Source organism: Notolabrus celidotus, chromosome 12 (assembly GCF_009762535.1).
Source record: "Notolabrus celidotus isolate fNotCel1 chromosome 12, fNotCel1.pri, whole genome shotgun sequence".
NCBI classification, from domain to species: domain Eukaryota; kingdom Metazoa; phylum Chordata; class Actinopteri; order Labriformes; family Labridae; genus Notolabrus; species Notolabrus celidotus.
The window spans coordinates 31215961-31504318 of NC_048283.1; the positions used below are offsets into that span (position 1 = coordinate 31215961).

The 288358-nt window shown below is 40.6% G+C and overlaps 3 protein-coding genes across 3 annotated transcripts; 2 read left to right on the plus strand and 1 right to left on the minus strand.

Annotated features, from left to right (window-relative positions):
- Positions 1 to 4196: 4196 nt before the first annotated feature.
- Positions 4197 to 236348, plus strand: LOC117822427 (furin-like protease kpc-1). Its single transcript, XM_034697137.1, has 20 exons — positions 4197 to 4343; positions 5147 to 5322; positions 26888 to 26980; positions 38679 to 38760; positions 44140 to 44243; positions 52106 to 52211; positions 122422 to 122459; positions 123285 to 123364; positions 124448 to 124536; positions 128253 to 128425; positions 128773 to 128988; positions 129898 to 130001; positions 154195 to 154308; positions 198053 to 198163; positions 198434 to 198527; positions 202355 to 202540; positions 217948 to 218071; positions 226511 to 226662; positions 232320 to 232397; positions 235581 to 236348. The coding sequence occupies exons 2-20, from the start codon at positions 5152 to 5154 to the stop codon at positions 235743 to 235745; spliced, it is 2280 nt and encodes a 759-aa protein (XP_034553028.1). The 5' UTR covers positions 4197 to 4343; positions 5147 to 5151; the 3' UTR covers positions 235746 to 236348.
- Positions 236349 to 243252: 6904 nt separating this feature from the next.
- Positions 243253 to 244889, plus strand: pou3f2b (POU class 3 homeobox 2b). The gene has a single exon (XM_034697138.1). The coding sequence runs from the start codon at positions 243273 to 243275 to the stop codon at positions 244413 to 244415; it is 1143 nt and encodes a 380-aa protein (XP_034553029.1). The 5' UTR covers positions 243253 to 243272; the 3' UTR covers positions 244416 to 244889.
- Positions 244890 to 257205: 12316 nt separating this feature from the next.
- On the minus strand, positions 257206 to 281732 carry fbxl4 (F-box and leucine-rich repeat protein 4). Its single transcript, XM_034698377.1, has 9 exons — positions 281604 to 281732; positions 278524 to 279159; positions 274179 to 274515; positions 271112 to 271356; positions 270317 to 270530; positions 265719 to 265790; positions 263145 to 263269; positions 262068 to 262255; positions 257206 to 261308 (listed from the first exon to the last, which is right to left on the minus strand). Exons 2-9 carry the CDS (start codon positions 279018 to 279020, stop codon positions 261145 to 261147), a joined length of 1842 nt encoding a protein of 613 aa, XP_034554268.1. The 5' UTR covers positions 279021 to 279159; positions 281604 to 281732; the 3' UTR covers positions 257206 to 261144.
- Between the last annotated feature and the right edge of the window lie 6626 nt (positions 281733 to 288358).

The window sequence follows — 288358 nt, forward strand, 5'->3', positions numbered from 1 at the left end:
CTACTCTCATCATAAAACTAAACAGCCAGCCAGTGACCTGTACCTCCTGAATGAATGACTATAATAATGCCTATCAACTGAGGTCAACAAACTCAAAATATTCAGTTTCTTCAACATATTCATTGACCTGCTCTAAAGGATGTTACAAAGTGAGCTTAGAATACATATTTTAAGCTAAAACTTTCAGAATAAACAGAAATATATGTAAAACAAAATGAGCTAAGCGGTTTGTTAAACAAACTGTTTATACTTTAATATAGTGAGTCACTTTGTAGAATTTAAAATGTTGATTGCAAATGGGCTTGAGGAATCCTTTGATACAGTTTTAGCTGTATAGCTATAGCGTTTGGCGCTGAAAGGCTCAAATTGCCTGCAGTGACAATGGGAGCTATATATCTTCCAGGATACAACCATAGACTGTATAAAATATGGACGTAGTATCCGTGACGTCACCCATCTGTTTCTGAAGCACTGTTTTGAGGCCAATCGTCGGCGGCAGCCATATTGCTGCTGTCGAGCGATTGTGACGTAAACAGGCGGGCTTTGAGCCTCCTCGCTAACAGCTACAGTGTTCCCGCCTGTCAATCAAGTCAGCTGGGCCTCTCATTGGAAGACTCTAAATCTAAATATCTTCGAAATTGCCCCCCCCATTCCTGTCAAACAGCAGGGACAGAATACTATACAAAATAATTTATTGTCTTTCATATAGTGACAGACAATTACCTTTGGTTAGTTTAGGGGCTCAGACCTAAAATCATTCACACCCATTAGACCCACATAAAAATCATAGCTTATGTTTGAAGTTACTTACAAGATGCTTCATTCTCTCGCCTACTTTGCAGACACACAGATAAAAAGCCAAAAAATAGCATCTTCTGCTATAGAAGTGCAACTAGGGGTGGATCAGATATGCCTATTTTAATTTTGGTATCAGCAATACCAGTTAGTTGTCAGGACAAATGCAACATAAGACCGGAAAATTCATGAAATGCCAAAATAAGGACCTAAGGACATGGTAGAACATCTCACAATTAATAAGGGTTAAACCATGACATTGTAACATACCAGGTCATAAGAGAGCCTTCCAGGAAGGCTGCATTTTTCTGCAATAAAGATGGGGAAGGGTTCACCACCCTGAAAGACTACACTGATAAAACGTGCAATGATTTTTCCTGGCATTAAACTTACTGCATAGAATCAGGGAATTTCTTGGTACATCATTAAAGATGAAGAAATCTCTGTTCCCAAGGAGCAAGAATGAATACCAATATGGGATGGCCATGATCTTTGTTGCCCTCAGACAACACTGCATTAAAAAACAGATGCCCCCCCCCCCCCCCCAAAAAAAAAAGTTGAAGCTCTGCAATGCAACGTGGAAGGTTTGAACCAGGTCCAGAAATGCTGGTGACCTCTTTGGGTCCAAGCTCACTCAACATAGGGAGGTAGAAAACTGTCCTGTGTTCTGATGAATCAAAATTTAGAATCCCTTTTGAAAATCATTGATGACTCTTGGAATCTAGAGATGGGAGTGACCATCCATCTTTTTATCAGTGCACGCTTCAAAAGCCAGCATCTGAATTGGTTAGGGGCTTGGATTAGAGTACCTGGCATGGGTAACCTTCACATGTGTGAAGGCACCATTAATGCTGAATGGTACAGGTTTTGTTGTCAGTTGCCATTACCTTGATTGTATTCATACAGTTCTTTTCGTCAAGTCAGGTACCAAGCTGCCAAATCCCAACTACTGAAAATGACAACCCAGAGGGTGATCTGTTATCCTAACGTCTCCCATGTCATTCCCAAAGAGGACTCTGCGAGTAGTAATAAAACGCAATATAATGTTGTCACACACCTGGAAATAGTGATAGTATTTAAGTTTAACTTCAAACACCCATCTGCAAGTTTGCTTTTTTGTTAGAATCTGTATATTGTCAAATAATCTTTCCCTGTGACCAGTAGTTTGACCTCTGGAAATTCCGTATGATACAACTGTACCATTAATTCCCCTCTTTAAGGGATATAGTCAGAGGCCCATAATGACTTTGCATAATGACTTACATTCTCTTTTTTCATTGGGTCTGCTTTCTCAAAAGATCTCTGTATTGTAGTGGGGAGAGTGCTAGTCCCTTTTATCTCCAGAAAAAAAGCCCTTGTGGCTACAGTTTGATCAATTAAACTCCTGAAAGGGCCCCCCTCCTTTCATTCCTCTGCCTGAGAGGAATATAAAGTTATCAGTCTTCCCAAGTGATATGAGGACGGAAATAAGTAGTTTGTCTATAAAAATGTCCAGGTACTTTATCAGCGTCCCAGTAGGCCCCGGGGCCCTGACACTGTTCAATGTGCTCCTCCTGTATTCCAGTCTCTTGTGCTCTCCTTTTCTTCCCTCCCTCTCCCTGTCTGCTTCGTCTCTGCCGGAGGCCCTCCTCTCGCTGGGTGGGGTGTAAGCCGCCAGCCCTGCACCTCAGTGGGATTGACTGGGGCTTGGGCCCCAAGTGAGGTTATCGATTTCAATCAGTGGCTTGAGAGATTGGAGCAGAATGATGCTGTAGACTTGAAACGATGGTCAGCTGCTGTTTGTTGTTTTGGGGGGGTAAGTGCTGCAGGAGGAGGCACTTTACTTTTGAAGGGAAGTCAGATAAACATACAAACTGAATTATGTGTATGGTGAGAAATCTTAATCTTGTGGGAGTTTCACTGTGTGTTAGTGGTTGTTAGTGGTTGTGTTTTTAATGAGACGGCCTGAATTGAGGCAAAAAGTACAAAGAATGCAGCGTCAACATTAACAATGGCTCGATGCATGGCTTCAACAAATGTTTGTATCCACTATCAATTACTTTGCTGATTATTTTCCCATTAAACTGATTGTCTGTTTGTAAAAACTCAGAAATAAACCATACCTAAAGCAGAACTATTCACATTAAAATGACCCCTTTTTTTATCCCATTAACAGTCCAAACACAAAAGAAGCTGAAATATTACCAATCACATATATTTACCAGTCAGTGGATTAGTGATAAGTGATGAACGTCATTATGAAATATGTGGGTAGGTTGTGTGAGCATGCGATAATAATGTGTGGGAATGTATACTTAGGGCTGGGTGATAAATCAATAACGATAATTATTGTGGTATCATTTTTCTCAATATAAATATAGTAAATGTTCTATAAAAAGTTGATATATTTAAACATGTAATTACACCCCCAACCACTGGAAAGGGAGGGGGGCTAATATGCCTTAAACGCTAGTTTCCACCCAACATTAGACAGAAGAAGACAGCGTTGAACAGCAACAGTTCGGAGCTGAATGTAAACACAGCTGAGACAAGGGACAGCAACACTGAAGAGAACTCAAAACCTACCAGCTCAAAGCAGAGTCGTTAGTCTGACACTGTGTCGACTATGCTTTAACTATTAACTTAATACACTTCATTAAATATACTTTCAGGATGTGGGTAAAGGAAGAGATTGGCACTATTTCTGCTGTGTATTTCCGACATGTTTAATATCCACCTCGACCATAGTACAACTGAACTGAATAACTGATGCGTTCACTGCGGGACACAACATGACTCTGCCCATAACCCTTTGTAATCTTAAAGGAGAGTACACTACTTAAACAAATATTCTATAAACTGATACACAGAATACAATATGATGTATCTTTGTTGTTCATTTAAATAAAATTATGCAAATCATCTCACCCTGAAAAAAATAAGAATCTACAAACTAAAACTTCACAATAATCTCATCTTACATTAAAGACCTGCTTCCTGTTTGCACCGTCAGAAATGATGGATTCAAGAAGTTCTGCAGAAAACTAGATCCAGACACAAACTAACAAACTGTCTGGTTTCTTCAACTTTCACTCAGGAACAAAAATCTGCATTTAAATTTAAATGAAATAATGATTTGATATTTATCGTTATAATTATCAACTGAAAACAAATAATTGTATCTTCATAACATATTTTACAATATCGCCCAGCTCTATGTATACTGCATTTATAGAGTAAGCAGTGTTAGGTTCTCTTTTTGAGGATTCGCAAGAAGAGTGAGGTGACATTTTTTTTTGTTCCATCATCGTTCACAGGAAAGTGCAGGCATCAAGAAATGACTGATAAAGTTCCTGTTTTGTTTAAAGAGGGAAGTTAGTTCACACAATGAGAGTGCCGATGTTTTTCTGCTCTCAGAAGCATTTGCATCAAGGCCAGGAGATTAAACGTGTGGGTTGGGAACTGGAGAGAGTGTGTTGTCTCGCTTGGGGCTCCTGATGCCAGAGTTCTAGCTTTCATCGCACTGGGTGAAAGATTTCTCTTGGACGTTTCATTCTCTGTGGCTACAGGTGGGTGGTTCACATGCTGTAGGTGGCAGCCACTGTGGATTTCATGCAAAAGTACAGAGGAGGTGGCTGTGGGCAAATTGTTTCACAATTGCCAATGTTCAATACTTTGCAGTGAGATGCTGAATCCCACACTCTGTAAACTCATTTGTGTAGTTAGATGGTATTTGGAGTGGAAATATTTAAACAGTAGGTGTTTGTGTGTTTTTCTTTTAATACAGATATTTATAATATCAGTTTTAGGCTTAACAACCAGTGGAGGCACAGTAAGTCAATGGGGATATTAAATACTGTTTCATATCAGTTTACAAAGGGGAAAGAAACAATGTCTGTTGTTCAGAGTTGAACTTTTTTTGATGTTTCAGACTTTTCAAGCCAAACATTTGCTAGTTCATGCTTTTACAATGAGTGACTTTGAGGTTTGATATACCTTTTTATATTTAAATTGAATATTTTTTTGGTTTTGGGGTGTTTTGAGGATAAAACAAACTGTGAGTATACGTTCTAGTGGACATTTTTAGTATCTGTCATAAGATTAAAAAGGAAAGCTCGAGTAAATTAATTAACTAAGAAAATAATCTGCAGATTGAGTACAGGAAATTATCTCTAGTTGCAGTCCTGTTGAACTGCTTTTATATACTGTTTGATGGACAACCACATTAGTATTAGAGAAGATTTCCAGAAGTGTGACAATCTGACTTAATTCATAAAAACATACTGAAGCAGTATTCAATGGGGCAAACAACACAAATGAATGTTTAAACATGTATTTATCTAAAGCAGCTTTCTTATGCACCTTCTTAAAGGCTCCATGTTCAGAGAAGTTGTGCTGGTGCTCAGCTGCCTGCTGCAGAGGACACTCCTGACCACAGAGGGGCATCGTGGGACCAACCCCCATGTCTTCTATGCAGTGCAAATGGATGGAGGCATCAGAGCTGCCAGAGGTCTGGCCAAGCAGCACAAACTGGACTTTATACAACAGGTCAGTGCTGGTTTTGAATCCCTGTTGCCTCCACATATACAGGCCTTCAATTTACAGGCCACTTTTATTTGCTTGGTCTTTCAAAGTGCTGACTTCTGTTTCCTGTTGAGGGGTATCTGACTCTGATCAAACTACAGTAGTTGGTGGTTCACATAGATACGCATGCATATTAAACACACTCAGACATTTGAAAAGACACATTATCACACAGAGTCACATACACACATACTACAACTCAGCCAACTTTATTCAAGCCATTGAAGAATCCTATATGTGTAACAGGCTACAGTTGAATGTCTTTAAGGATGATTGGTTCTTTACTTATGTGACTGGGCTTTACCCTATCAAGCTAAAATCTCTCATTTTGTTTGAGGACTAGACCTGATTTATCCACGTCAATACTTTAAAGGTTACTTTGGTTGTTGAGTCTGGGAGTGTGTCAGCTCCCTCAAAAAATGCAATAAGTGATGCAGGCTCAGAGCTGGTCTAGGTTAGGTGGAGTACAATAGTTCTGCGGGTTCAAAGAGGTAGTACTCCTTTTGATTCTGTTTTATGAGAGATTCACACTCAGAAAGATTTAAAATGTAAGAGCCCTTTCTTACACCCATTCTTGTCCTGTTCTGTTATATTGAGGATTTGAAAGAGCTTTTTTTATTTAACTTCCCCTGTTAAACCTAAAGTCTAACAATTCAACACAGATTCCTGCAATGAGATGTACTTTTTCAACTTAAGTGTGTAATCAGGAGAGCTCTTATTTAGATATAGATTTATGCTCCTCTGGAACTGAGAACTTTTTTTTTTGATGGTGTTGTTGTCGTTAAGCACGTTGTGACCTCTGCTCTTGAGAGGTGCTCTATATATAAACTTTATGACAGCCCTATTTTCCAAAACAGTGTATACACTACCAGTCAAAAGTTTGGAAACACCTTCTCATTCAAGGGTTTGTATTTGTTGTAAATGTTTGAAACACTGTAGATTAATACTGAAGACATCAAAACTATGAAATAACATATACGGAATTATTGAATGAACCAAAAAGTGTTAAACAAAGCAGAATATGTTTTATATTTTAGATTCTGTAAAGTAGCCCCCTTTTTCCTTCATGACAGCTTTGCACACTCTTGGTATTCTCTCAGTCCGCTTCATGAAGTGGTCTCCTGGAATGGTTTCTAATTAACATGAGCCTTGTCAAGAGTTCATTTGTAGAATAACTTGCCTTCTTAATGTGTCTGAGACCATCAGTTGTGTTGTTCAGAGGTAGGGTTAGTACACAATGGATAGCCCTATTTGACTACTGTTGTAATCCAGATTCAAGGATTCAAGGTTTTTTATTGTCATACCGACACAAGCTGACGCATGACATGGAACAAAATTTAGATTCTCAGGTCCTGTATAAAGCCACAATAAGAAGACACCATTAAAAAAAAGGCAACGATAATGAATATAAATATATAAATATAAATATTGTGTGTACGTGAGGAATAGACTGAGTTGTTACGTGCAATTGAATGTGCAAACTTTGATGTAGTCCGTTTTAATGTACTGTTCATATCAGAGTCTGTATGGCTGGGAGTGGCTGAGACTAAAGAGCATCACCAGAGTTCAGCAGTCTTACGGTCTCAGGGAAGAAGCTGTTATTATGGCAAAACCATAGTTTGATGTCTTCAGTATTAACCTACAATATCAAAAATAATTGGGATAAATTGACCATTGAATGAGAGGGTGTGTCCAAACTTTTGACTAGTAGTGCATGTGTGTGTATGTATGTGTATATATATGTGTGTGTGTATTTATGTATATGTGTGTGAATGAACATGTATGCATATATATGTTTATATATGTATATGTATACATATGAAATATATATTTGTGTGTTTCTATGTATGTATGTGTATATATATCTATATGGATTTTGCAGTTATGCACATTAATATACAGTTGTGCTCATAAGTTTACATACCCTGGCAGAATTTATGTTTTTTTGAATAGTTTCTGTTGTCTTTATGATATAAAAAGAGTAAACACAGTTGTTTGATAAAAATGTTGCTTCACCAAACCACTAACCGTGAGTGAAAAAAAGTTTTTCTCTTATCATTCATATTCTCTGGAAAAATGTCCAAAAAAATCACAAATTCTGTCAGGGTATGTAAACTTATCAGCACAACTGTATATATATATAGAAGCCTACAGGTGATAATTCATAGAAAAGAATACTACTCAACTACATTCTCCACAAGTCATCATTACAGCTTAAAACAAGCAGTTAATGACTTTAAAGGACTATTCAGTGATTTTAAGCGAAAGCTCCAGTCAGGAGTTATTAGCTGGTTGTGAAATAGAATGAAATACATTCTCACACCTTATGACCAACTAAAGCAGCGGAGACACTCAGTGAAGACACTGACTATTTTTGTATTTCTGTCTTTATTTACATTTTCTACAAAAATGATTTTGAGTGAAGGATAAGTTTGACTCTGAAAGTCAAAAGCAGGAGATTGTATTTTTTTGCCAAGAAACACTTCTACACTACTCACACATTTACAAGACAGAATGTGCAAAGACATAAATGTACTTCTTTGTCCAACCTGGCCGCCAAAATTGACACAAAAATTAAGTGTCTCATAAAGTAGCTTTAAAATAACAGCTGCAAAATCCATTTGATGGCACAGTGGGTTTTGATAGTGAGAGAAGTTTCTTCTTCTCTGCTTAAACTCTGCACCCTTTTTTAAAAGAAGGTTTCTTGCAGAATGTAACCATTCTAAGCTCTGTGTTCACAGTCGTGACATCACTGCAGAGGTGAGGAGGCCAAAGAGGATGTTTACAGTCGATGATAAGAAGAGAGAAAGAGAGAGTGACTGAGCGAGAGGGCAGATGAGTGTAAATGTCAGACTGGCTGTTAATGGTTAGCAAGAGAGTGGATTGCATTCTGAAACTTTGTCTCTTGGTGGCAGATGTTCATTCCTCCACTGGCTCTGTTCTCAAAACAAGATTCAAAAATTAGATACAACAATGTTTTGAAATGATTGATAAGCAGTACTGGAGGTGTGTTTGTGTTCTGACATCAATGATAGGAGCTGAGGGGAGTGTCTGCTGGCCTGGTGGGAGGTTGTGTGTGTGGGGAAAGGGGGCGCAAGCTCATTTCAACCTTGGCCTCGCTGCTGCTGCCTGACTCATGAATAAAACATTTCTTTGACCTTTATCAGGAGCGTATTGGACAGTCCACCCCCGTCTCTGTCTTCCTCTTTGCCTGTCTCTCTTTCATTGTCCCTGATGCATGCACACAATAACTATCCCACTTGCTGCATTGTTTTCTGCTTCCTTTAGACCAAAGACAATCCAGGGATGCAGTGAAAAGCAAGTATACTGTATCTGCTGTTTTCATGAACAGCACTTACGAAACACAGCAAACTGATATTGATCAACGTTTGTTGGTTGTTGCGTAGCTTGTACAGTTTTGAATGCAGCATGTATCCTAAAGTGTCATCGTATCAGTCATCAGATCTGTTTTTTTAGTAGTTCATTGTCAAAGTATGCTGTTAGTAAGGTGTCCAACCTTACACCAGCAGATCCTGAGAAGAGCCTCAGACAACCCCCACTTCCACAATCCCCCCAGGTCCAATCTGCAGACCGGCTTCCTTTACCTGTCTGTCGCCAGAGGCTGATGCTAAATGTCACTGACACTAAATCGCCTTTGTTAAGTCAAACCTTTAGCAGATATCATACGAAGAGGCAGGCGCTTCACAATTTGCTGTGGTAGATATATTATGATTTCTTTTATTAAAAACATTGAAGTAGAATGAATAGTCTGACAAGCCCAACACCATCATGGGAGGATTGTGATGTCTGCTGGCATTCCAGTGTTAATGCTGCATGAGTGGAATGGGAATCAAATGTCTCCACGCTGACGTTTCAACATATTGCTGGTGTTTTTGATTTAGTGTACAGGATCCAAGAAAATGTCACGGCGTCTCTCCGTTGTGCAGACTTGACATATTCATTTGGAGACTTTAAGAAAAACAAGAAAATACACGAGATAACGGCTTTGTGATGCATCACAGCTGCTTTTCTTAAGCAGCAGACACAATAAAGACTTCTCTGTCAGTCTTTTACAATTTTAAAATATGTCAAAGAGATAAGAGTGTATAGATCCAAATTTGTCTTCCATATGTCGTACACTAGCTCATTAAGAAATATTTAGATGTAGCTGATGGTTTGTCAACAAGCCAGCTCATTTCTAAAAAGATAAGGTGCAGCAGTGAAATGAAGCAACATTTCGAAAAGAAAAGCATCACAAATGTTTGTGTGTGTGCGGGCAGGTAGCTCTTGTCTGTGATTATTATGGCTGTGTGGCAGTGCTGACATGGATTCAGAGATTACTGTCAAACAATGGTAACTCTAATCTCTTACCAAGACTGGCGGTGTAATGCACTCATTACGAGATGCTCAGACTAGGCAGGTAATGGCAGCCATTACTGGTGTAGAGTTTCACACACAATGGCAAAGAAAGAAAGAAACTCATTCTGGGGTAAAATAGATTACTTTCTTTTTTTACTTTATGCCAGAACAGAACATGGGTGTTGATATTACACTGATTACATTTTTTTTTTTACAAAGTCTCAGCTTTGCTTTCCTTGTGTTAAGTTGCATCACTTGGTGCTGAACTGTCTACAGGTATTTTTTCTTGCTTACTTATGAGTTTGCAAATCGGATTAGCGCCAGATAAGGTCCATGAGCTGCTTTGTTTTTGTTTTAGCTGAGATCACTGCTTCGAGAATTAAGTGTGTGGTATGCACACACACATTCACGCGTGTGTTTTTCCTTTCCTTTTTTTTCATGAACTCTGACACCAGGAAGTCCCTAGTCTCCAACCAATGGTGAGAGGCCTCCCAGATTCCTCTTCTCTCCAGTGAGGCAGAATACTGCTGGCAGATTACCATATCATTACCATATCATTTGCATAACATTACTGCTGCACAGCTTGGCTCGCTGTCTGCGGACGTGCTATCAGTTCATCGAAAGATTCAATCCCCAATATGCTCCGTGCATCGCCCCCCCCTCCCCTTCCTTCTCTCTCCCCTCCTCCCTCTCCTGCCTCTGTACACAGGAGGTGTGTTTTCCATCCGAGTAAAGCAGATGTAATTGAGGTAGAGCACTGGATTTACCGGCTAAATGAAATCACACAAACGCTTCATGATCAGCCGGGGCCGCTGTCGCACACATTCTGAAAGCTCCTTCTTTGAAACCTCATTGCACTTCTCCCAATTCAGAATTTCTAATATCCTCTCAGAAATAGCCTCAGTCAGATGCTAAGCTATGTCAAGCCTTACTCTGGCTGGATTACTCCAGGCTGTTATGTTTTGACCAGGTGTGTGTGTGTGTGTGTGTGTGTGTGTGTGTGTGTGTGTGTGTGTGTGTGTGTGTGTGTGTGTGTGTGTGTGTGTGTGTGTGTGTGTGTGTGTGTGTGTGTGTGTGTGTGTGTGTGTGTGTGTGTGTGTGTGTGTGTATGCGTGTGTGCGTGTATGCGTGTATGTGTGTATGGTAAAAGAAAAAAGGCAAATGTGCCACCATCCTTTCCCTTTTCTGCACCTAAGGGCACCCAGGGGCACAAAAAGGGACACCAATCCTCTAATGGTTGGAGGAAAGGGCCCATTCCATTAGTCAGGGGGCCCAGAGTTCACCTCTGCGCCTCAGCAGGAGGAAGGCGGAGGGACTGAAATGGAGGCAGGTGTTGGCCAGGGGCAACACAGAGGGCAATACTGCACCAGCTGCATGGTGGGAAATGCAGGGCTCTTTTTTTCTTCCCCATCTCCACACCTTCTCTGACAATTTCTCTTTCCTCCTGCAAGTACACACACACACACGATCACAGTCTGACTTCCTCTCCTCCGCTTTTGTCCCCAATTTTAATTCATTCCAGTAAGCTTTTCTCCATTTTCCTTATCTCTTTCTTTCTTACTCTCTTCCTCACACACTCATTCACTCACGCCTATCTCCATCTCTTTCATTTTCCGCTCTCTCTCTTTGCTTAACAACCCTCCTTTCCCTGCGCTTCCCCCTCCCTCATGCCCCTCTCTCATTTGTAAATGGAGGGAAGACTTGGGTGAGGAATGTGTGGAGAAGATGTGGTTTCCCCTCCCAGGTGGGGAACTCTAGTGGGAGAGGAAGGCAGAGGAAGAAGTAAAGAAGGGGCTGAGTAGGAAGAGGAAGAGAAAAGCAGAATGGTGCTACCCCTCCTTCCATTTCTTCTCTTCTCCCTCTCTGGGTTGAGATGATGTATGACTGCAAAGGCCACATGTTGGCCGTGTGATGGATTAAAGCACTTTGTAGGAAAATTACTGAGAGCGCCTCAGCACACCCAAGTCTAGCCTTAATAAAACTCTCTTCAATATTGAAATGGAGAGAGAGAGAGGGAAAGGAAGAGAGATAAAGAAGATAAAGGAAGATGCTGGGCAAGAGCAGGGAGTAGTGGAAGCAAACAAATACACTGGTACATAGTGCTCTTAAAGGTGATAGGGAATATTCTAGAACTGAAGCCTGCATAAATTCTCTGCCTGGTTTCACCGAAGTTGATTTTGGAATGGGTTAATGAGAGCTTAGGGAGGAATAAGTGAGAGTAAACAAGATTTTATTAAGCGTTTCCTTATTACAAGCTCTGTGGATAATATGGAAGAGGCTGAGGAAGTTGGAAAACACAACACAGATTGAGTTCAAGTCCTTGTTGTGATAGTGGATTGTGCTGCGCGTCATGATTCATTTTTAACTAGCAAATAGCTGTGGATCTTTTTCAGCTGGGAAGTGATTTATTTTCTTTTTTACAGTTATTTAATGATTTTTTTTCAATATTAATCCTTTGAGTAAGGACTATTTTGAATGCTTGTTATCTGAACGAGCCTCATAGAGTAACATTGATAATCGAAGCAGTCCTGCAGCAATTTGACTTGAAATAGAATAACAGACAGTATTATGTAGGTGTAGTGTGTAGTAAGTTTATGTAATACTCCACTGATTCCCACATCATGTAATGACATCAGAGGGACACATTCCGAGTACAACCCTGTCACTGACTGAATATATTAATAACTTATCAGAGTAAGAACACCCACTTAGGACACCTGGAAGATTCACATTTAATGTCTTGTTCAAATTATGAGTAATTCATGGATCAGTTGACAGATAATTATTTTTTAATAATCAATAGACTTTTTTTTTTTTTTTTGGCAAAAGTGGCAAACATTTCTGGTTCTAAGATCTGCTTCTGTTTTTGTCAGGTGTAAAAGCAAAATTGATCATTTTATGTAATTCTATGATGTCTTTCCATCTTTCTTTCTTTCTTTCTTTCTGTCCTTTTTTTCCTTTTCTTTTTTTTCTTCTTTTCTACTTTTTTCTAATCTTTCTTTCTTTTTCTTTCTTTTTCCCTTTTCTTTTTTCCTGTTCTCTTTACTTAAGATAAAGTCTTTCTTTTTCTTCTTTAGTTTTCTGTTTTCCTTTCTTTTTTCTTTGTTTCTGTCTTCTTTTTTCCTTTTCTTTTTTCCTTTCTCTTTACCTTCTTTCTTTATTTAAGATAAGATAAGATAAGATAAGATAAGATATTACTTTATTGATCCCAGAGGGGAAATTCAGTTGTTGCAGCAACCAAGAGATAAGTACAATCAAGAAAAAGTTTCAATTAGTAAAATAGAATAAGTAAAAATAAAAATACATGCATAAAGATAGAGTACAATTTAGATCTATACAAATACAATGGATTAAATAGAAGTAATTACAGGCAGTATTAAAATGTTTCAGTAGTGACAGGTTGACATGGTGTGAATATAGTTTGGTAATGACAGATTAAGCAATATAATAAATACATTTGGATGTATAATAAGACAGTAAGTTGTAGTAAACAATAATAATGTAATGTAACATAATATAATATAACAAAGATAATTCTATAATATAATGTAATATGCATTATAATGTCATCAGCGAGTCAGTACGGGATGGGATGATGGAGTTTATTTAACAGACAGACATTATGTCACAAGCGACAATAATCAGCAATGAATGAAAATAGTTCTATAAATGATTACATAATGGTTGATAGCTACGTGTCTACTGTGTCATTATACTATGTTTCAACCGATGTTAATTGTCACTTTATCAATCTGTCATTTGTTAAGTGTCAGATTTATTAATCTGGCCATTTGATTACACTTAGCTCATGCTCCTACCATCACTTTCTTTTCTATGGAACAATTTCCTACTTTGAGTTGAGGGAGAGCCTGAGTTTTTCGTTCACAGAAGACATATGTCTCATATTTTTTATAATCATGTCTATCCTGTCAGAATGTTTGGCAGAATTAAATACTCAGGAGTTTATTTAAAACTTGTAGAATCATGTATATGATCATTTTCTTGTGACATTAGGAAACTAGTTCATAAAATGTACTCAGAGAAATTCAACACTCAGTACTAAACTAATTGCTTTTCTCTTCCTCTCTACCCCACCAGTCCCTGCATTTTGTTGTACTTTAAGATAGACTCTAGAACCCCCCCCCCCTGCACCCCCACCCCAACTCCTGCTTTTCCTGCCAATACTGTAACCAACAAGGCTTAACCGCTCACCCTGTTTAGCCCCTAGCATCCCCCTCCATCACCCAGCCCTCCTCCTATCTCTCCTTTCTGCTTCTCCAGATTTGAGGCTGTGGAGGCCACAGCCCCTGTAGGGCTGTTAGTATACACACCAGCTGCTGATTTCTCCATAGGGTGGTCTGCCTCACGTGGCTCTCACACACTGCTTCAATGACTCTTGATGTCTGTGTTTGTTTTTGTTTACCCTTCATGTTTTTCCTATCCATCCCTCCCTCCATCTCTGCTACTCTCTCCTCTTTTTGTTTGTCTGTTGGAGTCCATCAGCATGTATCCTCAGCTGAGACGTTTCAGGTCCAACCCAATAGCTGTCACAAGAGCCAGGCGTCTTGAGGTCTTTATTTTTGAAGGCTACAACGGATGAATTTATCTCTAATTTTTGGACAAAGATGGTTTATAGCTCCACAATTTTTATAAAGACTAACATGTTGTTTTTTATTTGCATCTACAAGTCGCCATAACTACAGCAAATAGATGAGACTGCGTTGTAACAATGGCTGTTTCTGTAACTGGTCAGTTATTGTCAGTGGCGGCTGGTGGAGTTTTCTCCAGGGGGGGCTATAGCTCCAAAATAGCAACAAACATGTCCTAAGGTATCACACCACAGAACTTGACACAGTCTATTATTTTAGATAGGATGTGCCTGTTTTTGTCAACCTCCTCATTGTGCTTACGGATCCCTCTCCTGTAGCCTTCATCAAGCTGACATGAAGTGTTGATTTTTCCGAACATGGCTGGTCACAGTGCATTTTCCATGTGGATCCCAGTTTGTTCATGCTTCTTTGTCTTTTCTGAAAGGTGCTTCAAATCAGTAATACCTGTCTTAAGGTTCTCAGCTATTCTCAGATGCAACAGGTACCTGATCTTCTGTCTGATCAGCTGTTTGGTCTGTACGTTTCAATGAGACAGAAATACCAGCAAACTTTAAAAAAGAGTAACTTTAAGGACGACAATGACATGACATTACCGTTGACACTGAGGACATCTTTATGAGTCAAAGTTTAACAAGGCTCAATGGACTGTGTGTAAACTGTGAGCCCATAAAGAAAGAGAGCTTCTACTGTCAGGAGTGGGACCTGGCAACAACAGCACTTCAGGTGTTCTGCCCACAAAGAAAACAGAAAATAACAGAGTATACTCGTCAAAGCATGGAGAGAACTTTTTTTGATGGAGAAGCAAAAATAATAATAATTTAAAAAAGGAAAGTCACGATGGGATAATTAAAATCCTCCATTTGAATTGATAAATGTATTATTATTATCATTATTTTGACAGCATTTGGCTTCCAGCTCACATAATTGCAAGGGATATTTGAGTGGGATCCAAGATTCTCGAGTCCAATATTACTCATTATGGAAGCCAAGGTCTACAGCTGATCCATGTTGCTGTTGCAGATTTATTTTAATTTTTTGTTTTCCCTACTGTGGACAGAATATTGGTTCTTAATACCTAGATGTTTTATTGGTTTGCTTGTTGGTCTTTTGGTTTGTTTTGTTACAAAAAGTATTTAATTAGAAGCTAGAGGAAAATGACATATAAATGATTTTATGAACAGAGAAGAAAGTTAGATCAGTGTGTGACTTTTGTACCATTAAACAGGAACAACCTGCATTCACACACAATGGCTAATAAGTCTTTCTGTGGATTGCAGAGGGCGAGGAGTGCTGTTGTATTCAGCATCAAATTAATCTGATTGAAATCAAATAAAGATTTACATTTTTAATAATAATAATAATAATAATATATTTTATTTAGAAAGCGCTTTTCAGAACAATCAAAGACACTTAAATCCAAATAGTACACATTCAAAATGATTGTTAATTTCTTAGAACTGCACTACTGCTAATGGACTTAGGAATGCCGACATGTTAGTCTCTGTTGACTTTGAATCCAATCCTCAGGATATAGCTGAAATTTCATTCCACATGGAACAAGAAAAACACAGACAATAATAGCATGCATTCAGTGCTGTCAATATTGTATTCCTATTGTTTTTTTTAAATCAAAATGAATCGCTGTATTTTAATAGTTGATCATAAAAAGTCGCCTTTTTGATCGCATGTCTAAAATTCCCATTATGATGCATTTCAAAAAAGTTTTAAAGGTCCATATCAACAATATAATTCAATAATCTCTCTCAGACTTTCCCTCTTTCCAACCCCATCTCAGTCGAGGCAGATGGCTGTCTAACATGAGTCTGGTTCTGCTGGAGGTTTCTGCCTGTTAAAGGAAGTTTTTCCTCTCCACTGTAACTTGCTAAATACTGTGAGGTGCAATGCTCATGGTGGATTAAGGTGAGATAAGATCGAGTCCTGTCAGTAAGAGGGGACTGGATCTTACCCTGTCTTGAGGTTGGGTCTTTGTTAATAATTTAACATAGATTGGTCTAGAGCTGCTATGGTTATAAAAGCGTCTTGAGATAAAATTTGTTATGATTTGGCGCTGTACAAATAGAGATTGATTGATAAAGATTGATTTATTGAATAATTACCAGTGTGTTTGTTCAAGGATTAAATAAATCTAAGAAATGTACCTAGTCTAATTGAAATGTTGTAATCCTGTATGCTTTGCTACGTTCCAGAGCTGTTGTTTTGCACCTCTGTGTTAGCATCAGTTCACCGGACGGCAAAAAGTTCATCAGACATATTTCATAAAATATGGTTAAATGGTTACAATGTTTAACTGTTTCCCCCTTTCTGATTTAACTGAAACTCAACCCACTTATGTTTCACTGTTATATAGACTGCTTTGAAATTGCTGAATAGAGCCTTGCACTCACAGAAACACCATAGAATTCCATAACCCTATGATTATGACTTTTAGATTTGTTGTTTAAAAAATTACTGTACTGCTGAAGCCATGACTTGGAGGTAGGAGTAAGCTTCAGAGTGCTTGCTCTCTGCAGTGTTTATTTTCATTTTTTAAAGTAAAAGAGTGCGTGTCCAATCAGTGTCAACTAGTGTAGTTAATCTGAGACCCTGAAGAAGGCAACAAGCCTAAACACGCTGGTCTAAGAATAAAGTTGTTCTTTATTCTACAAGTGTCGCTGGAGTTTTGATCCTTTTAGACTTACTTTTCCTTTCCATGCACCTTGGAAGTTGGTGAAGTTGTCCCAGAATCCTCCACTCTGCTTCCCTGTGATGGTAAGGTATATGATTGGATCACAAGATGCCAACCCAAGGACTTCCCTTGGACCTAATTGTTCCACAGTGTCGACTAGCCTGCTGTCAGTTGCCACCCATTTAGCAACTTCCACAAATCACACACTCCTATAGTGATCTGCTGGTTTTTGTGATGCGGTTGCCCACTGGCATCAGTCTGGTTAGCTGCACCTGTATGCTTAGCTCGTTGGTGGTAGCTCTAACTTGAAGTATTTTGGGGATATTTCAATTTAATTTGATATTTTTAATAAACAAGTGGGTAGTTTTTTTTAAATACCTCTTAAAATTACAAAAACTTCTTCAAATATCATTAGCACAAGTACCCAGGATTTATAGTTTCCTGCAAAACATCATCAAGCTCAGGTGTTATCATTTTAAAAGCTTTGCAGCGCTCTTTGTACAGCAGCAGCACTCTCATGCTAATCCTCTCCTGATCAGTGCTTTGGACTAAGGTCATTCGTTGGAGAGGTTAAGTTAAGCAATCCAGACTCTGAGAGGGCATTTTCAGAAGTCCTGTCTGTCAGCTTCCCTCTGTCTAGAGTCTCAAGGTCTAGTGGAACTGCAGAGTTATCCACAGTGATATAAGAGGGCAGTAGGTTAGGGTTCTGTGTCTCCATGTTCACTGTATCAGTATCTGAGATTCATTTGTCACATCATGTTTATGCTTTAGAATACATGAGACATATTTCAATGTAGTTCCAGTGTGCTGAGATCATCACATCATGACAATATTTAACAAGTGACATGCTATTTTTTAGTCGGAATACCAGTTTTTGTTGGAAGTTCTGCAACAAGATGCAGACAAAAGAAGGAGTCTGCTGTAGAAAGCATGAAGTGGCCTCTTATTATAAGCCTTGTATTTTGTTGTTAGCTTAAAACTAGGGGTGTAAATCTCACCCTGACAAGATGATCCGATCCAATACGAACCTTGATGGCTATGAAGTAGAATGATTTGTTGGGATTCGACTGGGTGTATTTCAATTTGATGCAAAATGATAATTGGATCCCAAGTTTTTTTTTAGTAGTGCTAATAAGATTGCAGTGTTTGATGACTCCTCAGACTGCCCGTCTCCAGTTTGAAACTCCTTCCTTGGTTGCAGAAGTGTCCTGAGAAACTTTAAGTCTTGTTGTTTTTGTTTCTGATATTGCGTAGGTAAACTTGCGTGTAAATTAAACTGAATTCTCTGTATTGCAGGATATTTTAACACACATTCGGACCTTTGAGACAGAGCTCAATCGGTGGCCGCCAGTAATCTCCCAAGATTACTTTTGACTTAATATGACTGAATAAACAATTAAAGACATCTCACTCTACATGTGAAACCAGGCATGTAAATCTCTTACTCTCCTCTATCCCTCTTTCTAACCCCATCTCAGTCAAGGCAGATGGCTGTCTAACATGAGTCTGGTTCTGCTCGAGGTTTCTGCCTGTTTAAAGGAAGTTTTTCCTCTCCACTGTAACTTACTAAATCCTGCGAGGTGCTCTGCTCATGGTGGATTAAGATGAGATCAGACTGAGTCCAGTCTATAAGAGGGGACTGGATCTTATACTGTCTTGATGTTGGATCTTTGTTCATAATTTAACATAGAGTGGTCTAGACCTGCTCTGTTTGTAAAAGTGTCATGAGATAACATTTGTTGTGATTTGGCACTATACAAATAAAGATTGATTGATTGATTGGTTGGTTGGAGGAATATGACTATTTGCTATAAATAATAGCTCTGCTCATCTGGAATTCTTCCTTTATGAACTTTATAAAGCTTATTTGTTCAAGAGAAAAATTAAGAAATTTAACCATTTAAGTAAATGGAAACATACTGGCAGAGCTTTTGAGAGCGTTTTTCTCCTCATATTTAATTTTGAATTGTCACATGTGAATTGCACAGGACATTTAGGCATTGTTGTTGTGTCACTTGCTTTTCATTTCAAAACTTCTTTCACTCCATTCTTTGAGAAACATTTGTCATGGGGTGTTATCAAGTGTCGTGCAGCTAATGCACCCAATCTTTTTTCTAAAGATGGGCAGACTTTGGTTCAGTTTTCTCACCTTTGATTTCTGGGATGAAAGACTATACATTACTTCACCAATCTCAGATGTTAGTTTTCTCCACGTGAGGCAATCAACGCTAGTCACTTAGCTAGTCACCTAGCTAGTCACCTCTCAAAAAACTGAAAAATATTGAGCACAGTTTGCAGAAATGAAACAACAAACTTCAGCTAACCTGATCGCAACTTTTGAAACTCTGCCATTGACTGGTTTGTATGACACTTATTCCGATCCACGCTAATATTGTTCACTGATTGTGAAGGTTCAGTCATCCAGGTCATGGTAATCCAAAGCTTGATCCGTAAGCCAAGTGGACTGTTAGAAATTCTTGAAGACGTTTCACCTCTCCTCCGAAAGGCTTCTTCATTTCTGTCCAGATTGGGGAAGAGCTAGAAAATATAAGCCTCTAACAGTCGTGGGTGTGTCCAGGTAGTCACAAAACCCTAGGGACTGTCAGGAACTAGTTTAACGACTGCCAAGACAAAAACACAAATTGTTTTTTCCTGACCCATCCACACTTTTTAATACTTTAAGTCATTTAAAGCATAAATATTGATTCATTTCTGAATTAAACAATTATTATTTTTAAACAACACATATGATAAAATAGTATCTAACTTATACCTTGATAACCTTCTGGTTGTCAATATAATGATGAATTTATTGAGTTTTTCAGCCCTCGTTATTATTATCACTGTAGGAAGAAAAGCATACAGGTGTGCATGGCTTATTAAGTGCACTGGAAAGAACACACAGGTTTAAATTGTTTGCTAAAAATGCTAAATTTAGACCTTGGTGTACAGACATACAATCCAGTATTCACCAATATTTATTTAACCCTTCTGTTATCCTCAAATTTACTAACATCTTTTATCCTTGGGTTAGTTTAACCCCAGCAATTTAAACCTCCAGAAACTGATTGTTACCCAGGTTTATGTGTCAGGTACTTTATGTTTCTTTGTTGACTACCTGAATAGACCTTTAAATAAAATATATTTCAAGCATAAACACAATTTAAAGCATTCAGAAGAACTTTATTTGTAAAAGAGAACATCAAACTGCTGTGAGTTTGTCATGCTCTCGTTGGCCATGCCTTGTTTCTATCTTATCAAAACGTATGACACAGGACACATCATTTAATTTCTTTAGAGACATGGTGGCTGGAAATATTATATCTCATTCTAAAGGTTGGCGGTTTGATCCCACCTCCTGCAGTCACATGCAGAAGTGTCCTTGATTATAGTGACCTCAATATCATTCAAAACAACCAAAACAAATGTGTGTAAAATGTTGATATTTCTATATACAGCTTAAACAGCCTGGGGTCAAATTGACCCCAAGGAACGCAGATGCGTAATTTTTTTTACACGATATTGGAACATATCAACATTTTAATTTTAAGTTCTACCAGTTGTCCCCATTAAATTAGAAAAGTCATGAAATATGAAGCCGAAAAATTGTTAGTCATTCATTTAGAGACGTTAAACATTGACTGGGGTCAAATTGAACACACATCAGTAGTCGCCTACAGTAACCAGTATCTATTGTTGATACTGTTTATGGATTCAGTCTGTAAAGATCTACCCCTCACTACATCCAGCCAGGACATCCCGCTTCACTTCAAGCTCATCAGTTCATAGTGCAATGATTCAAGCATACAGTATGTATCTGTCTGTGTTTGTGTATGTGTGTGTTTGAACACTCTCATGATTAGTCTTCTCAGTGACTTGCCGGCTGATGGGGTTGATTTGTCCGACAGTGCTGTGTGTCAGGCAGGCTCAGCGTCCACACTGGAGAACATGAGTGAAGGAGCGGATAATTGATAGTGACAAGGCGCTCCCAGCCTTAATTGCTGCTGGTGAATTAGATTACCTTTTCAAAGTGCCTTCATTAGCAGAGGGAGAGCCATACCAATGGTCCCCTGATTGGCCTCATATTGTTTTGCTGTGAACCTGCTCTGGCAGGGCACAAATATGTGTGTGTATGTTTGTGAGGGTGTTTATGTGTGTTTGTTTTGGTTGGATTCAAATTGCTAGCTAATTTTCCTGTACAGCTGTAGTTTGACTGTGTGTCCATGTGTGTACATTGTGCACATGCAGTGTCAATAATGTCAAGTGGTCAAGTAACATATTTACAAACAAGTGTTTCCTGTTTCAATGGGCCGCTGTCTGCTGTTAATGTTTTAAGGGTTTGTTTCATCAAAATTAGAATAATAATAAAACATTTTTTTTTCTTCTTCTTCTTTTTATTACTTGTTTGTCTTTCCATTCTTTTATGTTGTTCCTATTCATACCTTGTTTATTTGTTATTCTCTCTATCTGCCACTTGGTCACCCCCATCTTCTAAAATACTTTTCTTGGACAATTAAAAAAAATACAATAAAATAACAATCATTAAAAAATAATATTAATAACAATAATAATAATAAATAAATTAGGTATGTGAATAGATACCAAAAATCTGCCTCCAAAAATGAACTACCACCTCAGTACAGAAGGAGTCAATTAAGGAAATTTAAGATTAAACAGCGGTGAGTATCTCACGAAAACAACAACTCAAACGACAACAACAAAAGTCAGTGTATAACAGTCATGACAGATCATACTGATACACGCTGTTCGATGGTTAAGCCACTCCCTAACATCACTACATGTACTATTTGTGAATGGGCATTCTAAACAGCGGATGCACTGAGCTTTAGACTGAAAGCTAGCATGCAACTGTCTTTAAAGGTGACATATCACGCTTTTTTCATCAATATATATTGGTCTAAGAGGTCCCCAAAACATGTCTTTAAAGTTTATGCTCAAAAAAACACTTTGAAATCAGATTTTGGCATGCCTGAAAATCCCTCTTCTTCAGTCCTCATCAGAACACTCTGTTTTCCCTCTGACCACGCCCCCTCAGGAAGTAGATGTGCCTCGGCTCTCCAGCACGTTGATCTAATGTTTACATGTTGGCTGAATATACACGGCTGCTCAGAGATCACGTTTCTTCAACCCTCTGAATCTGATCCAGAATCTGATCCTGACGGAGAGGCGCCTGTAGCAGGACCTTTCTGAAGGATTGGTCATAGATTTAGTGTTTCTTGTTTTATTTATCAGTATGTAGACGTGTGTCTTGGTACACAGCTACGAACATGTAGCTATGTGGCTATGCTAACTAGCGCTAGCACTTATCCATGATAAATAAAAATCATCCACTAGATCTTCAAATCTGCAGACGTGGGGAGTCAAACCGACCTCTGCCAGAAAGGCAGCGGGACCTTTCTGAAGGATTGGTCACAGATTTAGTGTTTCTTGTTGTTTTATTTGTCAGTATGTCGACGTGTGTCTTGGTACACAGCTACAGCTACAGCTATGAACATGTAGCTATGTGGCTATGCTAATCAGAGCTAGCAGTTATCCATGACAAATAAAAATCATCCACTAGATCTTCAAATCTGCAGACGTGGGGAGTAAAACCGACCTCTGCCAGAAAGGCAGCAGGACCTTTTCTGAAGGATTGGGCACATATTCTGTGTTTCTTGTTGTTTTATTTGTCAGTATGTTGACGTGTGTCTTGCTACACAGCTACAGCTACGACATGTAGTTATGTAGCTATGCTAACTAGCGCTAGCACTTATCCATGATAAATAAAAATCATCCACTAGATCTTCAAATCTGCAGACGTGGGGAGTAAAACCAACTTTGTGTTTATTAAGACAGCCTACAACTAGCATGCCTCCCTCCTAAGCTCCTTGTTAGCACACATTTGTGCAGGTAATGAAAAACGGAGGGGGGATTCAGTATTATTTTATACAGTCTATGGGCTGAACAAGCTCCGAGCTCTGACTCCGTGACAGACCGGATATTGTTGTTACGTAACAAAAACACGGAAGTCTGAAACGGCTCGTTTCACACACATTTACAGAAAGGTGGAGAAATCAGAACAGGGGCAGAATGGATTATTTTCATTCTCGGGGGGTTTGTAGACATGCCAGCGACACATATTTCAGGTAAAGAACCATTAAAAAGTCAATTTTGCATGATATGTCAGCTTTAAGAAAAAGGCCAAATTGAACCTGACTGGTTCTGCCAAATTCCAATCGCATACACAACACATACTGAGATCCCAAGCTGTAATATTACTATACTTTATACATTCTTGGCCACACACATTAGCTTGACAGGCTGCTTATAACACAGTAGGAACATAGGAAGAGACTGGAAGAGGGAAATAAGAGAGGAATTAAGCTGGGGAATTTTGGAAATATTCCAAACTGGAAATTTTCCATGGGAATTATGGGAATTAATGGGAATGAACCCGGAATTGAGGGTAATTCAATGGAAAGGTATCATATCCAAGCATAAATATTTGTTTTGTTTTAAGAAGACATCCATCCAAAATAATTCAATTAAAACAGATGTATTTGTGAGTAGAACTTTATCAAGTCTTAAATATTTTATTGAACAATCAATTCTTTCATTGAAGAACAAAAACATGAATGTCGACCCAACACTTTAAATAATTAACAAAAATGCAATCCCAACATAGTCCCATTCAAAATGTTAAATGAAAAGAGCCCCTCTCCCTCCAACAAAGTCCCATTCAACATGCAAATAAAAAAAAATCTTCCCTCAAGCTTCTCAAGCCTAGCCTCTGCAGGATTCTAGAAATCATCTGTGCATGTGATTGAGGAATAGCATAGATATTCAACTGTACCTGCATGAAATCTGGTTGTTTTAGTCAGGATTATGCTAAAATATATTTCCCCAACTTTATTTAAGTTCCCCATTAAGAGGCAACATTAAATTTAGTAAATCCCTGTTTTATTCCTGTTTATTCCCATAAATTCCTGTTAATTCCCATGGAAAGTTTCCAACTTTGAAAATTCCTGGAATTTTGCAACCCTATTACTCAATTTTTCAAAATTATATTATATTATATATTATATATTATAAGTCAGGAGTGCTAGATAAAAAAAAAGAACACATTTGGGGGCAGGTGCAGTCAGTTATCACATTATGAAATACAGTGCTGTACCTCCCATTGGTGGCTGCCTTTGCTCAGCGGTCAACAGTGGATAGAGAGCACCTTGCTTGGTTCCTTATGTTCACTCAGCTACAGGATCAGCACCATGGAGAGCATCGTAGAGCATACTGCATACTGCTAACATTTTCTTATCCACTATATTCAGTAAGACAAGGGTTCCCAAAGTGGGGGTCACCACCCCCTGGGGGGTCGTGAGACACTGATGAGCGGTTGCAAGATGTCTTCAAGAATTTTTTTTAATTATAATTTTTTTTTAAGTAATCTAAAATTGCGTATTTTCCCAATATTGTAAAAATATCAACAACAGTAGGAGTTACATGTGAAATAAAACCTTGCAGGTACAAAAATTTCACCAGCTTTCTGCTGTTTTCTAAGAAGATGACGATGGCCAGTTAATTTAAAAAAGCAGCAGCAGGTTAATTCATAACAGCACAGGAACATACAGCCACATGTGCATGTAGGTAGGATCATTTTCTGCAGACTAGATAAATGAGGTATGAAGCAACATTCAATCACTTCGAGGGACACGGCACGGAGGTTTCGAGCTGAACAGTTCAGGAACCCCTGCAGTAAGGTATAGACATTGTTTCTAGAAAGACATACTGTTAAGTAGAATGCACCTTTTCCAATGCTGTAGCCACTAAATGAAATTCTCAACACCAACACTGTAGTGGCTTCAAAGCCTAAATCTCAGAGGCAGTACACCATGCATGGACTGATCCGCACCAAAAACAGTTCCTTATTAGGAGTTATGGGATGTGTATTAAATCACAGCAGGCTGGAGCTGTCCTTATCCTTCATTTGATAGAATGTTTTTTTTCTATTTACATTGTAGGATTTTAATGTGTGAGAAAGTAAGCCCTGGTTTCTGATTGATTCTCTGCACTGGTAGAAACCAATAATTAAGGCAGTGGAATTTGTGTTGGTCAAAGGTGGCTCACTCATTTCATTCCTTCAGGATGTGCAAAGCCCAAAATAAATATGAAGGTTATTGAGTTGATATCAAAAGGTTTTTATTTTCCATCAAATGAGTACAAAGGTGGAAGTTGTTAACAGCACCTATGAAGCTGGTAGAACAGTATTAAAATGTCCTAAATGCATAGGAACAAACAGAAGGAATCCTTCAGGGCAGGCAGTAAAAGTTGAGAAGGGTTATAATTCCATGTAGAGATGATGACATGAGCATCTTCTTCAAAAAAAAGTTTCTGCCCAAATCCAAAGACCGAAACCTTACTCCTTCTTCATCCCCTGTAGCAGCAGTCTCAGCTCCAGCCATCCTTCTTCATCCTATTTCCATATCTTTCTCCAGTCACTGCTCCATCACCAGTCCACAGAACCCCCTCCCTTCCCTTCCACCAAAAATGTCCCCATCCCTGTCTCATGCTTCATTCCTGCCCAAGCTAGCCTACGGCCCCCTGCTGAGTTAAATGGACTGTGCCGGCATCAGGGGAGTCGCATGTGCTCAGTTGAGCTCGGCTCAGCTGGGCTGCCAGTGTTACAAACTTACTGTGTGATTATTGTTAGAGCGAGACTCCTCCACCCAGGAGGTCTGCGCTGATGGGTACTATGTCACTGGGTACAGCCAGCCATGGAGGGTGGAGTAAGAAAGCAGCGTAAGGATAAAACCAAGGGTGAGAGACTCAGAGGGAAGAGAACTAGTGTTGGTGAAGGAGATGGAGAAAGTATCAGGGATCAAGAGAGGATAGACAGAAATAGATGTAGGAAGGGGGAAGAGGCAGGAGGGCAGAGAATCATCAAAGGAGAGAAAAAGCCAAGCTGAGCAAGGGGAAGACTGATGTATACCTATCTCAGCAGACAAAGACAAGGGAAGACACACAGGGAGTGATATAAAGAGGAAAGAGCAGAAGAATAATGTGCCGGGAGAAGAAAGAGAGGCAGCAGGGAAATCAGCACAGGAGAGAGAAAAGAGAAAGGCAGGGAGGGAGGATGGAAAAGAAAGGCAAGGGGAGGAATTAGAGAGAAGAATTTCAAGCGAGTGATGTGTGCTGTGATTGTTTTCTCTCTCTCTTTCTCCTTCTCTCTCTCTCTCTCTCTTGCTCTAAACGGTCGGGATGTGGCCTGTATCTGCCGGCAAGAAGGAACTCAATTTGGGACAATTTACTCGGCAGTCTCAGCCCTGATGCACCTCAGGGACAGACAATAGAGAGAATGAATGTGAAGGAAGATAGAATCAGCAAGCCTACACACACACACACACACACACACACACACACACACACACACACACACACACACACACACACACACACACACACAAACAGCCGTATACTCACACAGCGTGCGCCTTGCACACAATTGCCGGCGAGTAGATTTCACTTAGTTAGTTCTAACTCTCCCAGGTGGTCAATGCGATGTGAGTTTATAAGGCTTGGAAATGAAAAGCCCAGGATAAGGTTAGATAAACTGTTTCGCAATTTGATTTTAGTCCACCTCTGGCAGAAAAACCCACACAAGACAGATGGCCGAAGGGGATGGGTTGCTATCATGTCTGGCATATAGGTGATCAAAGCTGAATATGTTTTGTGTTTTGACCCTCACACTGTACCTTTATGAAAGAAAAACACTCAAATTAAAACCACCAAGGAAAAGTCCTAGCTTTAATCTTCGGTTCTGTAACTTATGTTGTGAAATGTGTTTATTTCTAAAGTGTGCACATGTTTTTGTTGACAGATTGGCAGCCTGGATGCTCTGTATACCCTGAGAGACAGCAGAGGGCGCCCTGACAGAGCCACCTTTGAAAATGAGCTTTCAACTACAGCAGGGGTAAGTGTTTTTAATTGTTGCAACAAATCACCACTGCTTAGTAAAATACCCTTCATATGTTAAGGATCCACAAACTTTTGAGTTTCTGGTGAAGATTTCTATCAACTTTTCTAATTTCATCACCTTGGAAATCTGCAAATTAAAAATATGGTTTGACAAAAACAAACTATCGTTTAATTTAAATAAAACAAAAATCATGGTATTTGGAAACAATAAATCTAACAATAACATACAAGTACATGAACATAAATTCCATGGTGTTGTACTAGATGAAAAAAATTGCTGGAAACCTCACATAAAACACGTTCAATCCAAGCTGTCTCGAAGCATTTCCGTTCCCGTCAAAGCCAAGAACATTCTGGGTCATGGATCACTACACATTCTCTACTGTTCACTTATTTCACCATGTCTCAGTTACTGTGCTGAGGTTTGGGGAAACACTTATAGAAACTCACTGCAACCACTGTCAGTACTACAGAAAAGAGCCATAAGAATAGTTCACAATGTTGATTTCCGTGGACACACAAATTCATTGTTCCTCAAATCCAAAATATTGAAATGATTTGACCTTGTGGATTTTAAAACTGCACAAATTGTGTATAAGGCAAGTAAAAATCTCCTTCCAGGAAATATTCAAAGATTATTCTTTGAAATAGAGGGAGGTTATAACTTAAGAGGGAAGTTAAGATTAAAGATGATGAGTGTTCGGACCACAAGGAGAAGTTTTTGTATTCCAATCTGTGGAGTAAAACTGTGGAACAGACTCAACATGGAGCTACAGCAATGTCAGAACATAATCCAGTTCAAGAAGAAGTATAAAGAAATACATTTCATGAGGTACAAGGAGGAAGACAAGGGGTTTACTTTTGATTGTAGGTGTAAGTATGAAGATAGGAGATGATAATTTTGTGGGAATGCTCTCGTATAATGTCAGATAATAATGAATAAAGGGGTAGGATTAGATAAGTCTGAACTTCTTCCTTCTCCTTTTTGCACATGTAAAGTAAAATGTTTCAGTGCTTGCTAATGGAACTGATTGATTTGTGTTTTTTTTGTAGAGCTATTTCTTCTTTTTTACTTGTATGGGTTTTTTTCTGTTTTACTTTTACATGTTCGGAATAAAGACATCAAATCAAATCAAATCAAATCAAATCAAATCAAATCAAATCAAATCCAAGGATGTGATAAAGTTACATCCTCAGTGAAGAAACAACTCTGTGGTTGTTTTTTCTTTTTGGCCTGACTCACACTATCTGTGTAACACAGCGGGAAATGGATTTGTAACTACAGCAAATTAGAGTGTTCAGCTTCCTCGACGTGACTGTTTGATACATTTAACATGGCCACGTCAAGGTGAATTCACACTCTGGCATCAGGACTGATTTTACACAGCATGTATATGCAAATGGAAGTTCATTTGGCTGGCGTTGCTGTTTTAATCAGGGTCTAGTGTTGATTAGCAAGAAGGATGAAAAAAGAAACAGAGCTATGTTGTGAGTAATGGTTGAAAGTTGTTTACCTTGCTTGAGTAGCTCTTGCCTGTTCCACCCAGTATCACCGTGTACCCCCTCCCTCGCTACCTCCATCCAGCCATTCTGCATCACCCCGGGAGCACACAATGCAGCCTTCTCACCGGGCTTTTGTTGCCAGGGAAACCATCACCCACAGAGACATCCCATGACAGCACAGGGCGAAGGGGGGTGGGGGGTGAGTGGGAAGAAGGGTCGGAGATGAAGCTTTGGCCCTGTCCTTTCTCCTGGTGCATCAGACCTCTGGCCCTTACCCCACGCTGCCCCTTCAGTGCCACAAACAAACAAAATGCAAAATATGACAGCACACTTAAACACACAGAGAGACAAACATGCAAGCGCCAAACACACATGCGAGGGCAGGGAAGAGATTAAAAGGAAAGAGAGATAGGAGGATTCTAAACTTTTATGATTCGCAGTTATCATCTGAATCAGTGTGCGTGTGATTAATTGAAGTAATTTATGTGCAATCTCTAGTGACTCAAAGTATGGTTCATGATTTCATTACACTGTAACTTTAATTACTTTTCTATCATCGTAACTTTAGGTGAAAATGAATTTGCATCCCAAAAAAGTTCAATTTTCCATAATGAGGCTTAAATTTAATGGATTGCAGAGATAATTTTTAGGGATAATAAAGAATTGCATCCTCAGACACTGTGCCGCTGTACAAACAATGATGAAGCCTTTATTATCTTGCATTTAAGTCTTACTAAGTTGTAGTTTGTTCACTTTTTTTAAACACCAACGAGCAGTTTCCCTTAAATCATCAATATTGAAACCTTGTAATTTGCAAAGACAATGCTTTGCTCTTTCAAACTATAGTATGTCTGCTTAACAACCATTGTTAACAACCACATGTATTTTTATAATGGTGGGTTATGTTTTTCCCATACATTCACAGTGTGTTAGCTACAGTAGCTGGCCTCCTGCCAATGCTGGAGACATACTCCAGACGCCCACCTCTGATCATGCATACCCCTGTCTACACAAACCTTACAAACCTGTATGCTGCCCTCTGCTTTACGCTGTACTTTGCATTGCATGGTAGGTAGGTGGCATCACAGAGCTAACTAATTATGGCACTGTGCAAGGTTGGACCAGAGTTATTATTAGTGGAATGCTTCTATCACTGTCTCGACAGGTTAAAAGTATATCGCCTGAATGTTAATAGGGATCTAAAAAGATCAATAAATAAGGCGTTGAGTGTGCTACTTTTTACTGTTTCTTTTTGTTGAATTGACTCAGACAGACTGAGTTACTGATCAATCAATGTGCAGCAAAAGCATAACATGGTATGTTCAAGGACAAAATTACTGTGCATTGATACAAGTGTGCTTTGCTGATCGTCGTCTTCAAAGATTTGAATTTGAATAAAAACACTTGTTAAAACGTTCCTATCTGGAAACATTATTTTGGAATTAGGTTTATATTGTATTTTATTCTTCACAGATGATTCATATTTATTGAAAGAAAAAAGGAAAAAAAGAAAGAATGATAGGTCAGACATTTTATAATCATTTATATTACTATTTTTATTAATTGTTGATTATTGTCGTTTGTGACATGATGCCTGTCCTTTAAAGAAAGAAAGAAAGACGGAGAGAGAAAAGAAAAAGAAAAAGAAAAAAGGAGGGAAGAAAGAAAAAAGAAAACAGAAAATGAAAGAAGAAAAAGAAAGGAAAAAAGAAAAGGGAAAAAGACAGAAAGAAAAAGAAAGAACAGAACAGAACAGAAAAAGGAAGCAAGGAAAAAGAGAAGACAAAAGAGAAAAGGAAAGAAAGAAAAAGAAAGAAAGAAAAAGAAAGAAAGAAATGAAAAGGAAATAAATCAAGCAAGAAAGAAAAGGAAAAGGAAAGAAAGATGTGAAAAGAAAAGAAAAAAGTAGAAAGAAGGAAAAAAAGATGAGAAAAGACTGGCTTCAGGCTTCAGTAATTATTCAAACAAAGAGTGAAACACATCCAGAAATGATCAAATCAAACTCCATTTAAAAAAATGAATATTTAAATTTGTTTTTGTCTCGTCGTGTAAACAGACCTGACAGATCCTGAATTAAGTCTTTCCCTGGTGTAGTTATTCCAGCATCCTTTCAGCCTGTTTATCCTCATTAAATTACAGTAAATCTGTTTATTTTTGGTTCTTGATGACGTGGTAGAAAGATCCTGGCTGACTTTAATGTGATGTGTTAGATACAGTGAAACTGAAATTCAGTGGAAACATGTGTTACCTTTATTGTTTGGTATTTAAGTGTTTGATTGGACCTTTATCCTTTGGAATTATAGTCCTATTTTAGATCTTAATTCAATCTCAAAGTTTGCACCTCTTTTCTTTTTTGTTGTAGTCCTGTTTAAGACCTTTATACTCCATTATTTGAGTCCTAGTTTGGAGCTTTATCACTGTTATTTTTGAGTCCTGATTTTGGTCTCAGGGTTAAAGATTTTTTAAATTGTTTTGACAAAATAACAAAACATCCAGCCCCCTTCAAACAAACACTGTGAGCAAGGAGAGGTATAAGGTATTATAAACATCAGGAGTGACAAGTTGCATCTACTGAAATCAGAGTAAGAAGTCAAACACATTTCCTAACTGTGGGTTTGAAATTCTGATGATCAGCATTTTCATGTATTAACATGTTACATGCTCAGAAGACTAAGTCCAACCAATTACATTCACACTGAGGTTTGTTTACTTAGCAAGTATGATAAAACACACCAAGAGAAATGTGTCTGGGGAAAAACTTTCATGATGAGAATAAAAAGAAGATGGAGATAGATATTGTTGGTAAAATAATTAGCTGGTATGCGTTTAGTTTCAAGGCAACACATATGAACAAAGTACTTTTAGTTGTGCTGAATTGGAAAGTTTTAACATCTAACTTTACATGTTAACTTAGCTGCAGTCCTCTGATGAAGACCCTGTGATATGATGATGGTCATTAAAGTATTTATAGAATTCTGCTAGTCCAAGTGCTTTTTCATTGGATTTGATCAGCTAATCAGAGGAACAGGTAGAAACGTATTGTTTGCTTGGACAGTGTCAGAAACTTCGTGTCTCTGCTCTGATGAGCAGAGACATGATGTTCTGAGAAGCATCATCAATTTTCTCGTTGTCATGTCAAATTCAAAATGTTCACATCTAGCAATATTTTTCATGTTGTGTGAACCTTCTTTTCACTTTTTTCATGATTTTTTGGGTCTGGCTAATAATTTTCATTGCTTTAAATTTTATTCAGTCAAATGAAGAATTTAAATTTATTTGATGTTTTTTTAAGTCAGCAGCAAAGTTTTAGCTTTTTTCATGACTCTGGCATCAAATGAATAATTTTGAATGTTTTATGTTTTTCTTGTCTGCCGCTAAATTTTGACTTTCTTAGTGTTATTTCCCTTTGGGAGCAGAATTTTCAATTTGATTCATGATTTTCAAAATTGGAAGCAAAATTTTTACTGAGTAAAAATAATGGATTCATCAGTGCAAACAATAAATTTTTTTCCCAATTTAATATCGATACAGACAATCCTTGTACATGCTCCTAAAATAATTTTACTTGCATTTTTTTTTAATGCAAGTGGTCATGGATCTATATTTCAATTGAAATTGTAAACTTTTTTTTCTCTCCATTTCTTTTTTATTCAAACCTGTTTAACTTCACAACAAATGTCCAGATTAAAGAAGTAAGTAGACATGAGCACAGAATGTTCCACATTTGTCAAAGTCAAACTGTAATTCATAATTTGTGTCTTGTTTGCTCTTTATGTTTGTGCTGTGTAATCTCTCATAACGTCCCATGAAATTTCCCCACCATTTTTAGCACAGAAGGAATAATACTTGATACAAAATAGTGTTGCATAAATGTAATGTTACAGTGCTGACTAATGAGAGTAAATAGTGAACTACTGCCAACCATTGATAATGCATAATAACACCTCTTGTCATGTCATGTACATCCTGTACAGGGAAAATCCTGCTAAGTTCTTTGAAAAGAAAGCCTTTTTTAAAAGTGACACATCTGACCTAAACTGATGAGTAGGATGGTACTCCAAAACAGAGAAAATAACCCAACATCAAATCAGTGCAATCTGCAACAGCTGCTGCAGCTCGTACTAAACACACACTGAGTTAAAGCAGTCCATGGGCATTGTGCTGTTAGGCTCACATGTGCAGAAATGTTATTTAACAACCTACTGCCAGTAAAGCAGCAATCAGCTGTTGCATTAACTGCTAATAACATAATTAGCAAGGCTGTGGAAAAACAGCCCCATGCGAACATAAGGGCTCAGAGATGACACTCAGATGAGGTCTCAATGCACACACACATGCATTTACACAGCGAGCACACAGCTCAAATGTAATCTGACTGAAAAGGACACACCACAAGACTGTTTACACATAAACAGTGTATGTGTTTATTATATATCCAGTATATGTATGTGTCCATTATATATATATGTACGTGTAAATTATAAATATATAGATATATATATGTGTAAGCGTAAATGTTATATACTTATATATATATATTTTTTTATATATATATATATACATTTTTATATATTTTTTTTAATATATATGTATATTGTATATATACATGAATGTGGTGTGATTGTCTTTGAGTTTTTAGTAAAGCGCTTAATAAATAAAAATGTATTATTATTGGTTGAAACTTACATAGATTGTAAAAACACTTTGATTTGTCAGAAGACGACAGAAAGAGCTACATAAATGCAGTCCATTTATCCTTTACCATTAATTAGAGTTTGTGTTAAAGAAGACATGGAACACTGGTTTCATTTCCAAGCAGCAACCTCCAGTCTTGAGAAATGAAACCAATGTAAATGTGTTAAAAACTGCAGTTCCTTCAGTGTCCACTTGAAGCTAGCTCCAAAAGCCTCGGAAGCCACACGTACAGCCACTCAACAAAGTAAATCTCCCCTTTACAGCTAAATGCTGTACCCAGACTTGATTTTTGTTATAACGCATTAGTTCTGAAGATATCCAGGTTACAAGTTCTTGTCATAACCTGGGGCCATGACAAAAAGACGAGAGGAGCACAAACTAATTAATGTGACTAAGTTATTTATTATAAAAGTAAATGAGATAAACAAGGAATAACAATGAGTATGGGGTAACATCAGTAGTGTGCATGTATAGGTGTGTTAATATGGTGTATGAGAGGTGCTGACTTGTGGACTAACACAAAAGTCAAACTAAAGCAATGGTGCACATTGATCTGGCATGGGGACAGTGAGAAAGAGGGCAAGGTAGCAGGAAGCCGCCCTTTTATGAGGGATGGCGCACCGGCCCAGGTGTGCCGAATCTGAGAGGATGTAGCCAATCAGCAGCACTCCTTGCACCTCGGGGAAAAATATGCAAATTTGTACAGCCCTAAAATAAACAAACAAGCAGGGGTCATCGCACTCTGTATAATTTGAGGCAGGGTCTCAGCTTTACCTCTTTGCCTTTTGCCTGGTCTGCCAAAAGTTAGATTGAGTCAGCATTTCCAATATGGCAGCTGCCATAGTCGGGCTTCAAAACTTGGTAACCAAAACCAGTGGGTGGCGTCACTGACACTGTGTTTTGACTGTCCATGATTGATTCGGTGCATTTATTTAATCATCCATCAGCTTAGTCAAGATCGCTTGTTCTTTCAACGTGTTTTTCAGTTGTAGAGCCCGGAAGTGCTCTTTTGGGATTAGTTGTTTGTAAAGGAGAAAATTTAAATATCAATTTCAACTTCATGGAGTCAAAAATGATTCCTTCAAGGTCTTAAAATATTGTCATTGGGTACACTGGGTATTGAAAAGCTTGGATACCTGGATATGCTTTGAACAGTCAATTTTAAACATATTGTCCTAGAGCCTCATAAAGGGCCGTTAAATTTAGCTTTACTAAAAGAACAGGTGGTAAGCTGCCTTAGTTTTCACCAACATTAATATGTGTAGTCCCATCTCCACATTTTCTCTCTTTCTCTGCCTCTCTTGTTCTTTCCCTCTCTCTCTTCTTCCATGTACAGGACAGAACATACTCAGTTTTCCCTCCAACGCTTCCTCTCTGCATTTGTGTGCTTTTGCTCTTCCTATTTTTCTTTTCTCTTTTTTTTTGGCGATTTTTTTAAAGACTCCAGTCACATCCGCAATCCCGCGGCCCTATAAGGAGCTTTCACGCTTTTTGGTTTGCTTTAGATGTTTAATACCCCCTCTCTTTTGTGTCAGAGAGCCGGAGAGGCGTTAAGAAGCGCTGATAAACCCCACTTAGATCCCTTCCTGGCCCGTCACCCCGGCCTGCCGGGCCGCTTTAGCAGGGAACTGATCTGTGACGGCCTGCCACTCAAACTGAGCACTTCTGAAGGCTGACACAATGGAGTGAGCAACACACCAGAGGGCCCGGGGGTAGGTGGGGAGGAGAAAGAGGGAGGGTGAGGCAGAGGAGGCCAAGAGGTGCCCTCAAAGACGGCTAGAGGAGGGGCCAGAGTGTATCTCCATCTTATCTTTCTTTTGTCTATAAACTTGTGCAATTTTTTCCTCCCTGTCCTTCCTGCTCAGTACCAGTATTGTCACACAATTTTTACATGTCTCTGTGTTGGTTTCAGCGGTCACCGTCTGGTCTTAGACCCCCTCCTCTGTTTTTTTTCCCTCTGCAGTCAGCTTGGCAGCTAAAGAGGAGATACTGAATAATGAGGGGGAGTAGGTGTATGAGGTTTGGGGGGGTTGAGGTCCAGATAGGGATCAGCAATGCACCGGGTTGGGGTGCTGGTGGAGTATTGGTCATGTGGTGCACTCAACACTGCGTGGTTGTGGCCGACAGAGCCTCAGGAAGAACAGCATTGTGATTGACAGGCGAAGGGAGGGGATGGCTGCATAGGGAGGAGGGGGGGGCATGTGGCCACTGCTGCTGCCACCGCCATCCCTTTCCCAGGGGGCCGTGGGTGGGTAGCGAAGTCCAAAATGTCAGCCCTGATATCTGTGCAGCACGGCTCGTATCACACTGCTGCAGATGCCTGCCATCCACAGCTTCCACTCATTCATATAGAGACAGGGGAGTATAATGTGCACACACAAACACTATTACACTCACACTTCTATCTGTGTTCTTTCACCATCATCCACTTTCAATGCACACGTTATCAATGGGGTTTCTCCTAACTGACATTCACACACACTTTTACCCTCTACATCTTACTGGATTCTTGTTTCCTTCCCCTTCCTTAAATTCACATTGTTCCATTGTACAGTCTGTCTTTTTACTCTTTTTTAAACAAGGCTTTTATTTTGAAAGGGAATGTCATTTCCAGTACATGTAAATGTGAATTTATTTTTACAGTGTGTGTACAGTAAGGTTGTATCTGTACCTTTTATTCCTCAGTGTGTGTGTGTGAGTGTGTGTGTGTGTGTGAGTGTGTGTGTGTGTGTGAAAGAGAGAGAGAGCTTGCCTCTCATATGTCACAGCTGGATGATGAATGTGCTGACAGTGGAGGGGTCAGTGTCACAGACAGTGTGGTCAATTGCCCCTTGTCCCCTGAGTCTAACCTTGAGCAACACTCCCTAAAGAGTCTCAATCTGCCATTAGGGCCCACGCCTACGCTACCACACACACACACACACACACACACACACACACACACACACACACACACACACACACATTCCTTTGTGAGCGTGTGCCATTAGTAGCTGGCAGGGCCTGGTTTGACAGAGAGCGATTAGCTCCCTATCATGTGTATTGATCACTGTGTCCAGGCTGCTTCTCCAGAGGAGGGGCTGGAGGGCTTTAACAAAGTAGGACACACACACCTACACACACATATACCAATTTCTTGTTATCTGTGAGTATGTTATACTCACTATTACAGTTTTTTTTTCGATTGCTTAAACAGGATTTTGAAAACAGGGCCCATTTTGTCAAAACACTACACACAATTCACACAACCACACACACAAGTAGCAGAACACCTCAGATCCTTTGCAAAATGAAACACTCTTGTAAAAATTATACACTAATTTATCAAAACCATATTTTGTTACCACATGAAACCCACACATTCATATGACTTAATCCTGTTTGGACCAGTTACACACTGCTGCTGCTAACCTAAAATACTTTTAGCAATGCTACTTCTCAGTGATCAGAGTACTGTAAGTGAAGTACACAGAGAAAGTGCAAATATACAATAAATTCACCGAACACTACACAAGACCAACGCTGCAGACTAATGAAAATATAATGTATTTCTCTCTATATACCCAAATCAGTCAACATGTCCACATGGAGAATCACAACAAAACATGTCCCAGTTTTCACGCTACTACAGTAGTGTTCATAACACTGTAAGCTCAGCAAATATCAGACAAACATCAAATACTGGATCCAGTTGAAGACAGGTGAACTCATCTGCTGCATTTTTATAGTGCTTAAACCTGATTGGTGTGTCTACAACTAACCAGTCATGCAAACACCTGATGGCTGGGTTTAACCAATAGGCTCATAGGTGTGGTCATTTGACAGTCATGGCTTTGGAATTGCAAGGAAGTGACATCATGATATACTTCTGTGTCTAATGTATACAAGTGTGTTTAGTGTTTTGTAAATCACTGTGTGTATTGTTTTGCAAAAAGTGTGAGGTTGACATTATGCTTATAGTGGTGCTGATCAGGGCCAATGTTTTTCTCCTTGAGTGTAAGGTTTTAGTGTAATACTTTTGATTTTAGTGTTTATGCAGTCGAAAAAAACTGTAATTTCAACACAGGCACAATGCTAACGTTCAAGTGTTGATCACGTGTGTGATCAAGGGTTACGCCAACAGCTTTTGGCCAATATTGGTATACCTTTTGGGAAAATGTTTGGCAATGATGGGCTGAGCTACATATGAGTCATTGTAAAATAATACACAACACATAGATGACTACAAACCTGTAGAACACACAAGTTGAAGTAATCTTGGTGTAACAGTCTGTTGATACATTTTTGAACCTACAAATTCAGTTAGCATACCTCCTTTGTAGATCCTTTTTTTATTAAAAGGAAAAACGTTTTATTTTGAAAATTAGTTTAGATTCGTAATTCTCTAATGGATGATGCTTGCACGAGTCCAAATGTTAAAGCATGATTTTTAACCCTTTTTCGGACATCTCTCCAGATCAAAATAAGTCAATATAATCAATGTAAACACCAGTTTGATTACATTTGAATAGCTGTACACATATCCCATCTGCTTCCGGTTGGATGTCTTCTTTAATTATTACTGCACATGTAGGGTTCTCGGCTCAAACACCCCCCCTAACCCTTCATCTGTCATCCTTGGGTAGTTTAGACCAGCTCTTGTTAATTGAGTCTAATTGAAGAACATGAAAGGGGAATAAAGCAAGCAGGCTTTTAAGACATAAAAGACTTTAGCCGCCTCTCAATAGTATTTATTTTCAACCTCTTTCACTCTGATTTAAGTGTAAGAGGACAATAGTGCACTGACACTGATATGTGTGTTCATGTGTGTGTCTATGATCTGTTGTTTGATTTTGTGCATCCACCTTCACACAAACCAGCCTCTTATCAGATCAAAGCTGCAACCAGCGGCCTATGAAAGAAACTGTGTGTGTGTGTGTGTGTGTGTGTGAGTGTGTGTGTGTGTGTTTGTGCATGTTCATGTGTGCATGTGTGCTGTGGAGGACAGAGGTGTAGGTGAGGCAGGGGTGTTTTTGTTGCTTTTAACCCAGGACAATGGGACCGCAAGAAGAGAGCGAGCGAGTACTCTTTGAACTAATGAAGAGGAAACCTTTTACTCTCCTCCATAAAGATACCCAACTCTCCCTGTGCTGGATTTTCCCACTCTTTCAAAGTAGAATGAAACAGAATAGAAAATAAATATTTCATTTTTTTTTTTTTCTGTGCTTCTCACTGTTTTGCTTTTATCTTCGTAAATCCTGGACAAAAAGCCATACAAAGCAAAAACAAGACTTTAGAAATGGATGAAGATTATTAGAGCTGTAGTACACAGTGTCTATCGGGTGAGCTAAGGTGTGGACACTAAGCTTTTCAGAGAGCAGTGAATGCAAATGTAAAATTCTATTTTTTTTCCACAACAGGCTAGAAGTTTGATGTCTATTATATAAGCCATTGTCCAAAGTTAGATAGATTAATATTGTCCTCAAAGTTATATTCAACTATGCTGTGATTTCCAGGTTCGCTGGGTGCAGAGGCAGTGCAGTCATTACAGAGAGAAACGGATTCCTGTGACAGGAAGGGACCACAGTACTGCTCACAGTAAGTTTTATCTAATATTATATATTTTTTCTCTGCATTGACTTTTATTGATCCCGGTTGTTCTTTGTAGGCTGTCTTCAGCTGAAATTTTGTTTTTGGTGACCTAATGTTGTTTGAAGCATTTACCCCTTATAAATCAAATCTTAATAAATGAAAGACAAAGGAAGTGGAGAAAGTTTTGCTGATGGGACCATGGTGCTTCAGGTTGACTTTTCAGATTTCTTTTTTCTATGAGGTTCTATCCGGTGTGGGTGTTAAAACTTTCTCAAACACGCTCTTTCTGTCTTTATTTACATTTTCCACCAGGTTAGAGATTTCAAAGAGTGGTCTCATATAAAATTCTAAGGGGTGTGACAATACACTCAGCATAGAGATGAGATGAGACAAGACAATACTACTCAACACTATACTACACGATACGACACGATACGTCACGACACGTCACGACTACAGGCTGATTTATACTTCTGCACCTCCCCTACACAGCAGGGGCTGACGCAGACATGAGCGCCACATACTTGTGCGTCGATGTGTCCGTGTCGTGCAGCAATTCTCCTCCGAAACGCTTGAGGGCAGTGTGGTCTCTCTGATAGTCGGTCGCCTGTTTCCGGGCCCCGCTACGATATCTGTTTACTTTTCCACAGAGATTCAGAGCGTGTTATGTTAATCTACAGCTGATACATGTTGCTGTTTATCATACAGACATGATTAAATGAAGAATAGAGAGGAGGAGATGAAATACATGGCCGATGTGTGGCCAATGTCCAGGATCCCGGAGGTGCTGTAAATGTGGGAAACACAATTCCGCCGAAATCACAGGGCTTTTGGTCCACGGCGATTCTATACGTAGATACATTTTGGAGGAGGTGCATGGCAGCTACGTGCGTAGGCCTCTGCGTAGGTACAGAAGCTACGTGGACCACCAATTATAGAGCACATGCGGAAATGCTGAAAACCGCATTTCATCGAGCGTCCGCTTGAGGCTGGCTGCACAGGAAACCACATACACACCCATTCAAAGAAGACGATCTTTACAGCAGAAATAAACATGTTTACAGGTGGTTCAAAAATGGTTTAGGTCTGAATAGCTAATTTGTCTATCAGCACACACTGTACAGGGGATTCAATTATTTTTAACTCAGTATTCTCAAAGATGTTAAAATTAAGAGTTTTGCCCAAATAAGGACATGGCTGACTTGATTGACCGGCGGGCACCCTGTAGCTGTTAACGAAAAGGCTTAAGGCCCACCTCTTTACCTCACACTAGCTCGGACAATGTTAGGTTGAGTTCAGCATTTCTAATATGGCACCTGCTGACGATTGGCTTGATTCAGCGTGTTTAACATTTTGAACACCTCAATATGATCTGTAGATATTCAATACTGTCAGTTATATACACTGTGTCATGAATGAAAATTTGATTCAGGTGAAAAAACACATTTGGCATTATTTTTGACATGGGAAATGTTTACGTTTTTTTAATGATTAATCGATAATTGATCGTTAACATTTCCAAAGATCAATCACGGAAAATACTTAAAATTGACATCCCTCATTCTGACTATGAATTACCAAACACAGTAAAAGACACAAACAATAAGTACTGTGAAAGTTTCATCATTCACATGTTCTTCTGATAATTCTTATGAAAGACAGACAGAATTTTACTCGTTCACTCAAGCAGTACTCACATTTTACAGAATTATAAGACTGTCATCAGGTTTACGAAAAATAGGGAAAATCACAATCTAATGTAGTTGGAAACATATCTCAGGAGTTTTTCCACTACAGATGTATGCCTTTCACAACGCCATGCAGGTCTGAATTACAGTTAATGAAATGTCAAGCTGTTTAAAAGACCGAAGTGTAGCCTGTTATTATGAACTCGGCCTCAGTGAATATTTTTGTCAATAATGAGTTTTTATCCTTTTATTATCATTATTTATTCTGCTACAATTCTTGTGCATGTCTGAGCTTTTCAATTACACAACAACAAGCTGTGACCAATACGTCAGGGTGCTAAATATTTATTAAATCAATAATTGAACATACTCCAACAATGTTGGAGAAAGGGAGAACGCGTCAGACAGATGGACATGTGATCGTGAATATGAACATTAGTGTAGACTTAAAAAAAAAGATTTGATCATGGAATCTGTTGTGAACTCAATGAGAAATATTGTCAAGCTTCAGTATCCCGAGATCTCGTGGCACAAGATTTCGTCACACCCTTATTAAATTCAGGACAATATAGATTGGTGGCCTACCTTGCTTTGATGTAAAGCACATGAGACGTTAGTCCTCATTGGATCCTGTATGATACTGTCAGTGTGAGTTTTAAATAATCAATGAAGTTATGCAGCTGTGCCTTGTGCATATATGTACTCGCTTGTTCAGTGTTATCGTTCCAGTGGATAGTCCTTGCATCAATATTACTTTTACAGCCCCCTTTGTTTTTTTTATGCGTTTTTGGGAGCTCAATGAAACCACAGAAGTTAATGTGATCAGTAGGAAGGTTGAAATCTGCCATGTAAATAGTAACACTCCTGCCTGCAGTTGCACCTGGCTCTATCTGGGAATGAGTTACACTTTGAACGATTAAGAGACTTTAATCCAACCTCTTTGTGCCCTGCACCTCACTGAACGCCTGTATTGTCCACCGCTTAACTGCAAAATGTTCTCATACATGCCCTCATTCCCTTTGCACCATGTGCTTTAGGCCTTGCCTTTTAGATTGTTTAAGTAGGGCCCAAACGATGTTTAGCTGTGACATCATGACAGACACATCCACACCACGGACAGCTCCACACAATAAACACTCACAACAACAGTGGCAGCTCTAACAGCATCATTCTACTCTCTCATATGTCTATTACTCTGTCTATCAAAAGACAGTTGAATACATATGGGAGATTTGGGATAAGCATACAAATGTTCACTGCCAAAGTCTTTTTAGCAATAAATGTCAACCAACTAAAAACTGTGCGAGAACTGACCTGCACTCTCAGGTCTTCTTCTTCCATTCACCTCACTACACCACCTGTCTCCTTGACCACCATGGGATCTAAGGCCTTTTGCCAGTCTGCCCCCTGCCTCTGGAACTCCCTCCCACCAGACATGCATAACATTGAGTCTCTCTCCATTTTCAAATCCTGCCTGACATTCCATTTGTGTGAATGAAGCAAATTATACGTGCAAATAATTTGTGAGGGTTGAAAAAACTAATCTCCAGCTAATCTATTGCCCGGCGATAGCCAATCAGCGTGCAGATCCTCGTATGGTGTGACCATAGACTAAAAAATATGGACGTAGTATCTGTGACGTCACCCATCTGTTCCTGAGAGCTGTTTTGAAGCAAATCGACGGCAGCAGCCATATTGGTAATGCGGAACTCAACTAGGCAGAGTGTGACGTAGTGTGAGTCTCTTAGCCAATGGCTGTGTGTTCCCGACCGGGAGTCACGTCAGTCATGTCCTTATTTGGGCAAAACTCATAATCTTAATATCTTCTTAACCGTCATGTTAGAAAAAAATTCACCCCCCGTACAGTGTGTGCCATTAGAGAGATTAGCTTTGTAGGGCCAAGCCGTTTTTTGAACCAGGCTGTAAACATGTTTATTAATGCTGCAAAGATCGTCTTTTTCCCATTCATATCTATGTGGTTTCCGGTGTTTCTGCAGCCAGCCTCAAGCGGATTTTCGATGTTTTGCAGTTTATAACACTTCCGCATTGGCTTCATCGTTTGAGACCGGAGTTTGCTGCTTGGGTGTGACGTATAGGCCAACAGAGGTTCATTCATCTGGAATATACAGGATACAATGATTATATGTCTGCTGCTTCCCTGAACTTTGTGACACTACCTACTTTTTATGGGATCATGAAAATAACAGCAGCTCATTGTGAGGAAAGTGAGTGATGAGGTTGGATTATCTGGTAAATTGTGAAAAACTTTGTCTGTCTCTTGAATCCAGCTATCAGTTGTGCTAGGAAGTTAGCTCTACTCCCTTTAGCATAACCGGCTTCCCCATTAAATGTACTTGAGCTCAATTGATAACAACAGACTGGTGTGGCACAAAATTTTGCGTCTTGGACACTCGTGTACACGCGATTTTGACCCGCAAATTGAGCGAGTAAACCCAAAACATTCTTGTGTTTGTATTAGCTCGAATAGTCCGATCATTGGCATCAAGTGTGAACTCGACGTGGTATTTTTAATCCTGAATGTGGTCCTAATCCTGCGTTGTAGACACATGGTAAGACCTCTTTTTTTTTTAAAGGATCTTATTCAATCACAGTAGGCTAATGTATTATTTATTAGGGATGCACCGAAATGAAAATACTTAGCTAAAACCGAAAATGAGGAAACCAAGGCCAAAAACCAAAACACCGAAATAAATGTTAATGCCAATTATTAGTACCATTGCATTTATGGCTCTGACTGTGTACTAACCTCACTAAAATCAAGGATCTTCTGCGCTCTGCTCTCCTTCCTGCGCTGTGCACTTCTCCGTCTCCAAGCAGGTTCTCCTCATCCATCCATGATCCATCCATGGATCATTTCTTGTGCGTGCTGATTTATTCCCACATCCAAGTAATGATCTTTATAACACGGATCAAGTACAGTCGCGATGAAGTGCAGAGGATCCAAATAGATCTCAGTGAAACGTGTGCTGACAGACTCGGATAATGGATGCAGACATGTTGGCCCTTATCCAGACAAGCGCGTACTGGCCGCAGTTTTTTTTGATGATAAAAGTATTTCGGTGGCTGAATTTTCGGTGCATCCCTATTATTTACTCCTTTTTTTCAGAAGAAACCCCAAATAATTCATATGTGCTAGTTTCAATGCATCAACCTTAACTCCTCTTATTGATGCTTAAGCTGTGTACAGCGTTTTATAACCATCAGATTAAATAAGGGGCCTGACATGGACAAGTTTTGAATTAATTTTGCAATACATAACGCATATTATGAAACAAACTGATTCACATCCATCATATGTGAGAGTGAGAAAGACAAAGTGTGAATGGCAGTGAGATGAAGTGCTTCGAAGGGGGGGAATTTGAAGAAAGCGAGAGGGAGTGAAGTGAGTGTAACATATAGTGTCTGGAGAGAAAGGTGCAGACCTTGATGAGCTGATAGCACATCGGCAGACAGTGAGCCAAGCTGTACTGCAGAATGAGATGCTAATACTATGCTAATAATATGCTAATCTTCCAGCAGTATTCCGTTTCACTGGAGAGAGGGGGGGGTCTAGGAGGTCCTTCACCATTGGTTGGAGGCCAGGGACTTCCTGGTGTCAGAGTTCAAAGCAAGACAGAAGAAGGCAACACAAACATGTTTACACAAATACACACATGATGTGTCTGTGTGTTTGCAGGTTCCCAGAAGAGAGAGTCTGAAACTGACAGGCAGTCCAGGGAGAGTCAGAGTGACCAGTCCCTCACCTTCAATGACCCACTGTGGCCCATGCAGTGGGAACTGGTGAGTGTATCTCTCTCTCTCTCTCTCTCTCTCTCTCTCTCTCTCTCTCCCCCTCTCCCTCTCCCTCTCTCTCTCTCTCTCTCTCTCTCTCTCTCTCCCCCTCTCCCCCTCTCTCTGTGTGTGTGTGTTTATTTGTGTGTGTGTGCGTTTGTTTGCCTGGATTTACTGGTCTTTTCTGGTAGCTTCCTCCCTCTCCACTCAGCTCTCAGCCTCATGCAGAAGGATGTTCCTCTGACAGGCATAAGTCAGGCAGGCTTTCATGTGTGACTGGAGAGAGAGAGACAGGAGATAGAAGGAGGTAGGCAGATTATGGAGGAGAAAGAATGGAAGGAGGGAGGGAGGGTGGAAGCGGTTGTCCATGTTGAACCGAGACAGATGTCGGGGATTGATGAGGCTTGGAACAACACTGACTCAAACTGTGCTGCAACAAGACATGCATAGTCCTTCTGCAGAATTGTGTTTACATGGTTTGACCAAATATGGGTTTTTGAGGAATAACAACTGTACCACACAGGTGTGTTTTATTTGGAACAGTTAAGAGTTGTTACTGCACGGCACAACTATACGTACAAATAGCATATCATTTTAAAGCTATACCCTGTGATGGTTGGACATATGGTTAAACCAGATTGATAATGACCAATATCACCTCTAAGAAAAATATTTATCCTAGCATGCTTTGCACAGCGCCATGAAGCAGCCACTAGCAATGCAAAATGACTGGGGGTGAATTTCCAGTGGTGGATGGTGGTAGCCATGACGGTGCATTCCATGACAAAGCTTTAGCTAAATACTGCATTTACTGTATTTAAAGTAGCAGTAGTGTGTTGGTCACAGCCATAGACTGTATAATAAATGGATGTCATCTCACTGGTCTCGAAGTGAGGCTGTCACAAAAACTGCTCCCCCTAGTGGCTGTCTGCAGTATAGGTGAAAAACTCTGTCTCCCCCATTCATTTGAATGGGGCTGCAGTCAAACTTTGAAAAATAAATACATGTGGTACGAATGTTTCTCACATCCGTATGCTGTGGTGATATGTAGTTATCATTTGACTGTTTTGTGTTCAAGGCTTCTTTTTTCTGATCCAGTTTTACTTTAATTGACAACTGCCGTAGAGAGAAACTCTGTAGGACCTCGGGACAGTGCACTGTAGGGCGGAGCTTGTTACCGTGGAAACACACAAATTCCCTACTGCGCAGACTCTGGCTACAGAAAATTTACAAGAAGGCAGCTTTCTAAAACAGGATATTTTGGGAAAAGGCGGAGCGATGCTATCCATTATATTTACAGTCTATGGTCAGAGCACACTTTTTGTACAAAAGGAAGTTAAATGTGTCTTATACATCAGATTTAACTGTACATCATCAATTATTTGGGCTGCAATTATTCTTAAACTAAAAAAATAAAAGCACCACTATAATTTGATATTTTTTCAAATTGATGGTATAATTTTATGAGGTAACCCAGTACATACTGAAACACATTGACACCCACATACTCACTCACTTAGAGCAGGGGGACAGTACTCAGCCAACAGACACAACAAATGTTCTTGACTGACATGCGAGGGTGTAATCTGACAGAGTCAGGAGGAGGACAGGCTGGGTCCAAGAATCACCACAGCAACCGGCAACACATTGATTGACATCTGAGCTCTTGGGCCAGAATTGGGGCTTGAGGGTCAGGATTGGGGCAGAGGGTGGAAGAGACAAAGATGTAGGCGGACAGAGAGGAGGGATATGAACTTAAATATCTGATACAACTTTTCCAGAGTGGGATCTGTTGAAAAAAGGGAAGGCTTTATTAAAAAACTTTATTGACAGGGTGGTTTATGACATGAAACTTGTCAAAGGACTAAGTATTGAACGTCAGAATATAGTCATATCTTCAAGAATTAAAACCACTTTAGAAGTTAAGAAAATATCTTTGTTTCTCTCCCTCTGTCTCTTTGTACGCCTCCCTCTCTCCCTCTCTCATTCTGTTGTGTTTAATCAGCCTCTGGTGGATGTGGATATTGATTGAGGGTCAGTAATCTGCTCAGGGTTGGTAGCCGGCCAAGACCTGGTACATGTGTGTGTGTTTGTGTGTTTATGTGTGTGTGCTGCTCTGGCATATATCTTTTCAGAAAGCTGGCGTGTACAATGTGGGTGGGCTGAACTCGTACACACATACAAGAACAAGCACACAAAAGTCAAGTGGAGTCCATTGTATCCTTGCCTAGGCCGAGTCCAGCTCCACCAGAGCAGCTTGTTCAAAGCTGCAAAAATCCATGCAGCACCCTGGATGTGCTTGTTTTTGATGATGTAAGTGTGTGTGTGTGAGAGAGAGTATCTCTGTGTTTGAAGCTATAGAGGTGGGGCAGCTTAGACAAAGGCAGAGAAGACTGAGACTGTTTTGCTGTCACTCTGTTTGCAAATGTGTCATCTGCATAGTGTGTGAGTCTGTATTAGTGTTTTACTTTAGTGCTGAATTAATGTTTCATCACTATCTGTGTATTACCATTTGTTTAAGCATTAGTGTGCAAATACACCTTGTGTGTGTGTGTGTGTGTGTGTGCGTGTGTGTGTGTGTGTGTGTGTGTGTGTGTGTGTGTGTGTGTGTGTGTGTGTGTTTGCACACCAAGGTGTAAATGCTAGAGGGAGCATATGTTGTGTTCCAGTGCTTCAGATAATGATTATAATTCTGTGCACCTCTCTCTGTGTGTCTGTGAAAGGTGAGTGTGAAGCTTTTGCCATTGGCTCCTGCTTCATGACGCTGTTTGTATATGTGTGAGTGTGTATGTGTATATGTGTATATGTGTGTGTATATGTGTGTGTGTGTGTCGGTATATAGCGGGGGGAAGCTTTCAGGCAGCCTCTGTATGAGCCCTTACTGAAGTTCACGAAGCTGCATGTATGTCTTTTGGATGTACCTGAACACTTACCCTGCTGGTGTGTGTGTTAGTGGGTGTTTTCACTCTTCCATGTGCATAACAAAAAGAAAAAAATAGATAACAGTCAGTCCATAAAGGCAAATACCCAAAAGGGTGAATTCAGACAATTGTCTTAATACAAGGAAACTTGAATAATAATGCTAGATGGAGTCAATGATAGAGAACACACAATTAACTGGCAACATGAGGGAAGACACCAGGAGTATACACAGACAATCAAAGGGTAACAAGATACAGGGGGCTCTAAACAGGGTGGGGCTGAAGGATCTAGAAAACAGAGACAAGGGTAAGTACAAAATGAAACCGGAAGTGACAAATGAAGAACAACATGACCTTAGCTGACTTGACAGAGTGTGTCACTGCACATTACAAGTTTGGACCAATGTGCACTAAAATCAGAGTTGGGCAAGTTCCAGAAAATGTGTAACTTATTTTATTACCCGGCTGTCTTACTGATCTTCTGGTTGTGTAAGATGCTTGATTCTGATTGGTCCAAACCCCTTGACAACGGTTATTAACATTCACTAACATGAGCAACACCAGAGACAAACTGATCACACCTCATGTGAAATCAATCCACGGAAAAGAGTTCAGACACATTTAGCTTCTGCTTGTTGACACCATAGACCGTAAGGTGAGGGGAAACCGTTAGCTTCTGTTAGCATCATATTGGTAAACAATATGGATAAAACGTTAGCTTCTGTTTGCATGCTAAATCGGCAGGCTATGGACGTTTACATCTTGGATCCTGTCCATCAATATGATGAAGGAGCGGAGCAGGTGAGAGAAACTTTAGGTTAGCAATCTCTACAAAGAAATTTAAACCATGAGCGGTGGTGATGATAGCAGCAGGGTTCAAAGTTGTGACATTAGTTTCTTTTTAAAGGTGTGTGAACCACAGAGCTCAGAGAAGAAGGAGAGCTGAATGAGGACAGTTTCATGTTCAATCCACCAAACAGGCAGAGAAGAATCCATCACCATGGAATGATGACTGATGAGGAATCACTGGGACTATTTTTAAAAACTGTAAACATAAATCATTTTAAATCAATAAAATCATATTTAAATTTTTTTAACAATGTGTCTGTATTTTAAGTTAGTAGCCAGGCAATAAGGATCCTGTCTCACCCAGTCGGGATTCTTTTTCCCATAACAACCTGCTAACCATACATTATCCCTTACATATCTACTTGTTACCACTATCAAATAGTAACTACCTTACTGACTGAGAAATGGCATTAAGAAAGTAATTATTTACTGGAAAAAATATTTTTTGCTCTTTGCTTCAACACTCATGTACCCTACCCTGCTGAATTTATCTGCTTGTGAAAATTGTATTTGTATTTCCGGCCATTTTTTAATAACCGTATTAAAAAAGCTTGTAGTTTGAAGCTTGAAGCCTGTAACAAGTTATCGAAATTATTCCTTGAAATTTCATGACTAAGGCTTACCAGAGGCTGTAAATTAAAATCCCAGCTCTAGCCTGCAGGGGCAGTGCTGAGTATCATAACACACACACCTGCAGGTCCCCCCTGTACTAATATTAATATGTTTTTAGGAGAGTGTTAAACTGAATTCAAGCATTATGTAGAGCATGAGCACCAGAAGAGCTCCAAAATGTATCTTGTTAGCTCATTCAAGGTCCATTATTTATAACTTTGAAAGAGTCTAGGCTCCACTTTTGGGTAGGTACACAAGTGTGTGCAGACACACTCACAACACAGACTTTATCCCCTTTTTTTCTCCACTGTGCACCATCACTTCCTCTCTATATCACAATAACTGCGACAGAGATGAAGCCTCTTGAATATACTCACTTTGAATAACAAATTTGTGTGTGTGTGTGCGTGTGTTTGCGTGTGTGTGTGTGCGTGTGTGCGTGCGTGTGTTTGCGTGTGTGTGTGTGTGTGTGTGTGTGTGGGCAGGGGAGTTTTGGACAGCTGCTGACATTTTAGGTAAGATAGTTTGTTTGTTCCCTGGCTCTTTGGATGTGTGTTTGTGTGTGTGCAATTATTGTGTTGTTTAAAGTGTGTAGTTGGTGTGCTTGTAGGTGTTTATGTGAAGCACAAATTTAAGTTGTATAATGCTGAAGTGTTAGTCTGTCGTTCTATCATTTGTTTTAAGGTGCGAGTGTATGATCCTATTCGTGTTTTCAGATACATGTATGTATATGTCGGAGGTCCTTAATGTGCAGCGATGTTACTCTGGCCTCACTGTGGGGTTGCTGCTGTGCACTTGCGTGTTTGTTTGTGTTTGGATCTGTGTGTGGGTTTGTTTGAAATGTGTGTATGTATTGATGTGTGGGAGGAGTTGTGGTTTGAGGTGCAAGGATGAAAGATCTGTCTCTGTGACTTGTTCATGAACTCTTTCAAACATGTTGCATCTAAGTGCACTCAGACACAATGAGGTCCTGACTGCAAATTGGCATCAGTGGAATTGAATTGATACAAACAGCAGCAATGATTATCATACTTTATATCTGGATGAACTTTTGATTAATTCCATTTCCAGCAGGTAGTGGCCTTCTCTATTCTTAAGCTCTAGCCATGGCATTATGTGAGGTTCTCTGCTAGACAGGTAAACTGGAATTGTTTGCACATCACATTATTTCACTATTTTGCTTTTGGTTATTCTTGCATATTGTTGTTGCGCTGTGAAATAGTTATGGGATGTGACATTTTCTTTCTCTCTATCTCTCTATCTTGTGATATTGGACTTACAGCAGATGGAAAGAAGCAGTTGTGGAGGCAGGTCTTGATAGTTGAGGTATTCTCTGGTTTGTGGTGTTTCAGGTTGTAGCCTGTGTCCTTCCTCTTGAACAAAGTATGGGCTGGATGGTGTTGCACTGATGTTGTATGTAGACTGTGTCCATGGAGGGGAGGTCAGAGCTGACAATTCTCTCTGCAGTCTTGATGACCTATTGAAGGGATTTTCTCTCGGCCAGGGTGGTGCTTTCAAACCACATGGTGATGCCACTGATGAGGAAACTTTCTCCATGTCCTCTGTAAGCCTGGGTGAGGGGTTGCCGTTTAAGTCCATTTAAGCTGCTGTGATGTTTTCACTGTCTTTGAATTGTTTTCAACCCAGCTAAGGTTTCCAGAAATGTGAAGGCCAAGGAACTTAAAACTGTAAACCTGCCCCACCTCAGTCACCTTGGTGGTGAGGGGTGGCAGAGGATGAGCTTTCATCCTCAAGTCCAGAATTACTGCCTTAGTTTTGTCTACGTTAAGGACAAGGTCAAATCCCATTAACACACCAGTGGCACAGCCACCGGGGCAGTTCGGGGTCTGTGTTTCTTGCCCAAGGACACTTTGCTGTGTGGACAGTGGGACCTGGGATAAACCCCCAACCCTCCGATTGAGAGACCACCAACTCCACCACTGAGCCACACCCCCCCCCATCGATGGTGATCTTGTGATCAAGGTCCTTGGTCCACACTAGTCTGTTGTTATCAAACAAGGTTGAGCTTGTGGACATTTAATGGGAAAGCTGGTTATGTTAAAGGGGCAGAGCTAACTTCCTAGATCAACTGATAGCTGGAATCAAGCGACAGACAAAGTTTTTACAACTCACCAGATAATCCTCCTCCCTCTCTGTCCTCACAGTGAGCTCCTGTTTATTCCTGATCCAATAAAAACAGGTAGAGTCACAGAGTTCAGGGAAGCTGCACAGAGAGAGAATCAAAGTGTCCCATATATTCCAGATGAATGAATCACTGCTGGTCCACACGTCACACCTCATGTCACCAGGTGATCTGCACACTGATTGGCTATCGTGGCGCGATGGATACGCTGGAGTTCAGATATTTCAACTCTCGCGAATCATTCGTGCATAACGCACGATTCGCGCCGCTAGACCACTAGTCGTGCCTAATGGCGTCTTTACATTGACTTTAAATGTAATTCATTAGCGCAAATGATTTTATTCACGTTTGGTGTGAACGCCCCATTAAAGAGCTTCACACTACGTTCCTACACTTGCATAATACCTGCAAAAGTGCCTCACAACAAATCCTATCCTCATCAACTCAATGCATTTTATAATTTATAGAGAGAGGAAGAAGATTTTAATATTACTTTAGTTTTAAAATGTTTGTGTGCAGGTGGAGTCGCATGCTGAGCCGACTGGTGTTCAGGCCATGAGGAGGAAATAGTCCCATTTAAGACTGATTTATACTTCTGCGTCAAATTGACGGCGTACCCTACGCCGGAGGTCCGCATAGCTTCCGTACCTACGCAGAGGCCTACGCATGTAGCTGACCTGCACCTCCTCCAAAATGTAACTAGGCGTAGAATCGACGCGGACCGCAAGCCCTGTGATTGGTCCACTCAGGGGCATTGTGTTTCCCGCATTTACAGCACTTCTGGGATCCTGGACATCGGCTGCTCATCGGCTGTGTATTTCATCTCCCCCTCTCTATTCTTCATGTAATCATGTCTGTATGATAAACAGCAACATGTGTCAGCTGTAGATTAACAGAACACGCTCTGAATCTCTGTGGAAAAGTAAACAGAGATCGTAGCGGGGCCGGAAGCAGACGACCGGCTATCAGAGAGACCACACTGCCCTCAAGTGTTTCGGCGGAGAATTGCTGCACGACACGGACACATTGACGCACAAGTATGTGGCGCTCATGTCTGCGTCAGCCCTGCTGCGTAGGGGAGACGCATTATGCCGAAAGTAAATATTGCTTTACGCCTTGACATGTTTAACACAGCTAAAACAGGAGGGAGGAAATACAAACTAGATTTCAGAGAAAATGTCCGTCCAGCTGTGTGAATATACAAGTATACTGGATTTGCAGGTGAAGATCTTGGACTGTTCGTTAGTAATTTATATGTTCATGTTTGACAATAAACCACTCATTGCAAGAGTCCTTTTTCACTTGTTGTCATAAAATGTAACGTGTGTTCGTGTGTGTGTGTTCAGTTTTCACAGGGCAGGTACAACTCCAGTGGGTTGGACGTCAATGTGATGCCAGTTTGGAAAAACAACATTACCGGTAATGGAGTGGTGGTCAGCATCATTGATGATGGTGAGTCTAACCTTAACTGCATATTTCGTGGTCACACATGTTAACACCTATTAGTTATTTTTATAAAAGATGCACATTTCAAAGTGAGAAAATTGTGGCATTCATTTGAAAAATAAAAGGAGAACATGTTAGCTTGTAACAGGAATCTGCAATTCCCAAAGAAATAGGATTGGCTCAGACTTGTCAGATTTGGTGTGATGAAGCTGAACTCTGGCCCTCAGTGGAGAGGGTGGATGATTTATGTTGGTGCTCCCCTCTCCACAACCACTTCCACCGTCATCTTCTCGTCTCAGTCACACCACAATGAGAATTCATTTCTCTCTGATTGCTGGGATATCTGGCAACAAGGGAAATGAGAGAGCGGCATCTTATGGGCTCATTCATCAAGAACTAATTGAAGCCTCACTAGTCTCAAGTGCTGATAGAGCTGGAGTAGTGTTGGAGCGTGCTGTTTTGTATGTGTGTGTTAAAAGGTCTGTGTGACACTTATTTCTGCAACCAAGTGGCTCCGAATGTGGCGCATGTGTGTAAAGGTACATTCAAAATCGCACTTCTGCTGTGTAATCATTTTAAGAATGGCATGTATAGTGTGTGTGTGTGTGTGTGTGCGTGAGCTGGGAGCTATCTTGTCCACCACTATCAGTGTGTATCTATTTGCTTGCACATACGTTGATTCTTACTGTTTTTGATGAAAGCTGCTGCTATTTTGGTTGGACAGAGGGCCCTCTCTATTCTCTGCATACAGACAGCCACTCAGTCTGTATGTAAGTGTGTGTGTGTGTGGGGGGTGTGTGTGTGGGTATCACTGGTGAGGGGTGGAGGGTAGATACAGAATGAGCAAGCCAGTGAAAAAAAAGAAATTAAATAGAGGAAGGATATAGAGGGAAATGTCAAGAGAAAGCAAGAGCAAAAAGAATTCTGAGAGGAGGCGAATGTGTGTGTGTGTGTGTGTGTGTGTGTGTGTGTGTGTGTGTGTGTTAATATATTTGTGTGTGTATGTATATGTGTGTATGAGACAGAGAGTGTTAGACTTGCACCACTGAATCTCCTTTCCTCTGAGGCTATTGTACTCTGCTCCACCTCTCTGTATTGATTCCACGGGGCCGGAGCTCCCTCACTCTTTCTCTTTCTCCCTCCATCTCTTTCTTTCTCCCTTCTTATGTTTTGCGTCTTTCTCTTTTCTTTTATCCTGTTGCCTCTTTGTTAACTAGGAGGTGACTTCTTCCTGTAGCCACCCTCTTTTTACCCCCCAAATCACTTTCTCTCCCTCCCTCTTTCCTCCCCCCCCCCCCTCTCTCTCTCTCCCCGACAGTCTGCCTCCTACAGCTGAAGGATCATGTACACGCTCACCTTTAGCCACCTCTCGACAATCGATGACGATTGATTTTGATATCACAATGAAATAAATTATTTTTCTTTGAGTGAAAGTGCTCCCCCCCTACCCTTCTTCTTCTCTTTCCATCTTTTAATCCAGTCCCTCTGTTTTGGAGGTAATGTAATTGGCATCTGAGGCCCTTTTGCTACAAGCCTTGAATCCCATTCACCATGCCAAGGCAAGGCAGCTTTATTTGTAAAGCACATTTCATACACGAGGGAAACTCAATGTGCTTTACATTAAAACATTAAAAGCATTGGAAACATTCAGACAAGCATAAAAGAGCATGATTAAAAGGACAAATATAATAAAACAGAAAAGAAAAGGACAATTAGAAATATATTAACAAATAAAATTAAAATGTGAATTTGAAGTGAGTTAAAATAAGCTAAGATAGGAAGGCAGTGGTAAATAAAAAGGTCTTAGTCTTTGATTTAAAAGAGGTGAGAGTTGGAGCAGACCTACAGCTTTCAGGGAGTGTGTTCCAGATATGTGGTGCATAATGACTAAACGCTGCTTCACCATGTTTCGTTCTGACTCTAAGGACTGAAAGCAGACCAGTACCTGATGACCTCAGAGGTCCAAATGGTTCATACAGTAGCAGCAGATCAGCAATGTATTTTGGGCCTAAACCATTCAGTGCTTTATAAACCATCAGCAGGATTTTAAAGTCTATTCTCTGACAGACAGGAAGCCAGTGTAGAGATCTAAGAACTGGAGTGATGTGGTCTACTTTGTTGGTCCTTGTTAGGACTCGAGCAGCAGCATTCCGTATGAGCTGCAGGCGTCTGATGGACTTTTTAGGGAGTCCTGTAAAGAACCCGTTACAGTAGTCTAGTCTGCTAAAGATAAATGCATGGAGGAGTTTTTCTGCATCCTGCTGAGACATAAGTCCTTTAACCCTTGATATATTCTTAAGGTGATAGTAGGCTGACTTTGTAATTGTCTATGATTACAACAAGGTTTCATTTGGGTTCGCTTCTGACTACTCGTTTAGACTATTCACCCTCACTTACACCACAAGATGTATTTACAGTAAATTGCTTGTATAACTTTGCCTCATGGAAATGTTAAATCTGTAAACAATCAAATCTATGTGGAACCAGGAGTCTTATTCACTCACTGACTCAAGAAGAACCTTGTGTTTATGTTTTTCTGTGCATGAAATGACACATAAATATCTTCTTTTTTTATATATATATCAATCAATAAATCATCATTCAGGACTCAATCTGATCTCATCTTAATCCACCATGAGCAGAGCACTTTGCAGTATTTAGCAATTTACAGTGGCGAGGAAAAACTTCCTTTAACAGGCAGAAACCTTGAGCAGAACCAGACTCATGTTAGACAGCCATCTGCTGAGACCGAGTTGGGGTTAGAATGAGGGATTGAAGAGAATAAGAGAGAGAGTTAGATGATAGTGATGAGAAGGATAGTAGTAGCTTTTGCCGCTGGAGTCCGGCATGTCCATAGCAGGAGGACGTCTACGGCAGCGACTCAGAGGAACCTACGAGACAAGGGAGCTCAGGGACTCCAGAGAGGTCCATGGTTAGTAACTTTAATGGGACAGGGAGAGTTAAAGTAAGTGGTAAGTAACAAAAGTTAAAAGTTTACCAGTCATATTTTGGAACATTTAACAGACAGTTTTTCCCCAAATAGGAATAAATATTCCAGAGTTTGGTGCCCCTGAAGTGATTAGAGAATTGACCTCTACAGGTAAAAAATGTAGTAGGATGAAGAAATAAAGTTTGAGGAGTTGAGTAAGAGTGGACCTGTGAATTTAAGATATTATCGAGGTTAATTCCAGTGTTTTACTTCATATTAATTATTGCTTTTTGCATTATTTTGTGGCTACATGTCTAGTGAATACCCATATCCTCCCCCCTTACATGCTTAGGTTTTCCCCTAAACATCCTTTGATGAATGAGGTCTCAGGACCTTTTCAAAGTAGTAATAAAAGAGGACTGTCACTTACAGTGCACACGGACAAAAACAGTAGTTACCCGTCTTTTGTCCGCTGATAATGACCGGTGAGTGAGCCTAATATATAGATTAATCAGTGAAATGACATCCACCCTTAATCCACCTTGTCCCACAACGGCCCCTCAGTGTCCCAGTCACTGTGCTGTACACCAGCCCGAGAGCACTTCAGTATCGATCGGCTCTTACGGCGTCATCATTACATGTCATTGCTACACGGGAGACAGAGGACATAAGTAAGTCTTGTGAAGGAGGATGGAAAGAGGAGCGAGGGGGGAAAAGAAGAGGAGTAGTGGGTAAACATGCACATAGAAAACTGAGCGGTGTCAGAGATAATTGAATGAACTCCTTGAGTGGAGAATCCTATAATTCAAGACTGTTTTATATTACAGTGATTTGCAAACAGCATGGTGCTTTTTAAAGCACCAGTCTCCCTCTGTTGCAGTTGCATGCAATATATATACAGGTGAATGTTAATTGAACACAACCTATCTTTTCTTTACTTCTCTTTACTGCAGCGTGTTGCAGATGTAGATGTTATACCATTGATTTTTCCGTACCTTTGTGGTATCGTCAGTTGAAGATGATGTGATTTCTTATAGAAACCTTGAAAAGCAGTCCTCAGAGGGAAATTGTGAGCCCAATGCAGGAGCAGTATTTATGTTTCCATACTGTATGTATTTATCTGTTGATGTAGGAGGTGTGATAAAACATTTTATGGCTGATCATAGAGTCTTATGTTTCTTCTGTAAGGGGGAGAGCTGTATTTTTTAATATTCTACAGCCTCAGCTGATTGACTTGATGAGGTGTGTCCATACAGCATGGCAGCATTTACAGCTCACACTCTGTCTCTATTTCATCCTACAGAAATGTATTTGTAAGACGTCTGTTTGCGGAGTGAAATTTGAATTTTTAAAGCCATACTTACACTCTTTGTTGGTTTTCTTGATCAGCTTATTACAGTTGTGATACATTATAATGACTCCACATTTGATGCTGTCCCCTCAGTGCTTAGCTGAACATTTCATATAACACAATTTAGAATATAAGTCAATGATGAACCCACAAAACGCCCTGAATGTCCCTCTGGCTAAAATAAGCAATCCACATTTAAGACGAAGAGAGAGCAGGTTATATCCTTGTGTTTTAAAGAGCCATATGCTGCTGCATAGCTTGCGTATACTTTGGTGATTCATCATCTGACTTGGCATCGTGCACACATTATATTTTACCCATATGCAGAGTAAATAGAACTGAAGATTTGAAAAGAAGTTTTTCACAGACGGCTACTGCTGAGGTGCTTCCATGCACAACATAATAAGAACATGATTATCATGATTATCTTTCATCCCTAAGCAGCACAGTCTTGACAAACTGGTCACCAACAACACTGAAGTCCCTCTGAAAGTGTAATTTTTGGTTATTAAAATAAATAGTTTTGAACGTATTCTTCGTTTTAAACAGGAGAGAAACTCTGTCTCAGTTAATGTTGTGTATTTCATCCTCAGGGATACTTATCAGGCAGGTGAGAGCTAGAGCTGGGAACTGTGTAATAAGATAAAACTCATCTTTTAATACGTGTCTCTTTATTTCCACATGAGTGTCCATAAATACCTGTGTGTGGATGCTCACAGTGTGTATGCATCCATGCATTAAGGCAGGCTCCTGGCTTAAGTCCAATGAGTGTCAGTACTCAGCGTGTGCATGTGTGTGTGCTTCTGTTTGCTAGAAATGACACTGGCCAGCTTTGTAAAAGTGTGTGTGACAGGGGCAGCGACAGAGTCAGCGTTTTTTTCCCTCCCTCTTCACCCCCCGCTGTTCAATCCATCCAGCTGCTGTCACCACAGGGGAGCAGACAATCTATCAAGGCATCGGGATGCATTCTCCTCACCTGCGCCGCGCCTTTAATGAACAGCCAACATGATCCCGGCTGACAAGCAGGAAATGGATGTAATAAAGATTGTTTCTGCATGCTCTTTGCATCCCTGATAAATCACCTCGCTGTGCAACAGATACGGGAGCCACATGGAAATTTGATTTCACACGGCAAGGGGGAGGAAGAAGAGAGCAGTGGGGGAAAAAAGAGAGCTGCTAGTGGCAGGGTCACTCTATTTTATTCCCCCTTTTTCTCCAGTGGAGCAGCGGAGCAAGGTGTGTGGGGGTTGAATGAAAGGACTGTTGTTTTTTTATTTTCTTTTTCGCCTGGAGCATGCCTCTGTGCCTGTTAGTCTATAAACAATAACAGCCGATGTGTGCAAACCATTACATAGGTGTCTGTCATCATACTTGGACATGGTATTAATGTGTTCACTGGAGGGCTTGGATGTATGTTACATAGCCAAAAGATTTAAGAAATAAAGAAGACATTTCTAAATCAGTTCAAGAAATCATGAACTCGCTGAATAAAAAAATTACAAGATAAAGCTTTTCTCCTGTACAGGATGTCCCTCCCTGCTGAACTAAGGAAAGTTTAATGCACAGCAACAAGACATAAAAAGAATGTAGAGAGTGTTTGAGTGTGCACAAGGGTTCACTGAGCTCCAAGAAGCCTTTGCAAAGCTTCAATCCCTCACAAGTCTTGAAGGTTTGCAAGTGTCTTCAATATCACCACATTGTACACACATCGTTCCTGCAAACAAACACAAAACCTCCTGTATAGGTTGTAGACTGTGCCCATAATCCTGTCCTTCAAGTAGAGAATATAAACGTAGAGGCAATAAGGGGATTTGAGAAATATTTGAATTAAGGTTTCTAAGTTGCAGGGTCAACTCTGTTTCAAGGCACACACTATCAATCAAGAAAGTTTTAAAATCAATTAAGATCCTTTCTGTTTGTTGAAATATTATTACTTATGCAGTTATTATTATTACAGCTAGCTAGCACAATATCAGCGTCATGAGCTGGTTTAAAATTTGATAACCTAAACCGTTGTTTGAACCAGGCTGTGAACAGGTTTTTTAATGCTGCAAAGATCGTCTTCTTTGAATGGGTGTGTATGTGGTTTCTGGTGTTTCTGCAGCCAGCCTCAAGTGGATGCTCGATGAACTGCAGTTTATAACACTTCAGCATCGGCTTCATATTTTTAGACTGGAGGTTGCCGCTTGGTCCCACATAAAAAAAAAAAAAAAATGTCCTGCAAATTTGGGGCGGAGCTTAATGAAGTGTAACTTCTGTAGACTTGCCCTGTGGTTGGTATGTTTCAGCATTCTGACATAGAGATCATACATGAACCTAAAACCTTCTGAAAAGCTAACCTTATGTGTCATGTAAGAATATATTTTTTTAGCCTGGCAGCTTGGATATGTATGCTGTTCTTTAAGCATACATACTTACATACGTTTTCTGCAGTTGTGGGAGTTTAGACTTTCCCAAATCTGAAATAAGAGCAAGACAGAGCTTCACATGTGATACTAGACTCAGTTGTATCCAGGACACACTTTCACATAGTGTGTGGATACTGCACATGTGAGCTGATTCTTTTGTAAGTTTAACTGTTACCCTAAAAATGATGAAAGTTGGTGGAGGATGCTCCTCTGCCTTTGAAGTGACTTCTGTACATAGCATGCTATCAGGACATGCTAATATGTATGTTCAAGCAGAACTCTTTGATTAGCATGTGCTGTGTACTTTTACTCTGACTTGATGGAGTTTTTCAGTTTAATACATGCACCCATTTTACCAAGGCCTAACACAAACCAGGACATCATATGTGCTAACATGTTTGTATGAAGGCCTATAGCATACTGCAACACACTATGAAACCAAACAACACTCATTCACCACACCGCCTGCCATCCAAACCCACTTTAGAAGTCCTCAACAGAAAGGCATTCATATTGTAGAGTACAGGGAGAGTGAGAGAAATGAGGGGGGGGCAAGAAAAGAGAATAATGATTAGAGCCAGGGAGAAATAATAGTGGGGGAGCAGGAGAAATACATGGGGAATGGAATATAGGAGAATAAAGGGAGAGCGAGATTGAGATAGGGAGAGGACGGTAGAGGGAAGACTGAGATAGGGAAGGGGGGGATGCAGATATGGGGGTGGGTGGGTAATTTATGATTTAATCTAATGCAGTCTGGACCTGCTGTAAGTCACACAGACCTCAGCTGGGAGAGCGAGAGAGGAGGAGATGGAGAAATCAAGAGAGAGACATTAACCTTTCCTTGAAGCAAGTATGGAGCTGTTTTATCTGACCACTCTACACCCCTGTAAACCTTTTCTCCTCTCCACCTCTGCGTCCTGTTTCCCAAAAGTGTTATGTAATAGTGACTGACTATGTTATGTTTGTGAATCTTAAAACAAACGTCTGTGGCACTGTGCAATGTAACGTTAGGGATTGATACAACATTCTAGTGACTGAAGCTTTTCTCACATTGTTTTAATTATCTGATGATATGATTGTTGCAAAAAAAACCCAATGCATACACATTTGTCTAAACCTTTGATATGTAGAAAGAGCAGAAGACTAGTGAAGAAAAAGTAACTTAGAAGAAACTTAGAAAGAAACTTCATCAGCTGAAAAAAGCCCAAGGAAAAAGCTGTCAGGAAACCACCCACACAGCTTGACTGACAACTTCTGGCTGAGATGTTCAGAGTTAAGGCACCAAAAAGATGGAAACAAAACTCAATAGCAAAATAGGAAATTCAAAGATTACAACATGTCATATGTGCAAAACGAAGATTTTTCACACACTCATCCTTAAACCCTGTATGAGGTAATAAACAGCAAATTAGCAACAGAAGCCAACCGAGCAATCAGGTGCTGCCGCTGGCCTTACTTCTGGCATCCTGGCTTTTTAAAAAATTCTTCAAGAAATAGAAAAATGATTTCAATTTGATCATCTGATACAACTTATACATCACAAAGAAGTATTTATTTTGAGTTTGTGTTGCTACAATGAGCAGTGACTTGATAGATGACTGTAACTGGACTCAACAGCAAGCCTCATGAAAGGCTTAGTATTAGTGGAATATCAAACAATCAGCTCACCAATTATCACTTGCTGCCACCGGCATGGCTGCTGGCACTAAAGAAGCTTTCTTGAAAAAAATATGATCTCAGGTACAAAAGCTTTGATCATACACAATTTATCTGTGGTATAGAGTGCAGCCAAGTGATGCAATGATGAGTCAACTATGAAGCTCTGTGCAGACACTGGTCACTTTAACAACCAACAATTCATAGGAACTATATTGTAATATTTATGGCACATCATTTGTACTGATGTTACTTTCCTTCACATGCACAGTCTCCAAAATTAGTTAAATTTTTTAATTCATCTTGTTACCTTTTTATTTCTTACTTATAACCCAGCTGTGTGAAATACTTCATTCTGATTGGTCAAATCCCCATGTCAACAATAACTCTGAGTAGCAACAGTGATGCCAGTTACAACCTGATCACACGTCTCATTAAATCAATCTGCAGAAAGGAGTCTAGCACATTTATGAAGTTTATGGTTTCACTTCTTCCTGTTGACGATGTGGCAAATGCATTCATTTTTGGAAAAGTGACAACCTCCGTTCTTAAAATATGAAGCACATGCGGAAATGCTAAAAGCTGCAGTTCATAGAGTGTTCACTTGAGGCTTGCTGCAGAAACAGAAAACCACAAACACACATATTCAAAAAAGACAATATTTGCAGTATTAATAAACATGTTTAAAGCCTGGTTCAAAAAAGCAGTTTATGTCTGAGTAACACATTTGTTTATTGGCACACACTGTTCAGGGTGCACATTTTTTTTCTCAGTATTTTCAAAGATATAAAACTTTAAAGTTTTGCCTAAATAAGGACATGGCTGACTTGATTGACAGGCGGGAACCCTGTAGCTGTTGGCGGGGAGGCTGAAGGCCCGCCTCTTTACCTCACACTAGCTCAGACGAAGTTTGATTATGTACAGCATTTCCAATATGGCACCCACCGACGACTGGCTTCAAAACAGCCCTCAGGAACAGATGGGTGACATCATGGATACTACTGTATGTCCATTTTTTATACAGTCCATGGTTTTTGATAGTAAAGGTAAACAACATGGAGGTTTATTTTTAACATAACTCTTAATTTATTTGGGAATCATAGAGCTGCAGGATTGTAGTTAATGGCTGACCAGTCAACAGCAGAGAAAAAGGGATGAGGGGAAGAAAACCATGCAGCAAGGGTTGTTGAAACAAGGTGCTAAGTGAAAGAGACCTTTACCATTGCAGAAAACACACACAACGCAACCACAAACTGCAACATGATGTAGGCTTTGGCAGTGTTACAGGACAGGTTGAGTGAAAACAAAATACGATCAGAAAAGTCATGGGGTGGGTCTTATACAGATGCTACTGTTAATTCCTGGACCTGTTGAGAGTGCCTACAGCAAAACACAGATGTTTTCTCTACAGAGACTGAAAAAGTTTAATGTGATTTATGACAGGTAAGCAAACTAATGTGAAGACTTTAACGTGAATACAAATGTTGAATTTAATGTTAAAGCAACCTGCAAGAAGGGAGAGGAATACTGTTGAGGTGGAAGTGCTACCAACTGTTGCAACTGAGGGACTGTACTGCATATATATATATATTTAAAATCAATAAAGTAATCTTTAAATCAACTGCTACAGGGTCATTAAACCACACACAAACAGACTTAAAAACGTTTTTTTGATCCCAGAGCCATTATTGCACTTAATGCACAATTGTGCACATATTACACATGAACACTCACTGTGTAATAGTTCTCACGCGCATTGCCAATACCAATGTGCAATATATCTTCCTGTTTTTTGTGTGTATGTGTGTATGCCTGCAATTTACTGTTGTCTTATATATCAATGCAGTTTTTGCACTGAAATATTGCCATCCAAATTCATTGTACTTGTTGCAATGACAATACAGGTATATCTATCTACATATAATAAGCAGCATAATGTATAGTGAGCGGGTTGTTATGTGAAATTGAATTTTGTCAGGGTGTGATTAAACTCAAATCCAGCAAAGCTCACTGTACTTGAGAAGTCTTGTTTACCTTGAATTACCCCTTACATATCACTCCACCAGAAATCTGTATTGTACATGATCAGTCACATTGTACGAGGAGAACTACATCTTCTGTATCACGTTGTCTCATTACTAAATAGATGAATGCCTCCCTTGAATCCCTGTTGTAGAGAAGAGAATCACTGCCTGGAGACAGTTTGCAGAGAGACTTGGCTGGGTGTTACTGACAAGAGACTTTCTTTAGCATTCTATGATCGGAGTTGAAGTGTAAAAGTAGGTGGCTTTCACCACTAACTATCTCAACTAGCACTAAAGCCCTGCTGACCAACCACAGTCTTACAGTCCGTTTAAATCAACTACATCAAACTGTAGAAACATCATAACCTGAATCTAACATTTTCCCTCATTTATTTGTGCAACATGTTTCTATACTTACTTAGCCTGGATGGCAATAACCTTGAGCCTGTGCTAGATTTTAGCTTTAGTTGTTGCTGAAGACAACTAGTTTGAAATGGTGTTGTTTTGGTATCAGAGTACGGGTACCAAACAGCTTGCAGATGCTGCCAATTCTGGTATGACCTTGGCTACACAACAGCCTCTGTACCAAGTAAGAGGACCAAATACACAAACATGCAATGGCAAAACTCAGAGATACTGTAAAACATAGAAAGAGGAGTGAGTTGGTAAAACAGAACAGAGATAAATAAACTGATCAACATATGATAACATATCACTGAGGAACAAACTGAGCAAATGCAGGCTGAGACTTCACACTTCTATCTGAGAGCCTAGTTTCACTTCCCATCACATCATTATCAGGGATGTCACAGCAGGTATGATACAGCAGTGCTACTGAGCTGTCACTTTTGAAAGTGTTCAGATATTTTACTCAGGAGTATCTGTCTTCTCGGTCACTTCCTGGCTTGATGTTTCTTTTGCTACTAGCAGGACAACTAAGAGAGCCAATCACTGCATTTCAAAACACATTAAACCATCAGCACCCCGCAAATCACAGAGAAGCCATTGTGGTGGCCTGCACCAGCGCCGACTACCGGAGTGAAACTCTCATGTCTGCATCAATAATCTCTCTCTCGAGAACCATTTGCCTGGATAAATATTGGTTTTGCGTTGGCCCCTATAATGGCACCCTGTGCAGGCTGCGGGGCCCGTAAGTGACGTTGTCTGTCATGCTGCTGGCAGGCTGGCGTGGGAGTCGTTGGCACATTGTGGGGTCTCTCCAACGCTCATTTGAATTCGTTCGTCCCCAATCATGCCACTACATTCAGCAACTGCACACTTCCACACTCCACTCACACACTACTCCCACTACCTGTTTGGGCGCTGGCGCTCTCATTTGCATGAAATAAGATGGAAATGGAGCCCTTATTTATGCCAACAGAAATGGAGTGTGTTATTAAGGGCACTATTGTGCAAAAGAGACGGTGGCGGTAAGAATACATTACAGAGGCTATTTCTGGAGTGGCTCGAGTCACACAGAGGGTAATGCTTTACAGGTCCCTGATGACTTCTACAGTCTGGGCGCCAACACTAGATGATCAGTGTGTATGGTATGTGAATATGTGTATTTTTGTTTATGCCTGTGTTTGATTGTGTCTGTGTGGATTCATCCACACTACCTATGTGTGTGTGGCTGTGAGCTTGCACATGCCAGGGGAATATAATTCCAGGAGATGATCATTTGTATATTGCCTGGTGATGGATGGGTTTCCTGTGATTGACAGGTCTCCATTCATGCTGGCTTCATTGTAAGTCTGTTTGTGTTGTATCGGCTGAGCAGGAGGGAGGTAGAGCTCCATTTCTGTCAGTCAGGCATTGATGCTGGGGCTCGAAGCATTCAGTGGGTCATTTCTGTTTCATAACAAACTACAATGGGATGAAGAAAAAGGTCTAAAGGAAACTGTTGCCCAGTATTATATATTTCAACATTTATGTAAACCCAAAATCTAGACAGTTGTTCCAGAAATGCAAAGAAGGCTTAAGACCTTCTGATTTGGCTTTTAGAGAAACTGACATTTGCTCCACAACAACTATAAAGATATTACATGAAATATTCACATTTGTGGTAATTGTTGCTTTTAATAACATTTTGCACGGTCCAAACTGATAGTGAAAACTAATATTTCCTGAAAAGTCATGTCAGAATCTGCTCTGGTGTCCGGGAACAATACTCATGTGGAATGTCATTCTGTTGTTTTAGTCTCAGGGTCTGTCTGTGTTCAACTATGTGCTCTTATACCATACTTAACAGACGCTCCTTTTCAAGTTACATTAATGCTAACACCCAGCATCTGAAGTCATTCTCCAACCCCATTTTTTTTACAGTACTGCCACTCATTCAACTTTACACTGGACCAGGTTTCCTCCATTTATGCTTGTCACTAAACTATTAGCTTACATGGCCTGATAGAAAATGCTGCATAGCATGTGTGTATGCAATGCCATTTTAACAATGTTTCATTTAGTGCCACCGGCAAGTTAACATTTCTAAGTCAGTTGAAAAGTGTCACCAACTATTGGATGGAGAATTAGTCAACTATCCTTTTAAAATCCACCCACAGTCATGAAGTACTGTTTTTATTGATTGTTGTTGTTATGACATACCTGCAACAATGTATTCTTCAGTTATGTGTGTTGTAAGCTAAGAGGCAAACACTCCAATTACCTGTACCTAGTACAGCCTCAAGGAACCACTGCTGTACAAATCTGTAAACTTAAAGTGTAGTCATTAAAAACCATTGTGAACCAATCACAGCTCTATAAAATACGTCTATGTAAACCATCTTAATCAGAGCAGCTGGAAGAGGAACCAGTCTTCTCTTATTCAGTCAATCAATCAATCTTTATTTGTATCACGCCAAATCCCAACAAACATTATCTCAAGACGCTTTTAACAAACAGAGCAGGTCTAGACCACTCTATGTCAAATTATTAACAAAGACCCAACATCAACATCGTGCCAGGACTCGATCTTATCTCATGTTAATCCACCATTAGCATTGCACCTTGCAGTATTTAGCTCGTTACAGTGGTAAGGAAAAACTTCCTTTAACAGGCAGAAACCTCGAGCAGAACCAGACTCATGTTAGACAGCCATCTGTTGAGACCGTGTTGGGGTTGGAAAGAGGGATAGAAGAGAATAAGAGAGAGAGAGATGATAGTGTTGAAACAGATAGTGGTTGTAGCAGCCGGAGTCTGGTACATCCACAGTAGCTGGATTCTACGGAAGACAACCAACCAACCGTAGGAACCTACAAGACATTGGAGCTAAGGGACTCCAGAAAGTTTGTATCAAATAATAGTGTCACACTCACCAGTAAAGACTCAGATATCGAGAGTAGGGATGTAAATTTCAAGTATTTTCTGTGATCAATATTATGAAATGTTAACCATCAATTATTGATTAATCATTAAATAAAACTTGAACATTTTCCATGTCAAAAATAATGCCAAATACGTTTTTTCCCTGAATCAAATTTTTCATCACGACACAGTGTATATAACTGACAGTATTGAATATCTACGGATCATATTGAGGTGTTGAAACTTTAAACACGCTGAATACCAACATGTGGAGCAGGCTCATAATCTGCGGACATACAGTCATAAAAGTGAAGGCTCAGACTTCAACAAGGGAACTGAACAGAAACATATTTCACACTCACAGAGTCCAGTTTCCTGTCTACTCATTCTTATTGAGAAAAATAAGCATGTGTAGGTGGTCAGGGGTCAGCCGGGAGCACAACCGGGTCAGAATCAGTCCGGCGGCAGAGAAAAAAAGCACTCATGGAGACCTGTCACTCAGCCGCAGCCCCCAGCTGAGCGTCTCCGCTGTGAGCAACACCTTCAGTCAGCTGATTCACATTGAAACATGCTTTAAACTTCAAACACCTCCCTGATAGCTGAACCAAATATAAGAACCACATGATGTTTGTTCCACGTGATAGAAAATCCAAACAAAAATAGTGTGCAAGTAAGTTCTTAACAATCAATTAATGGATACTCGATTCATTGTTGACATCCCTAATCTAGAGAGATAAGAGCCTATGCTGAAAGTTTCTGGCTCAGGGGGATCAGAAGATTGTATATATTGTAAAATCTAAATGAAAATGCATTTCCCAATACACATTCCCAATAAATAAAATACTTAATATTTAGATCATGAAGAACCCTGGACCCAGCTTTCAACACCAATTGATATTTGCAAATGTCTTTTACAGTGTATTTAATGGGTGGAAGATTCTAAAAATGTTCTCTTCCATTACTCAGGCAGGCAGCTAACCCTCTCTTCAGCATGACATCACACTATTGACTTTTTCTCACACCCTGTCTAAACCTGAACCTGCTCCACCACTAACCCTTGATTGGCCCCTGGGTGACCTGTGACCCCTGACCTTATCAGGTCTTGTGTTTCTAGGCTACCACTGGGTAAATATTGTGCTGCTCACTTGTGTTGAACCCTGCAGCTGCAACCTGACATGGACAAAGAAGGGAGCGCAACAACACTGAGGGCTGTCATTGTAAAATCTATATTAGTAAATTGCTGTTTGCGATATTCATAGAGTTTGTCCATTGTGGGGGTGATGTCATTTTTCTTAAAGATTTAGTATCTTATTTAGTGGTTTAAAGAGTAAGTATCTGTGATGACAGAGTGTCTGTAGGCACTGCTTTTTTTTTGTTTTTATTTGCCTAGCAATGGAGCTGATTAAAATGTAAGCTGCAGCCTGGGTGCGTGTCTCATCTGTTCTCCTGAAGTATAACCATTTTGAATACTATGTGTTAAAACAAAAGAGTAAAAAAAAGTTGCCAATTATCTAGAAATTGGTGTAAATAGTATTGTTCCCCTTCTTGTCAAAGATGCATGGAATGTCGTTTCGCTGATGGCTCCAGTAAATGCTTCAGCCAGGCAGGCGTATAGATATAACAGATCGGCTCCAACACTGCATCTAACCACTGGGCTGTGTAACTGGCCTTATACTACATTTGTCATATGATGCGTGTGTGTGGGGGGGTGTGCATGACTGTTTGCGTGCGCATTCACAAACATTTATGAGATAGAAACAAAGCAATTGAAGAAGATGTAGGGAGAGAAAAAAGGATGAGTGGAAAGAAAGAGAGAGAGAGTTGTTGTTAGGAAAAAACACATCAAATACGCTAATGTCAAGGCCAGTGTGGTGCCATAACTTCTCCATTCAACAAGAGGTCAAACTGAGGTCAAGCTCTATTGATTTCTTTACAGGCTTTGTGGCAGTATTTCTTTCAACTAATAGCAAGTGGAGGCAAGCGCTGGATGTGATTTCTCTGTAGAGAACCATATCTGTATTGATAGTTCTTTACATCTCAACATAAAGGAGAGCAAATGTTCTGATAGGAGAAGCAGTGTTGTGGACCAACAGATAAAAAGTGCATGCATGGTTAAGTTTGCATCCGTTTATCTCTGCACATTTGTTAAGTTCATGCAGACCTGCAGGTGTTTTACTGTATATCTGTATGGGTGTAAGCTTATCATTTGTCATACATCTGTGTGTGTGTGTGTTCACATATCAGTGTGTTCCTGTGTTCGCTGCCGTGCAGTGATGGATCGCAGCAGTTCCCTGTTTACCTAGCCTCATGATTTCCTGTGCGTGCATGTAACAAGTGGAGTTTGGCAGGATTAATGAGCACACAGCTTGCTGAATGGGTGTTTGGCTCCACAAAACACTCCATCATGGCCTGATGCTGCTACCATATCCCCCACACACAAACACAAACACACACATGCACATTCACATACCCCATGCTCTCTGCAACTCACCACTTACCCCTGCTCTTAATTACACATGCTTAGCCAAGTCCCATTAAGCAATTCCCCCATGCTAAACAATGTGTAACCATCCACATTTCTCATAGTGCTGGCAGTGTTTAAATATAGTCCCCACAATGCAGAGTGTAGGAGGTAAAGAGTTTTGATATGATTGCTTCAGAGCGGCACAGAAGACAATACAAACCTAACAGAAAGTTTCAATTCATATCCACTTCCTTTTTTACTTGCATGTTATTTATTATTTAGTTATTTCAAATATCTTGGTTGTGGAATGTGTTGAGTGTGTGAGAACATCCAACTTCACATTAAATCTACCTAAGAAACATTCAGCTAACCAACTGTTTGCCACATTTACCTTCCATGTGCCATAGAAAGCACATTAAGTTATATTTTTGGGGTATTTTTGCCTTTATTGATAGGACAGCTTACAAACAGAGACAGGAAACATGGGAGGCAGAGAGTGGGGAAATGGTCCCAGCAGAGAGTCGAACCAGCGACTAGGGATGGGAATTTCAAGCCAAAATACTATTCGATAATCATTGATGTCTATTCAACGAATATTTACATTTTTGTGTCTCCCCCCCTGCACACACACACCTGTCCCGTTACCAGTCCGTTTGTGTGGCAGTCTCCTTAACCAGCAGCAGGATGAGGTGCTGATAGTAGCGGGCACTGACAGCGTCTGTCTCGATCTTTATGTCGGTGTTTCTGTGACGCGGCGTTGCGTGTTTGTTTACATTTTACAGCCATGCTCAGTCTCTGGAAATACGTGTGTAGTAGTGTGAGATTCAGAAACGGAGAAAATCACCTGTCGATTCTTCTTTAGCTGTTTAATGCAGTTAGGATTCTTCTTCTTCAGTTGTTTAATATGGTCAGCTAACAGCTTTAAGACGCTCTATAATCACCGTCTGACGGGAATACCGTATTACGACCAGGCACCAGTAAAAACAATGAAAAATGTTACTTTTAAAATGAGAAATTTTCAAAGTAACTCTTCGATTTTTACAAAGTGAACGAATATTCGAAAATCATTGCCCATCCTTACCAGCGACCTCTGCGATGATGGCGATAGCCTTGGTATATGGGGCGCGCTGAGACCGCTAGGTCACAAAGCAATTGTACTGACCAGCTTATGTATATTTAAATACATTTGAATGATGTTAACAGAGTCTTAACTTTCAGTTTTTGACCAATATGTAATAAGGATGATATTTTCATGTTTTCTGAATTGAGAATACTGTCAAAACATTTAGAAATTAACATTTTGAAGCAGGGAATTGAAGATCCAATACACATTATAGGATATACTTAAAAAGTGTGATTGGTGCATCCCTTTTATGGAGGTATTGTTGTTGGACTTTGAGACTCTTGTGTAAATTATTAACAGCAAAGCCATTTGTCATAGAGGGGTTGTGGAGTCTAAAAGAATGCGTGTTATTTGGTTGGGAATGTTTAATAAAAATACAATACCAAGTTGCATTGTGGGAATCCAGAATGGGAAGTCATATAAGACTGGAGTTTGCTTCAAAATTATGTTGCTAAGCAAATACTAGCTCTCCCTAACGTGTCGACGAGCATCTACACAAATATGTGTTCTATTAAATCTAGCCTGCTCACAAGTTAACAAGCTAACACTGTCTGTATAAATGAGCCCTCTTTCTAAAGCCATAGCTCTTAGTGCTTTGTGGTAGTTGTGTGTAGAGTCTATCTCGGACTAATGAGAACAAGTTCACTCAACCACAATCCTACACAGCCAACTTCACATGCGCTGGTTTTAATTACAGGGTTAATTACTTCTTAGACGGGGCTGTTGTTATCGGTCTGCATGGCTGTAACAGTTTACAAGTCAGAGATTATCTGTGCTGCTTAAGTAAAGGTACACCAACTCAGTTTATTTTTTGATTTACATCAATCTTCTCAAGGTGATTCACTTAATTATTTAAGTGCTCCAGGGCTCTAAGCATAAAGCCTGGAGCTGGATACATTATAAAGTGAATATATAAGAAGAACATTTCATTCCTTTATGTCCAAATGTGAAACACACTTATAAAAAATGTGCATTTGCCTTTTCTTGCATTCATACATATTGTTTGTATGTGCTTGTATGTGCCTCATTGTCTATGTATGTCATTTTGCATGTGAATCTGAGATATCTCAGTATATCTTCCCTTGTTTGTGTGTGTGTGTGTCTGTGTGTGCGTGTGCAATTTTGTGTGTGTGGCCAGAAAGGGGGCTGGTGGAAAGGAGGACAGGAGGGTAGAGTAGAAATCAAATCACTTAATTGCTGCATTTTTCATCTCCATCTTTTGTTTTATGGCGGCTGAGGGCCGGCAAGCGACTCGGGCTGTGATTCATGGACGTTAGGGAGGCCCGTGAGCAGCGCCATTCCTCATCGGCACCCAGCCTCCTGTGTACCCAAAGCACCCACACAATTACCGTGATGAATCTGACTTGTTTTTTTGTTTGTTTATTTGTTTCCTTTTTCTTTTTTTTTTAAACCTTGCTACCTTCATCTGGTTTTATTGGTAGCGAGGTGAATTCCTAATGTAGCCACTGAGCTGTCAGAAATACACAATTTACCATTTCAGGAATCATGCCTCCCATATGGGAGCTGAGCCCACTGAGGCTGCGAGACAGCAGATACAGACAGATAGGAATGCATGGAGAGAAGGAGAGGGAGATCCAGATAAGGAAGAGATAAATATAGGCAGTGCAGACGAGGGGTGTGTTCATAGATGCTGTAAGGAGATGTAGGGAGTTGAGGATATCAAAATGGAAAGAGGGAGTGGAGATGTTGTGGAAGCGGAAGGTACAGAGAAGTACAGGAAGTAAGTAGGAGATACGAGGAGATATTACATGTCTGAAAGAGAGACACGTAGGATGAGAAGGAGGAGGATAAGAAGAAGGAGGACAGATAAAGGGGGAGGATGTGGGGAGGTGTAGAGTATGAGAGCAGCACCGGAAGGAAAGATAACACAGAGAGAGAGTTTGGAGATAGAGGGAGGGATGAAATCATAGAGAGTAGCTTTGTAGTGTCATGTTGAGTGTGTGACATGTCAATACTGTACCTCCTGCCAGGTTTTCATTTGTCGCTTTGATACAAGCCTGCTTTAAAACATGGTACAAAACCGGTGTGTATCATCAAAAGGTGTCTCTCAGAGCTGATTATAGATACAAATATGAACACAGTTCTCCACTTGCATTTTTTTTCTACAGCCGGACCAATATGGGACCTTTTAGACTGAATGAAGTTTGAGTGTTTAAAAGATAATGATGTACTATAAATGTGAAGAAGAGGCTTTGCAAATCAAGTTCATAGGACAGGTGTGTAGGAGAGGGGGGAGAAGAAGCCCTTAAAATTAGAAAAGCAAGAATTCTGCACACTGTCCAACTTGCAAATACATTTCTTTTAATGGAAACGTTTTGATACTACACCTTCATCAGGCAAACATTTTGCAAAGACAGGCAGAACAACTTAAAAAGGGTGTGGCTACATGTCTGCGTCTAAACAATATCACAGCATCAGATGAGGACAAAAGACAAGCAATAAAGCAAAAATTGTAAATTTTAACAAAGCCAGAATATGTTAGTATAAGTATAAGCTAGGAACAACGTATCACCCAAAAAGATCCAAAAACCCTTGTAGCCACACCCTTTTTAGTTCTGCCTGTCTTTGCAAAATGTTTGTCTGATGAAGGTCTAGTACCAAAACGTTGCCTTTAAAAAGATTACAAGTTTATTTCAAGTTGGACAGTGTGCAGGATTCTTGCTATTCTAACTTTAGGAGGACATCCTAAAACTTGAGTGTCTGCAGGTGGAGTTTTGTTTAGAGTCGGCTGTGGCTCAGTGGGTGGAGTTGGTCGTCTATCAATCGGAAGGTTGGCACTTCGATGCCAGGGAGACACTGAACCCCAAATTGCCCCTGCCGTTGTTCAGCGGTGTCACACATGTGTATGAATGAGATTGACTAATACTGATGGCCTTACTATATAGCAGCCTCTACCATCAGTGAGTGAATATGGTGTGAATGGGTGAATGTAATGAGTAGTGTAAAGGAGCTTTGAGTGCTCAGAAAGACTAGAAAAGTGCTAAATAAGTACATATATATAAGTACATATAAGTACATTTACTATTTAGTGCTTTGGTAACTCAGTTCAAGTCCCTTCTTTTTTTTCTCCAAAGATCTGTTTATTAGAATTTTTACAAATTATGTAAAAAGATAAACTCAAACAATTTAGGCAAGTGATGTTTTTCCTTTAAAAGAAACAAATAAGATAAATAAAATCGATATATCAGGACAAAAAATCATAGAAGAGAAAAGGCTCCAAAAGGCACTTGACATTGTCCATAAAATATTACAGTGTATGGATATGCAGATTATACAAGTAAACATATTGCATAATTGCATGTATGTATATGATACAAGGCAAACCATACCCCAAAAATATGCTGAATAAAATTAAAAACAAAAAAAGGTGAATCAGTGAATAAATTAGTTAATGAATAAAGAACAATTTGGATTGGGACCTTTACTCATACACACTTTGTCTTGTGTCTTCCCTCTCTGTCACCTGCAGACATCTGTCAATAACTAAATACTAGGATTCATTATTTAACTGATGTTTTTCTGTTTCATTGTTTTAGTTATTGGACAAGGTCCCACTTTGTCAGTATTCAGTAGTGGCCAAAAATTCTACCAACAGCGCTGACAACAGATTGTCAGATCTGGTGGCCATGTGCTAAAAATGTGTTTTTCATGCTGGCGAGTTATTTAGAGAAATTTCTGTTGAAGTTTATAACTCTACAGTTATTTCAGCTGGTACTGCATTTTTTGAAATATTTCATTATTGGATGGAATGTTTTGTATGTTTTATAAAAACTGCAGTGATTATAAAATGATAGCATGATATCAACAATGGACCACCTGCCAAAACTCCTCATTTTCACATTCAATATGTAAACCCAACAGCTACTGTTGTCCAGAACCCAATATCTCTCTGTCTCACACACAAACTCTCATGGCATTTACACGTGAACACACGGACACACACACACACACACACAAACAGACACACACACACACACACACACACACACACACACACACACACACACACACACACACACACACACACACACACACACACACACACAGACACACACACACACATGCTTTGATCACACACTTGGCAAAGTAAACCTGCTCTGGCAGAGAGGTTGCCTCCCCATCGTTTCTCCATAAAGGAGCGTGTTGCACCGCGGCCTCACACACAGCGCTAAACACAGAGGAACAGACAAGAAAAAGAAGACGAAACAAAAGCCAAGCTTCAGACGTCACGTCCACTCATCACCCTGTTTGTTTGTGTGTTTGTATGCAACCCTCACAGCAGTGGGCAGAAGTGGGTTAAAAAATACTGGGTGGAAGAAAGCGCTGCAGGCAGGGACACTTCATGTGTTTTTGTGCATGGATGGAGATTTCAGATGATTAAATATGTGTTGTTGTCTGCTGTGCGCGCTCACACCCACATGAGAATGACAGAGGAAGTACATTTGGTATAGAGGGAAGAGGTTTATGAAGAACAAGTAATGATGAATCATTTGAGGTGAAATAACAAAGCTAAACACTTTTACAGTGACACTGAAACCAACTTAAGCGTATCCCTTCAAGTGACCACTGCAGGTATGTCCAAAGCATACTTCTTGAAAGCGGTTGCATTAAAGCTCCTGTAGGACTTTTTGGTTTGCGTTGCCTTTTGCGCCCCCTGTGGCCAAAGTGGAGTCTCTTATCTCCTTCATGATTTTGTTCTATACATATGTAAAAAAAAAAAAAAGTAAGTTATATTTTTGGGGATTTCACACCTTTATTTGTAGATGAGAGGACAGTGAATAAGTTAGGAAACCAGGAGAGAGGAGGGAATGACATGCGGGAAAGGGCCCGTACGCTGGAATCGAACCAAGGCCACCCATTACTTGTGGGCCAATGAACCATTAGGCTAAATCGGCGCCCAGTATAATTTTTTTGACCATCAAAAACATATCCTACTTAACCTCAAGGCCATGAAGAGGTATTAATGTACATTTCAGTCTGGTTTATAGCCAGAAACAAAATGCTGACAGTTTAAAAAAATCATTAGTGTTGAGAAAAAGTCAGACACTGAACAGCAGGTAGCAACCAATGTAGTATTCACTGTATTCAAAAATAAAGCCAGAACTGCTTCCTTTATTAACCTAGCTTGTTGTCCAAACAGAGAAGTTCCAGTTGCATTTTAAAAAATGGAAATCTCACATACCGCACTGATATGACATGGAAACAAATATCTGCACTGTTTCTTCTTAGCTGCTGTTTTTCCCTTGTTGAAAATGCTAATTGCTGTTGCTGATTTTAATTCTACTGCTTTCATCACATATTTAGATCCACACCACAAGTATTTTGTTTTTGGATGTTCAGAAAAAGTAATATAATTTAAGAGACATTAAGCACAAGAGACATTTAGCAAACCCATCACCAATGAACTGCACATATTTCTTTATAAATGAGATTTTAGGACAACACGGTAATGAGGGCCAAACGACCAAGCAGAATAGTTGTTTAAGATTGTCCTAAAAATCCATATTTAACTGAGGTGAGCAGTGTATTACATTTAAGGTAATTAGATCTCACTATTTAATAAACACATTTCTACCACGGCAGAGATTGAAGGTTGCAGATGTGTGACAGCTTCTATACTGCGTCAAACTCAATTTAAACAGACTGGGATGGGAAAACTGTGGACCCGTTTTTCAGAACTTTCAAACCACAAAGTTTGAGTTTAGCTAGAGACATAAAAAAAGAAACAAAAGACAAAGAGGACACCAGGGATTGTACTTTATGTCCTATTTTTTCCATTATTCAGCATTAATTTAGTTTTTATGTTAGTTCATGTGCTGTAGGACTTCTCAGGATTGATGCATTTAAACATTAACAAACAACAGCAATATTAAGAGTAGATTGTAGATTGTTTAATACACAGTTGGCAGTCAAAGCTAAACCAAACAGTGTTGCCAACTCCTCAGTGAGGAAAGTAGCTATTGGCTGTACTAAAAGTAGCTAGAAGTTGCTAAATGACGTCATCACTTAATTTGCATAATTTAAATTATAATGGTACTGTAGGAGAAACGAGTAAAGTTGAGGGAGAGATAAAAAGAGTAAAAAAACACCCTGAATATGTTTATAGTAACACTTAGGAGCCTACAACAAATCAAAGTAAAACATTACCTTTTTCAACCAGAACATTTTCTACATGTTTATTGTTTACAATCTACATTAACTATCTCAATGGACCAAAAAGAGACAGTAGGTGGGATCAGCCAGCGGCGTCTTCCTATATGCGTGATACATCTGCAGTCTGGATGCTGAGGAGTGAACACCTCCTGCTCTGAATGCAGCTAGAAGGGACTCACAGCAGCATCCACTGCTCGTTGAGTTGAGTGAGAACGATACATGCTTTCACGACAGCCTCAAAAAGTCTCCAATAACACCAGAAAAAGTCTCTAGATTTGTCTCTTTTTTGAAAGAGTTGCTAGAGGGGTCTGAAAGCTCGCTAAATATAGCGACAAAGTCCCTAAGTTGGCAACACTGAAACCAAATGCAATGTTTTTTTGCATGTTTGCTTATATATATTTAGATCATTATCTTTCTATCTTCAAGTATTTAAGATTCATTAATGTAGGATATAAAACATACTCACATACAAACATCAGTCATATAGCCAAGGTAATCCACTAAAACGTACAAAAACACTGGTGATTTAATGAGTGAGGATAGTAAAACGATATTCTTATATTTAATTCATCCATGTCTATTCAACATATAGACTACGTATATCATCAGCTCTTTTCTTTAGACAGTATTTATAGAAACAAGAATCAGAACAGCCAGTTAATGAGGAAGACTTCAGTGCACCACTGGCCGCGGGGCACACAGTGAACAGTGTGTACATGTGCAGGAGCACATCTGTGTGTGTGTGTGTGTGTGTGTGTGTGTGTGTGTGTGTGTGTGTGTGCAGAGGGTAGCCAGCTTTTAAATATTAATCTCAAGGTCAAAGGGAGGGAGCTTTTTGATATTCATGCAGGGTGCTGTACCCTGTGCCTGGTGCTGAAGCCGTACCCACGCTGCAGCTTCTCTCTCTGGGTCATTATGTCTGCTTCTGTTTCTACTCTTCCTTCTCTGATGTGTTGGCACAATATTGAGCCTGACTGTGTATGCTCATAGACCGACAACATATGCAGTCATTTCAACGTGTTACCTGTACAGTAACATTTAAACACTGTATTTCATCACTGTACACAAGATGCGTTCCAACAACATTTTATGCTGCTATTAGAAAGATATATATCTGCTTGATGGCCATATGGCTATATGAAAGATACATTTTCATATTGAAAGCGGTGAGTGATGGACTCATTAACATTTAATACAATTCAAAGCCATGTCCTTCATTAAGAGGAGTAATGAATTAATGGAGATCCACCATATGAAGGAAAAGCAGGTTTAAGAGGCAGCATTTTCTGTAAGAAATACGACAGGGTTAAGTCACAGTTTGATATTAAATGCTAATCTTGTATCCTCTCAGTGTCTTCAGATCAGTGGAGAGAACCTTTCAAAAGCTATTAAAGGACTAAATGCAGAAAAAAATTTCAACAATGTCTTCACTTAAACACATTCGATCTAACTCACATTGGTTGTACTCCAACAGAACAGAAATCAGAGGCTAGCATCAGATAAGTTATCTGTATTGTCCAAGGCAGCTCTAGTTTCATGGTTCAACTTAGCCTTATGCAATTTTTTTGACATACACTTGTTCTCACTTTAATCTCTAGAATCTTGAGACTAGATGACAGGATAAAAAATATATGTGATAAACACACTGTTGTATTGTCAAACATCATGACACAATATGTTTCTAGATTATATACAACTAATACAAAGTTGGATGAAGTTTAAAGAATAATATGCAAATTCAAAATATTACAAAGTATACTTGTTGGGGATAAAAAACAAGGGATATGTTTAAAGCCGCTGTAAAGAATTTTAGCTAGTTGTGAGAAAGATCAAAATTGCTAATGCCTCTATATGAACAAAAAAAACAAATGAGACCATCATCAATAAGATTGACAAATTATATAATGTAATTTTCAATTATTGAAACAGCTGAATGACAGGATGCTTTTTTAATGGTCATTTCTGGACATTTTTATTTGCCAACATGATCCTATCACATGCTAGCAAAACACAAAACACCTGCTCATTTGTTATAATTCATATTAAACTGAACTTTTCTGCCGAAGGTAACGTTACACAAGGTAAACTGGACTTCTTTCACTTAAGACTGAAGTTACTTTGTGATGAATAGTAACATTACCGAAATGGCAGGGTAGGATGTTGCTGGTTGGGGTCCAGTAGCTCCTCAGGCTGCTCTCACATCTGTGCCCAGGCGGGGATGGTACTGTATTGTGCAAAACAAGGAAGACGAACAGGTCTCTGTGGCAGTGATAGTAGTAACTGACATAGTGCAATAGCCCTTCCCATCCTCCCCACCCCCCCACCCCCCCACACTCAGTTTTTCCACCCGCTCCAGCCTGTAGAAGAGGCACGTCATGAAGTCAGATTTACGTGACCGCTTTTCCCAGCAGCGCTAGCGCTAACTTTCCCTATCAACAACACCAACGGCGGACAATGGCAGCTTGTCTCCTCGGCCGACCACTGCTTTGCCTTGGAATCCATTAGTCTCTTTTATTTGTTCACTGCAGGACAATGGCAGAAACACATTTGGTTTGTGTTTTTGATCACAGCAACCCCCCCCCCCCCCCCTTCTGGCTCCGAACCGGCCCTGAAACTGCCTCGGTCGAAAAGGGGTATTAGTGAATCCATCTGTGATGAAATATAGCACCATCTCAAACAGCCCGAGCTGAGTCTCTTCATGCTAACAGGCTAACTGTTGTGTTGCTCATAATGTTACCTGCCTGTCCGTCTGCTTCTATGGTGTCATCTGTGATGAATGGCATTCGTCTTTGTTTTACTGCCCTCTCCTGGTCTGGTGGTGTAGTGCATTTACTTTTTTTTTTTCTCCAAATGTCACTAGCCTGATTTGCACAATCTACCCAGAACTTCAGTATGTGGTCGAAACGCAGACAACAATGGGGGCACAGGAACCTTTTAGTTCCAAAAATGTATTTCTGGACGCTAAAAGTCCCCGGAACTCCTGGTCAAAATGTACCTATAATGACACAGATGTCATGTGAATTATCCACTGGTCTATGTGATTGAGATGATAACTAACACAACAGTGTTTGAAGAACTCTACTGTATTTTTTCTGGTTTCCTGCTACGTCTAGCATTGCAGGTCAACAGTTCATATAGCCCATGAAACAAAAAGAGGGCAATGACACGATTCAAACAAATGCAAATCCTTAAAGAGACAAGTCCGAATTGAGCTCAAGGAAAACAGGCAAAAAAGAAAACAAGGAATAAATAGAGTTGCTTGCAGTTACAATTCATTGCAATTGGTGCAGTGCAAAAAAGAGGAATATAATGCAGGGATGATAAGTAAACAAGTACTGGTAATTACTGATTTTAATGTGGTTTAATATGTTGATTCTAATTTTGAGCATAATTCAGTCCTGCTGAGTAATAAACATCCACTGCTGCTGTCATGTTATGTACATGTACTGTTTATTTTGCAAACAAAATAACACCTTTTGTTCTATACAGTGAACAACAGCGACACAATAGAAAACAATTAAGTTCAATTGAACTATGATCATTAGCAGTGATTACTGGGGAAGGGAGAGCTAGGGTTGTTGTTCTCTAAGCAAGACCTAAGTTACACATGATTTTTCAGTCTCTTATTTAGTTCATCTAAATTTAAGAGGTACTTATTGCAGTAATGCCATCAAGAATGTTTTTATTACACCTAATGATACCTTGTTTGTGTGCTGCTTGTTAAACTTTGTAATGCTGAGTAGAGGAACATCAAACAAGCATCCAAGGCTATTTCACAGTGTTTCATACATAATCATTGTCTTTGATGCTGCACACATTGTATATGTGTGTAAAGAAAGCAACAAATGCAGGAGTTTTAGATTAGATTATGAGCCCTTTGTGTTCTCTGCAGTTTGTGTGTATCTATCTGCATCTTCATCACAGCAGTCCTACACTGTAGTTAAGTTGAGAACTCCTGGGACTCCTCATTATTTAAGCCATTTATCAAACTGCCCCTTTCGTCCCTTGTGGTCCAATGAGAACACACACACAGACACACTAATGCACACTCACACTAGGGGAGGCTGCAATGAAAAGAAAAGAATACTTCCTACTCTGTCCTCCATTTGATTAAGGAAGAATAGAAAACCTACAGTGACAGAACTAAGAGAGACAGAAATGAACGGTGTTCATTACAGGAAAAGGGGTGAATTGAAATACTGTACTGCTAACACTCTACATGCCCTCAGTCTGGAGCTGCTGTACAGTCGTGTTGTGTCATGTAGAGGTTGATAAGGTTCAATGTGAACATGGCAGACTGTGGACTTAATGAGCTACGCGCCTATTTCTTCTAGAGAGAAACTGCTGATACATGAAGTACATCACGCTTTCTTCAGACTGTATGCTTCTAAATGCATGGTAATATGATTAGAGGGCGGGTGGTGCTGCTATCATATACAAGTCAAATTCAGTCAGTCATTCTGTATTCGATATGTATTTTTCAATAGGATGCTTAGGTCTGCTCTCCACAAGCCTTTAAATCTATTTATTTGAATTGCTTTTTTTATAATAACTTTAAATGTTAAATATTTCTAGATAACATTAAACTAGCTGTCATGAAGTGAAAAATAACATGATTTGTTATGTATTTTTTGAATAAGGGCAATTTGGGTATGTGGTAATCTGGGTAACAGACGTTGTGTCATGAGTTGCTTTGTTTAGTTGTGTTGTCCTGGTATTTTCCTCTGTGTTGATTATGAGTTATCCTTGTGTCCTCCTTTCTGTCAATCAGTGTTCCGTGTCTTCTTCTACACCATGGCCCAATCTCAACATCCACACTCACTCACTCACTCACTCACTCACTCACTCACTCACTCACTCACTCACTCACTCACTCACTCACTCACTCACTCACTCACTCACTCACTGACTTTGAGGCTCGTCCCCGCTAAACCTGTGAGGGCTTAGGGCTGGCCCACTGTCAAATCTTCAAGTCTGTGAGGGATTGCTCACTGACTTTTTGAGCCCTTTATGCCCCTTTTCTGAAAATGAAATTTTTGCAGACTTAGTGTAAAGGAATCACCCATAGTTCATTGCATTGTGACGTGAAACACAGAATTCCCAGGGGAAGCCTGGGAGCATGATGGGGTAAACAAACGGCGTAACATGAAATAAAAAAAAGAGAGATGCTAAACAAGAAGCTTGGAAGGTACAACCAAAATTGGGTTAAAAAAAAAAGTTTGCCTGTAAGTAACCAGCCTATATCTATTTATCTTCACACACATACAGTATCATTTAGGCCTATATATTTATAGTTATCTACATATTTTAGATTGTGTGGTTAAGCAGTCTGTACGGTAAGAGACTGGATCACATGGCAGTCAGTCCGTCCCTTAAGGGCCTTAAATTTGAGGAAAGTCAAATTTGTGCAATAAGAATTCATAATGCCGTGATGATGTCATGCAGGTTACGTTAGAAGTCTCAAAGTGCTGTCCCAGTTTTGAGACCTTACAGCCTTCTCCTCTCAATCACTTTCCAGGTGATGTCAATTAAGTCAAGAAGGGCTGAGGGCTGAGGGTTCAGGGAGATTGGGCCCGTGTGTATGTGTGTGTGTGTGTGTGTGTGTGTGTGTGTGTGTGTGTGTGTGTGTGTGTGTGTGTGTGTGTGTGTGTGTGTGTGTGTGTGTGTGTGTATTCTCACTTATGTTTCTATTTCAGTCTATTGTGATTCCTGTTTTATTTTGTAGTTCTTGCCCCCTGTGTATCTTGTTTAGTTTTACTTCCTGCCCTCTTGTTTCCCTTCAGTCTGATTGCACTCTAATAAGTTTCACCTGTGTCTCGTTGTCACACCTGTGTCTGTCTGTTGCTCGTTACCTCATGTGTATTTAGTCCCTGTGTTTCCTCCCCTGTGTTATCAGTCCATTGTGAGTCTTTTATCCAAAGTCTTGTTTGCTTATTTCCTGCGTTTTCAACTGTTTCTTGTGGATTTTTAGTTTAACTTTGAATTTTTGTCATACATACATTTTTATTTTTACTCTTGGCTTTTGTTTATAAAACCTTTTTTTAATTTTAAGTCTGCAGTTTGGGTCCTCCCTCTTTGCTTTTCGACTTCAACCTTGACACATTGATCCATTAATCAATTAAGTCCTGAATCAGTGGAAGAGATTTCGTAGTTAAGGTGGTAGTGGTAAAAGATTAAGCATTGATGCATTTATTTAGTTGAATTCTTTGTTTGGGAGTCTGCCAGGTCACATGGTAAGTTTCTGAACAATGCATTAGATGGTTTTAGTTTAGAGACGTAAGCCCTTTTCAGACATGCGCAAAGTTCCTGAAGACTTCCTGAAATGGTCTAGTTAAACTGCTTGTGTGAACACAAACAGCCAAATTTGTCAACCCAACTCTATCAGGAATGTTTCCTAATGGCCTCCCAGCATAATTTGGGTATAAAGTTGGGTGAGCTCATATGAGAACGCTTCAGGAAATCTTATGGAAAATACAAACGCAGCAGGAAAACAGGTCACAAACAGGCTAAATGCACTGTAACAATGGCGGGCATGATTAGTACTCTAATATGAAACTTGTATTTGAGATTTCCTCAAAGATGTATCTAAATACACCAATGTCCCGATCAAATAATGCTCCCAGTACAGAATCACTTTATATCACATGGCTGCATGTTTTGATACTCCATTACAATATCCTCAATTAAGATGTTAAGTGAAAAGTACCTCAATAGACTGATATCCTCAAATAATACTCCCACTGGCGACATGCGCACAGGATTCTGGCCCTGTGCATGCACAGAGTCGCTTGGTGTCACCTCTCGATAGGAAACACTATTTAATAGAACACCGGTGTGAATTTGTAAAATCGTACTACTCTGTTTACGTCTGCCATCTTTTTTTAAAATGCATTTTATTGCAATTGTAGATAACAACAAAGCAGTGACTTTACACAGAAATCTATCTGAGGTTGAGAGGGAAACAAAAATGAAGAGACTAAGATGTAAAGTAAATGAAAACATATGGATGAGTGGATTAGGAAATCTTTGGTAAGATTGTAAAAGATTACACCATGACTACCGCAGCATCTTTTTGATGTCATGATCACCCTCCTAAGACCTCTCACCCCCCTCCTCCCCCAAGTCTGACAGCGAAGACTTCACACTGTGAGAGTAAATGTGTGAACTTCAATTCAAGTAAATCACTCTTGACATTTTTTGAGAGTGCATATCTGAAAACAGCTGTAGGGGACAGACTGCTCTAATAAGTGAAGAGTAACAAACGCTTTTGACACATATCAAAATATGGTGTTTAACTGAAATCTGACTGTTTGTTAAGATGATTGCCACCACTCTTTTGACTGTGCATCATTTCAGTGCAGACTTTTGGTTAATATAGTGGTGGCAAATAACTGAGTCAGAAAAATAAAACTTTCTCTTTAGCATCCTTACTGGAATTGTGTGGATCTTGCATGACAAAAATGTGGACTTTAAAATCCCCCAATGTAAAGTAACTTGTTTGAAGAACTATAGTATTGTCAAACCAGAATTCTTAATGGCTACAATCCTTCATCACTAGTAGGTTCATAAATTAAATGCACGATTGAAACTAGAACAATTGAATATGCTCATTTTAACAGAATTTTCAATGGTAATTCCATGTATGCCCAATGCATTCTTATCTCTAGTTGTCAAATAACAGCACTCGGTCATGGCCTCCTTCTACATCCCATATCTGCATGAGATGTCATCTGTTTTGTGACAGTTTTTAAGGCATCTTTGTTTGTTTTTTAACACATTTCCAATTATAAACGATGTGTTTGGTGAGGTAAAAAGTAACACTGGCTTGAGTTAAAGGATGGTTTAAAAGGCCTTTAATTGTTCAGGGTATAACGTTAATAAATAGTAATCAGGAGAAATGAAGGAATTATACTTCTCTTATATCAATATGCCGATGTATTTTTCAGCCTCCTGGCCACGTGATGGTACAAATGAACCTCCCCTGTTTCTATTGTTTCACCAAGCCCTGATGAAGACTCCATGAGGGTGGAAACTGGTTGGCATTTCTTTTTCAAGATGACTATTTTTAAACGTTATGCCCTGAACACTTAAAGGCTTTTTTTAAACCATTCCTTGACTCAAGCTGATGTGCCTGAAGACAGTCCCTGTGGCTTTCCCCCCCTTTTTGACAAGTTCTGCTTCTTTCTTCAAGAGTGCTTGTTTCCACCTGAAGTTTACCACATTACCTCCTTTACATGGTAACTTTGTTTATTTTTCCTTGAGTGGACAACATAACAGTTGGTCAAGTTTAGAGCACAAATAGTATGGAGGTTAAATTAGAGCTCAATGGTGATATTTGAATTAACTCAGGACTCAAACTCCCCTCTCTTTTACTATTCTCTTCATTGCCCAGTCCTTCACACACAGACATGAAGGCAGAACCCATCTTTTCCTCTAACTCTTAGAGAAAGAGGATGTGTCTTGGACAGTTGATGAAGTCGGGATCGAGCGCCTATTTAATTGTGCTTATGATTGTGACTCATGCTGTAACAGTGTTTTCCCAGAGCAAGATCCACATACTGAAGGTGTGTTTCTTGATGGAGGTATCTTGGAAAATATAACTTGCTGCTGCTTAGATATCTTTAGGAAAAAACACTCACCACATATTACTAGGGATGCACCGAACATTTGGCCACCAAAAATGGCCCAAAAGTGCATTTTCAGTTTTCGGGCGAAAGACTTTTATCACCGAAACAACACGGCCGAAACAGAGTGTTGTGATGACGCAAGCGAAAACCGCGGACAGTACGCGCTTGTCTGAGTAAGAGCCAACATATCTGCATCCATTCTTCCTTTAACTGCAGCACTAAAGCGTCTTCTAAGCAAAGAGGTTGAGACGGACCACAGAGTGAAAACAATGAAAAGTACACTCTTAGAGTCTGTCAGCACACGTTTCATTGAGATCCTCTGCACTTCATCATGTCTGTTTTTGATCTGTGTTATAAAGATCATTACTGTGATGTGGGAATAAAGCAGCGTGCACGAGAAATGATCCAGGCGACGATGGATGCGGAGAACCCGCTTGGAGATGGAGAAGTGCACAGTGCAGGAGAACAGAGCACTGAAAAAGGACTCGTCCCTTTGAACCATATGAGGGGCATGCACATTGTCTGATATGTTCAATGAGATCCTTGATTTTAGTGAGGTTAGTACACAGTCAGAGCTATATATGCAATGGTACTAACAATTGGCGTAGTAATTTCTTTCGGTGTATCGGTTTTCAGTTTTCGGTCTTGATTTCCTCACGTTTGGTTTTCGGTTTCTGCCAAGAATTTTCATTTCAGTGCATTCCTTCATATTACACCTCATCTTCCTTAGAATAAAGTCTAGATTACAGCAGAAGCAGACCTCCCTGGGCAGCTAAACAGACACTGTCAGCCTATGACAAACTGAAAGACTTGTTATAAGCTTGTATAATCTCTTTTGTCAGACATCTTAGTCCACATACATTTGTACACTATGTCTGCACTTATACATGCATGAAAGGCAATGTCACCTTCATGTTCCGTATCAGAGCTTGTCCTTTCCTGTTTCTCCTCTGTCCAAATATTTGGTCTGTCAGCGCGGCCATGTCAGTAGATGTAGCTGTCTGTCACTGTGTTTTAAAAGACTAACTCCTGGCTTTCCCCGTCAGTGTCAGAGTAACACCCCAGCTCTGATCCGAGCTGCACTCAGGTGTGTAACTGACTGCTCTGTTTCCCCGTAATTACATTGTGAGCTTGACGCAGTCTCCAATGCCTGAGTGTGTGCTATCTGTGTGTATGTGTGAGCGTGCGTATGTGTGTGTCTTTTCACCCCGGGCGGAAACATGTCATTTCCCGTGCTCCTGTCCTTCTGTTAGACAGATACAATATTAAGAGCCACAAATCTGAGAGTGAGTTGAGAGAAGACATGGGGGAGGGCTGGGGGGATGGGGAGGAAAGGGAGGAACGGTGGGGAGATGACAGTAATAATAGCATATAGACAATAGTCAGGGAGGGAGACAGCGATTGAGTGCAGTAGTACAAGTCGTGTCAAAAGACAGGATGTGCAGACAAAAAGGATATCAGAAGTAAATCTAGGTTTGAGGAGAGACGAGTTGAATGGCGCATTGTCACAACGTCTTATCTCAGTCACAGTATGATTGCTCCTATTTGCGGTTTTTACTGCATCCCCAATTATCTTTCACACTAACAGCCTGGTACTGAATATATATATATATATATTTATATCCCTTTCCTCGCAATACTGTTCTTTATTGTGTAAAAATGTTTGATATTATGCTTTGGAGCTTAAATATCTGTACTTGCATAATTGTATTACAGTATTTTCTTTAACCTCAGTGGTGTGCTATGCCATTGATAGGGCACCAGGATCAGTCACAACCGTCATGGGGTGTCAAATAATGAACTAAGAATCTGTTTGATAACGTACTTCCCATCTCTGGTCTGCTGCGGTCTGGCTCTGGGTTCTGTCGTCAGTTAACACCCACCAGCGGCCTTTTTTAGAACGCAGCAGGATGCAGGACTGCTGGACAGCTGGAGTCATGTGACCAAGGTTTTCCCGCAGTAATTACTGCATTAATGAATATCCTCCTCCTCTCCTCATCCATGTTGTCTTTCTGGTCCTCTGAAAACCTCTGACCTGTTGACTCCAGACCTCGCTCTGCTCATCATGACGGTTTGTTGTTGTAGTTAAGTGAAATACGATCTGGTGATAACACAGAGTGTTTTATTCTGAAAATTAACCGGATGTTTTCATTTTGTTTTGGTGCCTGACTTCCTGTCCCGCTCCATCTGCTCTGTTGAGATTTTTGCGCTGTTCTCCGGCATCTGGCAAGAATAGAAGTCTTGTGTCCGAAGGGCTCCGACCTTCAGGATCAGAGATACAGGCAGAACACAATGGAGCGGATCCAGTTGAAGTTACCACACTGACTAGAATAGAAACCTATCACATCCAGTGCCGTGATGGATCGAAGACGAACCGGACATGGATCCAGTGGAATTTGGCCTTAGATGTAAAAATGTAAATAAGAAAATAAATTAAAAAAAGATAAAAATATTTTAAAACTAAAAAAAATTACAAATTACAACTCAGCTTATGCCAATTGTCACTGTATTTAACTTCACATTTCACTTCATCTTAACTGTTCATCTTTTATATCCACTCTCTCAACTAAAGCATTCTTTGCGTTTGGCTTTTGCATTAAAAAAAAATGTCCATTTGTTCGGTTTTAGTTCTGCAAAAAGGCAGTGGTCTCTGACAATATTACACAGGGCAGGACTTAACAACTTTAATGGCCTCCCCCCTGTGAGTGCAGATCTTAAAGCTTTGCGAGGCTTCAAGGTGGCACTGCTTGAATCTAACGAAAAGACTCATCTATAACAATGTAATGTTAGTATATTCAATATACTTTAAATGTACATTTAGAATCACCTCTGCTCAATCCGCTGACATTTTACTGGATATTGCGTTGGGTTATGCCATTTAGAGACTCATGAGGCCTTTAGAGACTATATTAGCCAGGGTGATGGGCATGCTACAAAGGGCTTTTGCTATCTTCTTATCCTAAAAATGAGTATTGTTTTACATACGCTTGCAGTCATTTGTGAAAATTCACTGTCATATATCCCACTACTCCCTCAGAAGCCACACATTTTTTTTTAATTTCCACTAGGGATGGGTACCTTTCACATTTGAACCGATGTGGTACCGATACTCGGTACCTGGGAATCGGTACCGGTACTCAACGGTACCAATTTTCGGTACTTTGTATTTTTATGTAGTAATAAATATTGATTAAAAAAAAATATCTAAAATTTGTTTAATTTAAACAGAAACAGGATTATATAGGTGATTAGATATATTAGCTGACATGTGCTCGTGGCGTCTAATTGCTCTTTCAGGAGTTTATCAATGAAAACATATGAATGCCTGCGGACGGGAAAAAGTCAGTTCTCCGTCTCTTTATAATAACAGACACACAACTTACTTGTTGGGCATTCACGCACACAGTAACGGTTATAAACAGGGCAGGTAGTCAGAGCGAGAGGGTCAGTCTCAACCATAGACTGTATGAAATAAACGTAATCCTCATGCAGTTCTGCCTCGCGCTGAGTGCGTGCGCCCGTCAGCTGCAGGCTCCGTTTGGCACGCTCCTGCGCAGTTGCAGAGAGCAGAGACGTCCACCCGGTCAGTCTCTGACTTTATTACAGGGCGAAAGTATGGAAAATCACCTCCTCTTCCACTCCCTCACAGTCACAGGGATGCGTTCAGGTACCGAAACATGGTACCGTTTGATTTTACGTGAGTCGGTACTCGGTAGTACCGACGGAATTCGGTCGGTACCTATAAAAGTACCGAATTCGGTACCCATCCCTAATTTCCACATATGAACATACTAAGGCTGTTTCCGAAATCGCCTGCTATACTCGCAGTACGTACTGATATGTCCAAAATTCAGTATGTAGTAAGTAGTATGTGAACAAGAGCAAAATCTGCAGTATGCCAAAACTCCCCGGATGTCTACTGATTCGGGAAAATATCTCAGTATGCATCGGACCAGTCTGCCTCGCATACTGTTTCCCATAATGCACAGCGCTCGTTCTGCTTTTTCTTTTTCCTCATTTTTTGACGGGAGGAAATCCGTTTTTGGGGGCTGTGAAAGTTATCAAATTACATATAAACCACTTCCTTACTTTTTAAATCATAAATGGATGCTAAATAAGCATTTTATTTATCGGCTTTGCCGTTGTTTACTTCCGCTTTCCGAAACCGGAAATCCAGCAAAGTCTGGCTCAGCATGCTGCATGACAGATCGAAGAGAACAGTCATACTACATACTAAATTCAAACGCAGTATGTAGTAGGCAATACCTACTGCCTACTACATTAGTAAGTAGTATGTAGCAGGCTGTTTTGGAAACAGCCTTTGATTGGTCTGTCAAGGATTTGAAACAAAAACACAAAGGAAGAGGACCCAAAAATGCAGATTTAGAATAAAAGGTTTTAATAAAGAAAGGAAACAGGAGATTAAGAAAAATGTACTCAAATCAAATCCTCTGAAGACACTATATAGTGAAGATGAAGGGAAGCAAACTTAGGTAAACTAAATACACAGGGTAATCAACACAGGTGTGGCACAATAAGACACAGGTGGAACTAATGAGTGTAGTCAAAACTGGAGGGTAACACGAAAGCAGGAAGTGAAACTAAAACATTTCCTCCATAGCCTTGGTGTCTAAGTTGGATCTTTTTTTTAAATGGCACAAGTCACCTATCATGTAGCCTGTAGTTAAGCTACAACTTTAACTGCTGATAGAATAATTAATTCAATGATTATTTAAAATGCTGCTCACACCACCTTTAACATCCTCCTTTAAACTAAGTGTTCTTATTCTGAACTTTGGTTGCAGATTTGTTAAAGACCTGCATGATATTTAGAAAACAATCCTGCCCACCTTTGCTCCACCTGCAGAGTCAAAGCTTGCCCCCCTGCTAGCTCATGCACTCACACACACATGCACACACACACACACATACACACGTACACACTCAAACAGCACCCCCTGACCACCCTCCTGCTGAGCCTTGAGCCCCACAGCACAGCCAGATTTCTGTTCCATAGGTCACATCAGATGGCTGGCACACTTGAGCCCTGTTGACAGCTTGTTGTTTACAGTATGTGCAGCCAGCGTGGGGCAGCCACCGCCGATCGGGGGCCTGGCAGGAGGTGGATGCGCCAGTGTGTATGTGTGTTACATACGGATTTTGAGGGGAACGAGAAGGAGGCAGTGGCAGAGGTGCAGTGGCGTTAGGAGGGTTGATGTTGGCGGGGGGTCCGGGGGTAGGTTGGTTAGCAGGGAGCCCCTGGCGTGAGGCCCAGCAGTCTTTGATGCTCTCTGGTTCTGAAAGAGGAGAGAGAGGGGGAAAGAGGGAGAGAGAGAGAGAGAGACAGAGATGAGGAATGAAAGAGAAAAAGGTTACCTGTGGATCAGCCAACCCTCAGCGCAGAAGGGGGATAGGGGGGTTGTTGGGGGGTGAGGGGAAGTGGGCTTTGATGTAAGTCCAGGTTGGAGGAGAGCATTGATCGCATGAGGAAAGGGGAGAGGATAGTGTAGGTGCACAGAAGTGTGGATGAGCTGAGGAAGGCCAGAACTCCACCGCAGCAGTACTTCCATCTTTCAGAGAAGTAGGCTGGAGTAGCAGCTGAGGATGTTGTAGCTGCGATGTGGATAAGCTCGGGGAAGTGTGTTAACCATGCATGTATTGATAGTAAAGCTGGGAGTCAGTGGATGAAGTTTAAGGGATCCATCTTTTTCTGCAGCTTGCTGTGGATGTGAAAGTCTTTCATCTCTCTCCCATGTGTTTGCAGTGGGAGCATCAGGGAGTTTTACTCCCTCTGTGAGAGAGAGTGTGTGTACATCTGTGTACTGTGTGTGCATCAGGATGTGTGGTTATGAGTGCATACATACCCGTGTTTTTGTGAGTGAACTCTCTGTGTGCATTCCCCACCAACAAAGGCAGGATCCTGCTGGGCTGCTGTGTATCCATAGATCAGAGGTGTGTGTACTTTGGCTATGATTGTGTGTGTGCGCATCACTACCTCTCACACAATCATCGGGACAACACACAGGCATAACACCCGCTGGGCCTACCACTCCCCACAATGCACCCCAGCTCCCACAATGCATCAGTATTTCAAAGCTAAACATCCCAGGAGACTTTGCTCTAACAGTGAGGTCTCTCCTACCAGGAAGTGACACACCCCCCTGCTGAGACACAACTCCCACAATGCACCGAGGTGGCTCCCATAGAGATACACACAGTGTGTTTGCTACTCTTTGGAGGCTGTTGCCATGCATCTGTCAGCCTGCTGCTAACACTGCTCATCTGTTCTTGCCTGACTCCATCGCTCCATTCTCTCTCTCTCTGCTACTTTAACAGAGTAGTTTTATTCTTGAACCTTCAGTTTAAGGTCACCAGATTGGAGTCGAGGGCAGATGAGGAGGACAAAGAAACACCCTGGCCCTGTGACATCAAAAAAATGTTTTACAGCCACGAGGAGTAACCCTAGACAAGGTTGAAACACCATGCGGTTTCTTTTCACACAGATCACCGATCATGGTTGGAATGCTAGTGGATAAAGAGCAGGTTACATCAGATCCTTCGTGCTCATAAGAAAGAGGAGTTGGTGATTTCAACAGGAATCTGTAATGATGGAGGGGGAATAACAGGACTCACATTGAGATCTAAATTTAGATGACTCCTCTTACTTTCTTGTTGAGCTGGTCTCCAGTGCAGCACGGCAACTGAGTCTGTGAATAATAACGAACAGATGAAGTTATATGGACAAAAGATTTCCACTACATCAAGTGAATCTGAGGGCTGCTACAGCTGCACTTGGCAGCCATAGCGGCCCTCAGGACCTGGTTGCAAAGCTGAATATTAGATACCCAGGCACTGACATGAAGTAAGAGTATATGTTAACTACCTGGTAGTCTAGACACTGACCTGCTAAGTAGCTGGGGTCTGGTTTTTCAGAATGTAAGACTGTAGTGATAAGAGGAACAAATGTCTATGAGTAACTCCTGGTCAGATGTTATAAAGTAGCTACTGATCACAGATTGATTTTTAAACAGTGAACAAGTGAGAAAGTAATGGGGACTAAAATGATGATTAATGATTAATCGTACTTCCCTTGAAATGTGTAACTGAGAACTATGAGGTGCTTAATGGTGAGTGTAGGACAAAGACTGAGACTGTATTCATTCATCAAAGGGGTATCATCTGTTCATGGATATCTTTGAATCAATTCTTTTGGACATTTCATTCGTCAGTTATTTCAGATTTAGCAGAAAGCAGACACTTAACAGCACAAAAACAAGTAACTACTAATGTATTTTTAATTACCTTATATAGAGTGCAATTTTGGTGGACCTCAAATAGGGATACATAATGCTTTGCTGTTCAACAATCCTCCACCATTACTCATTCATTGGTAACCTGTTTATGTTCCTTTTAAAGTTGTGTCTCATATTGAGAACTTAATTGATCATTATATTTCAGTTACTTTTTTAGAATATTTCTAAAGGTCAAGATCTCAACAGCATACTTTTGAATTGAACCCCAGATGAGTGACTCTACCACTGAGCCACAGCCGCCCACATGACACAGGGAGTTAGTTGAATATGGCACATAGAGCCTATGTCAATCTACTCAATAGTTGTGAATGATGATTTCCTCTTAAAATCAAACATTTCTGTCACAATGAGAAAAGCAGAAGAGGACCCATGTGCAGAATTGTGGGAATTCAATATTAAAAGAACAAAAGATTCAAACAAAACTTGTAAAATGGCCAAGAAACTAAAGTCTAAGAGAAAACACAAGGAGCACAAGGAATTACTGAGATAAAGCAACACACGGTGAACACAGGAGAAGACAAGTACGACATAGTTATCCGACGCAGGAGACGAGAACTAAATACACATAGGGTGGCGAGCAACAGGTGTGGATACAGGTGAAACTAACGAGCTTAATCAAAAAGGCGGGAAACACACAAGGGCAGGAAGTAAAACTAAAGTGGAAACACAGGGATCAAGAACTACATAATAAAAAAGGGAAATACAATAGGCTGGACTAAGAAACACAAGAAAATACACACAGGACATGGATCACTTATAACAAGTGGAAGACAGGATAACTTATAACTTATACAGAAAACAGACAGGGAGGAGACAAGACATGAAACACAAGGTAAATCTAAGACAACAAAGACAGATAAATCCAAAACTAAACAAGATCAACATTTCATGACACATTTCATGAGAAGAGAGCAAGGTGGTTGGAGGTAAAAGTTATGGATCGCCACAGCAGTAGGAATCATCTTTTTGAAACCATGAATGTTTGAGAGACAGACTGGCATCATCATTCCTAAACCTGCCTTACTTATGTGGTGAAAAAGTCCTAAATGCCACCTTTAAAGATGCATTTTTCTCTCAGTCTCTGGTTTACTGTTAAATCCTGCATGGTAGTTCATTTCAGACAGCTAATGCCCATAATAACATATCCAGTCAGAATTAAGAACACCATTTACCAGCACATTTTGCAAACACCCAATCCTTTGCAGTTGTAGGAGCTTGATAGTGACACCCTCAAAGACTGAGTTACTTCCTAACAAACTTTGGATTGATTCCTCAGTTAGGTATGAGAAGCAATGGAAGGGACAGTTACAGAAACATGTGATCTGAATAAAATGTGTGAAAGTATATATATATATATATATATATATATACATACATAAAAAAAGAAAAAACAACAAATGGACATAATATGTTCTGGTGATTTGAACCATGTGTTTTCATTGGATGCGCCTCATTGACAAGATACACATTTCATCCTGTACAATTGATCTAATCAGAGATATTTTATGTACCACACATGTACAAGGTTACAATTAAAAGTTGTATTTACAATGTAAACAAAAGCTGACAATTATATTTGTACACAAATTGGTTAGCCTAGCATCTCTTTAACACACAGTTTTCTTCTTTGTTTAACTTATCTGTATAGTAATTGTAGCAGCGGCCTGGAGTCAAACTCTATCATTTCACTAAAGGTTGGAAAGCTCAGCTTGAAATATAATATCTGACAACAGATGAACAAACAAATTATCTTTGTGAATCTGATGGACCCCCATACTCTCTCAGTGGTCTCTCTGCTCCCACGATGCCCTGTATGTGTGGTCACAGAGCACTTTCATGGCAGACATGTTGGCTCTACAGGACTTTGCTCATATTTCTTAAAGCCTAATTGTTTTCTTATTGAGGCGCTGCCAAGCAAATCAGAAAATTGCATTCAGTAGCTGAGGTATTAGCAGTTTCAGAGTGTTTAAGATGTTTTCAGTGATCGTGCTTTGGCAGAGCTTTCTGCCCTGGAGTGGCTCATATATAATGGACTGCCATGAAATCATAATTGCGTGTTTATGAACAAACCAGCTGGATGAGGCAGAGGGTAATTATTTTCTCTGGGTTTTCCTTTCTGCTCACCGCACATTTGCGTCTGATAACGGCCCTAGTGGAAAATAAACGGTTGGGGGAATAGAGGAATAGGGCAGAGAGAAGAAGGAATGTGGTGAGGTTCTTCCTGTTTGTTTTTATGCTTTTTACGATTTACATCTTTCATGGGACCTCCTGCTTTTTTTATTTTCTCTATTCCATCCTATACCCTCAAAAGTACTGACCAGGGCTGTTTTTGCTTGGCAGTTGTAGTTAATAACCATCCAGTGTTCAGTTGTGATCATGACTGTGAAAAGACGAAGCGCTACTCACTTTTCTGAGTTTGTTTAGGTGTTCTTATGATGCAACAACTTATGCGAAAACAAGATGCAATTGAATAGCAGCAATTTCCTGATTCAGTTATCCACATCGGAACAAGAAATTTCTTCCCGAGTATAAAGTAGCAGCCAGTTCCATCATCTTCAATCAGTGTTCTGTTATGGCCAACATCCATCTCCCAGGCTCAACAAATTCTCATTTGATGAGATTCAGGTTGAGTGTGTGAGGTTTAAGCTATTGTTGACTAATGGCATTCCTACATGTGAAGTAGATTGAAGCTTCACTAGATCTGCCTTATCTTCCTTTGGATTGTTGGAACTCTTCATTCTTCATTAGAAAATACTCTGCACATCGGTTCAAATTTAAACCAACTTCCATGAAACCAGAAGTTCTAGGAGGCTGACTCAAAATTCACAACAGCTGTTTTGCTGTAGAAGATCTCCTGGGTGCCAACTGTACATGCTAATGTAGGACAGGTGCAGTGTGCCCAGCAAGGAGGATGGAGGTGGATAGGAACATTAAGAGGCTTAATCCCAGATGTCCATTGGATGCAGCTGCATTGTGATCTGAAGCTACACGAAGACTTCATTGCATTTCAGATGTCAACTGGAAACTTTTTAAATTGTCATAGTCAAGCAGTTTTAAGTATTCCCACTTTTTCAGCAGTTTCCATGCCACCTTTGTGGTGTGGTTTTGATACAATTTGCAGCACATTTATGATCAGTGTACCTGTTTTGCAGTGAGGGGGTGAAGATATTAGGAACAGTACAACATTTGTGTTCAGATATAGATTTTTTTCTTTTTATTTAACATGGTTGGTGGACATGAAAGAAAATCCTCTCTAAAGTCCAACCAGCAGTAAGAAACCTTACATTACACTTTTTGTTGGAAGCATCAATCAGCTTTTAGCCATCATCTTACTATCATATATATACTGTATGTATATATATATATATGTTACTATATGTTACTATCATATATATATATATATATTTTACCTTTATTTAACCAGATGAGACCCATTGAGATCAAGACCTCATTTACAAGTGCGACTCGGCCAAGAGGTCAGCAGCACACGTCAAAACAAATAGCACAACTCAACAGCATAAACCAATTATACATTAAAAAAAAAGTACAATCTGTGCTCAGTGGTCTTCTGGTTTCTGTTTGTTGTACGTTTGTAGTTCGAGTAGCCCTACAGACCAGTCACGTGTCAGCAGGCTTTTGTGTATGCATAGAAAACAGTGTGTGAAGAGCAAAAGCAGGCTGTGCCATAAGACATCTTGACTTCAATCAGTGGTAATCAATCAACAATTTATTTATCCCATTTAAGAGATATCGTCACGTAAGTGCAGCTAAAAAAAAACATGAGCAACAGATCTGCCACTCACTATATTGTTAAAGCCTATACACAGTTAAATTTCCCAACTCCCTGGAAGGCATCATAGATCATCCATCTGACCTCCGTTGAACAAACAACCTCTCCAAAAGTAGTTTTCTTATCCTCTTGGGGACACACTTGACTAAGTTTGGATCTCTGTTTTCTCAATATCAAGTCTTTAACTACATGTCTCTATCATGATTCTATTTTGGCAAACTCAAGACTTACATTGAGCATAAATGACGAGAAAAATAGGTCTGTGTTCTTTGTTGAACTGACACCTACTTGAAACAGATGAACAGGCCTTACTTCCAGGTAAAATGACTGCCTTAACATTGTAGATGTCAAGACTGCACAGATAAGGAAGTCTTGGCGAGAGATCATTGAACCACTGTCTGCATTGGAATTGAAAATTTGAGATCCATTCCCAGAGAGGCATATCTAACACGTGATTGCATAACTGTGAATTATTGTTACAAGGGAACTACACAGACTGTGGACAGTGAGAGAAGAAAGACATGTTTAAGTTTTTATATTTGTCAATGCAATAAACAAAGCATTTCAGACATTTTGTAAGAGGTTCCTCCCCAGAGGCTGAGGCTATATGGGATTCCTCGGCATGGCAAGTTCCCCAGCCCTGGGCTGTTGCCTCTGTTAGTGTGCATAGACAGAGATGTGAGGGGTTCAGTTTTAGGACCTAAACTGGCTAATTCAAAGAAAGATAGGTGTATAGTGAATCTGGAAGCAGGATATTATCCTCAGGGCCAGAGAGCACTGACCTGCTCAGGCTGAAAAACAGCTCAGTTATCCTGTCTCATTACTGAAGCCACTGCTCTTACATTTAGCCTCGTTAGCCGCTCAGAATGATCATCCAGCACCCCACTGGGGATTCAAGGGTTAATTGTGGCTCATGTCAGAACTTGGACCTGGCCAGCTCAATAATGGGCTGCAGTTATTGGCTTGCTGGCTGTGTGTGTGTGTGTGATATCGGCGTTTGTGTATGCACGTGTGTGCGGCCTGTCTTCAGGTATTGGCTTTGGTGTTGACCCCAGGCCACTGCTGCCTCTCCATGCTGTCTATATTGACAGGCGTCAGGCTCCAGGGAGAAGTCCAAGGTCTGGAAGCCTCTGTACACAGGAGACACACTCCTCCGCTTTTGGGATGTCCACACCTCCACACACACCTCCACACAACGCACATAAGAATGGACAAGAGCATCCTTTGAGGATTTCCATGAAAACCGAGCACAGTCAGGTTTACCAATGCAACCATTCGCCTACACAAACACTCTTGACCTCCCCCCTCCCCAGTCCCCTCCAGCAGTACTCGTCACCATCAACCCTTTGGGAGTTTCTAGCTTCCTATTTATCTTCACACCCATCCATCTATCGACTGTGATAAATTGACCTCAGACCCTTTCGACTTCTAGAGATGCCCCATGACAGCTCTGCACCTTGCTATCCCCCCAACCTCCACCCCACTTTTTTTTTGCTGCCAGCAAAGAAACACCAAATCCCTTCCCATAAATGGATATTTATGGTTGACATGGCCATTGGTACAAGACATGTGTTTGATATTGTTTGGGAATGGAGTATGACAACTGTCTGGTTGTTGCTTTTCTTTCGTAGTCGGGGGGTTCTGTCTGATCACAAGACCTGGCTAGCAAACATCACACAAATCCCTCGTCAGCTGCAGAAATATAACCGCTTGAGGATGCATATTCATTTATGAAAGGTAAGGTGCACTTTTCTTGCATGCTTGTTGCCCTCACAAACACAAAGTAGATGCATATCCTCACACTGTGACACTCTGCCTATATTTTTAGTCATGAGACGACCTGAAAGTTATGCTTTTATATTAAACGTCTGAGGCTAGCCATTAGCGCCCACGCTAGCTCCCCATTATACTTTCGCTATTGTTACACTGCCAGCTGTTTTAACGATGCTTACAGCTTGTGGTTCCAAGCCTTCATAGAAGGTCTTTACAGATGGAACAGCTCCAGGTTTCAGTAACAGCTTAGATGCAAATCCAGTTAGTGCTGGCCTTTGTTTTCAAAGGAGTCATCAGTGAAGTGGCGATCACAAACAGCTACATTGTGGTGGTTGTCATCCTGAAAATAAAAAAAAAAACCACAGTTTTCTGGTGCCTTTGTCTTTGGGAAGAGAAAATACCTGGGACTTTCCTTCACAACCAGAAGAACACTTAAGAACCAGAGACTGAATCAATGTGAACCATTGTGAATTTCGTTAACGAAAATTATGACGATATGTATTCGTCAACGACCCATTTTTTCATGATGGAGACGAGACTATGACGAGCTAAAGTGCATCACTGATAATAAAAAGTCTAACGAAAGTACGTTTTATTTTTGTTAAAGAAACGATGACCAGATGAAAACGTTAGTGGCCGACGCCTGACATTCAAAATCCATGTGTTCCCCTGTACTTCTTATCTTTGTAAGGAAAACTTATGACTTCCTGTGACAGGATGAGTTATTATTTGAGGTGCACAGTATTAGCTTCATCACCTTCCTGCAGCAGGTGTGCTTTATGAACCAGCTCTCCTCACCTCCATGCATCTGTTTCATCTTCATTGATGATTTTTAACCCTGGTGTGCGTTAGAGACAAAGACACAACCGGGGGACATCTGTTTAATATTTGCCATTTTTGCCGCTATCACCGTAAAAATCTCCCGTCTGAAGCTTGAGATATATTAGAGTTTAGTGATACATCAGACATATTTAGTATGTTTTCTTAAACCCACTGTCTGAGTACACCTGTCACTGCAGGTACATTCAGGGACCGTCGTAAAAGTGCAATGCCTCCCTTCTATTTTGCGTTCATGGCATTTTTATTTGAATCAAAATAATTCAAAATATAGTCACAGTGGTCACATAGAGACTGTTTTTCTCTGCCTTTTTAGCAGGGGGAGGCTAAATTATCATCTGGTGTGCGAGCCCTCACACTCCATCAATCAATCAATCAATCTTTATTTGTATAGCGCCAAATCACAACAAATGTTATCTCAAGACGCTTTTACAAACAGAGCAGGTCTAGACCACTCTATGTCAAATTATGAACAGAGACCCAACACCAAGGCAAGGCAAGGCAAGGCAGCTTTATTTGTATAGCGCATTTCATACACGGGGGCAACTCAATGTGCTTTACATTAAAACATTAAATACATTGGAGACATTCAGACAAGCTTAAAAGAACATAATTAAAATGACAAATATGATAAAACAGAAAAGAAAAGAAAAATTAGAAATATATTAAAAATGACATTAAAATTTTAATTTAAAGTGAGTTAAAATAAGCTAAGATAGGAAGGCAGTGGTAAATAAAAAGGTCTTAGTCTTTGATTTAAAGAGGTGAGAGTTGGAGCAGACCTACAGCTTTCAGGGAGTGTGTTCCAGATATGTGGTGCATAATGACTAAACGCTGCTTCACCGTCTGATGGACTTTTTAGGGAGTCCTGTAAAGACCCCGTTACGGTAGTCTAGTCTGCTAAAGGTAAATGCATGGACCAGTTTTTCTGCATCCTGCTGAGACATAAGTCCTTTAATCCTTGATATATTCTTAAGGTGATAGTAGGCGGACTTTGTAATTGTCTTAACCAAGACAGGATAAAACTCAGTCTTACCTCACCTTAATCCACCATGAACATTGCACCTCGCAATATTTAGCTAGTTACAGCGGCGAGGACAAACTTCCTTTAACAGGCAGAAACCTCAAGCAGAACCAGACTCATGTTAGACAGACATCTGCCTCGACCGAGTTGGCTCTTGAAAGAGGGATAGAGGAGAATAAGAGACAGAGGGAGAGGTGATAGTGATGAGACGAGTAGTAGAAACTGTTGCTGCTGGAGTCCAGCACGTCCGTATCATCTGGAGTCTGGAACGTCCACAGCAGGAGGACGTCTACGGTAGCTCAGAGGAACCTACGAGACAAGGGAGCTCAGGGACTCCAGAAAGGTCTATGGTTAATAACTTTAATGGGACAGGGAGAGTTAAAGTAAGTGATGGGGTGTTGGGGGGAAGGGGGTGAGATGGGATCCCAGTGTGTCAGTGCATCAGTTCCCCTGGCAGTCTAAGCCTATAGCAGCTTAACTAAGAGCTGGTCCAAGCCTGATCCAGCTCTAACTATAAGCTCTATCAAAAAGGAAAGTTTGAAGCTTACTCTTAAAAGTAGAGAGGGTGTCTGCCTCCCGGCGCCTGACTGAGATGACACCATGGCGAGTACATCACCTGCAGCTGCAACAGTACAAAGTTTCCCACATATTGACAAACATGGGCTGCCTGAGTGTATTCATGTGTCTGATAAATGTTCTGCAGTTTAGCAGAGAGGGACTCGTCATTTAGTACGTCCCACCTGTTAATGAAATGACTGAGGCCAACGTCTGGTATTAGATATAAACCTTCTCATACTAGCGTTCTGAAACTTGTTGCTGCACTCTCAGTTTGGATCGTCTTCAACAAGCCTCATCCACACACGGATCACCTGTAGTGTTAACCAAACACCCATTGAAGCATTTTGAAAAGCAACAAGTGTTATTGGGGCGGCTTTATAAAACGTACTGCTGATGAGTACTGACAAAAGATCAGACACAGACAATGGCATAAATAACAGCAGGGCAGGACACGCCACTGTTGTGTGAGGTAAAAGAAATGGCGATAAAAGCATGGTGTAATGAGAAAAAGTTCTGCCACTGGATTCAACTTAATCATACAAGAGTGTGTTCTTCATATCATGATTAATGAAGAGGACTTTCCTGAGCGCTCTGCCATTCATTTAAATGTCTAGACTTTTTTTTTCTCACTTATGCATAGCATGTGGAAAAAGTCTGATTTTGACAGCTTGGTTTTTATTGAAGTCTCATAGAGAAGCCTGTGCCGTCGTACTAAAGCAGTGTATGATGTGGCTCTCCGGCCCTTGAGCTGTGCGTTATGAACAACAGGCCAGGGAGCCGTACTGGAGGGCTGAGAAAGGAGCTGGCTGTATTTATGACTCTACTGTTGCCTGAATGCTGCTTAAAACACTCAGCAGGCTTTTTATTTTAATGAGGGCCGGGCTGCTCTACAGCACCCTACTGCACTGAACTGTGGTGTGTGGCATGGAGCAAGCAATGTGTGTATGTCTATGAGTGTAAAAGATACGACTCTATGCAAATGCATGTGTGTTGGAATGATCAGTCAGGTGGGTATGTGTGTGTGTGTGTGTGGGTGTGTGTTTGTCTGTGTGTGTTTGTACTGTTTTTTTTAAGGCTCTTTGGAAGTGTCTCGCTGTCTCGCTGTAAATGCTACTGGTTTCACAAAGAAGACATCTTGGTGTATGTGTGAGACTGTGTCTCTGATTGGGCCTGCGTAGGTGTAAAACCATTGTGCATTTCGCTTCGTTCTCTTGCAATATGTTTTTTTTTCTCAGAATTATCTCTTTTTCTTATCCAACATCCCACCCACCCATCTACACACACACACACACACACTACGCACACACACAGCACACACACAGCACCAGCACCGTCTCTGTTGACAGGGTAAATTGTATGAAAAGCTTTTAAGGCAATTAGTGGATTGGGCTGGAGCCTTTCTTCCCATTCGCACTGTTCATTAGCAGCTCCTCCAGTCTCTGATATTACCATCACTCCAAGCTGGCATCAACACCGCTCACTTCTTGTCTGCATGTGTGTGTGTGTGTGTGTGTGAGTGTGTATGTGTGTAGGTGTGTGTGTGTAGGTGTGTGCAGATGTGTTTCTGCAAGGCTGTCTGTGTGTGTTTTACACAGCTGAAGCACAATTTCAAAGCGCACAATTGTCAGAAAATAGATCCTTGCCGCCCTGCCATTCTGACTATTTTAATCCATTTCAATAAAAGCACAAAAGAGGAAAATCCAATGCGACACACAAAAAAAATCATTATCGTTATGGCTATCATTGCATTTCTCTCTTGATTATTTTTTTATTAGCCATTTATTTTTCCCTGAAAAATGATCCTCCATCAGTGTCTATCTTCATTTAGGTTTCCCCATTAAAAAAGGAACTGAAATGGATTTTAAACACTCTGGCAGAGCATTTAGAGTGATGCTCGTGATGCCATTATATCTTGTTTTTTGTGTTCAATAAATTTTAAATGAATCAGTTTTAGCATAAAACAACACTTAACCAGATGACATACACTTTTATTTAAAAAGTGATTAGCTTTCAGTCAAGTGAAGGCTCTTTGTGTTTAAGTTGGTGTTATCTGAAATGGAGTTCCTTGTTTTGGTCATTTAACCTTCTGTTTTAATTTTTTTATTTTATTAAATTTCATTCTGTTTTTAATTTGTTAGGGTTTGAATTTTTATACAATCTGTGATTTATACTCTTCCTGTATATAAACCTCCCAAAAAAAATGAAATACAAATTAAACTTGATTTAGCTTAGACGGTCTGTCTGTATTGTTTGATATCATCCACAAATTCCATGAAACTATCAAAACCAGCTAATGCATTATTTTGTCTCTTTTCCTACCACCTGAACTTGAACGTTAGCAAGATGTTCTTCAAGATCTGATGATCATTTCTAACAGTAAAAAGACAATGTGTATACGCGTGTACAAAGGATGGGAAGACAATGCACGGATATGCCTGGGCATAACGTAAGGGCATTGGCAGAGCAGCTGTGCATGGACGCCAATATGAAGTGAAATCCACATGTATGGGTTATTAAATGTCTGCATCTGTCAGTGTCGTAGTACAAAGGTCCAGAACTCGGACTCCAATCTGACTGGTGACACGACATATTCTGTTATTTCTGATGGTTCAGACTTGTCCCTGAACTCAAACATTGATTGCGTCAGTACTCAGGATTCTGGTCTATACTGTATAGCAATATAGTTGTTTTAATGGTTTTGTTAGATTTTCTATATAATGTTTATATCATTTATCCAGTTTAGAGCGAGGGCTGGTATGTGTATTCACTCGGTGGACTTATTTAACATTTACGAAAACAATGTGTGAAACTTCCCTTATGTTAAACACAGCAGCTCCCTTTTTTAACATTATCCTCATTAATTTAGTGCCACAGTTAACCACTCCTTTTTTTGTGTGTTCATTTATTTTTTAATTTTTTGGATGGTGGATAAGTAAGACCTTTCAGTTTCAGTTCAGTGTGTGTGTGTGTGTGTGTGTGTGTGTGTGTGTGTGTGTGTGTGTGTGTGTGTGTGTGTGTGTGTGTGTGTGTGTGTGTGTGTGTGTGTGTGTGTGTGTGTGTGTGTGTGTGTGAAGCAGTGTTAATTATATGGAACACTTGAGCGTCACCAGCTTTGAAGAGGGGTGAACCAGGAGCCTTACATTATTGATGAATGGCACACATTGCAGACATATTTACAAACACATGCTCATACACACACACTATTGCTCTCACACATTTTCTCTTGCTCTCTCTCTAGCACTTGCACACACACACACACACACACACGCACACACACACACACACACACACACACACACACACACACACACACACACACACACAAACACAAATGAATAAATACTGGACTTATTTGGCAGTGATCATTCTCTGGCATATTTAGCAGCGGTTGCTGACATACTTACGGTACCTGCTATACATTAGGCTGCTCTTCTCTGGTCCATAAGGGACTGTCATTGGCCCCATACTCTACATTATTTAGCAGTCGGAGTATTTGATCCCACAGCTAGAGCTCATCTTAGTCCATCATTAACACTAAGCTTAGCCAGAACTACAGTATGCTTTATTACTGTTACTCATACACAAATGTGTATATATACACTATACACACACACACACACACACACACACACACACACACACACACAGGCACAGATTATGTCCTTGTTGTGATCTCACTTGTGAAGAATCTATAAATGTAATTAATCACAACATGTTTATTTCTTTCCTCTTACTGTGCTGGTTTAGTTATGATAACAAAACATATTTTCTTCTTCACTGCGTCTTGACATTTCTTAGTCAACATGCACATGATTTCACACTTCCTCTTTCTCTTCCTGCAGACTGAAAGATTGAGACTTTTTCCTCTTGTTTAATAAGCCAAACTTGAGATTTATGAATAATCATAGTCATTATTACATGTGGCAGTATCACTGAAATGTGACATTTTCACTGAAAAAGTGCCCTCTGATTTAAATTTCTCATATCCCAGGTGATGTAACTGTCTCTAAATATCTGATTTAAAACACATTTCTGTTTTTCCCCAGCTCTTCATACCCATTTCACAAGTTCTTTCAAAGCTGAACAAAATGATGTAGTAGGAGTCTGAACTTTCATTTTTTTATGATTTGATTTGATTTGTTTTTGTTATTTTTTAAGAAAAGAGCAATATTAAACCTAAATGTTACCACTTCATGTATTATACCAAAGGTAGAGTAAGAACTGTTCCTGAATACTGAACACTGAACTGACAACAAACCAGACACAGCACACACGCACGCACGCACGCACGCACGCACGCACGCACGCACGCACGCACGCACGCACGCACACACACACACACAAAATGCAATTCAGTAGTCAAAGAATATTGTTACATTAAAGGTACAGTTCGTGAGGATGGGAATACTCAGCCATATCTAAAGGTCAGATTCTAAACTAAAATGCTCCCTTGCTCACCCTTCTCGTCAGTGAATCAACGGTGGCCTTCGAGAACAAGAAGCTGATGTGACGCATGATAACTTTGATCCTCAAACTCTTTTTTATTTTTTATTCAAAATGTCTTTCAATACAAATGATTTTGTGCACAAAAGCAACTCTCTTCTTATGTGCCTTTCAACCTGTGCATTTTGCACTTCATACCAAATGTGATTGTTACTAGATTGTCCCTTCTAGGCTACAGTAGAAACATGGCGGTGCAAGGTAGTGGTCTCTATGGAAGGGGACTCACTACTGTGTAGATATAGAAGCTCATTAAAAGAAGAATAGTTGATGTATTGTGATTATTCACAAATATAAACATACTTTAGAAAATTCTACTCCATTTCTAAGTTGGAAGTTGAAAGTTTGGAAGGTTGGCGTTTCGATGCTTTAAGTGGTCAGAAAGTCTAGAAAAGTGCTATATATATATACAGGTCCATTTAACAAGTCTGTACCGCTAAATGATACTAATTGATACACACCGCCCCTTTAAATTTGTACTGGATTTCAATTGGTGAATAGCAACACACCTTTAAATGAATGCTGAAGTTGCTCTGTGTCTGGTGGAAGTGAACATTAGTTAAGAACACAGTCATAGTTCTTCATAAAGTTAGTCACCAATGTTTTGTTAATATTGGTCCTTACTGCTGATGGGTGGCCAAAATATTACTTAATCATGCTTTAAGGATATCATTAATGTTTCTCGAAACATAACAATGTTGTAGTTTCTTGGGTAGTTTTACAACAGTACAACATAGTTTTGTCATTGTGTCCTTTTACAAGTATTTAAACTGTCATCTTTTCCATCAATTCCCTTATTTCAAATACACCCATGAGCCTTAGCTGCTATTGCAATGTAGAAAGAGCCACTCTGGGGCATGACTTAGAGCTGTAGCAAGTTCAAAACGTGTACAGCAATTTGTTTAACTGCTGAACATTTCTACAAAGTGTCATCCTGACTTAGGTTTGACATCAGCAGTGCATCCAACACATTTCAAAGCTCAGTGATGAAATGTATTCTGCAGTGTTGTTCTAGATCCCTTTCATACTCTTTAATAATGAACCAGAGAGTTGTTTATGCAGTTGCAAAGGCTCTTACAGGTTCTCATTGGAAGTGAGATGAGCTTAAAAGCTCTCTCTCACTCTCTGTCATATCAGTCAAGTGTGGTGCAGCTTTCTGCTCTGGTTCAATAGCTGCCTGCACAGTCAGTGCAGTCTGGGGACACATTGGTTTTTATGGAGGCATATTATTGTTTTATTGGGGTCAAGGGTCAAGCGCGTATGCTCTAGGCTCATGGCTGCAAATCGATACTGTATAGAACTGCCCAAGGAGCACAGATATTGATTAATGAATATGCATAAATCTTATGTCACACAACATCTTTTTCTCAACACACACATGCGTGAACATAAAAAAATAATCACACTTGCAGGTTTCCGCATGGTGCAGAGACAAAAGGTTGTGCATGCACACACATTACCAGATGCTGAGATGATAAAACACAAGCTACAGTGAAGAGGAGAGATACAGTTGGCAGTGATGTGTTTGTAAGTATCCGTATCTTTGTTTCTACAGACCATTTTCAAAGTCATGTGCAGACAGAGACTTAAGACAGCATACTGGTGCTTTTGAACTTTTCCTCCAGTAGACTGAGATGATTTTAATCAACCTCAGCCTTCTACTTCCAAAATTTGGTGTTTTGTAAAATTTCAACCAATCACTCTCCAGACTTGGAAATGACTTCCTGTGCAACTTTTAAAGATGACTAAGTAACTTTAGCATGCCGCTAATAGACCTATCCCTCTGTTATGTAACACAGTGATTGCCCATCATTGTAAAACACAGACGGAGGATGATTTTAATGCAATCCATGTCACATGTTTATTCATCATTACATCATTAATAGTGATACCCTGGTGCAATTACTGTAAACAAACGAGGCCATGGACAGGATGATGGGTAGTCTATCACTTGCCTAATCTTTCAAAACACAGTAGCACTGTTGCGTTTCATTTTAATTTTGAAATGGCACAAAGGTTAAGATGTTAGCTCAGCTCTTCAGCTCTGATTTGCAGGTTTCATTGTTTGTTTCCTCAGAATTAAACAAAAGAGGTGGTGTAGTTAGAAGTCATAGAAAACGTATGATGTAAACTGATGATGACTGCATTAATCCTCTCGCTCTTCATTTAAACAGGTCTCAAACTTGAACTTATTTTCACAAAGTGACCAGAAACTCAACAACACAACAAAACAACACACTTTGTGCCTGCCTTATGAATGTTTAAATATCACAAATTAGACTCATACAAAAAGAGGAGGACCCAAAATTCAGGCTAAAAGAGACGTTTGATTAACGAAAGCCAAATGATGAAAAAATAATAATTCAAAAATATAAATCAAGGAGAAAGATTTCCTTGATTTATATTTTCTTGACGATTGATATGCTGATAATAGCTTTGTTCATTTTATATTCTTGTGATAAAATGTCCATTTCTTCTCCTGAAAAATAGTTTTCCTTGATCTTCTCTCAGTCACACCGGTACAACTCGCCATGTTTATTGTTGTTTATGCGTAGTAGGCATGCACAATTTGAATTTGTTGGATAGTGGTTTTCCAGGAGGTTCCCTGGAAATATGACGTTTTGCACCAGCCTCGCTTTCATGGTGCAATTAGTTAATTGGCGAATTATTTGCAATGTGCATGTGGCTAACGCTACAGCCAAATGGGCCGTTCCATAATGGTACGTTAAGACTAATCGTCCCGTTTGTGTAATGACTGGATGTGCATACGGGACATGGTTGTCGCACTGATTCAAGAAAATGTCTCAGAATGCAGCGGACCAGTCTCCCTCGCGTGCTCTTTCCCACAATGCAAATTGCTAACGTTGTCCTTCTTTTTTTCTATATATGACGGGCGTTCACTTTTTAGGTGCTGTGAAAATTATTAAATTCCATATAAACGACTTTTACAATCATAAGTGATGCTAAAGAAGCAGTTTGGCTATCATCTTGACCATTGTGTACTTCCACTTTTTGAAACCGGAAATCCAGCAATGCCTGGCCCAGCGTACTGCAAAACAAATCCAACAGGACAGACATACTACATACTATCTTCAAACGCAGTATGTGGTATGTAGTATGCACTACATACTGCATACTACATTCATAGGTAGTATGTAGCAAGTGGTTTTGAAAACAGTCAGGCTGTTTCCGAAATCGCTTACTATACTAGCAGTACGTACTGATATGTCCAAAATTCAGTATGAAGTAAGTAGTATGTGAACAAGAGCAAAATCTGCAGTAAACCAAAACTCGCCGGATGTCTACTGATTCGGGAAAATATCTCAGTGTGCATCGGACCAGTCTGCCTCGCGTACTGTTTCCCATAATGCACAGCGCTCGTTCTTCTTTTTCTTTTTCCTCATTTTTTGACGGGAGGAAATCCGTTTTTGGGTGCTGTGAAAGTTATCAAATTACATATAAACCACTTCCTAACTTTTTAAATCATAACTGATGCTAAATAAGCATTTTATTTATCGGCTTCGCCGTTGTTTACTTCCGCTTTCCGAAACCGGAAATCCAGCGAAGTCTGGCTCAGCATGTTGCATGACAGATCGGACAGAACAGTCAGACTACATACTAAATTCAAACGCAGTATGTAGTAGGCAATACCCACTGCCTACTACATTAGTAAGTAGTATGGAGCAGGCCGTTTCGGAAACAGCCTCAGAGACTAAATACTGACAGGGCAATCAGACGCAGGTGAGACAACGAGACACAGGTGGAGCTTATTAGAGTGCAATCAAGGGAAACATGAGGGCAGGAAGTAAAACTAAACCAGATACACAGATGGCAAGAACTACAAAATAAAAGAGGAAACACAATAGACTTAACTAGAAACACAAGTTATAATACACACAAGGAATACAACACAAACACAAGGTTAATCTATACAGAGAACCTGGAAAAAATGAGAGTTCAACAGAGAGAAAATACAAAGCTGAACCAGATCAACTCATGACAGACCAGATCAACACAATGTATGGGTTTACTTGTTTCAGTAATAGCACAGATATCTCAGAATAATATGGCGATGATTTTTTAATGTTTAAAAGGAGTGTTTTTGTCGAGGGGGGTCAAAACCAGAGCAAAAGACTTGATGTCAAAGTTGATACTTTCTCCGGGCTGACACAGATAACAGCAGGAGATAAAGAAAACTCTCTAAGGCTGATATGATCCTTTAATCCTTCACCCTCAGTTGAAGCCTTTTCCCCCATAGCAAGGACAAAATCCCTCTCTTTCTCCTCTGTACCTTAACTTCCAACCAACAGGATGACATCACGTGTGCGCCTGTGTGTTTGTGTGTTAGTCAACTCAACCGGTCGACTTATTGAAACAGGAAACTGACTTTTGAAGGCCCTGTGGAGCATCTGAAGTCCTCTGAGCTGCTGACCTCCTCACATCCACAGCTGCTCTGGGGATGAGATGCTGCTGGATTCTCTCTCTCTCTCTCTCTCTCTCTCTCTCTCTCTCTCTCTCTCTCTCTCTCTCTCTCTCTCTCTCTCTCTCTCTCTCTCTCCTTCTTTTCATATCTCTCTCCTCTCCTCTCCTCTTTATGTCTTTTCATCTCTCCCCCTCTCTCTTTCTCCTTATCTCTTTCTGTCTCTCTCTGTTTCTCTTTTCGTCTCCCGCTTTAAATTCTTCTCTCTCTCCCTTGCTGTCTTCCTCGCTCTCTTTTTCTCTCTCTCTCTCTCTCCTTTACTCCCTCTCTTTTTCTGTCTCCCATTCTCTCTCTACCTCACTCTCTCTTCCCCCCCTCTCTCTCCTTTCGCTGCTCCTTACTCCCTTCCTCCCTCTCTCTCTCTTCTTTGATCCCTTCCTAAGTCTCTTTCACTTCCTTTCTCTTTCTCTTTTTTTCCCTTTCTCTCATTTTTACTTGCTCTCTTTCCACACTTCTCTTTCTTACTTGTTTTCTTTCTACATTTATGTTTCTTTCTTGCACATTCTCTGTCTCTTGCTCTCTATCTCTCTCTCTCTCTCTCTCTCTCTCACTCTCACTCTCTCTATCTCTTCCTTGCTCTCTTTTCCCATTCTCTCTCTTTTCTTCACATTTTCTCTCTCTTCCTTGCTCTCTTGTTTCCATTCTCTCTCTCTTACTTGCTCTCTTTTTCCCATTTTCTCTCTTCCTTGTTCTCTTTCTCCATTTCTTTCTCTTACTTGCTCTCTTTCCTCCTCTTCTATCTCTTCCTTGCCCTCTTTCTCTCTTCTTCATGCTCTCTTTACCTTTTTGTTTGGAATAAAACTCATGCGATCTTTGTGGAGGGCCTGTATCCCTCTTTGTCTTTTGCTCTTTTTATCGCCTGCCTATCGCTCACTTTCTCTCGCTGTCACCCATCCCACAAAAACAGGGTGACATGACCAGTCCTGGGTTGCTATGGTGACAGTCCCACTGGTATGGTGGCAGTGGCAGCATTCAGCGAGTCTCTCTGTGTACTTGCAAGTGTATATTTCTGCGTTCTCCGGGGTGTGAGTTGCCAAGTGCAATGATGTGTGTAGTTATGAGTGTTCATGTGTGAATGTGTTTATAGGTGGCTGTGTGTGTGTGTGTGTATGTGTTGTGTGTACGTGCAGGCGAGTGTGTAACGCGGCCTCCTGCAGATGTTCTCTAGCCCCAGTGCCTCCTGCCAGCTGCTCCGCCCCCAGAACACACACACTCCTCTTAATTAAGAGTGCTGTGCCATGGTGGGCGACTCAATGGGGGCATGATGGCACACACGCCGCATACACTCTCTTACACAAGAAGGACTCAAGACAGTGTGTCTAGTTCCTGATTTGTGTGTGTGTGTGTGTGGGTGTGTTGGGAGATGATCCTCTGGTGTTGCCCTTGAAGCCCCGTGGTCGCAGTGCTGCTAGCGCTGGTAGGTAAACAAGCAGCTAATCAGGACTGTGTGTCTAATCCACACTCGCCACTGAGCACCGCAGGCAGGGCTACTGACACCAACACACACTGTCTTCATTCAGCAAGTGGTTTGAAGAAAAAGAAGAAGACGAAAGAGGAGGAGGAGAAAGGGGTGGTGGGGCAGCAGGAAGAGACAGAGGAGTCGGAGAAATAGTCAAGATTTGGTGAGAGATGGAGGGGACTGGGAGGTAGGAGGTGGAACTGCTGAAATAGATGGAGGAGGGAGGTTGATCCAGTCGATATAGGGCGGACATACATGTATGGAGAGGCATCAACACATGAGCCCCTGTCTTTACGTTCAACTTAGTTTGATTACCCAGTTTGGATTTCATCCCAATAGAAAAAAATCACAGTTGCCTCACAGTAAGAAAGTTCCTGGTTTGAATCCCTTACCAAGTGGATTTAGTATGTTTTTCACTGCATGTGTGGGTTCCCTCTAGGTTTCTCGGCTTCCTCCCACTGTCCAAAAACATGCTTGTTAGATTCATTGGTCACTCTAAATTGTCCGTCAGTGTAAATGAGAATGTGTCTAGTCTTGTGATAGGCTAGTGATCTGTCCATGGTGTACCCTGCCTCTCGCCCAATGAAAGCTGGCATAGGCACCACCCTCCCTGCAACACAAACAGGATATTGATGGATGGATGGTTGGATGGATGGATGGATGGATGGATGGATGGATGGATGGATGGATGGATGGACGTAGATGTATGTTTGGATTAATGGATGTATTGATGTGGATAGACGGATGGATGGATGGATGTTTGGTTGGATGGATGGATGGATGGATGGATGGATGGATGGATGGATGGATGGATGGATGGATGGATGGATGGATGGATGGACGTAGATGTATGTTTGGATTAATGGATGTATTGATGTGGATAGACGGATGGATGGATGGATGTTTGGTTGGATGGATGGATGGATGGATGCATGGATGGATGGATGGATGGATGGATGGACGTAGATGTATGTTTGGATTAATGGATGTATTGATGTGGATAGACGGATGGATGGATGGATGTTTGGTTGGATGGATGGATGGATGGATGGATGGATGGATGGATGGATGGAGGAACGAACGGACGGACGGACGGACGGAAAGACGGCTGGATGTATTGATGTGGATAGATGGATAGATGGATGGACTGACGGACGGACGGACTGACGGACGGATGGACAGACGGATTGACAGCTGGCTGGCTGGATAGGTGGATGGTTGGAAGGATGGAAGGATGGATGGTTGAATGGATGGATGGATAGATGAATTAATGGATGTACTGATGTGAATGGATGGATGGTTGGATGGATAGATAGATGGTTGAATGGTTTGATGGATGGCTAGATGGATGAATGGATGGATGGATGGATGGATGGGTGGATGGATGGATGGATGGATCTTGATGGATGCATTTGGATGGATGGATGGATGGCTAGATGGATGGGTGGATGGTTGAAAGGATGTACAGATAGATGAATAGATGGATAAATGGATGGATGAGTCGATTGATAGTTGGATGGTTTGCTAGTTTTGATAGCCCCTGTTATCCTCTGTCACTTCCACCAATGCCAGCACATTAGTAGGACAACTTTGTCCCGCCATTGTCACACCTCTCTGATACTCATATTGAAGGCAAGCAGCAAGGGCGTTAATATTCCAACTTCAACTGGCAATATGAAAAAGCCAACTGTGGGCAAAACAGCACTGTGTGTGTGTGTGTGTGTGTGTGTGTGTGTGTGTGTGTGTGTGTGTGTGTGTGTGTGTGTGTGTGTGTGTGTGTGTGTGTGTGTGTGTGTGTGTGTGTGTGTGTGTGTGTGTGTGTGTGTGTGTGTGTGTGTTGAGCCTCTGCCGTGTGTTTACTTCTCATCCCGCAATGCTGTGACACAATGTGAAATCACAGACCAATGTTACGCTGTAGAAGGATCAATAGAGAAGTTTAAAGGTGTGCTGATGGCTGAGCTTCTGCCCTGTTGTGGACTTGGAATAAAAAAGTCTCTTGAAAGTACTTTAAATGTTACATAAAGGCACTCACCTCAGAAAGAACACCTAAACAACCTCTTTGTCACTCAGCATCATGGCCAACACTGAGCATGATTTCTTAATGGACATAAGTCATTTGATGCATCAGTTGTTATATTAAATATAGGCCATGATGCAGTGAAGTGATATAAAAACAGCATAAAGATAGGTTTATAAGTTATACAACTGGCTTTGCCATATCAAGTAAATACAAGATAAGACAAATATGATGATCAAATGATAAAAAATATACAAAGAACAAAAAAGCAAAACTTTGGGAAAATACCAAGACCTTTTCTTTTAGGTAAGCACTAAACTTTGGATATACTGAAAATTGTTTTTGGTTATAAAACCACCACTACTCTACTGTATCATATGCATATTTTACCTGCTGCAGTGGCCCTGTGCAAGGTATCTGATTAGTTTTATGTCTGACATTGTGCAACAGAATTTTTGAAACCAAGGTCTTTGTGCATGCCTCAGTTTAAAGAATCGACAGATGGACAACATTAGCTGGCACTTTAAAATAATAAAAATATAATAATTATTGGACTGTAAATTACACATATGTTGAAATACTTGCCATTTGTTGCCTCAGGATTTTTGAAATACCTTAATTTTCTGCCCCTACAATGAAAACTAACTGAGTCATTTTGGGTCCAGTTTCTGCAACACAACATTTCTGTAAGATATGACTCATTGAAACAACAAGGATAAAGTGATTGAGGGGTTTGGGGGTTTGAAAAAGATTGTTAAGCACGCTCTGGTTTTAAACTCTCCCTCTACCTGTTTTCCTGCTGTACAGTATGTTCCTCTATTCTCTGCCCTCAGTCCCTCTTCTTTAATGTTTGTCTTAGTCTCATCTAGATTTACTGTCATTTTGTCCTGCGGCTCTTCGTGTTCCTTATTATCTCTTTCTTACTCTGTTTTTCCCTCTGGTGTCTTTTTAACCTCACACATCCCTCTAATTTCTCTGCTCTTTCTTCAACAGTGTCTCCCCTTTCTCTCTCTTTCTCTCTCCCTCCCTCCTTCGCTCTGTCATCTCCTCTCCTCTGTTCCTAACACACCCAAACACGACAGAGCACCACGGATAGTTAATAATTCTCTAATTTCCGCTCTTCACGGCGTGTAGAAGGTGTCGCAGATAACCTGATTTATCAGACGGCTATTAGAATGTGAATCAGGGGTATTACAGCAATGGACAACAACGTGCACATTGTTTAAACAACGCCATGGGACTAATGGATTTCAAAATGAATTTGTCAACACCGTTCACTGGGAATATAATTAGTCAAATGAGAGCAAAGCAGTGGAGGGGACCAGAGAAGGAGCTTAGAAGGAAGAAAATGAACTTATATAGGCTGAAGCAGAGAGCCAGAAAGAATCTGTAGTTCTTCTCAACTGTTTACACGTTGTCTCAAAGCACACCTCTCTCTTTGACACTCTAAACAACTTAAAAAAGGCAAAACTTTTCAAATCTACAGAAAAATGAAACCTTGTATTCTAAATAATGTCGAATATCTCAAAACTTTATTTTTTGTTGAAATGCCACACACCACTGTATAATAAAAGACTCATTCAAGTTTTACAGTACAGTATTCATTTTAATTTTCTTCTAGAACACTGTTCACCCAAACAAGCAGACTTTAAAGCTGACATATCATGCAAAATGGACTTTTTAATGGTTCTCTACCTGAAATATGTGTCCCTGGCATGTCTACAAACCCCCCGAGAATGAAAAAAATCCATTCTGCCCCTGTTTTGATTTCTCCACCTTTCTGTAAATGTGTGTGAAACGAGCCGTTTCAGACTTCTGTGTTTTTGTTACGTAACAACAATATCCGGTCTGTCACGGAGTCAGAGCTCGGAGCTTGTTCAGCCCATAGACTGTATAAAATATTTCTGAATCCCCCCCCCCTGTTTTTCATTACCTGCACAAATGTGTGCTAACAAGGAGCTTAGGAGGGAGACATGCTAGTTGTAGGCTGTCTTAATAAACACAAAGGTCGGTTTTACTCCCCACGTCTGCAGATTTGAAGATCTAGTGGAGGATTTTTATTTATCATGGATAAGTGCTAGCGCTAGTTAGCATAGCTACATGTCGTAGCTGTAGCTGTGTACCAAGACACACGTCGACATACTGACAAATAAAACAACAAGTAACACAGAATCTGTGACCAATCCTTCAGAAAGGTCCTGCTGCCTTTCTGGCAGAGGTCGGTTTTACTCCCCACGTCTGCAGATTTGAAGATCTAGTGGATGATTTTTATTTATCATGGATAAGTGCTAGCGCTAGTTAGCATAGCCACATAGCTACATGTTTGTAGCTGTGTACCAAGACACACGTCGACATACTGATAAATAAAACAACAAGAAACACTAAATCTGTGACCAATCCTTCAGAAAGGTCCTGCTACAGGCGCCTCTCCGTCAGGATCAGATTCAGAGGGTTGAAGTAACGTGATCTCTGAGCAGCCGTGTATATTCAGCCAACATGTAAACATTAGATCAACGTGCTGGACAGCCGAGGCACATCCACTTCCTGAGGGGGCGTGGTCAGAGGGAAAACAGAGTGTTCTGAGGAGGACTGACGAAGAGGGCTTTTCAGGCAGACCAAAATCTGATTTCAAAGTGTTTTTTTGAGCATAAACTTTAAAGACATGTTTTGGGGACCTCTTAGACCAATATATATTGATAAAAAAAGCGTGATATGTAACCTTAAATGTCTAAAGAGTTTTGAAGACAGAACAAATAATACAAGAGAAAAAAAGCACTGCATGCGAGTTCTGTATTGATATGCTGTTAAACCAGAATGGACGATATTGACCAGATACTCCTAAGAACATGTGACACTCTCTGTTTATTAGAGCTGTAGTCTGAGAAGTAGGAAACATATTTGTATTTTAGTGGAATTGGTTCAATGAATGTGTTCATGAAGTTGTATTTATTGTGTTTATTGTAAGTATTAAGACTAGCTAGTTAATAATTGAACAAAGTTGTCATACATGGACAAACAGATATGGTTCTACAATCATGTTTCAAGTGTCTTTATTTTAAAGAAATTAAAGAAAATAAATAAGAGTCTTTTTGACATAGTAAGCATTCCTAATCTCGGTGTTTTGAAGATCTTGGCTAGGATCCTTAAAATTTTTGGACAGCCCTTATGTTTTGTTTTTATCTATTTCATTTGAGAATACTCTGCCTACATTATTAATGACTGAGCTTTAAACCCTACCAACCAGTTCGGATGGCATCAAGAGAAGTCATTTTATGCCACACTGCCCCCCTCCTGTATTACTCACTTTTGATGCAGTAATTTGGTGTGCTGGTGCCAGAAGAGTTAGTCTTACAGTTTTCTCTCACTTCCGTCCTGTAGCTCTACTGTATGTCTACCATTCTTGGATCACTATCGGTGCATGTAGGCGTGTGGTACTTCACAGATTTGCACTTGTGTTGAGTAACATGAAATTCAAAACCATCCCCAGTGACTGAAAATATTAAACTTTCATGCAAGACTTATCCGTGATTGTCAATTTCAAGGTAATAACAGCTGAAAACCCACACAACATGTAGAAATGAAGATCATTCTCTAAAGTGGAGATCTCCATTGAAAGAAACGGCACACTTTGTTACCGACTTAGATCCACACACACATACACAGACACGCACACGCACACACTTCCTCTGCCACCTCCAGCTCCGTGTCTGGGTCTACCTCAGAAGGAGAGCTGGCCGCTGGGCAGACGGGGCAGCGGGGTGTGGTGAGGGGGCAGTGGATGCGTGCCGCTTGAATACTAATGTCCCACTTTAGAAGTCAACCTCTTTTCCATCCCCTCCTCCCCCCTGCGCTGTCCCTGTCTCTCCTTGCATCTTATCCTTGCTGTCATTTCCCTTCAGTCTCCTCTTATCTGCCTCCTTTCATTTCTCGTTTCATCTTTTTTTTCTCACCTCCCCCACTACTCTAAACAGTCCCTTTCTCCTTTCCTTGTCTTCCTCCAACTTGTCTCCTCTGTCTTTCACTCATGTCCTCTTCTTCTTTCCTCCCTGTGCCAGGCTTTCCATCACCCACGCTCCTTCCACATCCTTCCAACTCAAACCTTCCACCCTGTATCACTCATCAAACTGTCTTTCCCCCAAGATCTCTCACTGCCTTTCACTTTTTTAACACACACACACACACACACACACACACACACACACACACACACACACACACACACATCCTTGACAAAGCCAGCTAATTACAGGCAAGTGTCCACTCCAGCCCTTCTTAAATACCGAGCTGATTAATGAGATGGAGGTGTAGGGCCAGGAAGTCTCACCCTTGGCGGGTGGTGATACACACCCCTGTGTCTCTGCACACACACTTACGCACCTTTCCTTTTCTTTTCACACCTACAAACAGAAATGATCAGCAGTGTATAGCTTCATTACAGAAAAATCTGAATCAGTTTTAAATAGCTTACCCTCCCCATGTGTCAGAGCCCTTCGTCTTTTCACCTGTCAGTGGCGCAGGCAGCCTGTTGACTTTTGCTATTTTTCAGTACAGTAACTCCTGAAGAGGGGAGCTAAGCGACAAGAAAAAGCCAGGGGGCCCCAGGTGTAGTGGGGGCCTCCTCTGAAGTGATGTCGGCTCATTTTCTCAGCAGCGGCTCAGGCACGACTCACCGTCGGCTCAAAATGGCCTCCGACACATCTCTGTGTCTGATTTGTGTGTGTGTTTGACCCTGAGGACCAGTGTGAATGCTGCAGGAGCAAGGAGATAGAGTGCAGCTGCTGCTGCTGAATGCTGACACACATGCAGAGCAGCAAACGCAGGCGCACACACACCTGCACAATCACAATCTAGACTGGGTCAGCCAGGTTCAAAGCATTTGTATTCATGGAAGGTTTTGCATTGGCTCCACCACCTACAGTGTTTCATCTAACTGTGGGACGTTGCTTTCTACTTTCACACTCAGAAGACCTCGGATTGTGTTGGAGTGTGTTTATGGCTGTATATATGGTCCCAGTGGTGTTACCTAAGTGAATGCACCTGACTGAATACTTTTTCCACTCATATCATCCTTATAAATGCTTGATGGTGCTGTATCTTGATGCACAAATTAACCCTTTTGACTCTCTGGCTCTTTGCATTCATGTGCTCACACTGTCATGTGTCAGTCGTGCTATAAAGACACTTATGTGCTTCACAGAGAAGTACACAGATACTAAACCCATGGAGATATCGGTCCTCAGGCATGTAATACAGCAACAACTCACCAGATCAGAAGACGTATATATTTCAGAAAATGATCTTCAAACTTCTCCATCAATTACATTTTTTTTTAATTTCCTTTTTGATTTTGCTCCTACTTATGTGCTGAAACCTCCTTTCATCTAGATCCCACATAACCTTTGAATGAACACTTATCTTTCCAAGTGTAATTCTTATTCTATGAGTGCTAATCACTAAATGCTAACCACTTGTGTTCAGGCTCCTTGCTGGCATCCTGTCCTGGTGCTGGTTCTGTTTTAAACATTTTTTTGTTTTACCTCCACTAGTTATCTTACTTCAAAGCTGATCACCCTGGAGTACCACAAGGATCACTACTTAGACCCTTTTGTTTTGTTTTGTTGAATTGTATGTGGCAAAAACAGCTAAATATTGACCAAAATTGATGTGACTGTAGAACAATCCTGGGATTCTATCCTTTGTTTTGCAATGTGTTAAAATGTAATCATACAAAACCATTATGTGACCTTGGTAACCAGCCTTCCATCTGCTGTAATAAATGGTGAATGGATTGTGTATACAGTATATTGCTTCCTCTAGTGTCCTCACCATGCAAAGCTCTTTTACATTACATGTCACTTTCACCCATTCACACCACAGTCATATAATGATGGTAGAGGCTGCTGTGTACAGTGCCCATTAGTATTTACTAATCCCATTCACACACTGTTGACAAAGCCACTGTGGGCATTTTGGGGTTAAGTGTCCTGCCCAAGGATACTTCGCTAATGAACAGTTGGACCTGGGATTGAGTTCCCTTCAAAATGAGAGATGACCAACTCAACCACTGAGCCACATAAACTAAAAGCTTAGTTTAAAGCTGGGGTTGGTAGTCAGATTTAGATACACTTTTTGTCATACTGGTTAAAATGATCTTTATGTCCTGATGGTAATCATTACATGATGTGTTCTTAAAAAAGAGTGAAAAAGAACTGCTATCTACAGCCGGAGTAAACCTGGGAAAACACCAACCAATCACCGTTTTTTGGCTCCCCAAATTTTAAACCAATCAAATCCCGTCCAGCCGTTCTGCCCTCCTCCTGCGCGTACATTTCCCCAGCGTGCACTCCTCGGAGTCCCCGTCTCCTGCCTCTACTTCCCCTGACTCTATTTACTGCCCCTCTCGCTCGTCCTCGGGCCTGTCCCCTCTGACCCGATGAGGTGCTTTGCTCAGGACTGTAGTCCGGATCAGAGTCTAAAAAGCTCTCACCAACAAGCAGAATAATTAATGACGTTCAGTAAGTCCTACAGAAAATATATATTTATTGTAGCGTCCGTCCGGACGCTGTAGTGATGACGAGCCGATTCGTGAACACGTTGAGTTTTAATAACCGGTCACTGTCGGCCGTGATCACGCCAACCAACAAAACAACAATCAAAGTTTGAATGAATGAAAAACTTCTCCTCTCCTCTCTCCCACTCGCACACTCTACACCTCTCCTGATGCCTTCACTGACCGTCAACACTGTAGGAATTAAGAACATCTACACTGAACAGGTTTAACAAACAGTAGATCTGTTACAGTATTATATATGTGTTATAACTTTTCTCCTGATGTCGTGTCACCGGTACAACTGGATAATGCTAGAATGACAGTTGTGAGTACTAACAGCAGCCATGTTTGTTTGTGTTTTTTAACTTTCACTATGAGAATGTTTTGATGAGGACCGGTTTTGAATCAGTCACCATCATATGGTCGAGAATCAGCGGCGCTCGTGCATGTGAGGGGGGGGGGGGGCGTCGTTTTGGAGGAGCTCCGAGGGAGGAGGGGAGGGGTTAGACGGAGTCATGAGGAAAAAGCTACATTCAAATTCATGCTGGTTTTCCGGGACTACCAACCCTAGCTTTAACTACTACCTGTCATGAAATATCATGTACAGTATAATCAACCTGCTGTACCTTCCATTGCCTAAAATCACACCAACTAACAAGACAGCTTCCAATCAATACGTCCAACACTGCTAACAGTACAGGTTAAACACACACGTAGTCTGAAGACTCATTAATATTTAATTTACGTATGAAAATAGATACGTATGTTTGAAACCATAATGTCACCACCCATATACTTCCACATGCCCTTTGTGTTAATATTAATGTTAAAAATATATCCACAAAAGGGCTTGAACAAACCAGTCCAACTGACATTCAGCTCCCAGCTGTTCTGTTGTAGATGTCTGTCCCTGTTCTTGGGCAAAGTAGCATCATATACATGTCTATAGTTTCAAACCAACTCCTACAGTCTTTCCACAAAAAGTTCAGCCTAAGCATTCTTCTTTGTTGTGTTTTACTGATTTGGCTTGAGTTGTTGGCCACACTGCTCAACATTGCCACCATGATTTTAGGTGGTAGTAGTGCAATGTTTGGTCCTTCCACAAAAAACATAGAAATATGGATGGACAAAATCCGTGCAGAGTACAGGCAGGAGACTCTGTGAGTCCTGCTTATTGTGGCTTTGTTCCCTCCTTAGCAGCTTAAAGATAATTCCCAAAGATATCACAAACAGAAAAGTGATGGTGTCACTTTTTAATCACTACTGTGACTCTTTTTGAATTTCTATTTGTCAGCTTCTGACACATACACTCACAAATAGAAGAATATTAAGAATGCTAAGGTTTCTTTGTCTTTATTAGGTTGAAACACGAAATCTTTTTACAGCAGTGTCCACAAGCAGTTATTTAAAACACACAAAAAACACAGAATCATTTTTGTAGAATTGGATCCAAGGTGATGCACTAGATGGGCGGTAAAGGTGTCTCGTGTTAAGGTTTGAACTCTGGCTTGTTAGAAGTTGAAAAGTTGTCCCTGATTTATGACTATGAGATAAGATGTTTAAGAGATGAAATTCAAGCTGAGCTGTACTATAAATCTGAAGGAAACAAAAAAAAAAACATCAGCATGTGGGGTGTATTTTCTCTGACATTTTAGAACTTTTGGTATATCACATAAATTCCATATGAAGACCTAATGTTTGCCAAAACAGGGCATCACTCAGCACACATCAAACTTTATGAGAGTACAGAAAACCTATTCAGCAGCCTTCTTGGCCTTGTGTTCAGCATGGAATCCAACTTGGCTAAGGCAAGTAGGAAAGATGGCCAGAGAGCTTTCTCTCTGATTCCCTTGAGAAATTCAAACTAAAAATTTATAAAAATTGACAAATTTGTCAGTTTACGAGGCATTCTCTCAGTTTGTTTTTTTGCTTTTCTGCTCCCTGTGCTTGATGATGAAGACCATGGAAAAGGTTTTGAAGGAATGAAACTGATATACAAAGCTCATTATTTTCTAATTTCCTCTCATCACAACTTAAAGTGGATCCTACTTGGTGCCACATGTAGTTAACAAGCTGTGTTGGTGAAACTCTACCGTTGGCATATTTAAATTCTTGAATAAAGCCCATTTGACAATAAGCCGTTTGTTAAAAAGTTTGTTAAAGTGTGTAGTAGAGATTTGGACTTTGGTCTTCAATTTATGAGTTATTCTTGTTAACTGTTAAAAGGTAGAGTTGTAAAAGAGAGAGGGATGGTGACACCATTTGTCTAGACCAGTCCCCCTCTACCTGACCAACAATCGAAATATCAGCAACTGCACTGACTGAAGCACTGAATTAGGGACTTGGCATTTGAATGTGGATAAAAGTGGGTAAAATGTATTAAACAGTGACTGTATAATAAATGGGCGTAGTATCCGTGACATCACCCATCTGTTTCTGAAGCGCTGTTTTGAAGCCAATCGTCAGCGAGAGCCATATTGGAAATGCTGAACTCAACCTAACCTCTGTCGAGCAAGTGTGATGTAAAGAGGCGGGCTTTGCGGTCCTAGCCAACAGCGACAGTGTACCCAACTGTCAATCAAGTCAGCTGTGCCTCTCATGATGGAAAACTCGTAATCTAAATATCTTCCAAACAGCTGCATTCTGAAAAAAATCACCCCCGTACAGAGTGTGCCGATCAAGAAATGAGCGATCCAGACTACACTTGTTTTTTGTACCAGGCTGTAAACATGTTTTTTTCTGAAAGATCAGCTTTTTGAATAGCGTGGTTTTCGGTACTTCCAGAGCCACCCTCAAGTGGACACTTGAGAAACTGCAGTTTTTGACACTTCTGCATTTGCTTCCAATCTCGTGGCTGGAAGTTGCCACTTCCAATTGAGGAATAAAGAATAATTTCAGATTTTGTGTAACAAACACAATGAAGCTTTTTGCAAACTACAACGTGTCTGTGGTAACAGCATCTTGGTGGGTGAGGTAGGGAATAAAGCATCAGTAGTTATGAAGAGAACACTGCAGGTTTACCTGTTGTGGCATGGCACCGCATGGCATGGCATGCTCCAATGAGGATTCACCAACCCAGGGCTCCATCCCGCCTGAGCTCAACACAATCAGGCCTCAACGGCAAAACTGTCTGCAGGTTACCATGACAACCCTGAGGCAGTGTGTGCATGGGACAAAGGCTGGCAGGTCCCGTGTGTGTGTGTGATTGAGAGAGAGAGAGTGAGTGATGTGTGGCGGAGCAGGCGCGGCCCTCCTGGGGCCCTCATTCGTTTGTCTCTCGCTGAGACCACAGGAGCCCTGATGCAGCAGAGATGGAGGAGGCGGGGTGGTGGGGGTGGGGGTGGCTGGGTTGAGGAGAGGGGTAGGATCAGGAGGGGGTAAGTGAAAGAAAGGCAACTGATGTGGAAAGAGAGGATAAAAAATGGTGTTAGAAAAGGTATAGAGTGTAGGAAGGGAAAAGCTATAAAAGCTGAGATTTGGGGGTGTAGAGATTTATTCTGGGCCTATTTGTTCATTCACTCCTCCATCAGTCATTTGCAAAACTTAATACAGCTACACTCCAATCTTGTCAACGGTTGCTTTAGGAAATCGACTTTGCTGGTACATTTTGGCAAATTAATTACACCAATTAGTAGGGCACTCAAAAACTCAAAAGTTTTAATAACCTGTCTACAACACTGGGAGCTCAGATGACTGGAAATAGCTCTTACTGTACTTGGCTTCCATGAAAATAATGACACAATAAGTGCACTTAGGCATGGTTTCATTTCAGTGCAGCAAACATTCAAATGAAGGTTTCTTTGTGTTTCTTTTTCTTAGGTTCATCCCTAATAACATTTTCTTTTCCAATGTGCAGGTATTGATCACACAAACAAGGACCTGAAGAAAAACTTTGTAAGAAGACTTTCAATTTTATTTAAAAAAAATGTCTGCCAATTCTTGTTTACACTGGGCATTAAAACACCATCAGCGCCGTTATCTCTCGCACAACAGATTAAGGGGCTGGTATGCAATTTAGTCTGTGATTCAGCTGTCTGTTTTATTAGATTGCAGTTTTCAAGCTACACAATCATATTTCGATTTCTGTATTTTCATTGGACTCAAATTTGCGCATTGACTTTCTCTTAAATTGTCCAAAATCTTTATTACTAAAAACCTGAGACAATAAAATCTTCATGCTGTGATAATGCTGTTAAATCCTGTTAGGCTGGTGTTATACTGTCTGTCCATAAAGCATATGTGGAGTGGCAGTGTTGTTTGCTCCTGCCTTGTCATATATAAGCCTATAGGCAGTTTGAAGCAAACAGGCCAACTTGTTCTTCGTCGGAGCAGATTGCCTGGCATGGATAAGCCTGGCTGGAGAGGAAGAGAGAGAGAGAGAGAGAGATAGATACATAATTGCTCTTGTACTGTTTGCTGCCAAGACATCCTCCTCCCGTTATGCCTATATAAACTGGCAAACAAGTCATTCAAACATGTTCACTTTTATGAGGCAAGCATAAACCACGCAAACACTCACATAGTCCGCATAGTATACAGGCTTCTCCTCAGTGACAGTGATTGCAGTCAGTCAGAAGAAATATGTTGACAGACTTATTCAAGTGCCTGAAAGTGTTTTTCATGGGGTTCCTTCATTTCCTGTCAAGTCACTCTGATGTTTTGAGATGAGGCTGACATTATGTTGCACTGGGTTACATTTGTTTTCTGTCTGAATTACAGGATGCCCTCGCCAGTTTTGACCTGTGTGCTTCGCATGGGCTGTCTCATGATCCCATGCCTGTCAGGAATGAGGAGAATAGGTAATATGTGTTTCCACATCTTCATCTTTTTTTCTGGAGAGTGAGACTGTATATATGAAGCCAAAAAAAACCCAAGATGAAGTGTTTAGGGAATGGATAAGACAGTCTATAGTCGACTGGTTGACTTCCTTAGAGTTAAGGCTTTTGTATTGGATTGAGAGTAGTTAACATGGGAAAAAGAACCCCTTCAGGGGTGTCGGGGTCTTGTCTTACCCTGTCGGGATTATTTTTCCTATAACAACCTGCTAACCATACCTTATCCCTTACATATTAACCACATGGGCTAATTTTCAAACACGCCTTTTTTCTGAAAGCATGAAATGTGAAAAATATCATTTGGAAATAGAAATAAATATGTTAACCTCTGCCTTTCAACACTAGCTCCCCAAACAGCAAATGTTGAGTTAGGGATAATGTATGGTTAGCAGGTAGTTATGGGAAATAGAACCCCGACAGGATGGACAGTCATAAATGTTAAAGTCAGCTTTAGACAGCATCATCCAGTGAACTTATTGAAATTGCTAGTGCAATCACTGAACCAGCTATAGATGAAAGAATATAATCACTGCTTGTGTCCTGTCTGAAATTAAGAACCACAGTGTTTTAAAAATGAATACTTATTTCTAGTAGTTTCTGATATTATTGTAAACAAGTTGTTGTTTTCTGTGAGAACAGAAAGATTAACAGGTTTATCAATAAGAAAACGAGAGGGAAAGTTAAGGCAATGGCCGATAAGCCCACAGTGAGATATTTCACTCGCTACACTGACACAAATTGACGAAATATTAATTAGATAATTAGTGAAATGTGCACATTACAACTACGCAGTAATATTACAGTGTTTGCAGTGCTTTGTCAGTAATGTGTTGCTGTCTCAGACATCAGCAGCAGAACACTCTGCCTGGTCTGAGCTGCAGTTTCCACTTACTCAGTGATATACCAGCCAAGAACTCAAGGTGTACTTTTTTGTAATTGTCTTAATTAGGGGCATGATCAGGTCGGTACATACAAAAATTAAGAAGTCATATCGCTGCATATTGAGTCCCAGTGTGATGCTAACATCCTGCTCCCCCTCTGTTTCAGTCACGGTACCCGATGTGCAGGGGAAGTTGCCATGGAGGCCAACAACTCCTACTGCGGTGTGGGCATAGCCTTCAATGCCAGGATCGGAGGTGAGGAAAACAATGCACCCTCATCTAGACAGTGGGAGGCAGTGCACTGTGGGTGTATTGCAGTGGCCAAGACTGTGACATGGCATTTTCAAAAACACTTTTAGCAGGCCACTAGTAATTTCTTACAAAGTGGTCCCTATTGTGGGAGAGTACAAAAAGCTTATTGCTAAGTCAATAATTTTGATTTGGTCTTTGCTAAAAAGTAGTTCCACTCTGCAGAACACAGTTTTAAAATAAAAATTAAACTCAGCTTTTTTTTTACCTTTATTTAGCAGCAGTGACTAGTAAAAATACAATGTTCATGTATGGCTGGTGCGGCTAGCTGTAAACATAATTTATTATTTATTTATTTAAAGGGACAGTGCAAAATAATGAACATTTCAGCGTTGCATCAATGCAAATATTCCAGAGTTAGCCATAAGGCTACTTGTCATCTGTAGTCCCCAGCAGGTCAAAACAGAGTTCATGGACACAGTACATCATGGTAGCATGACAAAGAAAACAACAATACATCAAAAGAGCACATATAAGTCATACAAAAGTGCAAGTAAATGTATTAAAGTGCCGTTCAGCATATTTAAGCAATATGTCCTGAGTTGGACCAACTAAACATGGACCAACATATCAGAATATCACACAAGTTAAAATGCATACATTAAACCCATAAAATAAGACACACACACACACACAGGCACGCACACACATGCACACACGCACGCACGCACACACACACACACACACAAAGCGAAAGACAGACAGCAATGGATACACATAACTTCATATTTCCTGCTACATTATGCTTCATCAAAAGGTTTTGTTGAATTCAGATGTTATGGCTTGGTGGTTGAAAGTCCAAGCATCATTTTTGCTTCATTTTGTCTCCTTGTCTGCTGCAGACTCATCCAGTTATTGTACATTTCTTATGTTGTATGAAATTGCTCCTGAAGAAGCCTCATCAGCTGGACTCCTCTGTGTTACTGTAAAGGTTTTCTTTAAAATCTTCGCTATGTTGTTTTAGTTTTCAGTGATGAACTGCATTTAATAAAAAAACAGGTTAATTTTTTCACCCACACATGTTAATGTTGTGCATTTTGTGTGTATATGATGGTTGAGTTTGTGTGCATGCAGCACACAGCACAGTGACTGGTTTCTATTGAGCCGTGCTGACCCTATTTAACAGCTCATTTTTAGTGGGAGCTCTGGTAATGGCTTTTTTAGTGTTGGCTGTAACATCCGCGAAGAATGAATGAAGCGACTACAGAAGAAAGCTCATTTTTTGTGTTGTGAAATCAAAGATTTTTATAGGAAACACTAAGAGTGCTGTTAAACAGGTTAATGAGTAGTACGTGGTGTGAAATCTACCTCTGCACTCAGGTGTGGAAGCCTCTGAACCAATTTCATCTCTGGTGTCATGAGCGTGAGACGCAGAGCACAAACAGAGGAATCCCCTCCTTGAACTCTGACATTTGAACTCTGCTCTGTGATCTTTAACTCTTGCCCCTTCCTCATTTGTCAGAGGCGGATCAGAGCTCATGCACAATTGACAAAAGAAAAAAAAATGTTTGCAAAGCAAGACCAGGAATCTCATTCGACAGTTAGGTTTAATTTGACCCTTCTGAGTCTGTTTTATCCTGACTCATAAACAGAGTCTAGCACAAAAGAGAAGAAGAGCAATGCTCGAATGAAAGGTGAATGTTGAACAAGAGAGAGCTGCTGAGACTTGTGGTAATATCTGACTGAGAAGGATTGATTAAGCTCTGCCTCTCTGTGCGTGTCTGTGTGGAAAACAAACTTGAAAATCATGGTGAATTTATTAGGTCCTTTTAGTTTGATTTGGTTGACAGTAAACAATAAGTGAATGGTATTCAAGAGAAGAAAGACAAATTAAGTCAGATCAATCTGCTTTACGAATGGATGTTCCTCTCGCAAAATGTGTTTTCATTTGTAACACAAGCTGATGCATGGCATGCAGATAATTTTCGACAATAAGAAAAAAAATGATGTCGACACTGACTTGAGGGAGACATTATTTATTGGAAGCGCCTTTGAAATCATATTTCACGTCAACACCCTCTGCAGTTCATTTATATTTAGAAAACTGGACTTTGTTTAGACATGGACAGATTTGGAGAGTTAACCAAAAGATTATTCCTTGGAGGGGATGGAGCTGAATTAAACATTGATATTCTGTATATATAACTATTTTTATGGAGTGAAAACCATTCTGATGATGATGATTATTATTATTATTACTTTTATTTTATTGTATTACTGTTATTATTATTTTATTATTGTTTTATTATTAGTGTTTTTTTTAATTATTATTATTATTATTTTAATGCTGTCATTATTTTCATTATTGTTATTATTATTATTATTATTATTATTATTACTACTACTACTACTACTACTACTACTACTACTACTACTACTACTACTATTATTATTATTATTATTATTATTATTAGTAGTAGTAGTAGTAGTAGTAGTAGTAGTAGTAGTAGTAGTAGTAGTAGTAGTAGTAGTATTATTATGTTGTTGTTGTTGTGAGGTAAACATTTTCTTCCTATATTTGATTTTATAAGTTCCTTTTTTTTTAAAAATCTGTTTTCAATTTTGCCTTCAGAAGAGTCATGTCACTGGAGTTGCCATGAGAATAATGCAAACTGGTGCATGATCTCAGCAGCTTCACTGCAGTCTCCTCTGTTGCTGTTATCAGTCGTTCAAAGAGTCTCACACTTTAGGCGTCTGTCCATTTGCTCTTTGTTGCTGTGCCAAGTATGTTTGCTTCCTGGTAAAAACTGCCACCACCTGAACCTCTGCCTGTTATGGAATAACAAAGTTTTACATACTGTGAAGTCATCCATTATTCTTCATTGCTGCATATAAGTATGATTCCTTGGTCACTGTCTTTAGCTGTAAAAGAATACTAAGTTAGAGGGTCCCTGGAGGTCAGCTGAGGAAAAAAATACCTCCTCAGCTCTTTGTCATTGTTGTTTTGCCACCATCCCATAATGTCAAAATTTAGAATTGCATGGCAGCTCAAACTGCTATAGTCATTTTACATGTAAAGCATCCACCTGTTTTGCAATTCTAAGTGTCCAAGGCCCACATAAACACAATGTTATGAGGATAAATAAGCTGTCTATAACTATAGAGTAGCTAAAAGAGCGCTATGTAACCTGTAATGTATAGAAAGCTAGCTGTTATTAATTTGTCACCTAGCCAATACAGATAAAAGTGTCTTTTAGCTAGCATTAGCTAAGCCAGGTTTACTATTGAAAATACAAAAAGATAGAAATGACTGTGCAAGTTTATTTTATAGAAACTAGTTAAAGCTCACCTGACATTTTCCTGAAACAATTAACACACACAGAGGCATCAGGAAAGATAGAAAAGGCAGACAGTGATGGAGTTCTCACAGTGTAAGAAAACAGATGTATCACAGAAGCAGATAATGGAGGAAACAAAAAGAAACAGAACAGATAAAACCGGCATAACTGACACTCAAACACAGACACATGAGGAATGAAGAAAGGCAGGAAAAATGACTCCTTCATAAGCCAGTTGTTGTGTTTTGATGCATTTGCACCGTAAATATTGCATACAGATCCTTTAATGCCCTTCTAGTTTTCGTTCATGTTAATTTCGCTGTTTAATTATTCCCCAAGCCTTCATCCAAACACTAATCTCTGAGTTGTTTTCGATCCGTCCAGGTATCCGCTTGTTGGCCGGCGCTGTCACTGATGCCATGGAGGCCACATCTCTGACCTTCAACATCCACTTCATCGACATCTATGTCTGCAGTTGGGGCCCGCGGGACGACGGGGCCGAGATGGACGGGCCGCGCGGCCTGACACAGAAAGCCCTTTGGCTGGGAACCCACAAGGCACCAGATTTATTTTTCAAATTCACACTGCTGTCTGTCAGATGAAAAGCAGACATCCACACTGTCCATGGACCTGAGATTAGAGGAACAAAATCATGAGTGTGGGGATAATATGGATAGATTTAAATACACGCTAATTTATTTTACATGTGAATTGTTGTTCTTCTTCTTTTTGACAATTTTTCTTGTGTGAATCCTCAAGTATATATTTTTGAGCCTCTGTGACGTCTATGTTTGATATTTATTGTTTTATTTGTGAGATATAGAATGCTCAGCTGACAGCCAGATAGAATCCTTCTTTATGAAACCAACCCCTCGCGCTGACGTGTCTGTGTTTGTGTTCTCAGGGCAGAGGTGGGAAGGGCAGCATCTTTGTGTGGGCGGCAGGTAATGGTGGAGGGATGCGTGACCACTGCGGTGCAGACGGTTATGTTAACTCCATCTACAACATTGCCATCGGCGCTGTCTCTCATATGGGGAAGCCCACCTACTACGGTGAGCCCTGCCCGGGTGTGATGGCCGTCACTCTGACAGGGGCCAGCATGGGAGCCTCACGACCTCTGGTTAGTGTGTGTGTATGTGTGTACCGCCTAACACATCTAAGAGAACAACAGTGTTTATCATTAATGAGGTCTTATATGTGAGTGTATGTGTGTGTGTGTGTGTGTGTGAGTGTATGTGTGTGTGTGTGTGTGTGTGTGTGTGTGTGTGTGTGTGTGTGTGTGTGTGTGTGTGTGTGTGTGTGTGTGTGTGTGTGTGTGTGTGTGTGTGTGTGTGTGTGTGTGTGTGTGTGTGTGTGTGTGTGAGCCAGCAGCCCTGCTCTTTGGCTCTTGCGAGCTGTGAGAAGCCTGTTAAAGAGCAGCTACTGGTGTGATATTTATAGAGGCCTGCCAAATGACCTAGGTGACTGCTGGGCTCGCACACACACACACCTACATACACACACACATAGAAACACAGACACACAAACGCAAACGAGTGTTAATTGGAGGTAAAGCGTGGCTGTAGTGGCTGAACAAAGAGAAGAAGAAGCGGAGGTGTTGATGGCGGAGGTAGCAGCAAAAAGCCAGGAAGAAACGCAGTGTAAACTGCAGGAACAGGAGGCCAATTTTATCAGTGTGATGTCACCTCTGTCTGCTGGGATAACTGCCCTTCTCCACCTCACATTAGGAGGTTGTCAGGCTAGACAGAAGTTGGGTTTTAATTATCATCGCTGTTAAACTGTGTGCGCGTGTTCCAATGGAGAGGAAAAACTGATACTTCTACAGTAACTGCTAGTGTGGGAACTTAACTGGCCTGATTTGCTGCAAAGCTGCATTCTTTTCCAAAAACCTCCCACAGAAAAATGTTTCAGAGAAGGAGTTGGAAAGAACAGCTCACATGCACCCATATTTTCACTTAATGTACAGTTGCACTGATTTTACATCTACATAGCTGTATCTTGTAGTATATTTTGTTTTATCTCTCTGCAGGTCACTGTGACCAACATGGGGGATGGCTGTGTCACACACTTTCCAGGAACATCCAGTGCTGCTCCGATCGCTGCTGGGATTCTGGCTTTAGTCCTAGAAGTAAAGTGAGTGTCTACCTCCAAGTCTCACAGTACACCAGTTATACTACGACATAGTAGTAACTTGTAGTTGTACACTGCACCACTGTGTTCGCTAACTGTCTGGTGGGGCTTCAGTCACCCACCCTGTGGTGTTTCCCTGGAATTCTTTTTATGATTGTCTCTATTTTCCAGCAGTAGTATTATCAGTGCTATTTCTTCTCAAATTTAAGAGCTCACTTCCCTTATCAACACTTTGCTTTATTTTACAGAAAGGTTGTTGCTATTTTCACCCGTGCCCCCATTTAACATGTTGCCTTTGTCTTCTCCGAAGAAGAAGGCAGCTTGTTAGAAGTAATTTTCCCATCAGCCCTTTTCTGCCTTCTCTATGCGCTGTTGCCATAAAAACTGAAATCTCCAGCTCTGATTATTCTAACAGCACCGTACCCTTCTTCTGTTTTGAGCAGCAGAGCAGCCTCTCTTTCTGCTGTACTATTCAAATCTAACTTGGTACCACATAACCTAAAATGCTGTCTTCAGTTCAGCCCTCTTACAACATCCACTGCGCTGAATATTTGAAGACAATACCAGAAGGAGCTGCATTGAAAAGCCTGAACGTTCAATTGAGACAATGTTTGTGCAATGTCCAGTTGAGCCGCTGTGTTAACTGATGGTTATGTTACTAACACAAGAAACTTAGCGTGGCTTGTATATGTTGCTTTTAAAAAATCCCCTATATCTGGTATACATCCAAGCACTCTCAAATGTCTACCTATTCACCACCCCTCCTGGACCAAACTGGTTATTTCCATAGACTGTAGAATTCATGGACGTAGTATCCGTGACGTCACTCATCTGTTACTGAAGCCCTGTTTTGAAGCCGATCAGTGGTGGCAGCCATATTGGAAATGCTGAACTCCACCTAACTTCTGTCGAGCTAGTGTGAGGTAAAGAGGCGGGCCTTTAGCCTTTTCACTAACAGTTACAGGGTGTCCGCCTGTCAGTCAAGTCAACCATGTCCTTAAATGGATAAAACATGTAATCTTAATATCTTTTGAACTGTTGCGTTAAAAAAAAATCACCGCCTGAACAGTGTGTGCCGATAGAGAAATGAGCTATCCAGACCCAAGCCGTTTTTTGAACCAGGCTGTAAACATGTTTATTATTGCTGCAACGATTGTTATTTTTGAATGTGTCTATGCGGTTTCCAGCGTTTCTGCAGTCAGCCTCAAGTGGAAGCTCAATGAAATGGGCTTCATATTTTGAGACTGGAGGTTGCCGCTTGGTTATTTCCTAGAGCTGAAAATATAAACTAAAGTGACCACCTCCTGCTGTTTACTGTCTCAGTGAAAGGGAAAGGTGGGGCAGGTAGGAGTCCATCTGTGCAAATATCTGAGGACTCTAAGTGGTACTTACTTTTGTATCCAAGATGGCGGCCAGCATAGACGCAGTAGTTCAGTGCTCTCTTGTTTTCGGTGCTTCATATGGCTGTTCTTGTATGTTTTGTGTGTATCTTCAACCATATTCTCCTGGGCGAACAACATATACAGCCAGATATGTTCTATTCTATTCTTATTAGGCCCTCCAGTGTCTTAGCTGTACTAACGGCTCTGTTTGTTGTTTGTCAGTCAGTCCAGACTCAAATTTGTATTTCTATGATATTAGGTGTAAATATTGACGATGAACTCCCTTGTCTTTTACTCATTTTGGCAACCAAACCCATTTTGTAGAACTATTGATGCTCCCACTCACAGATATATTGCATTAAGTATTACAATATTTGCATGCTAACATAAAAACAGTAAACAGGCAGAACATCTGTTCTCATAACATGTAGCCACATTAGCCTCATTAGCTTGTTCAGTTCCATGGGTTTCTGTGGTTACCAGAAACTTTGAAACAATAGTGTTTTGTGCAGTAAAGCAGTGGACCTGTCTTTGGTAAATCAATGCAGCAGTTTTTGGGGGGGTTATTATCATGGTTTTATTACTAACAGGATGATTATTAGTTTTATGTTTTTTGTACAAGCTTCCAGAAAAAATGACAAATGCTCATCACAGTGCAACAAACAGTCCTATTCTGAGAGGAGCTTATTGGTTGTAATTTACATTTTTGAATGTATTAAAAAGTTGCTTTGTTATTAAATGTTTAAAGGTGAAATTCTGTCAGTAGACTAAAATTTTAACGCTGTTGTAAGAATTTCTACATGTCGATAAGCTGCACCTTACAGCGAGTGTCTCTCCTCCCCCTCTCCCTGGTCTACTGTTTGTTTATTTAGCCCCTCCTTTGATGTAAATCATCATTTGCTCCCACCCTTTCTCTCCGTGTCAGTGTAAATCTGCAAATGTATGTCCTCTCCCTTTTTTTCTTTTCTGCCTCCTTTGTCTTATCTGACACTTTCTACCATTTCCCCAGCCCCGTTTTTCTCCATCTCTCTTAACTCGCCAGCTGTCGGTGTGGCCTCGGGCTTGGTGTTTTGTGGTGGTATCAGCAGCGTCTACGCCTCCTTCATGTTATGGATGGTACTGGAGGCCAGCTTTACTGCTCCAGCTGTCATGCCACAGCGTCTCAGTCTCAGTCGCTTGGCTGTAAAATGGAGCGCAGGTCCCCTGGGCGAGACGACTCCCAGGACATTACTGTTAAAGGCTTTGTCGTGACCCGCTGCTACTGACTAAACTATATATCACCTCTCTGGCTGCATTCAGCAGCATTCTGCTCACGTCTTTATGGAGCAAGGGTCCCTCTCTCTGTCTGTATATCTTCCTGGCTCTCTCTCTCTCTCTCTCTGTTTCTCACACTTGCTCATTCTGTGTCTCACTCTTTCTCCTCATATTTCGCACAATCACACTCTTTCTTATACTCTGCCATACTCTCACTAACACATGCAAGCCCAGAGTTTTTCTCTCAGATCTCCATTCATCAGAAAAACCCAGCCTCATTTCCAGCATCCATAAGCACCTCAGCATTTGCATAGACAAAAAAGATTATCTTTGAATTCAATGCCACTGACATTTTTCCAGATTTTTTAGTCTCTTGCACAATGTAATGTTTGTCGCATTGCAAATGGGGTTAAGTCGTGGATCTCAATCTGAGGGTCAAGACGCCCAAGGGCTTAGAATATTTAGTTTAGACTAAAGAAGAATGACAACATTCATGATTTATTATTTTTTCTCCTACCCTGAAGTAACAATTCTGCTTTTTGTGGTCTCCAAAAGTCTTTAAAATCAAATATTTTGAAATATAAAAACAGTCTTTGCTCAGAACGGTTCAAAGTTCAAACCACAGAGTTGTTTTATTTTAAGAGTTCATAAAAGCCAAACCTGTTTGTAACCACAGGGTTGTGTTGACAAGCCCAGCTGTATTACTTAATTCTTTCTGGCAGCATGATTCTTATTGATTCTAGTGTTATCTTCTTATTCTGTTAGTCCACCAATATGACCCTGACTTGCATTCCTCAACAAATACTGACCCATCAAACTATCGCAATTTTTGAGCAGATGTTTATAATCGATTTAACCTAGATTTTTCCTGATGTTCTGTTGATGTTGAATTTCAAAATATTTTTCCTTTTTTTATTCTTTTTTTTTGGAACTGAAGTTTTGAGCACTGGCGACGTGACTGCCAATTTGTTCAATATGAAATGTGAAAACAAGTGCCTTACAACTTATGATCCTCTCCTTATTCCATCTCCACCATATACTCCTTGCAAACACAAACCAAACATTACAGCAGACATCAAGGGAAGTGTGAAGAAGTTTATCCAGGACTCTGACCCGACAGTGGGACTGCAACAAATGACTTGATAGTTGACTAGTTGTTGAATTTCAGTTTATTTTGATTTTCAACTTAAAAATCAGTTGAAGTTGATAAGATTAGATAAATGCAAAAAATAACTAATAAATGTTGTTAAAACAATGGTTATAATAATGCAGTCCAAGACTCAAAATAAATTACTCCAAACTAAAAGCCAGATTAAAAAGGTAAGTCTTAAGTTTCCCTCTAAAACATTTATTGGTACTCTTTTACACCCAAAACATCAAAAATCTTACTTCTATCTATATTTTTGTCCTGGTTTTAAACAATATAGTGTGAAGACAGATGCCAATTTTGCAAAATGATGTCAGCACTGATCACATTTGTACACTTTCAGCTCTATTAAATACATCTAATCTGTTTTGTTTTGTGTTATTTTGACTACTCCATTACAAATGTATCCCTCGTCGATCACTCTATAATCTCCAGTAAAATTAAGGACACTGTGAGGCTCCTCACCACCAACTTCTTAAATGCTGACAACGCAAACCAAATCTTTGTCATTTCTGATGCATTGTGGTTTAGAGGTATCTCCCAGAAGTCCCTGATATTGTGACTTGCATTATTGATATGTAATGACGTGCAATGTGTGTTGTCTATGTTATCCGAAATATTTTAGCACTTCACTGCCCCTTCAGTGTCAGGCTGTCACTGTCTATCCGTCCCTCTGTCTCTCTGACTCAGTGTCAGCCTGTCTGTCCATGTTTCCATCTGTCTCCATCCATCCGTCTCGACGCCTGTCCAACATACCATCAGGGCAAATCAATTCCCAGCTCGTCCTGTTTGTCAGTCTTTCTGTCTCTGACTATTTGTTTGCTTACTTCATCAAGGTGCCAGCCTCTCCGTCACTTTATCTCCCCGTCTTTCATCCATTCACTCATTCATCCAGTCTATCCGTTTGCCCAGGTGTAACTGCACATTTATTTATAGTGTTTCCAACTTATGTTCTGGGGTACATTCTCCTGCAGGTGTCCATGTTAATATCCTTTCTCTTCTGCTGCTACAGCTGTGTGAATAGATAGACTGCCTCTTCCTTGACCCCAGACAAGAAAAATATAATAAGAAAATATATTGTTTTGGCATGTTACATGTTACAAGAGTAATATGTTACATGTTAGTGCTTTAACATGTAAAAATAATCTGTTAAACTTCTGGATCATGTAGGTAGATTTAGTTATTCATACAGAACTAGATACCAGAAATCCACTCTGTCTCATGGGCTTGATGTGAGGAGGGATGAGACCCTCGCGTTAACACAAAGAAAGAAAATACATCTTTATCATTACAAGTTGTTAAGTAAGGGACATGTATGGTCAGAAGGTAGTTATGGGAGATAGAATCCCGACAGGGTGAGACTGGAAGTTCCAGCCTGAAAATGTCCAAGTTGCTTGCTCTACCGCATTAGCATGCTAACCAAAACTTACATTTTAGCCACATAGTTTACCAATATGATGCAAATGGAAACTAACTGTTTTACCCATAGATTGTATAAAATGATGGATGTATTATCCGTGATGTCACCCATCTGTTTCTGAAGCGCTCTTTTGAGGCCAATCGTCCACGACAGCCATATTACTGCTGTCAAGCCATTGTGACCTAAAGAGACAGGCTTTGAGCCTCCTCGCCAACAGCTACAGTGTTTCTGTCAAAAATTCACCCCCGTACAGTGTGTACCGATCAAGAAATAAGCTTTCCAGACTACACTTGTCTTTTGAACCAGGCTGTAAACATGTTTATTTCTGCTGTAAAGATTGGCTTCTTTGAATTGGTGTGTATGTGACTTCCGGTACTTCCGGAGTCAGCCTCAAGTGGATCCTCAATGAACTGCTGTTTTTAGCACTTTCACATCGGACTCATATTTTTAGACCGGAGGTTGCCGCTTGGTTTTACCTCATCTTGCAATCTAAAGTATCAACAAGCAGAAGCTAAATGTGCTGGAAGTCTTTTCCGCGTGTTGATTTGTCATGACGTGTGATCAGTTTGCCTCTCTTGCACTTCATGTAGTGAGTGATGCAACCCTTGCATTAACTCCATGAAAACTAATGAATAAGATATTATATACTTTATTGATCCCCATTGGGGGAAATTTTTTTGTTACAGCAGCTTACGACACGGGACAGGGGAATATAATGTACTTACATAATTGAAACTATAATAACAATGATAATAGTAATGATAAAGGTAAAATAGAATAGAATAAAACACAAAAAGCAAATATTACAGATATATACACACTATGTACTATTCTATCTGATGAATAGATAGTGAGGTAAATTATTGCGCAGATAAAATTGCGCTAGGTTATTAAAAAACATACACAGTATGGAAAAACAGAGTGATTCAGATCTGAAATGGATACAATAGTTTGTGGGTGTAAATCATAAACAATGAGCCAATGACACAATCTATATCATTCCAAGTTGTTAAGTAAGGAAAATAATGGGAAATAGAATCCCGACAGGGTGAGACTGGACTCCGAAGTTACACACTGAAAATATCCATGTTGTTTAGCATTAGCATGCTAACCAAAACTAACATTTTAGCCATATTGGTTACCAATATGATGCGACAGGGAAATAATGGTTTTACCTCACCATAGGATCTATGGTGTCAACAAGCAGAAGCTAAATGTGCTGGAAGCCTTTTCCGTGTGTTGATTTGTCATGACGTGTGATCAGCTTGCCTCTCTTGCACTTCATGTAGTGAGTGATGCAACCCTTGCATTAACTCCATGAAAACTAATGAATAAGATAAGATAAGATATACTTTATTGATCCCCATTGGGGGACATTTTTTTGTTACAGCAGCTTACGACACGGGACAGGGGAATACAACAATGTACTTACATAATTGAAACTATAATAACAATGATAATAGTAATGATAAAGGTAAAATAGAATAGAATAAAACAAAATAAAGCAAATATTACAGATGTATACACACTATGTGCTATTCTATCTGATGAATAGACAGTGAGGTAAATTATTGCGCAGATAAAATTGCGCTAGGTTATTAAAAAACATACACGGTATGGAAAAACAGAGTGATTCAGATGTATAATGGATACAATAGTTTGTGGGTGTAAATCATAAACAATGAGCCAATGACACAATCTGCATCATTCCAAGTTGTTAAGTAAGGAAAATAATGGGAAATAGAATCCCGACAGGGTGAGACTGGACTCCGAAGTTACACCCTGAAAATATCCATGTTGTTTAGCATTAGCATGCTAACCAAAACTAACATTTTAGCCATATTGTTTATCAATATGATGCGACAGGGAAATAATGGTTTTACCTCACCATAGGATCTATGGTGTCAACAAGCAGAGGCTAAATGTGCTGGAACTCTTTTCTGAATGGGATCAGTTTGCCTCTGGCGTTGCTCATGTTAGTGAAAGTTCATAACCATTGTCAAGGGGTTTTGACCAATCAGAATCAAGAATCTTACACAGTGGGAAGATCAGTGAGAGAACGGGTAATAATCAGTTTGACTGTATGGCTGTATTCTGCTTAAGTTAAAAAAGTGATCACTTAACTTGAATTGCAGTTGTTTATAATTGAAATAAAAGGATAAGACTGACTTTAATTTGTATTAATCCTTTGCAAACAACCTAACGTCCTCTTTTTAAAAAAATATATTTGATAACAACACAAACAAATTTGCATATCCAACCTAAAACCGTCTACAGTAATGTATTCATTTTTTTCTCCACACTTTCTGCCTTTGAGCCTGAGTCCATTGGAGGAATAAGAGAATTAATGTATACAGCGTTCTCTGTGGGGAGTTAAGGAGTAATCAGCCAGTGATCTCAGTGGGGAGTGTACATGGAAAAGTGAATCCACTTGCTCTAATTGGTCTTAAGTCAAACAGTCTTTCAGACGTGCACACACACACGCAAATGGCTGCATGAGCACACACACACACACACACACACACACACACACACACACACACACACACACACATTCACTCACTCGTCCCCAGAGAGCGTCTCTGGAGCTAATGTTTTTTACTTTAAATCATTGAAGGTGATCTGATCACATTCAGAATTCAACTTTAGGTATGACCTGTATTTGATGGTTGTGATATACTGATATTAACACTGCCTTGAGACTCTCATTGGCCTCTTTGAGCTTATCCTCTTGCTATATCATCCACCTTTTTCCTAGCCCCCATAATACGTTGCATGAATAATGGGTGTGACTTATGTTGCATTCTGTCACTGAACTCAAAATCATTTTTTTCCATAGAAATAAGATGCTTATCCTGATTACTAAAGCGATTCTTAGCCTTTAAACGTCTGGAGACTATAGACCTCAAAAGCGACAACCTGGTTTAAATTCCATCTGGCCCTTTTCGGCACATCATGCCCACTATCTCTTCCTAGATTTCTACTCTGCCCACTGTCACATTTCTGAATAGAGGCTCAAAATCCCTGAAAAAAAAGAAAAACACAAATAAATCTCATAATGTGATCACACTTCTACTCTCTACAATAATTCGATTGAAAGACGATAAGAAGAAATTCCCTCATAAAACATACAATAGCATTAGGGATGTAAAGTTAAAGTATTTTCCATGATCAATCTTTGGAAATGTTAGCCATCAATTATCGATTGATCATTAAAAAAAACATAAATGTGTTCCATGTCAAAAACAATGCCAAATGTGTTTTTTCCCCTGATTTTTTCCTTCAGGACACAATGTATATAACTGACAGTGTTGAATAACTATGGATCGTATTGAGGTGTTCAAAACGTTAAACACACTGAATATCAACATGTGGAGCAGGCTCATAATCTCTGCAGACATACAATCATAAAAGTGAAGGCTCAGACTTCAACAAGGGAACTGAACAGAAACATATTTCAGACTCACAGTGTCCAGTTTCCTGTCTACTCGTTCTTTTTTTTTTAAGTTATATATTTATTTATTTTTTTGCCTTTATTGGACAGGACAGCTGAAAATAGACAGGAAATGTGGGGAGTAGAGAGCGGGGGAAGACATGCAGGAAATGGTCGACCGGCCGGGAATCGAACTGGCAACCCCTGCAACGAGGACTGTAGCCTCTGTATGTGGGGCGCTTAGACTGCTAGGCCACCAGTGCCCCTCTACTTGTTCTTATTGAGAAAAATAAGCATGTGAACGCGGTCAGGTGTCAGCTGAGAGCGCAACCGGGTCAGAATCAGTCCGGCGATGGAGAAAAAAAGCACTCGTGGAGACCTGTCACTCAGCCGCAGCCCCCAGCTGAGTGTCTCCACTGTGAGCAACACCTTCAGTCAGCTGATTCACATCAAAACATGCTTTAAACTAAAATCACCTCCCTGATAGCTGAACCAAATATGAGACCACATGATGTTTGTTCCACGTGATAGAAAATCCAAACAAAAAAATGTGTTTGAGTACGTTCTTAACAATCAATTAATCGATACTTGATTCATTGTTGACATCCTGAATAAGCATATTGAGCTACCTTATTCGTTTCATTGCTGAAGACAGCAGAGCTATGAACAATCTGAAAAGTTCTGAGGTGTATCCGTGTTTATATAGTAATATGGTCCTTCTCATTCCTGTCAAGCCTATCTGAGTGTTAAAATACAGTTAGTAATTATTAGGGCATGAGACATCATCACAGCTATAACTTTTGGGGGTTTTGTCTGAATTAGTGATGGGAATTCCGGTTCTTTTTAGAGAGTGGGTTCTTTTGGATCGGCTCACTACAAAGAGCTGGCTCTTTCGGCTCCCAAGTGGCTCCTCAGATTTTTTCTTGTTTAAATTAATGTATTCCCTAAAAGAATGTATAATTATATGTAAAATGAGTTACTAATGTAAAAAACATAAATTATATCAAATGTGTATTATTTATGAGGCTTTATTTATATACTCAACACAGAGCAGAGTGCTACAAAAATGTACTATAAAGTACAAAAACAGGTCCCATCTCAACTACACAAAAAGGTCCAATCTCTGATTGTCTGTATATTATTTATACACTTTAAAACACCTTCATTAACAGCAGGTTCCCTTCACTGTCTTTATTCTTCACTTATTGCACTGATGGATTAACAGTTCTAATGTCTATGACCTTGATGACTGAGATCCTTCACAGACACTTCTAATGTGCCTTTGCAGGTTTTTTGTGGACCCTGATTGATGACACTTTCACCTTGCACAGTCAACACTCTGCCTGAGTTTCAATGTGTCTAAAGTTTACTGTATTTCCTGCAGTCACTCGTTTTCTCACCTTTCCAGTGCGTTCTCTCTGTCACGCATGTTCTCCCTCTCATCTCCCTCCCTCCTGTTGGTATGCTCACTGTGCTGTGTTTGTCTGTAACCCCTCCCCTCCCCGTTCTGCTCAATGTAGACAAGTGATTGGTCAAGACGCCACCATATGTCCTGACCAATCACGTGAGGCTTTCACACAAACAGACGAGAAAAATAAAAAAAAACGGCTCCCAGTCAGGAGCCGGCTCCTGTCGTTCACTTCAAAGAGCCGGCTCTTAGAGCCGGATCGTTTGTGACCGACACATCACTAGTCTGAATGTATTTTAGCTTTACTAGGCTTCTGAGAACTGTATATGTCTGTTCTTTTTTAACTTCATCAGGGAATCTGATTTTTTTACACAACACACAGATAGTTGCACTTTAAATCTCTATCAATGTTGCCCTACACTTCGTGCCATAAATAGCCTTAACATTACGTTCTTTACAGACTAAAAGAAACTAACATCCTTTCATCTTTCCCACACCTGAAATCATAACGCTACCTGATGCCAGCCACATCCTATTGGATTCCTCACATGAAGGTTGGGAATAGAAACATTACCTTTTTATCACAGGAACATCCTTTTGTCTAACAAACATATTCAAAACATTGCTGTACAAGCTACAAATGTAGCTTCAGCTGATTATTAAGCGCAGCCGCAAACAGCACAACAGGTACCAGAACTCTGGAAGCACATTTCTAAAGATATAACTGTCATAATGTAGTTGGACATCTGTTAGAAAGAAAAGGAGTTCTTGCTAAATAAAAGGTGACTTCCTTTTAAAACAACCATTAGTGGTGGTGAGCCACTGGGAGAAACTTTTTGCTATATCACAAAGGGTTTGGTCCCTAAGCATTTCTATGATAGCGTGTCTTAGAATAAGGTGAATACAACCTAGTTATTCCCTCTTAATCACTGATATTTGCTTCATCCTAATTTCCCATAGCTCACTGAAATTAGTCAAAGTTATCCTTTAATGAAAGTTCAGCATATAATTTATTTCACCAGCCTGCCAAGGAGACTTGGTAGCTCTAAACTATTTCAACTCCCCCCTGTAAACAGTAGGTATTTACCTCCTCAAAGTCAAAAGATGTAAAATGTTTTAATTCCAGAAATAAAGTGACGCTGCATTATTTAGTAAAATAAACAATAATATCTGCCTAAGAACTCAGGTGGCACAAAACACAAAACCTGAATATATGCATGCACAAACAAAACAAATATGTCATGTGCAATGACTTTCGAATATTCAAATATTGGTTCACTTAGTAAAAATCGAAGAGTTACTTTGAATATTTCCTCAATTTAAAAGTAAAAATTGTCATCGTTTTTATAGGTGCCTGGTTGTAATACAGTATTCCCACTGGAATGTGGCTATAGAGTGTCTTAAAACGTTTTTCAAACCGCATTAGCAAACAGAAGAAGAAGAATGCTAACTGTATTAATTAGCAAGAGAAGAAGAACACAGTAGCGAGAGTTGCACCGTTTCTGAATCTCACACTACTACACACGTATTTCCAGAGACTGAGCATGGCTGTAAATGTAAACACACATTTTTTAATTTTTTTTTTTTTTTATTTAGCCAGGTAAAACCAAGCGCCAACCTCCGGTCTAAAAATATGAGTCATTGCTGAAGTGTTAAAAGCTGCAGTCCATCGAGGATCCACTTGAGGCTGGCTCTGGAAGTACCGGAAACCACATACACATGAATGGGAAAAAGACGATCTTTACAGCAGAAATAAACATGTTTACAGCCTGGTACAAAAGATGAGTGTAGTCTGAATGGCTCATTTCTAGATGTCCTCTCACTGTGAGGGGGGTGAATTTTTCTCTAACGGGGCAATTTCAAAGATATTGAGATTACTAGTCTTCCAATGAGAGGCACAGCTGCCTGTGGGAACACTGTAGCTGTTGGCTAGGAGGCTCAAAGCCCGCCTCTTTACGTCACACTGGCTTGACAGAAGCAATATGGCTGCCACTGCCGATTGGCTTCAAAACAGCTCTTCAGAAACAGATGGGTGATGTCACAGTCTATTGGTAAAACCCATTGAGATCAGGATCTCTTTCACAAGTGTGACCTGGCCAAGAGGTCAGCAGCACGTCATAAAAACAGTTACACGAAATTGACAGTACTAATTAAAACGTACAATTTATAAATGCACATGCCTCACCGCGTCACAGAAACACCGACATAAAGATCGACACAGACGCTGTCAGTGCTCGCTACTAGCAGCACCTCTTCCTGCTGCTGGTTAACAAGACTGCCACACAAATGGGCTGTTAACCGGACAGGTGCGCGTGTGTGTGTGTGTGTGTGTGTGTGTGTGTGTGTGGGGGGTGGGGTAGGGGTAGGGGTATTATTCAAATAATCTTCGAATAGATGCCAATGATTATCGAATAGTATTTGGGCTTGAAATGCCCATCCTTAGTGTAAACACGTGTAATAAACCAGTTATAAACACATACAAATGTGTGTTGATTAAGACATAAGCTTAGAAACATTTTCACACACAAAGAGAAAATCACCAACATGAATATGGGCTACAAATTCAAACTGGTCTTTGTCTTAGATCATACACACATACACACGCATGCATGCACGCACACACACAAGCACGCACGCACACACACACACACACACACACACACTGGTGTAGGTGTGTGTGTCTACACATGTACTCATTAAGTACAGAAATCAAGGCCAGTGGAGTGTATTTAAACGAGATTGCAGGCATGCAGTTATTGGACTTGGCCTAATTGATAAACCCATTAGTAACACTTGTTCAGATAACATGGGAGGAATCTCAGTCTGCTCACAGTCACTCCAAATGGGTTCACTTAGGCTTAGAGTGCGGCACATTAAGAGAAGATTACTGAGCGATGTGGAGCATCTTACAGTCCACGCCTTGCTACGGGGAGATTAATAGAGACGAACTAAGGAGGGAGACGTAGAGAACATTGGACTCTGACACACTCCGCAGGGTGGAGACACTGTATGTGTGTGAGGAGTAGTCCCTGTTTAGTGAGTTTGTGTTTGTGTTTTTTATATATCTGTATGCATTCCCACATGTTTGGTTTTTTTTAACTAAACTCATTCATGTGTGTGCTTCAGTTCTTCTTCAGCTGTAGCGGTCTATATGTGGGGGCTTCTCTGCAACTCTTTAAATGTACACCCATATGTGTGCTAATTTATCTGTCTTTCAACTAAAGCTTCAACAACAGATGATTTCAATTCAAAGTGTCCAGGCAGAAGATATGCTTTGTGAGATTAGACAGTTATGCTTAAAATGCAGCTTTTCCTCTACAAACACTTTTACGGTGCTTTTTGACCAGAATGTCAGGGACTTTTTAGTTCCTGGAACTACTCTTCCAGGAGCTAAATGGTTTCTGTGGCCCATTGTTGTCTGCGTTTCCACAGAGGCCTGAAGTTCCTTTCTTTTAGTGGAGCGTATTGCTTGACTTAAAGCAATTTTAGTAGACTCCTAAATTTAGACTCTGGTTCCTGCAGTCGAAAAGTACAAAAGGCATTTTTCGACTGCAGGACCTTTACTCCTGAACTATGTGCGTTTCGAGCAGTGGACCCTGGGTCTAAATTTAGTTCAGGGGTAGATAATCTCCCCCCTAAAAAGCCCCTGCTAGGGGGGTAGTACTTTTCAAAGGTCCCGGGACATTTGGGGGGTGCGCCCTGCAATGCTGAATGTGTCTGATTGGTAGATTAACCTCAGTGTTTTTATTCTGCCTGCCGTCCACAATAACATCACACACATCTGTGATTCACTTGATTTCTCTTTCTTTCATTAGTTTTTATTTGTTCTATCTTTTTTGTATGTGTGTGTACTTTTCAAAAGAAGAAGCTGTGATTCTCTTGATTTAGCAGCTTGTAACAGTAGTCTTCTCTCAGCCCACCGTGAATGTGTCTCTCCCGGTGTTACAGTTTTAAAAGTGACCCTGTAAACTGGAGACCTTCAGCTGAACGTGTCAGTGTTTGTGGAGTTTACACAGCTGTTGAAACACAGAGGGAGTTCCTGGGAATGCAAACTAGTTTAGTTTTTATTAAGATTTCAAAATATCCTCATCAGATATTTAATGATCGTCTAAAGACGTTTATGAGGGATGCATCTGGCTGAAAGTCTCCAGTTAACAGGGTCGCTGTTTAAACCAAAACACCGGCCGATCTCTGCCACGGCTTTTTGAGTTCAAAAGGATTTTAAAGGCGTGTTGAAACGTCTTTGCTACTCACGCTTATCTCCTCTCACGTGTTGATTCAGTGAATCCATCTGTGATGAAATATAGCACCATCTAAAACAGCACCAGCTGAGTCTCTTCATGCTAACAGGCTAACTGTTGTGTTGCTCATAATGATACCTGCCTGTCCGTCTGCTTCTATGGTGTCATCTGTGATGAATGGCATTCGTCTTTGTTTTACTGCCCTCTACTGGTCTGGTGGTGTAGTGCATTTACTTTTTTCCCCTCCATACGTCACTGGCCTGATTTGCACAATCTACCCGGGACTTCAGCCCGCGGTTGAAACGCAGACAACAATGGGGGCACAGGAACCTTTTAGTTCAGGGTGCTAAAAGACCCCAGAACTCTTGGTAGAAATGCACCTATAGTTCCTCAAAAAGTTCCTGGTTCCTGGGGAAAATTACTGTGGTGAAAAGCATCTTTAGTGACTTGACCTCAGGTGCCTTTTTTGAAAACAAAAAAAAGGCAGAAGAGCATGGAAATTGGACATGCTGAATTTATACAAAAACAAAAAAAGCATTACTGTCCTGTCTGAGAATATCTTTTCATGAATCACAGTTAAGTGGGTACTACTACGAATATTAGAGTTGAAGTTGTTTATTTTATGCTGCTCCTTGTGTTTGAATTTGCCCTTATCATGCTTCATCATTTCAAATATTCAGACACGCACTGATACAGTTTTCACCCGTTATCTATTCTGATGCTCACTCAAACTCAGTGTCATAAGATATGAGCGCTCATTTTTTCTAAAATGTTAAATCTGTAAACCAACAAAGATGTGTGTAAGTTAACTTGTAACAGCTTCAAATTGCTTTTTAATCAATATTAATGACACCTGTGTAATATTCTGCTCTAGGTTTGTATACATTTCGTGAGTACACAAATGTTCCCAGATATTGTGTGAAGAGAAGCAAAGAAAATGAACATAATCTTACAGAGGAGTTCAACTTGTATTTACTTTATTGCTGTATTGAATGTGGTTTACAAAGTCTGAATGCCGTGTGGCTGTGAGGCAGTGGTAGAACCTGCTGTTTCTCAATCCAGGTTGGTGGAGTGATCCCAGCTCCTGCAGTCCATATGTCAAAGTGTTTTTGGGCGAGACACTCAACCCATTAATGCTCCCATTGGCCTTCTAGCAGTGTGTGAACGTGTAAGAATTAGATGGGTTATACCAATGGTCCCTTAGTATAGCATCCTATGCCATCCATGTATGAAGTGTACAGTCATGGCCAAAAGTTTTGAGAATGACACAAATATTACATTTTCACAAAGTCTGCTGCTTCAGGGTTTTTAGGTGTTTTTGTCAGATGTTTCTATGGTATAATGAAATACAATTAGAAGCATTTCATAAGTATCAAAAGCTTTTATTGAGAATTACACAGAATTCATGCAATAAGTCAATATTTGCAGTGTTGACCCTTCTTTTTCAAGACCTCTGCAATTCTCCCTGGCATGCTGTCAATCAACTTTGGACCAAATCCTGACTGATGGCAGTCCATTCTTGCATAATCAATGCTTGGAGTTTGTCAGAATTTGTGGGTTTTTGATTGTCCACCCGCCTCTTGAGGATTGACCACAAGTTCTCAATGGGATTAAGATCGGGGGAGTTTCCTGGCCAAGGGCCCAAAATCTTAATGTTTTGTTCCCCAAGCCATTTTGTTATGACTTTTGCTTTATGGCAAGATGCTCCGTCATGTTGGAAAAGGCATTCTTCATCACCAAACTGCCCTTGGATAGTTGGGAGAAGTTGCTCTCGGAGGACGTTCTGGTACCATTCTTTATTCATGGCTGTGTTTTTAGGCAAGATTGTGAGAGAGCCCACTCCCTTGACCGAAAAGCAACCCCACACATGAATGGTCTCAGGATGCTTCACTGTTGGCAAGAGACAGGACTGATGGTAGCGCTCACCTCGTCTTCTCCGAACAAGCCTTCCTCCAGATGCCCCAAACAATGGGAAAGGGGATTCATCAGAGAAAATGACTTTACCCCAGTCCTCAGCAGTCCAGTCCCTGTACCTTCTGCAGAATATCAGTCTGTCCCTGATGTTTTTACTGGAGAGAAGTGGCTTCTTTGCTGCCCTCCTTGACACCAGGCCTTCCTCCAAAAGTCTTCGCCTCACTGTGCGTGCAGATGCACTCACACCTGCCTGCTGCCATTCCTGAGCAAGCTCTGCACTGGTGGTGGCCCGATCCCGCAGCTGTAACACCTTCAGGAGACGGTCCTGGTGCTTGCTGGACTTTCTTGGGCGCCCTGGAGCCTGTTTGGCAACAATTGAACCTCTCTCCTTGAAGTTCTTGATAATTCGATAGACGGTTGACTGAGGTGCAATCTTACTCGCTGCTATAAACTTCCCTGTTAGGCCCTTTTTGTGCAATGCAATGATGGCTGCACGTGTTTCCTTGCAGGTAACCATGGCTAACAGATGAGGAACAATGGTGTCATGCACCATCTTCCTTTTAAAGTGTCCAGTCACTCAATCATGACAGATTGATCGCCAGCCTTGTCCTCATCAACACCCACACCTGTGTTAATGTGTGTGACACCTGTGTGTCATTGAAATGATGTCAGCTGGTCCTGTTGTGGCAGGGCTGAAATGCAGTGGAAATGTGTTTTTGGTGATAAAGTTCATTTTCAAGGCAAAGAGGGACTTTGCAATTAATTGCAGTTGAGCTGATCACTCCTCATAACTTTCTGGAGTATATGCAAATTGCCATTATAAAAACTGAAACAGCAGACTTTGTGAAAATTAATAGTTGTGTCATTCTCAAAACTTTTGGCCATGACTGTATATGTTTTGTAAGTGAATGTGTCATGTAAGCACAAGTATTGAAAAGACTAGAAAAGGTCAATCCAAGTACAGTTCTATTTACCATTTAGTAAATTAGGTTAGTGTTACCACAGGTGATGATCCAATCTAACTGTGCTCCCAAGAAGAAACGTCACTGAGACAGTTTTCCTCTATGATGCTCCAAAATCAGACATGAATAGCACTGTTCCTTTACTATTTAAGATTAGATAAGATGAGTTAAGATAAGATATCCTTTATTGGTCCCACAACAGGGAATTTTAAGTGTTACAGCAGCAAAGTAGACAGTGCAAAACAGTATAAAGCAAACAAGAGCAATATAAAATAGTAATTATTAAAAGGTTATTAGCAATTCAAATTAAAGAAGTAAAAATAAGCTTATCTTACAACATATATACACAATGTATATACACAACTAAATAAGTAAATTTATAAATATTTCCAGCATAGTCCAACTAAAAATAAAGGCTGTATTTACTAACAACAACCAATCCCAGATTTTACAAACCCCCTTTTCAAAATAAAAGTCTGCCATGAAGTTCTTTTCAACACAGCTTGTGCCTTACCTAGATCCCCAGCCTAAGCTTCACAGCATTCTGACAAACATTTTTCTTCAATGTCAAAAGTAAAAATTTTTAACTGTAGTTAAAAAAAACAAGCTACCAGGTTGACCCATGGAAAGACACATCAGTTCACGTGTGTCTCAAAGTGGCGTTCTAAAGGGTAGTTGTAATTGTTTATATTTTGTTGAGGTGTTATAATACACATTAGTCTCCAGTAAAACCCTGATTTTTATGATAAGAAAGATTGGAAAAAGAGATCATGTGCTGTGTCGTGTCATGTCAAAGTCACACTACAAACTACTTCACATAGTTGAGTAGAATAGAGCAGCGTGTGTTTTCATGGACAGAAATTCCATTAATCAGAAGTAAATTATAGTGTTTGTGTGATATCTGATATTAAAAAGCATTTACTTAACACGTGATTGATCCAATGTTACGTATTTTCTTTTTATTGAATTTAGCCTCACCCCTCATAGCACTGGCAAACACAGAACATTGTGTTTAAAAGAATTACGGCTTGTGCTCCCTACAGGATTTCATTTTCTATGGTTGTTTACCAGAAAAATTGTAGAGTGTGATACTTCTAAATGACCGCGAGCTGACAGTGTTTTCCTCTGGGTGCTGATCTCTCTCTCTTTCTTCACCCCTCCATCTTTCTGTCCCCTCGATTGCCCATCTTTTGCGCTCTCTCCCCTGGGCTGGACACTTTGTCCTTGCGCTCCTCATCTCCTCCTCCTCCTCCTCTCCATCGTCCTCGTCCTCTCCTCTTCCTCCTCCTCCTCCTCTTCTCTGCTGGGGCCCAGTGTGAGTGATAAATTATTCGTGGGCATGCTCTGAGGGCCCAGGGCTGCTCATTCCTGCACACAGAGGACTAGCATTGATCCGGCCTGTGGTTCAACTTAATTGGAAACCCAGTTACACCAGCTACAGACACACTCCGACACACAAACACAGCGCACACACACAGATGCACGAACATGCACTTGCAGAGGTGCCATCTACTGTAAAGGGGCGTTAATACACACATAAACAACATTTACATGGTAGCAAATGATACAGACACAATACACACAAACCCCAACATGTATCGATGCATTAAATCTTTGCAGAACTAGCATCTGCCAAAGTATCAGCTACAGTATGTTTTATGAATGGACACATATACAAACTGCTTTTTTAAACACTGTACTGTGCACTCATTATTATGCAATAACACACAGCTGTTTGCTCATTCAAACACACACTTCAGTGTTAAAACTTCACATTTCACTTAAAAGCATGATCTGACATACAAGGACGAGTAAATGGACACAAACTTCTGCACACTCGCACACAAATGCACACTTTATAGTCACTATGTCTGAATTCTAAGTAGCACTAAAGAGGAGTAACAGTCCACAGTGGAGCAATATGGAGGCCTAGGGTTATCGATCGGACTGAGACACTGACTATCATACAGCTAATAGATTACATCAGACACATCGAAGCGGCTCAGTCAATGAGGCCTGATCCTATTAACTGGGGATTTGTAAACAGTTGTGTGCTCACTGTGACGGCTGCTGTGCTGCTTTGTGAGCCTTGGCGAGGGGATGAGGCTGAAAGGGTCTCGGGGATGCTCATATATTGTTTCACTCTGCCCCAATCTCCTGAGAGCTGCAGCCCAGTTGTGATCGCGCGTGCTGGACAATGTGCTTTAATTTTACTGTGTGGTTGTAACAGTGATGTCAGCTTGTCACATTACTGGGTATTCTTCTGAAAAAGCCAGTGTCTGCAATTATAATTTTACAGTGATGAGTATAGCTTTTACACAGTGATAATCCATGACAGGAGACATGATGCCTCCACTGAGTTTTGTTGAAATTTAGACAAGTTTCAAGTGTTATTTCTTCATGCATGAGTTGAATGGATGATTGATGGATGAGCTTTTTAAAGATTCTTTCAGCTCAAGGCTTTGTCAGAACTGCTTTTAAACACAAAAATTAAGAAGTTAAATCAACTGATTGTAATGATTCCATCAGAAAGAAATAAATAGATTTGGTTTTAGAAATAAAGGAAGATAGTTCACCAGCAAATTAGTAGATATTCTCAACCAGTGCAACATCAAGCATCTTTGTTTCTGCGTCAACAATTTCTGACTTATCAGGGAAAATGATATTTTGAAGCAGACATTATGACCTGTTACAATAGGTAATTACTGACTACTAACTAACTAATTAATAATCACTAGGGCTGTCAGTGTTAACCCTTTAATTACAGTGTGATTAAGTACGATTTGTTTTCAATTGCATGCTATTTTGTCCCTTTCAGCACACTGTAGTTAAACTGCTGCAGTGACTTTCTGCTTCTTGCTGCCACCATGATGGAAAATAACAGCACCACGGCAGGTTTCACTTTAAAAAACTCCCAGAAGACAAGTCAAAAGTAAAATATGCTTTGCCAAACTAAATTAAAATATTGGCAAGTACTTTGAGTTTGAACAACAGTCTAGGAGCTAAACATACAGGTGCAACATACAGAGCTACAGTTGTGCTCATAAGTTTACATACCCTGGCAGAATGTATGATTTCTTGGGTAGTTTCTGTTGTCATTATGATATAAAAAGAGTAAACACAGTTGTTTGATAAAAATTTTGCTTCACCCAACCACTAACCATGAGTGAAATTTTTTTTTTTCTCTTATCATTCATATTCTCTGAAAAATGGCCCAAAAAAATCACAAATTCTGCCAGGGTATGTAAACTTATGAGCACAACTGTATATTTTGTGTGTGAGTGTGTGAATCGCCACAGACCTGTGGTTGAAACTAAATCAAAGAAGTGTGCTGCACATTTTTTATATGTGATCCCGCATATTTCCAAATGCTATGATAGTCTTATCAACAAAAAACCCACAAATGCTGTCCTACTGTGACAAGTAACACTGTATCCTGAGAGCCATCACCACTTTTAACACTTACAAACAGCTGACATAAACAATCCCCTCATGTCAAATATTTATATTTATAACTGTGCAATAGTATTCATGTCAAGTGCAATACCAGGAACTGTGAAAACACCTGTTTTGATTTTATTTGTATTTATAACATGCACCTTCAGGAGCAGCGCTTCTAATATCTTTGTACACCTGACAATGACAAATAAAGGCTATTCTATAAAGGGAGCTCAAAATTGTTTCAGCTCATGTATTAGGTGGGTCCATCCATCTTTATGTCCAGTTGAAATATTTGCTAAAAAATGAAAGACATAGTTTGACAGTTAATGAGACATGACTTTATGATACAAATTAAGGTTGTCAACTTTTTGATACATTTTAATACCATGTGCATTTAAACAAAACTATACCTGTTACTTTTGCCATTCATTTCTATTGGAAAGCACAAAAGCTTATAAAAGAAATATAAAATATATATACAGTCAATATATATTTATCATTTATTTTCAACCAGAACTGAACATTTAAAATGTTATTATTATATTTTTTTTCCACAGCGGTTATGTTTTCAAGAATTTGTAAACAAATCCATATCCTCGCACAAACAGGAAGATGATGCTTTCGGTTTGTTGCTGTTAATTTGGGCTTCTTTCTGCCCGCTGTGTGTCTCCCTGCTCCGCACTCTGCTGCTACAGGTTGGCAAATACTAACGTGTTGTCAGCATCCAATAAAGGCACAAATGTTATTAGTCCCAACCTGTGGACTATTGACAGGGAGTTTCACAGTAGTAACCAAACACTGAAACTCAGAAAATGACCAAATGAATAAGAACATTTGAAAATGCAGGCAGAAAGCACACTCTCTGCAGATACACACACTACCACACATCTCCTCTGGACTATGAGTGATAATTCAGAGGAAATATTTTGTTTTGGTTATACTCTATTTTTGTCAAAAATCGTTTCTTTCACCTTACCTCTATTGACAGCGTGTCAAATGTTGGCCTGTATTCAGAGACTTTCACTTTACCAGCACTGTTTGCAGGTTAGAAACAAAATAAATAACAGAATTAACTATTTTAGATGCCCAGGAGTTCAATTTTACTGCCCTGGTATCTACACAGCTATGATAGGGTTTGATATTTTACTGGTATTATATTATATTGAAGTCCAAATTTCTGATATTGTGACAGCTTCAATACAAATATTTATCTTTAATCTTCTCTATTAACTTACTGTATATATTGTTTAGATACCAAGATTGTGTGCCTTGAGCTTTAAAAGCATACTAGCCAGCTACAGTAGAGCTGTCTAACTACGAACCAAGCATTTCCTCATTATTGGCTTGGCCATCTTTTTGTTAAAGATGTATTCATTCCCTTTATTATGGTACTTTTTTTGGTGTGGCAAGTTTATTTGGTGTATTATTTTTGTGACCATCATTGTGGAAGAATGGAGAGATACTGATTTTAACTTTGTGTTTAAGGATTCTGCAATTTTGACAAGTTAGAAAAAATCCTCACACCTTACATCATCATGGTGTAGGCTCATGTATTTTGGCTTTAATCCAATTTTACCTGTGTGTCTTTTGATTTCCAGCCTCCATACAGAAAAGGAGAGCAGTGAAAAACAATGCCAGCTATATGTGAAAAATAACCTCCAAGTCAACAGTTCAGTTCATCTTAAGTCCATTACAGCGACAGCAATACTTCTGTTTAACCAGCTCCGTGGTAGATGCTGGTCGTGGGGTGTTCAGATTAATTTAGTGGCCTAAACCTATTCACATGTTCCTTCAGGGGCTGTGCAGGAAAAAAGAGGACTGAAAACATTAAGAGAGAGAGAGATAGCAGTAAACTGGGTTTTCAGCCAACAGTGTGTTTTTAAGAGCAAAACGACTTTTCCAAAATAAATAGATCTGTGTCGCGGACTGCTAGGAGGGAGAAAAGCCCTCGGTTCAATAATTAATTCCCGAGTCGAGGGTTTTGGAGAGCCGCTGATTGGGCTGATTCTTTTTTTTATTCTGTTATGATACAAAGGAGGCCGTTTGAAGTAATTTGTCCCAGAGAGAGCAGCTTGGAATACCATACATGCTTTGATTTAGCAAAGCAAATTTAATTTTGTTTGCTTTATGCAAACCAGCCGGGGCCGCGGGGGTTTCTCTGATTCCACCAGAGGGGTGATGGTGGTGGTGGTGCTGATGATGGAGGTGGGGGAGTGCACACAACAGAATCACGCTGCTGCCGCTAATATATAATACAGAACGCACACTCATACACACAGACGCATGCAGTGAGCAGCAACAGTTCAAAAGTACAAAGCCTATTCCCCCCCTACACACGCACACACTCTCCAATCCCTTTGAAATCAAAGCTTAAAATAATTGTTTGTGCGTTGTGTTTTGTTTCATTCTATCCGTCTATTATTAGTGTTACTGGTATTATTCCTATCATGTTGTTTTAGCTGCCTGCTCTCGCTGCTTGCCGGGGTTTTTGTTTTATGCTGCTAATGAAAGCCTCTCTCCCTGCTTTTGTTCTGCTTCATTTTTTTTTCCAATACGTGGATAGAATACTTTTGTTTTTATCTGTGCCTGATGTTTCCTGAGATGTCAAACACTCTATAGCACAGTAATGAAGATGCTACTTGTGGGATTGTAAGGGTTTTCTTCCCCTCACTGTAAAACTATTGAAGTATACCTTAACACAGCTAAATTGACATGCATGATGTGTTGCAGTTATGTCATTTATGGAGGGAGAATGAAGTCAAACTGCATTGCACACCTTAAATTACCTTCATTCTGTTCCTGAAATGGAGAAATGACTGTCCATGTGCAGATGTTAAGCAAACAGTGGAGCTATTTTTTTTTTTTTTTTCAGATAGAGAAAAGGCTGTTCAGAATGGGTGGCCAAGCGGTTTTCTTATACTCAATTCAACTCATTTTCTTAGGGAACAATAATGAGTGGATAAAGCAGAAAAACCCAATTTCCTTTATGCTTTTTATATCCTGAAAAAGCCCTCGTTGACGACCCTTTGGTCTTTTGTTATAGAAAACTGAGCTAATATCCTCCAGCTCTCGGCGCAGTTTAAAGGTCTTAATTGGATTCCATTAGTATATTGCTTGACATGACACTTGAGTCCGCTCTATTAGAATTCCCCTGCCTGGGATTAAAAGAAGACTTTTTCTACATTCAACTCTCTAGGCTCTTTTGTTAAAGTCTCAAATATTCTTTGTTGAATTCACAGCTTTTTACTGACACCATTATTAACATTATAGCTTGACTTTAAACAAATGCTTTCATGTCTAGAGGACCTGCTGTAAAAGGTATGGCAGTGTTTCATCGCAGCGGTTTATGTATCAATAAACCATAGCATTAATGTAGTATGAGCATAGCATGCATGCCTGATAGAGTATGCCTTAAGCCCTAATAAAACAGTCCTCCAGCCTCTTTCTACACCAGCCCGTATTCTGCTCCCTGCAGGCTTCTCTTCCGAGTATCACACAGAGTTGAAGTGTTTCCTCTGTGGTTTCAGTCCGTGTAGAACAAGGCCGAAGGAAGGATGCGTTTGATGATATTCTGTTTTATGTCTCTCGCCCCAGTCCCGCGCTGACATGGAGGGATGTTCAGCATCTGATCGCCAAGACAGCAAAGATCCCCGACCCCGAAGTGCCTGGGTGGAACATCAACGCAGAAGGATACCATGTTCATCATAGGTATAGTGAAGTCTCCGTGCACACACTGGATTGGTTTTAAACTCAAACATGTGGCATCATCATCTTTTGATTGGTGTATTTATCAGTCACTTTACAATCAAACTCTGTTCCTCAAACGTAATGAGAGCTACTTCACCAGCAACCCTTCATTGCTCTTTGCCAGGGCTGTTAGTCAAGTGTGGCTGTGCTTTTTTTTTTTCTTTCAGTGATTGATATCCATCTCATGTCTGTACACTAAATATAAGAACTGAAGCTAGCAGCTGCTAGCTTAGCTCAGTACACAAATTGGAAACGAGGTTTGAATATTACAATTTATGGTTTTATGGCTATTCATGTGCAGAGAAGAGCCATTTAGTAATGTCATCATAACCAAAGACATTGAAGTGTTGCTCAAAGCCAAAATATTGTTTGTCAAATCCCCTTTAACAACAGTTGGGCTAGCTTTTTTTTTTAACTTGTTTGAGTGTTACTTTTCCTGCTTTAATAATAACCCCCTTTCAGAAAGTGATAACAATATTTTCAAAATATCCAAAATGTCATTCAAGGCGGGGGAACAAGTTATTTATTATGCTCATTTATGCTTATTTCTGCTGCAACAGTTTGTTGTTGCCTCATCATGTAACTTCTAAGTTGCTTCCTTCCACACTGAAGGCTCTGTCTCCAAAAGTCTGCAACTTAGTCCAGGGGATGGAGAGGAGACTCAGGTCCGAAGACCGTAGGTTCCGGGATGGAGTGTGTTGGTGGAGGAGGTCAGCCAGGTGTTGGGGGGGCGAGGGCATGCAGGGATTTGTAAGTGAGGAGGAAGAGTTTGTAGGAGATGCGGTACTTAACAGGGAGCCAGTGGAGGTGCATGAGAGTGGGGGTGATGTGCTGCCAGGGCTTAGTGTGCGTGAGAACCCTGGCAACTGAGTTCTGCACATATTGGAGCCTGTCCAGGGCATTGCTGGGTACCCTGAACAGGACTTCATTGCAGTAATCCAGCCGGGAGGTTGTGAATGCATGGACGAGGGCCTCAGCAACTGAATCTGAAAGAGATGGACGCAGACGGAAGATGTTCTTCAGGTGGTAGAACGCAGACTTCCGTCCCTTAGGCCCTTTTTCATTTCATAGTTTCTTAAGAACACTTTTTTTGTTGAATTGCACATCATACTTAAACTCAACTTATAGGAACTGCTACTTTTAAGTATTTGTAAGTACTGTAAAGAAAACACAAACTATGTTACAGATCAGCAACCTCTTTTTAAATCTGCTTCGCATTATGTGATCATGAGCAGGTGAGAAGGGTAATTCAGTAGAAAGCTGTAATCATGCTTTACCATTGTTATGTGGTGCAGGGCATACTGCAGGTCTATAACTGTTTAGTTATCAAGTGTAACACGTCGCAGACCCCTTATACATATTTGATGGATGGTTTTATAATTGTGTACAATTGGATCAATCATCCACAGAGTACACAGGGAAACTGCGGTTGTGGTTATGAAATGTAGGATTACTATAATTATCTCTTTTTGATCTCTAGCTGTGATAATTGCAGGTACATTTATACCTGCGTGACCCACCTTCAGTGCCCTGTGGGTTTCTTGACCACACACAACAGTTCCACTGCTTGTTTAAAATGAAACATTGAAATCTAAAAGAGGTCAGACCGACTGCAGGGAACCGATCTAAGTGTTAAACTGAAGAGACCAGCTTTTACTTATTACAAACTCCTCAACTCTGTTATGAATCACACAGGCGAGGTAAGCTTCCACTTGCTCACCGTACAGTGTTTGCCCCCTGCACACTCACCACTTAAATGTGCACACACACACACCTACACACTCTCCTGATATAAAGCGCTTAAACCACAAAAAGCAGCTGTTTTATGTCAGTTGAGACAGGTGATCTTGTCCAAGGAGGAGTGTCATTGTAATCCTCTAATGTTATTATCACACCCACAGTGTATCTGAGTGTCCGTACCTGCTCTGATTTATATAGACAGAGGCTGGAGGAAATGGAGCCTCTCCTTCTGACTGTATGAAGCATGAAACTGGAAGAGGAAGAGAGAGAGAAAGAGAGAGAGAGTTAGCCCTGTGCTCCTCCAGACATCGTATAAATGATTTTACAATGCTTTTACAACGTCAGCCAGGCGATGACATATCGCTAATCAGTCATAGCATTTGTGATGTTTTTTTTCTCTGCTCTTTGTCTCCCTTCTCTCTTTCACCTCACCTTTTTTTTTTGTAGTTTCCTATCCCATCCTTCCTCCTTTCTTTTCCCTTTTCTTGCTGTTATTTCCTCTCCTAGCCTTCCTATTTCCCTCCTTTATCCCCTCTTTCGCAGCATGCAGTGTCATAAAATAGATTGTAATTACTGTGTTGCTGTGAGAAGAATGGATTAATTAAAATATAATGATGCCGATCACACCAGCGGGCGTCTGCTGAAATCTGTCCATTTAGAGGCTGTGGCAGAGGACTTGTAATGCCCAGATCATACTGCAGGCTAATTATGAAGAATGGTTTATTGCATGGGTGAGGACGGATGGACTAGACAGTGCAATGAATACAGGGTCACTTGCCATCAATGAGGTTGGTACAATACATTAAAGATTAGATATGATATCAGTAATGAGAGGATCCATGTTACAAAGAATTGAAGATAACGCTGAATGCTTTTAGGATAAAGTTGGACATCAGTGATGTCAGAGAGGGTGAACTTTTTTCTCTCTCTTTGTTTGGATTTGGCAGGCTTGTACTGTCACAGCTAACTCTGTTATTTGTGTCAGCTAGTTTTCTCATTCATTGGATGACCAGTTGTGCTCGGTGGTGTAAAATGGAGTCTGGAGGATGAGGTAGACAGTGATGTCAACGGCAGACACATTCGGAAATAAGCTTGGGTCAGTTAAAAAATGGGAAGCCTTCATGAGATAAGGATCTCTTCTGACATATTTCAGAATTTTTTGTCGGTGTCGCTGTCTTATTACGGTGTCTAGAGCAGCACAGTACAGCACAGTACAGCACAGCACAGTACGGGCTTTCCTCAGTTGCGTCCATTCTGAAATTTACTTCCTGACCCCATTTGAATTCCACACGTCACTGGCGCCAAGTGACTGCAAACAACCAGAAGAAAATTACAGAATTATATACATATATTAAGTGTAATAGCCAAGAAAATCTCAGTAAAAGACGGGAAAAAATTGGCAGCTTTGAAAACTTAGAAACACACATATAACTCTATAATCTGTCAGATGAATATTTCGCCTTAACATCACAAAACAATGAATATACCCTACAATACCACAGGGTTGGCTAAGGGTAAAGAAACACTGAACAAACAAATGCTAAAAGTGAACTATTGCTTATTCTCAAAAAAGCTACACCTCTATAAAACCATCCCAGTTTTTAGCCTGTTGGGATTCTCTCATAAAACTCCTTCAAAAGTCACAACAGCTGGTTCATATAGGTACCGCTTACTACAGGGGTGTCCAAACTTTTTTCAAAGAGGGCCACATTTGATGTTGTCAGAATACTTCAGGGCCAGTGGCTCCTACTGAGACTTAGGTGACTTAGGAATCATAAAAGTGATATATGAAATCTCTATTTAATAACAATTATTTTAAATTTTTTTCTCAATAAATCAGTAACTAGGAAGTCCTCAGTTCTCCACAAGCCACTTAAACATTAGCAAACTTTATCTTCTTCTGTAGAATATTTTTCATTCTTGTCGGGCAGTGTGGGAAAAAATATTGTCTTGTTATTTTTCTATGGCAGGATCATGATCTGGATTTCATCACACTTCTATTTCATGTTGTTTTTAAGACTTTTCTGACCAGCAGACAACATTTTAAGGACTAAATCATTCTTGTCCTACATTCTGAACTATTTTTTCTGCACCAAATTTTGCCTTTTCTGCACAATTTCCTAATTTTGATCTTGTCTTGTGTCTTCTGAACTTTTAGTGTTCATCAAGAACATTTTCACATCATGATAAAAACATTAATTTGAAAAAAAAAACTGTCAACTTCAAGAGTTCTTGTGTTTCCTCCTAATTATATTCCTGCAGAATATCCAGAGCTTTGAATTTATAAAAGTAGTCCATATGAAGCTTTTTGAGACGTTTCTGGATTAACTTTAGTTTTGTTTGTGCGCTTGAAAGAAACTGCAAATGTACAAGATTCAGAAGGTGATTAATTTCTATGCTATAAATATCACATTTTAAGATGGAAGCTTGGGGCCATAATTAAATGGACATTGGGCCGCAATTGGCCCCCGGGCCGTACTTTGGACACCCCTGGCTTACTACATCTGGATTGCTAGATGCATAAGCCAAGCCATGACGTCACCCATCTGTTTTGAAGCCTATTGTCGGCGGGTGCCATGTTGGAAATGCTAAACACAACCTAACTTCATCCGAGCTAGTGTGAGGTAAAGAGGCGGGCCTTTAGCCTTTTCAATAACAGCTTCAGGGTGCCCACCTGTCAATCAAGTCAAGTCAGCCATGTCCTTATTTGGGCAAAACTTGTAAGTTTAATATCTTCGAGTTGTAAAAAATAAATTCACCTCGTACAGTGTGTGTCGTAGAGAAATGAGCTATCCAGACCTAAACTGTTTTTGAACCAGGCTGTAAACATGTTTATTCCTGCTGCAAATATCATCTTTATTGAATGGGTGTGTATGTGGTTTCCGGCGTTTCTGCATCCAGCCTCAAGTGGACACTCAATGAACTGCAGTTTTTGGAACTTCTGCATGGGCTTCATATTTTAAGAATGGAGGTTGCCACTTGGTTCACACACAACACTGAATTTAAGTTTATAGTACACTTTTCTTCAAGTTGTTTCCAATTGAATCAATGGTAATTTGTACAATTTATAAACGCACTGTAATTTCCAGGAGATCCTTTTTTGGGGGGGGTTTCGATGTAATTGATCTAAGGAAAAGTAAGTAAGCAGTTATTACCAAAAAGAGACACCAAATTTAACGAATCAAAATTTGATCAAAAGATAACAGAGCAAGAATATGCCATTTTGCTTGTTTTTAGATATAATGTTATTTCTCAAATAATTCTGCGATGGAAAAAAAATAAATATGAAAGAAACCCAAGATGTGGGACAATAATGGAAATAAATGATTGAGCATGTAACTTGGCTGAATAGATTCTGGGCTAATAAAAGTTGAATATTAAGTAAGATAAAATAATATAACGCAAATATAACAGATATATAAACTATGTACACTTCTAGACTTCTATCTTAAGGATCGATATTGAGGTAAGTTATTGCACAATATTACAAACAGAAACAAATAATAATCAACCATGAAACACCTTCACTCACGCAAAGAGGAGCAGGCTGCACTTGAAAGAAAAACCCAAACAAAAGAGCTGTGAGTGAAAGTTTCAGTTGGAAGATAAAAACTGACGATCTTTAGGAAAAGAATGCACTGTTTGTTCGTTTGTTTGTTTGTATGTTTGTATATTTGTTTGTTTGTTTGCTAGCTACTTTTATTTACTGATGTATTCATCACTTTATTGTGTCCTTGGGAAACTTCTGCCACTCGTCTTTGTACTTAATTGTTTCAGCTTTTTAATTGTGTTGTCTGTGTTTGAAGCCTTTTATAAGGCTGCACTGATCTGTACAATGAGTGGATTTGTTTCTTCATTTTCTTTTTTTCTATTTGCTTGTAATGCACCAGGCCTTCTTTACCACTGTAATCTGCGGCCCAAGTGATAATTATTGGATAAAGGGTGAGTGTATGGCCCTGCGTCAATGTGTGTCGACAGGCACATCCATGTTTTTACACTATGGATGTTGTTGCTGATGGGTCTGGATTGTGCTATTGGTGTTAGTTGCTGCCTTTAAAGAAGAAAACGGTATACTGCAACATTCAAAATCAGAAGCTACTCTTGTTACCAGACCAAGAAAGACAGCAGCAAAATCCAAGAATTGACTTTTTGAGCACATCATTTCCTTTGTTTTACATTTGCATCACATTTACTGATATATTTTAAAGTAAGAGAAGATTTGATTTAATTTTACAAAGTTATACAGTCTCACTTTAAAGAAGGAAAAATCCTCAAGAAATGTTGAATATAAACATTTGTCAAAGTGAGAATATGTGCATATTGAGGACAGATGGCTGCAGAGAAAGAAGTTGTCTGGCTTTGTAAAAGCTGAAGGCAAAAAATAGCAGCTTTATAGAAGCTGTATGGCTGGCATTGATGTGTGTGAGTACATATGTTTATGTGTGTGTGATGGTGTGTGTGTGTGATGGTGTGTGTGTTCAAGGATTTAGGAGGGTGGGTGGAAGGGGTTCCCTGCATCCCTGAGTTCCCATCTGTTTGACCTCTATATAGACTGAGAGCTTCAGAAACTGTGATGTTGAGGAGCAGCCCTTCCTCCCCACACTGTCTCACCCTCAGCCTTCCTCCCCCCCGCCATGACTACAATAAACATGTCATCCGCCACACGCCACAGCAATCTGCAATCAGATTTACTGTGCATGAAATATGGTGGTGCTTTTATTGGTCCAAAGACTTGTCACTCATAATTTATAGGCTGTTGCCAGGCCGGCTGTGATGTCAGCGAGCTCCTAGCACCCTCAGGAGATTCAGAAGGGGGTAGACAGAAAGAGATGGGGTGAGGGGTGGTTGGGTGGGGGTTTAGAGATATGAGTACAGAAATGTGTGTGTGTGGGAGAGACAGGGAATGAGGGAGAAGAGGTGATGGAAAATGGGTGAAAAGAGGAAAAAAATAACACGCATCCATCCTGTTCCCCTCTCTGGGAAGTTTATCAGGGTGAGGGAGTGGAAGTGTCATTTTTTTTCCAAGGCCTGTACAAATGGGTCTCCATCTCCTCCCCCTTCTCTCCCCTCCTCCGGCATTGCTTACTATCCTTTGAACACTGACACCTATTGATCACATGGTAGACGCAGGGAGAAAAAATTAATCTGTGATTCACATCTCCACTTGAAGCCTCTTTGACCCAGAAATAGAAAGTGGGGAGTGTGGTGTAAGCGGCATGCACCGGAGGGATGACGTATGGTGGAGAAGCAGAATGTCCAAACAGGCTTAATTTCATTTAATCTCTTCTGATAACATAGGTGAAGCTACAGTAATTATCCTGTGGGAGATTTAGATAGAAAATAACAGCAGAGGAACAGATCAAAGAAACACTGCCCTCCCTGCAAAGACAAAGTGAATATCAAGGAGAATGCATGAGTGCAAAGTGATATCCCGCAAAGAAAAAATAGTACGGCATTACAAAATTAGATAAGATTCAATCCCTCTTTTGAAAAATGAATCTCTGTTCACAGAGAACCATTAGAATGTTTACATTTGCGGCATTTTGTTCCATATCAAAATAATTAATTGCCTCCATTTTCAAATTAAAAGTACATTACAACACAATTAAGGATGCAAATGAGTCTGGGCCTGTCGTGAGCAGCCAGAAAAAGAGACAGAGTGACTGAGTTGATGTATGAGGGTTTGCGTGCTTTTTTGTGTATTAGGTGTGTCGCAATGGATCATTGTGCATAACTGCATGTGTTTGTGTGTTTGAATACAAAAAAGTGTGTCTTGCAGCCTTTATTGGAGTGAAGAGTAAGCTTTGAAATTACTTCAGCATAGGGAAATAAATCAGAGCTCTGCAGTAATAAACAACAGTGTAATTGGGTCACTCTTCCCCCAGTAACTGATGGACCAGAGGAGTAGATACTATGTTATTCCTATTGTGTTAAAGGCTTCTGTCACTAGTTGAAAAAATCACCAAACATAAACTCAACACATATTTACGCACACACGTATTTCTCTCTCCTATCCTCCTTCCAAGGGACTCTGACCTCCAACGAGCCTGTTCTGTGAAAGATGTCTACATCGGGCGAGAAACCACGGACAGTAAAACATAATTTTGTCATAACCTTCCCTCTTTGGAGGGAAAACAGATATAAAAGTATATAGCCTGTGGTTTACTGCGAGTCCCCCTCACCCAGCCTGGCAGCAGCACGCAGGGCTGATGGATGTCGGGCGTCGGCCGACTTTTAATTGCTCGTAAATTTTTGATCCAGGGAAAACGCCACGTTCTCCTTGTCCCCCAGCGACATGGGTGACGGAGCCGCTCAGGAGGGAATAAAAGAGGCTCAATGAGGATGGGAGGTAGAGAAAGACGGATACACAAAGAAACACTTTTGGAGATACAAGCGCATATCAGCAGGTGCTCCAGAGGACAACTTTTTGTCAGTGCGCAAAGGACGGAGAGGATCTAGCTATCGCCAAGAAAACAATCCTCCTAAACTGGAAATCAAAAAAGTTCATCAATATTGCTCAATGGAAGAATCTCCTAATAGAACATATATCCCTAGAAAAACTTTCTGCCTCTCTCAATCACAAATCAGCTGACTTCTCTAAAACCTGGTCTACATTCATCAATAAACTTACCTCTATAACTGCCTGATTCCCAATCCACAGTATTAACCCAAACACATAGACCAACTTCTTTTACTTAGACACACCACATGCACACACACACACGCGCACGCACACACACACGCACACACCCCTCTCCCTTTATGTCCCCTAACCACACTCACACTCCCTCACTGTACTATAAAACGTTAAATGTATGTCAACATCACTCAACATATTTGACACTCGACACTTAAGTATTATTATTATTATTTTTTAATTTACTTTTCTTTGTTATTATCATGTATATGCATGTGTGCATACATGTGTATGTATGTATGTATGTATGTATGTATGTATGTATGTATGTATGTATGTATGTTTGTATGTATGTATGTATGTATGTATGTATGTATGTATGTATGTATGTATGTATGTATGTATGTATGTATGTATGTATGTATGTATGTATGTATGTATGTATGTATGTATGTATGTATGTATGTATGTATGTGTATATGTTGGTTTTTTTTTGTTTTTTTGTACACGTGTGGCTAAAACAACATTAAAAAATTAAAAAATAAAAAAGGACAGAGAGTAAGATCCTCTGTAGATGACAGTGTCCCTGTATACAACTTTGATGCGCTAACACTGTCTCCTAGTAATTCATTTTTCACAACTCAAACTGTTTGTTCAAGAAACATGTGGCTGTCTACATTTTACATCTCTTTATCAAGACAAAACTGAATGTTTTACCAATGTTTTAACATTGCAGCATTAGTAAAATATTAAAAGGGTTAATCAATGCTTATTTTTTATTCTGTCCGTGATAAAACTATAGATTGTTAGCCCAGATGTATGTGTTGGGTGTACAAGTCTCACATTATATACTCTATCCATTATCCCAACCACTTCCCTACAACTTTCGTGCACGGTCTACACAGTAAGGCTTGCTGACACATCTCCCCAGTGTCATCAAACATTACTGTGTTCACCAATCAAACTGTAAAAGAATGAATTAATTATGTTATTCATGAACAAGCAACTTGTGGTAGTCCTGTTGATAACATTTCAACTAGGGGTGTAACGATTAATCTACTACATCGAGGTATGGATTTATATTCCTATGATCCGACGACATTGATCTGTGCTCGGCAAGTTGGCCTTCCAGACTACATATATCGATCCAACATCGTTTTAAAAGGTAATAAATCTATTGTATCCATACTAGGTAATAACACATTGGATTTAAGCACGGCAGACTTTATATGGATGTGTTTTTTTTGCACTTTTAATGATAAAGATGTTAAACGTTACTCAATTCAGGCTGCCTGTCTGTGACGTCATCACCATGCGCCAGCAGACAACAAAACATAGCATGGCAGATGGCAGAGGAGAAGCCGGCGGCTGAGAAATAATCAAGCCACCATTGCGGTCCAGTGTGTGGAAACACTTTAGCTTTTGCAAAGACGGAGATGTTCTAAATAAGTCGCTCGCTGTTTGTAGGATGTGTAAAGGTCAAGCAAAGTTACCACGGCAACACCACAAATCTATCCAACCACCTACTAAGGCGCCATGGGATTTCACACAACGTTTATATCCATAATTAATTTATACCAGATTCCCTTACAAGAAACAACAGGACTCTAGGACTGTCCAGTATCAAGGGATTTATTTCACAGTCACACTGGTTGAATTTTGGGCTAAAAAGTTACTGAATCGATTTCAAGTCACTGAACCATTTGGGATTGAATCGTTCTAAATGAACCAACATCGTCCTTTAATCGTATCGGCAACCCCAATTTTCATTATTCCTTCATCTTTCTTTCCTTCTAGTCTGCAATGAATCACATATTTTGAGCCTTTAACACACCCCAAAAGTCACCAAACTTCACCCATACATCAGGCCTGGTGAAATTGATATAAAAAATGTGCCAAAATATGCTCTATGGTGCCCCTATAGTTTTTTTTAAAAACCTCCCCAGAGTTTTTTTGCTACATGCACAAAATGGCATATCCTAAACCCAACAGCAAGTGCGCCATCTTGCTTTGAATGTGAAAACAGCCCCCAAAGTCAGTGATTTCCAGGGTGTATACTTTAATGAACAAGTAGTTTTTTCCTTACTACCCTGATAAGAGCTTTGAAAATAATAAACTCAAAATTCGAATTGGATTTCCCAAGCCAAATTTCATTATCTTACCATTACACTATACGTGTAGACAAATATGACCCCATACCTTACCATGTGTTTCTCTAACAGCCACTAATCACAAACTTTTATGAGTCAAAGGGTAGCATTAATAATAATAATAACAATAATAATTAGAATTGATAAGACATATATCGCGCCTTTCGACGTCCTCAAAGACTCTTTACATGATGTGTCAATCAGATAGAAGTATAAGACCCAGAAGGTAGGAGAGGGAGTAGAGGTCACGTGTTGTAGGCTTTTTTTAAGAGGGAGGCTTTGAGTTGATTCTGTGAAGGTCAGAGAAACATGACAGAATCAACTGGCACTAAAAGATATGAGACCAAGCTAAGAATACATTGTAGGATGGAAATACAAGCAAATAAAAAATATGCCGTCGAGGAATTCTGCAGGTCATAGGTAGTGTGAGTGTGACATTTAATTTGTGTTGGTCTGTATGGAGAGAATATTGTGTCTTTAATATGCAATCAAAAATAATGGATTTGAGAACAAAAAACAATTTTGCAAACAAAATTATGATTTGAAAAATATGAAATAATGCTATGAATAAAGGAAATATATTTGTGATTAAAAATGTATCTTTATAAATCCACTCTTTTTTTGTTACAAACAAAATTATTATTCTCACGAACCACAGATTCGTTCGCGTTTCCAGTTTTTGCGTTTGCGTTTCCAGTTTTTGCATTTGCGTTTCTACATAACTGTCATGGGCGGGTGCTCCCCTGAGAGATGCAAGAAGCCTCCTGATTGGTCAGTCTCACTCAGAGAGACGGTGTGACAACTTCCGCCCCAACAAATTGTTGCCGCGAAGAGAGACACATCAACATCGAGAAACAGGTACGTTTTGCGTAACATACCTGTTTATTTTCTGTCTTATTGGTGCTTTTAAGGTTACACTTGTCGTTCGTTCTTTCAGTGTTTTTTTCCCCTAACCGTTTTAGACGGCGGTATCAGACATTAACACCTAACACGCTGTGTGCTCGTCATAAGCGACTGACTTTAGTGACAGTTATCCTAATTTCATAGTTATCGGCCTGTTTATAAATAAATAAACAAACTTTTTCATTAGATATACTATCAGAACAAATCAGGAGGCGTGTGTGTGGATTGTTGAGGGGTCATTCCTCCTTTAAGTTAAGTAAAAAGAAACTAAAAACACTGGAAGAACGAACGACAAGTGTAACCTTAATAGCACACACACGCCTCCTGATTTGTTCTGATAGTATATCTAATGAAAAAGTTTGTTTATTTATTTATAAACAGGCCGATAACTATGAAATTAGGATAACTGTCACTAAAGCCGGGCGGTAATAAAGTCAGTCGCTTATGACGAGCACACAGCGTGTTAGGTGTTAATGTCTGATACCGCCGTCTAAAACGGTTAGGGGAAAAAAACACTGGAAGAACGAACGACAAGTGTAACCTTAAAAGCACCAATAAGACAGAAAATAAACAGGTATGTTACGCAAAACGTACCTGTTTCTCGATGTTGATGTGTCTCTCTTCGCGGCAACAACTTGTTGGGGCGGAAGTTGTCACACCGTCTCTCTGAGTGAGACTGACCAATCAGGAGGCTTCTTGCATCTCTCAGGGGAGGTCCCGCCCATGACAGTTATGTAGAAACGCAAATGCAAAAACTGGAAACGCAAACAAATCTGTGGTTCGTGAGAATAATAATTTTGTTTGTAACAAAAAAAGAGTGGATTTATAAAGATACGTTTTTAATCACAAATATATTTCCTTTATTCATAGCATTATTTCATATTTTTCAAATCATAATTTTGTTTGCGAAATTGTTTTTTGTTCTCAAATCCATTATTTTTGATTGCATATTAAAGACATCATATTCTCTCCATAGGTCTGGGGATAAAACCACTTGTGAATTAGTCAATCAAATTTGATGCTTCCTGGTTACTATATGCTTTAGCTGAAACTGAATGATTCGGACGTTTTAAAGATATTTCAGTTTGGCTTTTGGAATGTGATATTTGTCTAGCAATGTATAAACCAAATAATCAGTGGTTAAATGAGAGAATGATTGATGGTTGCAGTCCTAGTTCTGTTTGAATACAGAGTGTAAGAGCTTGCTGGCAGCCACTAAAAGCCGTTCTGGTTGTTATAGTGTATCTCTACTTTTCTAGAATGCTCTACCAAGATCAAATAACTATATATCAAATCTTGTTGTCGAACACTTCTGCTAACTGTGTGACTCTTTGTTTTTGTTTTTAAACTGTAACGTACCTCTATTATGTGCCAAGTATGGGCAAACACGAAGGATTGTGTGGCTGTATGATAAAGACACCCTTTAATTTCTATACACAAAGAGGTATCATAAATGAAAAAAGACGTGTTATTCCGCTCTACTTCTCCTATAGAAATTTCCCGCACAAACAGTCTGTGTCAACCACTTACTATGGCTGCAGGAAATAGAGAACCTCCATCTTAAAGGGAACACTAACAGGGTGAAGAACAGCCTTCATCTGCATATACAGCTCTCTTTTTTTTTTCTTCTTTTACTGTGGAGCGGGCTTTAAGTGCCTGTACAGTGTTGACAGTAATGGAGAAGAGATTGAAAAATGGGGTTTAAAGACAGTCTCTGCAGACTTGTGACTGTTGCCAAGCCTAACAGATGCTCATCTGATCAATTTCTTACCCTGTTTGTCTTCCTCCCGAGATGAAAGTAAGAGGAGATAAATATAGGTTTATCCCACCATTTGCTTGTTCATTGCAGCAAGGTCCGACATCCTGCCGAGGTGTTTGATTATTTCCTTCTTGTGTGTCAGACTCAGTCTAGCCTCAGATCTCTATCACTATTTTATCCTTTTTTCTCTCTTCTTTTTTCCCTGTTAGTTTCTTCTTCTTTAGTGTCTCTTCTTTCCCCTGCTGTTTGTGTTGTTCCACTCTCATTTAGAGTTTTTTAAGCTCACCGGGTTTGCCCTGTTGTGATCTCTTCCCTTCTCACATCGATCCCGCATCCATATTCCCCATGGTGGCCAAAGTAAGACACACTGATGATACAGGTCACAGACCAGGTCAGAGGTCACGGGGGCTGGCCACGGTCCTGTTCACCTCTGTGTGTTTGTTTGTACATGTTAGTGTGTATGTGTAAGTGTGAGACATTTATGATAAAAGGTTTTCTGAAGTGTTTTAAACATGACAAACAGAAACAAACATATGTACATGACTTTTACATCACAGATATGATTTTTATATAATACACTGACTTTTTTTTTTTTTAAGAATTTCACATTATTTACACTTAAACACTCTTTAAAGAGATTCAGAAATTGTCAATTATATTTATAACCTGGCTTATTTATGTATCACCCAGCTGTGTTAAATATTTGATTCTGATTGTCAAAACCCGACAACAACCATTATAATTCTAAAAAGCAAAGGCAATACTGTGGACAACCTGATCATACAGGTCACACTTTTGCTTGTGTAATATCTTATGTTAAATAATTCAGCCTGTCCCTGCTAAAATGTCCAAAGAAAACATTTTTGAAGTGACCACTATGCCTATATTTTGATTCTCTTGATTCACAAAAAAATGCTATGAACAAGGGATGACCACAATTAATCGATTATCGATTCATTGATTGTTAAGAACTCGAAACACGCATTTTTGTTATCAATTTTCCGTCACGTGGAACATGTGGTCTCATATTTGGTTCATCTATCAGGGAGGTGTTTTAAGTTTAAAGGGGACATATCACGCTTTTTTCATCAATATATATTGGTCTAAGAGGTCCCCAAAACATGTATTTAAAGTTTATGCTCAAAAAAACACTTTGAAATCAGATTTTGGTCTGCCTGAAAAGCCCTCTTCTTCAGTCCTCCTCAGAACACTCTGTTTTCCCTCTGACCACGCCCCCTCCGGAAGTGGATGTGCCTCGGCTCTCCAGCACGTTGATCTAATGTTTACATGTTGGCTGAATATACACGGCTGCTCAGAGATCGCGTTACTTCAACCCTCTGAATCTGATCCTGACGGAGAGGCGCCTGTAGCAGGACCTTTCTGAACGATTGGTCATAGATTTAGTGTTTCTTGTTGTTTTATTTATCAGTATGTAGACGTGTGTCTTGGTACACAGCTACGAACATGTAGTTATGTGGCTATGCTAACTAGCGCTAGCACTTATCCATGATAAATAAAAATCATCCACTAGATCTTCAAATCTGCAGACGTGGGGAGTAAAACCGACCTCTGCCAGAAAGGCAGCGGGACCTTTCTGAAGGATTGGTCACAGATTCTGTGTTTCTTGTTGTTTTATTTGTCAGTATGTCGACGTGTGTCTTGGTACACAGCTACAGCTACAGCTACAGCTATGAACATATAGCTATGTGGCTATGCTAATTAGCGCTAGCACTTATCCATGACAAATAAAAATCATCCACTATATCTTCAAATCTGCAGACGTGGGGAGTAAAACCGACCTTTGTGTTTATTAAGACAGCCTACAACTAGCATGCCTCCCTCCTAAGCTCCTTGTTAGCACACATTTGTGCAGGTAATGAAAAACGGAGGAGGGATTCAGTATTATTTTATACAGTCTATGGGCTGAACAAGCTCCGAGCTCTGACTCCGTGACAGACCGGATATTGTTGTTACGTAACAAAAACATGGAAGTCTGAAACGGCTCGTTTCACACACATTTACAGAAAGCTGGAGAAATCAGAACAGGGGCAGAATGGATTTTTTCATTCTCGGGGGGTTTGTAGACATGCCAGGGAAACATATTTCAGGTAGAGAACCATTAAAAAGTCCATTTTGCATGATATGTCACCTTTAAAGCATGTTTAGATGTGAATCAGCTGTTAAAGGTGTTGTGCACAGCGGAGACGCTCAGCTGGCGGCTGCGGCTGCGCGTCAGGTCTCCACGTGAGCTTTTTTTTAAAGAGGATTAATACAAAACTGCTGCCAACAATGACACGGACACAAAGGTTGACAACTTTAAACAGGACATTTCCCACCTTTGGATACGAAGGCAACAGACAGGTGGGAAATTCAGGTACGCTACGTTTGCAGACCAGCAACATCAGAGCCGTCTGGGCATTTCTGCAGCTGGACTGATTATGACCCGGTTGCGCTCCCGGCTGACACCTGACCGAATACACATGATTATTTTCTCAATAAGAACGAGTTGACAGAAAACTGGACACTGCGAGTCTGAAGTATGCTTCTGTTAGTAGTCTCAGGCTTCACTTTATAAGACTATGTCCACGTAGAATATTTTTATGAGCCTGATCGTTGATATTCTGCGTGTCAAACATGTACCCGTCAGTTATATTTTGTTGCTGTAGAAAATACAATTTAGGGGGAAAACAACGTATTTGACATGTTTTTAACGTAAGAATAATAATCACGGAAAATACTTAAAATGTACATCCCTACTATGAACACAAAATATAAGGGCTGCATTGCACATTTACAATGGTCCCTGAATGTACCTGCAGTTACAAGGCACACTGGACCTGCTCTCTGAAATGTATCTACATCTTTGATGAAAAGGAGTTGATCTAAACTTTGATTATTAATTATTTCTTTTATTTAGATGCTTTGAGACAACTTTATTTTAACTGGACCTCACCACCCTGCATTGACAAGCTCACAATATCTAAAGTTAATATATGTATGTCGAAATACAACAATTTATCATGGAGGTCCTATTTTCTAACATCTACTACAACTTGTACTTTTGGGGAATAGCTTTATGTTACACAACTCCTATTGAAGTAGAAGAGGAACTCTGAATGGGGGAGAAAAAAAACCTACTTGAAAAAAGGAAGAAAATGTAAAAATACTTTGTATGCACAGGTAACACTCTAACTTAACAATGATGCTAATAGGCATTCAAATTCCCTGATATCACTGTCACAGTGTTTTTCAAGCTAACTGGCAGTCCTCCTGCACGCTGACCCACACACAGGCCCACAGCTCGCTTCCAGTGGGCACAAAGGGAGAGAGACGGGTGAGCGTGATCAACCCCAGTAGTGTCAACCCAATTACTCATTCTCTTAAAGGGCTATTAAAACATAATTGCCCGGCGATTTACATCCAAGTTAGTGTGGCCCCAAGATAATTTATTATTTTCCATAAGCCCTTTCTTTTGTGTGCCGACTGAAAGAGTGCGGGGGGAGAGCGAGAGGGAGACTGTAATTTCCTGAGTCATGAAGAAAGGCATGTTGGCAGCCCAGTGTAATTGTTTAAACCCCACTCTCATACACCTTCCAGTCACCCCCTTTTAATCCTCGTTATCGCTCTCATTAGCCCAAGGTCAGGGGTCAGCCAGCTCCCCCTAGAAACACAAACACAGCGCTGGGAAGAGGAAGGGATGGATGGTGGGCTGGTTAAAGGGACTGCAGGTTTGGGGTGGCATTAGAGACAGAGATCTCATATTACCTAACGGCAAGTTTGTAATTCTTTATTGTTTCATTCATCGTATATTCAGGGTAGCCTGAAAGTGAGGTTATTAAATCATAGGAAAATGCAGATTATTTTATTTTGAAATCTCTATTTCTAATTGAAATGAAAGTACATTTTCAAATCAAGCTACTTTAAACATCTTGCCAGTATCCTCAGTCCTTGTTGCTGGGCTGGCAAAGACATTATCCCAGTGATTTTCTGAAATACTTTTAGCCACAAGTTTCAGGGACAGGTCCTGAGTGGTTAACCAGGAAAAGGCCGGGCCGGATGTAGGGCCATCACAGCTGGTTAAGTAGATCGTACAGGCTGCACTGGGATGGGTATAACTACTCATTATTCGAGTAACACTTCACTACAGACAGTGATTTTTACCAACAGACCAACAGTTGGCTTGGTGAGGAAGGTCCATGTCCATAATATTGGATCTGTAATTACATTTTGGTCCTTGACAATGTTTGATCCCTCCGCCCCAGGAATGAAGTGATGCCATTGATAGGCCTGTTAGGAAAAAGCAAAGGTTTTGCTTCACATTTGAAAGAGAATAGGATGAAAAGAGTATAAACTAAAACTATTTATTTTGCCATATAAATAAAATGGACTGGTGTTAACCACAATAGTCCTGAGCTGAAAATGAGTCCAACTTCAGCCCCAATCGGGAGGAAAGCTGAGGAGATAAAGAGATGCTATTTTCTTTCTAAGCTGTGGTTACAGCTATAAGCAGCTTACCTTGCTTTGAATCTTGTGTTTGCAGTCATTTGAAGTGATCCCACCAAACATGCACATCAAGACACAACAGTGGTCTCAGTTACGGCTATGTCCAGTCCATCTCTGATCCATCATGGCATCGGAGTTGATAGGTTTTTATTCCAGTCAATGTGTTAACTCCCACTGGATCCGCTCAGTTGCATTCTGGCTGCGTCTCTGATCTGGCATGCTGGACCCCTCCAGACCAGATACAAAAGGCTTCTATTTTCACCGGATGCCGGAGCATGGTGCATCAATCTCAGCAGAGAAGATCGAGCAGGACAGGAAGTCAGGCAACCAGTGGGTGTTAATGGACGAGAGAGCATGAAGTACAACTTTTGAAATACAGATACTGTTACCTGGGCTTTTGGTATCCCTGATACCGAGTACTGATGTCATCCATCCAGCCATTCATCCATCCATCCAGCCATCCATCCATTTTCTTTTTTGCTTATTCATGGTCGGGTCGCGGAGGCAGTCTAAGCAAATCAACCCAGACATCCCTCTCCTCCTGGGGGATCCCAAGGCATACCCACTCCAAGTGGGATATGTAATCCCTCCAGCCAGCTCTGGGTCTCCCCAGCAGCCTCCTCCCAGTTGGACATGCCCAGAACACCTCTGAAGGGAGGCGTACAGGAGGCATCTTAACCAAATGCTTGAACCACCTCAACCGACTCCTTGATTTGTGAAGCAACAACAGCTCTACTCCAAGCTCCTGGCCCTATCTCCAAGGCTTAGCCCAGCCACCTTTTGGAGGTAACTCATTTCGGCTGCTTGTGTCCATGACCTCATTCTTTCTCTCTTTTTGGTCAGACCCATAGCTCATGACCATAGGTGAGGGTTGGAAGGTAGATCGACTGTTAAATCGAAAGCTTAGCTTTCTAGCTCAGCTCCCTCTTCACCATGACGGTCTGGTACAACACCCGCATTAATGCTAACATAGCATCAATCTGACTCTCAATCTCACAATCCATTTTAACCTCTCTACCGAACAAACCCCTGGTACTGATCTGATGCCAGTTAATTAATAATCTGTATTCCTCTCTGTGAGGATGAGACTGGGAATTGCAGTACTTATGTTTAAGGCTGGAACTTTAAACCTTCTCTGAACACAAGCTGATTATATGAGCAAAGCAGCCTAAGATACACACTCCTGCATTGTCCAGGGCTTTTTTCACGTTGCTTGAACTGTCCCTCAAAACGACGAACACTTTGGTCTGCAGAAACTGCCACAGATCAAACATTTCCTTGATGTCAGTCTAAATTGAGCCTTAGGTGTATAGGAGGTGTGGAAGTTTGCAGCTTCCAGCAGTGCACTGTGCGACATGCAGCCACACTATCTACTGTTAAACGTAACAACTGGCAAACATCAGGGCTCCAGATATCTGCTGTGTAGCTCTTGCTGTTACATCTTTTAACTCTGCTCAAAAGTGTTCCCACACAGTCTTCTAAAGTTGACAGTGACAGAGTGGTCTTGGAAACATATCTGCTTGATGGAAAACTGTACCATCGTTCCGAGTCTTCAACTAGGCAGCAGTCGTTTGGTGGAACTTGTCATTTTCTTTGGTATGGTGCTTGATTGAGCTAGTTGTGTTATGTATTGCTATGCCACCATTGTCCCTCAAACATTGGTTTTGCAGAAATCGTAAGAAGTCATAGATGATGTTGGCACGACAAGCTTCAAATACATCCAAACTGCTTCTTCTTCTTTTGTTAGCCTCTTCCACGTAAACACAGAGTAGCACGTGCTTGTGTTTCACATACATGGGCCAGACATGACCATCAAACAGGCTGGGGGGGTCTGGCACAAACATAGATGTATAAATAATGGACGTATTATCCGTGACGTCACCCATCTGTTCCTGAGCGCTGTTTTGAAGCCAGTTGGCGGTGGCAGCCATATTGGTAATGCAGAACTTAACAAGTCAAAGTGTGAGGTAAAGAGGCGGGGTTTGAGCCTCCTAGCCAACAGCTATGTATTCCCGCCTGTCAGTCAACTCAGTCATGTCCTTATTTGGGCAAAAACTCGTAATCTTAATATCTTCTAAACCGTCACATTAGAAAAAAATTCACCCCCCGTACAGTGTGTGTTGATAGAGAAACTAGCTACATAGACCCAAGCGTTTTTTTGAACCAGGCTGTAAACATGTTTATTAATGCTGTAAAGATCGTCTTTTTGAATTGGTGTGTTTGTGGTTTCTGGTGTTTCTGCAGCCAGCCTCGAGTGGATGCTCTATGAATTGCAGTTTATAACACTTCCTCATGGGTTTCATATTTAGAGACCGGAGGTTGCTGCTTGGGCACAAAGTAGTTCCTTTGCACCTCCTCTTTTTGCATTCTTCTTACGGGATGGAAATAGAGTAACGTTAGTTCAACATGTCGATCAAAGGCTCGTAGGTGTAGAGCAGAAAGCCTTCCACAATAAGGATGTGGGTCTCCTCCTCCTTACTAGTGTCAGACTTTGGGATCATCTCAGTATCCAGGGTGTTAACGCTATGAGATTTCTTAAACTTCACCGGGATCTCCAACCATGTGTAGATCATCATGGCATCCATAACCAGAGCAGTGATGAAATTGTACTGCTTAAAGTCGTCTTCACCAACTTCAATCTGATGGTGGGGCTTGAAGAAGTCATCCTGTTGGACCACACAAAATAGATCAACCCGGTGGATTCGCAACTTGTTACGATTCCTGATCTGTATTTGACCGTTATCCAATGCATCAGTAGTCTCTGTCCAAGGGAATCAAACTGTCCATGCTGTAGATGCTGTAGAAAGCACAAGATGATTTGCAGTTTGAACAGTTGCGTCAACAAGTTTTATTAGTTTGTTCTTTATCCCTTTAAAATGCTTGCATTAGTCCCAAACTGATCACTAGACCTTTTCTGCTGTTCACATTGTTTCATCCTCAACACTCCATGTACCACCTGGAATGGAAGTATGGAAGTGTGTATGTGTCTGTATTCCTTCTTGTTTCCTCACATCTCTTTGCTGATGAGGAAGATCCGTTATGTACCAGGATGGGCACTAATATTTTGCTCATATTGAAAGATTTTTAACGGTCGTCTGATTTTGCACTCGTATTCCCTTCTTCTTTCTCTTGCAACCAAGCTAACTTTAAAATCTCCCTTTTTTTCTCCTTCTCGCTCTCTCTCTCTCTTCTTTTTTCACTTTGATCCTGTTCACCTCCTCTGATCTGTCTGCAGGAATCACAACCTTGTTTTCCCCCTTAGTGTCCCTCTCTAATTGAAGCTAATAAAGATCAATTTAAGTCATTAAGGGCTTTCCTTAAACGAGGCCTGGCTACTAAATGCATCAGCAGAGTTTCTGTCTTCCTCCAGGTATACTGTCTCTCTCTTTCTCTCTCTCTTTCTCTCTCTCTCTCTCTCTCTCTCTCTCTCTCTCTCTCTCCTCTCTCTCTCTCTCTCTCTCTCTCTCTCTCCTTACTTTGCATGCACAGGGGCCTGTTGGGGTCTGTGGGGGCCAGGGTTTTTCCAGGGTCACATCAATGAACAGTACTCTTGGCTGTTCTTAGATCTGACATTTAACCGCTACACCTAAAGCCTATACCAGGATGTTTGTATCCATTCTGCCAATAGCTACTACTTTTACTGACATTCTGAATGTTTCCAACAATAAAGAGAAACTTTTTTTGAAGGGAAATGTATTTTGATATCCAAGTCATATATATCGGCTGTCTAATGACATAATTTTTTTGTCATGATTAATCACTAATATGTCCATAGTTTACCCTATTAATCACATCATTAATGATTTCTTTAGAATTTTAATTTTCAAGACAGTTTTCTAGTTCATATTAACATTGTAAAGCATTTTTACCAGTGTCTTTAGTTGGGAATCAAATGTTCTGTGGTACAATGGTGGCCCTAGAAGGCAATTCACATGTGCTGTAGCTGCAATGCATATTTCAAGCAGTCCCTTGTCCTCCACAATGTTAATCGGCTGCAGCCAATAGCTGCTTTTGCTGTTGAAAGTTTGTTGCTTGTAGAGTTCTCCAGCCATCTCCATTGCAAACTATCAAGCATGGCCTGCCTTTGGCGAGGAGGAGGAGGAGGAGGAGGAGGAGGAGGAGGGCTCTCTGCATCAGCTGTGCACTTGGTCCTGGGGCGGCTGTGGCTCAGTGGTAGAGTCTGCTGACTCTCAATCAGAAGGTTGGGAGTTTGATCCCAGGTCCTGCTGTCCAAATGCCTGTCCTTGGGCAAGGCACTTAGCCTCTAACTGCCAGGGTTGGCAGTGCCAGCTATGTGTGTATGGGATTAGTCATTACTGATGGGCGCTTTACATAGCAGCCTCTGCGATCAATGTATGAGTGTGGTCAATGTGATATGTACTGTAAAAGCACTTTGAGTGGTCAGAATATTATAGAAAGCACTATATAATTAATACAGTCCATTTGGTGAGAAAGTGGCATTTGAGACTTGACATACTTCAGTGGTAGATCAATTCTCATTGACAGTAAATGGACTGTCGAGAGAACTGTTCGTCAGAGCTTTGATGCTGAACTTGCCATTCAAAGAACTTGTTTCTCCATCCATTTCTGCTCTAGGAAGTTTATTTCTTCTTGCCATCCACAGCATTACTGATGCCTAACTTTCTTAATTCCCACAGGATTGGCAAAGGGTCATAATCTCAAACTTTGTAATCGCATGTAAAACAAATTTGTGCTCTTTCAAATGATTTGCGTTAACTTTGACAGCTATGATAGAGGTATCTCCCTTTTACTGACTAATACATTTCTTTTTTATAACACATGTAATTTGTAGTAATAAAAAGTACATAAGACGTAAAAGCATATGACCTGAGAAATGTAATCTCTCTCTCTCTCTCTCTCTCTCTCTCTCTCTCTCTCTCTCTCTCTCTCTCTCTCTCTCTCTCTTTCTCTCTCTCTATCTCTCTTATTCCCCTCGATCCCACTTTCAACTTTCGAGTCTGGTCCTGCTTGAGGTTTCTGCCTGTTAAAAGGATGTTTTTCCTTGCTGCTTTAACTTGCTAAATGCTGCGAGGTGCAATGCTCATGGTGGATTAAGATGAGATAAGATTGAGTCCTGTCTGTAAGATGGGAATGGATTGTATACTGTCTTGGTGTTGGGTCTTTATTGATAATAGAACATAGAGTGGTCTAGACCTGCTCTGTTTGTAAAAGCGTCTTGAGATAACGTTTGTTGCGATTTAGCGCTATACAAATAAAGATTGATTGTCAGCAAGGAAATGACCATTATTATGGATCCACCCCACAACAAGTCATTTCATTGTGCCATGCTAGCAGCACAGTGCGGCCCATGCTGTTCTGCTAGCATGGCGGCACCATGTGTGTCACAAAATATGTGTGCTGAACAGTATGATACTTTCAAGGACATGCTGGTTTGCTATATTTGGTTTTACCACGTCACCAACCGCCAGAATCCAGTGGAGATCCCAAAGTCTGAGGTCAAAGCACTATCAATCTGCTGGAGCATTAGAGCTCTATTCTGCCTCAGCAATCAAAAGAAAACTGGAGATTTGACTGAGCGATAACAGAGATGAAGGAGAAGCAGAAGTGACCCATTCACAGGACAGCAGGGAGCCTGATGGTGCTACCATGATCTGACAGAACTGTCAACACACTTACAGCTGAGAGAGAGTGTGTGTTTGTGTGTGTGTTTGTGTGTTTGTGTGTGTGTGTGTGTGTGTGTGTGTGTGTGTGTGTGTGTGTGTGTGTGTATCTAAGCGGATTTTGGTAGATATCTCATTCTGTGCTTTTATGTCCTCTACATGTGAGAATACAGTGTTTGTGACTGAGAACATATCTCAGTGCGTATAGTGTGATAGTGTGACACCATGAATGAGTGTGTGTGTGTGTGTGTGTGAATAAGGTTGTGCTTGTGTGTTAGAGACAGTTTGTGAATGTGGGTTTTATATCGTGTGTTTGTTATTTATGTGGACCGTTCTTATACGTGTGAAAAAGAGTGCAAGTGAGAGTCTGCTAATAGGTACCCTGCAGTATTTTAGAGACTTGAGCAAAATTTAATTTTACCGCATCCACCTGCATGCAAGTGTGTGAAGAACCATGTGTGTGTTGTGTGGAATGTGTTTCATTAGTATTGATGCTTCACATGCCCGTCTGCAGCTTCAGTACAGTACAGCAGACAGTCTGGTGCAGGGATGAGGTGGTAAGCTCCCGATCACTCAGCCTAGGCTCTGCCTCCCTCTCCATATGGCCACAGAAAGCCTCTGCTGCCTCCCAAGGCCTCTGCCAATGTGAAAAGCAATTGTGTGGAATGTGTACAAATTAAGTATCCCATCATTCAGAGCGGACATGCAATTAAAAGAGCTGCAGCCGTCACTTGCAATAGACATCGTGTGAGTCATGTCACTTTAACTTAACACAGCAGATGCCTGCCATTTTCCTTTCTTAACACAGAGTAGTAAACAGACTCACACACTTCCTGTCTCCTATTCTCTGTTTGAACACAGACATTCATTAACGTAAACATTTAACTTTTTTTCAAGTCTTCATTACGCTAAGTTAAGAAAGTCATTGGTTGCTTTAAAAAAAAACAACTGTTCTCCATAGTGGCCCGAAAAAGATCCTTCCTGGAGTGCAATATAGAAAGTAATGGACGACAGCAATAGGTTGGACTACCAAGGCTTCTAAAACAGTTTCCTCCCATAGTTGCACTCCTTCATGTAGAGAATTCCTGCTTTCATTTACATATCACTCAACTGAAGCACAGCCAGAAACAGTCCAAGGAAAACCTAAAATCAAAAATACCCAAAGATACACAATGCTTATTCTTCTGTTCTGTGTTCAATGATTGGTAAAGTCTAGTTTTAGTCTCAACTTCATCATTTTCACAATGTTTCAGGCTGACATAGCCCCAATCACAGAGCTTATAAGTAGCCGACAGTTAGCCTTAATCAACTTCCAGCGGAGACTTCCTTTTCTGCACAGCGCAAAGTAAACACCATCATTTCTTGGTCCATTACATCCACCAGAGTAGTGCCCATTTATCTGTTACAAGTTGGTCCCAGTTCAACAGTTGACAGTAAGTAACTCATAGGCTTCACTCTGGCTTGCCTCAGCAGTATGAGCCTGAAAAAGAAACCTATTTCCCTCTGATTAACTCACAACTAACAGGTCTTAAGTTTGCCTAAATGACATCATGATGCAGACTTTGTCAGGTCTGTCAGTAAGGGGTAAAGAAAACAACGTTTAGAGCAGTTTTATGATGAGCAGAGGTTTGATTGATCATATGTAGTGCTTTCAAGGTAGACTGGAAATCTAACTGCTGATTGGCTAGGACTGGATCTAGAATTGTTGCTGTTGTTGGTTCTGCATTTGCATGAATATATCAGTTTACAGAAATAAATGAATCATTGTCTGACTACCAAAGATAGGAGTCAGGATGTCATCATGGCAGTGAGCATTCCTCCTGCTTTTGCTCTCCATATGGACTGTTCTTCCTGCATACACCTGCACACCTGTATGCTTATGAGTAACTGGTTGATACTAATGCGCCTAAATAAGGACCTATTCCTATGGAGTAATTTTTAGATTCAGTTGATGCACACTATTTTAAAAATACTTATGTATACTATTTTCCATTTCTGTCTTGCTTAATGCCTCCAAATACTAAACCATGCATCTTTGAAGCCAATAAGAAGAAAAATACTCATTACAACTGCCAACAACTGTAAGTGAAATGGAGATATGTACAGTGCCTTGCAAAATTACTCACCCCCTTTGAACTTTTACACATTTTGTCATGTTAAAAGCACAAACTTGAAATAATTTTATTGGGATTTTATGTGATAGACCAACACAAAGTAGTGCATAGTTGTGAAGTGGAAGGAAAATGATACATGGTGTTAAAGATTTTTACAAATAAAAAACTGAAAAGTGTGGCGTGCATATGTATTCACCACCTTTATTCTGATACCCCTAAATAAAATCCAGTGCAACTGACTGCCTTCAGAAGTCACCTCATTAGTAAATAGGGTCTACCTGTGCGTTCTTCACTCTCAGTATGAACACAGCTGTTCTGTGGAGGCCTCAGAGGTTTGTTAGAGAACATCAGTGAACAAACAGCATCATGAAGACTTAGGAACACAGTAGACAAGTCAGGGTTAAAGGGTTAGGTTATAAAAACATATCCCAAGCTTTGATCATCCCACAGAGCACTCTTCAATCCATCATCTGAAAATGAAAAGTGTATGGCACAACTGCAAACCTACCAAGACATGACCGTCCTCCTAAACTGACAGGCCGGGCAAGGAGAGCAGTGATCAGAGAAGCAGCCAAGAGGCCAACGGTAACTCTGGAGGAGCTGCAGAGATCCACAGCTCAGGTGGGAGGATCTGTCCACAGGACAAATATTAGTCCTGCACTCCACAAATCTGGCTTTTATGGAAGAGTGCCATTATTGAAAGAAAGCAATAAGAAGTCCCGTTTAAAGTTTGCCACAAGCCAGATAGGGACACAGCAAACATGTGGGAGAAGGTGCTCTTCTCAGATGAGACCAAAATTGAACTTTTTGACCTGCATCTAAACGGTATGTGTGGCAGAAACCTAAAACTGCACATCATCCTGATCACACCATCCCCACCGTGAAACATGGTGGAGGCAGCATCATGCTGTGGGGAGGCTTCTCCTCAGCAGGGACAGGGAAGCTGTCAGAGTTGATGGGAAGATGGATGGAGCTAAATACAGAGCCATCCTGGAAGAAAACCAGTTAGAGGCTCCAAAAGACTTTAGACTGGGGTGGAGGTTCATCTTCCAGCAGGACAACAAACCTAAACACATAGCCAGAGCTACAATGGAACGGTTTAGATAAAAGCATATTCATGTATTAGAATGGCCCAGTCAAAGTCCAGACCTGAGTCCTGTTGAGAACATGTGGCAAGACTTGAACATTGCTGTTCACAAACTCTCTCCATCCAGTCTGACTGAACTGGAGCTGTTGTAAAGAAAAATGGGCAAAACATGTTGTCTCTAGATGTGCAAAGGTGGGAGAGACAAACCCCAAAAGACTTAACTGCAGCTGTAACTGAAGCGAAAGGTAGTTCAACCAAGTATTGACTCAGGTGGGTGAATACATATGCACACCACACTTTTCAGATTTTTATTTGTAAAAAATATTTAACACCACATATCATTTTCCTTCCACTTCACAATTATGCGATACTTTGAGTTGATCTATCAAATAAAATCCCAATGAATTAAATTTAAGTTTGTGCTTGTAACGTGACAAAAGGTGTAAAAGTTCAAGGGGGATGAATACTTTTGCAAGGCACTGTAAGTGTTGAAATAAGGCAGATGGACAAAACAGAAAATCTATACCTGTGCTCTTATGCACACAGTGAATCTTGGTATGTAGGCAAGCATGAGCATGTACACACACTTTACAACAACAGACAAGATAAAAGGAACTATAAAAGTGATAAAATTCAGAAGGAATGAAGGTCATCCATGATGGATTTTTACAAGTAAAGTGGTTGAGTTTCTCTCGCTAACAGTGCACATTTCCATCAAGTGCATTGTTAAGTTTAGACTGAATCATTATTAGATTCTTGGCATGTGATTTGCTGATACTCTATGTGGTATACTTCACTACAGTACCATGGTGTTCAGTGAGTGTTGTATTTTACTTCGCAAAAACCCACATTGTACTGCTTCAGATTCACTTTTAATGTTGAGCCAGGCAGCTCCACTGAGATTAAGAGTCATTTATGCCAAGTGGTCAAAAGAGAAACATTACAAGAAACAATATTGCTGTTAAAAACACTTGACAATACATTCCAAAATAGAAATGTACAACATGAGCACTTACTCAGGAGCTGAACGAGATCACACATAAAATAAATTGAACCTTAAATCGATTCTCAAGGCTCAGCGTTACCCAAGTTTTGTGCAGCCTTTAGGCTTATTGAAATACCATGCTTTCTACAGTATGTACACAAAGAAGTGTAGTGCTTGTCTCTGTAGTGTTTCCTCTAGTTTGTTTCTATTGCTTCTGATAGCTCATATCAGCCTGTTCACAGAGCTAAGCCTGAGTGGGCCACAGTGTAAATATCCCAGACCTATTATTACTTCAACAAAATGTTCCTAGCTGTTGTCAAGCCACTAAGTACAAAATGGTGAATCGCAGACACGAAAAGAGATAATTGCCACTCACACTGGAAATTTGGCAAGCGTCTTCCCCACGAGACCCGGATGAAATGGTGCTTCAACCCCCGAAACTGTCATTCTTAATGAAATGGTAATTACAAACCCAGCGGAACAGCTGAGGGGCCTGCCGGGGCCCACCAAGCCCAACTACCAGAATAAACCTGCTACAACAACCTGCAGAGAGGAGAGAGAGGGAGGGAGGGAGGGAGGGAGGGAAAGGAGGGGTTGGTCGGGGAGATGAAGTGAGTGAAAAAGAGAGAGAGAGAGAGAAAGACAGAGAGAGGAGGCGTGTGAGAGAGAGAGAGTGAGAGAGAGAGAGGATATAATGCAGGTAGGCAGCAACACCAAGAATCTGAGATTTATTTCAATTGTGAAATGTAATACACACTCCAGGTTGGAGTGTGCTGTACACTGGGACCCTCATCAATAACACCGGCTGTGTGGAAGGCAGGAGGGGAGGTTGGTTAAAAGCGCCCACACAGTCTGGGTAATTGATTGCTTTGTAAGTGAACGTGTCTTTAACCTTTGGGAGGTCAGGCCCAGTCGGACACCATCGGTCCTGCCTGGGGTTGAACCGCTTCCAGCCGTTTGTCTTCCGCTGCTCCCCCGTCTCAGGGCCGATTTGTCAAGCATGAGATGTTTTGGGTGTTTAGATTACAGGCGAGATGGGAAAACAAAGGCAAAATGCCACCCCAAACAAAAGGCCTGAGCCTGGATCTCCCGCTGATCTGCATGCCGGGCAGGAGGCCAGCTACCTGGGGTGCTGAAACTGAAAGTGGGGAGGAAAGGGTGTGGGTGCATTGCTGAAACAGAGCCACAATGAAGCCCCCGAAACACAGGCACTGTGGAGCTTGAATCAGAGCCAGAACGGAGGCTGAACAGGAGCCAACATGAGAATTGAACAACAGCCAGAACGGTGACATGAGATAGAGCCGGAATAGCGCCTTGAGACTTAGCCAAAATGGCAGCCAGGGACTCGGGGGGGATCAGAGGGAGCTGGGGGCGGCTAACTGTTTTCTTCACGGCAGTACTCCTCATCATTGGAGATTTTAAAGTGTCCCTTTGCCACCCTCCCAGGTACTTAGGCCTGTCTGTCTGTCAGGCTGTTAGAAAGTGACTAAAGATGATTACCTCTGAGATTTTTAGGTCCAGCAGTTTTGCCATCCCTCAGAGCCTGCCCTGGAGAGACAGGTCAGAAACAGACAACACCCTTAGGTCCAACACTGACTCCTCTTTCCTCCTTTCCTGCTTTAAAGATGGAGACCTTTGAACGCATCGACAAAAGATAGTCAATCACACATAATGTCAGGTGCACGTGTGGATTGCGGCTGTGTTTATTTTCAGTTGTGATATTTCATCACCGGAAGATAAAAGCAGCTTGTTCATGTGTGTTTGTGTCAGGGTGTTTTTGTTACCTTAACAATCGTGTGTGTGTGTGTGTGTGTCTGCCAGATCCGTCTGCTGTTCTATTACCATAGACGTGATGTACCTGCCACTTCCCTCCTCAGCTTAGTTGTGCATGTATACGTGTATGTTTTTATGTGTGTGTGTGTGTGTGTGTGTGTGTGTGTGTGTGTGTGTGTGTGTGTGTGTGTTGTATTCTTCCACCGTGTTGTTAGATCTGACGACCATTAAAACAGACTTGTGCTAAGGAAAGAGGGGGAAAAAATACTCACAAGCTCTAGATCCTGAGTCTGACAGACAAACTGTCTGGGATTGTGGAGAAGCTTCACTCCTTCCTTACCCTACTTCCTACACCTCACTTCTCCTCTAGGGTTTGTGCTGCTACAGGGTCCATGTTTGAGACAAATCTGTAAAGTGGAGTATATTTTCAAAACAACAAATCAATCTTTTTTACCTCAAACCAACTAGATAGTCCCACTGAAGTTAAGAATATCTTTACCAAGAGAGACCCGGCCAAGGTGTCAGCTGTCCCCAGATCAGTAAAAACTCAGGGTACAGTGTAGAGCAATACATTACAGCATGGCAACTGATACCCTGTGGAGTCAAAATAGAGAAGGGTACAGAGGTAAGCTGGAAGTTTTACAATATTGCTTTGATGTCCAACCCACTGAATCGTAGAGAATCCAATGCTGAGTTTAGGATTCTGCCATGAGATGCATGATACACTAAATGAAAGGTGTGTAAAGTGGATATGGATGCATGCATAAGTCGCTGTCATCAATCACAGACAGCAATGTACCTTCCACAAGCTTTCACTAAATCTCATTCAATGTACCCAAATATTTTAGCATCACCTTTTCAATAAGCTTACCGTCTAACATGTAAATATTAAGAACATTTGGCTGTTGTACCTGGAAAACCAGGAACTTCGTTTTTGAGCGTTTAAGACTTGTTTGAACTCAGTAACTCAGTTTGTGTAGACTGAAAAGCTGTCTGAAGCTTGTCAACTGCTTTTTCTATGGAGACAGCATGCATGTAGATGAAAACATCATCTGCATATAGGTGTATTTTTGCTTTGATGTCTTCACCCTGGTCATTTATAAAAATATAGAACAAAAAAGGTCCACAAAATGAACCCAGAGGGTTTCCTCAAGTAATTTCAGTCAATGAGATTGATGTCCTTCTGCATGGAGACACTGAGTTTGCTCTTTAACAATTCCTGAAGCAATTTAAAAACTTAAAGCTAGGGTTGGTAGCCACATGGAAAACTAGCATGGATTTGAATGTAGCCTTTCCTCAGGACTCCGTCTAACCCCTCCCCCCCTCCCCTCGGAGCTCCTCCAAAACGACGCCTCCGCTCACATGCACGAGCGCCGCTGATTCACAACCACATGATGGTGACTGATTCAAAACCGGTCCTCAGCACATCATTTGTGTTTTGCACTACGTCAACTCATGTCTCACTCAGCGGTAAGAAAACACCAAAACATTCTCATAGTGATTAATGTATCAGTGTCATTAATTCTTTTGCTTGTCAGAACCCCTGTGGTGAGAGCTTTTTAGACTCTGATCCGGACTACAGTCCTGAGCAAAGCACCTCATCGGGTCAGAGGGGACAGGCCCGAGGTCAAGCAAGAGGGGCAGTAAATAGAGGCAGGGGAAGCAGAGGCAGGAGACGGGGAGTGCACGCCAAGGAAATGTAAGCGCAGGAGGCGGGCAGAACGGCAGGATGGGATTTGATTGGTTTCATCATTTGGCTCCTGATGGCAGGGATTGGTTGGTGTTTTCCCAGGTTTACTCCGTCTGTAGATGGCAGCTTTTTTTCACTCTTTTTTAAGAACACATTATGTATTGATTACCATCGGGACATAAAGATCATTTTAACCAGTATAACAAAAAGTGGATCTAAATCTGATGACCAACCCCAGCTTTAACCTGTATTTTTTTGTTTTATCAGCAGGCATTTCATGGTCCACTGAGTGAAATGCCGCGGGAAAGGTATAGAAACAAGTTTGCACAATGCTGTTTTTTGTCTAAGACACCTATACGTTCATATGATGCTAACATAGCAGCAGTAACCAGATTGGGGGTGATAAGAAATATTTTATTTTTTAAAACAAGCCTTATATGTAAATTTACCCGACTTTCAAAGATCTTAGACAGGACTGAGAGTTTGGGAATCTGAGAGTTCTTCAACTCCAAGGGATCACCACCTTTATTTAAGGAGAGGGCCAGCTTCCAAAATTGTAAGGATTGAGTTGGATTAAGACTTGAATTTAAGAATACGGGTTATGGGCTCTGCAATATCAGCTGCAACTCTTAATAAAGAAGCATCCATGTGCTGACCTTCACATGTTTCATAGTCATTTAAGAAGAAAGAAAGAAAGAAAGAAAGAAAGAAAGAAAGAAAGAAAGAAAGAAAGAAAGAAAGAAGTCTTTGTACATAAATAATGGGTAACAACCAAAAATCTGACCCTTAAAGACACATGTGATCTCAAGTAATAAAGTGTTTATTGTGTCAGGATTGTAGCTCTTCTTTTCCCTCATTCACTACCCCGAGTAAACATTGTAAACTTGTCTGTAAAATATGTCCAGATCAGTCCGGGTTGTTCTGATTGAAGATAACAATAACCTCACATCTCTGACATCTTTGTGAATCTAGATGAATATGTTGTACACAATGTGCATTATGTAGTTTTGTCCAATATGTGTGTTTTAGTGCTTTAGTGTGTGTGTGGGGGGGAAGAGAGCAGCATGCTTGTGTGTGTGTTTTTGCGAGGGTTCACAGATTTACTGGATATGGAATTTGTGTGTGTGAAATGTGAGTGTATACACACCTAATGTGTTCTGGCAAGCCATTTCCATTTCATGTAAGGCCATAGATCGTCTGAGGGCAGTGGGTCCCTCTCTCTCTCCCTCTGTCTCTCCTTCCACCTCTCTATAGCTCCAGCTCTCCCCTCTCTCCCTCAGTCTCCCTGGTGGGGTTGTAAAACTGGCCCTGTGTCTCTGCCACAGCCAGATAGATTAATTAATTATCCAGACCTCCTGTTTTTTCATTGAGATCCAATTACTCTGCAACTGAGCGTGTGGTCTGTATACATGTGTTTCAGAAGACAGTGAGAAAGTGTATGTGTGTGTGTGTGTGTGTGTGTGTGTGTGTGTGTGTGTGTGTGTGTGTGTGTGTGTGTGTGTGTGTGTGTGTGTGTGTGTGTGTGTGTGCGTGCGTGTGTGCGTGTGTGTGCGCGTGCGTGCATGTGTGTGTGTGTGTGTGTGAGTGTATGTGCGCAGGGAAATTACAGCTATAGCTCATCCTCAGAACAGTTAATGTTTGCTTAGCTTTGCAATGATATAAGAAAAGAGAGTGGACATGTAGTAAATGTTCACTAATTGGGAAAAAGAGGCTCTAAAAGGGTGGATGTGTGATCATATTTGTGTGTGTGTGTGCGTGTGTGTGTGTGGCTATCTGTGTACTATTGACCCTTGACTTTGAATTATGATTAGCAATTGAAGCTTAAAAGGTTTACAAAGACGAACAAATGGGATCTCGTCCCTATACCTCATTAACTTCTGGTCCCACAACTTTCTTTGGAGTAGAATCCGGCTCTTCTGGAAGTCTTTTTGTCTTTTCAAAGATTGTGACGCTTTAGTTGTACACACATGTTGATGTCAAGTGTGTGTGGGTTTTGTGTATACACATTTGATTGATGGGTCAGCAGACGAACTGGGCTGAATGAGCCGTGTGTGTTTGTGAGTGCGTTTGTGTGTGTGACATACACAGACTCGCCCTAAGGGACAAGGGAAGCGGAGCGCTGCACCTCCTGTAGGGGGTGCCGTGTCTCCCTGCAGGGGGGTGCAGCAGGCGAACAGAGGGGGGCCTGTACACCGCTCCACCCAAACTCCTACCCACATACACACACACACAAACTCCCCCTCTTCCACCCTGCTGTGCTACAAGACGGGTGGGGGGTTGTAGGGACCCTGTGCTCTTCTAAATCTCCCTAATGCATAATTCATGTACAAGTAGTGATTTTGATATTTTATTAAGCGGGTAGAAAAACAGGAGATATTTAAGAATATAGGAAAGTTCTACAATACCATGAGCACTCATCTTCCCGGGCTGTGTGTTTCTTGTTCTTTTGTCGCAACCAAGATTAGCTGAGCCTGACAGTGAGTTGTTTTCAACATAAATCAGCTCTAGAGTTTGCAGAGCTTAGACTCAATCCCTTTTTGTGCGTAAAAATTTCAAGCAAAACCTTTAGAATGTTGGTCTAAATAATCACATTGCTGCTACATCAGAAGTCTCCAGTGAGAAAAATTCACACAAAACAAGCAAAGATATATTTGACATTGTTTTGTTAAACCTAGTATATTGTGTTTAGGGTCCTGGAGACAAGCTATGTGGCTTATTTAACATTGACAGCACTTTTGCACTCTATTCTATCTCAGATCACAATTAGATTTAGATTGAGTGCCTTCATTTAAACATAATCAGTGTTCCTAGGTATATTTGAATGTATTGATGCTAACTTTTGAGCTAATAAAACCCCCACACATTTCATTAATGTGACTTGTAACCACCAATCTGTCTAGTCGACAGAATGGTGAGACCCAGCGACCCTGTACACCAGGCAGGTACAGCGGATAGCCACTGCAATTTGAAACAATGACTCCCATCTTTTGCACAAGTTTCATCTTCTTCTCTGGACGGAGGTTTGCAGTTCCAAAGTGCAGAACAAAGAGGTACAAAAACAACTTTGTCCCTGCTGCTATCACTGAGCTGAGCTAGATGTTGTGATATTTGCACATACTTATTTATTAGCATTATATATTTGGTTTTGTAATTGCTTTAATCTTAGGTTTAATCCATGCATCCGGTCTTTGAATATGAAGCCCATGCAAGAGTGCTAAAAACTGCAGTTCATCAAGTGTCCACTTGAGGCTGGCTGCAGAAACACTGGAACCACATACACACCCATTCAAAGAAGATGATCTTTACAGCAGAAATAAACATGTTTACAGCCTGGGTCAAAAAACGGTCTAGGTCTGATCAGTTCATTTCTCAGTCGGCACACACTGTACGGGGGTTGAATTTTTTATAACTCTGTATTTTCAAAGATATTAAACTTAAGAGTTTTGCCCAAATAATGACATGGCTGACTTGATTGACAGGCTGGCACCCTGTAGCTGTTAGCGAAAAGGCTAAAGACCCGCCCTCTTTACCTCATACTAGCTCGTACGATGTTTGGTTGTGTTCAGCGTTTCCAATATGGCACCCGCTGATTATTGCCTTCAAAACAACGCTCTAGAATCAAGAATAGATGGGTGACGTCACAGATACTACGTCCATTTTTTATACAGTCTATGGTTTAATCTGTAGGTTTGTATTTCTTTATTGGGGCTATTTTTATTCATATATCTCATTCTAAGACATTTTTCTCTCCTTTAAATTATGGGTGGTGGAGCCGGAGTACTTTGGTATCATGTTTTTGTGATTTGATAGTTTGTCAATTCTGATTGGTTTGTGTGGTTTGAAGTTGTTTTGTAACTGGATGTCATTATCTTGCTCCACAGCAAAACAAATCTGTCTAGAGGTATAAATAAAGTAACCTAAACTAGCCTAACCTAATTTAAAGGCAAACCCATCTTGTGTTCTTTGATATGTTTGTTTAATACAGAACTTTTGACATGTATGGCTGCCTAAATCGTGTAGCAGATGCCATACCTGTCATTAAACACTCTCTGTGTTTCTGATCCTTATATTACTGTTTTCTTTGTCACATTCACTGAAATGGCATCAAGAACATGTCCCTTTCTAGAGGCAAACAAAGGCTCCAGATTCGGTTGTTTGCTTTGTCCGGACTGATAAAAAAGTCGTCTGAACCCTGCAGGGATTTTATGCCAAGCTTGTAGCGCAGCACTCGCCCAATCCTCCCTCCCCCCCTCTTTTACTCTCTCTCTCTTTCCCCACAAGGGCAGAGACATCTGAAAGGACTGTACCTTGGTGTGCGTCCAACAAAAGCTCTCTGCTGAATTTCATTCTCCTTTGAATTTGTTTTTGAATAACACTCAAACTACAAATCAAAATATGTTGGACACTTAGAGTGAGGTCATGAGGTATAGATCATTGTGGCTTCCAGAGAAGTCTCCTTGTGTAAGAGACGGGGACGGGTGACTGCTGCTTTGACTGATGGCTGTGGAGACTTAGAGAGCCGTTTGGTGCCCATTCCCCTGAGACTAAGTCCATGCCTGTGCCAAACCCCTCATTTTCCACCCCGCAATATATTTCATTAAACTTTTAACTCTTTGCAAGGTAATTCATTTGACATTTTAAGGCTGTGCTGCTGAAGTTTTTCTCTCTGTGTAATTCCAAATCAGACAGATATTTGTCTAATACAGCCAAAAAACATGTTGCTTCAATAAAAACACACTCAGAACAGATAAGTGGATAAAATTGTATGACATCCAAACCAACAAAGCTGAGCAGTCGGTGCAGCATTTCATGGGTACAGCCATGTGGGTCCCAGTGGCGCAGATATAATTAAGACCTCTTCTTAATTACTTAATAAGCCTAATTAGTAACATTTCTGAGACGCAGATTTGGCTGAATGGGCGATGAAATCAGAAGAATGTTAAGTCTATTTGTTATTCCATTTAAATCCTAATGTTAATGAAATTAGAGCTTCATGATATAACAGAGGAAACCCACGCTGGGATTGACCAAAGGGCTAATGTGGTTTTCTATGCCCCTGGTAAACATTCAATTAAGTGCTAGAGAAAATATGACACAAAATCATAGAAAACAGAAGTAAACATAGTATTTGTTGACTGTGTTTGTGTCACCTTCATCTGGTGTGTATTGTATCCCAGTCATTTTATAATTAGCCCGTAGCCAGATGTGTTGTATATGTGTGAAACTGACCAGGGGTCTGCTGTGTTGTCGTCAGGATAACTAAGTCAAGCCCACCAATCATGCGCTGGAGCTGCTACTGCATTCCTGGCCACTTAATTAGAAGTTGTTGGTACCACAGAAGGTGTCACCAACCTTTTCAGGCACTGAACAGATGGTGTCCCCTCTTTTTGAGGTCCTGCCAATGCCCACTCTGTGGCTCCTGGGAAAATGACCTAACTCACAGGCAGCTGCTTAGTGCGGCTTGAGTGATTCTTTACAGCCACTTCTATTGGGGGGGACTTAGCAGGACGTACCAATGCAAACAAGGGGTGAGACCACAGCAGCTAGATCCCTGGATAGATGCAAAAATGTGTTTTGGTTGCGGTGTACCAGTTGTTAAAAATGTGTCTTAAACGCTGTGCTCAAAGATGAGCAAAGACCTCAACCTTGGAGAGCGTGATGTCTCAGTGCAAGTTGGAGTTGTGTGCATTTTGCTCTGCTGCTGGCAGATGGTGTGAATATCAACAGAGAAAGGACCTGGGAAGGCCCGCAGAACAAAAAGTGAAAAGGGTTCCTCGACAGTTACAAAGAGGCCCCATGGAGTGGCAGGGGGAGGTGGCCTTCGTCCTAATGGATCAGAAAAGGAGGGTGTAAGACTTTACAAGGGCATTTGCTATCAAGGAGTGAAAATGGATGGAGAAAATAGAAAAACGAAGATTCGATATGTGCAGAGGCGGGGGGTCGGGCTTTAACATGCTTCGTGCTGCGTGGACAGAAGATCGGCTGTCACTCTGTAGTCGGCTTGGCTCAACCTCCCTCGAACCACGCAGGAGGTGGAGAAGAACAAGTTAAAAAATTTGATGACTGTGTTTTCTGACTAATTGCTGGATGTTTTTCTCATTCATCCTGTCACCCTAAAGACATTTAACTTTTTTACATGTTCACTTTATTTTCAATTATTGCCATTACATACACTAACAGAACTTTACAAGCTCTGTTGTAAACCACTCGGTAATGCCACAAACAGCAGTAGCTCTTAATCCTGTTTTGGACAAAGTCTATTTGGAGACATCACAAAGACTCTTGCTGAATTTGGCCGTGTGTTAGTTTCCTGATACTCGTGATGAGATAGCGGTAAAGGCCGCAAAATCTTCTTATAAAGCGTCACAGCTCAGCGGCTGTGTTTCATTGACATGGCAGGGGACATAAAATCTGCCATTTTCATCATGTTCTATCGTGGGTAAACCTGTTTCCTGCAGCTTTCTCTATCAGATATATGTCTGTGTGGGTTTATGGCTATGGAGCTGTGGCAGGCCCGATCGATCTGTGAGAGCTGTAGGATTTAATAGGTGCACAGCTCTCGCTAAGGGGTACAGGATGGGGAGGGTATATTTAATCACTTAAAGGGAGCACGTGGCAAGCATGGGTCACCAACAGTTTCTGTTTTATGAGCAGCCAAGGTAACAATTCTTCCCTCCATGGTCATTTCTTTCTCTCTTTTTACTTATTTGTAGAAAATCAAAATGTTGAATAAATTAGTGACTGTAGTCTTCATTCACCAACCATTCATAAGAACAAATTGTTCTTAAAACCCACTTACGCAGTTTTTAAGAAGATTCTTACATTCACAATTGTTTTCTTATCTGGGGTTTGTTCGTAGATAAGAACAAAATCCAAGAACACTCTTTCACACATTTGAGTGCTGACATGTCAGTGTAAAAATTATTATAAATAGTGTTTCCTCCATTTAGTGCCTGTATATAATTAAGATATTTTTAAATACATGATTTATTCTACTTTCAATTCAATCATGTAATGTTGATTTTTACACCACAAAATGTTAAATTATGAATATGTAATAAGCAATCGGGTAAGCATGTTTTTAATATCATAATTGAAATAGAATTAGCTTTACTGTCCAGATATAGACCAACAAACATGAAATATCAACCTGATGTACAAGATTACATAAGACAATAATATAGACTACAGTTTAAATAATGTTTGATGAATGACAAATGTATACTCACCAACAATAACTCACCTTTACACACAGCTGTTTAATGACTGATGGTCCACATGTCAATCGTTTTACAGCGACAGCTTTTAGAATGAAGTCACAGTCCAATCGTACAAATTACTTCTCTTAGGAACCTTCTCAAGTGTCATTTTAAGAAACATCTTAAGAAGATGTTGGTGTATGAGGCCCAGTGTTAGTGAGTGAGAGCACATGTGTTGTGTAAGAGTCTGTATTGGTTTGTAATATTTCTAGAACTATCCTTGAGAGACTCTTGATGCTAAGTCAATGACGTTCTTTATGATGATTTTCTTTTAATACCATGACAAAGCATTGTAAGATGACATTGTAATCCTAATTGTGCTACTGTCCTAATTGTTTTATTTTGTTGGTTATTGGTACGGTTAGCATTCATGGTTACATTAATGTTTTGTTTATTTATTCCAATCACTATATTATATGTGCTTTCTTGGTGTTGTGCTGGGGTACGTGCCATCAAGTAGAACCATATCAGAAAAAGGTGTGCATTCTCTCTCTCTCTCTCTCTCTCTCTCTCTCTCTCTCTCTCTCTCTCTCTCTTTATTATTATTTTTGACTGTGAACAAATTCAATCAATCAAAACAACATTGAATTAATTCTCTAAGACACATTATCTGTGTGGCTTAAGCTTGATATGTCAGATCCCACTATGCTACAGGCATCCATTCTTTTACAACAAAGATGAACAAACAAACAAAAAAAAACTTTATATGGCGTGTTTCCATATTTTCGTGTACATGCAGACAACTGATTTGGAGTCATATCACATTAATATCCTACTGCTGTTGATACTCACCAGCACTCATTATTTTGATTTATTCACTGCTTAACATTTTTACCAACGCTCATGTTTAAGTTTTCTTTTCTAATAACAGTGCAATAGTGCATTGCTGTTTTTCCTACGTGTTTTTAAGGGTGGATGTTGCCAGGAGAAATGAATGGGCTGAGGAATGACAACAACAAAGAAGCTGTTAGGTCAAAAAGTAACTCAGAGGAAACATTACTTATTTAGCTCTTACCCTAGCAGTAGTTTATTCACAGAAAAACACATCAAATGAAAAGAAATACACTAACTATAAAACTATGTCCAGACAGAGCACTATGTAAAAACATGAATTTAATTGATTAAAAAAATAGGCATTCAGCTGCATACACCTTAAACCTGAGTCATCTTTGTACTACAGCTCCTATTTTATTTCTACTCCTTCAGTGTCACCATCAAAAATAAGTTACAACCCGGGATGGGAATTAATAATATTTTATTGATGCCAATGCCATTATTGATTCTGCTTATCGATCCAATTCTGTATCGATTCCCCAATCAATTACCAGCCTGCATGCCTTGTTCTAATGTTATCCTATGATAGGACATTCATCCATCACTGCTCTGCTGAGACCAGGAAGCACTCCTTGACCAGTGTTTTGGTTTAAAGAGTGACCTTGTTTACTGGGGACTTTCACCAGAATCTGTCTTTGATTTTAAGTTCAAGCAGCCATTGAAAACTCTCCACAACTCTATTGAAAATGCCTTAGGGTTCTCCTTAAAGATATATTATATAAGCTTATTTTGCCCTTACATTGAAAAAATAAGCTTGGAAAATAAACTAGGATGCTTTCATGAGGACTCTTTTCTCCTTTCAACCAGCAGCTGTTGTAACTGACACCCACTGATGCATTCAGCTGAAAGTCCCCAGATATCAGGGTCACTCTTTAAACCAAAACACCGGCGGCATAGAGCATCAAACACATGGCACTCCTGATATTTAACGCATTGCTGAATGCACTTAATGTTCCAGCACATTGCTGGTGTTACCACCCTTACTTGAGTCGCAAACATTGTCGCCTAATTTTTCGACTTTTAAGTCACACTTACGTTGCTTCTGTCACCTGTCTGCAGTGATCACTTCCTCCACTCCTTGGTTGTCGTAAGCGTTAACTGCTTCTTGGGATGTGTGACTTCATTGTTATGTAAGGCACTTGGAACTAAGTGGAAGGCATTGATAGGGGAACCAACCATAAAGGCATATGATGTCGTTGGATCAAACTAGTTGGAACCAGTTCTCATCTGATTCATTCCCTCATTCCCACCCCTCATTAAAACTGTGAGAACTTGCCAAACTGGTAAAAACCCAGCATCACTGATATATGTCAATGGATTTTCTGACACCGGATAGACCATCTTAATGCTGTGAAATCAAACTATCTGACCTAGTTTCATGATTTATACACTAACCTTAAAAAATGTCCATGATTTCAAGGGATATCTTCTGTTCTTTTCAGTAGTTTGAAACTAATTCCACCCTGGCTTGGAACGCCTGTTTCAGATGACCCTTGAGAGCCACGCATCTCTCTCTCCAGGACACATTTGAATTGGGAAAGGCTACTGAAAATGTTTAAAAACTCAGAAAACAATCACAGTGAAATGTGTTTATAAAATATATCTGTAATACAAGACTCACACCAATCAGCTATAATGTTATGACCACTGATGCAATCCAATGCAATCCAGTACAACAGTTCCACATTCAATTGAAGTTTTTTGTTGACATGGCCAGAAGGGTGATTTTTTGCCTCTTTATTTATTAATGAAGTCGTAGTAGTTGGTGGCAGTGTGGTGTTTTTCCCAATATTCAGGGCCCGTATGCACGTGAGGCCATTAGAGATGAAAACGGGCTGTTTGTACTAATGGTAAAAAAATATATATATGCATGAGCCAGGTTAACCACCAGTAGAAGACCTAAAGAACAAAGCATTATATTTAATGGTGGTAGAACCACACCATTACAGGTGCTAACGGCAGGATTACTGCACCTGTTAGGCTGTTTAAAGGATGGAGGACATCGTGCTTATACGTTACTGTTTAAGACCAAATATGTGAAGACAACAGATATTTAGGGATCGAACGAATCCTTTGGAAAAGTATGACGATATCAAAATATTCAGCAAATTTAGATTTAGGAGACACAAAATAATTCTTAGGTAACCTACCAGCAACACCATGAAGTGAATCCTTCCTAAACAACTCCATTAACAAGTCCTCATCCTTCAATGGGGGGACAGGTGGTCCTCCACCTGGACCACGTTGGTGGCGGTGCTTGTTGCTCAAAGCCGCTTTCATGTTGCTGATTTTATTCTTTAGGTCTTCTACTGAGCGCTCAGAAACACCACACACATTTACCCAGTTCAAGATCTGAAGCCAAACTTTCCCTTTCTCCTTGTTTGTTATCTTTGAGGATTGACTTGCTGATAACAGCTGTTTGTTCATTCTAGATTCTTCTAATCAAATGTCCATTTCTTCTTCCAATGGAAAATTAGTTGTTTCTTGATCTTCTCTCAGTCACAGCGGTACCGCTCACCATGTTTATTGTTGTTTATGTGTAGTAGGCATGCACAATTCAAATTTGTTGGATAGGGGTTTTCCAGGAGGTTCCCTGGATATATGACGTTTTGCACCAGCCTCGCTATCATGATGCAATTAGTTAATTGGCCAATTATTTGCAGTCGTGCATGTGGCTAATGCTTAACGTTAAGACTAATGGTCCCGTTTGTGTCATGGCTGAATGTGCATATGGGCCCAGCTCTCTTCGTGAACATGATACCTTCAGACACTAACTGCTATATTGCACAGGCGCCATCAGGTAAAAAAGTCCTGAAGTTTGGGAAGCAGCTTGTGACTCTGCTTTCACTGTGCCAGAGTACGCTGTCAGCCAACCAAGATTTCTGACATGCCAGGAAGTCATCCGACTGGTCAGGAGCAGCTGATTGGCCCTCGTGCTTCCCTGTATATTCATGGCAAACAACCCGACGTCGGAACTGAAATTCTGCCCAATTTCAAAATCAGTCATGCGGCTCAAAAGTTGGGTCAGGAGGAGCCTCTATTAACTCTGTGCATACCTGGCCTCAAACGTCAACAGTCAAATCAAATGCAAGAAAAGTTATGAAAATGTAAGTCCAAGGTATTTCTTTTCTTTTCTTTTCTTTGGATTTCTTTCATTGCACCTGAGTTAAGCAACAACATCAAATAAGTTGAATTTGTATCAAGGAACATTCAGGATCACAGTTCTCTACAATCAATTCATATTTAGTGACTTCTAACACACATTGATCACTGAATCAAAACACTTCTCCTCTCATCAAGTAGTAAAAGCATATTTGGAGCTTGCTGACAAAATAATTTGTTTAGTTTCTTTAGTCTCTGCTCTGATCCGTGTCAGGTGTCTCTGCATTCAGCTCCAATTATTTGCGTTTCGCTCCAACTTTTCACAGCTTTCACAAACACCCCCAGTGACCTTGAACTTTGGCAGCACACCTCAAACCAACAAACCGGTCCTAATGCCATTATACCGGGCCCTACATGGTAAAAGTCATTGGTGGTGATAGTGGCTGATTAGATTGTGTCCATTGATCGTGCGGCGTGCTGTTAGGACGAGGACGGTGTGGGCTGCTGCTCCCGCCTCTCCTCCTCAGACACACTGACAGTCTGAGACAGAGGAGATGGAGCCTCATGTAGGGCAGCTGATTGAGTTATTGATCAGCTCTCTCCTTTCTCCTGTCTCTGTCTCTCCTTCTGCTGCTCTGAGAGACCCCGTCATCAGGATAATGAATTTCACTTATTGCTGATTAACGGCATAAGGTCTGTATGGTAATAATGGCAGAAATTAGCTCTTTGTCACCCCCTCTGAGTTTCCAAGAGGAGGGGTTGTGGAGAACGAAGGTTGTTACGGGCCTGTAACTCACTCTGAGGACTGTGATTTCAACAAGAGGGAACTGAAAGAGACGGAGAGTGCGAGAAAATGAAAGATTTAAAGGGGAATTAAGAAGAGACTTATGAAGGCTCTGATTTCAACATCACTGAAGTGTTGTAGGAGAGTTCTGATGCAAGAAACTCGGGATTGATGGAGGAGACTGAAGGAGAATTTAGAGAGGAAAGAAGACTGAATAACAGGCTAGTTTGTGAAAAAGAGAGGGCAAAGAGGAGAGGAGAGATGAGAGTGGATGATTCAAAAGAGACGTTGAGACGGCATAGCAAGAGTGGTGGAGTGGAGGAGAGAGAGTAAGACGGGCAGTGGTCACACAGTCACCAGGTGGTGACTCTGCTTAAGGGTCAGCTATTGTGTCTCCAGCACCCAGATTGGGCTGGTAAAGAATGAATAATGAGGCTTGATTACAGTCCATGAGATGGCACGTTGTTCAGAATCACTCCTCCAGACAATTACAGGCGGTACAAACAGCAGCCCTCAGCCTCAGCCCGGACAGAGCGCCGAGCCATCGTGTCAGAGGACAACATCATCTTCGTCAATGACTTGTTGCCTCCTCGTGTCGGAGCCATTAGCACTTACTCCGCTCCTGCTGCACATTCAGCCACCCACGTAAAAGCCTCCAGTTCACATGTGTGAGAGCATATACATAAACACAAATACCTTACATGTCATTCTATAATGGAGTGTGCATTCTCTCTGTGTTTCAGGTTTGGCTTCGGATTGTTGGATGCAGGATTGATGGTGAAGCATGCTGCATATTTTAACACTGTTGCTCCACAGAGGACATGCACGCAAAAAGTCCCACTCCATCCTTCCAGGTTAAACATTTTTTTCTGTGCTACATCCTCTACACATCCTATCCACAGCTCTTATTTACATTGCTAACATGAATTATTTTTGCTCTCTATTCAACTAGTCTGTCATTGTTACATCATTTCACTTAAACTCTTCAATCTTTCATCTTATTATCAGCTCACTCCCTTATTTGCATGAGTGTATTTGGATGCAACTCTATCAGAGTCTATTCAAAGTGCAACACTAAGGTTTGGTTTCTCTCACCCTGTGTTTCACTTTGTTTGGTTGGTAAGGGTCCTCAGTCCAAACGGTGAGGTAACAATGAACATCCAATCAGAGGCCTGCCATGGGAGGACCAATGAGATCAACACACTGGAGCACGTTCAGGTAGGACCATAGACTGTATAAAATATGGATGTAGTATCCGTGACGTCACCCATCTGTTCCTGAGAGCTGTTTTGAAGCAAATCGACGGCAGCAGCCATATTGGTAATGCGGAACTCAACTAGGCAGAGTGTCACGTAGTGTGAGTCTCTTAGCCAATGGCTGTGTGTTCCTGACCGGGAGTCACGTCAGTCATGTCCTTATTTGGGCAAAACTCATAATCTGAATATCTTCTGAACCGTCACGTTAGAAAAAAATTCACCCCCCGTACAGTGTGTGCCATTAGAGAGATTAGCGTTTTGAACCAGGCTGTAAACATGTTTATTAATGCTGCAAAGATCGTCTTTTTCCCATTCATGTCTATGTGGGTTCCGGTGTTTCTGCAGCCAGCCTCAAGCGGATTTTCGATGTATTGCAGTTTATATCACTTCCGCATTGGCTTCATCATTTGAGGCCGGAGTTTGCCGCTTGGGTAGGACAGTAGTGTTAATAAACTTACCATACAACATGGCATTATTCAACGTTAAATGTAATGAAGACAATGAAAGAAAAACATGTAGAAAGAACAACTTAAAGAATTTGTTGACTATCTAGAGAAACACTAAAAGATGTTTTTGCCACAAGTTATAAATGAAGATCAATGTTTAAGTTTAAGAGTACAAAGACATAGCCAGCAGTTTGTTTGGTTGGCTTCCAAATTAATCCAAATGAAAAAAATCCAAATGAAATACCAAAATGGATACACAGGAAGTTGTTGCTGCCATGCAAAGCAAGGGAGCATTTCAATCCAGAATCTGACCACTAGACATCACAAAATATCCCCAATTCTACAAAGTGGCAACCTCTAGTCTTGAAATGTGATGCTAATGTGGAAGTGTTAAAAACTGCAATTCATTGAGCGTCGGCTTGAGGATAGCTGCAGAAGCACGGGAAGCCACATACGCGCCCATTCAAAAAGACCGTACAGCAAAAAAAAAACATATTTACAGCCTGGTTCAAATAACATTTTTGTCTGGTAAGTTATTTTCTCTATCGGCACATACTGTAAGATATTCTACTTAAGAGTTTTGCCTAATTAAGGGAACAGCTGACTTGACTGACAGACGTGCACAATGTAGCTGTTAGCGAAGAGGCTAAGAGGAGAGACCCGCCTCAAGTCCTCCTCTTTGCCTCATACTACGTCTGTTGAAAGTTAGGTTGAGTCAGCATTTTCAATTTGGCAACTACCAATGATAGGCTTCAAAACTCTACTACTCGCTATTTTTTTAGCCTGCATAAACATTAGAAAGAAGTGACAGCGTGGACAAAGGAGACACCAGACAGAGGGATGAACCAGCCATGTATTTTACCAAAAGTCAACTTATGGATCGTAAAATCAGGAAGAGCCAGGGTTAAACTTGTACTGAGTTTTGGGAAGTTTACTGTGCCCTAAATAAGGAATGGTTATGTCTGATGAAATGACCACTGAGTTTCACCATTTAAGTCAACACTTGTGCAATACTTACATGTCTTAATTGTCAGATTGTCAAATAACTGAATTTCCCTTCGGGGATTAATAAAGTACATTCTATTCTATTCTGATCAGAGCAGCTATGATTTTTGTCCCGAGTATTTTTGAGATGGAAAATCTGACTTCCTATTGAGGGTGTGTATGTCCAGTTGTGCTCATAAGTTTACATACCCTGGCAGAATTTGTGGGTTTTTTGGCCATTTTTCAAATAATATGAATGATAAGAGAAAAACTTTTTTTTTTTTTTGTTAGTGGTTTGGGAAAGCAAATTTTTTATCAAACAACTGTGTTTACTCTTTTTATATCATAAAGACAACAGGAAGTACCCAATAAATCATAAATTCTGCCAGGGTATGTAAACTTATGAGCACAACTGTATTTCCATAGATTTTGCACAAAGTTGCCTTTTTTTATATTTAGTATTATATTGTGTCTTTGATTTCTACACACTGCTCGTTGGTAGCAACAACTGGTAATGGTTTTGATTCTAAGGGCTTTCTAGACTTCAAGCTGAACTAAGCTAAGCTAACTGTCATCAATAAAACATTAGACTCAAAAAAAAAAATGTTCCTTTTGAAAAAAATAAATAAATACAAAGTTTGAATTTTTTTGCCTTACAACCAAATGATTAAAAAGAATCAGTTTTTGCACATATATATTTATTTTTGCCCCCTCCCCTCGGAGCGCCTCCAAAACGACCCCCCCGCTCACAAGCATGAGCACCACTGATTCGCGACCATATGATAGTGACTGTTTCAAAACCTCAGCAGTAAGAAAACACCAAAACATTCTCATAGTGAAAGTTAAAAACACAAACAAACATGAAATGTACGCTTTGCAGGAGGCGGGCAGAACGGCAGGACAGGATTTGATTGGTTTCATCATTTGGCTCCTGATAGCAGGGATTGGTTGGTGTTTTCCCAGGTTTACTCCGGCTGTAGATAGCAGCTTTTTTTTACCTCGCCACATTATGTATTGATTGCCATCAGGACATAAAGATCATTTTAACCAGTATAACAAAAAGTGGATCTAAATCTGACTACCAATCCCACCATTAAGCTGTGGCTCTGCTGTAAATCAGCTCTTACAGCCGTTGCATGGTTTCTTGCTAACTTTTTCAATATACAAATAAAGAGAATAACTTCTTAAACATAACTTCTACCTACATATGATGCTGCTTAAACATCTGCTACAGATTGATTTTGAGATATCTGTGTCAAGACTTCCATGTGAAAACAGAACAGATAAAAAGGATCATACTGTGATGTATTGTGTTTGCTGTGCCGTTTACAGAAAGAGGCAGAAATGTGTTTCTTTAGTACGGGCACATACATGCAAATGGGTTTTTGTTTGGCTGTGTCAGCAGGCTACGTACTGTAAGTGAATGTGCATGTTGAGCTTGTGCAACCTAATCTGTGTGTGTGTGTGTGTGTGTGTGTGTGTGTGTGTGTGTGTGTGTGTGTGTGTGTGTGTGTGTGTGTGTGTGTGTGTGTGTGTGTGTACTTGTGAAATAGCAAGAAGAGAGAGAGTGAGTGAGAGAGAGAGTGAGAGTGAGAGTGAGAGAGAGCCGGAGTGTGTCAGCATGTAAATTGAAAAGGCTTCATCTTTGCGGCTCTGCTCCCTGGCAGAAAGCGTGGGTCAGGCCATCGCTGCGAGGTGTGATTGATGGACGTGTTGCCGTGGTAACACGCTGTAAACAGGAGAGGGCTGTCAGTCTTTTTACAGCTTGGCGGCTCTCTCTGCGATGTGCCATTGTCACACCAGATGTGCTGCCTGTGACGAACGGGGACAGGGAGAGTGTTTACTCGGGGGATATGGTGGGGATGTGGGTTTGGGGGGGATATACATGCTTATTTAAATCATTTAGCTAATATTCCCCTAAGCTTTATTTGTCACTGAGTCATCTCTGTTGACTCCTTACTCTTCTTTGTCTTCATTTTTGATTGGCTAGTAGAGAATCTTAGAAAACACAGTTTGGGTTCTGGTTCACAGTTAGGGAAGTGATGAGTATGTCCATTCCAAATCTTACCGTGACATAATGATTACAATAAACACATATTAGACAGAATACATATCAGTGTGAAGAGGCATAACTTCATGTTTACAGTAATGGTTAAACATATGTAAGAGTGAGATGGAAAGATTGATTCCACTCCATGACCATTTATATGAAAATGCATTCCAGTAATCTTTCCTCAAAGCGAATAAATAAAATCTGTGTTTCCACTCATCTAAATGTCACCAATTAACAGTTAACAACCTGTCATTGACAATGTTTCAAATAACAACTTCTTGTTTTTGTTTTTGATTTTCATTCCAGGTGACAGTGAGCATCAGCAGCGTGTGTCGTGGTGACCTGTCTATAAGCCTGCAGTCTCCAGCTGGCACTCTGTCGCTGCTATTGGACGCACGGCCCAATGACTCCTCCACCTCTGGCCTGAAAAACTGGACTCTGATGACCGTGCACTGCTGGGGGGAGCATCCACAAGGAGTCTGGACCCTCAAGGTGAGAGAGAACACTGTTCCAGGGGATATATCTTCTTCTTTCAAGTTTTTTTTTGTGTCAAAGCAGCACTTCTGCTGCACTTTTTTCAAAGCTGTTAAGAAACAGCGTGATAACGTGCCTGACTATGATTAGGATGATGGAAAACATTATGTCTCAGCATGTTAGCGGTATCATTGCTACCATGCCTTTGCTGGCATTTAGATTTAAAAAACACATGCTGTAAAAAATGTTTTTAAATACGTCTGTGCTTTAACCCTGTAAAGCCTGAACCATCAAATAATTGCCAGAAAATTCTAATTCTTTAAAAATGGAGTGTTTATTGGACCTTCTGACAAATAAAAAAAAATGAAATTAAATAGCAATTTTCATATATGAGTTTTAATTTGTATCATATTTGATACATCAGGCATTTGGTGTACATTTTTTGATCAAAGTTTCTTATTTTTTAAACAAACTAAAACATATAAAAACAACATTTTTAGCCTATTAAACTTTGAGTTTCCTTCAGATTTTTCCCAAAGTAATTTCAAACCTAGAAATTATTCTTTTTTCATATTGCACGACAACGTCATAACTATTTAATAGCAAAAAAAACTAATGTATTGTATATTTCTTCTCTGGATTGTACAATTTTAAGTGTAAATCAATGACCAAAAGACAATTATTTACTAGGGAGCCATTTTAACATTCAACCAGTCATCAATCATCATGATACAACAGGTCGCATATATAAAAATACAATATACGTTATAAATATCTCAATTTCGCCTCTAAATATACCTCATTATGTAATTTAAACATGTTCTTAAATAATAAAAAGACTGTATGTTGCTTTATGGAATGCATAATGTATGAAGTTTGATAAAATGATGATTGAAATTTATTGAAAATAAATACCATTTTCATAATTTTCAACCACATTTTCAACACGGTTTGACTACAAATTAAAGGGGACATATCACGCTTTTTTCATCAATATATATTGGTCTAAGAGGTCCCCAAAACATGTTTTTAAAGTTTATGCTCAAAAAAACACTTTGAAATCAGATTTTGGCATGCCTGAAAAGTCCTCTTCTTCATTCCTCATCAGAACACTCTGTTTTCTCTCTGACCACGCCCCCTCCAGAAGTGGATGTGCCTCGGCTCTCCAGCACGTTGATTTAATGTTTACATGTTGGCTGAATATACACGGCTGCTCAGAGATCGCGTTACTTCAACCCTCTGAATCTGATCCTGACGGAGAGGCGCCTGCAGCAGGACCTTTCTGAAGGATTGGTCATAGATTTAGTGTTTCTTGTTGTTTTATTTATCAGTATGTAGACGTGTGTCTTGGTACACAGCTACGAACATGTAGCTATGTGGATATGCTCATTAGCGCTAGCACTTATCCATGACAAATAAAAATCATCCACTAGATCTTCAAATCTGCAGACGTGGGGAGTAAAACCGACCTTTGTGTTTATTAAGACAGCCTACAACTAGCATGCCTCCCTCCTAAGCTCCTTGTTAGCACACATGTGTGCAGGTAATGAAAAACGGAGGGGGGATTCAGTATTATTTTATACAGTCTATGGGCTGAACAAGCTCCGAGCTCTGACTCCGTGACAGACCGGATATTGTTGTTACGTAACAAAAACACTGAAGTCTGAAACGGCTCGTTTCACACACATTTACAGAAAGGTGGAGAAATCAGAACAGGGATTTTTTTCATTCTCGGGGGGTTTGTAGACATGCCAGGGACACATATTTCAGGTAAAGAACCATTAAAAAGTCAATTTTGCATGATATGTCACCTTTAATTAGTTTTACGTTGCACCAATCCAGTAACTATTCCTCTTGAAGTTTCAGGAACAATTTGAAAATTTTTTTCATCCAAACTTTTTCAAACTTGTTAAAAATATCCCTGAAAAACCTGGAGTGGGTCTCGGATCCACAGCTGACACTTTGGATGTCTCTGTGACGTCTTTCTGGTGCATGAATTACTCACACCTGGATTACCCGTGCACTGCATGTATCTGATTTTATACATCAGGTATTTTCGGAAAAAATATATCACACTGTATCAAAAACTGATATATATAATATGATACGCTTGGTGTTATATGGTTAAAAACAGCCAGAAATTACACTTAAAAACTGTCATTGCAGCTACTTTTAACCTGTTATCACTTAAGATGGACTCCCATAGACAAAATGCATCTCCTCAATCCTTAAACATGACTCTAAATCTGAGGAGGGATTCATATCTTTGTCCGACAAATACTACCCCCAAACCCGCTTCACAAGCATTCCCTTCGTGAACTTGGACTTCATGATATACAAAGAAAATTATAAAGCTTGTATATTAATTTTCCATACTCTTGCATACTAAAAAGCCTTTTCCCATTTACAGCCCCTCATGATATAGAAATATTTTCCTGCTTTATATTGTCCTCTTCCAGTAGCTGCGGCGTATAGAAGTTTAAAAATAGCCCAGCCCAGCCCAGCACAGCTCAGCTTGGTTCAGTTCATTTTACCATAGCAATGTGAATCATCCTCTACTTTCATCTCCGAGTTTCAGCCAAGCATGGCAATCTTCATTTTCCTCCCCGCACTCTTTTCCTTTTTTTTTTCTTTCATAGATGTGCTGATGTTTGATATGGAGGAAGGAGCTAAAATGGAAGGGAAATTAAGACTGGAAGGTTAAGTAACCTTGGCCAGGTTTGACAGACACAATACTGCCGACGTCTGATTAGAATCCATACTCACAGACAGTAGCACGCTGAGGTCATTTACTGTATATACGTGTGGGTGGAAGAAGTAGAGGTTGGGGGGGTGGGGGGGCCTCACTCTGTATATGTGTGTGTGCGTGTGTGCAAATAGGCATCAGTCCTTGTAAACAGTTGGAGGTTTATAGAGAAAAAGCTGTGAAGATGAAAGACACCCACCCCCTGTCCTCTATCACCTACCTCTTCCTGCAAACACACACACACACACACTTTCTCTCTACCTCTCTGTCTCTGTGTCTCTCCCACGTCCTCGTGCAGATTTACTGTCCCCTCTGTGACCAATTACCAAGGCCCAGTGTGTCGCAGAGACAGGGAGGAAACACCATGAAGCCGAGCCACATAACGACGCTGCTGCTCATTACTGGAGGGCCGAGACGAGTCACCGTGATGCTCACAACACGAATTAACACCAGCGTCTTACGTGCTGCATGCCTTTGCACGCTGCTAATCAGCACATACTCACACTCTGATTGGTTTTGCACTGGTTGTCAACTTAACCACAGATTGGAGGGAAACATGTACACAGGGAGTCACAAATACAAGGCGATAGAGATGAGAAAGTGTGTCACTCTGCTTGAAGTCAAAGCAGAAGGAACAGAGAGAAAAGGACAAAGGCGCCTGGAACAGAAACTTGTATTCAGGCCTGAAATGCCCTGACTGACTTTTGAATTAGAGACAATGAAGAGTATATATATATCAAGAATTATAGCTATGCATTAGGTTGAAAAAAATGGTTAATTACAGTCTATTTTCTTTATTTATAAACACGTTATTTTTGCTGCTGGTTCTAAAAAACTCCTCTTACAATCAGCTGTGCCATCCAATTCAGGAATCTCAAAGATGCATGAGAAAAACACAGTCAGACGAGGAGAGAAATAGGATATATATGTGTAAGGATTGCAGAGATTGAGGCCCTGGGAAGAGACTTTAACTGGACTATCTGCTGGATCAGTGTTTAAAAACTCAAGGGCGGGGAGAGGAGGGGGTCTGTAGACAGTCTATATTGATTCGTCATGATGACAATTGTCAAAGAGCACTGTGGTGCTGGTGGAATAAAAGCGGGACTGAAGTGAAAAGGGAGCAAGTCTTATGGCTCGAGGCACAGCTGACCTTCCAGCGCTGTGAAGGAGACGACACCACAAGGCTAGAAATACCCTCTCTCTCTTTCTCTTTCTCTCTCTCTCCTCGTGTGTGCTCTCCTCTGTGCTTGCTCTACCGCCATCTGTGGTGCCTCTGCTCAGCTTAGGGCTTTGACTGTTTATAAGGGAACATAATTACGGCTATTAAATATACTAACTATACTGCTATGACGTAATTAACATGATGATCAAAACCATTTAAATAAATTCATCAATACTGCTCAGGGATAGTTGTATCAGATATTACTTTTAACTTGAACATCCTTCATCTTCGCTCATTCTCTCTCTCTCCCTGTTTCTCTTTCTCTCCTGCACTCTTTGTCCGCTTTTTTTACACTCTTTCTTAGTCAGTCGCACACACACATGTAAACACACAATCTTTTTCTGTGTCCCCAGCTGAAGTGTTCTTTTTAAAGGGTTGTTTCACCCAAAAAGACATTTTCTCCTTTCCCTCCAGTGGCATTATTCCATGGAGACAGCTTTTACATGAAGGTTTCAGGATACATTTTTTGTATTTTTAGCTAAAATTATGCGTGTTTATCTAATGTTGCACACTGAAACTCACTTTATATTCACCACCTTACACTTGTGTGTAGATGCACTGCCTGTGTCCGATTTGCAGAGACTCATGCTTCCTCCCACCGCTGGTCAGTCGCCTTAAATTTAGGAGTCTTATCAATCAAGCCCGACCTCCACCATGTTTATTAACTTAGTAGTGTACCACTGTTTAATTGAAATGAATGATTATGAGGGAGAAATGCTGTGTGTCCTGCTTGCTTTGCACACTGAATCAGTTAGAATACAGCATCATAATAAAATACCTCTCTGTATTTTATACTGCTATATAATAATTGCACAGGTGTATAAAATGCAGGTCACTTTTTAGATGACAAAACGGTATTAAAAGTGTTTCTTATGTTGTATTCTTTTGTGTATTTTCTTGTGTGTCGGTAGTGTTTCCTGTTTTATTTTGTAGTTCTTTATCCCTTTGTTTCTAGTTTAGTTTCACTTCCTGCTCTTGTGTGTTTCCCTCCATTTTTGATTCCAGTCATTAGTGTCACCTGTGTTCTGTGTTCCACACCTGCGTTAATTACTCTGTGTATTTAGTTTCTCAGTTTCCCCTGTCCTGTGTCAGATCTTTACGTCCCTCCTGTGTTCTCTGTGAGATGCTTTCCTCATGTTCCCTGGGTTTTATTTTGGACTTTTTGGATTTAGTTTCTTAGACATTTCAGTTAGTTTTGTTTTTAAACTGCACCTGGGTCCTCCTTCCTCCGTACTTCCAAACGTGACAACATGGAAGTCAATAGGTTGTAGTAACTAGCTTCAAACCCAGGATCAAGCCAACCACCTGCCACATTGCTGCAACAGCTAGCTGTGTGTCTAGGTAGAAACATATCAGGTGCACAGCTACAGCTTACCCACATCTTACATTCAACAGGGCGGAGTAAATCAAGCTTTGGTCTCAACCGCCAATACTGTGGGGATGAATGGAACATTATTTGTGGTGCAAGGAGTATCGCAGAATCACATTCAAGAAATTCAGTAGTTCTCTGTATGGAATCTGTCCCACCATTACTTCAGGTATTGAAAAAAAAAATTATTCTGCTGGATTTCCTTCTGCAAACTGTAACTGCTCCTGCGAGGAGCTTTTTATACTTGTATAAAACCCAAATTCATCCTGCCTGTGTTGGTTTGAAGTGAAGATAAAACTTTCAGAGACAATTACCTCAAAAACTGTACGGGTAAGAAAAAATCCTACGTTATCCAGGGAGGAATATATCCCCCTTTATATAATAAGTAACACATGCTTTAACAAAGAATGTGTATAATGCAATTACTGCTCTTTAAAAATAACATAATGTCACACTCAAACACAGGAAAACAAATCCATGAATACACACGTCACTTTCCCTTATTCTCCACCTGGCTCCACGGTGTCACTTCCACAGGGAGGTGTGGCAGGCTGGCAGCAGTATTTGAGCAGAGACACCTCTGATTCTCAGAGGAGTCTGAGCTTCAAGCTAACTGTGTCGTGTGTGACTACTACTTTAGGATTATAATGGCATTAGTAAGACATTATCATCACACACACATCCTTACCATAACTGACAGATAATATATCTACCATCATCTTCTTTGATTCCTCCTCTGTAGTCACACTTGCTCCCCTTGGAGAACAGCACGAATTGAACACTCACAGTGACAAACTGATCAAGGAACAGCCTGCAGATCATGAAGAATCTTTGGAGTCCAATAAGTGCATGCAGCCAACAGAAAATGTTGACATTCAGTCATTGATTTGTATCATCATTGATTTGATGCATTTTTTTTTGTTACACGTTCAATAAATTCATCATCAGAAGTGCTGGCAACAACTTGAATTTAGACATTTCATTAAAATTGTGAATACTCAGATCTCGTTTCGTTATGAGTTTCAGAAGAGATGTAGCTCACTCTTGAAAATTAAGTAAGACAGAGAAGGTACGAGCAGTTTTCTTTCTTTTGTCTATGCAACTGAGAAAATTAAGATTCTGTATTTATTTATAGTTGATTTGTTAGGGTCAGATACAGTATACACAGACAAACTGAGCACAATCATCCCATGAAGTATCACAGGCTGTTTTCATAACCGCCTACTATACTAGCAGTACGTACTGATTTGGACAAAATTCAGTATGTAGTATACAAAATCTGCAGTATGTCAAAACTACCCGGATGTCTTACTGAGTCAAGAAAATGTCTCAGTATGCTGCGGACCAGTCTGCCTGGCGTACTGTTTCCCACAATGCACAGCGCTCATTCCGCTTTTTCTTTTTCTTCTTTTTTTGACGGGGGGAACTCAGTTTTTAGGTGCTGTGAAAATTATTAAATTACATATAAACCACTTCACTTTTTTTCTTTTTTTTTAGCTTGTTTGTACTGACTTTATTTATTTTATTATTTTTTTCAATATATGTTTTTATAATTATTATTAATTCTAATTAAAATTCAAGGCTCATTTTGTGTACAAAGCAGATTTTCAGACAAAGATATGTACTGTCACCCCTTCCCCCAAGCACACAAAAAAAAAAGAAATAGAATAATAAGTAAAATAATAATAACAGACCTTTGACTAAAAAAGACATGACACATGTCAAAAAGTAAGATTAGCAAAGACAAAAGAAAAAAATGGACAAAAAGCAGAGAGAGAAAAAAAAACAACCAAAAAACCAAAAGTATTAGCAAATAATAAGTCGTCCTCCAACTCCCATCCATGAAGAAAGATGCAAAGTGATGTTGGATTTGTCATCTCTTATGTAGTTCTAGGCACCATTTTTTTCCACTCTGAAGGGACTTCTTAACATTTTAAATCATAAGTGATGCTAAAGAAGCTTGACCGTTGTTTACCTTCGCTTTTCGAAGCCTGAAATCTAGCGACGCCGGACCCAGTATCCAGCAAAACAGATCCAACAGAGCAGTCATACTACATACTACCTTCAAACACACTATGTATTATGCAGTACGTACTGTATAATACATTGGTAGGTAGTATGTAACATGCACTTTTAAGAGAATAGAATTTTAGTACAGCTAGATACAATAAAACACACAAAAAATACAAACAAAATCAGACATGAGTGCAGGTTTGTTGCTGAATTAACCAGGATGTGCTGGCTCTCTTAATCAATCAATCGATCTTTATTTGTATCGCACCAAATCACAATAAACGTTATCTCAAGATGCTTTTACAAACAGAGCAGGTCTAGACTACTCTATGTCAAATTATGAACAGAGACCCAACATCAAGACAGGATAAGACTCAGTCTGACCCCATCATAATCCACCATGAGCATTGCACCTCACAGTATTTAGCTAGTTACAGCGACGAGGACAAACTTCCTTTAACAGGCAGAAACCTCGAGCAGAACCAGACTCATGTTAGACAGACATCTGCCTCGACCAAGTTGGGTCTGGAAAGAGGGATAGAGGAGAATAAGAGACAGAGGGAGCGGTGATAGTGATGAGATGAGTAATAGTAGCTGTTGCCGCTGGAGTCCAGCTCGTCCGTATCAGCTGGAGTCTGAAACGTCCACAGCAGGAGGACGTCTACGGCAGCTCAGAGGAACCTACGAGACAAGGGAGCTCAGGGACTCCAGAAAGGTCTATGGTTAGTAACTTTAATGGGACAGGGAGAGTTAAAGTAAGTGATGAGGAGGTTGGGGGGAAGGGGCTGAGATAGGATCCGAGTGTGTCAGTGTGTAAGTTCCCCCGGCAGTCTAAGCATACAGCAGCATAACTAAGAGCTGGTCCAAGCCTGATCCAGCTCTAACTATAAGCTTTATTAAAAAAGAACGTAAAAACCCCGGGGAATAAACATGGTGAAGTTTGTGACGAGTGTCAAGTGATCAGGTAGAGAGGTCCAGGTTTTTCCTCTTTTTACAGAGAGCACTGTAATGAAACTTTACACCACTTAAAGCTGCTCTGGTGGGTCTGAAGCTGTGTAGTCTCTTTATGTGTCTGCTGAAAGGTATAAGGGAAAGTCCATTTAAGCATTTGAACACAAATGTTACATAATGCAAATCAATAAATTTACTAAACCTTTGTATTTGCTTAATATGCGACAGTGATGGTGTCTAATTGTTGTTTTATCCAGGATTTTTAAGGCCTGATTGTAAAGGATGTAATGTAAACATATCATACCCAAGCATTTTATTTTAAAGAATTGATGTTACTTTGGAATCCCAATTTGTTATTAATGTTAAAAGTGGTAAAGTCATTTCAGACATTCCGCATAGCAAGAAGGAATACCCATTATTTTTGGTAAACAACAGCATACTGTAACTACCCAAACACAAACACAGCATCAAGTTTGGTAGACACACTGTCAAAGCTTTGCTAGTTTCTGCAGTGGAAACAAACTCACACAAGCATTTTCACCACCATGTACTCACAGAAACATGCACATGCACACACACACACACACACACACACACACACACACACACACACACACAGAAACACACACTTTAACTCACTCTGGCCCAAGGTGGATTTCTAGAGGTGCATACATTTGCATATATCTGCATGTTTAATGAGTTTTGGGAGATCAAGCGATCCGTGCGGCCCTTTGTGGGTATTTCTTTCTTTCTTTGTGTGTGTGTGTGTGTGTGTGTGTGTGTGTGTGTGTGTGTGTGTGTGTGTGTGTGTGTGTGTACGGGGGGGGGGGCAGGGTCTCCATGTAAATATCACCCACTGTGTGTTGGCACCCGTCACAGATGGTCGGGGGCGAGGGCACCCTGTGGGCACAGGATACCTATTTCTGTTTGTCTGCGTGCTTTGTATGAGACTACGAGGCTGAGAGTGTGTGACTCTACGATCACACTCCTTTATGTGTGTGTGTGCGTGTGTGTGTGTGTGTGTGCATGTGTATAGATTGCATTGAAGGCGGTTGTACGCACTTTGTGTTTTTGATTATGTTTGTATGCAGTGTTCATTAGTTTAATTGCGTTTATGTGAGTGTTGGTTGTGTGTGTGTGTGTGTGTGTGTGTGTGTGTGTGTGTGTGTGTGTGTGTGTGTGTCTTCACTGTGATAATGTACACTCATATATCTGTAAGTTCCACCTTTAAAAGTATGTGCGTGTGTTTTTAAATCTCTTATTATTTCTGCAGTGTGTGTGTGTGAATACAGTTCAGTGTTTTGCGTTTCTGTGTGAAACCTGGTGTGTGTGTCTGTTTAGTTGTTTGCCTCTAAGCATGCTGCAGTGTGTGTGTGCCTGGGCGCGTGTGTCTCCCAGCATGCAGTGTGGCTGTGATGGCCCTGTTTTGGATGATTGATGTGTTGGAGGGAGCAGCGAGGAGCTCAGGTTGGGCCAAAGCCTCAGTCTGACACACTGCTGCTTCCCTGCTGCTTTACATATGTAGACGCAGCAAGACTCCCCCCCCCCCCCCCCCCCCCCCCCCCCCCCTCCCTCGTCTGACTCTGGCTCCCGCTCCAATACAACCAACACTCACAGGTTCCTTTTTAGGGCTTTATTTTGAAGCCTCTGTTTATTCCGTGTGAGTCAGATGAGTCTTGTGCATATCCAGCGTCTTCCTGTTCAACGTTTTAACCCTCGTAGTCACCCAGTGCTGCGACAGTCAGAGGTGCTGGGGATGAAGTAAAAAATATTTATTCGTTTTTACTCTGACATTTACAACTTTTGCTCGTGTGTTTGCTTTTGTTTCATGGGTCAGGCAGGCAAAGGATTTGTTGTGTTGTCTTTGCGGCTAGTTTAAGGAGCAATTTCTGAGACGGCTTGTGAGCTTCTCCATCATCATTGAAATTACTTTTAAATAAAAACAAAAGTTTTCAAAGTTAAATGATCAACTTTAGCATCAAGTTGTCAAGTTCGTATATGAAAGTTGCATTTTAAAGGAGAAAATGCATTACAGTGGACAAAAAGGCAATTAATGCTGTTATATTTTACCATGTGTGTTTTTATTTTAGTGTCAGCAGCAGAAAAGAGAGATCGAGAATCAAGTGCAAACAGCACAAAGCACTGTTAGGTAGTCATTTAGCAAAGAAGATAGCATGTGTTCTATATGTATGTTGGTATAGTTTTATACAGACATTTATGCATGCACACTCAGCAAACTCCTGCTGATTAGAGGCACAGTTTTCATGTTATGTTGGGGATTATTGCCTTTAGTGGATAGGAAAGCTGGAGAGACACAGAAAATGTGGGGAGTAGAGAGTGGGGGAAGACATGCAGCAGCTGATAGAGGCCTGGAGTCGAACCTGCAACAGCTGCAATGAGGACTATAACCAGTGGTGTACACAGTTTCTTTCTTTCGTTCCCTCATGTCTGAAAGAAACCGTGCTAAAGTGCCCGCTTGGATTCCACTGTAGTAGATAAAACATTATAAGTTGCTTTCTCTGGTGCCCTTTCAGTGGAAATGCATGAGAAAGTGCCCTCTGGATGCTCCTCAAATGTATGATATGTAAAAAAAAAAAAGAAGAGCCCTCTGGATGCCCCTTTAGTTCATTATGATATGTTAATTATGTAATATAATCAATAATATAGAAATAAATCAATGGTTTTGTGTTTACCTTTGTCATTATTCAATTTTCCACCACAAATGGTTCAATAAATATTCACCAGGATGCATGGAATTAAGTGTGAGATGCCAAAATGTTCCACATTTAATTCCTTTTTCAACTGACGGCTCCATGATATTTACATGAAATTCTTACCCCTCATCACAAGCTGTTTCAGACTAGAGTTTGTTTTCATAACTAACTAGTTGTTGGTTGGTTCTAAATTGAACTGTGGAATATACTGTAACTCCGCCAGAAAAACTGTCTCACAGGCGAAACAATAAAGGCCTCCTTTCAGTCAAGGTGGCTGGAAAGACAAAAACACAGGGGTGTGTTTCTCATGTGGTTATTAATTTTAATGGATTAAAACACAGTTTATTGGGTGTTTATTGAGCTGGTTCCGGTCCAACCTTTTCACTGTAACCTGCATATTGTCCCTCTGTTATTCAGCAGCTGTCGTTCATACTTGTTGGGCACACAGCTGGCCCTGCACTCTCTGATCTCCACCCACATGCCCCAAAACACACTGATAACAAGGGTCTACTGAGTGCACTTTGAAGTTAATGACACTTTTATGAAACAGTGTACTAAACATAAATATCCTTCAATACAATGAAGTGTTTATCAGCAGAAAGAGCATCATAACACTGTTTTTACCTTTATTTGGCATATATTTTGCAGTCCTTATGTTTGAAGCAGCAACACACCAGTCAAACCAATTTTTTTTTCCATATTGTATCTGCAAATGTTGTCAGTTACACAGGCATTTGGTGTTTCATGTCCTTTTGTGTCCTGTTCAACTTCCATTATCTGTCTCTGTCTTCCTCTTATTACCTATATGTATCTTTGTCCTGTATTTCCCTCTCTGTCTCTCCTCCTCTCCTTCCTTCTCTTTCTAAACTCCTTGCTCTCGTCAGGTTCATCCTCTATCACTTGGTCTCACTTTCCCCTGCCTGACACTCACCCGTCTTGATATCCTGCCATCTCTCGCCGATCACTAATCCTCCCACCTCTCTTATTTTTTCGTCTGTAGTTTCTCTCCCTGGCTTTGAAATCCTTCCCCTCTCCCCTCTGTTCCTCTGCTTCTGCTAATCCCTTCATTTTCTTTGTCTCCCTTTTGTCTAAAAGTAAGATTAATTTCTCCTCCCTTTACGTCCAGTTTTTTTTTCTCTGCATGCTTGAAGCTCTCACACTTTGTATTTCACTGCAGTCCCACTGGTTTTTCATGTTATAGCTTCCAAAAGAAATAACTTCATGGATGCTTAGGTCAGGAGGGTACATTTATTTTCAAATATTCACTTCTGTCCAATTAGAAACATTTGACTTATGAGTTTTCTGAGCTACGGTTGGTTTGCAGCCGCTCAGAAAGCCATGTTGACCCACTAGAAAGGCATGCTGGGAGGCTGGCAGGCATGAGAGGCATATCGATCCACCTGTAGCATCCAGCTGTTTGTTTACCAACAACAAATCAATGCAGCACTCGGTTGGGGGCCCCCATGCCTGGCCTCTGGCCTGCTTGGAGGACTCACACATATAGAAAACACACACAGAAGCAGGCTGGGCAGCGGCTCTGCAGAGGAAGAAAGTTTATATGAAGTGCAGTCCGTCTGAAGCCTGCTGCGGGCTACTTTGGACTTTTTGTATGACATAACGTCAACACATCCCAAAACCTGTTTATCTAAAAACTTGAGGTCATAACCAGCTTGTCTTTTGAAGACGATCATCTGTCTGCTTCATTTCAAGGTAAAACGAGGCCACTTGTAGAGGTAGAGTTCTGTTACAGGAGATGTTTCTGGAACCTTATAAATTATCTTTGAAGGGTACCAAGGTCACCCCGCCAAGACCTGAAAAGTCATCATGGGATAAACTTTATTATGTCATTTCATACGTCTTTATTAGCCACAACTGATGTTTGTCTTCCAAGTTATGAAAGCGAGAGTCAAGACTGACTACAACTTGTTTTTATTTTTTATTTGATTCATTAATAAAGGGACCATGTACAATACTCCCGCGGCAACAGCTACTACTACTCGTCTCATCACTATCACCGCTTCCTCTCTCTCTTATTCTCCTCTATCCCTCTTTCCAGACCCAACTCGGTCGAGGCAGATGTCTGTCTAACATGAGTCTGGTTCTGCTCGAGGTTTCTGCCTGTTAAAGGAAGTTTGTCCTCACCGTTGTAACTAGCTAAATACTATGAGGTGCAATGCTCATGGTGGATTAAGGTGGGGTCAGACTGAGTCTTATCCTGTCTTGGTGTTGGGTCTCTGTTCATAATTTAACATAGAGTGGTCTAGACCTGCTCTGTTTGTAAAAGCGTCTTGAGATAACGTTTGTTGTGATTTGGCGCTATACAAATAAAGACTGATTGATTGATTGATGTACAATATGAACATAAATGTCACCATTTGATGTATTGTACCAGAGTTAGCTTAAAGCTAATCAACATCTGCAGTCCCTACTAACTAAGACTCTAACTTAAAAATCTTCAATTAAATGTTCAGACGTGCAACCTTCTCTCTGCTGGTCTGCACTGAACAGAAGTTAGAAGTCACTGTTGTTAAATTCAAGTTGAATAATGTGTCGTTTTTTCTTTTATAGAGTCTAGTGCAGTGTTAAGTCAACAGACTCATGAATTAACCTTGATCCTCATGATTTAAACCTTTGATCAAACTGCATGATATCAGCCAAGCAGGTGACAGTGACATTGATTTTGGAAATGACAGTTGCAAATGTTGTCCCATGTATGTGTCATAGCTTATAATAAACGATGAAGTATTCAGGACATGTCACTTTGTACCAAAGGCATTTCATACGTGTTTTACCTTTTCCTGCCAAGCTGGAACTTCTACCACATGTTCAGAGATTGTGACCATTTGCTGAACAGAGCACCGCTCCAATTAGATATTATACAAGAGTGTATTACAGTCCCTCATGAATTTATCAAAGTTACTTACACGATCCCTGAGAGGAACCACCTCATATTACATCGAGGGGCAGCTGGAGCTCAGTGTTAGATTTGGCTGTCTATCAGAGTGTATAAAAAATGGACGTAGCATCCGTGACATCACCCATCTGTTCCTGAAGCGCTGATTTGAAGCCAATCGGCGGGTGCCATATTGGAAATGCTGAACACAACTAAACTTCATCTGAGCTAGTGTGAGGTAAAGAGGCGGGCCTTTAGCCTTTTTGCTAACTGCTACAGGGTGCCCACCTGTCAATCAAGTCAGCCAAGCCCTTATTTAGGCAAAACTCATAAGTTTGATATCTTCAAATGTAATGAGTTATAAAAAAATTGCCCCCCCGTACAGTGTCTGCCAAGAGAGAAATTAGCTTTTCAGACCTAAACCGTTTTTTGAACCAGGCTGTAAATATGTTTATTAATGCTGCAAAGATCTTTTTTTTTGAATGGGTGCTTATGTGGTTTTCGGTGTTTTTACAGCCAGCCTCTAGTGGACGGTTGATGTACTGCAGTTTTTAGAACTTCCGCATGGGCTTCATATTTTAAGACCGGAGGTTGCCGCTTGGTTCAATCCCAGGTGGCGCTGTCCTTGGGAAAGACACTTAACCCCGAACTGTGCTATCTTTGTATGAATGGGATTAGTTAATACTGATGTGCTCCTTACATAGCAGCCTCTGTCATCAGTTATGAATGTGGTGTGCATGTGATGTGAATGGGTAATGGTGACATGTAATATAAAAGCATTTTGAGTGGTCAGAAGACTAGAGAAAGTTATTTCAGGCTTTATTGCATGAGTGTAAGATTAGCACATTTATAAGAATATCAAAACTCTACATTTATTCTTTCTAAAAAATACAGTTGTGGTGGAATCCGATGTTTTATATTGCACAATAATGTATCATTTCCAGAGTCTTTAGCATAGTCAAAGCTTCATCCATAGCACACAACTACAACTAGATAATAATGACAGTTTGCCTCCATGTTTGTATTTATGCTGAGGTTTATGTGAAATCCTGAGTTCATAGATTTCCACACTGAATTATGTAAATGCCATGAGCTGTATAATCATGTCTCTCTGTCAAATGATGGCAAAACCTGTGACTTTTCGATCGCTTAATACAGCACATTTACTAAATATAGTTTGTCTTGATCTCAGCATCAAGCATTCATGGTCTTTATAGAATGCTGCATTGAGAAAATCTGCTGTTACCTCACCTCAACTTCTGCTTTGGATAGCATCAAAACTCTCCAGAGACAATGTTTTATTTCATATTAAAAGGATCAATAAGAGGCTTTTACCAAAGACAGTATGCTGAACAATATATTATTGAATACATAATCTTGGTTGGAATATCCTGTCAGTTTTTGGCCTTCTTTAAAATCAGACCAAACAACCACATGTGTATGATTTAAAATGTTAGGTGCAGGAAGAAGGATTTTAGGCAAAAGATGCCCTCACTGATTTTTTTGTTTGTTTCCAGGTGGCTGACCACAAAGGCACAGCGTGGAAATGTCAGAGGCCAAAAGAAGAGGAGGCAGCAGGAGCAGTGCTGAGTGTTACACTCATCCTCTACGGCACCTACCTCCCACATAGGAGCATGCACGGTATGTGATAGTGTCAGCTGTTTGCACTGATTTAAGGAAGTCCATTCTGAGGTTAGAATCAATCAATCAATCTTTATTTGTATAGCGCCAAATCACAACAAACGATATCTCAAGATGTTTTTACAAACAGAGCAGATCTAGACCACTCTATGTTAAATTTTGAACAAAGACCCAACACCAAGACAGGGTAAGACTCAGTCTGACCCCACCTTAATCCACCATGAGCATTGCACCTCACAGTATTTAGCTAGTTACAGCAGAGAGGAAAAACTTCCTTTAACAGGCAGAAACCTCGAGCAGAACCAGACTCATGTTAGACAGCCATCTGCCACGAGCAGGTTGAATCTGGAAAGATGGGTAGAGGAGAATAAGAGATAGAGGGAGCGATGTTAGTAATGAGATGAGTAGTAGAAGTTGTTTCAGCTGACCAGCATTATGTAGCAGCTTCAGTCCGGAACGCTCAGAGGAACCTACGAGACAATGGAGCTCAGGGACTCCAGAAAGGTCTATGGTTAGTAACTTTAATGGGACAGGCAGAGTTAAAGTAAGTGATGAGGGGGTTGGGGGGAAGGGGATGAGATAGAATCCCAGTGTGTCAGAGCGCCAGTTCCCCAGGCAGTCTAAGCCTATAGCAGCATAACTAAGAGCTGGTCCAAGCCTGATCCAGCTCCAACTATAAGCTTTATCAAAAAGGAAAGTTTGAAGCCTACTCTTAAAAGTAGAGAGGGTGTCTGCCTCCTGGACCCTGACTGGTAGATGATTCCAAAGGAGAGGGGCCTGATAACTAAAGGTTCTACCTCCCATACTACTATAGATGCAGGGATGCTATAATGAATCTCTGTGTACTTTTGAAGAACAACACATAAGAAAAGCCAAATTAAGTCATTGAACTATGAAGGTAAAAGTTCAGACGAAGTTTATTTTTTTTATCCGGATCACTCTCAAGTTTTCCAGAAGTGCAGCCCAAACAGTTCTTAACCCACGACTCCCACCACCTCCTGCCATCCACCTGCTATCCCTGCTCCTTTGGCCAAGGCAGTGAAGTCAGAGGAAGTCAGAGGGGCCACTGACCACAGGGACTGTGATGTGTAATTACAGCGTGACCCCTGGCTGCCCCTCCCCAATCCTAGGCCACCTCAGTTGTGTGTGTCATTTCCCCCATTGCCCACGACCTCCATACACACACATACACACGCACCTCGTTAGCCACACCAGCAGTAGCCATAACACTGTCCTCTGTGTCCCTGTCGGCGGTTTTAGGGTTGTGAGAATCACTGATGCATGCTGGGAGACAGACATTGTACCAGACTTTCCTGTTGATCTCTGTCAACGGGAGTTTCTACTCATGAAACAGGTCCTGTAATATCATGGACGTTTGAAAGATAGCCTGGAAAAGTCAAGGAGCAGAAATTATTTACTGTTTCCACTATGAGCTGTCACTCTTTATTGCCATTAATCATGAGTCAACCCGGACTTTATTAAAACAGGTTACAAAGAGTCGTAACAGCTCTTCGGCTCAGTTGTGGAAATCTGGAAAGAGGTGAAAATGTCATGGAATTTCACCTGAGAACCACAGTGGGAACCCCCTCTATCTGTATGTCATTCTGTGTGTGTGTGTGTGTGTGTGTGTGTGTGTGTGTGTGTGTGTGTGTGTGTGTGTGTGTGTGTGTGTGTGTGTGTGTGTGTGTGTGTGTGTGTGCAGAGTGTCTTGCACTGTTGCTCTCTCGTCTCTATCTGTCAAGATGCTGATCTCTCTGTTGAGAAATCAATGGCTCTCCCCCTCCTCCTCTCCCTCTCTCTCCATCCATCCATGTATCCCTCTCCATGCTCCTGGATGTAGCCCAAGTTCAAGCTGTTAGTCAATCTGCTGTCCACACACAGATGCACACACATGCTCACACTCACACACACACAAACACACACCACTTATTCACAGGTTCTTACTGTGTCGTTATGTCTCATTTTCTCCCCGGTGACATCACTCTGTAGTAGCGTGCTGGCTCTGAACTTTACCGGGTCATGACTTAGTTGACATTGTTTCCAGACAAACTCCTGTTTGAAGGTGTATGTCATTACTTTTTGAAGATGTGTTTGTTATTTCTTATTGTTTAAAATAATGTTTTGTAAAGGAATTTATTCTCTTTTTATTTTGGAACAAGAGGACAATTCATTTAGCTTAGCTTAGCATAAAACTCTAGCAGGGGATGGATAAAACCAAGCAGTATGAATAAGTTTGAAAATATATATCTATTGGCAAGTTTCAGATGATTATAGCGGCTGACTTTTTCCCTTGTATAACTTTCTCAGTGGGCTTTTAAAACAGCTCCTTGTGGGGCACCAGTTGGGCGAACAGTTTAGACACACATCCTATGTGCGGAGGCTGTTACCCTCGTCAGCGGTTACTCATTAGACTCCCGGCCACGGCATGTTTCTGCATGTCTTCCCCATCTCTCTACTCACCACATTTACCATCTCTCTTCAGCTGTCCTGTCTGTCCTGACTGGCTCAGTGGTTTAGAGTCGGTCTTCCATCACTTGGAAGGTTGGCTGTTTGATCCCAGCTCCTGCAGTCACATGTCGGAGTGTCCTTGGGCAAGACACTGAACCCCAAATTGTGAATGGGTGAATGTGACGAGTAGTGTAAAAGCACTCTGAGTGGTCAGAAAGACTAGAAAAGCGCCATATAAGTACAAGTCCATCCATTTACCATTAAAGGTAAAAAAATGCCTGAAAATGTAACTTTATTGGAAGGACACACTTATACCCCCTTTTCAGGGCCGGTTTGGAGCCGGCACTCAATTGAGAACCGTTTTTTCGTGTTTCGACCGTGAGTGATCCAGAGTGGCTCCAACTCTCTGCTGGTCTAGAACCACGAACCGCTTACGTTAGGGGTGAAAGGTGGGTTTGCCGTGATCAAAAACACAAACGAAACGTATTTCCGCCATTGTCCTGCTGCACAAAAATAAAAGAGACTAATGGCTGATTTATAATTCTGCGTCTCCCCTACGCAGCTTGAGGGGCTGACGCAGACATGAGCCCCACATACTTGTGCGTCGGTGTGTCCGTGTCGCGCAGCAATTCTCCGCCGAAACACTAGAGGGCAGTGCGGTCTCTCTGATAGCCAGCCGCCTGCTTCCGGTCCCGCTACGATCTCTGTTTACTTTTCCACAGAGATTCAGAGCGTGTTATGTTAATCTACAGCTGATACATGTTGCTGTTTATCATACAGACATGATTACATGAAGAATAGAGAGGAGGAGATGAAATACACGGCCGATGTGCGGCCGATGTCCGGGATCCCGGAAGTGTTGTAAATGCTGGAAAGACAAAGCTGCCGAGCGGACCAATCACAGAGCTTGCGGTCCGCGTCGGCTCTACGGGGAGTTACATTTTGGAGGAGGTGCACGTCAGCTACGTGCGTAGGCCACGGCGTAGGTACGGGAGCTACGCGGACCCCCGGCGTAGGGTACGCCGTTGATGCAACGCAGAAGTATAAATCAGTCTTAATGGATTCCCAGGCAAAGCAGCAGAGGAGACAAGCTGCAGTTGTCCGCCATTGTTGTTGTTGTGAGGGAAAGTTCATGCTAGCGCTGCTGAGAAAAGCGGTCACGTAAATCTGGCCTCATGATGTGCCTCTTCCACGGGCTCGAGCGGGCGGAAAAACAAACAGGTGCTGCGAGTTCATCCAGCTCCAAACCAGCGCGAGCCCCAGCCCGGAAATACAACCCGGCTCGAGTTTGTCGAAAAGAGGTATTAGTGATGTCAGCTGGAACTAAGGGTCAGAGCTCGAACAACAACAATCAGACCCAATGTAAAAGTAGCTCACTAGAGGAGAGTTGTGTAAAAGCAACACAACATGTCTTTTAGACCACATTTTGCCAGAGTCCTTTAACACAACTTATGACTTAGCTTTGAAAATGCTACAAGTGATGCTATCAGTTGTCATCTTGTATCTTGGGTTTGTCAAATTTAAAAATGAAGCTTGTAAATTTCAGATTTCCATTGTATATCTGAGAAAATTACTGTTCCTGTACAGAAAGTTGTAGTATAACCAAAGTACCTTTGTTTTTTATTGGGGTGCTTTAAAGATTTTTGTCCTGTTCAAACAGCCCTACAATGATTTATTAACTCCTGTTATGAGGGTAAATAAGACACGTAACACCCCTTAGCATAGTGTCACACATTTAAAGGCACTCACAAACTTCATGCTCCAAACAATCACCCGGTTTAATTGATGGCTCTCCATAAAAGCTCAATAAAACTGTATTTGTAATTATGATTCATAATAAAACTCTGGTTTCTTTTCGTAGGTATTTATTGAAGGTTTGATGTCATTTATAATAGTTAGGTGTAGCAAATAAACCTGCAGTGTAATTTGTATCTGATCTAAGAACAAGAGCAGTTCAACAAATCTGGTGCTGATCACTGGAGGTAAGTGAATTCAGTCATATCTACAACCTGGAACACTTCCATGCTGATACACCTTTCTCTCTGTGGCATCATTGACGATTTTGATCCATGCACTGACTTCTTATGAAGATAGTTCATGCATTTCTTTAACTGACATCAAAGGAGACCTACCTGCAGATACATTTTACAGTTTCTATTAGACTTATATATTTCTTACACCCATGCACAACCTGGAGTATAGAAACATGGATTTACAGAGCACACACTGGGACACCTAAGTCATTTGGTAGACACACTGTATCTGCAATTGTGATTGTTAAAGAAAATCAGCAGTCCACTTTCATTTGTAGTTGTGAACATCGAACATTTCCCTCTCTGTGTTTTGTGCCAGTTATCCAGCAGATACCACACAGGGAGCTTTGCAATGTGTAGGATGAAGCCACGGCTTCAGCCCAGGTGTCCTTTGTGATCCAGCCTCATCCGTGTGTGTTTGCGTGGTTTTCCCGCCTCTGTATGTGTGCTTGCCCCCGTGTGTGTTTGTTTGGTGGCTGTGCAGCAAGTGAAGGTAAATTGCTGTGATTATGTGGCAGTAATTGAACAGGGATGGTGTGTTTAATTGAGTTGTTGTTTCCTGATGTTTCTCTGTAGTAGCAGGAGCTGCTGCGCTGACAGGTGCCTCGTCTCGTCTCGCCTCGCCTCTCCGGGAGTTTTTTTATATATATACCGCCACGTATGCTTTGTTGTTTCTTTTTGAGCTGCTTCACTGTGTGTTTTGGCTTAATGGTGTTTGTTTGGCTGAAGGATGTGTGTGGGTTTTTCGTGTTTCAGCAGGTAGAGAGAAGTTTAGTTTGTGATTCACTCTGAGCTTTGCACATTTTTTTAATTATCTTTATATGAATGTTAAGTTTTAGATTCATGATTCATGATTAACTGCATAATCAAGTTTAAGAAATTCCTGTATGTGAGTGTTTTCTTCCATGTTTGCAAGTCTGTTAACAAAATATATGTCTGTCTGCTTACTTGTGTTCATTTCTTCCACAGCACAATCTGTGTGATAGGAGTGTTTGTCTGTGGATGTAACTCTGTCAAATAGTAGGAAACATTAATTTCACCATCTCGTTTCCTCCCCTCCTCCTCTCTCCTTGTGTGATTTCTCATCTTTTCTTGCTCACACACTCCTCTCCTCTCTTCCTTTCCTCCTCCCTTCCTCTGTGCCTCGCTCTCTGCAGAGGTGTGATTACATCCCTCCGCTGAGCACTAGTGATCTAAAGGGGCTCAGTGTGTGCGTCTATATATGTGTGTGTATATGTGTGTGTTTGGTGACTGGTTGGTGATCTGAGCAGCCCTGCGCTGCGTATTGTGCGGCACAATTCACGGACGATGTCTCTAGATGAATGCCTCCATTCACAATCACAGCCTCTCTATTAGCTGAAACCCTCGCCGCCTTGTTGTTGTCTTTTCTTTTTCTCTGCAAAAAAAAAGCAATTAAATCAAGACAAAACAAGCTGGAACACGAGCGCTGTACCTGGAAAAGGGTAAAAAGAAAACAGCAAGTGGAGGGGTGTGGGAGTGAGTGTGTGTGAGGGTCAGTGACACTGAAGTCCCAACTACACACTATCTGTACTTAAACATACAAGCATAAATGCTGCCTCTTCTGAGAGACTCCAAAGACTTTCTTAGGTTGTTTCATTTTTGAGTTTGAGTGCCTGACTTTTCATTCTTGACAGGATTAGATTTCATCGAGGAAACTTTGGGTGCTGATGTTTTAGAAGAGGCCAGTAATGGCCTTTTCTAAAACATCAGCACCCAAATGGTTGAGGTAAACACAGTGCTAGTCCTGCGAGTCATTATTTCTTTTCTTTTCACCCACTGTATCAAACATTACTGCATTTGAATTCACATTGTAACATATGTATATGTATATATTTAGAGGCTATAGTCCTCGTCACAGAGGTCCACTCCTGGCCTTGTCCAATTCCTGCATGTCTTCCCCCGCTCTCCACTCCCCACATTTCCTGTCCTATCAGTAAAAAGACAAAAATACCAAAATTTATATATATATATATATATATATGTATCTAAAGAAATTATGCTTGTTGATTGAAGCCAAGCGGAAACCTCCGGTCTAAAAACATGAGTCCAATGCAGAAGTGCTAAAAACTGCAGTTCATCGAGGATCCGCTTGAGACTGGCTCCAGAAGTAACAGAAACCACATACACACCCATTAAAAAAAAGCCGATCTTTACAGCAGAGTGTAGTCTGGATAGCTCATTTCTCGATCGGCACACACTGTACGGGGGTGAATTTTTATCAGAACGTGGTAATTTCAAAGATATTGAGATTCCAAGTCTTCCAATAAGAGGCACAGCTGACTTGATTGACAGGGGGGAACACTGTAGCTGTTGGCTAGGAGGCTCAAAGCCCGCCTCTTTACGTTACAATCGCTCGGCAGCAGCAATATGGCTGCCACTGACAATTGGCTTCAAAACAGCGCTTCAGAAACAAGTGGGTTGACGTCACGGCTACAACGTCCATTATTTATACAGTCTATGATTGAAACACGTGTTGAATCATTATAGATCTACAGGGCTGGGCATGTCTTGCCTGAAAAGTAGCTACATATCATTTCAAAATATCCTTAAGTAATTGTTCATCCCAGCTTTTCTTATTTATTCTACTTGCCTGTTTGTTCAAGGTTTCATCAAGTTTCGAATGCTATTTAATGGCCTCTCTCACTTTATTTTGTTCTTCACACACATTATTGTGACTTCTCCTTTAAATGCTGAGGCAGCAAGACATCTTTTGTCACATTAACAAAGTAGCAGAGTCACAACATTTACAGTATCACTTTACTAAAACATAGCCGTTTTATGAGTGTGGTAAACACGAGTGAGGATTATATCAAATGTTTACAACCTGGATGTTGCATCGATTCCCTGTTTACGCATAGACAATTTAAGTCACATTCAGATATGTGGGATTCTGACCTTCAAAGTGAAATGTCGACAATTAAATGGAAATAACAAAATACAACAACAACACAGAATTGTTAGGGATTCCAAGGGCATTGGTTGGCCTGGTGGTTAATGCGTGAGCCCCATGTACAGGCTGTGGTACTCATTTCAGCGGTTGCTGGTTGGACTCCTATCGGTGACCAAGCGGCAACCTCCAGTCTTAAAATATGAAGCCCATGTGGAAGTGCAGTTCATCGACGTCCGCTTGAGGCTGGCTGCAGAAACACTGGAAACCACTTACACAACAATTCAAAAAAGACGATCTATGCAGCAGAAATAAACATGAAACAGCCTAGTTCAAAAAACGGTTTAGCTCATTTTTCTATCACCCCGTACAGGGAGTGAATTTATTATAAGTTGGTATTTTCTACGATATTAAACTTATGAGTTTTGCCCAAATAAGGACATGGCTGACTTGATTGACAGGCGGGCACCCTGTAGCTGTTAGCGAGGAGGCTAAAGGCCCGCCTCTTTATCTCACACTAGCTCGAAGTTTGGTTGTGTTCAGCATTTCCAATATGGCACCCGCTGTCGATCGTCTTCAAAACAGCGCTCAGGAACAGATGGGTGATGTCATGGATACTGCGTCCATTTTTGTATACAATAAGGCCTTGACCCCCAACTGCAAGACATCCCTCACTTTCTGCGCGTCACATTTCCCGACTCACTTCAGCTGTCCAACGTCCTTTTTTTTTTATGCCTACAAAAATTGAAAAGACAGGAGTTAACTTTAACTTTAAAAACTCAACAAATCAGCAGAAACTCAGCTAAAAAAGCAGGTTTGAGTATTTCATGTCAGCAAAAGTAACCCGTAAAAACCTGTTTCTGGTTTCTGTTCTTTCATGTTTTTATCACTTCATCTCAATAGCCAAAACTCCATATTTTTTTTGGCAACATTTCCAATACATGCACAAAACTATGGAATGGAGGGAATTGTAGTGTCTCAGACAGAAAGTGCACACTACATAAGCAGCAGTTCTGTTCTTTGTATTATTATGATTTTTTTATTTTTCAGAGGGCCCCCTGCAGAGCATTGTGTCCATGGGGTTGCATCATCCAGTCCCGACAAGCAGCCACCTTCCTCTGGACCTGATTGGATGGATCTACAACATGGAGAGAGACAGGAAGGTTCACGCTTCCGACATCACCGTCCCAGACAGACACGAGGTACAGTACTGTACACAGAGCGGGAACACACACGTTTCACACATCACACACACTGTGATTTACTATTCCAATAAATCACTGGCACCGCCTAATTTCCTATGGATTTCAATTTCCCCCTGGACATATCTGCATTGATCAACTTCAGGTGTAAGGATGTGCCAGGCGTCGCTCACTGTGACACTGAAGAATGGCTCACAGATCTTTGCCATACATGTGTGTGTATGTGTCTTTCTGCATGTGTGTGTAGGGGTAAGACTGTGGGATTTGTGCTCATGCAGCAATTTCTGTTCAACACTATCAGCAGCACCTAGGCTTTAGGATACAAATCCTCGAGTCTGAGTAATAACATCTGAAAATGTCAGAATCATACAGACAGAGACAGCTGAATGGGGACTTGAGATATTGTTATTCTGATCATATCTGCTCGTACACTCAGTCTAGGCAGGATTATGAGGAACAATTAAATATCATTGTGGCTTCTCCAACAGTTGTTACTGTAAAAAGAAAGGCAGGGTATGACTCCCCTTTGAAATCAGAGGACATTTTGTGCTCTACTGAATCATCTTTCAGCACAGTGTTTGAACTGAAACAAATATGACTCTCTTCCAAACTAGCACTGCATTATCCCCTTACAATCATTGAAGCCTCCTTTCTGTGTCCTTTACGCTGCATTATGAGACCAATTACAGCTCTGACAAAAGTGTGCTGCTGGACGACAGGTACCTGTGTTTGTGTGTACGCCGCTGTCCGACATGTCCTTGCAGGAGAACATGCTCCCCGGGTCCGTAGATGAGTTTTGAGCCGGTGTTCGGAGGCAACGACGAGGCCTGACAACGTCTTTACCCTCAGTTCCTCCCCTAGAGGCAGATCTGAATGGATCGTAGAGGCAAGGAGGAGAAATAAATTGGAGAAAAGGATAAATCGATGCTTGGCGGAGAGGCAAACAGACCTTCCAACCCCCGGCCCAGACACACACACATACATACACACACACCACGCACACACACACATGAACCACAGCATGGCTTTTTTTTTTTCCTTGGGCTGTATTGGATTGGTATGCAGAGCTGAAGAGAGAGACGCTCAGAAAAAGACTTGGCCTACAAATGATGTCCTTTGTTTGATCCACTAGGTTGGGAGGGGGTGGCGAAGGGGGGAGGCGGATGGGGAGGGTCGTCCCACAGAGACGTTGGAAGGGCTGGGAAACAAACATCTCTGTCTGTGAGCCCCTCTGCCTTTCTCTCCCTCACTAACAGCTCCTCATCTAAGGGAGAGAGAGAGAGACAGAGAGAGACAGAGAGAGAGCTGGTTGTCGCATGTTTCTATAGATGAGTTAGAGGGCAGACAGGATGTGGTGTAGGTGTGTATGCTGTCCGGTGTTTGAGTTTATGCTACCATGAAGGATAGGGTTGGTTTAAATCATTATAACACTGGACATACTAAGGGAATTGATGAGCTGTGAGAACATGGTGGAACAATAATAATGGGCAATTAGACTGTCAGAAAGAGGCTTTTTGATATTATAAAACAAGAAAACCTTAGTGGTACTACTAAAACAAGTGCCAGAGTTTAATTTAAGACTCATTGGATCCTCATGTAAGAACAGTCTGTGTAGCATTTCCTTTAGGTCTCTCCCTTGCTTGCTCACAAATGTTGAAGCCAGATTTACCAAACTCTCAAAAAATGCTAAGGGTGTGAAAATTCAGATTTGATCATTATAAGTGTCTTCTCATTCTGCTCCATGTGTCATGAAAGTTTAAAAGGATCACATATTGCAGAGCTGGTAGTGCTGTTGTTGTTGAGGATTCAAGCATCAGGGGTGGTTTTAGAAGTTGCCAATGTGGTGTCATCAACAAGTACAAGCTTAGACTGAGACATAAAAGAAGAATGGTTGACATAAAGTTAGATGCTGAAAAATGAAACCATGAAGCAAAAGATAACCCTGAACATTTGTATGAGGTGTACCGGGCTTTTAAATGACTCGGTTTTCTCCTCCAGAAATCTTTCTTGACACAGTAACATAGTCCAGCATGTGGGAAGCCAGGTGATCACACAACTTTTACACAGTACACATAGGCTGGTATCATGTTTGTGATCCTAAAGTATACAAGTAAATAATGTTTTAATGTAAACCGTGCCTGAACAGTACTTATGGTCAGAGCCAGCCCTAACAGACTTAGTGCCCTATAGGCAAGATTTAAACTGGTCCCCCTTGTATTGTAACCAACTCGACCAACAATCACATCACATACACACTTAAAGAAACTGACATACAGATTTATGTTTTACACGTTTTCTTTATTTTAAAATGACCTCTAAAAGAACATTAATAAAATAGTAATAAAGCTGATATTTAGCAGGAAAAAATAATGCAATTTCAAAATGCAAAATGTAATAGCAGTATAATTTATTCAGTCTTATAACAGACACTTTCAGCAACAGTATTGTGTTAAGTGATGACTGAAAAGGCAGAAGCAAAATGCTTTTTTAATCCTAGCCCACATTTTCTATCTAATTAAGCTAACAGCTTCCAAAGTGTAAAGAAAATAACATAAACAGTAAATCATGAACACTTAACATAAAAACTGCTTTGCAAACCAATTGTTTTAAAAACCAAAAGTGAAACACAAGCTTTTAAATGTACACCGGCATCATGCAAATTTTCCCAAATTCTATTAGATAAAACAATATTCTTTTTCCTATTATCTTCAAATTTTCTCCCTCACTCATTTAGGGTGAAAGCGGTGCCCCCTATGGACAGTCCCTAGAATTTACCTATACTGCCTATGCCACAGGCCGGCCCTGCTTATGGTACATAAAACTATCTAAACTGTGACCGTGTCATTACATTAACCATGTGTATGTAAGTTTTCCCATCAGCCCCAGTGGCACTTTGTAAATGTAAGCATCATAAACGCTTTTCATCAGCCTGTTAACATGATTTAGCCTATTTAGCACCACTACACCTTAGTGCAGCCAAGTGGAAACCTCCAGGCTTATGAAGCTGATGCAGAAGTGCTGAAAACTGCAGTTCCTCAAGTGTCCACTTGAGGCTGTCTGCAGAAGCACAGGAAACCACATACACACCAATTCAAAAGAGGCCATCTTTACAGCAAAAATAACATGTTTACAGCCTGGTTCAAAAAACGATTTTGATCTGAATAGCTAATTCTTCTTGTGGCATGCACTGTACAGGGGTGATTTTTTTCTATAACTCGTGTTTTTTAAGTTGTTTTTTGGGGCATTTCTGCCTTTATCGATAGGACAGCTGAAGAGAGACAGGAAATGTGGGGAGTAGAGAGTGGGGGAAGACATGCAGCAAATGGTCATGGCTGGGAGTCGAACGAGCTACCTCAGCAACAAGGACTACAGTATAGCCTCTGTGTATGGGTGGCGCTAAGACCCCTTGGCCACCGGCACCCCTAATTAGTTAGCATATGTCTGTCTAGCATGAGTCTGGTTCTGCTCGAGGTTTCTGCCTGTTAAAAGGAAGTTTTTCCTTTCCACTGTAACATGTTTATAAAAGTGTCTTGAGATAACATTTGTTTTTATTTGGCGCTATACAAATAAAGATTGATTGATTGATTGATTGATTGATTGATTGATTGATTGATTGATTGATTGATTCATTCATTCATTCATTCATTCATTCATTCATTCATTCATTCATTCATTCATTCATTCATTCATTCATTCATTCATTCATTTTTAAGATATCTAAATGACGAGTTTCACATAATTAGGGGCATGGCCGATTTGTTTGCTGTTAGTGCCGGTTTTGTATCTGTCGTGCGTGTGAGCGGGGGTATCGTTTCAGAGGAGCTCTGAGGGGAGGGGAGGGGTTAGGCTGAGTCCTGAGGAAATGCTACATTCAAATTCATGCTAGTTTTCTGTGACTACCAACCCTAGCTTTAACCCCATCAACACAAACACATCTTCATTTAGGGATATTTACAAACACCTCTCAAAACATATTGACTCTCCAGAATTAAGAAAGAAAATGCATCCTAGGAAGGACCTTTATTTGTATAACTGCAGGGACTGAAGGAGAGGTAAAGGTACATGTTTGGTTTAACAGAATGATGAGTAATGCATCAAAGTTGAGGATAAATGTCAATAATATACTGACCTTTGCTGGGGGACTTTTTGTCCTTGAAGAAGACCTTGGACACAACTTTTAACAACTTCACAAGGATGGTGATTTTTTTGTCACTATATAACATGATAAATATATCTCTATATCAATCAGTCTTTATTTATATAGCGCCAAATCACAACAAACGTTATCTCAAGACACTTTTACAAACAGCAGGTCTAGACCGTACTCTAAGGTAAATTATTAACAAAGACCCAACATCAAGACAGGATAAGATCCAGTCCCATCTTACAGACAGGACTCAGTTTTATCTTATGTTAATCCACCACGAGCACAGCATGTTGTGGCGACAAAGAAAAACTTCCTTTTAACAGGCAGAAACCTTGAGCAGAACCAGACTTTAATTGAGCACACATACTTTAAGAAGAGACAGTGTCTTGCTGCTGTGGAGAAAGCAAGGCTAACTGCACATAACTCATAACTCAGTGCTAATGATGAGGTAAATCAGACCAACTTCATCCATAACTCCAATTATTTATGCTTATTTTTTGCTCCATCTGGGTAAGCCCTGTCTACTCCTCACTACAAATCTTCTATTTCTCCTACTTTGGAGACATGTACTATTCTCAGCTCTTAACCAGCATCAGCATACGACGCCATTTATTTTAGCTTGGGAGTTCTCTGTTCACTCTGTGTCTTTTTATAGTTTTGCAGTTCATACTGTACTCCCCGCTGTGCCTTATTTTCATGAATGCTGTGAGAAATAATTGAAAGCGCTGTGTACGGTGCCGTCTGTTGCAGCGCTCCCACTTCCACATGCCTTGTAAATACTGTATCACTGAAACTCCCGCTGTAAGCTGCAGGCTCGGCAGCTCCGAGATGTCAACACTCACTGAAAACTTGAGCCAAGATCAAGTCGTAACCAGAGTCTGAACGTCACTCCTGTGGACAGAGACGGTTTTTGATTGGTTTCAAATTTAGTTGCTTGTCCTTGTCTGTTTCCTTGAGAGAACAGAGTTGAATCAGATTTCCTTCTGTGTTTTCTTGTTGTTGATTTTGTTCCACTGACATCCATAAAGAAGGGGAAAGGATGTCACAACCCCTGCTGCAAGTGGTGCTGGTGTGAAATGCAACAGATGGAGGACCTCCGGAGTCTTAACAAGAACAAATAATTTACCACAACAACTATAAATAAATCACATTATGTTAGAATCAGATCAAAGGCCACCTTCTGATTTTACACATACAGGTGGATTCATTATTTGCAGTAGTATTGCAGATTGTGTGAAAACGAACATGTTGTCTACAGTCTGAATAAATGAAATGAAGTCATAATGGGGTTGGATGATCCTGTTGGTTGCATTGTGGGTTACGAGGTATCTCTGATTTTTGTAGAGCATCCCTCAACTCACTGCTGCTTTGATTCTGACTTTTCTATCTGAGTGTATAATTACTGCACAACTCCTGAAATTCTGGGTTTCATCCTCAAACAATATGAGACCCATGGTTTCATACTATCCCACCCTACTATAAGTTTTCATCTCTCAAAATCTGTTCCCAGAAGTCGAAGACCCCTGGAGACTTTGCACCACAAGACAAGACCCTTGTGAAGCCCTTATCATCCAGTATGGCTTTCCAGGTAAGCTGCAGCAACACAACTCCAGATAGTTACAGTTATAGATCAACATTTTAATCAACTACTGTGAGGAATGTAAAGAAGTGGTGAACACAGATAAACAGCTGGTGGTACTAGTTCTCAAAACAGGTGGCATCAAATCAACACAAAGGACGAAAGTTCAAAACAATTCAAGTTAAGGACGTCTCCTTTTTTGTCACCAAGTACAGATTGCATTAATCACTCACATCTGTTGTTATTATCAATCAATCAATCTTTATTTGTATAGCACCAAATCAAAACAAATGTTATCTCAAGACACTTTTACAAACAGAGCAGGTCTAGACCACTCTATGTTAAAGGGGACATATCACGCTTTTTTCATCAATATATATTGGTCTAAGAGGTCCCCAAGACATGTCTTTAAAGTTTATGCTCAAAAAAACACTTTGAAATCAGATTTTGGCATGCCTGAAAAGTCCTCTTCTGCATTCCTCATCAGAACACTCTGTTTTCCCTCTGACCACGCCCCCTCAGGAAGTGGATGTGCCCTCGGCTCTCCAGCACGTTGATCTAATGTTTACATGTTGGCTGAATATACATGGCTGCTCACAGACCCGCGTTACTTCAACCCTCTGAATCTGATCCACAATCTGATCCTGACGGAGAGGCGCCTGCAGCAGGACCTTTCTGAACGATTGGTCATAGATTTTGTGTTTCTTGTTGTTTTATTTATTAGTATGTAGACGTGTGTCTTGGTACACAGCTACCAACATGTAGCTATGTGGCTATGCTAACTAGCGCTAGCACTTATCCATGATAAATACAAATCATCCACTAGATCTTCAAATCTGCAGACGTGGGGAGTAAAACCGACCTCTGCCAGAAAGGCAGCAGGACCTTTCTGAAGGATTGGTCACAGATTCTGTGTTTCTTGTTGTTTTATTTGTCAGTATGTCGACGTGTGTCTTGGTACACAGCTACTGCTACAGCTATGAACATATAGCTATGTGGCTATGCTAATTAGCGCTAGCACTTATCCATGATAAATAAAAATCATCCACTAGATCTTCAAATCTGCAGACGTGGGGAGTAAAACCGACCTTTGTGTTTATTAAGACAGCCTACAACTAGCATGCCTCCCTCCTAAGCTCCTTGTTAGCACACATTTGTGCAGGTAATGAAAAATGGGGGAGGGATTCAGTATTATTTTATACAGTCTATGGGCTGAACAAGCTCCGAGCTCTGACTCCGTGACAGACCGGATATTGTTGTTACGTAACAAAAACACGGAAGTCTGAAACGGCTCGTTTCACACACATTTACAGAAAGGTGGAGAAATCAAAACAGGGGCAGAATGGATTTTTTTCATTCTCGGGGGGTTTGTAGACATGCCAGGGAAACATATTTCAGGTAAAGAACCATTAAAAAGTCAATTTTGCATGATATGTCACCTTTAAACTATGAACAGAGACCCAACACCAAGACAGAGTAAGACTCAGTCTGACCCCACCTTAATCCACCATGAGCATTGCACTTCGTAGTATTTAGCTAGTTACAGCAGAGAGGACAAACTTCCTTTAACAGGCAGAAACCTTGAGCAGAACCAGACTCATGTTAGACAGCCATGTGCCTCGACCGAACCTACCAACTTTTCCATCTCGGTCCAGGGTATGATTGTCATGATTGATGTTTAGTTTAGTTTTTTCCTTGTGTTTTATGCCTTGGTTCTGTGTTTATTCTGTATTAGTTATCCTTTGTATCCCCTGTGTGTTTAATGAGCCACGTCTCTTGTTGTATTTTCTTGTGCTTCTTAGTCTTGTCTTGTGTTTCTTGTTTTATTTTGTAGCTCTTTTTCCCTGTGTTTCCAGTTTGGTTTTACTTCCAGTCCTTGTGTGTTTCCCTCCTTTTTTGATTACCCTGATAAGTTTCACCTGTGTCCTGTGTTCACACACCTGTGTCAATTAGGCTGTTTTGGAAACAGCCTGCTACATACCACATGTGAATGTAGTGTGCAGTACGTACAGCATTCTACATACAGCGTTTGAAGGTAGTATATAGTATTACTGCTCTGTTGGATCTTGTCTGCAGGATGCTGAGCCAGGCGTCACTGGATTTCCAGTTTGGAAAGCGGAAGTAAACAACAGCCAAGATGATAGAGAAACTGCTTCTTTAGCATCACTTGTGATTTCAAAAGTTAAGAAGTGGTTTATATGGAATTAAATAATTTTCACAGCACATAAAAATGGAGTTACCCCCATCAAAAAGGAAGAAAAAAATAAAAGGTGAATGTTAGCTCTGTGCATTATGGGAAACAGTACGCGAGGGAGACTGGTCTGATGCTTACTGAGAAATTTTCCCGAATCAGTACGACATCCGGGTAGTTCTGACATACTGCAGATTTTGCTATTGTACAGGCTTAGTCTGTGTATTTAGTTCCTCTGTTCCCCCTGTCCTGTGTTGGATCATTGTACATCTCTCCTGTGTTCTCTGTGTGTTTCTTTTCTTGTGTTCCCTGTGTTTTATTTGGATTTCATTCTAGTAAGTTTTTGGTAAGTGTTGTTGGTACCTTTGGTTTATTAAAACATTTTATTTTAAATCTGCACTTTGGTTCTCCTTCCACCATTTTCTCCCAACGTGACAATAATGTTATTTTACAACAATCTGACTTTTTTAGAGCACCAGCAGTGAAAACAGGTGGATGCAGATACACAGACTTATTCTGTTTCTTACTTGTGTTTTAAGGAAGTGACGTTTTTTTAGGACTAATTGTTTCAAAGATTATAATCTGGAAGACATAAAAATAATTTTGTGGATCAGGTGTGTTTTCGTACCAGGCACGTGATGCTTGGCCCCTTTTGGCGACCAGAAAGCCTTCTTTATTGCATTGATCAATAGTCCTTCACTCCTGGCTTTTGTACCTGTTTGTATTACAAATGTCCTCCAGTTCAAGCCGCTCCATTGTATGGATTTGTAGTCTTATTTCATCTGATGTGTATCAACAGCTTCATGATCGCTGGCTTTATAAAACCAGGAATTGGACATCAGTGCAGATGTCACACTCTAATCTTGTGGGAGTGATGCATTTATTAAGTCATTGAGGAAATACTCAGCAGATTAACTGATGATGAAAGTGATCATAAGTTGCAGTGTGCTTCCATATTTCTAATGTTATCATGTGTCATATTTCTACTTTTTTCACAACAGTTATTTCAGGCAGATGTCAAACAGAGGTCCTTAACGGAGTCTGGACCTTTCGCCTTGAAGAAGCCTCGTGAGGCAAAGACCAGCAGGGATAATGAAGACAGAAAGAGACGGTCCTTACCTTCACAGCCTCTGCCTGGTGACGTCATGGATGTGAAGGAGGTTTAACAGTCAGACTCTCCAGATCCATGAGGTGGAGCAACTCTGAGCAGAAAAAAAACAGGAACCAAAGAAACAAATATGAGCTACAGTTAAATAATGACGGTTAAATTCCACAGAGCAGCAAGCCAATTGATCATGAATCAATTCCATGTCCAGTAAGTCGACTGTGTGGCCTCGGTGTTGGCACACATTATTTATTGTGGATTTCTAGCTTGGCTTTAAATCCCAATCAGTCTCCCAGCAACAGAAACACACACAATCGTGTAAATCCCTCCCCAAAACAAATCATTTCAGGAGTAGGTTTCTGCTCTCGTCTCCTCTCCTCGTTTGCTTTCAGAGGTTGCAAAGGTTAGTGAAAGATATGTTTGTCTTTTTCCACTTCATTGAAGGGTAAATTCGGCTCAGTGCAATAAGAAATGGATTACCCATTCATTAAAGGGGCTGTGTCACTCCTCATTGAGTTGGACAAATAGCAAATTAATTTCTAGCCGCCTAATTTCTCTCTGTTCTCCACTGAATTTCCGATAACGTCGAATTACTGATCACAGCCATGTGAGCTCCCTCAACTTTTTATCAATTCATTAAAAATGTGCCACAGTGGAAATTCTCTCTCTTTTTCTGCATGCTTCCTTTCCCACCACAACACTGTATACAAACAGAAATCAACTCAAGTGTTTAATTGAAATTAGGATATTAAAAACACCAGAAACCGTTACTGAAAGTGTTGGGAAAAGTTTATTTGCCGTCATTTTGGAATCAGCAGAAAACTTTTCACCACTACTTCTCACTATGAAACATGTCAGAGTAAAAGCTGCCTTTTCCCTGTCAAGTGCAGGTCTTTAGGTAGTGGTGTTTTGTAAAGTAGCTGTAGAGTATTGACAGGCCAGTATTGATGTTTCAATTAGAGCAGCGTTACATAGTGCCGCAGCATGGTAACACGGTGCGTCTCCTGCCATCTGCTCTGCCTCAACGTCTGACGAACGAGGCACGTGGGGCTAATCGAGCCGCACATGAGCAATGGGACTGCAAGATCTATCACACAGACACACACACACATACACACGCATCCTATACGCACGTCCTTATGCAGAAAAATGGGGGGAAAGACAAGGGAGAACTCCTCAGCCCTGCTGTTTAAACAGCCTTCAGAAAGCCTGTGATTCCTCCCCTTTTCCCTTCACATGAGCCACAGGAGCAGCCAGCAGGTTATTTCTCTGACAAGAAAACAGGCAAACCCACCAGATGCACGAGTTAAAATTCTTCAAAGGCTCCTCTGACGGAGAGACAAAAAAGGGAACGGCTTTTGCCAGGTTTTCTCGTGCTGGGACGGTCTGAAATAACAGTGTGCATTATGCCTGGCGTTATTGCCTGCCAAACCACACGAATCAAAGACCTCATTGTGTGGATTACCTCGTTAATCTGTTGATGCCATTGAGTAGTATTGCAGGTGTTAATGTGCCAGTTTTTTTTTCTCTCTTCTCTTATTGGGGAGGTGTAGCGTTAGGTTGGTAATCTGCTTTAAATGCTTTCTGGGGAATGAGACACGCTGAAACCCAGCCAAGAGAACTCTGCTATCGTGAAGAGCTTTCTCTTAATACAGCACACAGAGGGGACTGACAGACTGAGGCTGCCACGCTGATGCCAACAGGGACGAGCTACTGAGCTACACGCCCCACGCCACTTGTTGAAATATATGACTGTATGAATAATGAAAGAGGAAGGGGAAAGTGATATTGCTAAAGCAGTCCCACAATGACATCCATCACAGGAATAGCTCATTGCTCTTCTTCTACTGTTTCCTCCTGCAAAAACTCCCAAGTTGCATCTCTTTGGAGGAGCTAACCAAAGCTCGGCTCTGTCCCTGGCTCGGCTGATTTAGAGGTGAACTCCAAAACCAGAAAGAGAGAGAGCGAGAGAGAGAGACAGAGAGATAAAGAGGCAGACAGAGAGAAAGACAGAGGGAAAGGGACAGAAAGAGAGGTAATCCTCCCTTTTTTCTGCTCCCCAGGGTGGTCTCTTCATCCAGGGCCTCAAAGAGGGACAGAATACACCTCCCTGCTACAATGGAGGGGACCCACAGGGGCTGTTGCTATCTGAGTGTGTGTGTGTGTGTGAGTGAGAGTGTGTGTGTGTGGGGGTGCAGCTTTAAGCAGGCCTTTGAGTGGCCTAATTGCATTGGAATACAGCAGTCTGAGAGCTGGCTCAGATCACGGCGGGCTGCTGGAGGGGTTAGCGCCCGCACCTCGACAGCCACACTCAGCAAAAGAGCCCCGGCACAATGCACACAATTAATGCTCTCCCTCTCGTTAACTCGCTCCCCACTTTTTGTCCTCTTCTACTTTCCTCTCATTCTCCTCCTTCTCACCCATATCTTTCTCTCTCTCTTGTTCCTCCCTCCCCACCCAGTATGTAGTCACTCACCCACTGTATTAATCCTCCCATACAGCCTGTCAATCTCCCTCTCTTTGATGCACACAACAATTACAGTAAGGATGAAAGACGTGGGCCGGCTCCCGTTATATAAGACATGAAACAAGCCTTAGGAAGAATTATTGATATCTGAACAGCTAATCTGAAATAAAACCTCAGCAACATGACATCTTTGTTTTCAAGCAATTGTCCTGAGCTTGATAAATTGTCCTGAGTATTTTGTTTGTTACGGAGTGTAGTCGTCAGAGTAATGATGTTAGTTAACTAGCAGGTTATCCTTCATTTCAAGGAGACTTTTATAAAAGTTTTATAAAATGAAGTTAATATAAATTTGTCCTCAGTTCTTGTCTAGTTTGAGCCAAACACGTCAAATTGTTGCAGGTGGTCGACCCAGAGCAAAGAAATATCCATCCTGTCGTGACTGTGTCCTGAAGAGGAGAGTGGAACAAACTCAAAGGCTCCCACTGTGTTGTTCTTGTTCTTTCGCTCTAGATATTAAGTTGTTTAACATCTTGTTTTGAATGATATCTCATATATTAATAGTCTAGTTGTCATAACTGTATCTTACAGTGGCATACCTGTGAAGAGACGGATAAAGCCATCAGTGTAATGATAAGAAACGTATCTGCAGCTATTTAAATCCACGTTAAAGTAAATAATTAAAGGTTAAAGATGGAAACATTTAATCAATAGGGATATTTAAATGAGAAAATATACTTGTTTTTAACTTATTCAATGGTTAGCTGGTCAATTTGAAGATTCCTTCCAGAAACGTTGCAATATGATAATGTTTATTTGTTTTTCCACTATGAACAACTTTGAAATATTGGCGAAGAAATCATAATATTACACAGAACCTTCACTGAAATTCGCATAAATCTATGAATATGCAAATCTGATTTATCTGAGAGGTTAATTTATCCAACACAGGATGTCTGTAGCCTGTAACACTGGACGTTCCAAGTCCATCACACCTGTTTAAGTTGCACTGGCCATGGTAGCTTCAAAACTTCCTGTAGTTGTGCTGTTAAAACATCCTGTTTGCACATGCTGCTGTGAAATGAGATTTAAGTTGAGCACAAAGCAACTTCTCCCTTCAGCAAAACAACTTTCAAAACAACAGTCAAACTCTGCCAATATTCTGTAAAGGGTAAGATTTTAACATCTAATTGGAGTTCAAATAAGCAAATCACAATAATTTAGTCAGTCCTGATTCTGGGAGATTTTCAGCAGTTAGATTACAGAGACATGTTTGGTCCGTAAGCTGGTTTTTATTATTGTAAAACATCCTTCTGTAAGCAACGTGGACATTTCTGTTTACTACACACCTTTAGACAAACAGGGGGGTCCCAGCCTCTTATCCCTACAGTCTGGACTCAGCTGTCCTTGTCTTTAAATGAGACTCAGTGGACTGTGTGTGGAACAATCAATGATTCTAAAAACATATCATATTTAACCAGCCCCTCCCCCGATTTTCTTTATTACACCAGCCGTGTCTTAATAAAACTAATTATTTCTGCTCACAGGATGCTTTCTGCTGAGAAATTGGCAGAGGGATGTGAGCTGATGTATGGGGAGACAGTCGCCTAATTAGAGCGTTAGAAATTGAATCTTTACAGCACACGGGTCATATAATTATCCTACTGTTAATTTAACGCTTACATTCTCTGCTGTTCATTTTTATTCCCTTAAATGTAGTTTGGCAGCGGCCCTTGGTGCCCAGGACTGTGTTTTTACTGTGTGAGAGGAAGCAGCATGGCCCCTCACACTGGCCCCTCTGAGTGATTGAATAACTGAGGACCCTGCAGTCCAAATAACAAGGCTCGCATCATTTATGCATTGTTAAGCCATGTAATTGAAACGAGCCATAGTTTGCATATTACACCATTAAAATAATGTGCTTCGCGTTTCTCCCAACACGACTATTTAAGCCTGTGTGGCGATGTGGTAATTCTTTGAATTACAGCCTAATTACCACAATGTTCTTTTGATTTGGACGATTTCAATGTTACGCCACAATAATGTTCAATATTACCAGAATGAATTACTGAGCCGTGCCTGGAAACTTTTCCTTGTATGACTTAAATCCTGGTGGCTTCATGTGCTATCAGTGCAGCTGGATTCTCATCCATAAAGGATTATTAGCCTATGAAATGAGATCCATTAAAGGCCCAATCAGTAATACTTAATTGAAGAGCTTGAGTTATACATGGACTATGAGCGTTTTGTCCTTCCACGCTGATCATCATGAGCCTTGTTTATATAACTGTTTACACATGTTGTTAATGCCGACAGACCACCTACATCAAAAATAAAATGAAGTGATGACTGCTGTCAAGCTTTTACATCGAGTCAATTAAAAGGATATTTCCATAAATTACAAGAGATGGAATATTGTGTCTTTGTACAGAATTCTTTTGTGCATTGTGGCAACATTTTGTAACAACTTTGCATTTAAAGTTAAAACTGTATCAAGCAAAGAAATGTGGAAGAACAACTTAAAGCAGTGAATGTAACCCAGGTCATGTATAGCAGGGATTAGACAACATTCTGTAATTAGCACTTGTCCTTTGTTACTTGGCCCTGTATTGTTCACAGACCTCAGTCTAAACACATGACATGTGTCCCTGTGTGAACTTCTTGAATAAATTAACATTGCTGAGGATGATTTGTGGGTGTGAACATCCAGTATGTAGACTTTCTGCTTTTAGTGCACAGTTTGACTGTTTTAGTGAAATGATTACTCTGATAATTGCTTTTTTATTGCCTTTTAATTTTCCTGGTCCAAGTTATTAAATAAAATGTTTAATTACAGTTTCAGTCATTTGCATAGTTTAGAAGGTCTAAATTGTGGATATTGAAGAACTGCCTCCATTGATTTATTGGTTTAATTTGTGGCCAGTGTGTATTACTTTATTTCTGGTGGATTGAATTGTTATTGGTCATAAACCGACCAAAACTGCTTTTTAATTACATATACAGTTAGAATTATTAATGCTTTTTAATATGCAGAATGATGGGATTGCTTCAGAAGTTAGAGAGTTGAAAAATACTTCTGCTGGACACAGTTTTAGTATTTTTTCTCCTTCAGTTTCTTTATGTCACTGCAGTGTGAGGAGTGGCTTTAAGGACAGACATAATCTCTCTCATCTTTCTCAGTTTTCTGGCCCTTTCTCCCTCTCAGGGCCCTGTGCTCTTTACTCCTCCCTCCTTTATCCCTGCGAAGGCTTTGTCCCTGCTGCAGAGTGCCTCTCTAAATAGAGGCCTTTAGATAGCCCAGGAACAGGGGAAAGAGGGGGGAGCAGCAGCAGCGACGAGACTGCTGTTGTTTCATTTACCTCTCCCTATGGCAACCAGCAGCGGCCAGCCAGGAATGTCCCCTCTCTGGACAAAGTCCTGGTCCCTGAAGCTGACACCGGGGGGACGACAGCTGGGACGGGATGGAACCCTGCCCTCCTTGCCCTGGATTGGAGGCCTGAGTCTGGACTTAATCCTCCTCCTCGCTTGTGTCTATCTTCGCTTAACTGGACGATGAGCTGCCAGAGAAGATTTTCACACACTATTAACTCTTAAAGACTTGAGTATAAGACCTGAGAATCATTTCTGAATCTCTTTTACTCTTTATTCAACAATCCTAAAAGATTTCATAATGCTGCAGCATGCTCCAGTAAACCCACTTTACCCTGCTGTAAACAAGCATGCACATGAAACACCCAAAACACGTTTATTAAAGAGACATTTTAGAACCATTCAATTAAAATTCAATGTTTTAAAAATGTTGATATATTTTTTTTTAAGAAAAACAATGGATTAATCTACACTTTTAGACTTTTACTGCAGTGAAGAATAGAAGAAATGAATGATGGAGTCTGGAAGCAGATGTTTAAAACTTTTAAGTTCAAGAAAATTAACTTTATTAAAACTCATACTTTCAGTTTTATCAAAGAGATCTACACTTAGAGGATCTAAATCATTTAGCCAAATGCTGTTAGGAAAAAACATTCAAGTTTGGCAAATGAGGTCCAACAATGCTCCTGTTGTATCCAATTTATGGATATTGTATTGTAAAGAATATAATTCTAAATAAATTGATTTGGTTGAAGTGTGCCTCTTTGTCCTTCTTTTCATGTCGGATTTAGAAAACAAACTATATTTATTATTTATTCCTGCTACACTCCACCATGCCTGACATCTATATGCATAGTAAACAGACAGTAGTTATTATTGTTGGTGTCTTTTTTACTTTTAAATTTCTATATTTTTACATGGATTTAAATTTAAGATTTGACTCATGTTATTTTTATTTAGAACTAATTGACGTAATGACATTTCTCATTAGCTACTGAAAAATAAATAAGATATCCATCCATACACACAACAGTAGGCAAATATGTGACTCATTAATATGCACAACTTCATCTTCTATAAGCCAAACAAGTTGTATCCCTGCAGCACTCTCAAACACATTAAAATATGTAATTTCTCTGATGAATATGCAAATTATTTAGATTTGTTTAAAAACAATATTTGCAGCAATTAAAAAAAAAAGCTTTACCTCGCCTAGTTCAACTATATGTGACCCACACATTTACAAAAAAATATGATCCATTTTTGCAGACTTACAGTCAGAAATTATCTTTAAAAGTCTACCTCTACAAATATCAAATCCGACCTAACAGCTTTTGTATGAGTCTGAGAGGAAACTCTTCCTCCCCTGGATCTAGGCTTCCTACAGGCAGAGTCCTGATAGAACCTGATAATCAAAGTAAATCAACTGTATCTTACAGTTGCACTGCTGATCCCGGTGCTCCGTCTCCCCATGCTGCACTCCGGCTCTCCGCTTCCACGGGAGCCTCAACTCGCACCTCTCTAACAAAGAGAGTAGTGTTTGTTGAGACTTCCCCGCAGCCAATCATCGCGCCGTCGCCCTTGGTAACCACGTCCATCATCCTTTGAGATCCAATGAACGGCAGGGGCGGGGCGGAGTCCAGGTGCGCCTCAGCGTCCACTTGGCAGAGCGCCTGGGAGCCGCCTGTGGGCAGGAGAGGATCTGTCAAATGCGAGGTTCCTTTAATAAGAGAGACCAGTCCGGCTCCGAGAGTCATGGCGACCGCAGCGTCTAATCACTACAGCATCCTCACCTCCAGCGCATCCATCGTGCACTCGGAGCCCGGCAGCATGCAGCAAGCCACGGCGTACCGGGACGCGCAGAGCCTGTTGCAGAGCGACTACCCGCTGCAGAGCAACAGCCACACGCTCAGCCACGCACACCAGTGGATCACGGCGCTGTCCCACGGAGAGGGAGCCCCGTGGTCCTCCAGCCCGCTTGGCGCAGAGCAGGACATTAAACCCGCGGTGCAGGGCGCCCGGGACGAGATGCACAACTCCAGCAGCAACCTGCAGCACCAGTCTCGGCCACCCCACCTGGTGCACCAGACGCACGGGAACCACCACGACGGCCGGGCGTGGAGAACCACCACCGCGGCGCACATACCGAGCATGGCGACGACGAACGGCCAAAGCCTTATTTACTCCCAGCCGAGCTTCAGCGTCAACGGGCTGATCCCGGGCAGCGGGCAGGGGATGCACCATCACAACCTAAGAGACAGTCATGAGGAGCACCACAGCCCGCACCTCAGCGAACACGGCCACCCGCCGTCCCAGCATCAGCACCAGCACCGGTCACAGAGCCACCACGACCACTCGGACGAGGATACGCCGACCTCGGACGACCTGGAGCAGTTTGCCAAGCAGTTCAAACAGCGGAGGATCAAGTTGGGCTTTACGCAGGCGGATGTTGGACTCGCCTTGGGGACCCTGTACGGAAATGTATTTTCCCAAACCACCATATGCAGGTTTGAGGCCCTGCAGCTCAGCTTTAAAAACATGTGCAAGCTGAAGCCTCTGTTGAACAAGTGGTTGGAGGAGGCGGACTCCACCTCGGGCAGCCCGACCAGCCTGGACAAAATAGCGGCGCAAGGGAGAAAAAGAAAAAAACGGACTTCAATCGAGGTAAGCGTAAAGGGAGCTTTGGAGAGCCATTTTTTGAAGTGCCCTAAACCGGCAGCGTCGGAAATAATCGGCCTGGCGGACAGTCTGCACCTCGAGAAAGAAGTAGTGAGGGTTTGGTTTTGTAACAGGAGACAGAAGGAGAAACGCATGACCCCTCCCGGAGCTCTGCCAGGGAGCGAGGATGTGTACGGGGACACGCCGCCTCATCACGGGGTCCAGACCCCAATCCAATGAACTATGGTGGACCCTCCAGGACATGTTTATCCTTTTTTATTTATCCCCCATGGTTATATATAAATCACTGGACCATGAGACGCTATAGTGGGTGTTTTATGTATAATAGATTGCTGTGAGTACTCACACAATACCTGCAGTGAATATCTGAAAAATGGAAAAAGAGTGAGGGGAGGCAGGACAATTTTTTTCTCTCCCAGAACGAAAGGAACATAAGCTTGTGTTGTGTTCTTCAAGGATACAAGCCCAGCACTGTGACTCCAGTCGACGCAGTTTCAAGGTGTAGCCCCTATTGTGTACTGAAATTATACTTGACGAAAAAATAGGGAGGGGAGGAGGGATACCTGGTTTTAGAGGAAAAGCTTAGCTGAATGGTTTCCATTCGCCACTTTTATATCGAATCACAAAACACATTTTTCCTGTGCGTAAAAGGGAAAACAAATGCAGAGGCGTTTAGTTTTGTAGCTCTAAACTGTGCGTCCAGCAGTGATGGGTGGGTGGGAGGTGTAGGGGGGGGGGGGGGGGGGGGGGGTCAAAGGAGCTGCGTTAATGGAGTAAACTAAAGGCCAGTAAAGGCTGCAGCCCCAGTCCAGTGGAGTCCAGCTGAGGGTGAGCATCGCCTGAGTCCCATCTGTCAGCCAGGCAGCACAGAGCCGCTTTACATTCAGAGCACTGCTGGGAAGCTGCAGGCCATTCAGCTCTTATTTATTCTGTGAACAGCGAGGTCAGGATTTACTTATCAGCACAGATTACTGTTGTTATTATTATATAGTTTTTGCAGCTCTTTGGCAAACTCTTTCTAACATTTGTCTCGGGGGCAGTTGGGTGGTGAATATAAGTGTGTGACCTCTGTCGTAAGTAAAACAGCAGTACAAACAAAAGGTCAGTTTATATTTTCTCCAAATAAGCGTTAAATATAGTTCTCCCCCCTCAGAGAGTCTCCCAGCTGCAGGACGGGCTCCGTGGCTACTGAATGGATTATCTGGCACTTTTCCACAGCAGGATGGGCTAAAGATATATAGATATCTACAAAAAGTATATGTCACCAACTCTCAGAACATTTGGATCCACTTTTGTAAATATTGTATAACTTTAAAAGTCATGGCTTCATCCCTTTTTTTCTTTCTTCACTGGGGCACTTTTTGGATATTTTTTTATTTTGTGTTAAAAACAAGCAGGCTGAGTTTTTAAAAATCTAGTCACATCACATCCTACCTATTGCCTTGTATCTGTGTGTTATTTAACGTTTATTTTTTGGCCGAAATTATGCTCAAGTAGTTTTGTATTTTTGTGTTACTCATTTTTTTGTTTGGTCTAAAGATTATGACAGTTAACATGGAATCAATTTAATTTCTTACATTTGTCTAAGGAGGTCTGATTTTGCCATTTAATTCCCGCTCAGAAATTCCACGAGACTGTGTTTCCAGTGAAAATATAGCCTATAGTGCTTAGAGGACTTAACTCAGATTAATCATTATTGTGTAGAGAATTGTCCTCATTATATCAGACCTGGTGAGAATAAAAATGGAGAACCATCTCTAAGAGAGAAAAATAATAATAATAATAAGGCCTTTTCATTTTGTCCCAAAACACATTTTAGTCACAGTCCAAAAATCGCAGCATATGATCAAACTCTACATTATTATTATTATTATTATTATTATTATTATTATTATTATTATTATTATTATTATTATTATTTACAAGGTGTTGTTTTAATGTTTGGAGGTCGTTGCCATGCATTTCATTCAGCCATTTTGTCCATCTGTGTGTTTGTTGCTTTATTTCATAAGGGGACTCTCCTGGTAGACATTTGAGTTTATTTTTTAGTATTGTTAATGAGATTGTAATTTATTATACAATGGCTTTCATAGATGACACAGAGTGCGAGATATATATGAAATGACACTGAGGGGGCTTTTGTTTTGTAGGGGACAAGAGAGACTTATTTTTGTTTTTCAGCGGGATTGCCACAGCCTGGACCGTCACAGCTACATGTATATACATCTTTTTTTTTTACCCCGTACAATGGCTCGTTTTTCGTTTCATGCAAAATACCAGAAACATAAAGAATTGGTTATTTTCTTCCTCACATGTGATGAACTGTTTTTTTCCCCTTCTGATTTATGTTTCTCCTGCAGTTAAAAAAAAAAAATCAGCAGACACGATTTTGGCAGAGAAATCGTTCCTTAGTAGCTTTAATGAATCAATCCAACTTATAATTCACTGCAAACAGAAGTTGTGGGATGTAGACCTGTAGCAATCCGACGCTGTTTTTCTTTTTCTTTTCTTTCATTGCCTGTGAAAGCAGCCGTGTGGTTTTGGGGGGATGTAGGCTGTGTCATATTCACTGGATGAACTTGGGGTAGATTACGCAGAGGTGAGAAAAGCCTGTAGGTGTTTCGTCCCTCTACACATGAATAACGGACTTGCACATTTTTAAATAATGGGGTTGATATTAAACAGCTTTTTTCCAACGTCGAGACTAAATGTATTTCTTTTCACTCGTCAAAGCAGAATGCTGCTGCGGTGAGTTCACGGTCTGCCTGACATCTGTGCTTTGAGCCCGGTGGTTTGGATGGAATTAATGGTTGAGAGAAAATCAGGGTTGATGGATGGAAGATTGTGAGCCGATGATGTGCTGCTTCTGCTCCGGGCTGCTTTTAAATGCACTGCCTTTGGCTGGGAAAACACAACTACCATCCAAGGCTAAATCAGGGGTTTCCCAAAGTGTGGTCCGAGGATCGATAGTGGCCCATATGAGCACTAAATAAATCTGACGTAGTTTCTTAACCGCATGTTTTAATGTGAAGCTAAATAGAGGTCACTGTCACAGCCAGGTATGATTTTAGATTGGGTTTATAACAGATTGGAAATGTATTATAAACACTACATTTTACTGCCTTTATGTAGATGTCACTTGTGTTTTCTAAAATACCCTTTCTACTAAAAATGAAATCATGAATTCAATCTCAAGAGGACACAAGCTGACGTTGTTTAGGGTGCGTTTGAGGATCGAATCTGGTGTCACTTTGACTGACAAGACCCTTTAAACCTTTACCTGAAGGTGACGTCATACTGAGGTGTTTCGGTGTTACCTTTTTTTAAATTAAAATGTAAGCTTAGAGGAATTAATCTACGTCCCTACAATATTCCTAGAATGCTCTATACGAAAAAAAAACCCTCACAATATTTCTGCTGGGACTTATAGTAACAGTGATAGTGACAGTGGTGACCCTGATGGTATTTTCCTATTCCCTGTGGTCTGTCATTTCTCTGTAATATTCCCACAGGATCCCTAGCTGTGATATTTGTGAGAGCATCCCTCTCACATAAATTCTGATTTATTTTATTTTGGAGCTGACTGCCCCACAAATACAAATCTCCTCCTTTCCCTGCCCGATTAAAATATCAAAAAGTCATAATAATATTTAACCACAATCTGAATCTTCTCTGTCTAAAACAAAGTGTGAGCTGGTGTCTGTAGCGGTGCACAGTGTGAACACATGAGTCTGTGGAGAAAGTGAGAATGAGATTTACACGCCTCTGCACTATTAGGCAAACCAGGAGGATCGATTGGGAATCGATTACTGAACAGTTATTGGTGGCTTCCGCTAACTGACCTGATCACATACAGAGATAGTATAGACACTGTGTTGAGTCAGTTATCCTGGGAATTAAATTACAAAACTATTGGTGTTAAAATTAATTTATCCCTGTTGGTTTTAAAAGTGTGATTATCCAACCATGTTTGCCCTTAATTTTTTTTTATAAGGTTATTATTTTTTATTTGGGCAAAATAATTAGGACTATTGCAATTTGGTTCGAATAATAACATGATCTCTTTCCTACGCTCAAATGCAGCGCAATATCTCCTAAACATCCAGGACTGGAGGGTTGTAATAGTCTTATAGTAATTGTTTTAGTGCCCCTATCGAACCTGATTGTATTTTAATCAACTGCAGCATGGTTAGTTTATCTCTATATGGCATATTAAGCACAGTCAGTATTATCCCTACTAATTTAGCCGTAGTCACTTATGAAAAAGCAGTGTATCATGTCCACACACTGCTTTCTTCCCCATGCTGAGAAATGAAAGATGTTCCTCTCTGCATCATCACCGCTTCGCCGTTTGACCTGCCATTTGGACGAAGTGACACCCGGATATAAAGCCCTCTCTCGGAGCTCTGAAGTCGACTTCTGTGGCACCCAGTGATCCACAAAGTGCGCCCTCGTGCCCTTCATCCGCTCTCGAGCAGACGCAATTAATAGCGCGTCGCGTTAATTACACCTTCCTTTTTATTTAGGTGACTTGAAATTTCCCATCAGGCTCTCACAGAGAAGAGAACACACACTCCGCATGCACTGTTGTGGTGCTGAGCTGTGGAGACACAGAGAAAAGGGCATAGTCGGTACTCTAGCGCCATCTAGCGACGCAAGCATCACCCCAGGGTGAGTCCAAGCTGTTATGTCATTTTATTGCCTGTTAAGCTTAGTACAATACTCACTGTTCAATCTTTGGGGGGCTAAATCAGGAACCCATGGTAAAAATGGATAAACAATAACAGTGAAGTTTGTAATCTGATAGTGTATTTAGTATAAATTAAAAGCATTGAACAGCTATTGAAACTGCTTTTATTAGTTAGAGTCAAAGTAATGTGGACCATAGATCAAATAAGCAGTAAGGTCAGTGGGTCCATATTACACTTGGCAAACGACATGGTCACTACATTGGGGCTTATTCAGAACAGGGCAAGTGGGCACTGAAGCAATAATCAAGTAAGGTGTCAGCAGTGTTTTTACTCGATTCAGTTGTTTGAATGATTGGATTGTTTTGCCCCTGAAAAAGTTCCAAACACTAAAGATGTGCTGTGAAACAGTCAACAGGGAAAAACTCTCGGAAAAGTTTCATCTCATCTTTAGTGGAAGTGATTTTAATGAGTAGTGCCATTTTTTTGGAAGGGAGTAACATTTAAAATCAAAGAAGTTTAACTTTCCATGCACAACCAATTATACAATCCGAAATTATGTCTTAGAAATGTGTGGATCAATAAAATAATATAAAACACACTCAGATGGATATTAAAAAAAGAGTAGAAGAGTATATTCTTAATACTGTCGGATCAGATCTGCACATCTACTTTCTGTTTTCATCACTTCAAACTTGCACCTCTGTACCTTTAATGTCTAAAAATGGGTTTTGTCACCTCATTATTACCAGAGTCAGAATTCTCAATTTTTTTTTCTCACTCCATGCATTTCAGTATCATGAAATGTCAGACAATAAAGCTCAGACATAATTTCAATGAATGCATAATGGAATAGTGTACGACTTATCATGCTTAAAACAATCAGTGATAAAAAATCTTTGCATTCTTCGGCAACATCAGTATAATAATAAAAAGTGAATATCAACAGTATTTGCTTCAAACGTTTGATGGGACTGAAATGTAGAAAATCTGTTGATATCATATGAACTAAATGAAGTAGGCTGTGTTTGACAAAAGTAATACAAAGCCATCAAATACTCTGGAAGAATACATTCATATGATATTGTCCTGAAAACCTGATGAAACTCGAGTGATTTCAAGAAAATATCTATGAAGCTCCATAAATTAAACAAGTCAAATTACCGAGCCATGTTTTTTTTGCCACTACTTGTCAATAAAGCAAGCCAACAAAAAGGTCTGATGATTTTAGAACACTTTGGGGATATACCTTAATGTGCTGAGAAAGCTCTTGTTTCCTTTAGTACATCTGATATTACAACAAGGTGTCAAAAGTCATAATCTTTGTATGCAGATGATACAACTCTCTATTTATCTTTTTAGTATCTAATCGAAAGACAATTAAAGGGTTATCCTTAAAAAAAAAACACAAACATATCTTGTTCCTTCTTAAATCAAAATTAAATCTCTCAATGTTTGGACCACTGATCGGACAAAACAAGCAACGTGCCTTTTCCATGTGACCTGTGTGAGTGAAATAACAGGTGTAAAGATTAAAAATGTATGACGTCTTTTAGCTGCTTTGGTTTTGTAGTCCTGGTGATTTCCATGCTGGCTCACTGTCATACAAGACTCCACACTAAACTGATCACTTCTGACCTGCAAGCTGGTTTTACAGACCTTTTAACTCCACACTCCACAGATCTGTGTTTCATTGCAAAGTGCTTCTGTGAAAATCAGATACTGAGGGTTAAAGGGACATCACATTAAAAGCCTGTTCAGACAAGCAGGGCATCGGCTCAGACTGTCTCAAGCTTCTTTTACAACATCATGTGATCACGACTTCTTCCCATCCCGGATGCATTACAAAGAGCTTCACATGTAACTGCCCCCTTTTAATTCTAATGCAGTTGACAGTCAGAGGCAACCAGCACCTCCAAAAATGCTGACTCAGCAAACAAAGCAAACACAATACATGATTTGCAGTTTTAGCAGATTTGGAAACATGTTGAAAATTGACAAATAAAAGCTTGTGATTGAACAACAGGCAGAAATATTTGTTTGTTTGAAGCAACAAAACAAGTACAGGATCTCATTCGGCTCACAAGATGTTATTTAACATCATGTGTAACAACACAATGTTTCACTACAATTTCCTGAGGCATAATTGATTTTGAAAGATTGAATGTTTTTGCGACAAACCTTATTTAACCCTCCTGAGATCTCAATCTGATATCTTTGTAGAAAGTTTCCTTGTCAAACATCATGTCCATCTCAGCCTCTCAGTGTGAAGATGAATCAGCCTTCTGTATCAATCACTCCTTCCATCTGTCTGTCTCTCCTCACACACACACACACACACACACACACACACACACACACACACACACACACACACACACACACACACACACACACACACACACACACACACACACACACACACACACACACACACACACACACACACACACAGATAACAATGATACACTCTCACGAGCCGAACATCATTCCACCATTTGACATTGTTGTTCTTCAATATCACTCAGATGCATCGCAGCTAATTACACTTTGCACACTTAAGTACACAAATGCGTGTGTGCGTTCATTTGTAAACGAGTTATTGTTTAATTATAACTTCACATGAACTTTGCTGATCAGTGGGGCGAATCGTGTCTCCCCCTCAGCGCATAATTATTCAGGCTGTAATTGCTCGGCCCTGTTTGTGAAACATCCTCGCCTCCCAGCAAGGCCACCACACACGGCTTCTGTGCCAGGTCCTGTTTGAGAACGGCCAGGAGGATCTGAAAGGCTCAGGTCTGCAGAGAGGACATGATGCTCTAGATGGACGACAAGCAGGAAAGTTTTTAATTTACCAAGTTCTCCTTGCAAGGTGAGAGTCCATGTGCAGTAATCCTCACTTGGCAAAAGGATGCTTTTTGAGTAGAATATATTAATTAATCCCAAATATGAGCAAAAATGTTAAGCAATGGTTCATTTATGGACTTCTTTAATATACCAGACCAACTTAAATTGAGCCAGTTGTTTCAGAGGAGGCACCTAAACATGCAGATTAAAAGTGAGTGCTCAGCTCACATATTGATCCTGTGGTCAAAATAAAACATGGTTATATATTTCTTAAGTTTCATACAAATCCTGATATGACTTTTTTCTTTTACTTTATTTGTCTTACAATAAAAGTACATTCAAATCAACATGGGCAGAAAGAATGTAACTAAATTAAGGTAATAAAGTGAAATAAAAAAGAAAAATCAATGTATACTCTTTTGTTTTTTGTTGGTTTAAGTGATTTCATATAAAGTTTTAAAGATGCAATCAAACTTGTGTAAACAAAACGCTCTACATTTACACATCTATAGTTTAGCTTGAACAAATAAACACATTATTTTTGTTCTGTTGCAAGTAAACAATACAACAACTAAAACTGACAACTATTTCACAAGGGAAGTAGAAGACGCCACATGCTAATAAGGTTTGAAAACTTAAGACAAAAAAAAGTTTGAGAAAAGTCCTCTTTCACATAAAAAGGTCACAACCTGTGAGAGAAAATATTAGTTCTTCCACTGTGCAGCATGTGCAACGCGTGTTTTAGATCAGGGGTTCCCAAAGTGGGGGTTGGGACCCCCTGGGGGGTCGTGAAAATGCTTTTTAAATTTCTTTTAAAGTCATCCAAAATGGCGTATTTTACCCATTATTATACTAATACAACAAACTAATTAAATGGTTGTTTAATTTGAAATAAAATCTTGAAAATGTGTTTTTTTCGTTAGTTTTCTGCTTTTCTTTGTGGACAGATGACTCCTAAGGTTATCAACAGTTAAAGCTAGGGTTGGTAGCCAAGGAAAACTAGCATGAATTTGAATGTAGCACGTCCTCAGGACTCTGTCTAACCCCTCCCCCCCTCCGCTCTGAGCTCCTCCAAAACGACGCCCCCGCTCACATGCACGAGTGCTGCTGATTCACGACCATATGATGGTGACTGATTCAAAACCGGTCCTCAGCACATCGTTTGTGTTTTGCACTACGTCAACTCATGTCTCAGTCAGTGGTAAGAAAACACCAAAACATTCTCATAGTGAAAGTTAAAAACACAAACAAACATGAAATGTACGCTCTGCAGGAGGCGGGCAGAACGGCAGGATGGGATTTGATTGGTTTCATCATTCGGCTCCTGATGGCAGGGATTGGTTGGTGTTTTCCCAGGTTTACTCCGGTTCACTCTTTTTTAAGAACACATTATGTATTGATTGCCATCGGGACATCAAGATCATTTTAACCAGTATAACAAAAAGTGCATCTAAATCTAACTACCAAGTCCCAGCTTTAACAAAAGCATCAGTGGCAGCAGGTTAATTCAAAACAGCACAGGGAGCACAGCCACGTGTGTGTAGGGAGGCTAATTTTCTGAAGACAAGCTAAAGGAAATATGAAGCAACATTTAATCACTTTGAGGGATAGTGGGGGTCGCAAGTCTTTGGTACCTATATTTTGGGGGTCGCAGGCTGAAAAGTTTGGGAAGCCCTGCTTTAGATCCGGGTTACAAGTTGTCTGAAGTGTGTTGTCATTTATGCAGTAAACTACACCAAGACATCACACGTGTTAGTTTGTGTATTAAACAATGTGTACAAATGAAAATTAAAGCGATCAGTGTGGATTCTGAAGGAATCCTCGCCCATCAGCGCTGCTTCACCAAGAAATCTATGGATTATAGTATTTAGATGGATTAAAGCAACTCAGCGCTGACATTCACCATCCTTTAAAACAAAACAAAAAATAACAAGCTTTAGACACAGCACTGCGAGGACTGACAGGGATGTCTTCATTATTAGAGTCTAAGACGAGAAACTGGAGAAGGAACACCCAGCCACATAATGATGGGTATCACAGGGAGGCCTCCCTCAGGCAGGTCTGAGGCCTGTCGAGTCCCAGCCTGAGGACGACTCAGGAGGCAGACCACAGCACTCTGCAGACATGTGTCTCACTGAGGAGAAGACTATTACTGCACCAGCAGGGTGCTGCCATGTTTGTCAAGGTATGTTCTGGTGTCACTCCTCTGGTGTGTTGATGGGAGAGAGAAGACAGAGTAAAAGGGGAGACATGGGCCAACCTTGTACGAGCCCCCTATCACTCTCTGTGTTTACATTTTGATGCTGGAATTATTATTCAGGAAGAATTTGTCTATCTATACATTCCCCCTGCAGATTCATCAAGCTATGTCTGTAAGCTCTTGAAAGACAAATAAAAAGCCGATCTAATTGCTGTGGATCCCCTCTGGATACATCAGCCTCATAGAGCAGCATGACAGCAAGAAATCAAGCTGTAGCGCAGAGCGGAAAGCCGCCATGAATCAGGTTTGTTTCTGTACACGCGCAACGCTGGCTGCAGCAGCGGTGTTGTTGGCTGAGGAATAATCATTGGGGAGGCAGTTTAAATTAATACTTCAGCCGAGGCCGCCTCGTTCTCCGTCATTAGGGCACATTACAGGGCCACAATATACATCATTAAACCAGGCATAAACAATTCATTAAAAGGCCGTTAAGAAGACAAGCTAATGTCACTTCTCTCTGTGGTATTAATAGAGTGTAAAATGGCAGAGGGTTAAGGCAAAACGGATCATTCTACAACCACAATCCAGTCACTCATCCTGACTAATGGATTCAGTGTTTGTTGTAGATTCTGTAACGAACTGTTTCTTTTTTTTTAGCCCAATCAGACTAACATAGCTTTATTTATGAAGCATCAGGATGTCACAGCAACACAATTTACACTTGTTTTTGTCAGTGGTACTGTCCTGAGCACGGAAACTGAATGATAGTAAGTTCATTTAGTCAAGGAAAGTTCATCTATATCAATCAGTCAATCAATCAATCAGTCAATCAGTCAATCAGTCAATCAGTCAATCAATCAATCAATCAATCAATCAACCAACCTTTATTTATATAGCGCCAAATCACAACAAACGTTAGCTCAAGACACTTTTACAAACAGAGCAGGTCTAGATCAGGAGTTCCCAAACTTTTCAGCCCGCAACTCCCAAAGACTCTCGATCTCCACTGTCCCTCAAAGTGATTTAATGTGTCTTCGTTTAGCTGGTCTGCAGAAAATCTGCCGACCTATATATGATTAAAACAAAACTATTTGACACTTACAAACACAAATGGTTAGAAGAAGTCCTGTGCAAGCCCAAACTAAGAACATATTGTCTGTTAAAAAAACATGTATCAGCCAGAGCTTTACGTCACTCTTAACCTAACCAGAGCTCAGAGGTCTGTGTGTGCTCAGCTGAGATGTGGTATCCTTCCTCAAGCATTAGAAACAGGTCGCTTCCACTCTGTTCCAGAGGAGGAGAGAAAGTGTTCCTTGTGTGATCTGGAGGAAGTTGAAAATGAAATGCACTTTTTATTCTACCGTCCTTCATATCATGATCTCAGGTGCCTCCTTTTCAACAAAATATCAGAAAACTGTCCTGATTTGTTTTCCGTGTCTGATGAAGATAGACTTCAGTTCCTGTTTACTCACAAAGTGTTCCAGTTTGCTCAGTTTGTGTTAAATGCTGTTCAGCAGTGTAGGAGCACACTCTATGTCTGATTTAGTTGTTGTCACTGTCAAATGTCTGAAGTGTACCACTGTGCTTTTGAATTACTTTAGATCATTGTTGGACATGTGCAGTATTGTAACTGCTCTTCTTTCTTCTATTTTTCTTTTTCTTCTTATGTTGTTGCTCCTATTTCGTTTTGTTTTTGTAGTGTCTTGTAAGTCCATATGGGCTGGGCACCTTAAGGTGCACGACACGATGAATAATAAATAAACTAAAATAAACTAAACTAAACTATGAGCATGTGTCTGTGTTTCCTGTGCTGCTATGAATTAACCTACTGCTACTGATGCTTTTGATAATTAACTGTTCACTAACCCTAAACTTAGGAGTCATCTGGAAACATAGAAAGGCAGAAAACTCATTACATTTTCTAATTTCCAAGGTTTTATTTCAAATCTAGCAACTATTTTTGTTGATATTTTCTCCTATAATGGGTAAAATGTACTAATTTAAAAAAATTCTGGAAGACATCTCACGACCCCCAATTTGTGTCTCGCGATCCCCCAGGGGGTCCCGACCCACACTTTGGGAGCCCCCGGTCTAGACCACTCTGTTACATTATTAACAAAGACCCAACATCAAGACAGGGTAGGACCCAGTCCCCTCTTACTGACAGGACTCAGTCTTATCTCATCTTAATCCACTATGAGCATTGCACCTCGCAGTATTTAGCTAGTAACAGCGGCAAGGAACAACTTCCTTGAACAGGCAGAAACCTCGAGCAGAACCAGACTCATGTTGGACAGCCATCTGGTTCGACTGAGTAAATTGGGGTTGGAAAGAGGGAGAGAGGGAGAGAGAGAGAGAGAGAGAGAGAGAGAGAGAGAGAGAGAGATGATAGTGATGAGACGTATAGTAGTGGTAGTTGTAGCTGTGGCCACTGGAGTATGGAACATCCACAGCAGCAGGATGTCTAAAGGCCACATTCCACCAGATCTGTCTCTGATCCCTCACATCATGGTTTCTATTCTAGTCAATGTGTTAACTTCCACTGGATCCGCTCCGTTGCGTTCCAACTGCACCTCTGATCCAGCAGGTTGGAACGCAACGGATCAGATACACAAGACTTGTATTTTTGCCGGACGCCAGAGCACGACGCATCAATCTCAACAGAGCAGATGGAGCGGGACAGGAAGTCAGGCACCAAAACAAAATCTGGTTAATTATCAAAATAAAACACTCTGTGTTATCACCAGATCGTTTTTAACTTAACTACAACAACAAACCGTCATGATGAGCGGAGCCAGGCCTGGAGTCAACAGGTCAGAGGTTTACAGAGGACCAGAAAGACAACATGGATGAGGAGAGGAGGAGGAGAATCCTAGATTCAGTGATTACTGCAGGAAAACCTCGGTCACATGACTCCAGCTGTCCGGCTGTCCTGCTCCGTGCTGCGTTCCAAAAACACAACCCATGGGTGTTTACGGACGAGAGAGTAAGGAGCCAGAATGCAGCGGATCGGAGACACACCGGACATCTGGTGGAAGTCCTGTGTAAGGCAGCGACTCAGAGGAACCTACGAGACAAGGGAGCTCAGGGACTCAAGAAAGGTCCATGGTTAGTAACTATACAGCACTTTACGACAACAAGGCAGTTCAAAGTGCTTCACATTCGACATTACAAACATCACAGAGGTCAGAAAACACAGAAAGAAGACACTGACTCTTATCTATGTGCACAGTGTAGTTTCTTATATGCTAATGAAAGAAGCTCACAGACTCAGTTACTGCATCAGCCTTGGGTTTATTGAAAATCTGGTGAAAGTGAAGCACCCAGTTTCATCATGACAGAGGCACAATCTTTCCACACTGCAGCACAGGGGGCGTCACTGCATGTCCTACCAATGGCACAAAGGTTGATCACACATCCAGAGTGGGAGGAGAGACAATGCATATTCATTACAGAGAGCAAGGCCAACACAGTCATTCCAGGTAGGGGAGAACAGATAGTGCTGAAGCGTGGTGCTCCATGGGTCTAACTCTGACCATCAGAGAGCAGTGAACACTTTCTAACAGTCTGCCTTCAATAATTGCTGTTCCTGACAGTTCCAGGTGACTCTATGCATCATCAGTGTTTTAACTGTGAAGCTGGATCTCTCATAATGTACTTCAAATGACTGCCTGGATTACGTGGGCCAGGAAAATGTGATGTATGCACTTCTTCACTTCTAGTCAACCAGCTGACTTCCCCTCACTGGAGTAATATTTGCATCATCTGAGGGCTGATGTGTCTCACTGTTACCACATCCATTCTTTTAAAAACACCACGGAAAATTAAAATACATCCACTTTAACGCTAAAGTAACTTGAATGTCCAGCATTTTTTTTGTTTCCAATTCCAACCCATAATCAGATAAGGAGGTTGACTTCTGTTTGATGGATCTGGGTTGTGCTTAGCCGTGTGTAGCGGCGACACGAAGCAGAGAAGCTGTCCGGATCAAGAACCAAACAAGGATTTTAGGAATATAATTTCAAGTTTCAAAATAATCTAACCAATTCAAATGTTCTGTTACCTCCATGTAGGTCCAAAACCTCAACTCTGATGAGAAACACTAAATACCCAAAGTTTAAATTAGTTTTCCCAGAAAACAGACATACAAATATGAACTCTAAATAATATCCCCATGAGCATTGACAAAGACAAGACCTCTGTCCTTAGTGGTATCTAGAACATTACACAACTAGCACTGCACCATCACAAATTCAAACAAAAGTCTATATCTACAGGTGAGTATTAATGATTACATTAGCAAGCTAGTCAATAACACACATTAGTGAATGTGTTGTTTAAAATAAAAGCTCCAAAGCAAACTTTATCTCACATGACACGGTTATGACGACGTCGGAGGAAATGAAATACGCGGCTGATGTGCGGGATCCTGGAAGAGATGTAAATGCCGGAAATACATTGCCGCCAAGCTGACCAATCACAAGGCTTGCAGTCCGCATAGATACATTTGGGAGGAGGTGCATTTCGGCTGCGTGCGTAGGCCTCTGCGTAGGTACGGGAGCTACGCAGACCTAGGCGCGTAGGCTATGCCGTCGATTTGACGCAGAAGTATAAACCAGGCTTTACAGGGGAGCATTGTCTTCTGCACTCAATGGTTTTCCTTTGCTATCATTCTCAGCTGAGCTAGTAACATGAGTCATGTCTATGCTAAGCTAGGCCAAACATGTATGAATGCATGAATAACATAGGTTCATTACATGTATCTTTTATGACTCAGAGTTTAAAAGAAAAGAAAACACTAACTTTCAAAATGTATATCATAGCTGATATATATCAGGGAAATGAATTTAAATAACATTTAGATGAAAGAGCGAATATAAATAAATATTATTTTGCATATTAAGTACCCTGGCTGACGTACAGTTTATGGCATACAGACTGGTCAGTGAGATTGAAGACCAGGTGTTGGGGTATTACTGGTACTTTGGTTGAAAGGCAGTAAAGCAAAGCGGTTCACTACAATCGATACCACATGGACAACACGCCACATTCAAACAGGAGTATAAGGCACAAATATTGACTAGTAGCCTAGCTTAAAAAAAACAAAAAAAACTTCAAGTTTCAAAAGAGAATTGCTTTCCAAGCACTTCTGCCACATTGCAAATGTGACTTCATATATTACAAAAATTAAATAGCAACAATGTTTTTTTCACAATCATATAATTACAACATTCCACACCCCCCCCCAAAAAAAAGCCCCCAAAATCTTTGTCCAGGTTACATCAGTGCTGTGCAGTGCGGACTGATCTGTTTCTTTAACAGGTGTTTGTTCTTGAAGATTAACAGAGACTGCAGGTGGCCCCAGAGGTGACTCCGTCTGTCTGTAAAAATGTCTGCTGTGCTGGTGCTGTTAGCACAATAAATGTAAACAAACAAACAAAAACATAAAAACAGAAGAAATATTCAAACCCCTGAGTTACAGGAAAAATACTGAGGTCACCGAGTATTTACACTGTTAAACTTACTGGAACCTCTTACCATCCGAGGAAGTGTTCCTATTAAAACGACAGTGGCAGACGGCTTAGAGAAGCATGCAACATTATGAAACCACTGTGCAGCTGACTTTGAAACTTCATCATGTAGTTTTAGTCAATCTTGCTCCCTTAAAATAACACGGCCAAAAACAACATACAACTAAAAGAATGATCCGCATGATCGAAGCATAAAAAAGTGATCGAACACCTTAAACTTTGGCCTTGCTAAATTATAAACCTAGCCTGAAATTGCGCAATCCTCGACCAGGATAACTTGTTGAAAAGTCTAGCATAAAAAAAGTAACTTTGAAACACCCTGTTTATTTAGTATGGCGGATTGAAAATGAAATTCACCTGATTCAGGCATGTCAGCTCTCGTGACGTTCTCAGACGGATCTAATCTAACACAAAACTTCAAGCACAGTTGAGGACTCATCACACCGTGCTGAAGGTTTCTTTTGGGAAGTGCTTTTCAAATGTGTGTATCATCATTACAACAGTGTTTACGGTGAATGTGGAGGAGAACAGTTACTGTGGTTTGAAACTTCTCTACATTGTGCCAGCGAAATATTCTAAGTCATTACAAAAATGAAGAGTAAACTTTAGTTTTTTTACAGTTCCATTTGCTTTCTAAACGGGTGGTTCAGCTTATGTCAGGATTTGCTGTTTCTCTTCTTTAATTTTGTATTCTTTTGTTTTTTGGACTTTTAGCTGCATCACTTCTTTTTTTTAATCAAATGAGCTGATTTGATACGTTGGATGTTTTCACATGCTGACTAAACTAAATGTCCGCTTTTTCACAATGACTCACATTCTGTAAGCTTTCTGATGACAACTTCCTCTCTGTGAATCTCAGGCGTGAGGACAGTTGATGGTGTGTTTTCTTTCAACGTGAGAGTAGGGTATGATTCTGCACCCACCTTGTGAAAACACAACTTCAGTTGTGATATGTAGTCTCAGGTTTGACTTTGACACTCTCCACATCACACTGTACAAAATGAAACATGGTTCACTACTTTGTTTTAACCCTTAAAGTTCCAGTTAACTGATTGATAAGCTCTGTGTAGGATTTCTTCAATTAAATGGAACTGAAAGATGCCTTCACATTCTGACAGGACACTGTCTAAGGCCCTGATCTTTGAACGTTTTAACATGTTACCAGTTGAGATGAACATGCATCTTGAAGGAGTTTTCCTGCAGTGTCAAATACGATTATTTTCCACACTTTTCTGTCCCATCTCTTCTTTCAAAATGTTCAAGAGGATCGCTCCAAAATTCCTTGGGTTTTTTTATGTGTGTTGCATCCAGAACCAAGGCGCTTTTCTAGCCTTGTGCTGCTTGGCATTATGTAAGGGCTGATTCAGATTTTAGGATGTAGCAGCTTTACTGCAACAACTCTAATTTCTAGTGTTCAAAAGACAGAGCGTCTTGTTTTATAATCCCTTGGCCTCAAGTCTGTAACTGTTTGTGTTCAGCCACTTAATCCGTCTTTCCAGTGCAGCTTTATTTTCTGACTGCGGAAAAAAAACGGATCTTGTTTGTGATACAAACACACTCACAGGTCAGAAATCTCCATCAGCATCTGACCTGCCTCTTATCCACTTTTGGGCAGTGTATGCTGGCAAGCACTTTGCTCCTCTCACTTCCTTTGGACTGTGGAGAAACCAGAAGAGCCTAGGTCACTGAGTGAAGCTCTTCTTGATGGCCACGTTTGGGAAGACACCCGTGAGCTCTTGGACGACCCGCATGTCTATTTGAGAGCAGAAGGAGACGTCCAGGAGGAGAAGTTTGGGACAAGCCTGGAGAAGTTTCTTCAGTGAGGCTGCACTCACTAACCGTGTACCTGTCAGGGGGGGAAGCATGAGAAGAAAATGTAATCACGACATGAGCAGAAAAATGCAGGAGGAATAAAAAAAAGTGAGTAAATATAGTAAAATGAAGTCCACCTGCAGAACACAACGTGGTCTTTCCTGTAAGCTGTTTGTTTCATAAATGTACAATACAGGTTTACTTCAAACAGACATAAATAAACTCCACAGCCCAGAAAACATTTTATGTGCAGAAGTTTGAAACAGATGATTTACTCCTCAGCATATAGAAAGACTCAGCTACTGCAGCCAACTTGTAATAGCCACAGAACTGACACTTCAGCACAGGCAGCCTGGATAATGCGTGTAATGCTACTGAGCTGCCAAGCCTGTCACATTATGCAACTGGAGCTCCAGTGTTTCACACGGCAGTTACTACTTTTGCAACTTTGCCCAGTGAGCAGTATTTTATTTATATTGACACAAAGCATTTTTGCAGGTTTGTGTTTGCAGAGGTTTCAGAAACTTTTTGAATTCAAACTTAGAATTAAAAGACAATGACAGACGATGTCAAATATCTTTGAAAGCAAATGTCCATTTATAACAAATAACCTCATGGGCAAATACTATTTATGAGGTGTTATTAATGATGCTAAATAGACTGCTGCCGAAAGTGAGCAAAGTTAAACTCACTGGTTTTAAGGTAAAACATGTCAATAATACGCTACATTACAAGTTTATGTGAGAAACATATTAACAGCTACAGATAAAAAAAAGATAGAATGAGAGCTTACCCAGGATGTCCAGGTGCTGCAGTGAGGGGCAGCTAGCGGCCAGCTCTTCTATGTCTGAGTCACAGACGGTGCGGTTTGCAGTGAGGAAGAGTTTGCGCAGTCGGGGCAGGCGGCGGGCGAGGTTCTGGAAACATCCAGTACTGCTCTGCAGAGTGGGACACCAACCCAGGTCCAACTCCTCCAGCATCCTGAACAAACGTAAACAAAGAGAGCACGGGGGTGACAAATCTGGACGCTGACAGCAGCTAGACTAAGTTGTTTTGGTTCAGAGTGTTGATTTGGAAGGCATTTTGGGACTGCAGGCTCAGGCGTGGACCAGCTCTTAGTTATCCTGCTTTAGGCTTAGACTGCCGGGGGAACTGACACACTGGCACACTGGGATCCTATCTCACCCCCTTACCCCCAACCCCCTCATCACTTACTTTAACTCTCCCTGTCCCATTAAAGTTACTAACCATAGACCTTTCTGGAGTCCCTGAGCTTCCTTGTCTCGTAGGTTCCTCTGAGCTGCCATAGACGTCCTCCTGGACGCTCAAGACTCCAGCTGATACGGACGTGCTGGACTCCAGCAGTAACAGCTACTACTAGTCGTCTCATCACTATCACCGCTCCCTCTGTCTCTTATTCTCCTCTATCCCCTTTTCCAGACCCAACTCGGTCGAGGCAGATGGCTGTCTAACATGAGTCTGGTTCTGCTCGAGGTTTCTGCCTGTTAAAGGAAGTTTTTCCTCGCCACTGTAACTAGCTAAATACTGCGAAGTGCAATGCTCATGGTGGATTAAGGTGGGGTCAGACTGAGTCTTATCCTGTCTTGGTGTTGAGTCTCTCTTCATAATTTGACAGAGTATGGTCTAGACCTGCTCTGTTCGTAAAAGCGTCTTGAGATAATGTTTGTTGTGATTTGGTGCGATACAAATAAAGATTGATTGATTGATGAAGTGTTCTCTTCAGAAGATGACACTAAGCTGACAGTGGTTTTTCAGAATCAAACTGCATGATGTGAAACTGGATTCAAACTTATTCATTTTCCTACATGAAGGTAAGAATAAGACAACAACAACAATAGGTGTGATCTACCTGCAGCCAGAGACAAGCTCAGCTAGGCCTCGGTCAGTGAGGTTCCTGCAGCGCCAGATGTCCAGGGAGCAGAGTGAGCGACAGCGAGCAGCAAGCATACTGGCCACAACATCATAGTCATCAATCTACAGGAGAGACAGGCAACAGTCAACTTATATTTACACTCCCAAGGCAGCGTCTGCAGGACAGTAGTGTGTTTGAGTCTGGAGGCTCGTGGAGGGCCTGTAGAGCTCCACGTCAGTTCACAGTTGATCTCCTTCAAGTATGCCACTCTACAGCAGCAGCTCAAGTGCTAAGTCTGAGATAGAGGGTTAAGTTTGGTGTTGTTTTGTCATGTTTGTGTGCTTGTCTTGAATGATGTTATCAAGGTGTAGAGTTTTTTTATTTTCGCTCCAGCAACACAATAAAATTCAATTTTAATATATGAACTGTTTGCTTTTAGAAGGCCCAGAACAAAAATAGTGAGTGTTAACTAACTTCCCTTAAACTGAATAATGTATGTTGAGCAAACTTTGTAAATGTAGTGATAGTAAAAGGTGATAAGCTGTATCTTCTGCTTTGAGGGACATACCTTGACAACCCCAAGAGAGAACAAAGCACCGACAGAGAACGCCTTCAGCAGGAAATAAATGAAACCGTCTTTCAAGAACAGATTTGTTTTTGCAAAACTGTTATTGTTCTTTGGTGTCAGGTAATGTTGGTCATATTTCATCCTTTTATCCAAAGATGAAAGCAAAGAAATGCAATTTAACTGCCACACAGCCAGTGCAGGCACCTTACTCATAGAGTCACGGCATGCAGGAGGCTTCAAGAGGGAGAAGTGAGTGATGTTAAAACTTCTGCCTGAAACAGTTCAGGTTTTAGTTGCATTTTTACTAAGTGGCAACCTCTGTTCTTTAAATATGATGCAGAAGTGTTAAAAACTGCAGTTCATCAAGCGTCCACTTGAGGCTGGCAGCAGAAACACCACAAACCACATACACACCCATTCAAAGAGACGATCTTTACAGCAGAAATAAACATGTTTACAGCCTGGTTCAAAACGGGGTGAAATTTTTTTTTAACTCAGTATTTCCGGAGATATTAAACTTTCAAGTAATGCCCAAATAAGGGCGTAGCTGACTTGATTGACAGGCGGGCACCCTGTAGCTGTTAGCAAAACATCTAAAGGCCCGCCTCTTTACCTCACACTAGCTCGGACAAAGTTTGGTTGTGTTCAGCATTTCCAATATGGCTGCTGCCGACAATTGTCTTCAAAACAGCGCTCAGGAACAGACGGGTGACGTCACAGATTCTATGTCCATTAATCATACAGTCTATGATCTCAGGCCCCTCTCCTTTGGAATCATCTACCAGTCTGGTTCCGGGAGGCAGACACCCTCTCTACTTTTAAGAGTAGGCTTCAAACTTTCCTTTTTGATAAAGCTTATAGTTAGAGCTGGATCAGGCTTGGACCAGCTCTTAGTTATGCTGCTATAGGCTTAGACTGCCGGGGGAACTGACACACTGGGATCCTATCTCACCCCCCTTCCCCTTCATCACTTACTTTAACTCTTCCTGTCCCATTAAAGTTACTAACCATAGACCTTTCTGGAGTCCCTGAGCTCCCTTGTCTCGTAGGTTCCTCTGAGTTGCCGTAGACGTCCTCCTGCTGTGGACGTTCCAGACTCCAGCTGATACGGACGTGCTGGACTCCAGCAGCAACAGTTTCTACTACTCGTCTCATCACTATCACCGCTCCCTCTCTCTCTTATTCTCCTCTATCCCTCTTTCCAGACCAAACTCGGTCGAGGCAGATGGCTGTCTAACATGAGTCTGGTTCTGCTCAAGGTTTCTGCCTGTTAAAGGAAGTTCGCAATGCTCATGGTGGATAAGGGTGAGGTAAGACTGAGTCTTATCCTGTCTTGGTGTTGGGTCTCTGTTCATAATTTGACATAGAGTGGTCTAGACCTGCTCTGTTTGTAAAAGCGTCTTGAGATAATGTTTGTTGTGATTTGGCGCTATACAAATAAAGATTGATTGATTGATTGATTGATTGATTGATTGTTTAATACATTTGACAATGACAATGTATACCACAAAGGGAGGCTGTACTTTAAATTTCTACAAAAAAAGGACAAATCATTCATAAAAAATATGTTCCCATGAATGTCAAACTATTCCTTCAAGCATATGTAAAAATCCATGCTAGAAATTATCTTCCTGAGAAACAAAGGGGCCAATCAGCTTCCTAATATGCCGAGGCTCATTGTTTTGTGTCTTCTCTGTGTGCTCTCGTCACTGAGGTTTCAACTGTGCTGTGACGTTAAGCTGAAGACGGATTCTGAGCCAAGAACGGACAATAAAGTATTCACTTAAATTGTGTTCAGTGTCATTATCGCTGGCTTCTTCTATTTTACACCCAACCAGTTTATTGTTTGCAGCTACAGCACTGATGTCTCGCCATCTTTTAGACAAGCTGCTATTCAACAAACACACATGGAGGGTTATATTGTTAACAGACTGTGCTTTATTTGGACTGTGTGTGTGTGTGTGTTTATGCGTGGGTGTGTGTGTGTTGTTTTTTGTTCTCACCCTCACACAGCTCCCTAGGTTGAGGTGTCTCAGCTCTATGCAGAAAGTCAGGATACTCAAAATAGCTGTTTGCTGCAGAGAAAACAAGGGGAAAAAAACAGGAAGATGCAGAGTTGTCATACTCAGATCATGAATATGTTATGAAATTTTATTTATTTTTGTTTTGGTTATTTCTTAGAATAATTTGCGACTTTGGGACCAATAGGGGACATACATCTACCTAAATAAGACATTTTACCTGAGAGTATATTTCCACTGTATGCTAGAATAAAGGGACCATTTAAATAACAAGAACATGTCTAGTCAAAGTAAGTCCTATGTGATTTACTGTCTGCTGCCTTGTGCACTCAGTTAACACTTTGTGGATTAAGAGAATTTAATATGGTGCAGCATTTCCCTTCACACACAGTGAGGACACAGATCTCTCTAGTGGCACTGCAGCTTGGATGGAGATATGGGAATTCAACACTAGAACTGCCAACACATGTACCTCAGTGGCAGGAGAAAGTGTGAGACATGAAAGTGAAAGCCTTTTGTGCGTGCGGGGCTGGTGTGTGCGCTCGAGTCTGTAGCTGGCATCTTTATAAACGCCTCTCTCCGGCGAGCTAGCCATTTAATTAGAGCAGTGACAGGGTAATGACAGCTGAGATGTCGGGCTCTCAAACAGACACACAGCTCGCTCTGTGTGCTGGGGTATAAACAACCTGCAGCACGATGCCTGGCTCCACCGCAGAAACCCTACCCTGCATCCTTGCCCGCAACACCGCTCTGAAACATGACAAACTCTGAAGAAACACAGAGGAACAAAACCAAAACACAAGACAGTGGTTTTTACACGTCAGACGGGCCTGAACATGAACACATGTGGTGTGATATTTTGAGGCCCCTGGGCTAAGAGTTGACTCAGGTCATCTTAAAAGACAACAACAAAGAATGAACTCAAAATAAAACACGTACCTTCAAATATTGCTTGTGAGCTTGCTAGTCTTAAATTCTTGGGAGGCTTCATAAAGATGTATTAAAGTAATGTAAACCTTCCACAATATATTCAATTTCCTAGTGATACATTGTTTAAAATGTATGAAACATAGGTGTGATTCCCTTGGGGAAGCGTGCGGTTTTACTGATTCACGATACGGAAGTGGAGAAACCTCTTTTTTCCTCTTTTGTGGGCATTTTTGTCTTTATTGGATAGGACAGCTGCAGAGAGACAGGACATGTAGGAGTAGACTGGGGGGAAGACATGCAGCAAATGATCATGGCCTTGAGTCGAACCAGTGACCACTGTGACGAGGGCTATAGCCTGTGTACATGGGGTGCACTTAAAGAGATTGGCCAACTGCATCCCAGCAAAACATTCCTACTCCTCAACATTATGTTGTTCTTTTATCTTAAATCTTATCTAGTCTTTGATTTAAGCCAAAACATCTTCACTCTTTAAATAATTCATGTAGTCCATCAGATATCGGTATCAGCGTTATACCAAGTGTTAAAACTGTCAACATTTCACTCCTTAACACTTTTGCTTGTGTAATATCTTAAGTTAAATAATTCAGCCTGTCCCTGCTTAAAAGTCAAAAGAAAACATTCTTGATGTGGCCACTGTGACTCTTTTGATTCTCTTGATTCACAGAAAAATGCCATGAAAGGACTGTATTGCACATTTTTTGAATGTACCTGCAGTGACAGGTGCACTGGATAGACAGACAGTTCATGGCACTCTGAAATACATCTGCATCTTTCAACAAGGAGTTGATCAAAACTTACTAAATGTGTCTGATGTTTCACCAAACTGGATTAAATCACGCTCTAGACTCGGAGCTGTTTACAGTAATGGCAGCAAAAAAGTCAAACATCAAATAATCCTAAAACAGAAACAGACGTCCCCCGGTTGTGTCTTTGTCACTAATGCACACCGGGGGTAAAAATCCTCAATGAAGATGAGACAGATGCATGGAGGTGAGGAGAGCTGGTTCATAAAGCACACCTGCTGCAGGTAGAGACCAAGCTAACACTGAGCACCTCAGATAATAACTCAGCCTGTCACAGGAAGTCATCACTTTTATCTTTAAAGATTAGACGCACAGCGGGGGAAACATGGATTCCTTATGTCTGCCACTAGAGTTTTCGTCTCGTCATCGTCAAACATATGTTGGTCAGAGTTTTTATTATCAGTGATGCAGTTCAGCTCGTCATAGTCTTGTTTTCGTCATTAAAAAATATATAATTGACGAACATTTGTTGTCAGAATTTTCGTTAACGAAATGAACATTGATCAGGACACTTAAGAATATCAAAATAACACAAGACAACAAGGGAGCATCACTCTTTTGTCAAAAGGTCAAGCTCATACAACTAGTGAATGCATCCTGTGACAAGGGCTTGTAAGTACAGTCATGGCTAAAAGTTTTGAGAATGACACAACTATTAATTTTCACAAAGTCTGCTGTTTCAGTTTTTATAATGGCAATTTGCATATACTCCAGAATGTTATGAGGAGTGATCAGCTCAACTGCAATTAATTGCAAAGTCCCTCTTTGCCTTGAAAATTAACTTTATCACCAAAAACACATTTCCACTGCATTTCAGCCCTGCCACAAAAGGACCAGCTAACATCATTTCAATGACACACAGGTGTCACACACATTAACACAGGTGTGGGTGTTGATGAGGACAAGGCTGGCGATCAATCTGTCATGATTGAGTGACTGGACACTTTAAAAGGAAGATGGTGCATGACACCATTGTGTCGAGGTGAGCGCTACCATCAGTCCTGTCTCTTGCCAACAGTGAAGCATCCTGAGACCATTCATGTGTGGGGTTGCTTTTCGGTCAAGGGAGTGGGCTCTCTCACAATCTTGCCTAAAAACACAGCCATGAATAAAGAATGGTACCAGAACGTCCTCCAAGAGCAACTTCTCCCAACCATCCAAGGGCAGTTTGGTGATGAAGAATGCCTTTTCCAGCATGATGGAGCACCTTGCCATAAAGCAAAAGTCATAACAAAATGGCTCGGGGAACAAAACATTAAGATTTTGGGCCCTTGGCCAGGAAACTCCCCAGATCTTAATCCCATTGAGAACTTGTGGTCAATCCTCAAGAGGCGGGTGGACAATCAAAAACCCACAAATTCTGACAAACTCCAAGCATTGATTATGCAAGAATGGACTGCCATCAGTCAGGATTTGGTCCAGAAGTTGATTGACAGCATGCCAGGGAGAATTGCAGAGGTCTTGAAAAAGAAGGGTCAACACTGCAAATATTGACTTATTGCATGAATTCTGTGTAATTCTCAATAAAAGCTTTTGATACTTATGAAATGCTTCTAATTGTATTTCATTATACCATAGAAACATCTGACAAAAACACCTAAAAACCCTGAAGCAGCAGACTTTGTGAAAATGTAATATTTGTGTCATTCTCAAAACCTTTGGCCATGACTGTACACATGACTTCATTATGTTGTATATCACAAGAAGCTACAATGCCTAAATGGTCGGATAAGACCAGGCTGACTGTATTGTATTGTAGACTTACTTTAACTCTCCCTGTCCCACTAAAGTTACAAACCATAGACCTCTCTGGAGTCCCTGAGCTCCCTTGCCTCATAGGTTCCTCTGAGACCCTGTCTTAGACGGCCCGCTGCTGTGGATGTGCCAGAATCCAGCGGCTACAACTACTACTATCCGTCTCACCAATATTGTCTCTCTCTCTCTTCATCTCTTCTATCCCTCTATCAAACCCCAACTCAGTCTCAGCAGATGTGTGTCTAACATTAGTCTGGTCCTGCTGGAGGTTTCTGCCTGTTAAAGGAAGTTTGTCCTTGCCACTGTAACTTGCTAAATGCTGCAAAGTGCTCTGCTCATGGTGGATTAAGATGAGATCAGACTGAGTCCTGTCTGTAAGATGGGACTGGATCTTACCCTGTCTTGGTGTGTGGGTCTTTGTTCATAATTTAACACAGAGTGGTCTAGACCTGCTCTGTTTGTAAAGCATCTTGAGATACTGTTAGTGTGATTTGGCACTATATAAATGAAGATTGATTATTTTATTGTTGACATACTGTAGTTTCTTTGTATATTTGTATAACAAGTAAGTTATTGTAAAGTACATTGAGGGTTCCAGACAGTAAAGAGATAAAGATGCACTTCTCTCTTGTTCTGCAGAAGACCTACAAGCATGAGACACACTGATGAATACTGCAGCACAACAACGAAGAACGAGGACGGAACAGACAATGGCTTCATTTGTGCTGCAAAGTGAGAAAGCTCAAGTTGTTTCTGCAGAGGCAAGTTTGACTTGCAAGCAGCGTTGGGTCTTTTGGAAGTTGAAAAGTGAACAATACGTGACAAAAGATTGAGATACAGTTCATGGTAAGTGTACCGAACTGAATGAAAGACAAGTTAAACAGCAAGTACTGGTACCAAGTTTGTGCCAAAATATTATATTTGAACTTAAACTGAGTAAACTCTAAGTGTTCAAGCGTTTTAATGTTTCAGACATGCTAAGTCCGAGGTAACTTGTATTTTGAAGGACAGATCTAGCAGCACATGTGAAAATGTGCCCTCCTGAGATTCTATTCTACCTCTCCTGCCTACCTCTATCTTTGTCCTGTAGAGCACCAGTCTGCGGAGGCGTGTTAGTTTGGAGATGTGTGTGAAGGCTTGTGGATGGAGGCGGTCGCAGGAGGACAGGTTGAGCTGCTGCAGCCCAGGACAGGTCTGAGAGATGACCTCCAGACAGGCCTCGTTCAGGAAGTGGCAGCATGATAACTCCAGGCTGACTAGGCTGAGACCACAGGCCTTCATGAAGCTGAAGGAGGAACAGATGGAAAGAACATCACATGAGCAACTGTACCAATCAATCAATCAATCAATCAATCAATCAATCAATCAATCTTTATTTGTATAGCACCAAATCAACAAACGTTATCTCAAGACGCTTTTACAAACAGAGCAGGTCTACACGGTTTTCTATGTTAGATTATTGACAAAGACCCAACATCAAGACAGGATCCGATCCAGTCCTCTCTTACTGATAGGACACAGTCTGATCTCATCTTAATCCACCATGAGCAGAGCACTTTGCAGCATTTAGCAAGTTACAGTGGTGAGGAAAAACTTCCTTTAACAGGCAGAAACCTCCAGCAGGACCAGACTCGAGTTGGGAAGAATTAAAAGTATACCACCTCAGCACCCCTCTGTATTTGCACAGGAAGATCATCATCATTTAACATATTCTTATTTTCTTTTGCTTCTAAATAGAAGAAAATAGTATGTTACTATTTCCTTGGCTCCCTCAAAACAAACACTTGCACTTGTGAGTATTTGTTAGTTTTCAAGGTTATCTTCCTGTTTTCTAATACTGTACTTGTTGCCTTCTGACAGTCTGACCTGCTGAAGCCGGTCAGGGTGAGAGCACCGCGGTTGCCGGTCCAGGACAGGTTGAGCCTCTGGAGGAGAGTGCAGCGACTCTGCAGGTGTCCCAGGGAGGCGTCACTCAGCCGGCCCCAGTAGGGCTGCAGACTCAGCTGGGTGTATTGCAGCGGGTCACAACAGTGCTGGTGCAGCAGCTTACAGCTCTGGGCCAGACGGCAGAGGTCTGGCAGGGTCAGGTGGCTCAGTATCAGCTGGATGAGCTACGGATGGAAGATGGGGAGAGGGAGAAAGGAGCAACAAGGGGAAAAGAAAAAGGAGAGACAAAGAGGGTTATAAATCACAAAACATTGCATATTGCAGAACATTGAGGAATAGTGGAACCTAGTTAAGAACTGAAAATAACAGGGAATGTTAATGTTGAATCCCCACTGTCAGCCTGATCTTAATAGTGACTATTTGGGACACAAAGCACTGATAGCAGGATCAACAACGAGGTGAGCCGTTTTGCTCCGCACCACGTTTGTGTGCCTCGTAAAGAGAAACAATGACTGTGCGCGTGTGAGTGTTGCAGTGAATTAACAATACACAGCGTTCAAGCGGGTATCAGCTGACAGATAATAGCTATATTGTGTTTCTGAAACAAACACACAGCGGTTGTGAAGACTGCTGTTAATGGCAGCGGTTTGGAGAGGAGATAAGAGAAGGAATATCAAGAGTGGTGCCGGTGTTTTGAAGCTTGTCTCAGACAACGTGATACGTCGGTATGGCATGAAAATGACTCCAAGTCTGGGAGTGCAAACTAGATCAAGTGTCAGGTTGGGTGCATGCCACAGTGTTCATGTGGAAAATATATAAATACACACGTGCAGACTGAGGGGGTTGGAAAATGATTTAAGGCCCAGTTTAAACTATTAGTCACAATCATCATTAGGAGTCAGTCTAGACTATTTATTTTGAGAACAGTGATTGAAATGTACCAGAGAAGTTTAACATTTATTTATAGGGTAAGGCAACAAACTAATTATTCTATATCTAGTCGTCTTTGTCAGGTGAATTAAACTCTAGTGTTAAAGTGCATTTAATCAACCAACTAAAAAGAGACGTGACTACTTTTTCAACTTATGACTCATCTTGAGTTGTTTGTCAGTTATCTTTAAAGCAATAAGCCCTACAGATCTGTACCTATCCATGAGGATTGCTGCTTCGTTTTGCATCTATTGTATCTAGACTTTTGGTCCTCTTCTCAAGAGCAATTTCAAGTATTAACAGTTGTTACCAACAAGCCTTCTGTGCACTAAAAAAATAACATGTTTACATGCAAACTGTGCATGCAAAACTCTCTGCAGGCTATATGAAAATACATGCAGATGCACAAATTTAGGCTCCAGCAGGTGGGAAACTGACCTAAAGGGTTGGGTGCTTTAGTGAAAGGTGCATCAGTAAGTTTGTTATGTGATAAAATTCCAATCTGCAACATTGAATGTATGTCTTCATGCTCACATAAGATGAGTTGTCACTGGCTCATTATCCTCTGAAGTTTTAGTCCTCTCTTAGAACTGGAAAACACTGTTATTCATGAGTAATAAGTAGGGATGGGCATTTCAAGCCAAAATACTACTCGATAATCACTGGCATATATTCAGGGATTATTCGTTATCTAGCTCTCCTACAGCAGGTTTAAAACGTCAAGGTAGGACAGCAGCGACTAAAGGCTGATTTATGATTTGAGATGTCCCTACATACTAATCTCAATACAGCACAATAATAACAGAAGGTAAACCTTAAAGGCCCTGTAAACGTAAATGGTATATTTGAAGTTCACAAAGAATATCAAAATGTAATGTGTAATCAAGCTTCAGCATTAATCTGAGTAAAATTAAACATCCATAAGTCTGAAGAAACTCTGTTCAAAAACAGCTTATTTTACAGGTCAAAGCATTTCTCAGGACTGTGTGGGCGTGGCCTAACTCTTTGATTTATTCATTTACAATGGTCTCTGAGTGCTGAGTCACAAAATACTTCAGAATCAGGACTTCTATCATTTATTAGTTTTATCACTCCGTAGTCTCTTGGGCATCAGGACCATGGGACGCCCGGAGCAAACAAGGCTGAAGGGTAGTATGTGTACGCAGAGGAGCTCGGCTCCGGGTGTCAGACGGGGCTGTTTGTCTAAACTCTGAGCTGTTTGGGGAAAGTTAGTGAACCGGTCCTGAAAGTTAGTGAACCAGTCCTGGGGAAAGTTAGTGAACAGGTCCTGAAGAAAGTTGGTGAACCGGTCCTGGTCAAAGTTAGTGAACTGGTCCTGGGGAAATTTAGTGAACCGGTCCTGGGGAAAGTTAGTGAACCGGTCCTGGAGAAAGTTAGTGAAGCGGCCCAGGGGTAAGTTAGTGAACCGGTCTTGAGGGAAATGAGTGTAGTATGTGCGGGACTGCTTTAGCCACTTGGCCGCGGCTCAACTCAACCGCGTCCTAAAATTTCCCCAAATCACTGCAGTTATGAAAATAGAAGAATGACAACAAGCTGTCATCTTCAGCGGTGGATGTGCAGACAGGGACACACGAGCACAGCGGTGCAAAGAGCAGAGAGACAGCTATACAGACAGATTACAGGCAGTACGTGATTAACAAACAAGCTAACAGCTAAGACAAAACTGAGGGGAGCTGGCTGAGACGTCAGGAGACAGTCTGAGCAGGAGCGGAGTAGTTTTAGTTGAGTATGTGTGCACATGACTCAGTGTTTCATTTCTGATTGGTTGGATATTTATATAAAATCAGGTTAAACCGGCTCCCTTAAAACCCAGTGTGAAAACGTGTTAAAAAAACGTAATGGACATATTTGAAAAATGGATTGAAGTTGAGTTCTAATATTTTTACATAGTTTTTACATATATATAATATATTTATATATGGTCTGAAATATCATAGGTAGAACGTTTTTGTTGATTTGGCTTCCCAGAGCCTTTAAGCCAATTAAGAAATTAAGTATAGTCAAAAATATTTCCACTGTTTCCAAAAGATACAGAACAAATAATAGAACTTTTGTTGTTTCATGTGAGGGTATCTATTCTTTCAGCATCAATCACCTCATATGGCAGTTTGTCAAAGTACCCATTCCCCGTCCTCTGGTTCTTGCCGTCTCCACCTTGTCTAAATGGCCCTCCAACCTCAGACAGCTCCTCCTCGCTGTCACTCAGGTCGCTAATGTCGATGACTGGCATCTTATAGAGGGCCAGCATGGGCCTCTCTTTCACCCCGCGCAGAATAACAGCATCCAGTTCGGTGTAGTAGTCCAGCAGGGAGCTGTTAACCTCCAGTCGCAGCAGGTTGGTGGGGAAGTTGATGTGCTTGATGTTCGGGGAAAACTGGCGGGCGTGGGGTGTCAGCATCTTTGTGGGTTCTCCTGACCACAACACCTCCCACCTGGACAAGAGAAAGGAGATTTAAGAGATGAACTGTTGAAGCATGGAAGTCAGAACTTTGGGAGCATAACACTGTTTATTTTTTGCTCCAACATGTGGACACATTTAATGTGAACATTCATTTATAAAAGTGACATAGACACATTATAGGCCATGGGGGCAATGTTAAACTATTGTAGCTTCCTGATAGAGGTCCTGCTATATTAGTGTATCCATCAATACACATTTGGTGCTGTTATGAAAGTGTGCAGCTTTACAATGGAAGCTATCTGAGACGTTTTCTGATGACACCAGATCAGCCAATCACATATCAGAGGTACACTACCAGTCAAAAGTTTGGACACACCTTTTCATTCAATGTTTTTTATTTAGTTTAATTATTTTCCACATTGTAGATTAATACTGAAGACATCAAAACTATGAAATAATCTGGTTTTACCATAATCTGGATTACAACAGTAGTCAAATAGAGCTATCCATTGTGTGCTAACCCTACCTCTGAACAACACAACTGATGGTCTCAGACACATTAAGAAGGCAAGTCATTCTACAAATGAACTCTTAACAAGGCTCATGTTAATTAGAAACCATTCCAGGAGACCACTTCATGAAGCAGACTGAGAGAATACCCAGAGTGTGCAAAGCTGTCATGAAGGAAAAAGGGGGCTACTTTACAGGATCTAAAATATAAAACAGATTCTGCTTTGTTTAACACTTTTTGCTCATTCAATAATTCCATATATCTTCTTTCTTAGTTTTGATGTCTTCAGTATTAATCTACAGTGTTTATAATAATTAAAGTAAATACAAACCCTTAAATGAGAAGGTGTTTCCAAACTTTTGACTGGTAGTGTAGTTGGTGCTGATCAAATATGCTTAACAGTCACAACAGCCCCTTTTTATATTGTGAGTCCAGGACAGTGCAGTGACAAAGTTCTGCTGCCTCCAGGGTGTAAAATGAACACCCGCCAAGCGCCAATGGTGGGTAAAATATTAGTTTGGCGTGTAAAACAAAAAACCAACACCCGCCAGTGGCCGATGGAAAATTTTGCATTGCATGTGAGGATTTGTTTTCATACTTTCGTCCATTTCTGGCGGCTGTCAGGCTATTTTGACCCTCGCGAGGCGCTGTACTTGTATTGTGATTTGGTACGTCGGGAACGGCGTGACGTCAGCTACTGGAGTTCTATTCATTCTCTTTGCTTGAAGAAGCACGGCGGGAAGAGCGTTTTGAGGAAGATGTGATGACACATTCCCAGTGTGAAGCCACCACAATCAAAAAGGATAAACAAAGAGGCAGGAGATGATGGCCGGTGAAAAAAATTTGGTCACTAGCCAATGGCAGATGGGGTATAAAGTCAATTTTACGCCCTGGCTGCATCAATCAATCATCAATCAATCAAGGAAAAACTTCCTTTTTAACAGGCAGAAACCTCCAGCAGAACCAGACTCATGTTAGACACACATTTGCCTCGACCGAGTTGTGATTGGAAAGAGGGATAGAGAAGATTACATCACACCTTTGTGCTGTAACACTGATCCTGCAGATATATGAAGTAATGGCGAGTGGAAAAACAATAAGCACTATGTGTAAATAAACAACGGGAGCTTCACATGACATGTGCACACACAGTGATACTGTCTCATCCATTATTACCTCTGTGCTAGTTCTAACATTATGTCCCTGCAACGTTTACATTGAAGCTGAGACTTTATGAGAAAAGACATTTCCAAGAAACATTGTGGCATACTACTTTGACTAAAATGAGGGCTTAAGATATAATCCAATCTATCTTAAGATGGATGTGCTCACAAAAATCTGACCTGATATCATCTGTGCAATATAAATAACAACTAAGGTTTGGCTTTTAGTGACATTTAGTGCTGTGAAGGATTATGCCCTGCAAGGCAAACGTACACCCAAAAGCTTGTGACAGAGTAAAGATCTGCCACAGTCATTGAAATAGGTTCTCTGAACCTTCAGTGTGATTCATGGATAAAACAAAGCTTTAATGAGGTTGAATCAGCTACAGAAACCATCCTGTGGATACATTCCCAGTTGTATTTTGGAGTGGTAAGAAGAGAAATTCTTGTCCTTTTTCCAGGTGTTACTCACTTTCATCAGCTCTTGTTCTGCTACGTTTGAATAAAGTAAATACTTGAAGCTATCATGTATCACTGGAACATTAGATTAAGATGACCAAAACTGCACCCTGACCGTACCCTGATATATACTAACCTTCATTTTCTGTTAGCCAGGAGTGACAGTGTGAAAAATATGCAGTTTCACTTAGACACCTAGAGCTGGGCGATATTACAGAAGATGCTATTACGATAATTTACTTCATTTCAGTCAATATTGATAATCATCACCATAAAAATCAAATCATTATTTCATTTAAATGTAAAGGCAGATTTTTGCTGTGGAGTGAAAGCTGAAGAAACCAGACGGTTTGTTAGTTTGTATCTGGATTTAGTTTTCTGATGAGCTTCTTGAATCCCTCATTTTTGACTAAAGCAGGTCTTTAGTGTAAGATGAGATTTTTGTGATTTAGTTTGTAGATTCTTATTTTACTCAGGTTGAGAACATTTGCATAATCAGATTTGATTACCCACATCTTTAAAGTGTATTTAATTAGGTGTATTAAATTCATAGTTTACGCCGAGTCAGCACAATATTAGATTAAAGACTCAGCTGGTAGGTTTCGCTTTTTCTTTAGTGTCGCTGTCGCTCTTTCAGCTGTCTTTAGGCCCACATAGCTCTTACTGACAAATTCCACCAGTTCCGTGTCAGGTCCATCTCCGATCAGTCACAGCAACGGATCTGATAGGTTTCTATTCTACTCAATGTGCTAACTTCTACTGGATCTGCTCTGTTGCATTCTGGCTGCATCTCTGATCCAGCAGGTCGGAGCCCTCCGGATCAGATATGCTAGACTTCTATTTTTGCCGGGTGCTGGAGGACGACGCATCGATCTCAACAGAGCAGATGGAGCGGGACAGGAAGTCAGGCACCAAAACAAAATGAAAACATCCGGTTAATTTTCAGAATAAAACACTCTGTGTTATCATTAGATCGTTTTTAACTTAACTACAACAACAAACTGTCATGATGAGCGGAGGCAGGCCTGGAGTCAACAGGTCAGAGGTTTCCGTAGAACCAGAAAGACAACACGGATGAGGAGAGGAGGAGGAGAATCCTTGATTTAGTGATTACCACGGGAAAACCTCGGTCACATGACTCCAGCTGTCCGGCGGTCCTGCTCCGTGCTGCGCATCAAAATGCAACTGATGGGTGTTGACGGACAAGAGAGCACCGAGCGGGACCACAGCTGATCAGAAACAAACTGGACTTGGAATCTGGTGGAAGTCCTGTGTTATCCTGTGACATGATTGGCTGTTCAATACTGTCTTCTTCTTCTTCTGTCTAATGTTGGGTGGCAACTAGCATTTAAGACACATCAGTGCCCCCTCCCTTTCCAGTGGTTGGGGGGTGTAATTACAGTTTCAAATATATCCAATTTTTTATTGAACATTTGTCATATTTATATTGAGAAAATTACAGCACTGTAATTATCGTTATCAAATTATCGCCCAGCCCTACAGACACACTGCTTCAAATCCCAGTTATGTTATGTGTGTATTTGTGGATCAATGCTACCCTGCTTACACTCTCTTCTTAGATTATTAGCTTCATGTGAAAACTCTCAAACTGGCTTACATTTGTACCTTTCAGTTTCATTGTAAGACTGTTAGAGAGTGCCCTCTGCTAAATCTCCAGAAATTGAAACATTTTCTTGAGTTATCCTTCTTAGTACTAACGGAGCACTTTTTATTGGCATGTCTCCCAGAGGAAAATGCAACGGGACCAAGAATAGAAATGTCAGGAATCAATTTGTTACAGTATAATACTTCAGGTCACAAACAGAGTGTTTCAAATAATGTCTGTAATGTCACTTGCTTTTCCGAAAACTAAAAACATTTGTTGAGGACAAAGGGTTGTCTTTACCTGATATCAGTTGCCGGGTTCTGGGAAAAGGGGTTGTGAGAGCAGGCCAGGATCTGAACAATGGCTCCAGGGTAATAAGTCTCAAGCACTTCCACTGCTGTGGGGTAGACAGGCTCCTCAAAGCCCAGCTCAATATAATCCTGGCTGTAAAAGCCTTTAGGGGTGCGGCGGAAAGGTGGCGGGGCACTGGCACATTGTTCCCACCATTTCCCATAAGCCCTGAATACAGCCGTCTGAGTGAAGTCCCCTGAGCTGGGGTAGACGTTGGGTACCCCGGCCAGGTTCCACATGGTGTAGGACATGCTATTTTCACTGCCATAGTGGGAGCTGAAGTCAAGAACCTCCTTGGCATATTGCTCCTCTTCTACACTGACGGGCAGCACCGCACGCTGGCCAGACTCCACAGCCCGCCGACTGGTCAGAGCTTCACCTCGAGTCCCACTCCTGGAGCGTCGCCGCAGACAGATATAGTAAAACATGCTCAAGAGGGTTAGCATATGGAATTCTGGGGCAGATGGGGGCAGTGGGGAGAATCGGAGACTAACAGGAGGACGACCCTGCACCTACTGGAAACACACTGGCTCAGGGGCTGAGGGTGTAAAAAGCGCAGGCTTGAGGCCCAGTTGCATGCATGACCTGTGGGTTAGGCAGAGACAAACACATACATGAGTGATAACTGTGAGACAGTAAATCTGAGACACCACACAGTAAAACTCCTGCTTAATACGGTTATAAACTAGAGTATGTAAATGTTAATACCTTAATAGGTTAAAGTCAGTGACAGAGAGTTATCTACATGTCTAGCAGAGCAGAAATTAGAGCTTCAATCACAAAGAAACACAAACATCTTAAAAAAAAGACTGCAATCTAAGGGATCCTTGCCTATTTGAAGCATTTACAGGATAACTTTTAGGGGTGAAGTGCAATTATTGATGGGGGAGTAGCTTTTATAGTTCACTGGCTGGAACTTGAAGCCTTGACTAACTCTCAGCTGCAGCATTAGTGAGGTGTACAGTGATTCTGCTTATCACCAGTAGAGACACCTGTCACCTAGGACTAGGGATGTAAGGATATATCGCATGAAGACGGTAAAAAATCGATACAAATAAGGGTGGATTAAAATCGATTCAACAACATTTGTATCTGATATTATATTAAACAGTAGAAGGCGCTATCTTCATTACACTCCGCTTGTTCAACATCATTAAGTCTCTCTCGTCACTCACTGAGTGGAGGTGTTTGAAGTTTAAAGCATGTTTCAGAATCAGCTGACTGAAGGTGTTGAACACAGCGGAGACGCTCAGCTGGGGGCTGCAGCTGAGTGACAGGTCTCCACGAGCGCTTTTTTACTCCGCCACCGGACTGATTCTGACCCAGTTGTGCTCCCGGCTGACACCTGACCGCGTTCACATGCTTATTTTTCTCAATAAGAAGGAGAAAACTGGACACTGTGAGTCTAAATCTGACTCTGTTCAGTTGTCCTGTTGCAGTAAATCCACATGTTGTAGTTTGAGTCTTCACTCTATGACCATGCGTCCACAGAGATTATTTATAAGCTGCTCCTCACGTTGATATTCAGCTTGTTAACATTTTGAACACCTCAATATTCTGTAGCTGTTTAATACCGTCAGTAATATACACTGTGTCATGAAGGAACATTTGATTTAGGGGAAAAAACACATTTGTAATTATTTTTGACATGGAACACGTTTACGTTTTTTTAATGATTAAACGATAATTGATTGTTAACATTTCCAAAGATCAATCACGGATAATACTTGAAATTTACATCCCTAATTTTAAGAGATTTACCTTATTTGTTGTATTATATTATTCTTTCATTTGGGAATTGTTCACTTTCCATTTCTCTACAATTATTCTGAAATTTTCCAACAAGATATTTCTTTACAGTGATTTTAGTTTATTTTTGCAAGTTGCAGAGAAAAGTGTGCAGTGGTTTTATTTGAGTTCCAACACACCTTAAAAATGCAAAATGATTACTTTGTTTACAAAGAAATATAAGAGAACAAATATATATATTTCAACTGTCCATATCTGAGAACTGAAATAAAATAATAGTTATTTAAATTTTGAGTTAAATCCAGTTTTCTTGAAAATCGTTAGAGAATCGTATCGTGAACCAAAAATCAGGATTAGAGTCGTATCATGGGTTGAGTGTATCCTTAGATCTCTACTAATAACCTCTGTCGGCATGCAAATAATGCTGAGCACAGCATGAGGTCATGTCAGGTCAAAACAGAGAAACTGAAGTTTCAATCCGCCCTAGTAGGAAGTCACAGCCTAGGCACTTCAAGTCTTCAATGCTTGTCCAGCTAACATTGTAGACTTCATACAAGTTAAAACAGTCAGGATTGCTAACAACTGCATTTAAAAACACACGACAAAGCAGGAAATCACTAGCTTTGAAATCCTGGGTAAATGACTCTCGCTGTAAAGGTGTTTAGTATCACACCATCCCAATGTGTTGAGGTTCCACACTCCGAAAAACAAGCTTCACAGCTTTAAGCTGCTGTAGGTAAAGCTAGCAAGACCTGCTGCATTCCAATAAAGGCAGACCTAGAAATGCAAACTGGACTAGAAGTGGAATCTAAAGTCAAGCATGAAAGCTCCGGTATAAATCAGAAGATCTGTCTACCTTGTCGGTAACAAATTCGTTTCATCACTCGTCCTGAGAAAGACTTGATTCTTCAGGATTACACGTCTTGTCATGTACCTGTCTGTTCCCAATAAACATTTCCCAAATAACACGTCAACATGGAGATAAAAGTAGTTCACGTTTAGCTAGCTACAAAGAAACTGTTGCTTCATAAAGACCCTTGTTCAATAAGCACAAAACTGACTCTACGAAAGAAGTGCTAGCTAAACTAATCCAGTGATTGGAGCTGTTTCTCAGCTGTTATGATGATGTTATTGTTGTTGTCACTATCAGGGTTAAACCGCCTGTTAGCTAGTGTTAGCCAGTTAGCCTACAGACGAGCTGAGCTGTCAAACTGTTAGCTTCCGTAGCTAGCTTTACAACACCGGACACACAAACATGACAGGGCACATTGAACATTTACGGTAAAGGTAGGTCGAAGTATCCATTCATGAGAGGCAGTCTTCTTGTTCCCTACAGGATAAAAGAGAACGTTAAGTCAACCAACAAATACATTCCTGCCGTGTTACCTTGTGAGGCGTTCACGGAGTGTCGGATATTGCAAACTTTCAAGTGCTGTAATTTTCTAACTGTAGGCTATAGTATATTTTCCACCACATCATTTTTATTGATGTACTGTTGTATTAAAGGGTTTACGTGGCCTGTTTTTCAGAGTTACAACAGAGAGGGATGTGTAGTAGTCCCTTTTAGATGACTTTTCAAAATGATCAACAGAGTCCGCAGACTTCTGAAATTGGTCGGAGGGACATTAAATGCCACATTAGTTCCGGTTCAACAAAATAACAACATCCGGTCAGCAGCATCTTGTCAAAATGGCTTAAGATATGTATTACTGAGTTGGGAGTAAACATGAATATCTTAACAATGGGATAATGATTCCTTGTTCAAATTTACCCTAATAGAATTGAGTCCATTATGGATATAAATAAAGATAAGAAAGACAATTTTGTCCATAGGTTGAAATGAATAGTAAAGCTGGTGTTGATTTTGCAACGTGCATAAGCCCCAACCATGACTTTTATGTGTTTTGGATCACTTTCAAATTTTTTTTTTAAAGTGCTTTAAAAGTATCCTCAAAACATAATTTGCAGACAGATCTCCATACATAATACCAGTAATGTAAGGTTAGTATGTTAGACCAGATATTAAGCCTTGTGAGGATTACCCACAAACATTAAACACTGTTCCCTGTTAATGTTTTCTGTTCATATTGAGATACAGGTCAGATACCATTTGTGTTCTTTCAAAGTGAAATGATGCATTTTGTAATATGGCTATGATATCAGAGGAATAATGTGATCAACAGGTTTAATTTTTTTTTTTTTTTAAATTCTGTTTCAGTTATTTAGTGTTCTTCTTGTTTGACTAAGTACCCTCATTTTAAAACTGTTTCCTACCAGGCCAGAAAGAGTAAGTTGAAAGACAGGAATAACCCAAGTCAGTGTTTTATTAAGCCCAGCAGAGCTGACTTAAGGTGTAAGAAGCTGGAGTGAGAATGAGTTGCATCTCAGACAGTGTCTGTTTTTATAGATAGATAGATAGATAGATAGATAGATAGATAGATAGATAGATAGATAGATAGATAGATAGATAGATAGATAGACTTTATTGGTCCTCCATTGGGGGAAATTTGTTTGTTCTAGCAGCTTAAAACATGGGACAGGAGAACAACATGTGCTTAGTTAAAAAATAATATAGATTAAAATAAAATAAAACAAAACAATAGTAATAACGATAAGGTGAATATATAATATAAAATAAAATACAGTAAATATAATACAAATATGCACTATGTACACTGCTACACTTCTATCTTATGAATCAATAGTAAGATGTTATTGCACGGATCAAATTGCACCAGGTTTTTAAGAGCATACACAGTATGAAAAGAACACACAAATGTAATGTACTCTTAACAGAAAAAATATCTGAAACAACTAAATTTCTAGTTCTGAAAAGTTTTGCAAATTAAAAGTCTCCATTTACTTATATGCACAGTATTCATATTATATATCTAAACAAGTTAAATTAGCTTATCACATTGGCTCACCATATTTTTTTTTAAAAAGAGCAGAGTTTTCACCCTGTGGTTGGGCTGCACACCAGCTGTATTCCAAAATGAGTATGGGAAATAGTTTTAGTTCATAACTGTTACTCTGTAAACTTAGAAAACTTTTTTGGCTATCACACTTCATAATGCATTTATTTAGATGATGTGTTTACAATAAAGGATGTGAGGAAAGCAAGCGATCCAAAGGGTATGTATGCATAGATGAACTTTAAGCGAGGGGTATTTAATGAATTACAATTGACATGTTATCGACACGGTCCGTAAAGCACAATAGTTGGAATTTACAGATGTGGCTCTTTATATCATTGTTCATCGTCAATCAGTAAAACAGTTTGTTGTGAAGTTAATAACATATGTCATGATAAAAAAGAAGTTAAGGTAAATGTATCAGAGCTTTATAAAACATTAATTTCCCATTCATTCTCACATCTGAGATGCTCAGACAGCCCCATTATAATTTAACACGATTCAGATTATTATCAAAACATTGAAAAATACCAATTACTTTCTAAATAAGCTATTGAATTTGTTTTGTTAAGCCATTGTACCCCTTTGCATAATAAAAACAATTTTGCTTATTTTTGTGATACCACTTTGTTTTTAACAGAAAGCCTAAATTGCAGATACATTGTACTAATAAATACATAATGCTTATGTTACAATGTTGCTAATGTAGCTCTGTATTTTCTAGTGGTGCACGAGAACATTTTCACAGACACTAGTAAAAGGATGAATATTTTGAAACAAGCAGTCTAGTGAAGGTCTTCCACTCGCTAAAAGCCTCTTCTCTCTCCACCTCTAACCTCCATATAGACTCTGTCCTGTCCAAAAGCTTCATCCACATCTGACAAGGATAGAATGATATGTAGATGATCTCCGACTGTCTTTCAGGAATGGGTGAATTGTGACAAAGCTGATAATTTTAGCACAAAAAGTTCAGAGTTCCCAAAGTTGATCCCTGTTTACAGAAGTCTTCTGTCATTGCAGGACTTAAAGCCTTTTCTTGATGACAGATGTTGATGTGGTTGTAAATTCCAGCTGGATCTGTTAAAATGGGGACAACATATTGACAACATTTATCTCCCCATGAAAAAAAATCAAGAAGGTAACATGTATGCTGATCTTTAGAGAGGAGGTTGCAATATCCTTATTATTTTGGAATCAAGCCAATTCCCAAACACACAAAGTGTAAACGTTTCAGCTGTGTCTGAAAAGTTAAAGCAGTTTACTGTGAATTAGAGGTAGTTTAAGAGTTGTTTTGTTATCTTGGTTTGTATTATATACAGAAGAAACATTCTTGTGGATGTTTGACAAAGCATAAAGATCTTGGTTTTCATAAATCTAGCACTCAGCAGGCTCCTTGGAATCATACAAGACTTTAACACTCCTCCTCATGTATGGGTTGGCTGTGGCTCAGAGGACGTCTCTCAATCGGAAGGTCTGCAGTTCAAGCCCAGGTCTCACAGTCCATACACGCAGAAGTGTCCTTAGGCAAGAGCCTTAACCCTAAATAACCCCTGGTGGCTGTGCCATTGGCGTGCAAATGGGATTAGTTAATACCGATGGGCTCTTTACATAGCAGTCTCTGCCATCATTGCTTGACTGTGGGGTGAACGGGTGACATGTGATGTAAAAGCGCTCTGATTGGTCAGTAGACTAAAGAAAGTTCTGTACAAACAGTCCATTTACCATTTATGGCTAATGGTGGTCACATTTTGGCTAGCATTTGCATGGATGAATGACTTGTCCAGTCACTCTCATCTCTGAGGAGCTTCATTGGCTTTATTGTCAAGTCTAGAAGAGCCAAACTTGAGGGCAAGGAATCAGGAGTCCAGCTCTCATTAGCAAGTATCCAAGAAGGGATCATTATTGTTGACTACACTAAGTTGACTCCTGCTCGTTTTCTCCTAGAGTGAACAAATCTTTGGCTATCATCCTAAGTGTGGACAACTTTGGAGATCAATTTATGCAGAGTCTGATTGAATCAGGCACTTATGTGTTAGTTCCTTAACTTTTATAGTGCTTGAATTGTTTAACTTAATCTTATTTTTCTTAAATATGTTGCACAACTCAGTTTGACTTGCATTAAATCAACTGCTGGGACTTGTTTCCACTCAATGGATCAACTCTCAATCCTGCAATCCCTGTTGAGTTTTTCCATCACTTAGTCTTGATTGATCCCTGCCTGAAACAGGCTTGTGAAGCTACGACTGTAACACATCAAAGAAAACGGTGCAGCTCCACACACACACACAGACGCACACTCTCTCTCACACACACACACATATAATAAACAGTACCCAGCCAGATTTAGAGCTAACAAGATAGGATGATGTGAATAGAGGGCTAGTGGGCATGCTCTGTGATTGACAGGCCAGGCCGCTGTCAGCTCCTCCAGGCAGGCATCAGCGAGCAGCAGTCCTGCTACTGTCAGAGCTCTGTTCTGGTCCACTGTGCCACACATACATATGCACATGGCCGAGCACACACAAATGCAAATGGGGATGGACACACACATAAGCCCCTGCACGGATACATGTGTATACGCACACACACACTCACTTTCTTTTTCTTTCTGTGTCAGTCACACACACCCGTGCACTGACACACTTCCTGTCCCTCTGCTATGCCCCAGCTGTCAAAAGCCAGTTAAATAACGAGTCTGCTCCTCTCCTCCCTTTTTGCATAGAGGCTGAGGAGCTGGTTATTACTTGTAGAAAACAGAATATGTGTGCTGTTCTCCCAGCTGCAGCATGGTCAGCCCACATGGGGAAACGTCTCATGAGGCTCTGGGAATATCCACGCCTGCCCATCTTGGTTTAGATTGAGGCAGTGATAGGCAGCCTTGCACTGAAGCTAACCTCCTCCTTTAATGCTCTCCCCAGGAACAAAAGGGGGGAAAAAAACACAACTTATGAAGCTGTGCATCATATGTTTTGTCCTAGTTTATGCACGGTGGGACTCTGCCTTCACTCAGAAGCTGTGGAAGCTTGTGATTCATAAATGGGTGTTCATGAGTTATTGTATAGTATAATGAGTATAATTTACCTCACACAGGTCTGTGGTCAGTGCCATTATAAACATGACTTCCAGGTGGCAGGACATTTATTATTCACACACATTTAAATAAACCTCAGAGTCCAACATGTTTTATGTATTTTGGCATGGCAGCGGTGCCAAACCTGTATGGGCAGTTAAAGTGTGAAGTACCTGCAGCTGAGAGGGTTGCATATGATTGACACCAGAGAGTGGAGTTGGCAGAGAAGTAGTTCTCAGGTAGAGATTTACTCTGCTGTTCATCAGCCAGCCAAGATGGAAGGGTGGAGTGTGAATTTAAAATTGTGTGAGTGAATATACAAATTACAGGAATAAAGATATATGCTTTACCTGTGTTGTTAAATGTGTACTGCATGTCACACTCAATAAAGATAATGCACCATGTCAAAATATGCGTTCTGAATAATTAAGAGTCTGGAGGGAGGTCTGAAGGTCTGAGAGGTTTGTGGTGCCTTTAAGTTAATGCTAGCTCCAGCATGCTAACATCCTAACTAAGACAATACTTCCATGCCAGTGTTTAGCAGCTATACTATTAACCATGTTCACCAACTTAGTTTGGCAAGTTTAGCAATCTACAGCCTGATAAAGGATTCCAGCTGCTCAACAATTCAGGTCTCCTTTGTAGTATTTTGTGTGTCATGATGCACCAAATGGGTCAGGACAAGTCAGGACCGCAGGCAGTCCAGTTTAGCCCCTGGACTCACTACTACAGCGCCATGCTAATGTGGTTTGGCTTCTTCTTGCTGTATAATGCAAAGTCTTCCCTGAAAAAGGCATTGTCTGGATGGCAGAATATGTCGCTGCTTCAAAATCTGTATATATCGTCCGGCACTGATGGTATACCTGCCCAGGGCCCGTATGCACGTCCAGCCATTAGTGATGAAAACGGGCCGTTTATACTGTACTTATGGTGAAAAAATATTTGATTAGCGGTCTGCATGAGCCAGGTTAATGCCCCAACAATGCATTGCATTTAATGGCGGTAGACCCCACCATTACAGGTGCTAATGGCAGGATTAACACACTTGTTAGGCTGTTTAAAGGATGGAGGACATCATGCTTATGCGTGACCGTTTAAGCATGTTTAGTCCTCCACCTGGACCACGTTGGTGGCGGTGCTTGTTGCTCATAGACGCTTTCATGTTGCTTATTTTATTTTGTAGGTAATCTACTGTGCGCTCAGAAACACCACACCCATTTACCCGGTTCAAGTTCTGAAGCCAAACTTTCCCTTTCTCCTTGTTTGTTATCTTTGATGATTGACTTCCTGATAACAGCTGTCATTCTATATTCTTCTAATCAAATGTCCATTTCTTCTTCTGCTGAAATTTTTTTTTTCTTGATCTTCTCTCAGTCACACCGGTACCGCTCACCATGTTTATTGTTGTTTATGGTAGCAGGCATGTGCAATTTGAATTTTTTGGATAGGGGTTTTCCAGGAGGTTCCCTGGACATATGACGTTTTGCACCAGCCTCGCTTTCATGGTGCAATTAGTTAATTGGCCAATTATTTGCAGTCGTGTAAGCGGCTAACGCTACAGCCTAATGGGCCATTCCATAACTGTACGTTAAGACTAATGGTCCCGTTTGTTTAATGGCTGGACGTGCATACGGGCCCTGGTGTGTAAACTAGTCATGCTATGGGCACTTATGCATCTCCACACCATCAAGGATGTTGGCTTTTGAACTGTGCACTGATAATAAACTGGGTGTCCCTTCCCCTCTTAAGAGTGCAGGCTAAAGCATCCATGATTTCCAAAACGAATGTCAGTATTTGATTTGTCAGATCACAGGACAATTTTCCACTTTGCCTCAGTCCATCTTGAATGCATTTGGGCCTAGAATATTTGTCAGCATTTCTTTTTTTCTCCCATTTTATGTGGAAGATTGCAAAGACCATACAAATGTCCATGCACTTTAAACGGAACATAAAAAAGTAGTGTTAGAGAACAGTAATCAATCAAAGTTATCGGGTTCAATCTAGGTAGTTTGTAACAAATCCAGGCTAGGACGCACAGTAGAAACACCAA

Coding starts and splice junctions, on each gene's coding strand:
- fbxl4 (XM_034698377.1), bottom strand. CDS start 279,020: ATGCTAACCCTCTTGAGCATGTTTTACTATATCTGTCTGCGGCGACGC. Junction 271,357..274,178: donor TTGACAAACTGCCATATGAG/GTGATTGATGCT, acceptor TTCCATCCGTAG/CTCATCCAGCTGATACTGAG. Junction 262,256..263,144: donor GAGCTTGTCTCTGGCTGCAG/GTAGATCACACC, acceptor ACGTTTGTTCAG/GATGCTGGAGGAGTTGGACC.
- pou3f2b (XM_034697138.1), top strand. CDS start 243,273: ATGGCGACCGCAGCGTCTAATCACTACAGCATCCTCACCTCCAGCGCA.
- LOC117822427 (XM_034697137.1), top strand. CDS start 5,152: ATGTTCAGAGAAGTTGTGCTGGTGCTCAGCTGCCTGCTGCAGAGGACA. Junction 44,244..52,105: donor GGCCCATGCAGTGGGAACTG/GTGAGTGTATCT, acceptor GTGTGTGTTCAG/TTTTCACAGGGCAGGTACAA. Junction 123,365..124,447: donor GTCAGGAATGAGGAGAATAG/GTAATATGTGTT, acceptor CCTCTGTTTCAG/TCACGGTACCCGATGTGCAG.